Raw genomic sequence first — 248,701 nt, 5'->3', positions numbered from 1 at the left:
TTTCGCCAAAGCATTTGTCAATATGTTGATGTACTCAAACAACAAGACTTTGTCCCTGACTGGCTTTCCAGGGTTGAGCCCCTGGCTTACCTAAAGGAATTTTAGACATGTAACTAATCATAGGTGTGCACTGCTTTGACATTGCTTCAGTCGTGTCTATTGTTGTATTTTCTGCTGTTATTCCTGTGTCGTGTTATGAAACCGGTAATAAAAAAAAAAAAAGCCTCAGTGGCGCAACGGCTAGCGTGTCGTGCTCGGAAATGCGAGGACGTTGGTTCGAACCTCGCTGCTGCTGCTTTTTTTTTTTTTTTTCAGGTGTTGCTGAAGTCCGTTGCCAGAGAAGCGCGACGCGGCTGTTGGGTTACGTACGCCTCCGCCTGCCCCGAAGGGGCAGGCTGCGCGGGCTAAACAGCGCGTGGCCGCGACAGCGGCCAGTAGCGCGTGACCGTGACCCTGCCAACCGGCGATTGAGCGTTAGCGAAATGGCCGCACTCGCGAAGCGAGGGCGAAGCCACGATTAGGTTGCCGCGCCCGAAGGGCGCAGAGGGCCTTCACTGAGCAACAGGAAAATAATGTACTCACGTTTGTGGAAAGCCACATGACTAGAGTCCCTAGATTTTCCCTGCTCTTCAACAGGGAAAAATCTAGGGACTTCAGTCTGGACGTAACGATAGCGGTGACTACAGTTACGTCTGGACGTAACCCCAGCAACCGCCTTCTGTCATTTGTTCAGTTCGTACGTGTGCTGAGGAGATTGTCATCCCGTTCTGCGTTCGCATCGACGGCATGGAAGTGCCGACTCCAAATACTCGACGAGTGTACCACAATGCCGCATTAGTTATTACATGTGCAGAGAGACGGACGGAAATCTGGCCGCATCGCGGTCGTTCGGATATAGTTCGGAGTTCCCGAAACGTGCGTGCGAGACTGGCGCGAACAGCAGATGATTTTTTACAACAAAGCTTCACGAAAAGGTTTCAGTGGACCAAAGCAGGGCCGGTTTCCCGAAATCGAAGAGTGTTGACAGCGACAAGGAGTTGTCCGACAGCGACGAGGACTGATCCATTACGCGACTCGTATCGCCGCCGTAGTGGTGACAGTTTTAGCGGCAAGGCCCGCTTTTTGACTGTGTTTTACTTTTTTGAAACTTCAGTTCTTTAAAACCCAAATACTTGTTCTTCTGAATGTGCGAAGTTTGACTCCTACGGGCTTTTTTTGTTCTCTTCTCTCAGGAAAAATGGGTGCGCGTTACAATCGATGTATTACTTTTTTTTTTTTTTTGGTCGCGGAAAACGGGTGCGCGTTACAATCGAGGGCGCGGTAGAATCGAGTAAATACGGTAAACCATGATGTGGCTATTTAATTCCTGGGGCTCCAGTGCAAGATAAAAAAACAACCTTGGATACTCATCAAATGTTTATTTTACAAACATTACACAGCACTCAAATTTTTTAGTGTTTGGCGGCAATCCAGAATTTTTTCCGTGAGATTCATGTACCCGTGACCAATGGGAGAGCGTTGCTGCAAAATAAGAGGTAACATATGTTAAATACATGTCTCAGAATAGCCATATCAATTTAATATACACAGCAGACCAGCCTTCTAAAAATTCAAACTACGAACACTATTCCAGAGATCATGCCGGATGTAATCCGATTTATTTAAGTCACTTACCTCAGCGGCAAAAACATAACTACGGGCAGTAAGGCGATCGAAAGCATCTTTGTTTCCACTCGAATGTATGTAGTACTACCTACAGATGCAACAGGTTCGGGAATATCCATTTGCAGTGCAAAATACGGGCCCCTTTGCGCTTTCTTTAAAAGTCGCGGACGGAGCTACAAATTTGCACGCGTATACTTTATAGTTATTTAGCATGCCGTTCAAAATACAAATATTGCACGGCACTCGTTTTCTGTGATGCTCCAAAACAAATGGCAGAAAATTACCAAGCACTCCGCACAAACCCCTAAACAAACATATTACAGATCTAGTGCCGAAAGAACTTGTTTACAATGCGGCGCTCCATCGTCTGAACACTCAAAACACTTTGCATTGCATTATATCAAGATGTTCTCTAGGATATTGAACAACTAGCACTCGAAGCATAAGTGATATATAGTTACCTTCAAACGGCTGCATCGCCGACAAGGCGCAGGCTTGCACAGCATTCCGCACACAATGGATCCACATATCCGTGTTGTCACAGGAAAAAACACTTGTCCGGCGTTCACCCATAAAGACTTCCAGAGATGAAACTGTCGAACACTAATTCGACAAAATCTAAATTACGCACGCCATGACTGCACGTTCCTTTTGAAAAAGAGCATAACTAAGCACCGCTTCCACGGACAACCACGACAGAACACTTCCACTACTCGGCAGCTAGCCCAGCTAGCCCATAGATTAATATGGCTAGCCCTCGTACACATGTGGTGTACCAACGTTTATAGAACCAGGTGGTGTACGAAACTAGCATGGCTGTGTTTCTAGCCCTTTCGGCCCTGGCCCCTCAGAATATTTAGCCTACCACCTCGGAAACGAAACCAAAACTGCTAAATCTTGGGGAAGTATTTCTTCAATGACCCCCACTGCGATTAACATCATCATTGTGGTATTTTTGCGGAGTTCGGAACCACAAAGAAGAAGAAGCTTGACCGAAGTCATGGGTGACGTCGAGGCGGGAAAGCTGAGGCGGGTAAACGCCATTTTCGGGACGTCGTACAAAATCTGTTCCAAGGAGTATCACACTGAGAAATACGACGTTGGTTCACATTTTGTGTACTGTAGTGAGTGGCAGGAAAAAGGAAGCCATTTTTCTAATTTGAAGGCTACTGAGCCCTGATGACCTAATTTTACGTCATGCCTGCAAATCCATAAATACTTACACCACAGGCTCAATTTTTTGTGTGTGGTCTTCTGAGCTCCTAGTTATCAGAAAAACATGTACAAAAAACTTCTGCGACAAAAATAAAAATTCCAGGGCCTAAAGGGCTAGATTTTCTGCCTTTATTATCGAGCTTCTTTTTTCCATTAAATAGTGCGGAATTGGGATGAAATAATTCTTTTCAGTTTATTTTATGTGTAATCCACCACTCGGCAGCTAGCCCATAGAGTAATATGGCTAGCCCTCGTACACATGTGGTGTACCAACTCTGAAGTGACTGGGCTATTACACTTCTGTTTGTCAATTTCTTACCGTATTTTCGTTCAGGCAGCTTGTACAGCAAGAATGGGGGCATTTGTATCTTTGTTTCATGGTATCTGGATATTTGTAAAGCATTTTCTATATTACGCCTTTTATGCAATAACTAGTGGAATAAGGTTAGTTTACCTGGCATTGCGTGTCATTCAAATGCTTGCGCACGGTGAGCCATGTTGTATGCTTCCTCAGAAGCAAAAATAAGCCAACAGCATTACGGTCGTATGGCCGTCTGTACTCTTTTTTCTTTTTTTGTTTCCCTTTTGCGTCTTCCCGGTGTGCTCCGTCCATAATAAAGAGCTAGTGGAGGCTAATGAATCGAATAAAGTGGTGTGCATATGGCTAGCAAACCAGTGGCGACCATGAGTAAAAAGCTAGTAGTGTGAAGCGGTCACTGAGCGCCAGTATTTCAGCTGACTGTGCGTGTAATTTACTTTTTTAATTACTATTAATTCGAGCATGCGTGATGCTATTGCCCGATTACTCGGGCGAATAAGGCTTTTTTTTTATTCTTTGCTTGTGCGTGTCCGACTTGCGTGTTTTTACGCACGCACCAACGTTCTCGAACTCTGTGACCTGAACTAGGCCACGCTGATGCCGCTTGACACATGATTTTTTTGTATTCTGTTGTTGCCCCAGCACCAACACAACGCTTAAAGATGGATAAGCTTCATTCCGCACCCAATTATAAAAATTAGGTAGACTTCAAGTGCCCTGTGTGGAAACGCGGCGCAAAAAACTACAGCGCGTAGCAGACACCCCTCGCTTTCCGAGCGCTTCCCGAGCGCGGAAAGCCCACGGGTCCGGCGCAGCAGCGGCGCGGCGCGGGAGTTCACGGCAAAAGGCCCACGCGGCGCTTTTGTGTCCAAAGCGCCGCGCGAATACATGGAAGGAGCGAGGGCCTTTTGCGGTGAACTTCCGCGCCGCGGCGCTGCCGTGCCGGACCCGTGGGCTTTCTCCGCGGCGGAAGCCGCGTCAAAGCGGCGGGCGTCTGCTACGCGCGTGATATTTTGGCCGCTGGCAGCTAAAATTGCGGAAACTTGGGCAATATTTAATACTGCGTCACTGCAACATAATACTGCAGCGACTCATCACACAGAGAGCGCGTTTGTTCGTCTGTGTGTTGTGAAACGGAGGTTTTGTATATATCCTTTCAGCTGGTTTGTCACCGCATTGGTCCACACTTCCGCGGCTGTTTGAGGAACGCATCCTGCGCGCACTTCATCGTGAGAAAAGACGCTTAACTTACTTTCGTGTGGAATGACGAACGTAAATTTGCTGCAGGAAAGAATAAACTGGAGATAACCAGGAGAACGTAGCACATATGCACGTAGTAACTAGCTCATGCATGCTAACGCGTTTGCACCCTTCATATCCGATCTTTTATTTCGCGCATTCAATTTGTTTTACAAGGCTGCCTCCGGCGCTCTGCTGTTTCAAGCCATTTCATGCGAAGCCGAATGTGTCAGTCGGCGCGGCCGCGGTACCAAAAGTAAAAAATTACTCGCGTAACTCGCGTCTCGTTCACTTGGTATGCACGAAAATTGGCACAGAGGGGCACGAATGTACGTATGCCCAACACGACCGATAGGTCATGGCATCACTAACTTGACATGCTTGCCATTCGCGTAACGACTAACAATAATAATATGATGTGTGGCGCGCAAACCCGCTTTCTGTAGCCAGAAATAATTCTGACGATGTGTGGTCTGACGATTTTATTTCAGTCAGGTTATAAAAAATTTGGTGGTCACCAATATCGATGTCAACATGTTAGAGTTACCCATACATGTTGAAGAACTGACCGCATAGGTAAAATGTATGCGAAAAAATTACATGAAAAAAAAAACATGGTCCCTTATGCATTCGCCTGAGATGACTCGAAAACGAAAGCCATCGTCTTTTTCGTCAGTCAATGCATTGAAACTCCCTCGCCCCACTCCGAAAGCTTTCTGCACATAACGTGGTTTCGACTGCCGACAGGATCGAAGGCATTGCAAGCTTTCTGCACCTCACCTGCTTTTACATTGCATCCGTGATCGGCCCCCGATCACGGAGGCAATGCAAAGCGACTATGTCATGTGATGGCGTCATCATATGACGTCATAGTGACGTCACAAGTTCTTTCGACGTCATCGCGTGGTGATTTTGTGCATTACTCGTGTTGGCTACGCGGGACTCCGACGGTCAATTTTGGTGTTTGATGATGTTTAGCCTTAAAAAAAAAGACAAACCAAAGAAAATGAAACGATAACAGTGCAATATCGTGTATGCCTCACTTCATGTTACGAGCGATCGCCCGAAAACAAACGTGATTCTCAGTTCAGAGCATCTGATTGCACGCGTCTGCGGGACAAAAGAGGCTTGCTTTATGGTCATCTCTTTATATTTATTCAAGAGATGAGCAGACTCGCTATTTAGGTACTCCGTAGCTTCAGCACGAACTTGTGTTGGACGCTATAATGATTGAGGTCATCACGAAAAAGCGGGAAATTGCGGTCGGGTGCCCTGTTGGCGCGCACTCAACTGCCGCAGAAACTTGTATTTTATGTAACTACTCGTCCACATCTTTTCGTAAAGTCTCTGAACCGGGCGAATGCTAAGCTCCGAGAACCGTGAGAACATCTGAAGTTGAGAATGAGTTGTTTGAAATTGTTTTCATTTCGTATGGTTAAGGCTTGAAGCAATGCACGCATCTTGCGCGAACGTTTCATACTGACGTTCAGCGATCCAATGCAACATGCGATAATATATATAATATTATCGCATGTTGCATTTTTTCTGGCTAGGTACATAAGGGATCTCTGCATTTGAACAATTTTCTGAAGTGATTGAGATATTACAATTTTATTTGTCAATTTCTTACCGTATTTTCGTTCAGACAGCTTGTACAGCAAGAACGGGGGCATTTGTAACTTTGTTTCATGATATCTGGATAATGTTAAGCATTTTCTACATTACGCCTGTTATGCAAAAACTTGTGGAATAAGGTTAGTTTACCTGGCATTGCTTTTCTTTCAAATGTTTGCGCACGGTGAACCTTGTCTTACGCTACCTCAGGAGCAAAAATAAGCCAACAGCATTGCGGTCGTATGGCCGTCTCTACTATTTTTTTTCTTTTTTTCGTTTCCCTTGCGTCTTCCCGGTGTGCTCCGTCCATAATAAAGAGCTAGTGGAGGCTAACGAATTGTCGAATAAAGCGGTGTGCATATGGCTAGCAAACCAGTGGCGACCATGAGTAAAAAGCTCGTAGTGTGAAGCGGTCACTGCGCGCAAGTATTTCAGCTGACTGCGCGTGCAATTTTTTTTTTATTACTCTTAATTCGCGCATGCGTGATGCTATTGCCCGATTACTCGTGCGAATAAGGTTTTTTTTTTCGTTCTTTGCTTGTGCGTGTCTGTTTTGCGCGTTTTTACACACGCACCAACGTTCTCTAACTCTGTGACTGGAACTACGCCACGCTGATGCCGCTTGACACACTGATTTTTTGCGTTCTGTTGTTGCCCCAGCACTAACACAACGCCTAAAGATGGATAAGCTCCATTCCGCACTGCATTAGAAAAGTTAAGTAGACTTCAAGTGCCCTGTGCGGAAACGCGGCGCAAAAAACTACAGCGCGTAGCAGACGCCCCTCGCTTTCCGCGCGCTTCCCGAGCGCGGAAAGCCCATGGGTCCGGCGCAGCAGCGGCGCGGCGCGGGAGTTCACGGCAAAAGGCCCACGCGGGAGCCGGCGCTTTCGACACTCCCCCTATTCTAGGTCACTCTAGCTCGGCCATGTTCTCTGGCTCTCTACAGTGTTCTACTGGTTCTACAGTCTACTGTACTGGCTCGGCCAAGAAGCAAATGCTCGCTGTACTCGCATCATGCCGGCCTACGAAATGACTATGATCTTACGTAAGATGGCTAAAGTAAGTTCAAATAATTCTCGCCATCTTCGAGAAGAAGAAACCGGCGTTTACCAAACGCTTCTTTCGTTTCCAGCCGGAGATCACAAGTGCACTCAAACGCATGGGAGAGTATGTACTGAAGAATGGAGCCGTCCTCCGTTACATCCAGAACCTGGGCACCAAAGAACTTCCTCTCAAGATGAGCAGGCACGGTCGCACGAATTGGCACGGAAGGTTTGTCGCGAGTCTTTTATTCTGAACTTAACATACCGAGGAGTTGGCTTTCTGCGACTTTATGTTGCGCAGTTATATGCGCACATGTGTTGATTATCGAGAATATATGGCCATTTCAACGTTCATTGTTTTCACCTGTCAGTGTGTACATGTCTGGTTATTTTTACTTATATTGAGCTCTGTTGCACTCATTCTCCGGTCATTACGAATTAAGCTGGTCCGTGTCAGCCTACTGTTTTAAAAGTGTTAATCATAAATGCATCAAATGTGGGGCGAAGGGAAGGACCACTGATGTTGAACTCCGAGCACTTGCCACCGGAAGGAGCACGTCGTTGCACCAGCTTGCTTTCTTTCGGATGGACGCTACGGTGAGACTAATTGTCGTATAAGGCGTCACTGCCGACTACGGCGCCAGGAGATGGCACGTGCTCGGCGGCCGCCTCAGCGAAGACGACGAAGAAGAAATAAAGAATGAGGAACGAATGTTTCCTTTGATGTGTCTTAATTGATATGCACGACACAACATATTTTGGCGACGAAGATTTACGAGCCCATGTGCTACCGGTCTGACCTTCATCTTCGTGAGTGTTGTACGTTCGCCTGTCGTCCTCTACGATGAGTGTTTCTGGACTACAACCGCCACCCCCGTTCCTGCCGTCACCTGGACACCCGGTCATCCCTTGGGAGCAATGGATACAAGCCTTCAAGAATTACATGGTTGCTTCGGGCGCCTCCGACCTACCTGCTCTTCGGCGGAAGGCGATTCTGCTCAACTGCTTGGGCTTGGAAGGACAGCGCATCTTCCAGACTCTGACGGCAACGGACGACCCGGGCCTTGCGGCTTCGAGCCCCACGGAAGGGACGTTGGCGTCTCCTAGCCCGGATGACTTCGACCGTGCCATCGCGACGCTGGAAGGTCATTTCAGGAGCAAGGTGAACGTCACTACTGCGCGTCACCGGTTTCGTCGACGTACACAAGCCCCAGGTGAGACTGCGGCGGATTACATCTCCGCTCTGAGAAGTTTAGTAGGAGCGTGCGATTTCGGTGACTTGGCGGACGACATGATACGCGACCAGCTGATAGAGAAAACGACCAGCGAGTATTTACGTGAACGCCTTCTGCTGGAAGAGTCCCTAACGCTTTCAAGGGCCCTTACTATTGCAAAACAGCATGATCAGGCGACAAGTGAAGCCAGAGAACTGTCCCGAAAGGAATCACAAGTTCATCGTGTTAAAGATAATTCAAAGGAAAGAGAGAAGCATTGTAGCACGTGCACATGCTATAAGACGCAAAGTCAAAGTCAACGATCCTTCAAAGAGCAGGAATGCTATCGTTGTGGTTCGGCGGAGCACCTTGCAAATAGCCCTCAGTGCAAGGCCAAGACACATAAGTGTCGAAAATGTGAGAAAATTGGCCATTTGGAAAAGGTGTGCAAGTCGCTACGAAAGTTCGCGAAAAATGTTCAGCATGTCGCGGAATGACAACGGATGATCAAGAGATGCAGAAATGGCATATAAATCGCAGCAGAAACCATCTATTGATCTAAGCTAGGGTTGACATCTGGCCTTGTTGGTTAGGCACTTGTGTGTTCCTTCCTGTCCCCATCATCATAAGTTTATCATAAATGTTTGTAACAGGGAATGCATATAGCATTTCAGCACATTAGAGATAAATAAACGAGGTCAAAGTGCACAACTCTTTAAATTGATGAAATGTTTTTTCAAGTACTTATTTGCACCCGAATGAACAATGACTAGACGACACTCCATCAGTGGTTTGAAAAAAAAAACGCCAAGCATTGGCTTGCACAAAGGAAATTCTTCAGGAAACCATCACACGTTATGGAAAACGTGCCAAGCATCTGAATGTGCTTGCTTGCACGCTGGACATCCGGGACTGACAGCCAGCCAGAACGTGTGACTGGACCCTAGTGGAAATACAAGAACTGTGAATTATAATGATAAAACTGAGCATTCTTCTCAAGATTTGAACAGGATTTGCATTCTTAAAATGCATTTGAATGGCACACAAACTGATACATCGTGCAGCCTGGTGGACGAGCGAGCCTTCGTACTGCACGGAGTGATACGAATTGCTGTGCCTTGTTGAGGTGCACCATAATTTGTCCTTAAAATGACAATCTGTATATTATTGGGCATCCCCACCTTAGTCTAAGCTTGTCACAGAATTATGATTGCAACCTTATCTGATAAGACGATTAATACACCAACTTCCTCAGTCCCTTCACTTCCTGTAAGCAGTTTATAGATATGCACATTTCAAAGGTAAGAAGGCTGGTACCAGCATCTTATGCAATGCATCTTTTTAAAACATTTTTCAGAAGCCTTCCTTCAGGCATAATTAGATACATATGGACAGATTTTATTTATGTATGTAGGTCAATAGGGAACAGTAGTGAGGGCCAAGTTGGGAGGGTGTCGATGGCACAAGGTAATGCTGGATGATATCCGGAGCAGAAATTATGAGTAAGTTACCCCATACACATTAGTGTGGCTTGAATGTCTGCCTAGTTGGTCAGTGTGTGTAGTCTACACTGACAGCTTAGAAGACCGTGTGAACTCAGTTTACCTATTTGAACTTGTGCTGCACTACTTGTGTACATATTGTCACAAGCTGTTCAACATCTTCCGAAGAGGCACGCCGCTTCCTGCGTTTATAAATGCCGCCAAGCAAATGGCAAGCAAAGCGCCCAATGCAACGGCGGAGTGCGCGTGTCAACACACCACGTGGTAAAAAAGAAGACTGGCGGCTCATGGTATGAGCGGCTCACGACTGGAGGCGAAAAGAAGAGGTCGACAAAGTCGAGCTAGCGTGGAGCATTTTTGCTTAAGAGTGTTTTCCTTAAGTTTACGGCACAAGTTCGCCTTGAATAAATAGGTCTTTTTACCAACAGGCGCTGCATTTGTTGGTAACATTCTGGTGGAAGTGCGGGGTATGATTCCAAGCCCATGACAGGCTAGGGAGCGTAGTCCAGATCCCCGACGACTGGAGCCAGCAGAATTAACGCCTATCCATCAACGCACAAGTCGCCGCCTACGTGGTGAGCAGCCCGAGTTTGGCCCTCTCTTCAATTCGTTGAGACCAGCGGAGACTGTGAGCTCAGACGACACTATGATGACTGCTCAAGCGACACCATCTCCATCCTATATCATCGTGGATTCGCCTCGAACACCGGAGGTCTTCCATGGCGACACATTCAAAGATGCCGAGGACTGGCTCGAGGGACGAAGCCAGGAAACTTCGTTACGTCTATGTGGCACTGCAGGATTTGACGCGTACGTGGTTTGAAAACCACGAAGCGTCCTTGTTGACATGGGATGACTTCCGAAGGGAGCTGCTGGTTACCTACCCGAACACAGACCGCAGAGAGAAGGCAGAGGCTGCTCTTCAGGGGAGGAACCAACGGAACATTGAGAGCGTGACCATGTTCATTGAAGACATGTCGCGGCTCTTCCGCCGAGCCGATCCAAACATGGCCAAGGAGAAGAAGTTGCGGCACCTGATGCGCGGAGTAAAGGAGGAGATTTTTGCAGGCTTGGTGCGTAATCCGCAGCACACTGTGGCAGAGTTTAGATCCGAGGCAGCGATGATGGAGAAGGCAGTACAACAGGGACGTGAGCGTCTCTTCGGTTAGCGCGGTGTCCGCAACTCTCACCAGCAATATCGACGTCCTGCGGGAAGTGGTGAGGGCTGTCGTAAGGGAGGAGCTGCAGAAAATGCAACTGACCCAAGGTGCCCAAGGTGCTCCAGTGATGCCCACACTTGCGGATGTTGTGCGTGAAGAAGTAAGGCAAGCAATTCTTCAACCCCCAGCCTCAGGTACTGCACTGCGCACAACCGGAACCTCAACCTCAGTTGTCGTATGCACAAGTTGTACGACAGGCCCTCGGACGCACGAACTTTGCCCAAGCTGCTGTTACGCCCTCGACGTTTCCTCACAATACGCCACCGCCCATGCCGGAAGCAAGACCCCGTAAGAGCGATGTATGGTGTACTGCAGACCGGCGGCCCCTATGCTACCACTGTGGGGAGGCAGGTCACCTTTATCGGGCTTGTCAGTATCGTCGAGTGGGACTGTGTGGCTTCCCAGTTAATGCACCATGTCCTCGGAACGGTGAGCGGCCTTACGAAAGCGAAGAATTTTTATCTTCGCGCCATACCATTCGGGACACCCACCAACATGAACCAAGGTCGGCAGCATCGATGCGCTATCGGTCGCCCAGTCCTCGTCCATCATCAACTTTCCCGAGGCGTCGTTCCCCTAGCCCATGACGGGAAAACTAGAGCCAGCGACTTGTGGAGGCAAGGCCGCTGATACTCGGAGAACTGAAGACCTTCCACCGCTAACCCGACTGGACAACGGCAGTGGCGCAATTACAGACAAGTGCAGTAATGGCGACGTTACCTCCGAACTGCTAGTCACCATATATGACCTCGAGGCGATTGCGCTGCTAGACACTGGTGCAGACTACTCAGTGGTCAGTAGCGTGCTCGCAAAGAAGCTGAAAAAGGTGCTGACTGAATGGACTGGACCTCAGATACGTACTGCCGGAGGGCACTTAGCCCCGTGGGACTGTGCACCGCAAGGATAGGGATAAGAGGATTCATGTACGTCGGCAGCTTTATTGTTCTTCCCGAATGTTCGCATGAGCTGATCCTAGGCATGGACTTCTTGCAAGCAAACAACGCAATCATCGACTTGCAAGAATCTCAAGTTTCGTTTTCTACAGAGAATGCCGTCGCCATGTGTCATACGGAGCAACCCATCGTTTCACCCCTCCGTATTGTGGACGAAGATGTCACCGTGCCGCCCCGTTGCAGTGTGACAGTTCTTGTCAGAAGTCAAGTTTTCCATGATTGTGATGGACTAGCAGATGGAAACATCGGACTGCTACTAGAAAAGGGACTATGCGTGGCAAGAGGTCTCGTGAACCTTCGTGACGGATGTGCGGATGTCCTATTAACCAACTTTGGAAATGAGGTGCAGCATGTGGCGAAGGGAACCGCCATAGCATCCCTGCATGAATATGTGCAAGTTGCGGATGTTTGTACATTTGATGAAGCACCGCCAGCCTCTGCGACAGTAGAAAGTGTTCTCCAATCAATAGACATTGACAGAGAGCTGTCATCACCACAGAAAGAGCAGATTGTGAACCTGATCAAAGAATTCGCAGAGTGCTTTTCCACTTCGTTGAAAGTCGGACGTACTCCCATCGCAAAGCACCGCATCATGGTCGAAGAACATGTTAGACCTGTACACCAACGTCCGTACCGAGTAGCGCCAAAAGAAAGGGAAGCCATCAAGAAGCAAGTACAAGAAATGCTTAAATGTAAACATTTCGACAGAAATCTGTCTGGCTGGGTGGAATATTTAGGAGGTTGATATGGCTCCAGCCAAGTTTAAGAGAGCCCGACGTTTCGGGACCGATTCGGTCCCTTCCTCAGGGGTTGACTGGTTTGGTCATGGAAGCTTCTCCCCGACTTGTTCCACCGCGGCTCCGGATTTCCCTTTCCCTCACGTTTTGAAGGCCGTGAAAGTAAACCGAGGGCATTGTTCCCAGGGACCGGTTCACATTTGCCAGCGTGTTTTGAATGTGCCACGACTCGAGCAAGAGCCTCCTTCCCAGATTCCTTTTTGTTTCCAGAACAGAAACGCCGTCGAAGTCGATCTTATGGTCGTGCTTTTCACAGTGCTCTGCAAGAGCGCTGCGTTGCATTTCCATCTTCCTGACGTCGTTCTTATGTTGGCGCATTTTTTCTCGGAAGCACATGCTCTCGCCTATGTAGCTAGCTGGGCATTGCGAACACGGCACCCTGTAAACTACGCCCTGGTGTTGTTCCCTCGGGGGTCGATCCTTCGGCCGCGGTAGCAGACGGGTGAGCGTCGACGCTGGCTTGTGTATCACCGTGACTTGGCTGGAGCCATATCAACCTCCTAAAAAAGAAATGCTTAAGGATGACGTGATACAACCATCCAATAGTCCATGGGCGTCACCGGTAGTGCTGGTCAAAAAGGACAACACCCTGCGGTTTTGTGTTGACTACAGAAAACTGAACCTCGTCACGAAGCGAGATGTTTATCCACTACCACGAATTGACGGCACCTTAGATAAGTTACGCAACGCGCACTTCTTTTCATCATTGGATTTAACCCCTTAAGTGCTTTATTTTTTTGAAAATTTCCCAACCAAAAGTGCCTTTTTTTTATTGCTGATTTCGAATCTGATTGTACTGAAAAGTAGCTAGTCGATGTTGAAAAAAAAATTTGTACCACATACTTAGTCAAATCAAAACACGGAATAACCCAAGGGGGCCTGTTGCAGCTCCTGCACCAAAAGCGAGTTTCGTTTCTCAACTTTTTCCCGTTTTCTCCTCGCTTCCGAGAGCAAATGAAGCGCTTTTGAAGAAACTGCTGAATATATTCCATAAGGTCATCTGGCGATGACAAGTTGAAAGTCTTATCTGGAATGGCCAAGAATGAAAGCGAGGAGGCTTCACAGGAGGATTGTCTGCATCATGCAGGATCCACTGGCGAGCACTCATGATGTTCGCTTCCAAGCTGTTTTCATCATCACTGGAGGAGATGCTCAATTCACCACCATCACTGTCTTCACTTCCGGACACAAGATAAACATCTGTATCCGAATCATCATCACTCAAAGGAGATGACGAAAATGAAAAGCTTCTTTTTCGTGTTGAAGAGCCAGCTATGCATGGGTGGCCGCCACCGCAAGCCATCTTTTCATAAAAAAACTGCGCTCTTTCTGCAGGAGAAAAATAAATTGTCAAGTAAATGCTGCCATCTGGTGGATTACACGCAATGTAAGCTGTAGAAGAGCGCCTGTTGTCCTGAACGCTAGAGGGGAGTACCTATTCCGCCAGGACGAGTTCTGCTCGCCCAAAGCACTTTGGGGACAGTTTGGGCAGCACGAGCTCTGCTCGTCCAAAGCAGTTAAGGGGTTAAAGAGCGGATACTGGCAAATCGAAGTGGACGAACGAGATCGCGAGAAGACTGCATTTGTGACACCCGATGGACTCTATTGGCGAATTCCATTGAGAGAACAGGAGTAGGGGCGCTGTGCAGTGAGGAGTGGGGGGCAGAGCACTGAGAGCAGTGTCACTCGATCTGCCACTGGAATGCAGCACGCTTCCAGAGAGCAGGTGGGAGGGAGTAAAAAAAAACGAGTGAGGAGAAATGTTATGCATCCCAGCATCCTCTGCTGCGAAGCACGTGTGATCTGAGCCGGGCGGTCGGGGAAAGCACATGTGGCAGTGATCGGTAGGACGCACTCGCTTGCTCGCCATCCTGCAAAGTTGCCGCTTCCTACTATTACATGATGGAATCGCAAGCTCAGCGCATCCTGCTTTCTTTGATGCAACGTCAGCCACCGTCTACTACAGAAGTTAAAGTGAATTTGATTGCTTTTTTGCTTGTTTGAGCTCGCACGTCGCACATGCATTTTTGCGCGCGCGGCCACGCGTTTAGTGATTGTTTGAAAGGACCCTAGCCCACTAGTCTTACCGTAAAATGCCGAGCAAGCGCCCCCCTTGCGGGGAAGGATAATCCGACCAGATTTGAAGGGGGGGCGGGGGGGGGGGGGGCTTGCTTGTCCCGAACCGAAATTCAAGATTGTCAAGTATTTCGGCAAGACGACGACGCTTTGCTGCCACCGTCCCCCGTGCATTTGACGACAGGCAAGGTAGACGAACACTACCAGAATCCACCGCAACGACGTCAAAATTGTTGGAGCCAGAGCACCACACACGCTTCGCTGCCGCCATTGCCGCCGTACACGAGCAAGCGAAATACAAACAAGTGAGGAGGATTGTTGGGAGGGTATGAGCAGATATGACGTTAACAAGTCACGTGACTTCCTGCGTTCTCCGCTCACTCCGCTTTTCAACGGGGAGCAGACTGAACTGCTCTTCGCTGCTCTCGGCGCAGCAGAAGCGCTCTCGCTCTACCAATGGATGACGGTGTTCCAACTCCTTTTCGACCACTGAAACACGCCGGCTCTGAAGAGAGCACTTTCAGCGTGCTTTTGAGTGCTCCTGCTCTCCCAATGGAATTCGCCATATGAGTTCAAAGTACTCCCTTTTGGTTCGTGCTCTGCTCCCGCTACCTTCTAAAGGATGATGGACACTGTCCTCTCCGGACTTAAATGGCAATCCTGCCTCGTCTATCTTGATGATGTAGTGGTTTTTTCCTCTACCTTCGAGCAGCACGTGCAGCGATTGAGAACAGTACTGGATGCCATTTGCGCGGCAGCTCTGACTATAAAACCGGAAAAATGTCACTTCGGATTTCGCGAACTTCGCTTCCTCGGGCACATTGTTAGTGCTGAAGGTGTCCGCCCAGATCCTGAAAAGATCACAGCAGTAGAAAACTTTCCGAAGCCACGAGACAAAAAGGCGATGAGACGATTCCTGGGCCTCTGTGCCTACTATAGACGCTTCGTTGAAAACTTTTCCAAGATCGCTGAACCATTGAAACGGCTTACAAAAGAAGGTGTAGCATTCATCTGGCACACAGAACAAGAAGACGCTTTTTCTGAGTTGCGACGCCGTTTGCAGTCTCCTCCTATTTTGGCTCACTTTGATGAAGACACGGAAACGGACATTCATACCGACGCGAGTAACGTGGGTCTCGGCGCCATCCTTATTCAGTGGCAGAATGGAGAATGGAGAAGAAAAAGTTATTGCGTATGCAAGCCGCACTCTATCGAATGCCGAGTCCAATTACTCAGCTAGAGAGAAAGAGTGCCTCGCAGTTGTATGGGCCATCAGTAAGTTCCGTCCATATCTATACGGCAGGCCATTTCGAGCGATCAGCGACCATCATTCATTGTGTTGGCTGGCAAATCTCAAGGACCCTTCAGAAAGACTTGCTAGATGGAGCCTGCGTCTGCAGGAATATGACATCACCGTCGTCTACAAGTCCGGCCACAAGCACAATGACGCAGATTGCCTGTCACGTGGACCAGTCGAGTCTTCATCTTCTGATCATGAAGATTTCCCATTTCTCGGAGCTCTCAACGTGTCTGAGATGGCCCGTCATCAGCGAATGGACCCGGACCTGCTCCTGCTCATTCAGTACTTGGAGGGTCAGCATGTAAAGGTACCGCGAGTTTTCGTCCGCGGATTGTGTTCCTATGTACTCCGGAATGACGTGCTCTACAAGAGAAACTTCGAACACAGTGGTGAGACATTTCTGCTTCTTGTACCATCATCACTGCGAGCGAAAATATTAGAAGCGTGTCATGATGACCCATCAGCTGGACATTTGGGTATTACTCGGACTTTAGCGAGAATCCGCCAGAGATATTATTGGCCAAAGTTAATGGATTCTGTACAACACTATGTGAAGTCATGCCGAGAATGCCAAAGGCGCAAAATACCGCCATTAAAGCCAGCAGGCCTGTTGAAACCGATAGAGCCCCCGAAAGTACCATTTGAGCAGGTGGGAATGGATTTACTTGGACCCTTTCCTATCTCATCATCGGGAAAGCGGTGGATAATTGTAGCGACAGACTACATGACCCGATATGCCGAGACGTCGTCTCTCGCAAAAGGAACCGCGAATGAAGTGGCTCAGTTTTTCGTCAGCCAGATAGTATTACGACATAGCGCACCTAAGGCTGTCATAACCGACAAAGGAACGGCATTTACTGCCCGTTTGATGCAGTCTATAATGAAACTCACGCATACCAACCACAGAAGAACTACAGTTTACCATCCGCAGACAAATGGCTTAACTGAAAGGCTCAATAGAACTCTCGCTGACATGATCGCCATGTATGTGGACATCGAACATCGGACATGGGACAGCATTTTACCGTATGCTACATTTGTGTACAATACCGCAGTACAAGAGACGACGCACTTCACACCATTCCAACTTGTTTACGGTAGGACGGTGACGACCTAGACGCGATGTTACTTGTAAGCAATACGAACAAGGATGACGCTGACATCAGCGAATACATAGAAAGGGCAGAAGAGGCCCGACAGTTGGCAAGGCACTGCATAATTTAACAGCAGGGCGTCGATGCAAATCGGTATAATCTAAGGCGAAGGGATGTCCTGTACAACCTCGGAGACAAAGTGTGGGTGTGGACGCCTGTACGTGCATGTGGCCTTTCTGAAAAGCTGATGCGGCGCTATTTCGGCCCTTACAAGGTACTTCGCCAGATAAGTACTTTAAACTACGAGGTCATCCCTGAAGGCCAAGTGTGCTCGACATGACGATGAAATCACCCAGAAGTCGTACATGTAGTACGAATGAAACCCTACTACGAAGCACTGAACAACATCATTGACGCACGTGCTCAAACATCAAGACAAGCCCTACCATTCCAAACTGTTGCCCCTCTGGACGCATCGGGACGATGCGTTTTAGGAGGGGGATTAATGCCACAAGCTATTCAACATCTTCCGAAGAGGCACGCCGCTTCCTGTACTTATAAATGCCACCAAACAAATGGCAAGCAAAGCGCCCAATGCAACGGCGGAGTGCGCGTGTCAACACACCACGTGGTAAAAAGAAGAAGACTGGCGGCTCATGGTATGAGCTGCTCGCGACTGGGGGCGAAAAGAAGAGGTCAACGAAGTCGAGCTTGCGTGGAACATTTTAAATGCGAAGCATTTCTTAGCGAACCTCTGGCACTTTGAGCGTTTCTATCTACGTATCTATCTATCTATCTATCTAGCCGCCTACGTCTGGGTGCTCTCATGATCGCCTCCTTAACTTGGTGTAGACCAAAATTTGCATGGGAGGGTAAGAGCATTTGACGAAGATGACTGCCGGGTCATGACATGAATAACGTTAAAATCCTCTCGCGTACGTCGTCAAACCCTTTCCACTAGACACGTGTGGCACATACCCGTTGACCACGGGCCGCGGTGTACGGGTATGCGCCACAGGGGATTGACAGTTTATATCTACCCAAGAACGGCGAGAACAGACATTGGTAACTTAAATGCTAGAGCGTTAAGGAAAACCAACATCGGCAGTGTTGACTCAATGAATGGAAACAATGAAAATTAGGATCCCAGCAGGAATCGAACCCAAGCATTTTACGTGGCAATCGGGTATTCTACCACTGAGCCACGCCAGGTCTATAAATTGGTTTGGAAAAACAGCCTACGCAGGCGTAATATCGGTGCAACGGGAATTTTGGTTGTGGTGCTGGCTATCTAATTTTACAAGGAAGCAATAAACACTACATGATACTCTTACGATTTGTACTCCTACGATACAGGCGTCATATCAGATTAACGTCTGTAGTTCCAGTGCTGGCTCCGGTTTTATAGCAGTCTAATAAACATTATGTTTGTATTTCTATTACTCAGGAAGCTATACTGAAGCATTGTTCGATCCCGGAGGAATACATTACCGAAAGTTACATATGATATCCACATCACCGCCCCGTAAGGTCCATTTCGTCCACCAGAATGCCGCAGTGTCCTCTTCATGTCTTACGACGCTGGGCGATGGCCTCATGCTGACCGAGGATGATGTCAGATTGATTGACAGCCGTTTTGTAGACTACGCTACGTAGCCCACATACGCCCAGGTAGTCTACGAATACGACAAACACCATCCGCTGATGTTGGTCTACGTAGCACTATCCAGGCCTACCAGCCTCGACGGCCTATACCTCACCAACCAGAATGGCGACTTCAGGTTCCGACATGTCGCCGGCTCTATCGACAGACAATTTGTCGACACAATGACCGAGGTATCCACGAATTCTAACAGCTCTACTATACCACATACTTCACTACACATGGACCCCTCGTCACCACGATCACGACCGGATCCTATAACAAGTCATGACCAGCTGCTGGTGCTCACTGATCACGGTGATGATGCCCTTGTTCAAGAACTCTCAAGAACTTCTTGAACACATGCACACGGGTTCGTGAAACGTGCGTGCGTTCTCGGGACACGTAGAAGCACTACATATCAGCTTATCGCTTCTGGTGTTGGTAATACCCACGTTGCCTTTGGCAGCGTTACCCAACCGTAAACAATTGGTTATATAACACATGTGAGGCTCTGCAACATATATATATATATATATGTGTGTGTGTGTGCGCGTATAAAATTTATACATATCTTTAGCGTCATTTTGTAACATGTCGCTATGTAAAAAACTCACGCCACAGTCACCTACCCCCCGCATGCTTCGCATAATGTCGACTCCCACGGTACGTGGGATCTGCCGAATTTTTGCTTAAGAGTGTTTTCCTTAAGTTCACGGCACAAGTTCGCCTTGAATAAATAGGTCTTTTTACCAACAGGCGCTGTATTTGTTGGTAATAATATGAACTTATTTTCCCTATTTGAACTTTCATACTTTATGTTCGACTGTTTGTGCCCTTATTTTTTTTTTACTACATTTTTTGTCTCCTAAGCGAGGAGTAGCCGGTGCCACCATAATGGCACCAACCCCTCCTGTTCATCATTTCAATAAAAAAAAGCAACATAACGCCACCATGTCAACAAGGGAGAGCTAAGGAAAACGAAGTGAATTGTTATTTCCGTTCATGTTCGAATCTATAAGAAACTCAGTGTAGCTTACATTAAGCACTTCAGGAAAGGTCCATTTGTGAGCAGACAGCCATACCGACAAGGTCCAAGCATTCCACTCAGCTGCCGTCTTGTTTGGACGGCAGAGTAGTGTGCCATTTGCCTCTGATGCTGTCTTTGCAAAGCTGTCTACTTTGTCGGATATGCGAGCGTAGGAATGAGACTCCAGATGGCCGCTGTCCACTTAGCTGTCTCTTTTTTTTTTTCCTGCCTGTGGCAAGTACTTTTGCAGCAGCGAAGTCTATGTTCTAAAATTTAAGGCCTAAGGTAAATAGTGAGAGGTGGCAAAAGGTACCACTGCACCTGTAATTATTCTTTACATCTAACAATGCAGTGTTGTCACCGTAAGGGGCACCTCTTTTCTTTCTTTTCTGCAGCTACTTCCTTTTTCGTTTCGATGCATCACCGGAGCTGACGGTGGCGATGCGAGGAGAGATCAAACGAGATGTGGACATTATCCGTGCCACGTTCATTTCACTTTCGCCGCCAAAGACCATCACGTGCACCCTTGAAGAAGAGATGCAGCCACCTGCGTACCGACCCAGTGTGCAGGCACTCATGGCACAGAGCCAGGTGAAGAGGAAGAAGACCTTTGAGAAACACACTGACGGTCCAGTCTGAGTTTGGCATAATACAGTTTTGTTGCAAGTACCCATCTATATGTTTTCATACCGTATAGGAATAAAAAGAAGTTACGTGATCTGTTACTTGTCTCAGGTGGCACCTGCAAAAGAGGCTGGCATTCATTACACTTGACACAATTCCTGGAAAATGGCACTTCTTTTTAAAGGGCTTCTGAACCAAGTAATCATCGGCTGACCTCAGAATAGGAGTTTATTGCCTTACCATTTTTGAATCTGTAAAGAATGAGTGGAGGGATTTGACGTCTCTTCTTTCGTCCCAACGCAGACGCTGCACTCTACGTCACATGCATGTCCCAGCCTTTAGCGTGAGTCATGAAACGTGGTCGCTCCCTCACAGTGCAATTCTGGTGCGCGCTATAGTCAGTTGCAACATAAGAAAAAATGTAAGCTCTGCCCACATTACACATGCCCTTCACCTGGGAAAGACAGTTGTGCTTTCCATTCAAAGCATTTTTTCTCAGAGTTTGTCGTTACTACCTAAAACATTACATTTGGCTGAGCAGGGATGTCACAATCCAGTTTACCAGGACGAAGTTTCAGACTTAAAACCAGTGACGCAAATGTGCCTGTCTGAAACACTCTAGAAGTGCTTGACACCACAAAAATGAGTAAGCACTATTGGGTGGAGCATTTATGCCAATCCTCTGTTGGGGGAACAGCAATGGCTGTGGCCAAAGCTGACATCCCCCCCCTCCCCTGTAAAAAAAAATGCTGGGGCTGTGCCCGTGTTTGCCAGTTCCCAATAATCCACATTTGAGGAAAATAGGTATGGCGCTAAAAGGACAGGGACAAAGTTAAGACACGGAACTGACAAACGCGAGCGCAAATCCAAGTTTGCTGCTGCTTGTGTACCACGTTAAAGGTAAAGCATATTTAAAAATAAAGTGCATAAGTATACCATAAAAACCATGTGCTAAAGTCAACCGTAAACAGTAACCTGTACTTTTCTCCTTCGGTCCCCTTGCAGCGGTGATGCTCATCCACTGCATTCTCTCTTTTCCGTGAGCAAGAATGTCCCATGTTGTTGAGCAGATGTACATGCAGAAGCTCCCACTCCTGGCCATGGGGCGTGGCTGTAGGTCTAGAAACCCCCTCTTTTAAATTATGGCAAGATCCATAGGGCCAGGCTGCCTGATGAAGGTGGGACATCCACTGGCAAAATAGAGGTGGATTTCGCTCTTTTATGCCATAAAAGTTGCTTAAAACAGATGTTAGGTGCCTCAGACTGGCTGGCCTCTGTTTAAGGTGGCGGTTCTACGATTGCCATCTTGCGAGTAGTTCTTCCTGAGACACCAGGCGACGCCACTCTGTCATGTTTCGAAAAAATGGGAGGAAAATGTGCTCTTCATTGTCGCAGCAGGCGGTGGCGAAGAGCCTGCACCTGTTGCAACTAATCTCTCCTTTTCAGGGGTGCAGCTGTTGCCATAAGCTCCTTTGGGATGTTGCAAATGTGCCTGAAGCCCTCCCCCCCCCCCCCCCCCCGACCTTCCCCCCCGGTCCCCAAGAAAAAAAAGATGCACTGCCCAGAGAGCCTTTGTACTCCCCTGCAAGTGTCCAAAAAAGAGGCGCCCCCTCTCTCTCGTGGAAAGGTAGAACTATTTACAATAGAGCGGTTAGGCGCTGAGCCATGCTGCCGAAAGGGTTGCTAGACATAGTGATTCGGTTTCTGAACCAACACAACTTCTGACTTCTCGAGAAAGCTTGACATTGGCCCTGAAGACCGGCAGTGTTGGCTTGCATAGTAATTAGAGATGCCTCCGCTGTCATCAGTTTTGGTTCGACTGTAAATGTAGTGTGGGTGTCGCGCATGTGCCGCTTGACCTCGTACATATATCCCTACTCTCAGAAGCTCCCCAGAAAGCCTTCGTTGAAAAGGTCCATAGGAGGGACACGTTTGAGTGCTTCTATGTGTTCTTTGAACGTCTCATTTTCTAGGTGTATATGGCCGCCGATGCCGGCGATAATGAGAGTAAATAGAGAGTTTTAGCAAGTTAGGGAAATACGGTACGCAAATGCGGTAAGGCAGTACGGTAGCGTTCCTCCTTTCCCGTTGGTTGTGCTTTTGCTGCTCCCCGTTCCAGTGACAATGCATACCCCAAACGACAGGTGTCTCGTTAACAATGCGTAGGCTGACGGGCAACAATGAGGCGTGACAACCCCACAGCAATTATTGAAAAAGCTTTTGTGTTGTTGGGGTGCCTTCACTGGCAAGAGGTTGACCTGAGAAGGAGGATCGGTACCGTCATACCGTAGGGTATTTGCGTACCGTATTTCCGTATCTACCCAAAACTCTCTAATAAGAGCTACGTAGAGTGCTTTGGTCAGTGAGGGGTGCCTATAAAATAAGATACCACGTGATCTGCATGTGCAAACAGATTATTTGCTAAACTTAGTTTTTGTAGAAATTACTAGTTCATAGAGTGTAAATTGTGCACGTGTTGTCTAACTATTCCGCACTGCCCCAGCTTTATTTCTGCTACCGCTCTGCTAGATCGTTTGCCGTGCACTGCAACAAGCAAATGGCAGTCACATCAGTGATTTTCGAGGGTACAATATCATTCGAAAAAAAAAATGATGAAAGCGGATGTGTTACCATTACGCGAGTGTAATTATTACGCTGGTAAATACAATACATATTTTGACGACAAGACAACCTACTGAAAATCATGCGTTTCAAAACTTGCGTCGCGACACGTGACATTTGGTTTGTTGCGCGCGGCTGGGAGCTCCAGAGCTCGCGCAGCCATCTGCATTTTTCGCGGCAGTCGGGGCACTAAGACTTGTTATAATTGACAACTTGCAGAATAGTTACAGAGCATGCGCGAACAAGTTTGTTTTCCACAGGAAAGCCTCTACCAGAAGGGCAGACAAATAAATTTTTTCCATTCACCACTAATCCCTGTCTTTGCTTTCTATCGTTTCCCCCTTTCTCTAAGTGCAAGAGGGAACTTACAATGAGGCGTGACATTCCTGCAGTATGTTTTCAAAAGCCTTGGTGCTGAGCCCGCGTTGGAATGTGGAGGGGTGAACAAGCTTAAAGGGAGAAAAGCAGTCGGGGAACGAAAAGTTTTGTAGGAACATATTCTTGCTGCAAAGCAAACTTACAGGTGTTTGCAAAGTGTCACGTGAAATAGTCAAACACACATACACTGCCAAGCACTCGCCACCTCACCACGTGGTTTCCGTGGTTTCCGGAAGGCAGGTTTCTAGGTATTGTCATACGAGCCTCAAAAATATGCGGAGGCAAGGTCAAGTTCTTTGTGTACTTCAAAAACGCTTCTAGTCACCTGAGTACAAAGGCGAGCAACCAAGCAATTCCTGGAATCCTTGGCACAATAGCCTATCCTGCTAGCTATGCATTCATGATGTGCAGTGCAACACGCTATCTTCCCTTCTTTCTCTCTCTCCCTCTCTTTTTTTTCTTTCTTTTTTTTCAGCAGCCTCATGGGGTTACATTGTGCATTGAAGACCAAGGAGGACTAGATTTAGCCACTGTGCTAAAATCTGGAGAAATAACCCATCCGTGTTTTGGTGGCTTAGTAATGTTTAGAGGCGCCACTTTTGACGAACCTCGGAACTGACGTGAAACAACTTGGATATTTTTTTTCACAGATGGCACCATCATCAACAAATGTTTGCGAGATTTATTATTTCTTGAAAATCTTTTGTTTCAAGCACTTCTTCGTAAAGTTAGTGAGTGCTGGTAATTGCAAGACACTACATGGTCCTGCTAATGTGCAATACTTGTTGTGAATTAGCCTTTAGAAGAAAAATAAAGTAAATTTGCACGAACCTGGCATGCAGAAAAATGAGCTAAATTCACTGCTGTCCTGCAAATTTTCTAATTAACTTACGACAATTTTCTCTTCATAGAAACCCAGAAAAAGGCTTGCTGCTTGAATATTGAAGATTTCAGAGTTTCAGCTTGGATAGTTTTATCCCTTCGTCGGTAATGCCTGACCAAGTAAAGCCATAAATTGCCGAATTGAAGTAGTAATAATTCATGAACTGTTCATGGAGAACACAAAACAACTTCGCGTAGACATAAAGTACACTGTAGCCTGGAAGCCCATTCAATATTGTTGTTCTGCACAGAACAGAAGAAAAGTTATTTACAAACTTTCATAGTTTTGCCCATTTTTATTGGAGCATGCATCAATTTCTAATTGCTTTACTGGTAATATCTCTTCATAGAAACCTTGCATAATGCTTCATTAAAAGGCTCAGTAAATTTCATTTCGTTATGTTGAACAGTTTTGCCGCACTGGCAGTAAAACGGAAGTTTCTACAGCAAAAACTCAGTTTTTTGCTCACACTGTTTCCGTTGCCATGACATAACGCTCTAGACTAGGCGACAATACTAGCTGTCATTAGAAAGCGTAGAACGTAAGCTTTCTAATGCAATACAACTCATATTCGTCCATTGGGCAGAGCAAGCACAGTGCACCAGTAAACAATGGCTAAAAAGCGGAGCGGGTGCCGCCGGAGTGGGGCCGCCACCTTAACCTATTCGCTTCCACATGCATGAGGCCAAAGTGTCAGTGCCGGCAGAAAGTGCTTGTTTTTGTACTTTGTTGATATGTGGCAGTCACTGCAAGCAGATTTCCTGCTGTTTGGCCTTGTTGACACAAGATGGAGATACATGTCCACATCTTCAGAGCAACCAACCGTTAAAAAAAAAAAAAAAAAAATGTTCTTTGAGCCTAGACACATATCTTTCATTGCAAATGTAAAGACAAGGGGTAGCTGAGGCCTCCGAGAGGGGAACATTCTGCAGATTGTTTTTGACAGTGATGCTGAAAGCGACCATGTTGATTTTTCACAGGCCCTTAAGGATAGTGAAAGCACAGAGACAGTCTCACTTCACATTCTCTCATGCTTTAAAATTCTTCACATCCGTAAGTCACTTTGAATGCATTTAATCAAAATAGCATACTTTTTCTGCTGCGATGCCTGTAGTGCAACTATTGTGTATTTTAGGGAGAACCTCATGCTGCCTCCAAGCTAAAAAAACGTGGCACAGAATACAGGGAGTAAAACGGCGCCGACCAGTGGAAGTGAACGGGTCAAACAACTTTTATTGCACACCGTATTTTCACCTGTCGGCTCCCATCTTTGGAATGTTTGACATAGGAGGTTGCAACTGCAGGGAGTCGAAGCCACCTGTGATCGCACCGTCGTTATCACTGTCTTTCACTAACATCCGTAGTCTGTTGCCTAAACGCGACACTATCGCTGCATTTCTAGACGACTGCAATTCAAACATCGTTGTTTTCACGGAAACTTGGCTGCACCCTGAAATAACCGATCATGAAATATTTCCACATCATAGCCCACTCAACATGTTCAGGTGTGATTGCAGTGGGAAAAAATGTCACTGTGTACTCCTGGGTACCAAAAGAACATTGGCGTCACGTATTGTAAGCATAAATTCTAGTATTGAGGTTGTACGGGCGGAATGTCAAACCTACAGCAACAAAGCCCTGATAGGATGCTGCTATCGCCTTCCCGATACAGACCAATAATTTCTTGTCGAACTTCGTAGTAATATCTCTAAAGCTCTTGAGCGATGTTCAGCTGATACTGTTTATCTCTTTGCAGATTTTAATTTTCCTCTCATTGACTGGAAAAACCTATCATCCACTTGTCGCACTTCCGTGGAGTTCATTTCGTTAGCCTTAGACTTCAATTTGTTCCGAATGGTTACCCAACCTACTCGTGGCACAAACATTTTAGATCTAATCTCCACTAACGCCCCCAGAACGGTTGGCGGAATTGTCTGCTTAGATGGCTTCAGTGACCACAAGCTGCTACAACTTACTTTTAATATTCCCTTGCAGTTTATTGGCGTCTCAAACAAAACCATCCGTGACTACAACAGAGGAGACTATGACAAAATCAACAAAGAACTTGAAACTTTTCTTTCTAGTGCCCTTTTACCTTCATTCTCGGCTCAGTCAATACACGAAAACTGGCTTCTGTTTAAAGAAAAGCTGTGTGCATTAGTGGAAAAGTATATCCCGCTAATGAGGATATCGGTCGATAAGCGTAACCCTTGGTTCACCAAAAACCTTCGAAGGTTAAGAAATAAAAAGAAAAAGCTATATGCAAATGCAAAGCGTACAAACTTGCCCGCGGCATGGGATAGGTATAGTCTGTTTTTGAAAGAATATTGTTCAGCTTTAGCAGATGCCAAGGATAAATACTACACACATGATTTACCATCACTACCCAAACACAACCCCCAAAAGTTTTGGCAGGTGATCTCACGAAATAACGGCTCACACCACATATCCCTATGCGACAGAAATCAAGTTCCTCTTAGTGACAAGGACTGCGCAGACACCTTTAATACGTTCTTTTCATCCATATTCACTACAGAAGACCATTCAAACATTCCGCAAGTCCCAGATCTAGATTATCAGTACAAAGAGCCCATCGACGTAACAGAAGAAGGTATCGCAGGTCTCATTAACAAACTTAAGCTGTCCAGTTCATCAGGTCCTGATAATATCAACTCCAAAATCTTAATACAGTTAGAATATCTAGTAAAATCTTGTGTCATATTTTTTGCCAGTCTTCATCATCAGGTCAGCTTCCCTCAGACTGGAAAATAGCAAAAGTCGTACCAGTACACAAAAGTGGTAATAAAATTTCCTCAGAAAACTACCATTCGATTTCTTTGACAAGCATTTGTTGCAAAATGCTTGAACATGTCATTGCTTCGCATGTATATACCCATCTGGAGTGCAATAATTCTTTCTTTGCTAATCAGCATGGTTTTAGGAAGGGCTTTTCATGAGAAACTCAGTTGCTCGAATTCACTACAGACATACATTTTAACATTGATCATAGCCTTCAGACAGATTGCATATTTCTTGATTTCTCCAAAGCCTTCGACCGCGTAGCTCATTGCCATTTAATTTCGAAATTATCAGTTCTTAAATTAGACAGCCTGACACTCTCTTGAATCCGAAACTTTCTAACAAACCGTCAGCAGTTCACAATCGTAAATGATTATACGTCATCCCTTACATATGTCACCTCCGGTGTACCACAGGGTACTGTGCTAGGACCCTTGCTTTTTCTTATTTACATCAATGATCTACCTGGTAAAATTTCATCCTGCATACGTGTATTCGCCGATGATTGTATATCATACCGACCCATTGAGAGCCCTGATGATCACCTCATTCTACAGCATGACCTTCAGCTCGTTACCGATAGGTGTGATGCCTGGCAAATGAGACTCATCTAAATGTAAAATAATGACATTCTCGCATAAAAATTCAAATCATAGCTTTTCATATTACATAAATACAAACCTAGTGTCTCAGGCATCAGTATACAAATATCTAGGCGTTAATCTTACACCAAGCCTTTCCTGGGCCTTTCATATCACAACCATATGCGCAAACACTTCCAAATCTTTCGGGTATATTCGCCGCAACTTGCGTAACTGCCCATCTGAAATTTGCAAACACGCGTTTCTAACATTTGTACGTCCGCAGCTTGAATTCGCGTCTCCCATATGGTTTCCTTATCAAGAATACTTAATCCGCATGTTAGAAGCTGTCCAAAATCAAGCTAGTCGATTTATTTCCCACGATTACAACTATCAGTCAAGCGTAACGCAGATAAAACTCAACCTTTCCCTTCAAATGCTAAGTAATCAACGTGACATGGCACTCTTGTCCTTGCTTCATAGATATGTTTACCAAAAAAAGCCATCAAACTTGCCATTGGTACGTGCGTCCTGCACATCACGACGTCTCCACAACGAATTAAGCTACAATCGCATCTATGGAAACACTCACGCATTTAATTTCTCGGCTTTGCCACGAGCCATTTGCTTATGGAATTCACTTTCAAACGACACTGTTGAGCAAGCAGATAAGGATAAATTTAGGCAACTCTTGACCCTACAGTTTTCATCGTAACAAATATTCACAATTACCACATTATACATCAAGCCGTATCATGTCATGGAAACTTTTTTTTAATCATTCTGAGCATTGTTTTCGTATTAGTGTGCTGTTAGTTAGCAGTTAGTGTTATTCTTAGCATTATTTTGCCATGCAATTCAATTTGTTTCACCGTCTCACAAGTACGTTACTGTTGCACTTTTCAGACTGATGTATCGCTTTCTTTTGCATTTCTTTTTGTGATGCTCCCCTTACTCAATGCTCCCCGTGGAGACTGTAAGGTACTTGTAAATAAATAAATAAATAACTATAGAGTGAAGAAAGAAGTGAAGAACCGCTGTCGCCTTCTGGCTGTGCTGGTATTCTTGACAAATGGCCGTTTGTTGATGGCTCACTTGTGCCACTTCATGCTGGCCGTCTCAACAATGATGCGTGTGCGATTGCTGCAGTGTAACCTGCACGTGCTTGAAAACAGGTGTGCACAACTTGCAGCCGGTGGGCACTAGACCCACAACCTTCACATTACACATTGACTCAAAACAGCATTAACGTGAAGGATTGATTTTCTGAGTAGAAATGAAATGTTTGATATGCCTTTGATAATAGCAAAATTAAACGTAACATTCATTCAACAGATCTTTGCTGTTGATTTGCATCATCATGATAGATCTCTAAGTGGTAATTCCAAAGAGTGAATTGATTTCACTAAGACCTGCATTTTTCAGTAGTAGTCAAAAACTTCAGAGGGGCATTAATGAGCATTCGTCACCACATACAATGGTATCATCTCCCACTAGGAAATGAAGCCCACAAATGTAATTTCATGCTTTCATGATGACCACAGTCATCAAGAATATTGTAAGCAGTTATGTATGAGGACAGGAAAACAAAGGGGTGGAGACATCAAATCTTGAAGCTATAAAAAGCTGGCTTCCTCTGTGTGCAAGGACGCTCAGCACAAAGTGCTGGACACAGCAAACATCTAGAATATATTTCAGTTCACTTCCAAAATGTGCCTGGACGTTTATTCTCGTGATCAAGACCCATCACTGTGACTAACACAGACGTCACTGTACAGCGAAAGTTTTAGTGACGTCAGACCATGTTAGAGTGACGTGCAATAAGCAGTGACCCACAGCTCCGCTGCACTGGGCAAACCTACAGAGCAGCAGCTGCGAACACACATTCGCTTGTTTTTATCAGCATGTAGCCAAACTGGCCAAGCTTGCTGGCATTTTGCAAAGTGCTTCATATCATCACGCGAACCTGCGAAGATGGCATTAGAGAATTTTAGTTAGTTCGCATACGTCTTTACTTGAGCATACTGAGTTACCGTAGCCGTAAATGTGAGAAGCCGGATAGGTGGGACCATCTGGCAGCGCTAAGACGAACAAGGCAAGCACATAATTGTTGTTGCAGAAACCTAATGTATTCTACTTCTCTGCTGGTGCAAATTCTTGGCCGCGGTATGGTTCTGAATGCATAGCGTTTTTAAACATTTTTTTTCACCATGGCAAAAACAAAGAAATGCACCTGTAATTGTGGTTGCACGAAGCGTCACAAGATGTCGATACCATCGTCCGGTAAACCAGTACTTCCCAAACATCTCTGCGTATACTGGAGTACTGTACATGCCAATATTCTCTATTAGAGAAGTTAAGCGAGTGTTGAAGGCATCCGAATGGTTGCTCACTTGTTTGCATGAGAGCTGATGATGCAGCGCTGTGTGCATCACGGCTTTGTGGGCCCATGTGTTCAAGCTTCCTACACAGCGACGTCACTGTCCAATTCGTGCCCAGAAACCGGAACCGATAGTTGTTCCCATAAATAAGGCGATATTCAACTATTTAGCGAGAATACATAAATCTTCGAGCGTGTATCATGCTTCCTGGAGCAATAAAAAATGTTTGCAACAAAGAACAAGCGAGTCACAAATTTGATGTCATCACCCCTTTCAATATTAAAATGTCGATCATTCCAGATAAAGCCTCAATTTCAAGATATACATAGATTTCGTGCATGATGCATGAGACATTACTTGACTGTGAGCATCAGCTGTCAAATGCTACTTTAAAGGAGTACTGACACGATTTTGAGGCACCACTAAAGGGACATTTTTCGTTTCCTGGGCATGCAGTGTTAACACTCTCCACACACCAAAGCCAAGAAATATGCAAGAAATATTTCAGCTTGATTTTAAACTTTTCATTGCCCAGCGTCTGCAAGCCATCTCCACCACAACTGATACATATTATCATGACTAGCGAACACAGTTCGCTGGGCTTGCAAACTGCATCCTGCATGCAGACATAATCGCCGACTGAGTCACTGGACAGCAATTCACTCATCATCAGTTTACGTGAACCACATAAAACTGACAGCAGACAACAGAGCGTCACAAGTCCCCGCGTGACCTAAGTGTTGACACGTCATTGTGCAATGAAGCCCAAGGTATTGAAAATACAATCGGTGGCTTCCAAGGCTCCTTTTGGGGTTGTGCTTTTATTCAAAGCAGCAATATACTCCTTTAAGTCTCTATAGAGTTATGAATAGTGCCACTCGGCAAAAGAGGCTCTAGCAATGTACACAGATGCTTGCACAGCACCGAGTCTAGTCCTGCCCGATATGTGTGACGTAATGAAGACACAGGTTTCTAAAACTGTAGTATTTTATTCAATACAAAAATAACAGTTTAAAATGGTAACATTTTTTCCACAGGTAACAAAGGTTGCTCTTCAATAGGCATTGTTCTTTCTGACTCTAAAACATCAAAATTTGGCCTCCACATAGTAGATAGCCTTTGGCAAACAGGTTTGAGGCACAGGGAACATAGTGGCTTAACAATAAAGATGGCCAGCAACACTACTGTAAAGACTCTGTGCACAATTACACCATGGCGTGCTACTTGTCAGTTCACACTGCAAGCTAGTAGTCACAGCCTCAAGAGGAATCTGGTTTCCATAAGTAAGCAGAGGAAGTTTGCAACTTGACTTGGAGTGCCGACAAACTTGTTAGTCACTCCTGGAATGAACAAGAAGACATTCATAACAGGCAAAGCATTTCAAGTGACATGCACTGGAGATGTGCCTTTGTTCCTATCTGGCATGCCAGCCATTTTGAGTGAACTCTCAACAACTTCACATGTGGCGGGTGTTGCCAAAGTTGATGCCACTTTGTGTTGCACCCTTGTTGGATCCATACTGGAGACTGATAACATTCTGACCAGCCTTGAGCTGTTCCTCACTGAAGTTGCGAACGTTTGCTTCGGCCTCTTTAGGTCCCATGCCCTTGACACCAAACTTGGGAGCCTGCAAACAAGGAAATTCTTCGGTACAGGGTTCGTACAGGTCCTTGAAAACCTTGAAAACCCTTGAATTTGACATTTTCATGGCCCTTGAAGGTCCTGGAATTGTATTCTGTCCTTGAAAACCCTTGAATTTCAGGACCAGTGCAGTCTAAAACCCACAGTGCGACCTGATTTCGGTTGTGGATTAGCATTGACGCGGCAAACTTTCCATTTCAGAAACAATACACTGTATGAGTTTGCATGCATTCTGTTTGTTCATGCCTTGTCCCATCGTTCATTTCACTCCTCACCCGACAGTTCATCTTGTCTCGTTTTCTCTCTCTCTGCTTAGTACCGCCTTACGACTTCACTCGTCTCCTGCAATTATGCTTTTTTCAATGTCAAGCCTTGCTAATACTAGAGAAGTTCAGCAATTTTCCTGAACATTTGTTGTGTGTTAAGGAACTAGTTTAGATGGCATTAAGGCTAGACTTTTCTACAGTATAACAATACAGTTGAAACTATCTAACAAAACCCGATTTTACACAGTTCCCAATCTAAGGAAGAAATCTGCATTCCTTGGCAGGCACTCGTAAGGTTCAACGTTGTTGTCAACCTGAACAAATGAAACCAACTTGGAACCAAAACCGATATAAGGAAGCTTTTTCTGAAATAAATTAGTAATAAGATGCACTAATTTTTTTCCATTTTTTTACACAGGTAACGCTGTTGCGTTAAAATATACGTCATTGATAGTCACAAGCCTGGTTTTATTTTGACAAGGCTACACACCCCCCACATGCACGGAACAGTGGACTCAACAGTCGCCAGCCGCGAAGTAACGTACAAGATGGTACTATGAATGGCGGTGGTTTATTGTTTCTGACAATGCTCCCACAGGAACCTTACTGTGTGCTTTCATTATTTCATGATTTATGCATCAGATGACAATAATCGTCTCCTCGCAATTTTCTCGCTCGCCCTGCCGGCATAATCACTGCATTCGTTTTCCCCGTCTGCGTTTTGGCTGCATGTCATATTTCACGCGACTGTCTACCTGGCCTACATTGCCTGGACCACATATGTGAGGCTCCATGTTTGGTACACCTGAACAGACTTGTCACACGAGCACGCGTGGGTTAGCAGTGGTAGATTTTGGGGGTCTCTACGTTACGATTTTAGGTTTCGAAGGACTGAAAAATCCCTTTCTCGATTTTACAAACTTCCTGACTTAACACAGTAATTTGAGTTTGAGCATGGTGATGACTAGAAGCCGGATTTTTAGGCATTAAAAAAGCTCGTTTTAGGCACCAAAAATAGGCAGGCAAGAAAACGTTTTAGGTCCCCAACGTCATAAATATAGGCACAATCAATTTTTACATAAGTACAACTAATTTCAAGCGAGGACGTGCGTTATCTGTATCTACGACAGGAAAACAAACATGTTATTGCTTAAGGTGGTACAAAGGCGCCAACAGATGAACACAGCCGTGCAACTGTGCTTTGTCCCGCACAGTTCGTAGAACACGGTCTCTCCCGTGTTCTGCACGGTGAGTCAAGTGTCCACTGTTGAATCAACACGCTCCTGGGTGTCTTTTTGGCATGACTGAGAAGGGCAGAGCAGGATCAGATAGTAAGATCGCTAAAAGACCAGAAGAAAGGGATTCCTCCTATTGGCCGGGACGAATCACGTAGAGCCGATTTCCTTTTTGGCAGTGAACATCCTGCATTAGCTGGGGGGGGGGTCAGGGGGGTTCAACGTCTCCCCACCCCATCCCCGAAACTTTTCACTTTTGCGTGGGTGTATATGCACGCACGCATACAAATGCACACAAGAACATACATAAAGTATGGTTGAACCCACCCTCCGAAAAACTTCTGGCTACGCTACTCAGTGAACACGTACATTACACAGTAAATTACGAAAACAAAAGTCGTGTGCACATCACATTTTTCTTTTTAAATGCGAAGCATTTCTTAGCGAACCTTTGGCATTTTGAGCATTTCTGTCTGTCTGTCTGTCTGTATGTATGTTGTGGGGATCGAGAGCGTCCTCCTACCTGGCGCCTCGTTCCCCAGCTGCCGCGCGCGTGCCGGCCGCGTAGCCCAGGCGCACTTAGGCACCGGCAATCGCCAAGATGGCGGCCAGGGCGCCTCTTTGTCTGGGCGAGCCAAGCGTCGGCTCCGTCCCGCGCTGGCATGTCCGGACACGATACGCTGGCGTGCTGCGCGGGCCTACGTCACAACGCAGCGCCATTCCCCATTGGGCCGCTGGTGACATCCTCCTCTCCGACGAGCTAAGATGCGCCCGACGATTCGCTCGCGGCGGGAGATGCTCTCAGGCTAGCTGGAGAGGTTGACGCGCTGCTCTAGCAGGCGGCTTCTCGTTCGTGTGCTCGACTGCTGCCCTTTGTGTGATGGTCGTAGCGCCGCCGGCAAGCGTACTCGATCGGTCTTGCGGAGTTCCCCTTACGGCCTGCAAGCCCGTGACTGTCGTACTGTGCTGCATCTTGGGTTAATAAACCCGTGTTGTTTGTTGACCTCCTGCCTCGAGTGCCTTTTCTGCGCCGTGCCGGAGTCGACGAACCCGGCCGTAGCGTCTTTGTTCGCTGCGGCAGTGGAGAACGTCGCGTCCCTTCACGGTCGCCTCGTAGGGTAAGCGTCTCGCAAACCTATCTCCACATAACTGGCGCCCAACTTGGTTTCGGCATGGCATCAGAGCAGTCCCCCTCGAGGCGCTCGTTCCTGCTTGATCCCGCGGCTACGGGCTTGATCTCGTTCGATGCGGACGACGCCGGCAGCACGAGGTAAGCTCGTCTTAGCGGCCCTCGGCTTTCGGCCACCGGGAGAGATCCCGTCTTTGGGGCCTCCTTTGGTGGTGACCGCTCGAATGTGGACTACAGTCCTAGCCTAGCCAGTTTCGGGTTTTCTCAGCTGGTCGAGACATACGCGGAGTACGTGCTTTCAGGCCCCTCCAACGCGTCGTCTGCGCTCGCTGGCCTTCCTTTGTTAGCAGCGCAGCTGAGTGACCAAACCGCCGCACCGGAGCGTCCCTTCCTAGGCCACATGGTGCTGGCATTCACACGCTCGCTGGCCCATCGTTGTCACGAGGTGAAGGGTTGACAGTGTCGTCCGCGAGCCAGCTCGCATAGGCGACACTGTCGTCCGCGTTTTCCGACGATCATTTTCCTCATGCGCGCCTTGGCGACGCCTTCGGCAAATGTGAGCCACCGTGCTCCGTTGTCGATTCGTTTGCCTGTCGCATGAGGCATCATGCATCCGTCGGTGCGGAAACCCTACTCTTCGCTGTGCCGTTTATTGACCCCTTGGGCCTGGCGTGCATGGCGGAGAACAGGCGCACGACCCTACAACGGCGGCGCCTGCCTCGGAGCCGCTGTACACAACTGCGGCACGGCTCCAGGCAAAACATTGCCTTCCATCTCGAGAGCAGCACCGTTGTTTCGTGCGGTGCTTCGCGGTTGGTTGTGCGCTGGGAGAATCGCGCGCGCCGACAGCGCTTTGTGCATCTCCCTGGTCTTTCGCTGCCCGTGATTCTCGGTCGCGTCTTTCTCGCGCGCACGGGTATCGTGAATGACTTCCCAAGCGGTGGCTACGGGGTCGTCCCTTTCGGCGCCCTACAACCGCTTGCAACCCTCGTAGTGGCAACAGCTGCCTTTTAAGTTCGGGACGCCACTCGAGATTTCGCTCGCCGGAAGCTTGTCCGCTATGTCGATGGAGTGCCATTGGTGGAGGAAACGAACCCCATGGCGCTAGTCTGGCTTAAGCGCTTGCGCGAGCCCTCGGGCCGCCTCGCGCGCTGGGCGTTGACTTTCCAGCGGTACACCTTCGTTGTGCGCTACCGGAAAGGGAGTTCAAACGTCGTGGCTCACGCCTTGCTGCGTGCCCCCGTTTCGGTGTGACACTTGTGTTCGCCACTCCCGAGAGCAATCGCATCGAGTAGACGGCGGGACCTCTGGCTCCAATGCGTCGAAAGGAGCGAACCCCGACGGCGAATTGACTTCCGAGTCGATCGCCTCGGGTGAGCACGTCACGTCAGCTGGTATCCTCTTAAGCAGAGAAGAGACACCAAAGGCACAGCAGTGCGATCCGTTTCGGGCTCCAAGAGCCGTGCTCCCAAGGAGCGGGCGCGTATTGACAGTCTGGTATTGCTGTCGGCGCCGTGTGCCGTTTACGCAGTCTGGTATTGCTGCGGGCACGTTGGATTCGCATCTGTTTGTCGCCGGCGGAGTTCTCCTGCGCTCCACATCCCACCAGAGGAAGCTCCCAAGGAGTCTTTTAAGGTGGGGGTACCCCGCAGTCTAAGGAAAGTCACCCTCGGCTATTTCCACGACTCGCGGTTGGCCGGACATGCGAGTGGCCGTAAGACTTTCTAAAAGTTGTGCCGCTCTGCTACCTGGCCAGGCATAAACGTGACGCTCTTCACTCCTTGTGTGACAATGCGTGCAGTCTCGTACGGGCAAACCCCCGGGCTCATGCAGCCGCCCTCAAACCCTTTCGTTGCCCGCAGCAGCGACTTGGGAGAGGGGGAGGCGGTCACACAACCGCAGGAAAACCGTAAGGCTGGCCCCAAGTCACGCCACCGGTAGAACCTGTGGAAACGCACTTAAGCAACCTTTCTCCCACTAACAGGTAGCTGGACCTTCTTCCATACCATGACAGTGAATGGAGAATAAGCGCTAAGGTGCGGCGGCACACGTCCGGAAGTGGTAGAAGGCCGTCTTGGTCGAAAATACCCTCTGACGTGTTGTCCAAGCCATAACCTGGCAAGCGCCCCCTTTGTTGGGCAGCACTGTCAGGCAGGCACCCTTTTTGGCAAGCCGGCTATGCCGCGGGCACTTCTGTCCACTCCTGCATCGCCCTGTCGTCTCCCTGCGCCTGGCTCTACTGGGCCGCCCAGCCTGTTGCTGAACCTGTGGCCTGCTGTTCTCTGGTCCCTCCAGCTGTGACCTGGTACCCACCTTCTGCCCTGCAGTCACCTCCACCCAGCCTTACCCACCTGGCAGCTTCGGCAGCCTTCCTCGGCGGCTGGTCCGCCCACTCAAGCTTTGGCCCAGGCCCGAGCGTGGTCGCTCCGGCTTCCGTTCCTGGCTGCCTGCTGTTCCTGCCTGCCGTTCCTGTGTGGCCCCCGTCCCAGCGACTTCCGGCAGTGGGCTGCCGCACGCAACTGGCAGCCACGCCTCGTACGTTCCCGGCTGCCAACCTCTCCAGTCCGGCGAACTTCAAGCGGGCTGGCTGCCCGCCCTTGTGCAGTCTTGCCCCCGTTCCTCCTGGGCTGTGGACCTTCTTCCCGGCGGTGGGCTCTCCCCTTGTGGTGGAACTTTTGGTGGAACTTTTGTGTGGCCATGGCCGACTTTTGGACTTGTACCTTCAGGAAGACGACACCCCCCTGTTGGACTTTGCCCCGTTGGCCAGCCCCGTTGCGGCTGAGCTGACCTTGCCACTTGGCCTCGGACAGCCTCTTTCACAGGCTGGCCTCGGTCTTTAGGAGGGGGGAATGTGGGGATCGAGAGCGTCCTCCTACCTGGCGCCTCGTTCCCCAGCTGCCGCGCGCGTGCCGGCCGCGTAGCCCAGGCGCACTTAGGCACCGGCAATCGCCAAGATGGCGGCCAGGGCGCCTCTTTGTCTGGGCGAGCCAAGCGTCGGCTCCGTCCCGCGCTGGCATGTCCGGACACGATACGCTGGCGTGCTGCGCGGGCCTACGTCACAACGCAGCGGCGTCTCGCAAACCTATCTCCACAATGTATGTATGTATGTATGTGTGACGAGTAGGGGACATTTTTGACTGAAAGCCGAATTTGGAGTGAGAGGAAGACGAAAGTGCGTGTGTGGTGCGCACAGGCGCCGCTTGTGAGGAAGTGGGAAGAAGAGGAAGATTTTGGAACGCAGGCCTGGTTTTGTTCCTTCCCCTCAATGTTGTTATTGTTCGCAAGCAGAAACCATACAGCATTTTTTCACAGAATGTCGCAGATATCAACATCTAAGGCAAAGATTTCTCAAGCCTCCTTTCCGAAAACTTGGGCTTGAGCTTTCTGTAACGGCATTACTCTCCCTGGGGGCGTCGGCACTGGGGCACTGCAACAGGGACATATGTGAGGCGGTATTTAACTATATTAAAGAATCAAAAAGACTGCCATGCTAATGTTTCTAGTACATACTTATTTGATTTGCAACGGGGTTTATTGGCGACAAGTAGCACTTGAGAAGGAGGCTTACGGACGCTGAAGGCGGGCAGCGAAAACCAACACAAGAGGCACAGTCCAAGCGCCAACAGCTCGTGCTCGGCTCTGTCTGCTAAGGTAGCGGCCCACTGCGGCATATGATCTTCTTGCTCCTTACAATACCCCGGCGACAAAGACGAGCCATCCTGGCGTGTCAAGGTGACGAGAGGAGGAGCGGGTCGTGATATGGCTTGAGGCGACTCACGTGGACAGTCTCGCGACCAAGGCGGCGCCTGTCTGTAGATGGGTTGACGGGCTCGATCACGTACGTTACATTAGATCGACGTTCCACGACGCGATAGGGACTGTGATACTTGGGGGCAAACTTGGATGACAGGCCAGGGGAGTGAAAGGGCAGTCGGAGCCAGACGAGCGAGCCTACGGCGAAAGTCTCAACTTGCTGGTCGCGGTCATGGCGTTCTTTTTCGAGGGCTTGTTTGTCCGAGGTGAATGAGCGGACCAACTGACGACACTCTTCAGCGTGCTGCACAATTTCAGAAACAGGGCTGAATTCGGAGGCGTCTGGGCGATACAGCAAAATAGTGTCAAGAGTGGCGCATGGTTCACGGCCATATAAAAGAAAGAAAGGCGAGAAGCCCGTGGTTGACTGCGTCGCGGTATTGTATGCATAAGTCACAAATGGCAGAACGACGTCCCAGTTCGATTGGTGAGAATTGACGTACATCGCGAGCATGTCTCCCAGCGTTCGGTTGAAACGCTCAATTAGACCATTGGTCTGCGGGTGGTAGGCTGTAGAGGTGCGGTGAACCGTGCGGCAAGCGCGAAGGAGTTCTTGAACAACTTTGGATAAAAACACAGGCCCTCTATCGCTGAGTAGTTCGCGTGGTGCACCATGACGCAGGACGAAGCGACGCAAGACGAAATTGGCTACGTCACGAGCGCTAGCAGAAGGTAGCGGAGCTGTTTCAGCATATCTCGTGAGATGGTCAACAGCGACAATTACCCATCGATGGCCAGCCGCAGTGTACGGAAGGGGTCCATACAGATCAATGCCAACACGGTCGAAAGGGCGTGCAGGACACGGTAGAGGCTGAAGTAATCCGGGCGAATGGGCAAATGTCTTCCGTTGTTGGCATAATGGACAGGATCGAATGTATTTTTGGACGAAGGTGTACATACCGCGCCAGTAGTAACGCTGGCGGAGCCGGTGATACGTTTTGAACACGCCAGCGTGAGCATGTTGCGGGTTGGCATGAAAATACGCACATACGTTGGATCGCATGTGGCTTGGTATAACCAAGAGCCATTTAAGACCATCCGGTTGGTAGTTTCTGCGGTATATTAGCGCGTCCCGTATCTCAAAATGTGTGGCTTGGCGGCGAAGGGCATGTGGGTATGCAGACGCTGAAGTGTAGGAAAGGATGTTAAGCAGAGAGGCAATCCATGGGTCTTTTCGTTGCTCAGATGACATGTTCGTGACAGAAATGGCAGCGATGGAAAAGTCAGCGTCTGAGTGCAGGTCTGCGTTGGATCTGACTGGTGATCGTGAGAGCACGTCCGCATCAGAATGTTTTCTTCCTGAGCAGTAGATGACACGAATGCCAAATTCTTGTAGGCGAAGAGCCCAACGTCCAAGGCGGCCTGAAGGATCCTTTAGCGAAGCCAACCAACAGAGTGCGTGATGGTCTGTTACGACGTAACAGACCATCAATTGATGGCATCGTCGATGCGGGGAAGAGGGTTGACATCTTTCCGCGTAATTTTGTTCAGTCGTCGGTAGTCCACACAAAATCTAATCGAACCGTCCTTTTTTCTAACTAGTACGACAGGGTAAGACCAGGGGCTAGCAGAAGGCGTGATGACACCGCGCTGAAGCATGTCATCGACTTGCTCTGCAATTATACTACGTTCCTTCGGTGATACCCGGTAGGGGCGTTGACGCAAAGGAGGGTGAGTTCCAGTGTGGATAGTGTGAGCCAGGGACGTAGCCAGGGGGGGGGGTTGGGGGGTTCAACCCCCCCCCCCGAAATTTTTCAGTTTTGCTTGCGTATATATACACGTGCACATACAAACGCACGCACGAACATACATAAAGTATGGTTGAACCCCCCCCCCCCCCCGAAAAAAATTTCTGGCTATGGCCCTGGTGTGAGCAACTGAGTTCGTTTGACTCAGCACCTTCTGCGGAAGGTCGAACGAATCTCGGAATTCATGCAGAAGGGCGATAAGCTGTGCCCGTTGATCTGGAGGAAGCTGGCTGTCGATGGAGCGGTTGAATATATCCGAGGAGATGTCATCCGGCGTAAGACGAAGTGTGACAGCGTTCAGGTGAAGGTTTTGGCCAGTGTCGTGGGATTGAATGGGCACTATAGCATTGTCGTCTACAGGGTGAACGTGGCCAAGCGTCTCGTGAATATGTAAGGTGAGAAGGCACAAGCTGGGGTTGCAAACAACAATTCCAGTCGCATCTTGGTGAGGCGGCAGAACGGCATATGGCAGAGACGTACCGTGGTGGCGACTGAAAGCGTCAGATGGCGTGAACACGACGGTGGAGCCAGAAAATTCGGTGCGATAAACAGGGACAATGACGGCACTAAGAGGAGGAACGTCGGTGTCGGTGGCAACAAGGAGCATGCCAACGCCAGGTCGTTCGGTGTCAGTGGACAGAGCATCGGAAAACACAAAGTTCCACCTGAGCGCGAGCGCAGTCAATGACGGCGTGCTGGCGCGACAAGAAATCCCATCCGAGGATCACGTCGTGGGAACACGTGGCCAACACGAGGAACTCTTATGTCATACAAAACATCCTGAATGATCACTCTCGCCGTACATGCGCCAACCGGTCGAATTTGTTCCGCGCTCGCTGTACTAAGCGAAAACGCGGAAGGCGTCGTGTTACTTTTCGTAAAGAGCGGCAAAGTTTTCGGCTCATCACAGATATGGCAGCACCGGTGTCAACAAGCGCGAGAGTTCGTAAACGTTCGACAAACACTTCCATAACATTGGCAGGGGACAGGCGAGGACTTGTACAATTTGACGACGACGCAGCTCGTGCCTCCGGAGCTGCGGCAGTCAGTTTTCCGTCTCCAAGTGGCTCGGTCGGCGACGCAGGGGTGACAGAAAACGGCGTCGTGGTGAGGGTGAGCGACGGGGAGCAAATGATCGGTACTCGGGAGCAGGTTGGTGGTATCGTTCGGCTGGTAGCGGGTCACGTTGAGGGGGCAGTTCTCGTTGCGCGTTGTACGGGGCCCGGGAAGAGTAGTCGGAGTATCTCGATGCAGCCGGTGTCGCTGCGAAGCGCCGACGGCAGAAACGCGCGACATGGCCTGGGTACCCGCATGCATAGCAGATTGGACGATTGTCAAGTGTGCGCCAGGGGTTGCCGTTGTAGCATTGCTGTGGGCCAGGAAGTGGCGTCGTTGGTGCTCGCACAGGTCGGGGAGTCGACACAGGTAGAGGTCGTGGTGGAGTAGCAGCAACAGCCGCATAACTCAGGGGGGCGGCGACAGGTGTTGGTTGAGAGGCCGACGGCAGTGCCTCGGAGACTTGCTCCTGCATCACCTGTCTGATGGCGGGCACGAGTTGCTGAGTAGCGGGTTCTGCTGTCGGTAAATACGACAGGCATGAGAGTTGTCGTGCGACTTCTTCACGAACATACCGTTTGATCACCCACAGCAGCGTGTTGTGCTCGCCACCGAGGGTCAACGCCGCGAGCGATTCGTCTGTTGCAGCTGCTCGCCGCGCCAAGATCCGCTGCTTTCGCAGTTCGTTGAAACTCTGGCACAGAGTGGCGACTTCAGACACGGTCCGCGGGTCCTTGGCCAGCAACATCTGAAAGGCGTCGTCGTCTATCCCTTTCAAGATGTGTTTAATCTTGTCTCCTTCACTCATCAAAGGGTTAAGGCGCTTGCACAAGTCCAGTACGTCTTCAATGTAACTCGTGAAGCCTTCTCCCTGCAGTTGTGCACGGCTCCGTAGGCGCTGTTCAGCACGGAGCTTCCGTACCTCGGGGCGACCGAACACATCGGCAATACGTTGCTTAAAAGCACTCCAAGTGGCGAATTCAGACTGGTGGTTGTGAAACCATAGGCTTGCGACCTCCTTCAAGTAGAAAGACACATATTGAAGCTTCGACGGATCGTCCCACTTGTTGCTAGCGCCCACCTTTTCAAATGTCGACAGCCAATCTTCGACGTCTTGTTCATCGGTGCCGTCGAAGAAAGCTGGATCGCGCAGGCGTAGCGCAGTGGGCACGATGACCATCGGGGGTTGCGCCGCGCCTTGCTGGGTGGTTTCGTCGGCCATTTCCGGGTGAGCGGGCAGTCTCCTGTTTCGTAGTTCCAGGTCAGGGGCGTAGCCAAGGGGGGGGGGTTCAACCCCCCCCCCCCCCGAAATTTTTCAGTTTTGCTTGCGCATATATACACGCACACATAGAAACGCATGCGCGAACATACATAAAGTATGGTTGAACCCCCCCCCCCCCGAAAAAAATTTCTGGCTACGCCCCTGTTCCAGGTTGAGTACCCCGCACCTCCACCACTCTGCAACGGGGTTTATTGGCGACAGGTAGCACTTGAGAAGGAGGCTTACGGACGCTGAAGGCGGGCAGCGAAAACCAACACAAGAGGCACAGTCCAAGCGCCAACAGCTCGTGCTCGGCTCTCTCTGCTAAGTAGTGGCCCACTGCGGCATATGATCTTAATTCTTCCTCCTTACAGATTTATTTCATTTATCGTTAATTATATTCTTTTATTTAACTCACACTTTCTCTCCATTTGATTTTTTTTTCTTCTATGTCTCTAGCATCCAATTCGGAAACCGTAAACACAAGTAATATCCCCCCCCCCCCTTTTTTTTCATTCACAAATCCTACTGCCGCACGAGTCGAGGCCGATCCCCCGTGGTGGGTTGTGCCATTCCTCTAGGAACAAACCAACCAACCAACCAATCGAGCAGCAAGTCGGGCCGAAGCAGTCGGTGCAGCAGTGGCAGAACGAGAGTTCGTGGCGGCTACTGGCCCGTTGCGGCGCTCAACCTGTCACGGGTGGACTGGACTCGGGCGACAAGCTACACCAGGCGACGACTGTGCTTGCGGTCACGGTCGAGACTTGCGGGCGAGTGGGCGGTTACGCGGAGCGCTGAGCCAGGAAAGCTGAGCAGTGCTGGGCCGGACTACCGGTGTTCTCGGAAGCGGCCGAGCACGGGTCTGGCCATCCACTACGCAGCGAAGCGGCCGTCCCAACGACTGCCGTGGTGGTTCATCAACCCCGCGGCGTCCCACCCCATGAGACACGGCGACACGTCGGACCATCTCGACGACAGCGACGTGTGAGTGGGTCACGTCGAGTGGTGCGCGGACTAGATGCGTTGTGTCAGGGTCGCGAGAACCGTGCGGCGCATGTACTAGAACGCTTGAGACGGTTGTTCCGGCAGAGATTCTGAGTTTATCTATCTAGTTTAGACAATTTATGTATTTATGTCCATGTGTATAAACGCGTCCTGTGCCCCATCCCTTGTCGTTTGAGCGCCTGAGCCCACACTAACATCTCACAATTGGCGAGCCTGCCAGGATTGGCTAGTAATACAGGGGTGAGACATGGACAACGACAACGTCGTCAGTATTGGCAAAGAGCTAGGACTAAAAGATGCGGAATTGAGGGCATGGGTGGAGCAAGAGCGTATAAGATTACGCGATGAGCGTGCCGAAGAGCGAAATGCTATAAAGGAGGAATTGGCATTGAAGCATCAGTTGATGGAACAGGAACGCGCGGCAGCTCGCGAGAAAGCGGAGCAGCAACAAAAGCTGCTAGAACAGGAAATGAAGGTTCTCGAACTGAAGCTTCGGCTTCAAGAAAGTACCGCTAGTCCACAGGCCGCACAGAATAAATTCTGCGAGCGCAACCGCGTCCGTTGCGTCGAACGTGTGCAGCCCCAACAAGCTCATACCTCCGTTCAATGACAGAAGGGACGACCTAGACGCGTTCCTACAACGCTTCGAACGTAAGCCTTTGTACGACAGGGGAAGCTTTGAGTGTAATCGGACGCATGGACCCGACCGCTGCCTTGGACTACGACACGCTGAAACGGGCACTCGTACAACGGTTCTGTACACGGCGGACGGGTACCGGGAGGTATTCCGTAATGCAAGGCCCGAAGATAGGGAAACCGCCAAGCAGTACGCGTCGAGGCTCTCGGGTTACTTTGATCATTGGTTGGAGCTTGCAGAGGTGGAGAAAAGCTTTAATGGCCTCAGAGAGCTAATGATTGAGGAGCAATTTGTCAAGGGATGTTCCCCCGCATTAAAGGGACCCTCTAACACTTTTCCTGACCTCATTGTTTTACAGTTTTTACTTTCGGGTTGCGTAAACTGGAGGCTGAAGAGATTAGTGCAGCAAGAACGGCAGCGGTAGGGGCACGCAGTCCGAAGTTATTCAGCCTAGAACACTCAAAATACAATAAAATGAAGGCCTACCCTCAACTCGATTCTCGCGGGGTCACCTGACCACGTTTCACCAATGCCTCCTTGACTAGATGCCCGCCGCGTCGCTCGGTTTCCCATTGCGGCGGCGGTTCCCTTACCCCCGTATTCACGAACCTAACTTAACCTTATCCTTATGACTTAAGTCGCCCTTAACCATAAGTCCGCCCTTAACGCGTTTCAAGAACGAACCTTGTACATATCGCAGAACTTTCCTCGTACTTATCGCCGTCATAAGTAAGGCTCGGTTAAGGTAGCCTATGACCTACCTTAAAGGAGCACTGACATCAAATTTCAAGATCGAGATGTGCCCATCATTCGATCGCTTGGTATGCATAGGTCTTCTTGGCCAAATTTGAACGGCATCCGTCGCGTGGAAGTTATTTTAATTCGATGTCAAACAGCGTAGGAGAAAAAACAAAAAATCGGCTGCCCTGCAACATCGACACTAGTGCTACGTGTTCGGTGTGATACATTGCACAAAAATCACCCTGAGTGACGATACGCTAGTAACAATGACGTCGACGATCTCTGAGTGTGTTTGGAGCCGACTGTCAGCCATGCTTTCACTCTCTTTGCTGTGTCGAAGCGTGCGGCGTGCGTTTGCGGGGCGCACATGCACAATACGACGACTGGCACCCGGCGAGGCCTATTGTTCCGCACCCCTCTCGCTTTGTTGTCGGGCTGCTCTCGAGGTAGTTTTCGTGAGGGGTCACGCGCTTAACAGGTTTAACCCATACCGAGGCACCCACATACTTTCAATCTCTACCGCGCGCGGGGCCCCGATTTGAAAACCGCGCTTTCTACGTCACCACAGCTTGAGTGCACGTGGTCTTTGACGCTCCCCGCATGGGTCGCTAGTTTCTTGTGGTTTTTAGGCGGGCGTTTTGAAGTGACGCTAAAATGGTCACAATTAACTACGCTAGAATTAGTTATACGATACGCTAGAGCATTTACGATTTAACTTAGGGATTACCAGACCCAAAGCTACAAATTACAGTAAAAAAGTCACCAACAAAAATTTTGCTGTCAGGGGTCCTTTAAGGCTTCCTTGTAGACACACAGCATGGGGGGGACAACTTTGCGCAGTTGGTTGATTATATGTGGACCGTAATAAAAAATATTGAACGGCACAGCGTATGCATACGCGTCCCCGCCGCGGCGAATCCTCAGTGGAACCCGATGGAGACCTACGATGGGCACGAATTTCTGTGTCGCTTCCGCTTTAGAAAAAGTGCCGTCAAGAAGTTGCTCGCAGTGCTGCCTCTGCAGGAAAATACCGATGGTGGTGGTGGTGGTGGTGGTAAACATTGTATTCAAGAAACTCACAAGATAACACACACACGCACAGAGTACACTGTTTACGAAGTTCGTTCACGTTCATGGCCCGAAAGAAAGTCAACAACGCAGTACCTCACGGTACTTGTTGACGAGATCCGTCAAGAAGCCGTGACATGGCCGCGATGCCGCACTCTTCGTCGTTGAAGTTCTCCTGATGCGTCGTTTCATAATGAACGCAATTTAAGAAGGCAAAAGACTCTAAACCGCTCAACCAATTGCATAAATCAAGTGTAGTAAAAAAAAGTGAGAGATAACGATAAACGCTGAAGCGAGCACGAAAATACCATCAACGAACAAAACGTACGTGAGAAGACGTCGAAATAGCAATCGTGCTCTCGCGGCCCAACTGTGTCGACGGGGGGTCAACAAATGTGGCCAGACAAAGATGTGGATTTCACCAAAAGCGGGCGATGCCTTAGCAAACATTTTTGGTGTTTACGCATGGGTACTTTTGTGCATACCATTATTGGTTTCTTGCAATGAAACTAACTTATTGTTGCTCGAAGTAATCATTTTGTAACAAAACTTTACCTACCCTTGCTCCCAGGGCACATACTTGACGAGTTAAGGACGCCTTTCATAAGGCACACTTATGGCAAGATAAGGCAGGTTTTTGAAACTCACCTTATCCTTTTCTTATACTTTTCTCTTCCTTTCGTAAGTAGCCTTACCGCGATAAGTTAAGGTCGGTTCGTGAATACGGCGGTTAGTTCACCACAAAATCCGTGAGGCAGCGCTCGTAGCCTGACCGACTTCCGGCGGCAGCGGAAATACGCTTGCACCTTCGAGACTGTAACAGGCGTGATCGCAATCTTGGAGGCAGCAGCACGTGACCTTTATTAGTAAGTAAGTAAAAGTAAGTTAGTAAGTAAGGTGTTCCTATTCCCTTTTAACACAGGACAGGCGTTTTAAGTGCCGTAGGAAGAAAAACCCGTTGCATCCGTTGCAGGCGTGCGCTATAGGGGACGCTCGTGGCCTGACCGCGGAGAAAAAAAGAGGGAGAGGGTACGGAACCGCGTTACCGGACCACGCGGCGGGCATCTAGTCAAGGAGGCATTGGTTTCACTCGCCCTGTGACGTCTGATGGCGCCCCAATGAAATGAACTGAAAGATCCTACGTACGGCAAGCTTGCATACAATGTTGGCCGTTCTTTCCAACGTATTGATGACGCCGTTGCGATAGTAACAAACAATGTGGTGCATTAAGAGTGAACTGCGCGTCCGAAGCGAGGCAGATCGTGAACGCCTCTATCATGGTTTCTAGTTTTAGTCGTGTTTCTTGTCGCGACGGCGTCTGTATCAACGCTCTTACATTTTTTTCCTTTCAGTTTCTACAAACAACGGCGCCTGGAGCGTCCCGAGCGCGTTTCCCTCCAGCGCCATGGCGTTCGGCGCATTCTTTGCCGGGCGCTGCAGTTTTAAAGCTGAAATGTCTAAGATCGTCTGTCTAGTTGGTGTTCAGTGAAAAAAGCATGCTTAAGAAAAACTAAACCCAACAATTACCCCTTTTGTGATGCAACGCCGCTATTACTTCTAACGTTACATTTATCCAATCATAGGCCAGCGCTCATCTTCGTCATTTCCACCCGCAATAGTTCTGGCGAGCGCCACTACGCGTTGATGCGGTCAGCAGCGATGAAAAAAAGTTAAGGGTTTTCCTGAAGAAAAGAAATTGCCGAACAATACAGGAACTCTCCCAGGCAGCCGATAAATTCGTAGAGGCTCAGCCTTTGCTGAACTTTGGTAGAGAGCGGCCGGAGAAGGAAGCGGCCCAAGGCTCCGGTTTGAGGGCAGAGCAAACGAAGAAGACACCTCGGGGTCGGGGAGACATTCGCGGTTTCCTATGCGACAAGGGGCACAGGGCAGCCGAATGTTTTTCGCGCACGAAAGGGAATTACAGAGACCAGGGTCGAAGAGGCGACAAATTGCGTCTTAACAGGGAGAAGTTTGCCAGCACGAGAGAGGCATCGTGCGTGGTCTCAGTAGACAAAGCAGAAGGCACAACGGATCACGGAGGTTACGTCGTCTTACAAAACTGAGAGACGATTCCGATCGTGAATGCCACGGTGAGTCGAGGAGCTAAGGCTGGTGGAACTGGAGACATGCCAGTTGCGAAACGGCTCTTGGATAGACACGAAGTTACAATACTGCGAGACACAGGCTGTAACACTGTGGTAGTTCGACAGGCGCTGGTATCTAAGGAAAAAACACGGTTGATCCCTCCGTCATAGGAATCGGAATAACACGAAAGTAAAGCGTGCCCTCACAGAAGTAATTGAATGTTTACTGTACATTCATATAAGAGAGTTTGCACACTGTATATTGATGTCTGGCAGCTAATGGCGCCGTTTAACGTGTATGCACCCACTTTGATGATTGGTGGTACATCTCCATCCCGACGACTAACGTCCACACTCTTAAAAAAAAGGTTGTAGTGCTTACTAACTTCGGTTTACTAACTACTTGTCACATATGTTACTACCCTATTAGTAAGTGCGGTTAGTAACGGGGAGGTTAGTAACCGTTACTACCCTCGCCGTTACAAACGCACTTAGTAGCGGTTACAACCCTTCTCGTTGCTAGCTAGTAAAATAGGTAGTAACGGTTACGACCAAAAAAATTAGTAACCGTGATCCTTTCGCATCACGAGTCTCTTGCTTTTATAACGGTCAAATTCGCGAGCATCAACATTGCGATATATCATTAGGTAATTATGCACAGTATGACATGAATCAGAACAGCACACATACACAACGACAAGGCTATACGACACGTATAATTCATAAGCGGTTCCAGGAGTATATATAGCCCTACCTCTGGGGTACGCAGATGGTGCTGGTGAGCAGCTAGGTTTTAGGATAAATAGTTTAAGTTATGCGCCTGTATTTATATAGCGTACAATTTTATTAGGTGTGCGAGGTAACGTAGCGTAGGACTTTTAATAAAGCATATTTAAACAATCAATATGTTATGTATATTTTAACACGAAAGTGTTTTATGCCGGGGTCCACCAAAACTTCAGTGACGTATTTCCGTCACGGAAATGACGTCGAAAAAATATGCACTATCAGATGGCAAAGAAAAAAAGGTACCGCCAACGGGCATCGAACCCACGACCGCTCGGTCCGCAACAACAGATGTCGGGCACGCTATCCACTGCGCCACGGTCACACACTCTGGAGACTTTACGAACGCGCCTTTTATATCTACCACTCTCCCGGTCGGCTGGGTGGTGTTGACCTCTGGGAGTGGTAAGGTAAAATAATTCGTCATTGCTGTGGCCTCCGCGACTAGCACCTGCAACGCGTTTACGCGTCCGTCCCATTCGGCGCGTTTTCAATAGAAGTTGAATTTTGTCAATGCCTTAACACACCGCGAGGTGGCGACCTGTGCCCAAGCGTCGTAAAAGCGTAGGGCTCGCTCAGCATCACGCTGATACAAACCAAAAATAGCTCTGCGACGCGCGCCTGCGTCACCTGGCTGTAACACCGCGTTCCATGCTCACGCGCTCGCCCCGAGAAAAATCGCGGCCGGGCTACCGGTGCGGCTCGACGCGCTTTGCGTTTCCCTCTAGTCCGGCCGTGGTGTTAAATCACCTTTTAGCATGCCGCGGGATGGCGACCAAGTTCTGCGTACAATATGCGACGCTCTTCTGGCTATCACACCTCCTTCTGTGATTACGCTTTCACCGCTGACTACTACAGCTACCACAAGGGCTTGTTTAATCATTTAACATGGACGTTAGTCGTCGGGATGGAGATGTACCACCAATCATCAAAGTGGGTGCATACACGTTAAACGGCGCCATTAGCTGCCAGACATCAATATACAGTGTGCAAACTCTCTTATATGAATGTACAGTAAACATTCAATTACTTCTGTGAGGGCACGCTTTACTTTCGTGTTATTCCGATTCCTATGACGGAGGGATCAACCGTGTTTTTTCTTAATATAATCTCAACATGGCCTAATACACAAGACCCAACACGCGGGTGCTAAGCTTACAAATATCGCCTCAATGATCATGAATGGATCCCCGTGCTAGTCAATAGGTTGTAAAAAGCTCGTAATAATAACTTCTATGATTCGTTTAACAAGTTCATTTAACAGGTGCATCTCAAAAAGTTAGTAACGGTGCGCAAGAGGTAGTAACCGTTGCAACTTTTAAGTGTCTGCTAACGTAGGTAGTAAAGAGGCAGCAAAAAGTTAGTAATGGTCCAAGAAAGCTAGTAACAGCTGCTGTTACTAACTATTTGCTCGTGGTTACAAGCTTTTTCCTAACTTTTTTTTAAGAGTGCATGTTAAATGATTAGACAAGCCCTTGTGGTAGCTGTAGTAGTCAGCGGTGAAAGCGTAATCACAGAAGGAGGTGTGATAGCCAGAAGAGCGTCGCATATTGTACGCAGAACTTGGTCGCCATCCCGCGGCATGCTAAAAGGTGATTTAACACCACGGCCGGACTAGAGGGAAACGCAAAGCGCGTCGAGCCGCACCGGTAGCCCGGCCGCGATTTTTCTCGGGGCGAGCGCGTGAGCATGGAACGCGGTGTTACAGCCAGGTGACGCAGGCGCGCGTCGCAGAGCTATTTTTGGTTTGTATCAGCGTGATGCTGAGCGAGCCCTACGCTTTTACGACGCTTGGGCACAGGTCGCCACCTCGCGGTGTGTTAAGGCATTGACAAAATTCAACTTCTATTGAAAACGCGCCGAATGGGACGGACGCGTAAACGCGTTGCAGGTGCTAGTCGCGGAGGCCACAGCAATGACGAATTATTTTACCTTACCACTCCCAGAGGTCAACACCACCCAGCCGACCGGGAGAGTGGTAGATATAAAAGGCGCGTTCGTAAAGTCTCCAGAGTGTGTGACCGTGGCGCAGTGGATAGCGTGCCCGACATCTGTTGTTGCGGACCGAGCGGTCGTGGGTTCGATGCCCGTTGGCGGTACCTTTTTTTCTTTGCCATCTGATAGTGCATATTTTTTCGACGTCATTTCCGTGACGGAAATACGTCACTGAAGTTTTGGTGGACCCCGGCATGAAACACTTTCGTGTTAAAAATGACCGGGACTTATAGTCCGGTATTCCTACTTGATCGAACAGTGCGCTATTTACGAGAAGTTGTCGTCTTCTTGGAGACACCATTTTTTAGTGGTGAAGTTCGAGCCAAGTGCATGCAAGACCCCTTGTACGATGTGGTCTTGGGAAACATCCAAGGAGCTGTCGCACTGGACACATCGACAAGCGCCCAGAACGGAGCCACTACTGTAGGTACGGAAGACGACGAAAACCCAGCGGACGCGCCTCATCACTCCAATGACGTCACTGAACAGGAGGTACCCTGCAGTAGCGACGACGGCAAGGAGAGTGAAGTACGAAAAGGAGGCGTGAAGCTGAACCTCCACAACAGCGATGATTCATTGCAAGAATCAGTCGCAGCGAAAGACTACGAACTGGTAGCAGCAACGGGCGGAACGAAACTTAGCGACGCCCCTCTCCCGGTTTTAGCCAGTTCTGTTGCCAGTATAGATAGCAACACCTTACGACGTTATCAGAAAGAGGACGTCTCGTTGAATCGCTGCTTCAGCGCAGTCGGGAAAAAGGTGATTGCGAAGTCTCATGAAACGGAATTCTTTCTGAAGGACGGCATTCTGTTCCGTAAGCACAGACTACCATGCCAGAAAGAGCTAGAACAGCTGGTGGTACCAAAACGGCTACGGAATATGGTGCTAAAAATGACCCACGAAGGAATTTTAGCGGGTCACCAAGGAGCGACCAGGACCGTTATCAGAATCGTCACCGAATTCTATTGGCCAGGTTTGCAATCCGCTACCAAGCGTTTTGTAAAGTCATGCGATGTGTGCCAGCGGACTGTTCCACGGCGTTTAGTCGGACAAGCACCCCTAGGCACGAGGCCCGTAATTGAAACTCCCTTCACAAGAGTGGGCATCGACATTGTTGGACCAATTTCACCCATATCATCTAAGGGAAACCGGTACATATTAACAATGGTTGACTTCGCAACCAGATATCCGGACGCGGTCGCTTTACCGACCATTGATTCGAAGCAAGTGGCCGAAGGACTTCTTGAAATGTTCTCCCGTGTGGGAATTCCCAAAGAAATCGTCAGTGATCGGGGATCCTACATCATGTCGGCTGTAATGAAAGAATTCAGCCGCTTGCTATCCGTGAAGCAAATGCCAACGACGCCTTACCATCCCATGGCCAACGGCTTGGTAGAGAGATTAAATGGCACATTGAAACGAATGTTGGGTCGTATGTGCCAGGAGTGTCCGAGATCCTGGGACCGTTATCTCGGTCCTGTGCTCTTCTCCTACAGGGAACTCCCGCAAAGTAGTACAGGGCTTTTCGCCCTTCGAGCTCCTGTATGGCAGATATGTCGGAGGACCAATGACAGTGCTAAAGGAGTTGTGGACAAACACGCACCTGGATCCGGATACCAAGGCAACGTACATACACATGATGGAGCTGCGCCAACGACTAGAGAAGACATGCACTATCGCAGGAGAAGAACTTGAGAAAGCGCACTTGTTGCAAAAAGGGTATTACGACAAAAAAGCGAAGAAACGAGACCTATTTCCGGGCGATAATGCTCTCGTGTTGCTACCGGTCGATAAAAACAAGTTGATCTTGTCATGGAAGGGTCCGTTCCCTGTGGTGGAAAGGCGCAACGAATTAGACTACGCCGTTAACCTTGGAAATAGGGAGTATTTCACATCAACATGTTGAAAAAAAAATTGGCCGCGTATCTGCGTGCTTCGCTGCAAATGTCGTCTAAAGACGATAAAAGAGGCGCTGCGTGAGATATGGACGCCATCTGGCAATACGTCGCGAAACATGAGTGCTGTGTTGCGGGCTGGTAGTCCCGGCGCAGCGGCAAGCGAAGACCGGCGGTGACCAACGCGACCAGTGGGGACGCCGGCCAGCCCGAACACGCTGTTTGGCGCGATGCGCCGAAGGAGAAGAAACGTCCGCACTCAACGAGTACTCTCCACAAACTCTCTTATTTACACGTCGCCTGGGTAAAACAGGAATGCCAGAGCAGCGCCCCTTGTCATTCGTACAATGCAATACTGAACCGAAACCGAAACACAACATGAGCTTGTGCAGAGGGCACGGAGGAAGACAAGTTTCAGCGCAGTCGCATTTTCAGCGCAGCTTAAGAAACTAGGGTCTTTAAAATTGCGTATCTATTTATTTTCTATTAAAGGAACACACCACCTAATACTTACCTAATGACGTTGCGCCTCAGATATGCGTAATATTTACTTTTTGATCGACAACGTTCACAAGTATGAACAGCCGTACCAGTTCAAGATAGGTGGGCGGTAAGCAAGTGGTTCAACTTTGGCCGGGTGGCTGAAACGGGTGACGTTGCGCCTCAGATATGCGTAATATTTACTTTTTGATCGACAACGTTCACAAGTATGAACAGCCGTACCAGTTCAAGATGGGTGGGCGGTAAGCAAGTGGTTCAACTTTGGCCGGGTGGCTGAAACGGGTGACGTTGCGCCTCAGATATGCGTAATATTTACTTTTTGATCGACAACGTTCACAAGTATGAACAGCCGTACCAGTTCAAGATAGGTGGGCGGTAAGCAAGTGGTTCAACTTTGGCCGGGTGGCTGAAACGGGTGACGTTGCGCCTCAGATATGCGTAATATTTACTTTTTGATCGACAAAGTTCACAAGTATGAACAGCCGTACCAGTTCAAGATAGGTGGGCGGTAAGCAAGTGGTTCAACTTTGGCCGGGTGGCTGAAACGGTTGACGTTGCGCCTCAGATATGCGTAATATTTACTTTTTGATCGACAACGTTCACAAGTATGAACAGCCGTACCAGTTCAAGATAGGTGGGCGGTAAGCAAGTGGTTCAACTTTGGCCGGGTGGCTGAAACGGGTGGCGTTGCGCCTCAGATATGCGTAATATTTACTTTTTGATCGACAACGTTCACAAGTATGAACAGCCGTACCAGTTCAAGATGGGTGGGCGGTAAGCAAGTGGTTCAACTTTGGCCGGGTGGCTGAAACCATGGAGGAAGGAATACTAAAGAGAGGCCCTATCGTATTTCAATGCATTGCGAAAAGTGTGGCGGAAGTGACGTCAGATTTATGGGGCAAACAAACCGGTATGGGGCAAACAAAACAGCAGACGCCCCGCGGCGTGCTCTCCGCGGTGGTTAGCTTCTGCGCAGATTTGTAGTCCCGGCGTAAACTTAGCGCGTATTGTGCGGTTCACACGCAGTAAAATGTTGCAAGCAGACGTTTACCAGGCTGTTCGTGCGTGGCAGGCCCGAGCGCTACGTGCTGAAATTCTGCGTGGAGCGTTTTTGTGCAACAGTACAGAATACCGGTACGTGCCGTGATCAAAAACGTTCAGCCCCTGCATCATTGTATTCGAACTCACAAGCAGTGACTTACGCGTTCTGCTGGGCGTTAGGCCTTCCCTTTCTCGTAGCCCGATTTCCCGATCTGTTGCCGGATTAGCGGTTCTTTGTTCGTGTATATGGAGTGAGCGTAGTAGCTATTCGGCGCAACGCCAACCTATAGTTGACGTAACTTCACGTCGAAAAGAGGACACCGCTGTATTGTGTACGCGATCGTGCACGTAAAGTTTATAATTCCAGTACGCACACAACAAGCACGCAGCGAGCGCACACCGCACAATACATACATCACGTAGTCCGATAACAACAACATTAGTTTATTGCCCTTTCGTTGAACGACACAGCCTCTAAAGACGTACGATGCCTTCGGCGCATGTTATGTACGGCGCGCCAGACGCCAAAAACAAAAGTTCAGTGTGTTCCGAGTTGACACAATGAGTAAGAAGCAACAGAGCGCACATCCGAGACCTTCGCATGCAAATACCATGCATTAGTGATCAGCAATGAAGCGAACGTGTACGTACACATGAAAAGTGACACCCGGTACTGTCCGCAGTGCACGCGATTTGCACTAGGTATACGCAACAGCTGGGCATTGCGTAGCTTTCCTAAAGAACACACACAAGGAGCAGCATGCGTGAATCGACTGCGCCGCTGGCATGGCGAAAAAAAAAAAAGCTCGAATCGCGCATGCGCTTGCAAGCGACACGGCGGAAATCGCGAAATGTTTCGAGGCTCCTTCGCTAGGAGGTGATGCGGGTGTTTGCGATGCGGAGGCTTCACGAACGTGACGTCAGGGCCTCTCCTTATTTTTCCTTCCTCCATGGCTGAAACGGGTGACGTGCCCAGGCTAAAGCCCCTCCATGCGTTTTCCGCCGGCTAGGTTAAGTAGCGCCAACTCGTCCGCCCTCTCTCCCTTTACACCGGTTCCCCGCCTGGCGGAAGCCGAACTGCCGCCATGATGTTTCTGCTGCTTTTCCGGTTGATGCACCTGCCCCATGCCCGCCCATGCCCTCGCGACGCAGAAACACCGAGCGAAAACTCGCTCGGCGGCAGGCAGTTTACGACGAACCTCAAAACAACAACACTTGCGAAACGGAGAAGCAAATATGTGCTTTCTCACGTGTGCACATGCGTGCGCAGAAACAAGATGGCAGGAAAAAGCGGAAGGATGTGGCTCAAGAACTTCTTTCCGGAAGCTCCGGAACCGGAAGTGGGCGTCGTCGTCGTACAATAGATCGCGGTACTTAAAAAAGCGGCAGTAGACGCGATGGAGGGACTTTAGCCCAGGCTAGTGAAAGAAACCCACGTGACCGGTATGGCAAATTGAGGCGCCATCCATTGACTAGGATCAGAGTTAAAATCTGCGTTCCGTCTCTTTCCTCCTAAAGCCCCTCCATCGCGTCTACTGCCGCTTTTTTAAGTACCGCCATCTATTGTTCGACGACGACGCCCACTTCCGGTTCTGGAGCTTCCGGAAGGAAGTTCTTGAGCCACTTCCTTCCGCTTTTTCCTTCCATCTTGTTTCTGCGCACGCATGTGCACACGCGAGAAAGCTCATATTTGCTTCTCCGTTTCGCAAGCGTTGTTGTTTTGAGGTTCGTCGTAAACTGCCTGCCGCCGAGCGAGTTTTCGCTCGGTGTTTCTGCGTCGCGAGGGCATGGGCGGGCATCAGGCGGGTGCATCAACCGGAAAAGCAGCAGAAACATCATGGCGGCACTTCGGCTTCCGCTATGCGGAGAACCGGTGTAAAGGGAGAGGGGGCGGACGAGTTGGCGCTACTTAACCTAGCCGGCGGAAAACGCATGTATGGGCTTTATTTCCTCCCAACTCTCTTCAACCCCATCTCTGGTGGGATCAACTCCCTTTCCTGCGGGAGGCGCGCTTTCCGCCGCCTTGCTGGCGCCGCCGACCTTGAAATCCGTTAGGAAGTTTCGTGTCTGGCGTTGGTAAGGTATGTGTTAGCCGTCGTCGCTCGTCCGTTTCATGGTGCTCGCTCGCTGTGTGCTTGTGCGACGCGATGTTTTACGACTCGCACTGTTCGTGCATAGTGCTTTGTTGCTTGAATACTTCCAGAACGTGTCCCGGAATATATGTGCCGGCCCCCAAAAGAACGACAGGTGAACGTGCCCTTTGAGTCGCGGTCTTCACATTGTGTCAATTTGAATTCACGTCCATACCGAGTAGCTGTTCTCTGCAGTGGGGCTTCAGTTAATGTTTTCAAAAATGACTGATTTGAAAAGGGCACGATGCTGCGTTTAAATCGTTATACGAACAAGCAGCGGACATGAAGCCCATGCGGCGTAACTATAGTTACAGGTTTACAACTCTCACAGAACCGCGTGTTTGAGTGTGTGCTTTGCATTTGTCTCCGGTTAATTACTCGCAATCGCCTATAACCACGTTTGTGAGACATTAGGTAGATGTATGAAAACTTGTGCTGCTCTGAGACGAACAAACGAGTTCACTTTTGCACGAGTCGACGGCGCTCTTTATCTGATTGAAACTTCCCCTTTTCTTCAGGCTGTATTTCGGAACGCAACACAGCTGATCGGTGCGCCCAGAGAAAAGCTGAAGAATTGCAGAATCGGCGCACTTCAAGAAGAGATGCCATGAATCATCCGATATCAGTCGTTCATTTTCTCCGCGTTTATCATCACTAGTTATATGAAAATCAACGTTTTTGGAAATGTAGTCAATAAAGTGCGGCCAATATTAGTTGTGTTATATGTGGAGTTCTTTTTGACGTCTTTAAAATTATATTTACATTGTTATTCTATTTTTAGGTATTTCAACTGCTTTCATTGTTTTTGCATTCCAGGAATGTTCAATTTTGTTAGCTATGATAATTTTGTGCAATATCGTGCGCATATATCAGAAGCTGTTCTGCACTTTTGTCAGTATAAAAATTGTCTTTTTGAATATGTGCCCTAGTGTTATGTTCTGTTTTTTATTCCACTGTTCTTTAAGTTCTTAACTTTGCCGAGAACTTTCGTGTTGTTTAGTGATCATGAACACGTGTATGTTAATCTCCTGTTGATAACTTCTGTTAATCTCCTGAGCCTGTATCGCACCACATTTGATGAAAATGTTGATTTTCGGAAACGAGGAAAATAAAACGAGACCAAAGATATTTTGTGTTGTGAGTGCAATTCATTCTTTTGCGTTCTGGCACATGCTGCACGACTGCAGTGTTTGCAGAATGCCTGATAGCAAAGTGCGCACATTCAAACGAGCAACGAACGCGCGGCGCAAAACGCGCAGCGGATGCAAAAAAAAAAAAAAAAAAAAGGCGCCCGGCGCGCAGCACGGCGCAGCACGCGTACGAGGGGTCATAAAAGAAAGGGAGAGGGAGCCCGCGCACGCAAACAAAACAAAACAAAAAAAAACACGGCGCGCGCGAGGGAGCTAGGAGAGGAGGCGCGGCTGGTGTTAGTGTTGCCATGACGACGCATACCGTGTGCGCCGCCATTCTGCCGTTCGAGTCTCTGAATCCCAGCCGCCAGGATAGTAACTAAAGGGACGTTTGGCGCTGCCAGCGCTGACGTCATGAATTAAGGCGTCCTATGGGAGGTATACGGAGTAACCTCCCCCTGACGTGCCGACAAACAGAAAGACAGACCAAAATTTCTGCGTTCCCCAAGAAAGACTATCGTCTTTAATATGAAGAACGCGACACGGCCGACCCGTCTTTGATGGCTGGGGTTGCAGCTGCCGACGCTGGAACTGACGACGCGGACAGCCATCGCGGAGAAGACGGCCACGTTCCGCTGAAGCAGACTCAAGACTGGCGAGACATGGATATAGCTCCTGGACTAACAGATGAACAGAGAGCCCAAGTAACCACGCTTCTTGCAGTTCACAAAGAAATTTTCTCCGACCTACCAGGAAAAACCGACCGTGCACTGCCAGCTAAAACTCACAACGCAGGCGCCAATCCAAGTCCGACAGTACCCTCTGCCCTTCGCGATTAAAGAGGACGTGGAAAAGGAAATTCAAGAGATGCTACGCCTCGGCATCATTGAAAAATCTGACTCCCCGTACCACGCGCCTATCGTCGTGGTTAAGAAGAAAGACGGCACAATACGGTTATGTATTGACCTTCGCCAATTCAATAAAGCTGTGGTTCCAGACTCTGAGTCGATTCCTCGCGCTGATATGATGTTTGCGAAGCTGACAAACTGCCGCTACTTCTCGCGGTTCGACTCTGGACTCTACCACTTAATGCCATGCCGTTTGGCATTAAAACCGCGCCGGCAGTGTTTAACAGATTGATGCGTGCGGTCGTCGGCGATATACCAAATGTGCTTCATTACTTCGACGATGTGCTTAGCACGTCGACACTCTGCAGCTTTTCTACGCACGCGTCCGGCAGGCCAACCTTACTATAAAACACAAGAAGAGAGAAGTGGGCTTCCCTAAAACAAGCTTTCTGGGTCATGTCGTCGGCCAAGGGCAGCTGCAGACCATGAAAAGTACCACTGACAAGATCCAAGCGGCTGCAAGACCACAAACGAAAAAAGAGGTGCGAGCATTTCTGGGCCTCACCGGGTACTACAGAGATTTTGTACCCAATTATGCCGAACTGACGTACGCCTTAACTGAGCTAACAAAGAAAGGGGCGTCAAACAAAGTCGCCTGGAATGAGGAGCATGAAGTGGCCTTCCAGGAGTTGAAAAACTCACTCACAACGCAACCTGTATTGCGATCGCCTGATTTGCAAAAGCCGTTCGTTTTGCGCACGGACGCATCGCTCACAGTTTAGGTGCGGTCTTACTTCAAGAACATGAAGGTCGCCTCCACCCTGTCGCATATGCCAGTAGAAAACTGCTGCCACGCGAGGCAGCGTATTCCACGATCGAAAGAGAATGCCTGGCCGTAGTGTGGGCAATTCAAAAATACCATGTCTTCCTCTATGGTCGATCATTTATATTGCAATGTGACCACCAACCACTGGCATATATTCAATCCGCCAAACATCTTAATCAACGTGTACTCCGTTGGAGTGCGATTGATGGAGTATGACTTCACAGTTAGCTACATAAGAGGCTCCGAAAATGTAGGCGCGGATTACCTGAGCCGAGCTAACACGTAACTTCCTCTGCGTGTATAGAATCTTCGGTGCGCTAAGAGGACAATCCATAGGCGGAGAGTACGGGGGGGGCTAGGGGGCTTGGGCCCCCCCCGGACTGCCTCATGGGGGGGCACAGCCCCCCCTGGCGCCGGCCCAGGGTATTTTTTAAGAGCTTGGCTTAGGTCCCCTAAAGCCCCTATACCTTCGGAAAAGTACAGCTTTCTCTTGATCTACGCCGCTTCCTCCTCTCCATGCCTCTGATAGGGCGGCTGCGGTCACGTGGTAGCCGCGCGCCCTCTTTCTCGGTATTTTCTTTCCTTCGCCTCCAGGCGCCATGTTCAACGCTCCAACGTGCCGTGTGCTGTGTGTTCGCCCCATGTGAAGTGCACGAAGTGTGAGTGCACGTGTGCGTCTCGCTCGTTTTGTCGCGATGCCGGGTTGCTGTGCGTTTGGCTGCCATAACCGTGACACCCAAGGGAAAAAGTTTTTTGCCATTCCGCGAGGAATAAAGAATGCAGGTCGTCGCAAAGTCTGGCTCCCTAGAATAGGTCGAGCAAACTTCGAGCAGAGGTCGGCGCGGTTTTGTGAGGTAAGTGCTCGTGCGTTTTTACTCTTGACAGGCGTCTTGCTTTGCCGTGTGACATATGTGGTGTATTACTTACTCAATGTCACGCGAAATTTGGTGTAATTTGGTGTAATTTGTCATGCACCAAGGCAGTCACATTCTCGAGCAAGTGACTGTATTGAACACCAGATGGTCGAAATTTCCGAAGCCCTCCACTACGGCGTGCTTCATAATCATATCGCGGTTTTGGCACGTAAAACCCCACATATTAACTCTGAAAGAACGAGTGTCGTGCACTGCAACACTAGGCTGTGTTCCACACATTCTACTAACCTTTCACTGTGATGTGCGGACGGAAGGGCGAAGACGGAGCGAGCGTCGGAATGAAAGTGCGATAGCAAAAAAAAAAACAAAAACCTAGCGCGCAGAATTTATCGAAAGCCGTGCATTTACGTGCAGCTCCTCCATCATATTGTCTAATTTGGCGAACCACTTTTGGGTGACAGTAGGAACTTTCTGCAAATTCGGAACATGAGCGGGGCTTTAGTTCAGCGGACCGCGGCTCATCGGCCGGCGTGTAATCCTAAATTATCGCGTCGCACTTAGCGCACAAGTTTCGAAACGCTGTGGTACTTGTAGCAGATGCCTCTTTGACGCGCAGTAGATCAAAGCAATAAATTTTCAGTTAAAGCGCAGCCATGCGCTTATTTTTATAAACGTTCTTTCATGATTATAACGTTCTCCGACGCTTATGGTGTTTAGCTGCTGTGATAAGATTTCCAGTTACTTCCAGTGATAAGAGTTCCAGTTACCGATATCCGCGCCACATACACAGGGAAACGCTATACGCTCCGAAAAGAGCCGTAAGCGACGTGCAGTTTGCTACAAATTGTACATGGCTTGCAGCAGCTCTTTTGGCGCGCTATAAGGGAATTAGATGGTGCGCACACTCACACCAACTGAGAAAATGAACGCAGAAATAAAGAGAATCATTACACACAGCTGTATGCGAGACATGGCATGCAGCCACGGCTGGACTAGAAAGGCTGTGGTTAAAGTGGCAGCGCCAGCACGCAACCGGCCTGAAAGCTTCACGCGTCCACGTGGAGCGCTCGAGGGGGCGCCGCCGTCGCACGGGAAAGGCGCGCAGGAGAGGAGACGGCGGAGGGGAGAGCAGATGGCGGTACTTTTACGAAGTATAGGGGCTTTAAGGTCCCCGGGTCGTCCTGTCTGGCAGCTATTTTACAGGAGGCTGTTTATGCCCGCTTCTTTTTCATTTCAGCCATTTAAAGTTCGGCACATGGGCCAGTGACAAGTCAAACAGAATTCAATGGAAAAATGCCCCTCAAACGTATTTTTATGTGCAGAATATGTTGTGCTGATGAACAACTGAAGCGACGACTTAAGCTATGACAAATTAAAAAATTTACCGGCGATTACGATACTGCCTAATTCGCTGAGCGCAGCCTCGCGTTCGGGCAACGCCAGCTGTGTTTGAAGTTTTGACTGTCCGCAGTTGTAGCAACGTAACATTCGTTACATATTGCCACAGAAACTGCCAGCGCTCGAGTGCTACGCACACTATATACTCTGTGCATTGCAGCTGTCGCGAACCAAGTGAGACGAATTTTAGGATTGCCATCTTTTGGGCTTGTTGGTATACTGAATTAGAAACCATCTTCAGCGCTAGCAGACAAGGACGAAGGAGCAGGGTGTCTGTATCGGCTCCTGTTTGGCGCCGATACTAAGCGATATTTTTTTAGCCCACCATAACAGGAATCTGGCACGCGGCCTGTCGGAGGAAAGGGTGGTCAAAGTTTTCAGGTACGTGGACGACTACCTCGTCATGTACGAGCCGAATGCACACGTATCAGTAGATGAGCTCAAAAAGGTTTTTTCTGCTAGCCTTAGTCCACTCATTCTAACAGTTGAAGAGCCGTCTGATAAGGTGCTGCGGTTCTTGGACATTGAGCTTGAATTCACGGATCAGCACACGTGTTGGGAATATAAACCCAGAGCCAATAAACCCCTGTTGCTGTACAGGTCCGCTCACTCGAAGCTCGTTAAGAGGAGTATTGCTAATCTGTGTTTTGGAAATGCGCTGAAAAAGTCCTGCCACCATAAGATTCATGAGAGTCTAATGAATCAGTCGGTGAGGTTATCGGCAGCAGGTTTTCCGGAGTCGGTGCAGGTGTCTGTTGCCGAGAGTCTTCTTAAAAGATGCCGCTTGGACGTTAACCGCCCGGACGCACAGGCGAAGAGTAAGAGCAGAGTGGCAGTAGTGCCCTATCTGCACAGAACGGCGCACAACCTGAAGAAAATGGCTAATCGTGTGGACATTAAAGTAGTGTTTTCTGCGCCCGAAAAACTGGGCAGGATATGTCGACTAGCAGACCCGCATCGTAAGCCCGCTGTAGGATGTTCCAAAAACCATCGCGATCCCCTCGTGGACAGTGTACAAGAGGTGGTATACGAGCTCCCGTTGACCTGTGGAAATAAGTACATAGGTCAGACGGGGAGATGCCTTAACGACCGACTTCGCGAGCATAGGTTAAACGTTACTAACAAGAATAATTACGGTCATTTGTCTGTGCATTGTTTGGAGTGCGGTTGCGCACCATTGTATGCTTCATGCACTGTTCTGGCGAAGCACAAAGATAAAGACGTGCGGGAGATTATTGAAGCCCAAGCTATCTCTCGCAATAGTGACACGTGTGTGAGCGCACCGTCAATTGATCTTTTGGATAGGGAGGGGGCAGGCACGTAGGCAAGGGGGGGGCCCGGGGGGCCCAGGCCCCCCCCGAAATTCGTCCAGCCTTTTATGTTCCCGGGCAATTTTTTTGTTGTTTTTGCCATGAAAAGACTTTCTTTCGAATAATTAGGCCTTGGGCCCCCCTCGAAAAAGAATCCTGGCTACGTGCCTGGGAGGGGGCCTTTCTGGTTGGCTAGAGTGTAGAATGAGGTGGCGCACTGTGCATGGATAAATAGATTGCTGTTTCCTGGAAATAAAAGTGTTGAAGTTAGCGCATTGTGGTGTCGTCTCTCCTTCGGCCAGCCGCAGTGCACGTGCCAGCCCTGCATGCACACGAGCGACAGAGGAAGAAAGCGAGGTTAGAGGCCAGTATCTCGTGATATCGACAGACTCCGCGTTCGCTCTCTTTCGTCCTCGTTCGCGCTATCGGTTACGCCGCCGACGCCAACGGCGATGCCGCTCAACGCAGGAACGGACGCCTAAGAGCTGCGCTCTAATTGTCTTGAACCCCGTAGTGAACGGTTTTGAGAACACAAAAATGATACTGAGAATACAAAGCAATCCCGACACAGTCAGTCAGTGAACGCTTTCGCACAAACTTACTCGCCAATAAAAAAAAACTGGTAATTTTTTGGTTGCCTACATATTGGTACCCATCGACATGCCTGCTTATAAAAGTGTCGAGAAAAGATTGTACGCAGTTTTGATTTATCAGTACAGGGTTTTACTAAAAGTTCGGCCACCAATGAGCAACTCCATTACTCGTCCAGATTCATAACCGCAGCTTCGCACAAGGTTTTGTGGTAGCATATGGTATTTGCTACCATCTCAGAATTACTTTCGGCCATCTTGAATTGAACTCATTGGCATATAATTAAAGCTTCCCGTGATAGCGTTAGCCTACTCGCTCCTGTGTGGCGCATGTTTTAACAAAGCAAAGCCTAACCCCACGCATTGCGTGAATCGATTTTACGCGATGCAGTCAACGAAAAAGGTCGCCTACGCGACGTTTTTCGCTTCGAGCCAAGAGTTACGAGGTGGATCGATGTCTTTGTGTAAATTGAAAAATAAATCTAGGGTCTTCCACACACACACACACACATATATATATATATATATATATATATATATATATATATATATATATATATATATATATATATACAGGGAGAGAGAGAGAAATGTGGAAGAGCAAGCCGGGCCCCCGCCCCGTCCGGTAAAATGAAAACTCTCCGCCTATGGGACAATCTGTTTCATTTGCTAGTGACTTTTGACTGTGATTGTTCTGTGTGTGCCGTGTGCCGCTCTACAGACTGCATACGTATACGCGGCACGACATTCTGGAAGCGGGGTGGAGTGTGACGAGTGGGGGACATTTTTGACTGAAAGCCGAATTTGGAGAGAGAGGAAGACGAAAGTGCGTGTGTGAGGAAGCGGGATGATGATGATGATATGTGGAGTTTATTGGCGCAAGGGCCATGCTTGGCCAAAGAGCGCCATGAACAGTGATGAAAGAAGTAACATTGATCCTTGAGTTCCGATATGTAAGGGATGTGAACAATGATTGTGTTGAATGGCTGTATAGGGGCCTTAAAATTCCTCGCGCTAAAGGCGGGTAAAACATAGAGGTATTGAAATCATGACAGTGACGTGAAATGTGTGCAGTCAGGATCAATGTCAAGAGGTCGTGGCAATAAAACTATGTACAGATGGCATCAGCACGAATACCTCGTCGACGGCCCTTGTGTCCAAGGGCCGCGAGGCAGGTGCTTTTCTAGTGTAGCTGCCGCAGCCACTACCTCTATTCAGAGGTTGTGCTACGGGTGCCTGGATATATGACGTGAAAACTATGTATATCTTCTAAAAACGCGAATAATGAGTCATGTTTGAAAAGTGGTTCTCTACCGATGAACATTGATGGGTGTAATGGTATTTGTTGTCGGTAGGGGAGTGAGAAATGTTGTTTCCTAAGCGTGTATAATTCCTTGCACTCGATTAAAATGTGAAGCACGGTTAGTGCTTCACCACATCTGTCACACAAAGGAGGATCGCCACCGGACAAAAGGTGTCAATGTGTACTGTGTGTATGTCCTGTTCTTAATCTGGTAAGTGTTACTTCTGTGTGGCGCGACTTCGATACTGGCGGCCAATTCTCGATATGTGGCTTGATGACATGAAGCTTATTTTGGGTTTGCCTGTCCCACGACCGCTGCCAGTGATCTCGGAGCTTTCTTTTAATGAAGAGGTTTTAGTGCAGGGACAGCTATGGATGTATTGGCGGTAGAATTTTCGTGGGCAGAAGCAGCTCGCTGGTCCGCCAACACGTTTCCTCTAATTTCGCGGTGCCCTGGCACCCAGCACACTACGACATGCTGTTTGAGTGCGTAGATCGCGCATAGAGTTGTGTAAACCGAGACTAGGACAGGGTTCTTGTGCTTTTTAAGAGTTTTCAGAGCTTTCACTACGCTTAGCGAATCAGTATCACTGAACTTTGTAGTTTATTTTCTTTAATATGTTTGATGGCCGCAAATATCGCGTATGCTTCAGCTGTGAAAATGCTTGTATTGGGGTGCAGAACGCCTACATCTGAAAAGGATGGGCCAACCGCTGCGTAGGACACAGAAGTGTGAGACTTTGAGGCATCGGTAAAAAATTCTGGGAAAGTGTACTTGTGCTGGAGTTCAAGGAAGTGTGTACGGATATGTGCAGCAGGCACGTGCTTAGTAACTTCCACGAATGATATATCGCAGTCTATAAGTGTCCACTGCCACGGCGGGGGATATGCAGCGGGAGCCACCAGACGGTGTTCAAGAAGTGGCACACCCATTTCTTCAGATAGGCCCCTCACACGAAGTGCGTAGGGCTTTCTGATGGCAGGACGGTTGTCAAACAGGACAGAACTGGTCAAATCATTTATAGTAGAGTGTAACGGGTGTTCGTTGTTCGCGTTCACCTTGAGGAAATATGCAAAAGATAGGTAGGAGCTCTGGAGGTATAACGACCACCAGTTTGATTCAACGTAAAGGCTTTCTACGGGGCTAGTACGAAAAGCACCCGTAGAAAGGCGAATGCCTAGATGATGGACAGGGTCAAGCCTCTTCAAGGCGCTTGGTGTAGCAGAGTGATAGGTTATCGCCCCGTAATCTAGGCGCGTGCGTATGAGGCTTCTATAGAGATTCATCAGGCACTTTCTGTCACTTGCCCAAGTAGTGCGTGACAACACTTTCAGAACATTGATGGTTTTTATGCATTTGTTTTTGATGTACTTGATATGTGGTATAAAGGTAAGCTTCGTGTCTAAGATTAGCCCTAGGAATTTATGTTCTGTATTTATAGACAGACGTTGACCATACAGGTTGATGTCTGGCACGGGATGAATACCTCTCTTTCTGGAGAATAAGATGCACGTGCTTTTCTGTGGATTTTTCCTCTGCCCATTTAGAAACCTTGTTCAAACCAAGCTGAACCTGCCGCTCACACATAGCAAGATTACAAGACTTAGAGCCAACCTGCACATCATCGACATACGTAGAATAGAACATGTTACGCGGGATGTACAGTCGCAGCGAGTTCATTTTGATAATAAAAAGTGTACAGCTCAATACACCACCTTGCGGAACTCCTGTCTCTTGGACAAATATTCGCGACAAAACATTGCCCACTCGAACACTGAATGTCCCATTGGACAAGTAACTATCGATTATGGTGAACATCCTACCCCGTATACCTAAATGTGAGATGTCTCGAAGTATGCCAAAGCGCCATGTGGTATCATAGGCCTTTTCCATATCAAGGAACACAGATAGAAAGAATTGTTTATGGACGAAAGCATCACGGATTTGTGCCTCGATACGTAGCAGGTGGTCAGTTGTGGATCTACCTTCTCGAAACCCGCATTGGTATGGGTCAAGTAGACAGTTCGCTTCAAGGAAGTGTAGGAGTCGCCTGTTTATCATCTTCTCGAAAACCTTGCATAGACAGCTTGTTAGGGCTATAGGCCTGTAATTGGAAAGTGAGGATGGGTCCTTGCCCTGTTTTAAAATCGGAATAATAATGGCTTCTTTCCAGGCAGAGGGGATCTCGCCGGAAAGCCAAACCGCATTATACAAGGAAAGGACGGTTTTTTGGGTTTCAGATGGCAGGTGTTTCAACATTTCATATACAACACGGTCGGAGCCTGGGGCGGAATTATTGCAGCAATTAAGCGATGCTTGTAGCTCAGCTATGCAGAAAAGTTCATTGTATGCTTCGTGATTTGTGGATTTGCGCTCTAGTTTCTCTTTTTCGATTCTTGTTTTGTATCGTTGGAAAGCTTCAGTATAGTGCGACGAGCTCGACACCTGTTCGAAGTGTGCGCCGAGGAAGTTTGCCTGGTCTTCCAAGCTGTCGCCTTGTGTGTTAACTAGAGGAAGTGAATGTGCTTGTCTGCCTGCTACCCTACTAACCATGTTCCAGACTTTAGCCTCCTGTGTATATGAATTGATACCCGATAAAAACTTCTGCCAACTTTCCCTTCTTGTCGGCGCGTTCTCCTGCCTTGGGACTTTATGCTCTTAAAACTGTCCAAATTCTCGGCTGTTGGAGAGTCCCGAAGCAGCCTCCATGCCTTGTCTTGTTTTTTGCGCGCGTTTCGGCACTCTGTGTTCCACCACGGCACACGTCTTTTGCCGGGCAGTGCAGTTGTTTGTGGGATACACTTGATTGCAGCATCAATCAAAAAAGCAGTAAAATATTCTACAGCTTCATCCATGCTTAAAGCACACATGTCGTTCCAACTTAAGAGAGCCACTTTACGAAAATGTTCCCAATCTGCTTTGTCAATTTGCCATTTGGGAACCTGTGGAGGACATTCATTTGCTATTGGTGTGCTGAGAACTACAGGAAAGTGATCACTTCCGTGAGGATTATTAATGTCTTTCCATTTGAGTAGGGGTAGAAGTGATGGAGATGTGATGCTGAGGTCTATGGCCGAGTAGGTATTGTTGGCGAGGCTATAATGTTGACTCTTTTTGATTCAAGAGACATGCGTCGGAAGAGAAAAGGAAATGTTCAATAAGACGACCTCGCGCATCGCAGCGAGTCACCCCATAGACAGCTATGTGCATTAAAGTCCCAAAGTACCAGATACGGTTATGGAAGTTCATCTATTAATGACTGGAGTTCATGTTTCTGAAGATGGTAGTGTGGAGGTATGTAGATAGAGCATATGGTGACGAGTTTGTTCAAGAGAACCGCTCGAACAGCCACTGCCTCGAGGGACGTTTGTAGTGGTAAACGTGTGCATGCTACTCCTTCATTAACTATAACGGCTACGCCACCAGATGACGCTACATCATCATCCCGGTCCTTTCGAAATATAAGATAGTGGCGTAGAAAATTGGTGTTCTTAGCTTTTAGGTGTGTTTCTTGTACACACAGCACTTTTGGAGAGTGTTCATGTAGCAACTCTTGGATATCGTCAAGGTTTCTTAGAAGACCTCTAACGTTCCATTGTATAATTTGTATGTCCATTTCTTTTTTGGCGCGCTCCAAGGAACTACGCCGTTCCTTCGGTGCTTGAGACGCCGTTGGGCTTGCCGTTGTTTTCATCGCCTCCGCAGAGACGCTGGATGCCCGCTCGCGGCTTACGCGCACGGGTGTCAGAGTTTTGGGGCTTTCTGCCTGAGCAGAAGGCCCTGGGCCTGCAGATCCAGAGGCCTGCGTGCCCTTTGGTTGCGGAGCAGCATGAGCTGCTTCCGCTGAGGGGGCGAATGGCGCTACCGCCCGTCCACTGTGAGTGGTACGCGTGGCCGCCGCGAACTTTTGTGGCACTGCCCCCGTGCGTGCCACATCCGCGTACGAATGGCCCTGTGCAAAAGAAAGGCGTTTGCGCGCCTCCCTAAAAGAGATGTTTTCTGTGACCTTGAGTGTGATTATTTCCTTTTCGTTTTTCCACGAAGGACATGTGCGAGAGTAGGCGGGGTGTGGGGTTTGCGCAGTGTGGGGTTTCGACACAGTGGTCAGCAGGGTGTTCGTGTGAACTGCACTTGACACAGGTTTGACGGCCACGGCAACTCTGAGAGCCGTGACCGAAACGCTGGCACTTAAAGCAACGCCGCGGGTTGGGGATGTAGGGTCTGACCTTAAGTTTCAAGTATCCTGTTGCGACATGTTCTGGTAGGGTGCTTGTGCCAAATGTGAGGATTAGGTGCTTTGTCATGATTTCTTTGTCATCGCGCCTGATTTTGATCCGCTGGACATTTATCACATGCTGTTCACTCCAGCCCTCGAGGAGCTCCGCTTCTGTCAGGTCGAGAAGGTCTTGATCTGATACCACACCTCGCGAGCTGTTGAGGAAACGATGCTGGGTGATTGAGACAGGTGTGTTTCCCAATGAAACAAGTTTAGACAGGTTTTCGTATTGGGTTTTGCTTTGAACTTCAAGAAGAAGGTCTCCGCTAGCCATTCTAGTTGCCTGGTAACCATGGCCCAAAGTTTCAGTAAGGCATTTCGACACAGCGAAGGGAGAGATTGTTCTGGCATTCTTATCGAGTGTTTCACAATGGATGACGTGGAAGCGCGGGAAAATTTCATTTGGCTTCAAGAATAGGTTAACTGTATCTTCGGTGCGTCCCCTCTTTGTGCGAGGACGATCACTGAGTCTGGGAAAGGAAGTGGAGGCCATAAGATAAGTATTTTCGGCAGCCATGCCAGCCGCCCACCATGGAGCCCAACATGGGGACGCGACAGCACTTATGTTTATATAAGGCATGCCAACGCCAGCTGTACACAGCCACTATAACCAAATATAATGTGCCCAAGAGAGGGCACACACGCAAGGTTAACCCTTGCCGCCAGGAAAAGCTGGAAGTAAATGGAAGAGAGGAGAGGACAGGAAAGATTAAAGTGAGAGAGGAAGACGAAGATGAGGGGAGAGATAGACAGGAAAAGGCGACTGCCGATTTCCCCTGGGTGGGTCAGCCCAGGGGTGCCGTCTACGTGAAGCTGGGGCCAAAGGGGTGTGTTGCGTCTGCCGGGGGGCCTTAAAGGTCCAATCACCCGGCGTCGGCTCAACCCCCAGGATCCCCTTTTCCCCGGACACGGCAAAGCCACGCACGGCTAGGCGTGGGAGGGGGTCGAAACCCTCCCGTTAGCTCGGGTCCGTGGTGTCGGAGGAAGAGGGAAGAAGAGGAAGATTTTGGAACGCTCGAGCAGCAAGTCGGGCCGAAGCAGTGGGTGCAGCAGTGGCAGAACGAGGGTTCGTGGCGGCTACCGGCCCGCTGCGGCGCTCAACCTGTCACGGGTGGACTGCGGACGGACTCGGGCGACAAGCTACGCCAGGCGACGACGGTGCTTGCGGTCACGGTCGAGACTTGCGGGCGAGTGGGCGGTTACGCGGAGCGCCGAGCCAGGAAAGCTGAACAGTGCTGGGCCGGACTACCGGTGTTCTCGGACATGGCCGGGCACGGGTCTGGCCATCCACTACGCAGCGAAGCGGCCGTCCCAACGACTGCCGTGGTGGTTCATCAACCCCGCGGCGTCCCACCCCACGAGACACGGCGACACGTCGGACCATCTCGACGACAGCGACGTGTGAGTGGGTCACGTCGAGTGGTGCGCGGACTAGATGCGTTGTGTCAGGGCCGCGAGAACCGTGCAGCGCATGTACTAGAACGCTAGAGACGGTTGTTCCGGCAGAGATTCTGAATTTATGTATCTAGTTTAGACCATTTATGTATTTATGTCCATGTGTATAAACGTCCTGTCGTTGTGCCCCATCCCTTGTTGGTTGAGCGCCTGGGCCCACACTCACATCTCACAGTATATATGTATGTATGTATATATGTATATATGTATGTATGTATGTATGTATGTATGTATGTATGTGTGTGTGTGTGTGTGTGTGTGTGTGTGTGTGTGTGTGTGTGTGTGTGTGTGTGTGTGTGTGTGTGTGTGTGTGTGTGTGTGTGTGTGTGTGTACAGTCAACGTCCGATTTTTCGGACTCCCTAGGGACCGCGAAATCGTCCGAAAAATCGGGCAGTCCGAAAAAACAAATTCATGTTTTTTTATTCCGCTCGAGCGGTCAAATCGCCTTGGCCACGTCAGACATAGCTTTAATGCCTCCCAGTACAATTATCAGGCATTTTGGCGGTGCGTCCAGGCTCTGGCAAATACATTCGGTGCCTGCCGCGAACCCCGCTTAACCACGTACGTGCCAACTGCCACTTTTGCATCTCGTGATGAGTGCCGCTGATAACAGCAAAGCGCGGAATATTACCGCTCTCTCCCATGAAGCCTTTGGAAACGACGACGCGGAACACAAAGACTGCGGCGGAAGGGTGGACGACTCATCCGGCCTTTCCCCGTAGCGTGCGCGCATGTAAACGGTGCGCACACACATCGGCGAATCTCCGCCCGATACGCAGCATTTGCTGCCGTGTCAAGCCGATCGTTTCTAGTTGTGTGCAGCACATCGCCAACTAAGCTGACGCCGTCACTTTACTGTTGCTGTAACGTACGCACGCATTTATCATGAAAGGGTTCGTGATGCGCACTTAGTTCCTGACCGCACTAGGGCGCGGCAATGGCGAGCTGGTTTCGTCCGTGAAGGCAACGCGTTTATGCGGCACACTTAGCGGTTCGCACAAAGAGGCAGCAGGAATGGCGGCGCGGCGCATTTGGGTTCTCGCCTATTAAATGCGTGCAGTACGCACGCAAGTGCGCTAAGCCACGTGCACTACCGAGCAGTTAACTGAAGATGCTTATCGTAAGGGTTGTCAGCGATTAAGCCGTACTGGCACGTTTGCCAGCTGCCTTCATCACGCCTCCGTGCATTTCCGCAGGGTAGCATATCGGTTATGCCAAAGTGGTTAAAGGAGCACTGACACAAGATTTCGAAGGCGAGATAACCTGTGGGATGGATTTGTGTGGACACACACGCATCATCTGCGAAATATCAACAGATAATATAGCCTAGAACATATTTAAAATCACGTTTAAAGTGCGCGTCGTGCCACTCCACGCGAAACGCGCCTTTGGTGTTCTTGTAAACAACCAACCGCCACCTGCGACGAGTTTGCGTTGGTTGCCACGATTGTTGCGGGCGCTCTCTCCCACTCTCTCCTAGCAGACCTTTTCAAGGGAAAGAACGGAGACTTGCACGGGAGTACAAAGGCTGCTGTCCTCGCCTCGGCAGTGCATCTTCGGGGGGTCACGCATATTTACAACGTCTCGGAGGGCATTGTAGCAGCACCCAGGAAGCCTTCGTTGAAAAGAGTTGTCGACAAGGTGCTCATGTGGACGCGGTTTTGTGTGCTCACGTAGCCAGCTGTGTTTACATAGCCATCACTCTGAGTCCCACCTCCCTCAGCGCTCTATGAAACCGAAACTGCGACTGGGCGCTATCAAACTGTCTCCAAATAATCAACGGTCTCGCGGTCGAGCAAACGAGCTTTCCAGCCGTGATAAGTGGGTCATTAACTACTTATCGCAACAGAAAAAACAAGATGCAATATTTTGGTGTCAGTGCTCCTTTAACATCCCTGTCTCTCCTCTCTCTCGTTTTCCTTACTTCCGCTGCTTACCCGTAACATCGCCGCACGGCGCCGCGATAGCGACCCCTTTGAATTTCTAGTCTGCTTCACCCCATAACGTTTCGGCGTTGCGGCAAAGCTGACTTTCGGATTCTGCTACTGTCGCAAGGAGATCGACTCGCGAAAGCGCCGGTTCGAACCTACGAGAAGATATACGCGGCACAGGTGGGGGCTCCAAATAACGCCTTTCGGACCTGCAATTTGGGCACAAAGTCCGAAAAATCGGACGCGGAATAGTTTCAGCGTCCGAAATTTTACAGCGCCGCCGTCTGTGTCCTTCTTTCTCTTGTCCGCCGTTTTTTAGCGCTGTTTTTTATGTGAAGTATGTCGTACCAACTCGCCCAAGCAACCACTTTAACCGAAATTTTGGACGTTCTAATACAATGACCTCTATGGTGCTGATGACGGTGCCGCGAAAGCGTCCGAATTTTCGAGCATGTCCGGAAAATCGGCAGTTCTATCTATCTATCTATCTATCTATCTATCTATCTATCTATCTATCTATCTATCTATCTATCTATCTATCTATCTATCTATCTATCTATCTATCCATCTATCCATCTATCCATCTATCTATCTATCTATCTATCTATCTATCTATCTATCTATCTATCTATCTATCTATCTATCTGTCTATCTATCTGTCTATCTGTCTATCTATCCGTCTATCTATCTATCCGTCTATCTGTCTGTCTATCTGTCTATCTATCCGTCTATCTATCCGTCCGTCCGTCCGTCCGTCCGTCCGTCCGTCCGTCCATCCATCCATCCATCCATCCATCCATCCATCCATCCATCCATCCATCCATCTATCTATCTGTCTGTCTATCTATCTGTCTGTCTGTCTGTCTGTCTGTCTGTCTGTCTGTCTGTCTGTCTGTCTGTCTGTCTGTCTGTCTGTCTGTCTGTCTAGCCACCTACGTCTGGGTGCTCTCATGATCGCCTCCTTAACTTGGTGTAGACCAAAATTGGCATGGGATGGTAAGAGGATTTGACAGGTATGGCTGTCGGGTCATGACATGGACAACATGAAAATCCCGTCGCGTACGTCGTCAATCCCTTTCCTCCAGAAACGTATGGCACATACCCGTGTACCATGGGCCGCGGTGTACGGGTATGTGCCACAGGTGACTGACAGTTTATATCTACCCAGGAACGGCGAGAACAGACATTAAGAAAAACCGACATCGGCAGCGTTGACCCGACGAATGGAAAGAATAAAAATTAGGATCCCAGCAGGAATCGAACACAAGCATTCTGCGTGGCAATCAGGCATTCTACCACAGAGCCACGCCAGGTCTATAAACTGGCTAGGAAAAACTGCCTATGCAGGCGTAATGTCGGTGCAACATCAATTGAGGTTGTTGTGCTGCCTATCTAATTTTACAAGAAAGCAATAAACATTACATATTGTAACGAACAAATACAGCGCCTGCTGCTAAAATAACTATTTATTTAGGGCGAACCTGTGCCCGTCAACTCAAGACACACAACTTTTTGCAGAGATGTCCGCCGCTAGCTAGTCCGAACCTCGTCTACTTCTTCTTCACACATCTAGTCGCGTGCCGCTCATTCCATCAGCCGCCAGTCTTCTTCTTCAGCCCGTGGTGTCGGAGCCCGCGCAATCCGGCGTTGTATTGCGCGCCAGTTCTGTGGCGGAGTTTATAAAAGGAGGAAGCGGCGTGCTTCTTCAAAGGGTGTCGAATAACTTGTGGCATTAATCCCCCTCCTGAAACGCATCGTCCCGATGCGTGCAGACTGCCAACAGCTTTGCTAGTATACATTTGATCTGGTGTTTGAGCACATGTACCAGTTTCGTTCAGTGCCTTTCGTAGTACGGTTTCATGTGTACTACATGTACGACTTCTGGGTGATTCCTGCGTCGTGTTGAGCACACTTGACCTTCAGGGATTACCTCGTAATTTAAGGGACTTAACCTGCGAAGTACTTTGTAAGGGCCGAAATAGCGCCGCATCAACTTTTCAGACAGGCCACGTGCACGTACAGGCGTCCACACCCACACTTTGTCTCCGGAGTTGTACTGTACATCCCTTCTCCTTAGATTATAGCGATTTGCGTCGACGCTTTGCTGTTGAATGATGCGGTGCCTTGCCAACTGTCGTGCCTCTTCTGCCATTTCTATGTATTCGCTGATGTCAGGGTCATCCTCATTCGAACTGTTGACAGGTAACATCGCGTCTAAGGTCGTTGTTACCGTCCGACCGTAGACAAGTTGAAATGGTGTGAAGTGTGTCGTCTCTTGTAGCGCGGTATTGTATGCAAATGTGGCATACGGCAAAATACTGTCCCATGTCCGATGTTCGATGTCCACATACATGGCAATCATGTCAGCGAGCGTTCTATTGAGCCTTTCAGTTAAGCCGTTTGTTTGCGGATGGTATGCCGTAGTTCTTCTGTGGTCGGTATTCGTTAGTTTCATTACAGACTGCATCAAGCGGGCAGTAAACGCTGTTCCTTTGTCAGTTACGACAACCTTAGGTGCGCCATGTCGTAGTACTATCTGAGTGACGAAAAACTGCGCTACCTCATTCGCAGTTCCTTTTGCGAGAGTCGACGTCTCAGCATATCGGGTCATGTAGTCTGTTGCTACAACGATCCATCGCTTTCCCGATGATGAGACAGGAAATGGTCCAAGTAAATCCATTCCCACCTGCTCAAATGGCCCTTTCGGTGGCTCTATCGGTTTCAACAGACCCGCCGGTTTCAGTGGTGGTATTTTGCGTCTTTGGCAATCTCGGCATGACTTGACATAGCGCTGTACAGAATCCATTAATTTCGGCCAGTAATATCTTTGGCGGATTCTTGCCAAAGTCCGACTTATACCCAAATGGCCAGCCGATGGGTCATCATGACACGCTTCTAAGATTTCTGCTCGCAGTGATGATGGTACAAGAAGCAGAAACGTCTCACCGCTGTGTTCGAAGTTTCTCTTGTAGAGGACGTTATCCCGGAGGACATAGGAACACAATCCACGGACGAAAACTCGTGGTACCTAAATTTGCTGACCCTCCAAGTAATGGATAAGCGGGAGTAGTTCCGGGTCCTTTCGCTGATGACGAGCCATCTCGGACACGTTCAGAGCTCCAAGAAATGGGAAATCTTGTTCTTGATCAGAGGATGAAGACTCTACTGGTCCACGTGACAGGCAATCCGCGTCGTTGTGCTTGTGACCAGACTTGTAGACGACGGTGATGTCATATTCCTGCAGACGCAGGCTCCATCTAGCAAGTCTTCCCGAAGGGTCCTTGATATTCGCCAGCCAACGCAATGAATGATGATCGCTGATCGCTCGAAATGGTCTGCCGTATAGGTATGGGCGGAACTTACTGATGGCCCATATAACTGCGAGACATTCCTTCTCTGTCGCTGAGTAATTGGACTCAGCATTCGATAGAGTGCGGCTTGCGTAAGCAATAACTTTTTCTTCTCCATTCTGCCACTGTATTAGGATGGCGCCGAGACCAACGTTACTCGCGTCGGTATGGATGTCTGTTTCGGCGTCTTCATCAAAATGAGCAAGTATAGGAGGTGAATGCAAACGTCGCCGCAACTCTGCGAAAGCATCTTCTTGTTCTTCTTGCCAGACGAATGGTACACTTTCTTTTGTAAGGCGCGTCAATGGTTCAGCGATTTTGGCAAAGTTTTCAACAAAGCGTCTGTAGTAGGCACAGAGGCCCAGGAATCGTCTTATGGCCTTTTTGTCTCGTGGCTTCGGAAAGTTTTCGACTGCAGTAATCTTGTCAGGATCTGGACGGACACCTTCACTAACAATGTGCCCGAGGAACCGAAGCTCACGAAATCCGAAGTGGCATTTTTCCGGTTTGATAGTCAGTGCTGCCTCGCGAATGGCATCCAGTACTGTTCTCAGTCGGTGCACGTGCTGCTCGAAGGTAGAAGAAAAAACTACTACATCATCGAGATAGACGAGGCACGATTGCCATTTTAGCCCGGAGAGGACAGTGTCCATCATCCTTTGGAAGGTGGCGGGAGCAGAGCACAAACCAAAAGGGAGTACTTTGAACTCATAGAGTCCGTCGGGTGTCACAAATGCCGTCTTCTCGCGATCTCGTTCGTCCACTTCGATTTGCCAGTATCCGCTCTTTAAATCCAATGATGAAAAGAAGTGCGCGTTGCGTAACTTATCCAAGGTGTCGTCAATTCGTGGTAGTGGATAAACATCTCGCTTCGTGACGAGGTTCAGTTTTCTGTAGTCAACACAAAAGCGCAGGGTGTTGTCCTTCTTTTTGACCAGTACCACCGGTGATGCCCACGGACTATTGGATGGCTGTATTACGTCGTCCTTCAACATTTCTTCTACTTGTTTCTTTATGGCTTCCCGTTCCTTTGGAGCCACTCGGTATGGACGTTGATGCACTGGTCTCACATTTTCTTCGACTACGATGCGGTGCTTTGCGACGGGAGTGCGTCCCACTTTCGAAGAAGTGGAAAAACACTCCGCGAATTCTTTGATCAAATTCACAAGTTGCTCTTTCTGTGGTGATGAGAGCTCTCTGTCGATGTCTATCGATTGAAGGACGCTGTCCACTGACGCAGAAGCTGGCGGGGCTTTCTCAAGAGTGCAAACATGCGCGACTTGCACATATTCATGCAGGGATGCTATGGCTGTTCCCCTCGCCACATGCTGCACCTCATTGCCAAAGTTGGTCAATAGGACATCCGCACATCCATCCCGAATGTTCACTAGACCTCTTGCGACGCATATTCCCTTTTCGATTAACAGGCCGATGTTTCCATCCACTAGTCCATCATAATCACTGAAAACGTCACTTCTCACAAGAACTGTAACACTGCAACGTGGCGGCACGGTCACATCTTCGTCCACAATACGGAGAGGTGAGGCGACTGGTTGCTCCGTATGACACACGGCGACAGCGTTCTCCGTAGAAAAAAACTTTAGATTCTTGCAAGTCGATTGCGCTGTTTTCTTGCAAGAAGTCCATACCTATAATGAGCTCACGGGAACACTCGGAGAGAACAATAAAGCTGCCGGCGTACACGAATCCTCTTATCCCTATTCTCGCTGTGCACACTCCCACGGGGCTGACTAAGGGCTCGTTCACACAGGCGTCAAACGCTCCGTCACGTCACCGTCACGTCAAAAAAACGTACAGCAGACGCGACGTAGCAGTGTACGAACAGACGACGGCGGTTGCAGCGTCGACAGCAGCACGTTTTTGTGCAGTGTTGACCGACTGATGCACCAAAATAGGAATTGTCCACGCAGCTCAAATGCTTCGCTGGCGCTCTCCCGACTCCGCTGGGCGCTCCTCCTCGCACCACACACACACACACACACACACACACACACACACACACACACACACACACACACACACACACACACACACACACACACACACACACACACACACAAGCAACCACTTGTCCCCCGTTTTATGGCCCATTCAGTCAGACGTGCGTTCAGTGTTTCAAGGCCACGGACCCGGGGGCCGTATGCTAGACGCGTGGTTCTTCTCAGAACTCAGAACTCCAAACGTAAACTTCTGATTGGTCCGTTTTCTAGGGGCGGGGCTCCGTCCCCGTGCCGGCGACGGAAACGTAGAGCACTGCTCTACGACACCGTCAACCGTTTTTTCCGGAGAAAACGTCTCGGAAACCCTCTCCCCTGACGGAAATCGGCGACGTGACGTTGACGTGACGGAGCGTTTGACGGCTGTGTGAACGAGCCCTAAGTGCCCTCCGGCGGTACGTATCTGAGGTCCGGTCCATTGAGTCAGCACCTTTTTCAACTTCTTTGCAAGGACGCTACTGACCACGGAGTAGTCCGCCCCAGTGTCTATTAGAGCAATAGCCTCAAGATCGTCGATGGTGACTAGCAGTTCGGATGTAACGTCACCATTACTGCACTTGTCCGTCGTTGCGTACCTGCCGTCGTCCGGTCGGGTTAGCGATGGAGGGTTTTCAGTTTTCCGAGTATCAGCGGCCTTGCCTCCACAGGTCGCTGGCTCTAGTTTTCCCGCCGCGGGCTAGGTGAACGACGTCTCGGGAGCATTGACGATGGACGAGGACTTGGCGACCGATAGCGCATTGGTGCTGTTGACCGCGACTCCCGTTGCTGGGTGTCCTGAAGCGTATGGCGAGAAGACAAAAACTCTTCGATTTCGTAAGGGCGCTCACCGTTACGAGGGCAGGGTACATTGACTGGGAAACCACGCAGTCCCACTCGACGATATTGACAAGCCCGGTAAAGGTGACCTGCCTCTCCACAGTGGTAGCAGAGAGGCCGCCGGTCTGCAGTGCGCCATACGTCGCTCTTACGTGGTCTTACTTCCGGCATGGGTGGTGGTGTACTCAAAGGAAACGTCGGGGGTATAACGGCCGCCGGTGCTGTCCGGATGGTGCGTCCGAGGTCCTGTCGTACAACTTGCGCGTACGATAACTGAGGCTGAGGTTCTGGTTGAACACGGTGCAGTGTCTGAGGCTGCGGTTGAAGGATTGCTTGACGCACTTCTTCACGTACAACGTCCGCAAGCGAAGGCATCGCTGGAGTACCTTGAGCCAGTTGCATTTTCTGTAGCTCTTCTCTCACGACAGCCCTCACCACTTCCCGCAAAAGGTCGATGTTGCTCGTGAGGGTTGTTGACACCGCGCTAACTGATGAGGCGCCTACGTCCCTGTTGTACTGGCGCGCGCGCTGCTGCAGTGTCTTCTCTATCATCGTTGCCTCTGATCTAAACTCAGCCACAGAGCGGGGCGGATTACGCACTAGGCCTGCAAAAAGCTCCTCCTTCACTCCGCGCATCAGGTGCCGCAACTTCTTCTCCTCAGCCATGTTTGGGTCGGCTCGGCGGAAGAGTCGAGACATGTCTTCAATGTACATGGCCACGCTCTCGTTGTTTCGTTGGTTTCTCATCTGAAGAGCGGCCTCTGCCTTCTCTCTGCGGTCCGTGTTTGGGTATGTCGCCAGTAGCTCCCTTCGGAAGTCGTCCCATGACAACAACGACGCTTCGTGGTTTTCGAACCACGTACGTGCAGAATCTTGTAGTGCCACGTAGACGTAGCGAAGTTTCCTGGCTTCGTCCCAACCGTTCAAGCTGGCGACGCGCTCGAAGCCCTCCAGCCAGTCCTCGGCATCTTCGAAAATGTCGCCGTGGAAGACTTCTGGTGTCCGGGGCGAATCCACGACGATATGTGGTGGGGATGGCGTCGCTTGGGCGGCCATCGTGGCGTCTGAGCTTACGGTCTCCACTGGTCTTGACGAATCGAAGAGGGGGCCAAACTCGGGCTGCTCACCTCGTAGGCGGCGACTCGTGCGTTGGTGGACAGGCGTTAATTCCGCTGGCTCCAATCTACGCTCCGTAGCCTGAGGTGGGCTTGGAATCATTAAGGCAGAAGATCGCCGCCCGCCGGGCTGCCAGCATCATGGACTTATTAGACATGAACGTTTGAGTGTGGTGGGGTCGCGCGGGGACCCAGGGGGCCTGGGAGGTCCTGAATTCCCTTGCAATAAAGTTTTTTCGACTCGACTCGACCCAGCACCTCCACCAGTTTGTAACGAACAAATACAGCGCCTGCTGCTAAAATAACTATTTATTTAGGGCGAACCTGTGCCCGTCAACTCAAGACACACAACTTTTTGCAGAGATGTCCGCCGCTAGCTAGTCCGAACCTCGTCTCTTTCTTCTTCACACATCTAGTCGCGTGCCGCTCATTCCATCAGCCGCCAGTCTTCTTCTTCAGCCCGTGGTGTCGGAGCACGCGCAATCCGGCGTTGTATTGCGCGCTTTGCGCGCCAGTTCTGTGGCGGAGTTCATAAAAGGAGGAAGCGGCGTGCTTCTTCAAAGGGTGTCGAATAACTTGTGGCAATATGTACTCCTACGATACAGGCGTCATATCGAATGAACGTCTGTGCTTCCAGTGCTGGCTCCGCTTTTATAGCAGTGTAATAAACATAACATTTGTATTTCTATGATTCAGCAAGTTATATTGAGATATTGCTCGACCCCGGAGGAATACATTAACGAAAGTTACGCATGATATTTACATCATCGCACCGTAAAGTGCACTTAGTCCACCAGAACGACGCAGTGTCCTCTTCATTTCTTACGAGGCTGGGCGATGGCCTCATGCTGACCGAGGATGATGACAGATCGAGTGACACCCGCTTCGTAGACTGGGCTACGTAGATCACATACGCCCACGTAGTCTACGAAAACGACACGCGCCATCCACTGATGTTGGTCTACGTAGCACTATCCAGGCCTACCAGCCTCAATGGCCTAAACCTCACCAACGCGAAGGGTGACTTCAGGTTCTGACATGTCGCCGGCTCTACAGACAGACAATTTGTCGACGAAATGACCGAGGCATCCACGATTTCTAACAGCTGTACTATACCTCATACTTCACTACACATGGACCCCTCGTCACCGCCATCACGACCGGATCCGATAACAAGTCATGACCAGCTGCTGGTGCTCAGTGATCACGGTTGAACAACTGTCAAGAACCTCTTCCACACATGCACACGGGTTCATGAGACGTGCATGCGTTCTCCATCATAACGGACAGGTGTAAGCACGAAATATCAGCTTCTCTTCTTAACCTCTCATTCATGCTCGTATATTAAAGTGGCGCGATAGGAGCGCAAGGAACAAAATAGGCATTTGCCTAAAATCCGGTCACTATAGTGATGACTTTGTTAAATTGAGTTCCAACTGTATGTTGCCGCGAGTCTTATATTTCATGAGTTCAAGCTTCACCCACAAAGACTGTGGGCAACGCGCTGAGCAGGTCTCGCCGTGATGTGTAGGAAGCTTCGCGATTGTTTTGGAACAATCTGTTAAGATTGCGCGCCGCACGAGAATGTTCCAGCTTTGTCGAGAGATAGCGCCGCCACCAGCGATATCGCTGGAAAGTTCGATAGCGCCTGTATAAAAGCCGACGCACTTGACCGCTTGTCAGTTGATCGACGGTCGACGCTCTGCCCGCCGTTACCAGTGTATTGCTGTAGTTTGACTTTCACTTTACCGGCCACAAGTTCGGCCAAATAAACAGTTTCACCTCGGACGTGCTGACTGCTGTCTTCGTCGACGTCACGACCACGTGACAATATGTATAAGCGCAACAAATTTAGTCAGAATTTGAAACATTGTTATTGTAAAAAAAAATCCTCATCTCGATGCCGTTTTTTAGTCCTTGAAAAACGTGTGACAGGCCCTTGAAATTCCCTGAATTTTCTCCTTTTAAACCTGTCCAAACCCTGTCAGTAGAAAGGCCAGCTGTCCTGGACTTAAAGAAACAATAACACAGACTCTATGGTAGTCAGAGCAAGAAGTAAAGAAAATTCAAACATGGAAACAAACGAGCTGCGAAACTTGAAACTGCTCTTTCCCTCTACTTTCCTGTGTGCGCAACGATTCCCCCCATAGACATGCACCAACTCGCCCAGCAAGAAGTTTTTCTAAAGTACACACCACGGATACCCGATATTTATCCTTCAGATCCATCAGGATTTTTGACTCGCGGACAATGCCGATTTTTCACTTACAGACAAAACTGCATTTTCTGCGAAATGGGCTCTTGATCACCATATCATAAAAAAGCCATGCTATAGCAAAAACCAACATATAGAAAATATTCAATAAAGGGGCAAAAATATAAACAAGCCGGGGAATGCTGGCCCCTTTGCAGTGTAGCGACTGGTGATAAGCCACTTTGAGAGCAACTAAAATAGAGCAGAGTGAGGAATGCACCTTCCTGGCCAGAGACTGGAGACAGATAGACACTGAGAGCAGGTTCTGCCTCTCCCACAGGTCGACAGTCTGGAAGGTCTCCTGGGCAGGAACACCCATTTGACGTGCGTGCTCCAGAAACAGGTTGATGTTCTCCATGCATTTGAAAGCCATCTTGCTTTGGTTGATCTTCTTCTCCGGGATGCTGCCTGCCTTGATTGAGTTTACCAGGCTGCACAAACACAATCACTTGTCAACATCTCATGGTACAGCAATTCTTGATTTACTCCTCAGTTATATTGTGCATCAGCTTGTAACACAAGTGCTATTATATGCTTAAAGGGACCCTCCAACACTTTTCCTGACCTCATTGTTTTACAGTTTTTACTTTCGGGTTGCGTAGACTGGAGGCTGAAGAGATTAGTGCAGCAAGAACGGCAGCGGTAGGGGCACGCAGTCCGAAGTTATTCAGCCTAGAACACTCAAAATACAATAAAATGGAGGCCTACCCTCAACTCGATTTTCGCGGGGTCACCTGACCACGTTTCACTCGCCCTGTGACGTCTGATGGCGCCCCAATGAAATGAACTGAAAGATCCTACGTACGGGAAGCTTGCATACAATGTTGGCCGTTCTTTCCAACGTATTGATGACGCCGTTGCGATAGTAACAAACAATGTGGTGGATTAAGAGTGAACTGCGCGCGCGAAACGAGGCAGATCGTGAACGCCTCTACATTTTTTCTAGTTTTAGTCGTGTTTCTTGTTGCGACGGCGTCTATATCAACGCTCTTACATTTTTTTCCCTTCAGTTTCTACAAACAACGGCGCCTGGAGCGTCCCGAGCGCGTTTCCCTCCAGCGCCGTGGCGTTCGGCGCATTCTTTGCCGGGCGCTGCAGTTTTAAAGCTGAAATGTCTAAGATCGCTTGTCTAGTTGGTGTTCAGTGAAAAAAGCATGCTCAAGAAAAAGTAAACCCAATAATAACCCCTTTTGTGATGCAACACCGCTATTACTTCTAACGTTACATTTATCCAATCATAGGCCAGCGCCCATCTTCGTCATTTCCGCCCGCAATAGTTCTGGCGAGCGCCACTACGCGTTGATGCGGTCAGCAGCGATGTAGGCGCTTCAAAAAAAGTGTTGGAGGGCCCCTTTAAACTAATTTTTCAACTGAGTCATCACACAATGTGCGGTACCTGTATAAAATGTGGCAGACAATTGATTTTTAGGCGCTCTTTAAAAGAGAGAGGGACAGAACTTGTGGGGGTGCTATCAACACCTGTAAAGTCGTTTGCACCTCATGGCGCACACGCACCTCGCGGATTAGCCGTGGTTAGCATTAACAGCCGCCGATTGAGCGCTCGCGCTGTGCTCGCGCGATGCATAAAGCCCCTCTATCTTTCAAAAGTCGCGAAAAGTCTTGATCCAGCCTCCACGGTGCGCGATTGGCCGGTTGGAGACACATGACCTTTTCTCCTTTGCGCACCACCCAAAGGGTCCAGCGGTTGATCGCAGTGTATGCGGAACGTACGGTTGTTCGCGTTTCCAAACGTGTAGTTGGACGTCCAGGTAAGGAGCAAATATCTCACGCGTCTCTGGTTAATTGTTTTTGTATCGTAGAAGTGCTTATGTACCTTGCGCTTGAGCGGATGCAGGAATTATGTGTTTTTATTCAACGTTTGCAGCATGACGCGCTAGCATGCCAAGCTGCTCTGCCTACGGTTGCCGCAACTACACGACGGATGGAAAATTTCTGCAGGCACCCTGTAACAGTCATTTTGGCGGTTCTTGCTCTTGCGCGTATTTAGGTTCCATGCCATGCTTCAGTCATAAGAAATTCTAAGCTTGAGGAATTCTATTCCTCTTGCTTCTTCATTAGCTGAATATCAAGGAGTTGTGTTTATTGTTGGGTTAATTAAACAGCGGAGCGCTTCATACACTGTGGACAATAATGGTGTTTGCTAGCAGCTCTTTTCTTTTTTACTATAGTCCTATTATAGCATGCACTTCAAAATAAGGCTTAAACAAGTGTTTCAAATAAAAGGCGTGTTCTGCATTCCCGCAACAGAAGTCAATTTTTAAATAAGTATTCCTTCATTATCTTGCATGTCTACACAAACCACCTCACTCAGCTTTTATGGCTATGGTTTCAGTCCCATAGGTGCAGAAACACCACAAATTTATTTGCAAATGCATTGGGTAATATCGTAAACATAACCTCATATCCGCAGGGCTTACCAAGGTACATGGGGAATGGAGGTGGTGGGGATAGTAAAAAGGGGAGAGCTTGGAATAAATGCATTTCTTTAAAAAATAAATTAAAATCAGTGCCTCGTAGACACAATAGTGAGCATGCTCTAGTTCCTGTCTTAGAAGGTAGTCTGGTTGCTGATAACTGTCAGATGCAGCAAAATTATTTCTTCTAAGTAAAGCTATTGGAGTGCTATGTAAGCAAATCCTTGGGCTAGGTTTAAAAGACCGCGGGAATACTGCCGAGCACTGATCACCACTGCAAGCAATCGGTGCGCACTTAAGTTTCCGAAAGTTGCGGTAAGCTCACAAGGCCCCAATCTTTTCGAACTATAAAACAAGCACTATAAGCTGGCCGAAATATCTGTACTTCAATGTACGCTGAATTTCAAATCGTGCAAACAACGCATAAAAAAAGCACTGTACGACCACCGCCGTGAAATTAAACACCGTTCATTAGAATGAGGTGCTTCGAAAGCACGAGCGTTTTATTTCAACGCTTGACGCGTTCCGGGATCTTTAGTTGTCCCTGTTGTTTGAAGTATCCTGAGCAGCTTATGCCACAAATGGCAATAAACAGGTTCAAGCGCGCACTGAGAACGGTTTCAGCGTCCACAGAATGCACGCGAGCAAGTGGAGCGTCGTCTGCTAGCGCTGCTCCTTGGACCCCTCCAGAGGGCGGGCGTGTAGTTGTCGCTACCTTTAAAGAAAATTATATATATATATATATATATATATATATATATATATATATATATATATATATATATATATATGGATCTTAGCGATGTAGGCTTAGCGCAGTGGCGCCGGCGGTGCCGCCTGGGTAAATCCCCTGAAACTTCGTAAAGTAGCGACATACGTGGTTAAAAGCGCGCCTCCTTTTTTCTCCCTCCTCCGCCCTCTCCGAGGCTGTCGCCGCATCGTTATTGGCGAGCTGCCGTCACGTGGGGCCGCGCGTAGCGTTGGTTTGCTTGCAGTCGCTCTTGACTGCCATCTTTGCTCGTAAAGCGTCGACTCGCTGATACACAATGCATGTGTTCTATGGATACGCACTTGTCATTCCGTGTGCGTTGTGCTGTGAAACACTTTTTACAGAAGATCGACGTCACTGTTGGCTGCTAGGCGGCTGCTGTACCTTCTGATGCCAGAACAAGTCTAGCGAAGGCAAAAAGCTCCGCAGGATACCGTCTGGTAAGCGCAACGAGTTGTGACGAAAGACTTGGTTGCACGTGATCGGAAGGGAGAGCTTCAGGCCGATATTTTCGAATTGACTATGCGAGGTAAGTTGCTAGTCTCTCGTACTGTAAGTATGCGTCGAGGTTCGCGAAGTTCGATGCCTGCTCTAACGCCTTAATAGAGCGGGCATCGCACTGCAGTACATCGCAATCTCTCACGCACGTTTTATTACTGCTTCTGCGGGTTCTTTACTTTCTTTTTAGGGGCGAAGCTCCTTAGGGTGTGGGTCGTTCCCTCCTCTGTAGTAGTAGTAGTAGTAGTAGTAGTAGTAGTAGTAGTAGTAGTAGTAGTAGTAGTAGTAGTATGTAGCCAGCTCTAGTTTATTGAATAGCTCACTAGATGAGCAATTCACTAGATATAATTTACAAGACATCGTAGTGTTCCTTGATTTAATCACACTAAAAGACATACTTTGCGGGCGATACACTCTAGTGAGCTTTCAACTTTTCGTCTTAATGTACATGATAAAGAAATTATTTCTACGAAAAGCGCAAAGCACACCTTGAGCAAGATGTTTGGCTAAATGGGACCATGAGGCGATGCGAAGCCGGGGCACTTGCACGATAGCGTTCCGTTGGCTTTCGTTGGGCATGCTACCGACCTCGCGTCGTGGAACACGAAGAGGAACGCTACGCGCGTCGTGTCTACCCTCTAGCCTTGCCGTTCATTCTCACAGGGCGAGCGGGAAACGCGGTCACCCTTGGCGCGCTTTCTATTTCGCTCGGAGTCGCGCTCGCTCTTGGCGCGCTTTCGCTTTCGCTCGGGAGAGGACACTTTCCCTGCATTTCACCAATCACAAAGCGGTGATAATGAAGGGACCACGTAAACCAACAGTACAATAAAAGTTTGATGTTTAATATATACACGGTGTCTCGCCACCTCACGCAAAGCACTGTTCTCTGCCAAGATTGTTCCACATTACTTTAGTTTTATGCATATTAATTTTCAGAGCTACTCTTCTACTTTCCGTATCCAGTTCAGTAATCATGAGCTGTAATTCGTCTCCCGCGTTACTCATCAATGCAATGTCATCAGCGAATCGCAGGTTACTGAGATACTCTCCATTAACTCTTATCCCTAATTCTTCCCAATCTAGGGCCCTGAAAACCTCCTGTAAACACGCGGTGAATAACATTGGAGAGATCGTGTCTCCTTGCCGTACGCCCTTCTTTATTGGGATTCTGTCGCTTTCTTTATGGAGGACTATAGTGGCTGTGGATCCGCTGTAGATTTCTTCCATTATGTTTATATAGGCTTCGTCGATGCCCTGATTCCGCAGTGCCTGCATGACTGCTGATGTCTCCACCGAATCAAATGCCTTCTCGTAATCTATGAAGGCTATGTATAGGGGTTGGCTGTATTCCGCGCATTTCTCTATCACCTGATTGATAGTATGAATATGGTCTATTGTTGAGAAGCCTGTACGCAATCCTGCCTGGTCCCTTGGTTGATTGAACTCTAACGCGATAGGTGGCGAGACACTGGAAGTTGTAAAGGAGTACGTCTACTTAGGACAGGTAGTAACCGCGGAGCCGAACCATGAGAGTGAAATAACTAGAAGAATAAGGATGGGATGGGGCTCATTCGGCAAGCATTATCAAATCATGGATGGTAATCTACCACTATCCCTCAAGAGGAAGGTATATAACAGCTGCATCTTACCGGTACTTACCTACGGAGCAGAAACCTGGAGACTTACAAAGAGGGTTCAACTTAAATTGAGGACGACGCAGCGAGCCATGGAAAGGAAAATGATAGGTGTAACCTTAAGAGACATGAAGAGAGCAGAGTGGGTCAGGGAACAAACGGGGGTTCAGGACATCATAGTTGAAATCAAGAAGAAGAAATGGATATGGGCCGGGCACGTAGCACGTCGGCAGGATAACCGGTGGTCATTAAGGGTAACTGACTGAATTCCAAGAGATGGCAAACGCGTGAGGGGGAGACAGAAAATTAGGTTGGTAGACGAGATTAAGAAGTTCGTAGGTGTAACGTGGCAGCAGAAAGCGCAGGACCGGGTTGATTGGCGTAACATGGGAGAGGCCTGTGCCCTGCAGTGGGCGTAGACAGGCTGATGATGATGATGATGATATACACGGTGTTTCACACTCTTTATATGATGTACTGGGCGAATTTCACGTAAGAGTTTCACGGTTTACCGATGATTCCCTCCGGAGCTTCGCCCCACTCATCATCATTCACCCCGTGGATATGCTGTGATTTTTTCTTTGTCAACAAGGCGTGGTCAGGCACGTAGCCAGAATTTTTTTTCGGGGGGGGGGGGGGGGGGCAAGGCCTAATTGTTCGAAAGAAAGTATTTCCATGGCAAAAATAAAACAAAAGTTGCCGGGAATATAGAAGGCCGGACGAATTTCGGTGGGGGCCCGGGCCCCCCCACCCCCCCCCTTGCCTACGTGCCTGGGCGTGGTTACGTTTTCTGCTTGATGTGATGCGCCGACTGGTTCGAGTTCGCGGTATTGGTTTGTGCGCTGCTAGCATCATGCACGCGGACTGATGATCAACATTGTGATTGCGAAACTTGAGAGATTTGGCGCTGCTCTTTTGAATAAACAAAGCTGGAGGGGGGAACGCCGCTTGCTAGACGCGAGGCGGACGCGCTCGCATCGGCTCCTGCTTTTTTCAATGTTTTTGGCCGCAACTTTGCCGATCGACCTCGGTTTTTCGACTCATCTGATCGAGTTTCTTTCAAGGATCGAGTGGATACCCGACTTTTGCGGGTAGGTCAAGTTTTCGACCTTTTATTGGGGTTTTTCACCCCGTGCCACGTTGGCGCTCTGCTCGGCCTGCCGAGCGAGACGCTTCGAGGATGCCGCTCGAGGAGATGGTCTTCGGCGAAGAAATCTCCAGGCAGGAGGATGAAGCCTCCGGATGGATTGTTGCCCACTCTCGGAAGAAGCAGCGTCAGGATTTTACGCCCGGCGACAGCCCTGGCCTCAGTGCCGGTAATAGTGCCGCCCGTCCAGCGCACTCGAAGGGGCCGATGAACAAGCTCATCGCCGCGTCGCGCCTGCCACGATTGCCTAAAGATCACTACCGGGTTGTCGTGCGTCCAAAGGGAGGCATGGATGTGCGCAAGGTCAGTCGACTCAAGGTTACCCAAGCTTTGGTAATGGCTGCTTGTCTCGGCCCGCCGCAGGCAGAGGAGGATATTGTTTGTGCCAATGAAATGCAGAACATTTTTGTGATCAGCACGCCACACGCCAGGAACGCGGAAGCCTACGCCAAAGTGAAGCAAATTCGCGTGGGAGAAACGCTCCATGAAGTCTCTACTTATGTGACGCCACCCGGAGATACGTGCAGAGGAGTTGTTCGGGGTATTGACCCTGAACTGTCTGACGACCGGCTTGGTGAGCTCTTCGTGCACGCGAGAAATCCGAAGGTTCTCGGAGTACGGCGCATCAAGCAAACGCCCACGGTGATCGTCCTGTTCGACGGTATGAAAGTTCCGAACTACGTCATGTGTGGGACGAACATGATCAGGTGCACTCTCTACCGACGACAAATCGACGCCTGTCGAACCTGCGGAAAACTGGGACATCGCTCGGACGTTTGTCCTACCCCTACGGTCATCACCTGCCCGGACTGTGGGGTCTCATCGCCCCCTGAGAATCACACGTGCCAGCCGAAGTGCTCCATCTGTGGAGGAGCGCATCCGACGGCAGATCGGGCCTGCAAAAGCAGGTACCAGGTCCCCTACATCGTTCGGCGTAGAAGGCGACGACGCAGAAAAGCAAACAAGCAGCGCGGGGAGTTCGTGCCACAGCAAGCTGCCGGGCTCGGAGTCCACCAGGGGGGCGGACTTGATACTCCTGGGCAGGGTGCGGGTCACCGCTCTCGCTCGATGGATAGGTCTGCCTCCTGTGTCCGGATTCAACAGGAACCTACCTGGGCTGAACGAGTTGGCCAAAAACGTGAGTCTCGCACTATCGTGCAGCGCCAGTTGCCAGAGCAAGCTACGGCTAGAATACAGCAGCTGGAGCGTGAGAATGCAACTCTGAGGAGTGAGCTTCAGGAGATTAAAGCATTAGTTGAGGAGCTTAGGCAGCGCGAACGCACGCCGGAAGGGGCGGTGAAAGTGCAGCAGGCCGAGACACAACCTAGAAGCGGTAAGCGAAAAGCCGCTGACCCTCCGGTAGATATCGAGAAGGAGTTCAGTGACTTTAAACAGGAAATTACGGGGGCGGTCCGTGAAATTAAGGAAGCCATCGCTGGTGTCAGCTCTATCATCCAGTCCCTTTCTGCAAGGGTGGTGGTGGTGGAGCAAAACTTAAGTAGCAATCATGGCGAAGCTAAATAAGGAATTTGTCATTTGGCAATGGAATTGCGCGAGCTTCCAGCGGAAGAAGGCAGTCTTGCAGCAGTTCGTTAGCTCACAGGCGAATAAGCCAGCCGTAATACTCCTCCAGGAGACCCTTAAAGGAGAGGTGGCCCTTCGGGGTTATCGCTCCGTGGCCTGCTGGGGGGAAGGAAAACGCGGGGTCGCCACCCTCATATCCAAAGAGTTCTCCTTTGAGGTTCGCGAGGTACGCCCAGACCTAAAGGTGGAACACGTATTCATTGAGTTAATCCCAAACTCTCGGCTTAAGGAGCACCTTTTCATACTGAACGTTTATAGCTCACCATCTGATACTCGGGAGACTTTCAATGCGCTTCTCGGCAAAGCCTCCAAAATCGCGGGCTCGGCTCCGTTTACAGTTGCTGGCGACTTCAATGCGCAACATCAGACATGGGGCTATATCAATAATACGGCTAAGGGGCGGGCGCTTCTGCAGCATACTACCAATCTTAACATGTTATTAGTTACTGATCACACCTTTCCCACACGCCTCGGTAATTCTGTAGCAAGGGATACCACGCCGGACCTGGCCTTTGTCAGGAACGTCGAGTGCCCTTTCTGGCAGAACTTGCATGAGAACTTGGGGAGTGACCATTTCATCGCGTCTATCTCCCTCGCGATTAAAGCACCACGGCCGCAGGTTTTCAAAATTGTTGATTGGGATGCCTTTCGGGAACTCAGAAAGAGCGATGAAAATGAGTACGATGACCTTGGCCAGCTACTTGAGCGGCTTAAGACAGATGTCAAAGCTGCCACTAAGGTGGTGGAGACGGATCTCAAAACCGAGCGCATGGACAGCCGCCTAGCGAGGCTCCTTGAAGCCAAAAACTCCATACTTAACAGATGGCGTACGCAGCGACTCAACAGGCGGCTCAGACGGAAAATTGCTCTACTCAATCAGGAAATTGAGTCGTACAGCCAAACCCTGGCAAGACAACAATGGGATGAGGTCTGTAACGCTGTCGATGGGCAGATGCGGTCAGGGGCAAAATGGAACATTCTCAAGCACCTCCTCGGAGATAAGCAAACTAAATCTAATCAGAGACACACTGTTGATCGGCTCATTCACAAGGAGAGGTCTGCTGGACTCTCCGATGATCAAATATTACAACAGCTGGCGGATAGGTACCTCCCCCTGGGGGCTACCACGGATGCAGACTACCCGAATTTTTCCGGCCTGGAGCATGCAGAGCTGGACTCCTCCTTCGACACGGCGGAGATTAGGGCGGTCCTTTTCAATCTCAATGGAAAGTCGGCTCCCGGGCCGGATGGTATCACTAACAGGCTACTTAAAAATCTGGACGATAGATCCATTGAGCTTCTAACTGACGAGGTCAACCGGGTGTGGGAGTCGGGGCAGGTGCCGGAGGAGTGGCGAACGGCCTCTGTCGTCCTCATTCCCAAGCCTGGTAAACCTCTCGGACTCGGCACGCTCCGACCAATCTCGCTCACGTCTTGCGTTGGTAAGGTCGCAGAGCATGCAATCCTTAACCGAATCTCCCATCACATTGAACACTACGAGCTCTTTCCTTTCAATCTCATTGGCTTTCGTCCCGCGCTCTCTACGCAAGACGTTATGAAAATGATTAAACATCAGATTCTTGAAATAGACACCACAGATGTTCGAGGGATTCTTGCACTCGATCTGGAGAAAGCTTTTGATAATATCTCACATGCCCACATACTGGATTCGATCTCCGAGTTGGGATTGGGGGCCCGCTTTTACAGGTTCGTCCGCTCTTTTCTCAGGGATCGCGTTGCCACAATTCGGCTCGGGGACCTCTGCTCCAAGGAATTTCACCTTGGACCTAGGGGAACCCCTCAGGGATCGGTCATTTCGCCATTAATTTTTAACATCGCGATGAGGAAACTCTCACTCGAACTCGCTCGTATCGACCGCATCGGACATGCGCTGTATGCGGACGATGTTACTATATGGTGCACTGGGGGTAGAGACGGAGATGTTGAGGAGTCCCTCCAGCAGGCCCTCAGGTGCACGGAAGAGTTTTTGGATAGCACGGGGCTGCACTTGTCGACCGCCAAGTCGGAGCTTCTCCTGTACACACAGCAGAAGCGCAAGTTCACCACCATTCCATTTCCGCCGGAAGAGATTAGGATCAAAATTCACACACGGTCAGGGCAGGCCATCCCACGAGTCAATAAAATTCGGATATTAGGCATGTTCCTGGAGGAGCACGGAAGTAACTCTCATACTCTGACCCGTATTGCGGCGAAGGCGGAGAACATGGTTAAGCTTATACTTCGGGTATCTAACAGGCGTGGAGGGCTTTGTGAGGCCAACCTCATGAGGCTTTTCCATGCCTTTCTTATGAGCCACATTAATTACATTGCCGCAGCGCATAGGTGGGAAAGGAAAGAACAAGGGAAACTGGATGCGATTATTCGAAAGTGCATTAAGAAGGTTTTGGGTCTTCCAAACAACACTAATGAGGAAAGGCTCAAGGCTCTTGGTATGCATAATACATTTAATGAGATTGCAGAAGCGCAACAAACAGCACAAGCTGCACGACTGTCCTCTTCCAAAGCTGGGAGGCGCATCCTGGAGTTTCTGGGCTGCGAACCAACTATGGTAGCAGACAAAAAGATACAACTTCCACCCAAATTGAGGGAACAGATTACGGTCTCACCAATTCCTAGAAACGTTCACCCACTCTATAATGTCGGCCGCCGGGCCGCTAGGGCTAGGTCGCTACTCAGTTCCGCCTCTGCCACCCCTGAACTTGTGGCGTTCGTTGACGCAGCACAGTATCCCGGCACAGCCAATTTCGTGGCTGTGGTCACTGACCTTCACGGTAAACTCCTCACAGCAGCATCTCTTCGAGATACCACGCCGGCCAGGGCAGAGCAGGCTGCTATAGCACTGGCCGTGGCGATTCCCATGCGCACGCGCATTTTCACTGATTCTCGGGCTGCTGCACGAGCGTTCATGACCGGGTCAATCTGTGAGCAGGCGGCCCATATTCTTACCAAAAGACCAAATTGCACAGAAATCGACGGCAACATCACCTGGTTTCCTGCCCACATGGGCAAGGATGTCCACCCTGTTATCCCCAATGCCAATGAGCTTGCCCATACCCGCGCACGCGAACTGTCCCACCGTGACGGGCAATCGGCATCTAATTTTGGGGATGGCATCCGGCAGCTTGATTCTCTCCTCACCTTTAATGAGATTTGCAAACATTATCAATTGGCCAGGCGTAGCTTTCCACTCCCGCACCCGCAACTCTCGAGGACCCAGTCAGTCACTTTAAGAATGCTGCAAACGGGTACTTACCCGTCGCCTTTAGTGTACAGCAAATTTATTGACAGCATAAAGCCGCACTGCCCTCATTGCGATGAGAGACGATGCACGTTAGCCCACATGCTCTGGCAATGCACGGCGCTGCGCGATTGCGAGAATCTCAGCACAGAGGACGCCTGGAGGACGGCAATCACCAGCTCGGACCGGGAGGTCCAAATCCGGGCTGTCCAGAGGGCCCGCAATTTGGCGGAGGGGCTCGCTCTTCCTGTCCCCACGTGGGCGCGGCCCGCAGCCGACCCTCCCTCTTGAGGGGAATCGGCTCCTCAGGACAATTTATAAATAAAGTTCATTGACTGACTGACTGACAAAGCTGGAGTGGGTAAACTCGCATTAGGATTTATACTCTCCGTTTCTTTTTGTTGCGTGCTCGTTTAATTCAGAGGAAATACATTTCTCTTGCTCTTTTACGTTGACCGATCAGCCGGTGGACTGATCGGTCAACGATTTATTCCAGCTGAAAGGAACCTTAAACACCACACTTGTATGGGTGACGCATGCGTCAGTCAGGCATCATTGTCACTGACGGAAAAGGAGTTTTCTGTTCTGCTGGGCACTTGTTCTGTGAAGTAATGCTTATGTTGTGACTAGATTGCCCCCTTTTTTATTATTATTGTTTTTTTTTTGCGTTTGCACACGGTTTTTACTTGTCTTTCTTGTTCTTGTTTTCTTGGTTGATCTTTTCAAATAAATTTTTCAGTTCCGAGACAGCGTTCGTCCTGTGTGAATGTTCCTTCTTAGTCTCTGTCTTTTAGCGCTGCATCAAGAATGGAAATGGAGGAGGGCTGAACTTTACTAAAGAGGTGCCTCAGAATAATGGAATACAATTTCTAGACATTTTCTTAACGTTCCAAAAGAACCACGTGTGCTGGCAGTATTCTCCTAGGTCTTCGAAACCGCTGTTAAATTTTTCGTCAAAGCACCCGAAGGTTGTAAAAAACGGCATTGCCATGTCTTCCCTTAAGTCAGCCCTCACGAAGTCGTGTGAGCACAAAATGAATGATAGCTTTAACGCACAGGTTACGCGTCTTTTAGATGTAGGGTATCCTCGTGATGCAGTGGCCACTGTCGCTGAACAAGTCCATTGTGTCAAGTCTATAGGGGTTCTTTTTGCAACAAACATGAACACAACAAGCCGCGCGTGCAAACCTGTCCCTCGTTTGAATCACACCGCGCACTAGAGGAGTGTAGTTACTCGCTACTAGTGCTACGCAGCAGCCCTAACAGTCAGAGCTGTGACCCCCTATCCCGCGGTTCGCGTTGAGTTGCGACCGCGGCGGGTTTCAGGCCAGTGGGGACAGAGACAAGTCTTTCAACTGAAGGTGTTTATTCACCTCAGATGCCAATTGCAACAATAAGTATAGCACATCAAGTTACCACCTCAGCGGCGGAGTGTTCCGCACTACTGGGGGGAAACAACAACAAAATAGCAAGCACACGTCGAGGGAATGATAAAGGCTCATCTCACCTCGCGTGGCTGCTTTTGCACTCCGGTCCGGGGCGGTGGTTCGCACTCCATGGCCGGAGCGCTGCAAGGGTTGATGGCGGCGGCGGTGCTCACGGCTTGGGTCCGATGTGGTCAGTAACACCTCCCAAGACCGAAGACCCGGAGGCCCCCAAGAAAGCGGCGCGCTTTCCCGGGGTATGGAGAGGAGTCTCTCCAGAAAAGGGGCAAGGAGGGAAAATGGGGCATCTCGCCTTCGGCCAGGGAGCAGGGCGCGAAGGGCTGCGGGAGCGGCACAATGCCCTCTCCCACGCAGCCCCCCTCGCCACTGCGCGTACAAACGTAGCGCGAAGCCGAGGTGCCGCCGCGTTGAAGACAATGGGTTGCGTGTGCATCCCCACAAGTCCGATCATGGTTGCCGAAAGCGATAGGAAGAAACGTGTCGTAGGTATACCGTACATTCATTGCGTATCTCACACGTTAAAGAAAGTAGGAAGTAGATACGGCGTTAATGTTGTTTTCACGGCTGCCAATAAGCTAGGTAAGATTTGTGCCGCTGTGCAGAGGAAGAATGAGCGAGTAAAAGACAAGAAGCGGACCGATATTTGTTTCGTAAAACACACCAACACATTCACTGATTGCCGTACGAGTGTGATATATAAGGTCCCTTTCAGCTGCGGCCGCTTCTACGTACAGACGGGCCGATGCATTAACAAGAGATTGTTGGAACATAAGAGATCGCTAACCGGGGGCTCACCTTCTAATCTATCTTTACATTGTCGAGATTGTAAGTGCACGCCAAAATTCGATGAATGCGCAGTGTTGTACCGGCACAGAAATGAAGAAACGCGCCTGATGACTGAAGCATGGCATATCGAGAATAGTGGTAGCGCATGCGTGAGCTAACCGTCGATTAACTTGCATAAAGATGAAATGAAATGCTTTAACAGTTATCTTCCACGTAGACCGCCACGCGCGCCGGATGATAGGTTCGCCGGTTGCATGGGCATGCGCAGATAAGTTTTCGTGCCTTCTTTCTTTTCCGCCGTTGTCCGTCTCTCCAGTTGTTAGTCGGCGTTTGTGATGTCCTGACTTCTTTCTTGTGTCCGTGTTTGCACGCCCTGTCTTTTTAGAATGAAATCCAATACGGCTGTCAATCCGATGATCACCTGCTGTCCGCACGGAGCCATCGCCGCCTGTGTTGTCACTTGTAACTTGCCGGCTAGGATAACTTTACATGGCATTGAACTTCCCATTCACACGGTACGATTTTACGTCCGATTTGACGTCCGACGCGCTGGTGTTGCAGCCGGAATGGTTTATGTTCCGTCGTACTGGTGGTGCGATCTTGTACGCGTTGCAAAATAAGCACGGAGACGTGGCGTTATATCCAGCAGCACGCGATTGGTCAATGCAGCGCAGTGACGTCTGTCGCGGTTCACATTGGCCATTCGCGTGCGGCTGGATGTAACGCCTAGCCTCCGTGCTCATTTGGAATGCGTACAAGATCGCACCATGGGTCGCCGGATCGGGCGTCAGGCGTCCATCAAACTAGGTAGACTTTTTTATCCATCCAGTCCGGCGATCGCATGGCCGAGTAGCCAAAGCAATAAGCTGCACGAGAGACTGGTAACGTCGCGCCGATGGTGCCACCGGTAGGTTCTCACTTGCCGGTATCGCTGCTATCGGCGGCATGAAAAGGATAGGCTACAAAGGGTTTAACCTTCACCCATGAACTTCCTAACAATGACACCTTGCAATTTTTAGATCTTAATATGCTTTTAAGGGGGCAGCATATTTGCTGGAAGTACTCTCCGCGAGCCCAAAAAGAGCTTTTACCCTTTGATTCTGCTCATAGTAAGGTTGTAAAACGAGCTATTGCCTCACAATGCCTTGAATCGGTGCTGGCAAAGTCCTGCGTTCACTTGGCTCAGGATAGTTTTAATAGCCAGATTGAGCGCCTACAGGCGGCTGGGTTCCCCTGCTCGAACTTGACTGCTGTGTCCGAAACCCTCCTTCAGAAACTGAAGGGGAAGAAGAGGCCTGGCTCTGCTCGTGCAGAAAAAAGGCCGGAAGTGGTGCCGTATGTGCACGAAGTGGCACACAATTTTAAAAAATGTGGCAAATAGGTACAATGTACCTATAGTTTTTTCAGCGCCGCATAAACTGGCTGGGCTATGCCCTCGCATTTCGGGACCACTTAAAAAACCGACGTGCGGAAAAAAGCACGTCCGGCCCTACGTCACATGCGCCGTAGGCGTCGTGTACGAAATCCCACTCACTTGTGGCAAGGTTTATATCGGACAAACTGGTCGTTGCGTCAACGATCGAGCACGGGAACACGAGCGCTCTGTTAAGAATAATTTGACTTTTCATCTGCCTACGCATTGTAGGACCTGTGCCTGTGAGCCAGTGCTGTCTAGCATTCGAATTCTGGGCAGAAGTGGGAATGCGCTGGCCAGAGAACTAATGGAGGCTTATCATATTAAAAAGAAAGACCGTGAATGTATCAGTGACACTTCTGTTGTTCTGCGCAGTAAGGAAAGACTGTTCTTAGACACTTGGTTGTAATGCGAATATGTTTTGGTATCCCGGTCCTGATTAGCACGTCGACTGTCATGTGCATTGCGCCTGCGCGCGCCACTCGGCTGTGTATATATGTAGGAAGACGTTTCTGAATAAAGTTTAGTTGCGAGTAGCGCCTGTCCTGTACATCAGTGTTCCTTCTCAGTCCTTGTCCATTTTCGCGCTAGCCAATTTTGAAAATTTTGAAGGCTACAATTATTTTATTGTACGAACTAATTGCTAATTCAATGAAGCGGTGCTTCCAGTGCGGCACATTCAAAGCAGCGGCAGCTTCCAAGCCACTCGCGAGATGGGGGACCACGATGCGAGGGTATTTCGCAGGTAAACAGAGACACTGCAGGCCGGCTCACCCAACCGGTTCGCTTTGCTTCCACCTGACCGCGTATGTTGAAGCATGGCATAAGGGTGCAAAGCTCAATCACGTTGCCAAAATTTCAGCGCTTTGCTACGGGCCTGCGCTCGATGGCAGATGGTAGGGGCGTCCGCCCAGCTGCAGCTCGCAGACGTCAGTTGCGGCAGGTTGTTTTCTTTTTTTTTTTTCAAGCTCGCGAAGGCATAGCTTTATTGACGGTGTTCTTGTAAATCAAACAAAAGCCAAGAGCACTCGCCTGTTGTGTCAGAAGATTACCCGCCGTGGTAGCATAGCACTTAGGGTGTCCCGCTGCTGAGTTCGATGGCACGGGTTCGATTCCCAACCATGGCGGCCGAATTTCGACGGGGGCGAAATGCTTAGATTTAGGAGCACATTATAGAACCCCAGATGGTCGAAAGCAATCCGAAGAACGGCAAGCTTCAAAATCATATAGTGGTTTTGGCATGCCCAGCAATTCAGGCATCCCAGAAGTCTGGAGATTTGAAATGCACGCTGCAAACCACAATTTTCTTTGTAGCAAGCTTCCCGGTGCGCATTTGGATAGCCTTTTCAGACGCCTGTCCAGATGAATACTAAGCACGCTTACGACGCCTTTCACGGTACAGATTCAGCATTGCGGCAGCAATTGCTCTTCCGACTACTGAAGCGGAAAGGTGTTTTATTATCAAAATCCATCGTAATTCAGTTGCCACACGCGCAAAAAGTTGCAGGACACAACGACGACGATGCACAGCTCGCACGTTGTCGCCAGGAACGTTTTCGTTCTATCACCGGATTCCGGCTTCCGCCGGTTGCTGTGTGGCGGCACCACCGTAGCTGAAAGTTGCGAATTGCTGCTGTGGTTCCATAAAACAGGCGGCACCAAGGTGGTTTAAAGAAAACACGAGTGTCACTGTGCTGGGAGTTTCCTTGAGCAGCCTCGAACTCTTGACAAATATTATTGGCGATCATGTATGTCATGAACACTCAGTTGGATGCATTATTTTCTTCAGAAACAATGATATTTTATCATATGGACATTAATCGCTATTCAGTATCATACGAAAATTCGTGGGTTTGAACCATTTGTTGAATAAGTAATATCTTATGTGTTCTACTCTAGTTGTGCAGTGTATGAGCAGTAGCCTAGAAATTTAGATGCAAACGTGAGCATCAGTTGCTGGAGCTGGGAGAGGGAAATAATGCTCTCATGCATACGTACATTTCCATATGTGCAGTGCACTGCCACTTGCATGTTAACCTCATAGGAAACACCAGATTGTTTCTTACTGGCAGAGCAGAACGCCATCCTTCAGGGTTTCGTAGAAGTTGTCCATGTTACCGGAAGTGTTGATGTCCTGGCCAGTGACATCCTTAATCCAGGCAAGCAGTTGGCCAGCCAGTTCTGGATCATACTTGGACTGGATCTGCATAATGTGCACACAAATATGGTCTCAATATGACAGTACGCAAAACTAAACGGCTCGCTCTTCTGTAACTGAGAGTACATGACAGCATGAACCGGCAAAGCAGACTAGTCGGAGATTACACTAGTCACGCGGATGTTCGCAAGGGCACACCTCAGCAAATTACACCACACTACAGTGTGCACTCGTCCATATGGACGCCACTGCTTCCTGTCACTGCGCGAGATAAATCTTGGGCTTTGCCTAGCGTATGCAGCCACGACGGGACACTGCAGTCCGTTGCGTCACACGCAGCGTGGCGCCGTCTCTCGAAGGAGGCAGCAATTCGCACCGCGTTGCCTGCACGACGCTGGTCGTTTAAAAGAGCAAGTGCATGGTGCCTTAACAGCCTCTGGAACGTCCCTATTGCAAATAACATTTTAGCGTCACCAGAAGCTTCAACGACAGCAAATACTATGAAGGAAACTGAAGTAATTTGTTTGTAATTTGTTTGGGCCGTAGCCAGCGTACTAATGCGGTCCTCTACAAAACGGTGACCGCCAAGAACCGCATTTTTATTTCATGTATTTACTTTTCGCTCATTGTCCGAATGTCTCGCTTTGCTCTCGCAACGATGCCGTGAAAATCTCGTTTGAGTGCCTGGCTTCAAGGTCACTTGAAGGCCGCCGACAACAGAAGCTAAAAGCATTTCATGTTTAGAAGTACAGGAGATACTCTTTATTAGGAAAACAGATTTTTGCTGCCATCTGTATACCGCTGGCATGCTACTCTGTGTAGAGATGGGGAACGGGATTACAGGAACAAATACAAACAACGTAATTCACAGTTTAATGTATGGCCTGGAAGGAGTCCAGCTGTGGGAAACCATAAATTACATGTCTCGATTTAATGATACTTTTTCAAGTAAAGCACATATCACACAGCAGCCTTTATTATGACAAGATTCCACAACAAACGACATCGAAATGCGCCACAGCATCATTTTCCAAAGCGGTACCTCGCCATGGCATGCGGCGGCGCTTAATGCAAGCTTGAACGGACTGACAATAAATCTTTAGGTGTCTGTCCTTTCAGCCAATCAACCAAAATGAACTTTTATTTCTCCACAAGAAATAACGTCTTTTTTTTCCATCGAAACGGCCCTGTTGAGCGCTCCCACCGCTGCCATATTTGTCTGGCCGGAAAGCGCTTTTCTCAGCACTGGCATAAATCAAGGAGGAGCGGGGGGGGGGTCAGGACGGTCCCGGCCCCCCTTGTGTTCAGGCTGGGGGGGGGGGAGGACACCCCTTGCCAGGGCTTAAAGTCTCCCTTCATCAGAGAGGAGGCCCTCATAGGGTGGCCGGGCGCACGCACGCACGCACGCACGCACGCACGCACGCACGCACGCACACACACACACACACACACACACACACACACACACACACACACACACACACACACACACACTATATATATATATATTGTTACGCGCGAAGGCGACGGAGACGTTACAGCTGAAGGGCCGTTTATTAGGTCTCGAAGGTGAGCGCAGGAGCGGCCAACAGGTTGTCTCCCTCAGCGTCGTCGTCTTCTCTCTAGCTGCAGCGCGGGGCGGCCAGCACGTTCACTCTTCTTCGTTGTCCTCGCAGGTACGCGCAACATTCCTCTCCACGCAGACGAGGCCCTCCGGGCGAGTTCATTGATTCATCTTGGTGTGCACAACTTCAGGCGAGCGACATGAACGGCTTGGGTTTTAGCAGTTCTTCTACCACTTTTCGTGAGGCGAGCTACTATGTACGTGACCTCCGTGAGTTTCTTAATGACAACAAACGGTCCGTCATATGTGGCCAAGAACTTTTGGCATAACCCACGTCTCCGTACCGGAGTCCATAGCCACACTAAATCGCCGGGACGATAAGTTGCAGGACGATGGCGGATGTCGTAGCGTGCTTTGGATTTGTCTTGCGATGCCACAGTGCGTAGACGAGCAATACGACGCGCCTCTTCCGCAAGGCATAGTGTTTCGGCGACAGAGGTGTTTTCGTGCGTAGAGAAAGGCAAAACTGTGTCGAGTGTGTGCCGTGGCGGGCGTGCATACATCAAGAAGAAAGGACTATAACCAGTTGTCTCGTGCTTAGCGGTGTTGAACGCGTACGTTATGAATGGTAGCACGTCATCCCAGTTTTTGTGGTCGGACGAGACATACATAGAGAGCATGTTTACAATTGTTCGATTGGTGCGCTCCGTGAGCCCGTTCGTTTGCGGGTGGTATGGAGACGAGTGACGCAGGTGGGACTCACACAGTCGAAGCAGCTCCTCTACGATATCCGCCGTAAATTGTCGTCCACGATCACTGATGATCACCTGAGGTGGGCCATGTCGGAGGATAACGTGTTGCAACAGGAACACCGAGACGTCGATGGCAGTTGCGGAGGGCACGGCTGCCGTCTCGCAGTAGCGTGTGAGGTAATCGACACATACAATTACCCAGCGATTGCCTTGCGCTGATTTTGGAAAAGGGCCCACGAGGTCAATGCCCACTTGTTGGAAAGGTGTGCTTGGAGGTGGCACCGGCTGTAGGAGACCAGCCGGAGCAGCAGATGGGCGTTTGTGGCGCTGACACTGCGTGCAACTGGCCACATACACCTCGATAGACTGTCGCATTCCAGGCTAGAGCACTGCACGGGCTCGGGCCTACCCGAAAACCCGGGCCCGGCCCGGCCCGTGGGCCGGGCCGGGCCGGGTAAAGTAGCTTTCACGGCGGGCCCGGGCCGGGCTCGGGCCTGAAGCTCCGGGCTTAGGGCCGGGCCCGGGTTTGAGGTGGCGGGCTCGGGTCGGGCCGGGCTTGGACTTTGCTCCGTTCTTAAAGGGTCACTAAAGTGAAGCACTGAATCGGTTTAGACCGATAAAGTGTACTCTGAGAACCCGAACGTCATTAATTTCACCGTTAATGCCTTTATTAATAAAGGAGAAAATCAAGGTCAAAGTTCCACTTTGAAATTTCACGCTGAAATCTCCGCACGTGATGTCATGGATTTTAAAGTGTATTCGTCGTATTTTGGGGACCTTGGCTCAACGAAATTTCCAGAAACTTGGTATATCAATTCTGTTAAGGCCCCTCAGAGGTCAATGTACTTCATTTTTACCCACTATAGCTACGTAGGGCCCAGTAGATGCCGTCAGAATCTATGACGTCGCGGCGTTTGGTGCGTAAATTTCAAGTTGGCGTCGTTACCTGCATTTTCCTGCGAGTTTTCTCTCTTACCAAGAGTCTTGTCGCGGCGAGCGTGGTGCTTTTGGATTGGTAAAAGAGTAATTTACTGACAATAGAAAAATCGTTTTGTGCATACATATAAGCCCCACATTTTATCTCGAAAAAACGCTTTTTCTATGTGGGGTAAGCTCTTTGGAGAAGTTTTATGAGGGATAAGTACTGAACTGGTTTTTCTTCTTCCATATCAGCTACTTGATTTATCTGAAACGGGCGAGCTAAAGGTAAATAGACCAGTCGCTTATATGTAACGTCTCGCTATTCCGTGCTTTATTTGCTTTCGTTATTATTTTATTTCCCAAATGTTACTCTGTAATCGCAGTAATAAATGTAAATAATAAAATTATACTTATGAGATGTCATCGCAAGAGCGATCACAGAGCTACAAAGGGGGAAACGTTCTTGAAAGTTAGAGCCCCCCTCTAAAACGAAAGGACTGCACGGAGGTCTCTCCGTGCACATAGAATCCCTCTGCACATATAATCCCTCTAAAGACACATTCTTTTTCTGTCACTCTGTGACGGTCCAGTGGTCATGTGGCGCGAGATGGACATGCACAACCTGCTTTTGTGGCCACATTGTAATGTCTGAGCTTTCGTCTTTGTTCCGCCATATCAGGGGTCTCAAACTCACCTCAGCTAACGGGCCGCATTCACGAAAATTTACTCCCGCAAGGGCTAGGGCAATGACGAAGGTAGGAGCGTGGGACGGGGAACAGGTTTTAAAGCTACCGTCATTTCACAGCAGACCTTTCGCATATCTCATATACGGGATCATTTCTGACGGGGATTTGACGGCAGGAGTCCCACAACATATCGATGCCAATTGTTGCAAAATAGTGCGGAACGGAGCAGCTTGGAGCGTGCCAGGCTCTATCGAAGAAGAGGAAACCGAGGGACATCGAGGGCACGTGCACGTGGCCGGCGCAGCAGTTCGCCTTTAGTATTGACGGACTTCTCTCTTTCACGTCTGGGGAACCAGTAATTTCGTATCACCCATAATGACTAAAATCTGGACGCCGATTCTGAAATATAGGTCTTGTTTCACGGTTATGTATCAACACACTGTGACCGTAGGGGGCGCCTCACGAAAAATATCGTTTCGATCTGTGATGCCTGTGTATCTCAAGAACATAGTTATGAAGAAAAAAAATGGGATCAAGGCAGTCATGTGCGGGCGGCGGGCCGCTAGCGAGAGGTCCGCGAGCCGCGTGTTTGAGGCCCTGTATAGTGCGCTATGATAGTGCGAGAGCTACATGATACTGCCGCAACAGCGTTGGAATGTGCAGTGTTACGATCGCGCTACGACCCACCACCTGTAAAGGCTCCCACAGGCTGGACCCGAGCACGACTACCTGGGCAGGTGCCTCAGAACGGAGCTGCATTAACGTGCAGAACGCGCGACCCCTGTGCAGTGCTCTCTTCCTTGCTGGCGTCCTTCTCAGAGACACTGGACGCGTTCCTCGGAGACGCCGGACGCGTCCGAACAGCGGAGCTGCGCCCTCCTCCTCTTAGCGTCTGAGGGCTGATAAAAGGCCGGCGCATCGAGCGTCGGGGGCTTCTTCTTCCACAAGCGTTGTGTGTGTTTTGTCCTCGTCATGTATTAAACGTCTTTTTTCGTTGGCTACCTTTTGCCTTGCCACTGCCTGGATCTTCCCAGCCCAGTCCTTTGGCCCTCGTGTCATGCTACCCACGAGACCCTGGTGCATCTCGTAACAACTGGATGGCAGAGGCGGGATTGCAGTGGACCTTGCAACTTGTGCCAACTGAACCGTGGACATCGCACCGAAGCCCGTGACTGCAGTCAAGTGAGTGTCGGACTTTTCCCTCTTGAAGATGTGCCAGGCTTTTAAGAATAGCTTTGAAGGTTGAAGCTGGCAGGCTGTCTTTATCAGTACTGAGTCCCTTTGCGTTATCGCACTTGGCGGTAGCTGATAAAGAAAAGATAGGGAGAAAGGGTTCAGTGTCTGAGCTGGTCATGGATCTCAATTCTCTACGCAAGCCTGAATTGTTGTTGCTATGCGCAGAATTGGGAGTGGAAGCGGGAAACGCCATGCGGAAGCCGCAAATCATTCAGGCTTTGCTTGCCTTGGAAGCAGACGACAGCGAGCTTCTAGAATGTTGGGAAATTGTCAAAGAGCGCCAGGCAAACGAAGAGAAGAGCCGGGCTGATGAGAAAGAGCGTCAGGCAAACGATGAAAAGAGGCGTGCTGATGAGAAAGAGAGACTATTGCTTGAGCTCGAATTAAAGCGTTTAGAGCTGGAACTGCAGAACGCGAAGGCGGCTAGCGTCGAAGCGCACCTGCCAGTCGCAGAAGCGCGAGAAAATTTTAGTATGAAGGATTTAATGCAGCCTTTCCAAGTAGGAGAGGACATCGGAATGTTTCTCGTGAACTTTGAACGCACTTGCCAAAGAATGAAGTTCTCTAAGGCGTCATGGCCACAGCGCCTGTTAACTGTTTTGCCGTGCCAGGTAGCGGACGCTATGGGGAGACTTAGCGCAGAGCAGTATGAGGACTACGATACTGTAAAATCCAGCCTTCTTAAGAAATACCGCCTGTCTCCAGAAGCGTTTCGGCAGCGCTTTCGAAAAGCCACCAAGTTGAAAAACGAGTCGTACGTTGAGTTCGGATACAACTTAAAGCTCAACTTCGTTGAATGGCTAAGAAGCGCGGAAGTTTACGGAGACATGGCGAAGGTTGTCGAGTGCCTGTGCCTAGAGCAGTTTTACAACACAATTCCTGACCGAATGCGTTTATGGATCCTCGACAGGCCCGACGTGACCACAGTTGAAAAAGCGGCCGAGCTCGCGGAAGAATACGCGTCGCGTCATGCATCGCAGCAAAGTGAAGGGCGGACGCTCGACGCGTTTCCGAAGCAAGGCGCGGAGAATGGATCCCCAAAGCTTTTCAGGCGCAACGGTAACGCGAAAGGCCCAGATCCAGAGAAGGAAATTGAGCAGACGTTGCCTGAAGCTACATTTAAAGACAAGAAGAACAAGCAGTTTGAAGCGCAGAAGCCGATAACATGCTATAAGTGCCTTCAACCGGGGCACCTTGCCTCAGGTTGCCGAAATCAGAGTCTTGTATTCTCGTATGTCAGTGCCGACGATGAGAACTTAGAGCTACTTAAGCCGTTCATGAAAGAGTGCACGGTGAACGGAAAGCGCTGCAGGGTACTTAGAGATTCCGCAGCCACCATGGATGTCGTTCATCCATCTTATGTCAGCGCCAAGGACTTCACTGGCGAGTGTGCATGGATACGACAGGTGGTGCAGGAGCACAGCGTTTGTCTTCCACTGGCGCGCGTCCGTATCGAGGGGCTCTTTGGAACGTTTACTACTGAAGCTGCGGTTTCGGCCAGACTCCCGCCACAGTATTCCTACTTATTTTCGAATAAATCAGAAATGTTTCTGAGGAAAATGGGAACTTGTTTTGAAACAGGGGGAGGTTTGCCCGCTTACCCGCTCAAAAGCACGAAATCTTTCTAGGCAGCCGGACTATGATCCGCCTGCCTTGATAGACGCATGCGAGGCGCCACAGCCGAACGCGGATGGGCCAACTCCAGAAAGCGTTGCCGATCTAGACGCTAGAACCGTTGCTAGAACAGATGCCGCGTTTCCGGAGGCGCAAGGGCAAGCTACCATGGAAAAATGTGGCTGTCCCAAAGAGCAATGGCATTTTGTTCCGGCAATACCGAGAAAGGCGAGACGTCGTCTACGGCGAAAAAAAAAAAAAAAGAAAAATGAGCGGTAATGCAGAGGGCTTAAGTGCCTGCTTCGAATAAACAAGTGTGCCTGAATGTATTGCAAACTCGCGTCTGCAGGGTTTTGCAAAATGTAATTATTTGTTTTAAAGAAATGTATTCCTTTCACTTTGAGAATTGAGGTACTGGCTAATGCGCTGGGCATTGGATTTTTGTTCCTGTCGCCTGCCAACATTATTGATTGTTTTAAACTGAGCCTGGTAGGTCTTTGGGTGAATTGTCTGGCGCTTGCGGGTTGCTTTCACCGAGGTACTTCTAGTGAAGCCACCATCAAGATCGCACTTCTGAATACGTACAACAAGGCCAGAACTGTTTTGAGTTTTCACAACCGACGCACCAAAAGGAAGCCATCCATACAGCGGTGTGTGTAATGGGTGTTGCTGTGTCGCCTTATCGCGGTGCACTTTCCAGGACGACAATTGTGCCGCGAACGACAGCGAGTCCAAGCGTCGCCAGCAAGGCGCACTTCAGATTTCCGCAAAGTATCCCTCTGGACAGTGGTTGCTGACCCTTGTCCATCGGGACAACGATACCCCGGCGGAGAAGCTGTTATGATCGCGCTACGACCCACCACCGTAAAGGCTCCCACAGGCTGGACCCCGAGCACGACTACCTGGGCAGGTGCCTCAGAACGGAGCTGCATTAACGTGCAGAACGCGCGACCCCTGTGCAGTGCTCTCTTCCTTGCTGGCGTCCTTCTCAGAGACACTGGACGCGTTCCTCGGAGACGCCGGACGCGTCCGAACAGCGGAGCTGCGCCCTCCTCCTCTTAGCGTCTGAGGGCTGATAAAAGGCCGGCGCATCGAGCGTCGGGGGCTTCTTCTTCCACAAGCGTTGTGTGTGTTTGTCCTCGTCATGTATTAAACGTCTTTTTTCGTTGGCTACCTTTTGCCTTGCACTGCCTGGATCTTCCCAGCCCAGTCCTTTGGCCCTCGTGTCATGCTACCCACGAGACCCTGGTGCATCTCGTAACAGCAGGAACAGAATAGATCCAATAACAAGGCGTGGGGTGAAGTATATTCGCTTGACAGAATATCTGGCTTGAAAAAGGACAATGACAGATTTCGTGCTGGGTGATGTCCGTTTACCTCGAACCATATGCATCTAATGAGTTAGCTTCGAGAAGCTTAGTCGCGCCTTTATTACCAAACTCGAACGAACCCCGAAAATATATCGAAATCGCTTCGTCCACTTCCTGCCAGTCCTAACCGCGTAGTCCAATGGCCACCTTCTACCGGTACAACATCGCTGGGAAGGCATAAGCCATTATAATATGAAAAAAAAACGAGCACGGTGCAAACCGTGCATAACATACACTGCTGAAAATTGCAAGAAGAAGCCCTCAAAGAGGAGGTTTATAGATGATAAATAGTTTTTTTCTTCCATTCGGCTGCTTATACGCATACACGTGGTGCACGCGGTTCCATACCTTTACCTAGATTAGTGTATTTGCAACAACGGTCACAAATTTGGTTTTTTCCTTCTGTTTCTCTTGCTGTGGCAAGGCGCTACAATGGTGAAAACAGGTGGTACATATCGAGAAGGGTGCACGATTGGCTTTGTGGTTAGAGTGTGCTATAAATTTCAATAGTCTATAGAGTGCAATAAAAACAAAGTGAAGTGAGCGTTTTGTTCTCTGCCAAGCTAATCTAGAACACATGCTCTGGCGGTGCTCCGTGTTACGTGGCGGCGAAGTCATCACGCGGTCCAAATGGGAGGCTTCTATTACCAGCTCCGCGCTAGAACAGCTATATGGGCAGTCCAACGGGCCTGCGACGCAGCAGAGAGGCTTGGTCTTTCTGTTCCGATGTCGGAGCGGCCCGCAACGTGCTAGAGCGCGTTCCGATGGAACATAATAAAGTTTATCCATCCATCAATCCATCCTTTGTTGTTATTGCGCTCCCTATCGAAAGTGAACTCGTGCTGCAAATCACTTTCGTTGCTACAATGTCTGCTACAAAACGCCCTTCATGATCCCCAGTGTATTTGCAGAAAAAATGGGTACGGTATACAACTGCCGAACAAACAATCATTCTATCCAATATGTCCCCTCAACTGTTTGCACCGTGAGCCCTTTTTACCAGAAATTACCGTATGGTAAAGTATAATTGTTAGCGAAACATGCCAACAAGCGTAGATATTTGCCACTTCAAAAACCTTGCTGTCGATTCCATGTTCGGGCAACACCACCTAGATTACTCGGTCGGGCCTCAGTCGGGCCTGATCTGTGGTCGGGGCCGGGCCGGGCCGGGTAGGCGAAATTTTTCGGGTTCGGGCCGGGCACGGGATCATTTGAGTCCCGGGCCGGGTTCGGGCGGGTAAATTTGAAACGAGGTCCGGGGCGCCGGTCCGGGCCGCAGAATTAGCCGGCCCGTGCAGTGCTCTATTCCCCCAATAAAAGCGTTCCTTGGTGCGGTAGAGCGTCCGCGCAGAACCTAGATGTCCGGACGTAGGATCGTCGTGCATAGCACTTAGAATCGCTGGCCGAAGGCTTTCCGGCACCACCAGAAGGAAACGTGCGCCAGTGCTGGAAAAGTTCTTCTTATACAAAAGTCCATCGCGTACACAAAAACTGCGTGCTGTAGGAGCTGTGAAGAGCAGTGCTAATTTAGTGTCCTTTCGCTGTTCGTCCTTGAAAGTGCTGAGGTCTGGAAATTTCGGCGACACGGAAGCTACAAGGTGGTCGAAATCATCGGCGTCACACTCGGTATTGCTGAGTGGCATACGTGAAAGGCAGTCCGCATCGGCGTGTCGTCGACCACTCTTATACGAGACGGTGAAACTATATTCTTGGAGCCGAAGCGCCCAGCGTGCTAGACGGCCACAAGGGTCACGAAGGTTCACAAGCCAACACAATGAGTGGTGGTCGGTGACGACTGTGAATGGGCGCCCATACAGGTAAGACCGAAACCGCTGAATCGCAAATACTACCGCGAGGCATTCTTGTTCTGTAACAGTGTAATTCTGCTCTGGCCTACTCAGGGAGCGACTTGCGTATGCGATCACGTGCTCGCAGTTACCGTAGCGTTGAACTAGGACGGCGCCAATTCCTATGCCACTGGCATCTGTGTGAAGTTCTGTCGGAGCTGAAGGGTTGAAGTGTTGAAGAACAGGCCGTGACGTCAGGAGGAACTTCAGTTGACGAAAAGAGGAGTCGCACTCCGGAGTCCACTCAAAGGGAATGTTCTTTCATAGCAGAGATGTCAGCGGATACGCGACGTCGGCAAACTTAGGTATAAAGCGACGAAAATAGGAGCAAAGCCCAAGAAAGCTACGGAGCTCCTTAACAGAGCGCGGTGCACTGAACGCTTCAACGGCTGCTGTCTTCTGGGGATCTGGGCGGATGCCATCCTGATCGACGAGGTGTCCGAGCACAAGGGTTTGGCGGTCTCCGAAGTGGCACTTCTTTGAGTTTAGAACAAGGCCAGCGTTTCTGATACAGTTCAGTACAATATCCAGACGTGAATTGTGTTCGCTGAAGGTGCGGCCAAAGATGACGACGTCGTCGAGATAGCACATGCAGATGTTCCACTTCAAGCCGCGAAGGATAGTGTCCATAAATCTCTCGAAAGTCGCCGGAGCGTTGCACAGCCCAAATGGCATCACGTTGAATTCAAAAAGGCCGTCAGGGGTTACAAAGGCACGTTCACTCTTCTTCGTTGTCCTCGCAGGTACGCGCAACAATATATATATATTGCAATGACGAGAGAAATAGACACAACGCCTGTTCGCTAGGCCGGCTGTTCTATTCTGTTCTTCTCGTTCTCCTCTTCGCCCCCTCCGATCTCGCGCCCGTGCCCGAGCGCCGCTGTCTTCCTTACACTCGGCCACGCTGCGAAATTACATGGCGAGCTGCAGAAATCTTTTCAGGTGGACGACATTGGCTGTGCAGCGCTGGTAGCCGCAGGCCCACAGGCTCTAGACCCTGAAGTGAAAACGTCTCTGGCGGGCGGTACTGGCTGTGCCTGGGTGGTCGTTCTTTTGCATGCCACGACGTGTCTTGCAGAAATGCCGAAGACTCGGGCGGTCGACTTTGGCTGCCTCGTTGTGGCCGCAGGTCTCGGCCACGCTTCGATTCGGTTTTGGGATCTGCCAGAAGGTTATCTGGAGGGCGAGACTGGCTGCATCGCGGAGGCTGGTCTCGGCCACGAAGCGACTTTTTGTCGGCCGCTGCCAGCCATACATCCGGCTGCCGACTTCGGCTGTGTCGTGGAGTAAGCGGCGGACGCAGCGCGCTCGAAGAAGGTTGACGCTTCTTAGGGATAGAAGATGGTGCGTCAACGGGCTCTCTGATGAGCGACAGGGCAAGTTTCTTGCGCTTGTCCCCGAGAACCTTGTCGCTCAGCGTGAGTTGATCGGGTGCGCATTCGGTCACCGAATGACCTTGAAGTAGCAGAAGCGGCTCCAGTGGCTCTGGAAGCACACTGATGTGTGCCATGGGCTCTTCCGGTACCTTCGCGAAAGGCGGGTCATACACGACAGGTACTGGCACCTGCGCAAGGGTGGTCATTGTCTCTGGTAACGTCGCGGAACTCGAGATCCTTGGTGGGCAACTCCGCGCGCGGCCATCCGACCGATGAGCGTCAGGTTCCCCGTAAATACAGACCGCCTTGTGGTGACCCGTACACTGTTAGCAAAAATAAGCCGAGATGGGAGTAAATGGCTTGTCCTGTAGCGCACGCCCTGATGGGGGTTTTAAAAACGCCGTCCGGACGGAGTAAAAAGTTTACTCCCCAACAGGACGGGGTTTTTGGATGGACAGAGGGGAATTTTTGTTTACATCCATAGGGGAGCTTTTCCAGGTAAATATGGGAGTAAATTTTTATAACCATCAAAAAGAAAAAAAATGCTTTTCGCTCTTTAATTAAATTAGCATCGAAACACGCAAACTGGATCACACGTACACAAACATGCACACAACGTTCGCAAAGTAATACAACACTCACACTGACAACAACTCACCGCCAGCGCTTCACAACCAAACTTTGGTCACCGAGTATATATAGGCACCACATCTTGACCTCCAATGTGGCTTAGATGGGACACTTCTTTTCCCCGAAATTAAGCAACAAACATTCATGGCGTACGTGTAAATTTGTGATGAGCTTATAGATACCACTGAGGCACACCTATCTTTTACTATAAACCCGCCTAACATTCAACGCCTTCTTAATTAGCGAATTTTGATTATCAGCTGGCACTCTGTCGCATGGGATGTATCCGCCTTAGCAGTGCTGTGCGTGAGTCTGTAAAATGCACATAATCGTACACGAACCACGAGCGGCCGTGCACGAACGCTTCAGCGGCACACATTCACGAGCAACACCGGCGAAGAAATGCGTCGCCCCGCCGGTATATACCGCGTTGTGGCCGACGGCGTCGCTAGGCCTCTCCCGGTACGGCTATACGATGAACGACAGCTCGCGATCACAAAATACTTGCTGCTGTACAGTTTTCGTCGCCGTTTTTTTTTACACACACACTGCCGCTATCCGAGTCCGCTGTCCGCGTTAAGCTACGGAGCGATGCACTTACAACGAACGAGACGGCTCGTAGTCGCGGTTCCTGTTGCTCGCAGTACATCGGCGGTCGCACGTTGGTTCAATCTGTCTCGTATCGGCGCTCGCCTTCTCGCTAGACGTTTGACAGCGGTGGTTGCATGGCGCAAAAGAGACAATTTAGACTTATTCATTCCAGCAGCTTTTATTTTCTGTGAAACATATTCTTTGCTTCACCGGTGGCCGGTGCGAGCTCGTAGAACTCACCACGGCGACCGGTGTGGCGGTGCGAGTTCGCTTAGTCGCCGGCTTGGTACCGACGACGTAGCGAAGCCTTCTTACCGCATAGAAGTTGCAGCCGGTGAAACATCGTTTCGGTGACACTCCGAGAAGCAAGCGTTGCCGGTGGTCGGGGCGAGCGCGTCGCCGGCGCAGCTCTCACACCGGCCGCCGGCCGGCTTGATGCCGACGACGTAGCGAAGCCTACTTCTTACTGCTTTGAAGTTTTAGCCGGTGAAACTCCAGAAACAACCCGCTGACGATCGCAACAGCTTACTTTTGTTACCGATGAAATTATTCTTCGCACTTCTTCGTAACTCGGCACGTTGAAGCGAGGTATCCGTGGCGTGTCGGAGGCTTGCACTCGTGTGCATGGGCATTGCCGCTTGACGGGAGAATAAACACGGGACAGCCAGCTCGATGTGTTCGCGGTCGGACGCTGGCGCGAGTTGAACTTGTCTCTGACCAGAACGGTTCAGTGGAGAAAATAGTCCTACACGTCTACACAAACCAACCGGCCGTTGCAAATCCTCGCTGCACTGATAACTTCGTTGTCTGTCGACAAATGCTCACACGGCGACCCACACAAGGCACTGGAGCTTCACACCGGCGTGCTACACGCACATTCACACACGCACGCACGTCACGACCAAAAATGGTTTTTAAAACTCCCATAGGGAGTTTTTAACCACGGCACGCACGTCACGACCAAAAATACTTTTTAAACCTCCCATAGGGAGTTTCTAACCACGTGACCTAAAACTCCGTGGGGAGTTTAACAAGGTCATGTCGTCCATAAACTCCCTCATTAAGCAAGGGGCGTTTTTCGACGACATGTGCCGACTTCACTCCGCTACCACGGAGTTAATGATTGGGGCATGGGGGTTTTGGGGGCACATGTGCTGGAAAAGCTCCCATCTCGGCTAATTTTTGTTTACAGTGTACGGCATTCATGTTGTACACTGGCGGTCAGAATGAACTGCCCGTCGTCGTCTGCAGAATCGCACGCCAGGCGGCCGGAAGGGCCGATGCTGGCTCCATCTTCCGGCGGCACATCGATAACCTCGGCCATGCCCCGGCTTGCAGATCCCGACAAAACAGGCAAAACCTCGATAAATGTGTCCTCCGCAGCCATGGATTTCTTGTGCGAAGCACTCGCGACACACTCGGCCAATGACTGCCGTGAAGTCGGCACATGTGCCTGCGGCTGGTCACTGAGGATGCTCTCGCTGCTGGACATCTGTGGCTGCGGTCTTTTAACTTGGGAATTTGGGGCCGAGAAAGTGTTCGGAGTGAAACAGCGGAGCTTTACTCGGCAAGAGTAAAGCTCCGCTTCACCAGACAAGAGGTAGTCAGCTCCCAAAACCATGTCAGCGTGCAAGTCCTCGAAGACGGAAACGGCGGCAAGGAACTTGCTCCCGGCTTCGGTTTGTATCTGCAAATCCAGCGCACCGACTGACAATGCGCTCCCGCCGAGGCCGCGCAGGGGTGCCTCGGACCAAGGCTGGAGGGCGACTGGGGCGTGGCGTCGATGCAGCGCAGTACGTGGAGCTCCCGTTTGGACAACAGCAGTACACTGTAAACCACTTTGCATCCTTAAGGGGGTTTCAAGCAAGCAAAACAGCCTTTTGCCTAACCAAAATTTGCAAAAATTTGCTCTAACTAAACACCCTTTAGGAGTTAAGGGTGTTGTGGGTTATCGAAACACCCATGGCCCATACCACAGCGTGCCAGATGATGACTGGGACTCGCTGATTAAGATGTCGTTGGATCTTAGGCGAGTTTAGATTAAAAGATATGTCTTTTAGGGCTATCTACAAACGTACCATAAATTTACGCCTGTTCTCTTAATGTTTAATGTTCATTTATACGGAAGACGAATATCTCCACCGGCACTGAACGGCGGCTTAAGATACTATGGCTATATATATGTGATGAGTGAAGTGCGCGTTTTGAAAAGTGCGCGAGTGCACCGACGCGAAAAAAAAAAAAGACGACGACTGAATGTGCGGACGCGAGTTCTCAGGGCGGCAAATCAAAGAAGAAGACGTGCAAACAGGGCGCGTGAAGTTACGCAAGACCAATTTGCCCAATGAGGATCTTCCACGCTAGTGAGAAGAAGAGAGCCACGGGTGTAAACGGAAGAGCGAGCAGACGGGGCTGAGACGTGGCGAAGAGAAGAACGTGACCAGGGCGCGGGAGTGGCGGCCAGCAGGTTCCTGCGTCGAGGCCGCTGCGGGCTCCCACCTGGACACAAACCCAAGGTTCTTCCATCGTCTGGCGTTGGCCAGGCACGCCTACGTCTCCTGCTCCCTCTCCAAGCGTCGGTGGACGAACGCCGAAAGGTCGCTGACCGCGATTCGCCCGACGCCACTGTCCCACCGAGCGGCGCCTTCATCCAAGCCGAGCCTGCGTCCCGCATCTTCCAGCATCGCCGCCTGCACTACTGCGTCTCTTCTGTGGGGCTACGTGTACGGAACGGTGAACGGTCTTTTCCTTCTGAACTTACATCTATGCATTGTTACTGTTTATTAAGCGGCCCATAGTCCGGTTAACCTTCTCTATCTCTTTCATGTTTTGTTCCATTTTCTATCAATTTCTCTCTTTTTCCGTTTGTTTAAGTATACTGAGTGTTGTTCTTTTCTTCCTGGCGCAAATGGTCTCGTTTCTTCTTCCCTCGATGATGGTTGTGTCATCCAGGTTTGCTTATACGAACCTACGCGAGAGCTGGTTAATTTAACAGCCTCGTGACAATATACCAGATGGTCCGTATGAGGCTGTGTAGCACGAGAGCTCCGTCCATGTGGTATTTTACAATACGCTCTGTTGTGTGTGCGGTTTGGCGCGTGCGTGCACCTTCTATGCTGATCTCATCTGTAATTGCGTGTCCCCTGACTGGTAGATTTATTTTTCACATTTTTCAGTGATAAGGGTGTTTAGGTCATTGGAAACACCCCACGATAAGGGTGTTAGGCCAGTGGCAACACTCTGATATGGGTGTTTTGATACGTGAAAGCACCCTTTTCCTAGGGTGTAAGGGTGTTAGTTATAGACATGGCAAAACCCCCTTAAGGGTGTAAAGTGGTTTACTGTGTAAGCTCACCGATTCCGTCGACGCGGACCTGTACCGTTGGAAGCGGCTGTGTTCGGTATTGGGTGGCGCGACGTAGTGCATATGGTGGTGGTGCCAGATCGTCGCAGTTTTCATGGGAAATCCATCCGAAAACAGCGATGAGCCTTACACTCCATTGCAGCCAGAAGTGCTGCTTGACGCCTTCATATTTATGCCATGCCTCGGCACCACCACGAAGGCGGTCTATAGCCACCAGCCATTTTTGGTTGTCGTGCCAGGCATGGCGAGAGCCGAAAGAATTGATGGTCTCAATCCACAGGGCAGCGTCATCCTGGAAGCCTCGGAACTCCGGCACTGCCCAAACAGCCGATGATGAAGCGGTAGATGAGAATACGCTGTTGGTCGATGCCAGGACGTCGAGCTGCTTCGGCAGTTGCGTGAGGGCATGCAAGACCTCCGCGACTCCGTCGGGTGAGGCGCCTGATGTGCAGGAAATCACGTCCGCGGAGTATGCGGCGGTCGTAGTACTCGCGCCGGCGAGATCCACGGCCAAGAGAGCGTGAACGGCGTCTCTTCCCTCACAAAAATGTATGTAGACAGTATATAGATTGTCTAAAAATCGGTTTAGACAGTGTATAGACTATCTAAATCTATTTTTGTAAGGGTTGGCGGCTCAGATGTTGGTAGAGTTTTTGCTCTCGATCCACGCCTTTGGAAGCGTGAACTACTCTCCCAGAACACAGCGCGTGCGCCAAGAGGTCGTGAACCGGTAGCGAGGCGTGTGTAAACTGAAGTAAAGCCGCCGAGGAGGCCTGGACGCCGTCCCCAGACGGTGCTTTCAGCGCCGGCAGGTTGACAGGTAACGGGAAGAGGCATGGACGCCGTCCCGGAACTGCGCTTGTTGCGGCGGCAGGTAGGCAGGTTCCATGACGGAGGAAGCCCGGACGGCTTTCCTTGGATGGCCGGTCCGGAACGCCGAAGACGCACGAGCACAAGTGATGTCTGGCTTAAGACTTCGTTTTCGACGACTGCGCCATTGCAATGACGAGAGAAATAGACACAAAGCCTGTTCGCTAGGCCGGCTGTTCTATTCTGTTCTTCGTCGTTCTCCTCTTCGCCCCCTCCGATCACGCGCCCGTGCCCGAGCGCCGCTGTCTTCCTTACAATATATATATATATATATATATATATATATATATATATATATATATATATATATATATATATATATATATGAAGGAAAGAAGTGTTAATTTCAAGGGCTCGTTTTCTTTGTTATACACAATATTAATGAGAACTAACAGACAATAATGCCAAGGAAAGTATAGGGGATGTTTTTTAGTAATAAATGTAAGGTAATTGTGAAGAAAGAAAAGTGGACGAAAAGATAGCTTGCCGCGGGCAGGGACCGAACCTGCGACCTTCGAATAACGCGTCCGATGCTCTACCAACTGAGCTACCGCAGCGGCCATCACCCCGTCCACTTTATAGGGTATATGTGTTCATTTAAACGTGGGAGCGTCAGTCAGCGCCGCCAGTAGCCATGACGGCGAGTGTGGAACACTCTTTTTCTGCCTTGTTGGCGTCACGTAGCACGTGAACTTATTACGAGCTGGCAGCTGACCAATAATCCCTCGCATACTACCTGAAAGCATCAAGTCTGCCAGAACGAGACCCTCGCTATGAATGAAGGAAAGAAGTGTTAATTTCAAGGGCTCGTTTTCTTTGTTATACACAATATAAATGAGAACTAACAGACAATAATGCCAAGGAAAGTATAGGGGATATTTTTTAGTAATAAATGTAAGGTAATTGTGAAGAAAGAAAAGTGGACGAAAAGATAGCTTGCCGCGGGCAGGGACCGAACCTGCGACCTATATATATATATGTATATATATATATACATAGCTTGCACTGACGTCACCGTGGCCGCCATCTTGGGGGACCAGCGGGTTGAGACGCTCCGTGAGCTTTTGTTCGAACGCGCCGAGCAAGAAACGGTGACGGCTCGCCATCAGATTAGTGCCGGTGCACCCAAGCACCCTTCACACCAAAACCCCCGCGTTCCTTTGAGTTCCCCCTTGGCGCGGCTGGCGAACAAAAAAAGCGGGGAGCGCACAAAAGAACGCGGGGACCGAACACCTGGGTGTCCTCCTCTGCACTGACACACTCTAATGAGATTAAAAAGTCACGGTGGCCGCCATGTTGGGGCTCCAGCGCAGAGCACCTGTCTGTGACGTTACGTGCAAGGCCTGTATATATATATTAGCCTAACGGCCCTGTCGCGGGCGCACCGGACGGCCAGGATTTGGTCCTGTAGGTTTGGGCTGCGCAAAAATGCATCCCACTCGGCCTTGCTGTAAGTCGGGCCGAGCGACCCGCACTCCCAAAGCATGTGAGCTAATGTAGCGGCCTGCCCGCAAGCGGTGCAGGCGGCGTCGGGGAATTTGTGTGGATAAATTTCATTTAAGTGTGCTAAAGATGGGTACGAATGGGTTTGAAGTAAGCGCAACGAGACTGCCTGTGCTCGATTGAGTTTTGAATGTGGGATCGGGAAAGCCCGCCTCGCCATGTAATAATACTTGTGTAGCGGTGAAAGAACACATGCACCAGTGGGATCATCTCTTGGTGAAAAGGCGCGAGCGCTGATCGCCTGCTTGTTTCTCGCTGGACCTGCGGTCTACCTGCTACCAGACGTAGTCAATAAACACCCTTGCAAAGTGGTGGAGGAGCTGGGTAGTTAAATCTGGAACTTCGAAGCCGTAAACTGCCCACTGCGCCGACAATGCCTGATCAGACCACCGAGCAAGGCACCGCCCAACAAGGCACGGCTCAGTCGCCACTGGTCATCGTGCCTACCACCCTGCGCCAACGCGATCCTCCCTTCTTCAACGGCACCGAGGACCAAGATGTGGAAGATTGGCTGCTGTTATTTGAGAAGGTGAGCGCCGCCAACAAGTGGGACGACCCCTCGAAATTGGAGTATGTCCCATTCTACCTCAAAGACGTCGCCAGCCTCTGGTTTCACAACCACAATTCGGAATTTTCCACGTGGGCCGCTTTCAAGACCACCTTGGCAGCTGTGTTTGATCGCCCCGCAGTACGCAAGCTCCGCGCCGAACAGCGCCTACGCGGATGTGCGCAAAAGCAGGGCGAAAACTTCACTAGCTACATCGAAGATGTCATCGATCTATGCAAGCGCCTGAACCCTGAGATGACTGAACAAGACAAGATCCGACATATCTTGAAAGGCATCGACGATGATGCTTTTCAAATGTTGCTGGCGAAGGACCCACGTACCGTGTCCGAGCTTGTGACCTTGTGCCAGAGCTTCGAAGAACTTCGTAAGCAACGCGTCTCAGTTCGGAGGTCTATGACAGCAGACGACTCCCTCGCCGCCTTGACCGCCGGTGGTGATAACACCCTGTTGGCGCAGATAAAAGAATATGTACGCGAAGAAGTGGCTCGACAGCTCTCGTGCCTGTCGTATTTGCCGACCACCGAAGTGCCCACGAACTGCCTATCGCCGACCATCAGACACGCTATTCAAGAGCAGGTCTCCGAGGCGTTGCCGTTGCCGTCCGCCTCTCCACCGACACCCGTCGCCGCACCACTGACTTATGCAGCTGCCGCAGCAAGGCCGCCGCGTCGTCTGCCAGTATCGCCCCCACAACCTGTGCGACCGTCCACCATGCCATTTTCTGCTACACCGCAGCACTACGGAAATCCCTGGCGCACTGCTGACAACCGGCCCATTTGCTACGCTTGCGGGATTCCAGGTCACGTTGCACGCCTATGTCGTCGGCGCTTCGCGGTGAACCAGGAGGCACCAAGATATCCCGACTACTCGTTTAGGCCGCCATACCGCGCGCCTCACACGCCACCTGAAGTTTACGAACGCGACGTGCAAGCTGCTCCCGATACCTTCGCTTCTCGACGGTCTGCTTCCCCTTCACCACGTCGTCGTTCTGTGTCACCTATGCGCCGACGAGACGGAAAACTGATTGCCGCAGCTCCGGAGGCACGAGATCGTCTATTCGTGTAAGTCCTCGCCTGTCCCCCGCCAATCTTATTGATGTAACTGTTCAAGGTGCACGAGCACTTGCGCTCATCGATACTGGTGCCGCAATATCCGTGATCAGTCAAAGACTCTGCCGCTCTATTCGTAAAGTAACGACGCTTTCTCCCGTGTTTTCCTTCAGCACTGCGAGCGCACAACAAATTGAGCCCGTTGCGGCAGGTACAGCCAAAGTGGTAATTCGAGACGTGTTGTACACCATTGAATTTCTCGTGTTGGCTTCATGTTCCCACGATATCATTCTAGGATGGGATTTCTTATCACGCCATCACGCCGTTGTCGACTGCGCTCGGGCCGAAGTGGAACTATCTGCGTTTCGTGACGCGCCTTCTGTCGATGTGACCGTACCTACTGTGACCAACCTTGTCGTCGCGACGGACATTGACCTCCCCCCTTTCAGCGCCGTATTTGTTCCTGCCTACTGCGCTTCCCTTTCTGACGTTACTGTTCTGTTCACGCCATCTGACATCTGCGGTAGCCGCCACCACACGTCGCTGCCATTCGCCGTTCTGGCGCTTCGTCAAGACGCCACCGGGATATTTATTTCTAATCCCAACTCGTGCCCTCTCAATTTGCGCCGCAACGAGACGCTCGGCCACATTCAGCCTATCGATGAAGGCGTTACCGTGCCTCTTGATTTCACCGACACCAAGTTGAATCCGGAGCTGAACGCGTTGGTTCCTCACCTTGCTTCGGACAGCGTGTCCTCAGATGCATTTCACCGTTCTATCGACAGCCATCTCGCTCCGGCTCAACGAGAGCAGCTTCTTGCCCTTCTGCATGAGTTCGGATGGATGGATGCTATGAGCGTCCCCTTTAAAACGGGGCGGTGACATGTCTGCCACCAGGCTCGAAGAAAAAAAAAAAGCTTTCTTGTTTCATGTTGGCCTAATACCTTATCTACATTGATTAAATCTATGTTATTATACCAAAAAAATATAAATTCACGGTCCATGCCTCTTAAGGCAGAATGACCTTATTTTTCCCCCATTATTTATTTTTGTTCTTTATCTCTACTTTTCTGCCACCAATACTCTAACCGTCTCTTACTTCTTTCTATCGCGGACGTGTGCAGCTTTCCATTGTTGTCCCTAAAACCCAAGGCTTCATGTAGACTCGTGCCCACACGTATACCTGGGTGAATATCGCCACATTCAATCAGTACATGTTCCATCGTTTCCTTAGTTCCCCCGCAGCATGTACATTGTTCTTCTTCGTTACTGAATCTCGCTTTATAACTACGCGTTCTAAGGCAGCCCGATCTTGCTTCAAACAGTAAAGCGCTTCCCCTTGAATTATCATAAAACCTTTCCCTCATTTCGTTTTTTCCCTTTCGGTAGTTACTCAGAGCCGGCTTCTTTTCCATCGCTGCCATCCAATAAGTCCTCTCCGCCTCTCTCAGACGTTCGTTTGACTTCCCCCAAGCGGCGCTAGGTCGAACAAACACCGTTGTTCACACAATTGACACTGGGGACAATACTCCTTTGCGCCAGCGCCCCTATCGTGTGTCATCAGCGGAGCGTCGTGTCACTACAGAGCAAGTTGACGACATGCTACAGCGCGGAGTCATCAAGCCTTCTTGTAGTCCCTGGTCTTCCCCAGTTGTACTCGTCAAGAAGAAAGATGGTTCCATCCGATTCTGCGTGGACTACAGGCGCCTGAACAAAATTACGAGGAATGATGTTTACCCTCTTCCCCGCATAGACGACGCCCTCGATTGTCTCCAAGGTGCCGAATTCTTTTCGCTAGACCTGCGTTCGGGTTATTGGCAGGTCCCAATGGCCGAATCTGATCGCCCGAAAACAGCGTTCGTCACACTGGATGGCCTCTACGAATTTACAGTAATGCCTTTCGGACTTTGTAATGCGCCCGCAACGTTCGAGCGAATGATGGACAGCATTTTACGCGGTCTCAAATGGAAGATATTCTTGTGCTATCTTGACGACGTTGTCGATTTCTCACCCGATTTCACCTCGCATCTCACTCGTCTGCGCAAGATTCTCCAGTGCCTTACCAACGCAAGCCTTCAGCTTAACCTGAGGAAATGCCACTTCGGGTCTCAGCAGGTCACCATACTTGGTCATGTCGTTTCCAAAGACGGCATCCTCCCCGACCCTGACAAACTTCGCGCTGTTGCTGAATTTCCAAAGCCGACCACAGTTAAAGAACTACGGAGCTTTGTGGGCCTGTGCTCGTATTTTCGTCTCTTTGTCCGGAACTTCGCTTCCATCATCGCCCCGCTCACCAAACTCCTTGCTGGCCCTGCGGATCTTTCGACTTGGACACAAGCCTGTGACGAATCCTTCACTACTCTGCGCCACCTACTTACTTCGCCGCCCGTCCTGCGCCATTACGACCCAACTGCGCCAATCGAGGTACACACGGACGCCAGTGGCGTTGGCCTTGGTGCAGTACTAGCGCAACGCAAACCTGGTTTTACGGAGTATGTGGTCGCCTATGCCAGCCGTGCCCTCACTAAGGCGGAAGTCAACTACTCTGTAACCGAAAAGGAGTGCCTCGCGATTGTGTGGGCGTTAAACAAGTTTCGCCCTTATTTGTACGGCCAAACTTTCGACGTGGTGACTGACCATCACGCACTCTGTGGGTTGGCGTCGCTGAAAGATCCTTCTGGTCGGCTTGGACGTTGGGCACTTGGCCTACAAGAATTCGACATTCGCGTCGTCTACCGATCGGGGCGAAAGCATTCTGACGCAGATGCTCTCTCACGATCACCCGTGAAATCCGATGAAAAGGAAAGCTCAACCATTGACTTCACCCTCACCGCTGTTAGCGTCACCAACATGGCATCTGAACAGCGAAAAGACCCTTGGATTGTCTCTCTCTTGAATATGCTCTCCGACTCATCAACTTCCGGATACCCGCGGGCTCTTCGCCGCCAGGCAACGCATTTCGCGATACCCTACTATACCGTCGCAACTATCAAGTGGCGGGTCGTAAATGGCTGCTCGTCATACCCAGCCATATGCGGTCTGATGTCTGCGCATATTTTCACGCTGAACCGCAACATGCACACGCTGGTGCGCTAAAAACGTATGAGCGGATCCGCCAACGTTACTACTGGCGGGGTATGTACACATTTGTGCGAAAATACATTCGCTCATGTTCCATGTGTCAACAACGTAAGACATTTCCTCATTCACCCGGTCAACTGCAGCCTCTACCATGTCCTGCACGCCCATTTGACCGTGTTGGGATTGACCTATACGGCCCACTTCCGTGCTCTGTTGCTGGAAATCGATAGGTGATTGTAGCTGCCGACCATCTGACAAGATACGCCGAAACGGCAGCGCTACCTTCGGCTGGTGCTCGTGACGTTGCCACCTTCATCTTGCATCGGTTCGTTCTTCGTCATGGGGCACCACGGGAGCTATTGAGTGACAGAGGTCGCGTGTTTTTGTCTGAAGTTCTCCAACAGCTTCTTCACTCATGCCGTACAGTGCACCGCGCATCAACGGCCTACCATCCTCAGACGAACGGCCTAACGGAACGTTTCAACCGCACACTGGGAGACATGCTTACTATGTATATTGATGCTGACCACTCCAATTGGGATGTCATTCTCCCTTTCGTGACGTACGCACACAATACTGCGACACAATCCACAACGGGCTTTTCCCCATTCTTTCTTTTGTATGGCCGCGAGCCATGCAGCACCCTCGACACAATACTGCCGTACAATCCCGATGCCTCAGAATTCAGCCCAGTTTCCGAAATGGCCGAATATGCTGAAGAGTGTCGTCAGCTCGCACGCTCATTCACGGCGGATAATCAAGCCCTCCAAAAACTTCGCCATGACCGTGATGTGGCCCCGGACACTTTCCCCGTCGGCTCTCTCGTGTGGCTTCGACTGCCTTTTCACTCTCCTGGCCTGACTCCCAAGTTTGCACCGAAGTATACCGGCCCTTACCGCGTCATCAAGTGCCCCTCTCCTGTCACCTACGTGATTGAGCCGGTCCAGCCGTCCACGGACAAGCGCCGTCTTGGTCGTGAGACGGTCCACGTCAGCCGCCTCAAGCCCTGCTACGACCCTCCTGTCCTCTCGTCACCTTGAGTCGCCAGGATGGCTCCTCTTCGTCGCCGGGGTATTGTAGCGGTGAAAGAACACATGCACCAGTGGGATCATCTCTTGGTGAAAAGGCGCGAGCGCTGATCGCGAGCTGTGGTTGCGGAGCCTGCTTGTTTCTCGCTGGACCTGCGGTCTACCTGCTACCAGACGTAGTCAATAAACCCCCTTGCACTTGGTAATCTCGTTGTGTGTGGTTGGAGTGTCCTTATGTCCCGCGTTGTCGGCGTTGGCGATGGCTCCACGTGAGCAAACATTTTTTTCTCCGAAATATCCTAGCAATATGCTGTTTTCATTGCAAGAAATCAGCACGACTTTTTTTTCGAATACATTTGAAAAGGTCGCCCAAAACGGCGTGGAATGACCCTGTTCCAACCTACAGTTACAAAATATTTCGAAGGTTGTAGTCACTGCTGCATACGAGCTTACCTCAGCTTAAATAATTCTAGCATTTTTTTGTCGGTTGAAAGTAATCGCAATGTTCATTTGTTAAAGTTTGTAAATAATGGTTTCAAATAAGATGGTACCAACCGATGTCGGAATAGAGATAGGCGATCGCAGAGAAGACTGGCCGATAAGCAGCGCTGACAAAGCATCACGAGCCCCCGGAGGGGCGTGGCCGTGAATCAAAGGAGGAGACCGACCGCGCCCTAATTTAGTTCGTTATATCCGATGTTCGTTCAAACAGCATGGATCCGCCATCTGTCTCGCGCAAGAATCCTCGATATAAAAATACATTATTATCTAACCCACGATACGCGAGGTAATCCTTGCCTTGTGGCATTCCAAACTAAAAAGACCGGAACATGAGAAGGTGAAATTACAGCAGATCAACGTTGGTTCAACAGGACGGGCCTGTGTTCACATTTATTAGGAGAAGGACCTTCGTGTGGCGGCATTTCAGAGCACTGCGCAGAATAAAGCCAGTGTCCGTGCACGAGAGGGCACTTCAGCAAGGCGTCCAGAGTTTCGTCGTGCCAAAATTTCTGCAACTTTTCTTAACGGCACTTTTACCGAAATTTTTAATGTCACAGCAACATTTATTTATTTATTAATACTGTCAACCCTCATAGAGGGTCATAACAGAGAGGTCAATACAATTACATACATAAAAAATGTACAAGGTACATAAAGTTGCGTAATATTTGGCACTTCACGATGAAAACAGGTATTTCCTTAAATAACAATTCAAAATTAGAAATAACAATTCAAAGTTTTCTGACATTTTTCAAAATATTTACAATGAGCATGAGGTCGCTTACATGATTTGGCACTGAACAAAAATCACGTTGAACAGTCTCGTAAATACGCCTCTACAGCATTTTCGAAGTCGGTGACATCGTTTAAAACAACAATAGCGTTTGGTAGTTTATTCCACATTTCTACGACATCTGGGAAGAAAGAATATCGAAACGTCAGTATTTGTTTGGTATGGTTTTATGACGCAATCGTGGTTAGTTCGGGGGTTTCTTTTGCCTGGGTAATCTTAAGTTGATCGTGAATTACTTGGAAGAATACCTTCAGCCTATATTTTTTTCTCCGTAGTTGGAGAGAATCTAAGTTGCATCTCTGTAACATCAGCATGACCGATTCCTTCCTTCGGTACGTTGAACAAATAAAACGCCCCCCTCACCCCCCCCCCCCCTTCCCACCCTGCTGCAAGTCTCTGTATTCTTTCCAGCTTCTTCTTAAGGGTCACTTGATGGCGACTCCAAACAACGGCTGAATATTCTAGTATCATCCTAATGAAGGTGGTGTATGCAATGTTTTACATCACGCGATGCATGTTCTAGTTTTTTCCTTAATATGTATAACTTTTGATAGGCTGTCATGCAGACGTTATATATATGTTCATTCCATGACAGTTTCCGCGTAATTGTTACCCCGAGATACTTGAACTGGTGCGCATTCACCAACAAGTGTCCACCAATGCTGTACGAAAAGGAATGGATAGTTCGCCTTTTGCTGATGTGTGTATATGTAGATTTAGAATAATTTATTGACATTTTCCATTTCCTACACCAATTATCTAAATTTTTCAAACAATTCTGAACTTTGAGTTGATCGTCTAGCTTGGTAATAGTGGCGTAGATTAAGCAGTCCTCTGCGAAAAGTTTAACCTGGACACCCTCTTCTGCCGCCATGCTACTGATGTCATTGATATAGAGGAGAAATAATAGTGGTCCCAGTACTGAGCCTTGGGGCACTCCTGAAAGTACAGCTAAAGGATCTGATACATGGTCATCCAGTTTTACTACCTGCGTACGGTTTGTTAAATATGCTTCAATCCATTTTATTACGAGTTCATTTATTCCTGCATTACGTAATTTGAAGATTAATTGGGCATGGGGTCCTTTATCGAACGCCTTTGCAAAATCCACGCAAACCACATCAACCTGTTGTCTTATATCCTATATCTACATTAAAAAAAAGAAAGTGTGGTTGTGAATTGTATCTCAATATTTTATTTTGCTTCCCATGCAAACTTTCGAGTTTTGAGCCTCGCCTGAACAAAATGAACATTTTTTCGTTATAAATCCGATATCGCGGCGGCTTTCGCAAAAAGAATAAATATAACAGAACCAAAGTTGGTATTTAGCGGAATGGCGAGTTGGGCAAGTATGTTGATGTTCATCGTGAAATAAAAGTTTAGAAACGACCTGAGGAAAAAACTGTAACGACGCAAAGAAGACGGGGACGAAGCGAACACACGAAGACAGACACGGGCGCCCGTGTCTGTCTGTTCGTGTCTTCGCTTCGTCCCCGTCTTCCTTGCGTCATTGCAATTTTTTCCACAAGTTATGAACCAACTAGCTCAGCAACAAGTCCTATTGACTTAGAAACGACACATCGCTTTGTGCCGTTTTCTTCGTCTTTTGTCTAACCTAGCTGTTGCGCTGTTTTTATTTCACGTTTGTATTTAGTTGGCTAGAGCAGATAAACCGCTATATCATTGTTCGTTATAAAGAGGTTCAACTGTATTTCAAAAACAACAAAAAAAGAAAAAGATGGCTGATCCCTCCATCATAAGAATCGGTATAACACGAAAGTGAAACGTGTCGTCACAGAAGTGGTTGATTGTTTATAGTGCATTGATATATGAGAGCTTGTACAATGTCTGCTGTTCTTTGGCAGACATAGCACCGCTTGATGTGGACGCACCCACGTTGACGCCTAGTGGCACATCTCCGTACCGAGGACTGACGCCCATGATCGAGATTTAACCCTTGCGGTAGCTGAAGTTCTTAACATATACGTGGACACCGCATATGGGTGAATCCTGCGCAAAGATGGCATCAACAACTAGTAATTACTAAAAGTAAAATCTATACTTTCCTTGGCATTACTGTCTGTTAGTTCTCATAATATTTTGTCTAACAAAGAAAAGCAAGCCTTTGAAAAGTGACCTTCTTTCCTTCCTTCACACACACACACACACACACACACACACACACACACACACACACACACACACACACACACACACACACACACACACACATTGCCACGCCCAATTCTTGTCTTGTTTTGATGTATTCGGGTTTGACCGGCAGGGACGGTTATCAACGCTCGAGGCTGTCCGCGAAGCAGTGTTCGAGAAGCTTCGCGATTGTAGTAGATCGTTTTCTTAAGACTGCGCCCCGCACGCGAATGTTCCAGCTTTGTCGAGAGATAACGCCGCCACCAGCGATATTGCTGGAAAGTTCGATAGCGCCTGTATAAAAGCCGACGCGCTTGACCCCTTGTCAGTTGATCGACGGTCGACACTCTGTTCGCCGCTATCAGTGTATTGCTGTAGTTTGACTTTCAGTATCTCGGCCACAAGTTCGGCCAAATAAAGAGTTTCATCTGTGACGTGCTGACTGCTGCCTTCGTCGACGTCACGACCACGTGGCATATATATATATATATATTGTGAAGGGCAAGAGCGGCACTGGGGCTCGGCGGCTTCCGCGAGAGTTCGGGGGGCAGAGGAAGAGAAAGACGAGAGGAGAATAGAACAGCTTGGCCCAGGAACGGGCGTTGTCTCTATCTCGTCCTTTACAATGGCGCAGCCTACGACCGACGAACCTCTGCTCGGCGACCTGCAACCGCACACCGTCCTACGGAGCGGACGCACCCTTTCGCGATCCGCTCCTTCTCCTACGGTGGCTTCGGGCTTCGAGCTCAACCCCGCTCCTGTACCAACCGGATCATCGGAAGGCTTTCCCGTACCTCAAGTCGCCTATTCCACTGCCTTGCAGATGGACGCTACCTCGGTCCCAAGGGACGCTGTCCACGCTCCCTCGGACTTCACTGCCCCAACAACAGCACAAACGCCCTCTGCATCCATGCCAGAGGTACTTAGTCCTACCTCGAATGCGGCTTCCTGCGACTTTGCCGGGTTCACGCAGGCAATTACTACCTTAAGGAAGTCCTTCGAGGACACCAATGCCTGCATTACAAGAGCGTTGGCACGTCCAGCGCTGCCTTCGCCATATCTTACTGAAGTTCCTGAATTTCGAGGGTTTCAGGACGACCCAACCCTCTGGCTGCAAACCATCGATACATTAGCCCGTCACCAATCATGGCCTGAGGACGTCAAATTGTCGTTCGCCGAAAGCCGACTGCGCGACTCGGCCAAAGCATGGCAACGGTACGACGGCTGTCATCACCACACTTGGACGGAATGGAGTGCAGCTTTGGTGAGCGCCTTCACCCCGCTCTCATCATCATATGATGACCAGTTCATGCGGATGCGATCGCGCCAACAAGCTCCCACTGAAGACGTCACCAACTACATTTATGACAAGCTCCAGCTCCTAAGCGCTTGTAGGATCACGTGGCAGTCTCCAGCAGCGCGTCAGTACGTCGTCGACGGAATGTGGGATGCTACTCATGCGGCCATCCTGTCTTCTCAGTCTCCGGAGACTTCACCCACTATCTTCGCTCACAAGGCCGCGGAACTCCAGCAGAGTACTCGACGTCGTCTCAGTTTCGGCAGGCCTCAGCAGCCCGATCCGCCGCCACCCATTTCCTCGCGACGGGGTTGCTTTTCGTGCGGCCGTATTGGACACAACGCCAAGGAATGCCGCCAACAACCGCACTCCCGGATTCAATATCAGGCGTTTCAAACACCACTGTTACCAGTACATGTCGAAGGAATCGGCGAATTGTCCGCGCTCGTGGATACCGGCGCTGAACGAACGGCACTGCACCGGCGTCACGCTCCCGACACCATTTCCCCGTGGACGCAGCCACCACTTCGCGGACTAGGAGGCAGCGTGACTCCAGTGGGCATGCTTGACGTCTACATCCGAACGACAGCGGGGACAAAGTTTCTCCCAGCCATTCCTGTTTTCGAGGACCTGCCTGCCGACATGATTCTAGGAACAGATTTTCTCCTGTCAGATGACATCCAGATCACCATCGATCGCGGCCACATTGAGCTCCGGTCTTCGTCTACCGAGACTACTGCGACGGCCCTGCCAACGCCGCGAGGTGAGCTGCCTAGTCCACTTGCATTAGGTGATATACTGTCTCGTCATAAAGCGGTATTCGCCGACTCAACAGCCGATCTCCCGGGCACTAAAATGTTGTTGCATCGAATACCGACGGGCAACCACTCCCCGATATGCGTGCCGTTGCGAAGATACGCTGAGAGGGAGCGCGCCGTTATCGCAGATCAAGTGCGCGAGATGCTCTCGGCAGGCATAATTAGGCCTTCGTCAAGTCCTTGGGCAGCCCCTGTCGTGCTCGTGCGAAAGAAAGACGGATCCATGCGCTTCTGCGTAGATTACAGGCAGCTCAATAAGTGTACGACGCCCGACTCCTATCCACTACCCCGTATCGACGACGCCATTGATACAGTTCGCCACTGCAAATTCTTCTCGTCACTTGACTTACGTGCAGGGTACTGGCAGATTAACGTCGCAGAAGAAGATAAAATCAAGACAGCTTTTCGCACTCCATCAGGCTTATATGAATTCAATCGCATGCCGTTTGGGCTCAGAACGGCCCCCAGTACATTTCAGCGTGCGATGAATTCAGTCCTAGGCTCCCTCAAGAACCGAGCCTGCGTGGTCTACCTGGATGACATCCTGGTCGTTGGCACCACCGAGGACGAACACCTGCGAAATTTAGACGAAGTGCTCCACAGACTCTACGAGGCGGGGTTCCGCTTGAACCGCGACAAGTGTCAGTTCGGTCTGTCTAAGATAGCCTACCTTGGACATAATATTTCTCCTGACGGTGTACAACCACTCCCGGAGCGCATCGCGGCAGTGTCAGACTATCCCACACCAACCAGCTTGAAGCAGGTTCAATCATTTATGGGCATGGCGTCGTACTTGCGGAGGTTTATTCCCCACTTCGCTTCGATTGCAGCTCCCCTGAGCGATCTCCTCAAGAAGGGCGTCCAATTTCAATGGGGCGATGCGCAAGACACCGCTTTTCGGACGATAAAGCAGAAGCTCACTCTCTGTCCAGTATTGAGTCACTTTAATGATGACTGGACCACTGAAGTCCACACCGATGCTAGCCAAGTCGATCTAGGGGCAGTGCTCGTTCAACGCGATTTAGACGGCGTCGAGCACATCGTCGCTTATGCCAGCCGGAAGCTATCCGATACCGAGCGCCACTATCACTCCAATGAGCTGGAATGTCTGGCGGTGGTGTGGAGCGTGCACGACAAATTTCGGCACTATCTGTTTGGACGCAGGTTCACCGTGGTAACAGATAATGCTGCTTTAACATGGATGTTCTCCAAGCAGCAGCTCAAGCACAAATTTTCCCGGTGGATTATTACGCTCCAAGAGTACGATTTTGACGTGCGTCATCGCGCTGGGGTCTTGAACAATATCGCCGATGCCTTGTCACGCAACCCTCTCACCCGTGTGGACGGAAGTAGGCAGAATCACATCTACTTCGCTCAAGCAAACATGCCCAAAGCCCAACAAGAGGACAAGGAATTGGCCCCAATCATTGCGGCTGTAACGGGTACAAAAACAAACCTGATGTTTGTAATACGCAATGATGTGCTCTGCCGTCGTCAGTGGCACAAGGACCTCTCGGAAGAACGCTACCTTCTGGCCGTTCCGAAATGTTTGCGCACCGAAATACTACGGGCCATTCATGACGACCCCGAAGGAGGGCACATCGGACAACGAGCCACGCTCCGCAAACTACAAGAACGCTTCTGGTGGCCGAAAATGCAAAGCAATGTGCGCTCTTACGTCGCCAGTTGCGAAACGTGCCAACAGTTTAAGCGACTGCCAGGGTGCCAGCCAGGACTGTTGACACCTGTTGAGGTACCCGATCAGATATTTCACACGGTAGGCATCGACTACATAGGGCCGCTCCCCATCACATCTGCTGGAAACCGCTATATTATTGCGGCTGTGGATTATCTTTCCAAATACGTGGAAGTGGCAGCCGTACCATCCCTTGCCTCTGACCATCTAGTCGGTTTCCTGAAACGAAGATTTGAATGGAGGCATGGCTTGCCAAAGAAGTTGATATCTGATCGCGCAACAGCATTCCGTAGCCGGCAACTACACAAGTGCCTCTCTAAGGCGGGGGTGCAGCACCATTATGCATCTGCGTTCCATCCCCAGGCAAACGGCCTTATCGAGCGAACCAATCAAACTATTCAAGCAAGACTCGCTCCGTATACTAAAGTAGAGAAGAAAGGAGAGGCCGATTGGGATGTCCACCTTCGAGCTGCTGGCTATGCGGTTAACACGGCGGTGCAGACATCGACTGGCTCGACGCCGTACGAAATCGTATATGGGAAGCTGCCACAACTGAAAGCTGTCCTCAAGCTAGACGCTCCTGTTAGCATCACACGCCATGACAGCCGTACGGACGCCTGCCAGAAGATCAGAGCTGCGGCGAGGAAAAGAGCCACACAAGCCCAAGAGAAACAAAAGTGCAATTATGACCGCCGCCGGCGACATGCCCCGACGTACAACATCGGAGACGAGGTGTGGGTTCAAAGGGGCGCCAGCTGTGTGGGCAAGAAGCTACTCGCGAAGTTCGAGGGGCCCTTCACAATCACCGAACGCCTGGGAGAGAACACGTGGCGCGTTAGCACCGCGGATCCAAACTTTGCACTCGACCGGCGGAAGAGAAATAACTTCGCAGTGCACGTGTCGCGTTTCAAGAAGAGATTGCGCCGTTTGGACTGAACTGTTGTTTCTTTTTTGTTTGCCAGGTCCGCAGCGTGGCCGAGTGTGAAGGGCAAGAGCGGCACTGGGGCTCGGCGGCTTCCGCGAGAGTTCGGGGGGCAGAGGAAGAGAAAGACGAGAGGAGAATAGAACAGCTTGGCCCAGGAACGGGCGTTGTCTCTATCTCGTCCTTTACAATATATATATATATATATATAGAAAGTGTTATTCTGGGTGAAAGTCTTATGTGGCCTGCGAAAGTTGTGCCGACACTAAGTTGTGTTTGGTGTATGATCACAGTGTAGTGAAGCCAACTGTCTCTAGCGTGGCATGAGCGTGGCATGTAAATCATGTCGCACATGACTTGCCTGTCACGATTTTCATGTTACCACCTCTCATTTACGTACGTCATACAGGCGCGTCGCGCAATACCAATTTTAGCGTATATCAAGCTAGTGAAACGTCCGCGAATGCACCATGAGCGTGGCATGTAAATCATGACATGCATGTCATGGTTTTTCATGTTACCACCTGTTATTCATGTTCTTGATACAGTCGCATCGCGCAATACCAATTTCGGGGCATATCAATCTAGCGAAACGGCCGCGAGCGCACCATGAGCATGCCATGTAAATGATGTTCTACATGACACGTATGTCATGATTTTCATGTTACCACCTCTAATTTACGTTCGTCAAACAGTCGCGTCGTGCAATAGCAATTTTGGTGTATATCAAGCCCGCGAAACGGCCGCGAATGCACCATAAGCGCGGCATGTAAATCATGACACACATGACATGCATGTCATGGTTTTCATGTTACCACCTGTTATTCATGTTCTCCATACAGTCACATCGCGCAATACCAATTTTGGTGTATATCAACCTAGCGAAACGGCCGCGAGTGCGTCATGAGCGTGGCATGTAAATTATGTCGTGCATGACACGCGTGTCATGATTTTCATGTTACTACCTCTAATTTACGTTTGTCATACAGTCTCGTCGCGCAATACCAATTTTGGTGTATATCAACCTAGCAAAACGGCCGCGAGTGCGTCATGAGCGTGGCATGTAAATCATGACGTGCATGACACGCATGTCATGATTTTCATGTTACCACGTGTCAGTTATGTTCGTCATGTCGAAATGTCTTGTCATACCAGTTTTCGTATATATCCATTCATTTAAACGGCCGCGAGCGCCCCGAGACCATGCCATGTAAATCATGCCGCACATGACATGCGTGTCATGATTTGCGCATTAGGACCTGTCATTATGTTCGCCATGAATTCTTGTCACGTCATACCTGTTTTGGTATATATGAAATTAACCAAACGGCCGCAAGAGCCCCAAGGCCGTGGAATGTAAATCATGCTGTTCATGACATGCATGTCATGATTTTCATGTTAAGACCTGTCATTTATGTTCGTAATACGTTCATGTTATTCCATACCAATTTTGGTATACATCCGATTAACGAAACGGCCAGGAGAGCACGAAGTCGTAGGCGGATAGATAGATAGATAGATAGATAGATAGATAGATAGATAGATAGATAGATAGATAGATAGATAGATAGATAGATAGATAGATTATATAGATAGATAGATAGATAGATAGATAGATAGATAGATAGATAGATAGATAGATAGATAGATAGATAGATAGATAGATAGATAGATAGATAGATAGATAGATAGATATAGATAGATAGATATAGATAGATAGATAGATAGATAGATAGATAGATAGATAGATAGATAGATAGATAGATAGATAGATAGATATAGATAGATAGATAGATAGATAGATAGATGCTCAAACTCGCAGAAGTTCGCTAAGAAATGCTTCGCATTTAAAAATGGCTTGCGTATCAATGCAAATGCGACGCTCTCCTCATTCGAATGTGCGTGCACAGTGGGGAAGAAACAAAATAATGCAATAGCTTTACAGCACAGCTATGATTGACCTTTGGTACATAATAGCATAAAAATCTAATGAAATATGACTGAATGTTCTGGCACGCGGAAATTTGGGCAAGTTGGTGGGTGTGGAATTTGTGCATCTTAGCAAGCGCAGCGGAAAAAACACAAGAGACACGTAGACAGGACGGGCGCTAGATATCAACATAAAATTTACTAACACAAAAACGACGAAATTATACAGACCTGCGCAAAACCTTCAAAAAGGTGCAGACGGCGCTACTAACACTGGCATCTGCAATGTCGCTTCAGATACGCTATTTCTTTTGCATGCAACGCCAGTGACGGCGACCTCACGCACTTGTCAGCTTCTAAAATGATACAATATGCTTCATAGATTTTACGCGCTTGCTGAGCAGCAAAGCTGCGCAGGATACAGGTGCCCTCAAAGTTGCGAACTGTTCTTGTCACGGACTGCCATTTTTACGACCCGGCTTCACGGCTAATTAACCGACGCCGCACTCCCCCGCGGGAGTCTATATGCACCTCAACTCGGGGTCACGTGACCCCAAGTTGCGACGTCACGTCACATATGACGTCGATGGTTCAAGCGATCGGCTTCAACTGGCTATGTCTTATTGTGACTACGTCTTCTCAAGCCACTCCAAGGTCACGTGATAAAAATAAGGAAGGCGCCATCATGGTTCGCGTGCACGAGTTATCTCACATTATTATGATCGTCATCCACGCTGCCTGCCCTGGCGAAGGAAGCCCGCGTAATCGAAGTCACTCCACTGCGCCGCTCATGGACTTAATTGTCACGTGTCGTTGCATAGGTATGAGAGTAACGAGTGCTGTCAAAGGGAGTGCCAAGTGTGTTGTGTCACGGGTTGTGTGTAGGGAGCCTACATGAACGGCCGGTCATATAGGCTCCCTAGTTGAGTGACGCTGTGAACACCAGGGCACGCGATAGCGTGCCGCGAGGAAAATGTATGTTTGCCGGCATTTGCTGCTACCGCTGTTAGCGCCATATGCTTTACATCGAAGGAATCTACTGAAGTCTACAGGCGTACAGCACGAAGTCCTCCCGATGGCCATTCGTTTGAGCCTTGCGGCGTTACACAGGTAGGACTTGTTTGGGGCAGCGCTAAAGAACACACGGACAAAGACACATAGTAGACGCCACGGGCGCTGACTTACAACTGAACTTTATTGCCTTTGCCAGTGCATTTATATGTGCCATAATCGCTCGTTGTGACAGCCACGTTGCCCAGAACTAACAAGCAGCGATAAACAACAATCTTAACAATCTGTTTAACTATAGCAGAGGAATTTCACATGGAGCATGCGTGCAAGAGAGAGAAAAAAACCAAACAATAACAACGACATAGTAAAATAACAACTGGCGGACGCTTCGCGTGTAAAAGCATAAAACGATGAAAGATCACATGACAACAAAAGGGAAGTGCAAGTGAGAACCACGCTAAATAAAACCTTTGAGATAATCAATCTCAGCGTCAGACAAAACGATTGAAGGCCTGCTAACGCAGTTGTCACCTGCCTTATGTATGAAAAAGGCTTCCATGATTTCGCGCTCAGTTTTATCTTTCGCTTTCTTGAGGAACTGTGTACGATGAAAATCAGGGGTACAACCACAGCGTTTGCAGTGCTCACCCAGGAATCCTCCAGTTTGATTGCGCACGTTCAAATTATGCTCCCTAGCTCTCTCGTTAAAACATCGGCCGGTCTGACCGATGTAGCGGCGACCACAACTCAGGGGAATGCTGTAGACGACATTAAAAACGCACATTGTAAACTTGTTCCGGTGTTGCGTGACGCAAACACGTCGCTTCTTACTGTTAGTCAAGGCACACAACTTTGAGAGTTTGCATGGAGCGGAAAAAACAACCTGGACGTTGTGTTTCCTTGCTATTCGTTTAATATTGTGCGACACTTGGTGTATATATGGGATGACCTTAACCGGCATGTCCGCTTTGTTAGGCTTGTCGTTTGCTTTCGGACGTTTAATATTTTGCAGGAGGGACTCACAAACGGCAGTGATAAGTTCTGGGGGGTAACCCGCACGCTTTAGTCTCAGAACAGAAACTTTCGGAAAGAGCATGACTGCAAGTCTTATTGAGGGCCGAGTTCAAGCAGTTCTTTGCGATACCACGCTTGACAAGCTTCGAGTGAGCGCTACTGTGCGGTAGTAAGGCTTTTTTCGATCTTGGGTTGTATAACCAACAGATATGATTAACAGAAAAACGCAACCTAACATCCAAAAACTGAAGCTCATTGTTTACAGGCCTTTCGAAAGTAAACTTAAGACCTTGCCCTTCATTCTGGAATACACTGACAACATTACTAATCACTGCATCAAGGTCAGAAACATCTTTCAAAAGGACCAAAAAATCGTCAACATACCTATAGATGCTTACAATGCGCGGGTCTTGCAACTTTGCTTGGATGCGGCTTCCAACAACGGACAGAAAAATATCGCACAAGACTGGAGCGACCGCCGAACCTATACAGATTCCTTGTTTCTGTACGTAGAATTCGTTGTTGAACTCGACCACGGTAGAACCCAAATACAGTTCCAACAATGTTAAAAATTGTTCACAATTAACACCAGTGGCACTTGAAAACGCGAGCTCACCATGATCATCGATCCTCTCGCGAATAGCCACGAACAATTCCTTATGCGGCACAGAGTAGTAGAGATCTTCTATGTCAATTGAAAACCCGTTGAAATTGCCACAGTTCAAACCTTGTAAAAGTTGGACGACATCAGATGACTTCCTAATGACGAACGGGTCGTCTTTCACCAGTACTCGTAGCTGCGTTTGTAGGTAGCCGCTAACCAGACGCTGCCAAGTCGCTTTTTCGGAAACAATGGCTCGAAACGGGGCCTCAGGTTTGTGCGTTTTTACCGTGAAAAATATTTCCAGGACTCCCTTCTCTTCTTTCTTCGCTCGTCCTCGGATGCTCGAAGGTTGAGATCACCCAGGGCTCGGAGTGCGAGGCGTTTCTGTTTCCGAGGATCGAACGAAACCTGCCTGAAATTTTTCCTTATTGCCGACAAGGCCTTCTCCTGAAAGAGAGCGTTCGGCATTATGACGAATCCTCCTTCCTTGTCGGCCTCTAGAAGGCTAAGCTGACGCTCATTCAAGGCCCTTGAAACCTTATTTAGGGGCTTTTTCATCGAATTCTGCGAGTTGTTGCATCGTTGGAGACATTGAACACTTTCTGAAACAACACTTTCTTTCGATTGTTCACCGCAACGGTCAGCGACCTGTCGGACCATAGCCAGCAAACCCGGCCGCTGTACATGAGGCATGTGGCTAAATTTAGGGCCCTTTTCCAGAACGCCCCTGACATCCTCGGGAATAACAGCGTCACCGAGTACAGTTAGGGTGCTTTCCTTTACACAGGATTCCTTTTTCCGGGACGGAAAGCTCGACAAGGCGCGATGCCACAAGAACTCAACAGATACGGCAACCTGCTTCTTAAGTTGATCAAGTCGCCTAGACTCCTTTAGAGGATCTTGTCCATTTAGCACAAGAACTCTTAACCAGTCTTGAAACATTCTCACTTGCCTCCAATATTCAGACTTTAGTATCTTGCAAATACGCTTGCAGTGACCCCACGATGGCTGAACGACGCCAAATAACATCTGAATTTCTTGAGGGACTTGCTTGTGCTTGATGCAGAGGGACACAATTCTGGATTGACACGTCGTAACGGCGATCAGGTTGGCACACACAATAGCTGGATCCGAGCGGAAGAGACTTGATAGGACAGGGCCCATTGTATAAGAAATATGTTCTAGCAAAACTTTGGTCTGGGCGAGCTGGTTCATCGTCGGACTTGTTTGGGGCAGCGCTAAAGAACACACGGACAAAGACACATAGTAGACGCCACGGGCGCTGACTTACAACTGAACTTTATTGCCTTTGCCAGTGCATTTATATGTGCCATAATCGCTCGTTGTGACAGCCACGTTGCCCAGAACTAACAAGCAGCGATAAACAACAATCTTAACAATCTGTTTAACTATAGCAGAGGAATTTCACATGGAGCATGCGTGCAAGAGAGAGAAAAAAACCAAACAATAACAACGACATAGTAAAATAACAACTGGCGGACGCTTCGCGTGTAAAAGCATAAAACGATGAAAGATCACATGACAACAAAAGGGAAGTGCAAGTGAGAACCACGCTAAATAAAACCTTTGAGATAATCAATCTCAGCGTCAGACAAAACGATTGAAGGCCTGCTAACGCAGTAGTCACCTGCCTTATGTATGAAAAAAAAAAAAAAAGCCTTACTACCGCACAGTAGCGCTCACTCGAAGCTTGTCAAGCGTGTATCGCAAAGAACTGCTTGAACTCGGCCCTCAATAAGACTTGCAGTCATGCTCTTTCCGAAAGTTTCTGTGCCCAAGTTCTGAGACTAAAGCGTGCGGGTTACCCCCCAGAACTTATCACTGCCGTTTGTGAGTCCCTCCTGCAAAATATTAAACGTCCGAAAGCAAACGACAAGCCTAACAAAGCGGACATGCCGGTTAAGGTCATCCCATATATACACCAAGTGTCGCACAATATTAAACGAATAGCAAGGAAACACAACGTCCAGGTTGTTTTTTCCGCTCCATGCAAACTCTCAAAGTTGTGTGCCTTGACTAACAGTAAGAAGCGACGTGTTTGCGTCACGCAACACCGGAACAAGTTTACAATGTGCGTTTTTAATGTCGTCTACAGCATTCCCCTGAGTTGTGGTCGCCGCTACATCGGTCAGACCGGCCGATGTTTTAACGAGAGAGCTAGGGAGCATAATTTGAACGTGCGCAATCAAACTGGAGGATTCCTGGGTGAGCACTGCAAACGCTGTGGTTGTACCCCTGATTTTCATCGTACACAGTTCCTCAAGAAAGCGAAAGATAAAACTGAGCGCGAAATCATGGAAGCCTTTTTCATACATAAGGCAGGTGACAACTGCGTTAGCAGGCCTTCAATCGTTTTGTCTGACGCTGAGATTGATTATCTCAAAGGTTTTATTTAGCGTGGTTCTCACTTGCACTTCCCTTTTGTTGTCATGTGATCTTTCATCGTTTTATGCTTTTACACGCGAAGCGTCCGCCAGTTGTTATTTTACTATGTCGTTGTTATTGTTTGGTTTTTTTCTCTCTCTTGCACGCATGCTCCATGTGAAATTCCTCTGCTATAGTTAAACAGATTGTTAAGATTGTTGTTTATCGCTGCTTGTTAGTTCTGGGCAACGTGGCTGTCACAACGAGCGATTATGGCACATATAAATGCACTGGCAAAGGCAATAAAGTTCAGTTGTAAGTCAGCGCCCGTGGCGTCTACTATGTGTATTTGTCCGTGTGTTCTTTAGCGCTGCCCCAAACAAGTCCGACGATGAACCAGCTCGCCCAGACCAAAGTTTTGCTATTACACAGGTAGCCGCTTCTCATTTTCTGAAGAAGTAACCAGTGAGCAGTCGACTTAAATTTCATCTGCAACCTACAGAGGTCAAGTGGAAATTATAAGAGTTCGTTTTTCTTTGTTAGACACAAAATTAATGAGAAGGTATCGTGTACTGTGAACTGATCGTGAACTAAGAACTATCAACAAGGTCAAGAAACTTGTCTGAACGGCGGAATGGCACGCTCCAGCGCACTCTGGCGCCATGTATACCGATAACTAGTTGACAGCCCGCACTTAAAGGGACCGACAACTGATTTTTCTCGACCCAGCTTTTTACGGCGCGACAGGAAGCTTACCTTTCGTAGCGTTTGTAGCTGCAGTGGTTTATCCTGAAAGCACTTAGTTATTTTATAAGCAGTATTTTTCGATCTGAAAGGCTCCAAACACGCATGAAGGCTTGCTCCAGCAACGCTGAGAATTGACAGCAATGCCGCTAGCCCTCGTGAAAGCTGTCGTTGTTCTGCTTTCGCAGGAGTTACTGTAGCTATGCTTAACCACCTTTATTTTGAGCATTCCAGCCATTTTTGAAAATATCAAGCTGTTACAATGAGATGATGTGGCTTTATACACCTTCTCGGTAATTGTACAGAGTTGTGCGCGCCTGCGACCAAGGTTGCCTGCGCCTGTGTCATGGATGGCTTTTCGCGGCATGGGATCATTACGCTACAGTATATTCTAGGGACCGTAATTACGCCAAGCGAAGGCAGCGCCACTTTGTTGCATACAACTAACGCAGGCCTATATGCACATTTTTATGGAGTAATATCTTTTAATATAAAGAAATGAACAAGATTTCAGTACTAACAGAAAAGTCATCGAACGCATACACCAATCAATGGTCACGTGACCGCCTTCATCGGACCGTGTATGATTTTGCCGCCAGAGGCGCCAAAGGTGATTTTTCGCGACTTTCAATGAAGAAATAAAAATATAAATCCGCCTCTCACGAGATAAACTAGGTTGGTTTGAGTCAATGCGACGGACAATCTTTCCATCAGTGCAGTCATCACATTTCATGTTCTGGGCAGTTGTCGGTCCCTTTAAGTATTTAACCTTAGCAGCTTTGCATGCGAGAATTTGGGCTCTTTCAAACCAGTTGTAACCAGAAAATGTCATTGCAGTCCGGAGCGCGCCTTTTCGGTGTTTTAGACAAGTTTGCTGACCAGTCACCTGTACTGTACTACGTTATGTACCCACACGGCAACACACCCGACTCGCTAGTGAGACGAGCACTCACACTGGTCCCTGCCTAGGTGATCTAGTGGTTATGGTGCACAGCTGGTGATCCGAAGGTCGCGGGACGGAATCCGCGGCGGTAGTGAGACCCGTGTGCTGAGATTTACATGCACAGTAAAGAACCCCAGGTGATCGAAATTACCGCAGCCCTCCACTACGTCGTCCCTCCAGTGGCGTAGCCAAGAGGAGGAGGGGGGGGGGGGAGGCGCTGACCGGGCTACAGCCCCCCCCCCCCCCGAAATTTTTTCGTACTGTCATGTCCCGCCGACCAAAACAGCCGCCTGTGCCGGAAAAAATCTCGATTTGTTTCTAGAATTATTTCCCACAGTCGAAAAGACATTTCGGTGCGAACATCGCTGATTTGGGCTGGCTGTCCTCGCTGCGCAGCGCATGACCGTCAGAAATACCCTGCAAACAGAGACGTAGTGCCATGGATTGCCATTTTGCGACGCAGAGACACGCTCATTAACGGGCTGCGCTCTTCCACGCTGATGCCGTGCTACCGCGAATGAGTAACTATTGTTGTGAATACACCTCGTAGGGGTAACAGCGCGAGGACCATTTTTTGTCCTGGTCCTCGCGCTGTTACCCCTACGATATGATCAACCAACTAGCCGACAAGTTCACCCTTCAAGTGAATACACCGTTGCGGCGGGGACGTCTTGAACTGAAAAGATTATATTGTGCTAGCGGAGGGCCCAAAAAGGGGGTGGTCATCTTTGACAGCTGTACAGGGACGTTTCGTTCTCTTGCTCCGATACGGAGAGCGCGGAGTCGTTTTCGACATGACATGACAAGAACTTTATTGGAGTCCTGAGGAACTCGAATCTGGGGAGCCGAAGGCCCCCAGTTCAAGTTGGTGGCTCCGCCCACGATGGGACTGGAAGTCCAAGTTCCGTCGCGATGTCGTGGGCCCTCTGGACGGCCTGGAGTTGGGTGTGGAGATCGCTGCTCTTCAGGGATTCCTCCCATTGCTCCTTCGTTGCTCCGAAGGACCATTTGCAGAAAAGTCGTGTGTCTGCCACGGATTGCCATTTTGCGACCCGGCGCCACACCGATTAACGGACGCCGCGCTGCCCCGCTGACCGGCGAAACCACTTGACCATGAGAGGGTTGTCTTTAAAGCCGAAAGGGCTTCTTCGAACGTTCGCCACTGTCGTTTGATCCTTTGTACCTGTACCGATGGCGACGGCAGGGTCGTTGAAGGCCGCGGTGTACCCTGAACCATACGAAAATAATAAACTCTCCAGCCACTTGTTATTAATTTTCGTATGAATTTTCGCCCAGCCAGACAGATCTCTGTCGAATATGTTAACATTTAAACCCTGAACCAGGTATAGACTGCAAAACGCACCGGCTGAAAGCCAAGGAAAGGGACCATTCTCACGGTGAAAACTGCAGGTGGGCAAGCCGTATGCGATCGCCCTAACAGGTTGTCACTCTCGCTTAGTTGAGTACCCTCCCATAATTAAAAACGGGCGTGGTCAATATATTTTTAGGACCGAGTTGGTAACAATGAAACGCGCATGACCGGACCCATGTGGAGGTCCCTTCTGCCCCAATAACAGAAGCGGGGGACACGAAGGGATATCGCCCAGCTAATCAGTCTAGTCGCTTGCCTAACATGGTGTAAAAGCAGATCAGCAAATATTCCTTCTGGAAGTTTTTAGTGTGGCTCTGTATCGGCTGGCCACCTAAACTTAGCCGTTCGTCTACTTGATACGCGTAATTAATATCTGCAACGTGGGCATCGGAACTTCAATCTCAAGTTAGCTCAACTTGCTTGAGATCACTTTCAAGCGCCAGCCCCCGGAGACCTTCTCTGACTTCTCTAATCCGATCGTCGGGGACTCAACCCTTCCGGTCATCGCACGTAAGCCTTCATGTGTTTATACGTTCGAACTTTCACATCTTTAGTTACTGTTAACTCGATTAACGTCCGCTGTTACCCTAGATGCACAGCCTGCGTTAATATCTACTAATGTTTGTTAATTGTGTGATACTTGCCTCTTGTAAGCTGATTGATCGATTTTATACGCATGTTTGTTATGTTGGGTTTTATGGCTCAAAAATACGTATGTTAGCTTGCTTTAAGTGTTGCACTATTGAAATTCCTTGAGCTGCGATACCGCTAGATTAAAGTTGTTCTTCTGTTTTCCAAACGCGTCTCTGATCTCTTCGTTGTGTTTGCTTGCGTACGGAAGGACCTAACCTGCCGACTTCGCGCTGGCGACGCTAGAGTGGCAACTTGTAACAGTGTCACTGCACATTAACGACTTTCCGGAAGATGTCCCCTCACGTAAATGACTTTAGAGTGCCCTTGTGTCAGGGCTATAAAACGATGAAATGGCCGTGTGCCGCGCGGGCTGGGAACGAAGAGAGCACTCCGTTTGCATGAAAAAATCGCATGTGCAGGATCTCTTAGGATGCAAAAATGTTCTAGAATACGGGTGAATTCATTATTGTAAAAGGTTTACTCCAATTTAACAAAACAATTATTAACAAAATGATATAGACTTTCGCCACATATGCACCCATGCACACCCCTGCACAGGACATAGCTTCGACTCAAACGATGCGACGACGTTGGCTCGGGAACGAAAGTGGGGCAAAGGAGAACTACTGGAATCGTGGTTCATTCGTCTTAAACCATCGGCTTGCAACAACAGCCGCTGCCCCCTACTGGACGTTTACAAGGACGTATGCGACACTCGTCGATCTCTGCTCATTTATTGCCAGTGTATATATCTGCACAGGTGGTGAAACTAGACTCTAAAGAAAAACTGCTCTGCAATCCCATCCGCCGCAAGAAGACTCGCAAGCACTCTTGCAGACTACTCGACTCCTTGGCTCGTCGCACGCTAGCTTTTGTTTATTCTAAAAAGACAGGGCGTGCAAACAAGGACACAAGAAAGAAGTCAGGACACCACAAACGCCGACTAACAACTGAAGAGACGCACAACAACTGAAAAGAAGGAAGGCACGAAAACTTTTCTGCGCATGCCCATGCAACAGACGAACCTGGGCATGCGCAGATAAGTTTTCGTGCCTTCTTTCTTTTCAGCCGTTGTGCGTCTCTTCAGTTGTTAGTCGGCGTTTGTGGTGTCCTGACTTCTTTCTTGTGTCCTTGTTTGCACGCCCTGTCTTTTTAGAATGAATACTTACCAACTAGCTCAGCTCTCTGTTATTCTAAGCTTTTGTTTACTTCTGAACTTGAGTTATAGATAGCCACGGTTAAGCATATGCTTTTGAACTGTTAGCGAATTGCGACCCGAGCGCTTACGCGCGCGCACACACGAACACATTCTCTCTCTCTATCATATATATATATATATATATATATATATATATATATAACCCCCCTCCCCGCCGAAAAAAATGTCTGGCTACGCCACTGCGTCCCTCATAATCTTATCTGCTCTTGGGGCTTTAAACCCCAGCAAATATTACTCTTTGGTCGAGCTGCGACGGGGTATAAAGAGGTGCAAAAGAAAACGGGGTACCGTGGCGCAATGTAGCAAACTAAAGGAAGAAGCAGAAGACCTATCTACCATAATCACCCCGCCACGGTGGTCTAGTGGTTATGGCTCTCGACTGCTGACCCGAAGGTCGCGGGATCGAATCCCGGCCGCGGCGGCTGCATTTTCGATGGAGGCGAAAATGTTTGAGGCCCGTGTACTTAGATTTAGGGGCACGTTAAAAAACCCCAGGTGGTCAAAATTTCCGGAGCCCTCCACTACGGCGTCTCTCATAATCATATCGTGGTTTTGGGATGTTAAACCCCAGATATTATTATTACCTATCTACCATAATCAAGCCACCAACGAATTACGCAGCGTGGATGATGATAATAATAATAATAATAATAACATCTGGGGTTTAACGTCCCAAAACCACGATATGATTATGAGAGACGCCGTAGGAGAGGGCTCCGGAAATTTCGATCTCCTGCGGTTCTTTAAAGGGGCACTGACACTAAAATTTTGCATCTTGTTTTTTCTGTTGCGATAAGTAGTTAACGACCCACTTATCACGGCTGGAAAGCTCGTTTGCTCGAGCGCGCAACCGTTAATTATCTGGAGACGGTTTTATAGCGCCCAGTCGCAGTTTCGGTTTCAGAGAGCGCCGAGGGAGGCAGGACCCAGAGTGGTAGCTGTGTAAGCATAGCTGGCCACGTGGGCACACAAAACCGCGTCCACATGACCACCGCGTCGACAACTCTTTTCAACGAAGGCTTCCTGGTGCTGCTACAATGCCCTCTGATGCGTTGTAAATATGCGTGACTCCCCCAAGATGCACTGCCGAGGCGAGGACATCAGCCTTTGTACTCCCGTGCAAGTCTCCCCTTCTTTCCGTTGAAAAGGTCTGCGCATGGATGGATGGATGCTATGAGCGTCCCCTTTAAAACGGGGCGGTGACATGTCTGCCACCAGGCTCGAAGAAAAAAAAACAAGCTTCCTTGTTTCATGTTGGCCTAATACCTCATCTACATTGATTAAATCTATGTTATTATACCAAAAAAAAATATAAATTCACGGTCCATCTCTCTGCCTCTTAAGGCAGAATGACCTTATTTTTCCCCCATTATTTATTTTTGTTCTTTATCTCTACTTTTCTGCCACCAATACTCCAGTCATTGGGAGAGAGCGCCCGCAACAATCGTGGCAGCCAACACAAACTCGTGACGCAGGTGGCCGTTGGTTGTTTACTAGGACACCGAAGGCGCGTTTCGCGTGGAGTGGGGCGACGCGCACTTTAAACCTGATTTTAAATATGTTCTAGGCTATATTAACCGTTGATATTTCGTAGATGATGCGTGTGTGTCCACATAAATCCACCACACGGGTTATCTCGCCTTCGCAATTTTGTGTCAGTGCACCTAAATCTTAGTACACGGGCCTCAAACATTTCCGCCTCCATCGAAAATGCAGCCGCCGCGTGGATGATGATCACAAGAATGTTAAAATAACTTGAATCCGTGCATGCGAACCATGATAACAACGAAATGCGCCTTCCTTCTTTTTATCACCGTGACCAATCGCTTGACAAGACGTAGGCACAATAAGACATAGCCAGTCACGGCCGGTCTGGAGGCGCGCTTTCGGTCCTTCAAGGGAGCGAACGCGCGCCTCCAGACAACACCTCCTGAGCTGTCTAGGAGGTGTTGCTCCAGACCGGCCGTGAGCCTGTTCAAGCCGATCGCTTTAACCAATGACGTCATTTGTGACGTTGCAACTTTGGTCACGTGACCCCGAGCTGTTGAGGTGCAAATAGACTCTTCCCTCCCCCGCTGACCCGCGGAACCGCTTGCTCATGAAAAGACTTGTCTTGAGAGCCGGGAAGTGCTCAATAGGGTGTCATTCGAACGTTCGCCGCCGATGTTTGATTCTTTGTACCTGCGGCGGCGTCGGCAGGGTCGTGGAAGGCCGCGATGCACCCCGAAGAAGCTGTAGACTGCAAGACGCACCGGCTGAGAGCCAAGGAAACCGACCATTCCCACGGACAAAACTTCTGGTGGACAAGCCAACCCCAACAGGTTGTCACTCTCCCTCAGTTGAGAATCCTCTCGTAATTAAAAAAATCGGCAGATCCCACGCAGTTTGGGAATCGAGGTAATGCGAAGCAGCCAGCAAAGAGCTGCATACATTGTCTTGTCATTGAGGCTTATGAAGTCATTCATGTCGTGACACCTAGTTCGCTATATATCGCGAGATTGTCATACATGCATTCGTGTATAATCTGGTATATGCCATGCTAATGAAACAAATATTGTGCTACATATATACGATGCGTGACCTGCTATTTATGTTCGTCACGCACTCTTGTCATGCCATACCAATTTAGGTATATATCCAGTAAACAAAATGGCCGGGAGTGCACCAGGAGCGTGGCACCTAAATCATACCCTACATGACATGCATGTCATGATTTTCGTGTTACCACCTGTCATTTACGTTCGTCACACAGTCACGTCGCGAGATACAAATTTAGATGTATATCAAGCTAGCGAAACGGCCGACAGCGCACCATGAGCGTAACATGTAAGTCATGCTGTGCGTGACATACGTGTCATGATTTTCATGTTAACTCCTGTTATTTGTGTTCGTCACACAGTCACGTTGCGCGATACCAATTTTGGTGTATATCAAGCTAGCGAAACGGCCGCCAGCGCTCCATGAGTGTGGCATTTAATTAATGTTGTACATGACATGCGTGTCATGATTTTCATGTTACCACCTTTTATTTGTGTTCATCACACAATGACGTCGCGCGATACCAATTTTGGTGTATATCAAACTAGCGAAACGGCCGCCAGCGCACCATGAGCGTGGCACCTAAATCATACCCTACATGACATGCATGTCATGATTTTCGTGTTACCACCTGTCATTTACGTTCGTCACACAGTCACGTCGCGAGATACAAATTTAGATGTATATCAAGCTAGCGAAACGGCCGCCAGCGCACCATGAGCGTAACATGTAAGTCATGCTGTGCGTGACATACGTGTCATGATTTTCATGTTAACTCCTGTTATTTGTGTTCGTCACACAGTCACGTTGCGCGATACCAATTTTGGTGTATATCAAGCTAGCGAAACGGCCGCCAGCGCTCCATGAGTGTGGCATTTAATTAATGTTGTACATGACATGCGTGTCATGATTTTCATGTTACCACCTTTTATTTGTGTTCGTCACACAGTCACGTCGTGCGATACCAATTTTGATGTATATCAAGCTAGCGAAACGGCCGCCAGTGCGCCATGAGCGTGGCACGGAAGTCATGCTGTGTATGACATGCGTGTCATGATTTTAACGGTACCACCTGTTATTTGTTTTCGTCACACGGTCACGTCACGCGATACCAATTTTGTTGTATATCAAGCTAGCAAAACGGCCGCCAGCGCGCCATGAGCGTGGAATGTAAATCATGCTGTACATGATATGCGTGTCATGATTTGCACGTTAGGACCTGTCACTTGTGTTCGGCATACACTATTGTCACGCCATACCAATTTTGGTATATATCAAACTAACGAAACGGCCGCAAGAGCACCAATACAGTGGCATGTAGATCACGTTGTTCATGACATAGATATCATGATGTTCACGTTATGACCTCTCATTTATGTTCGTCATAAAGTCACGTTACGCCATACCATTTTTGGTGTATATCCTATTAAAGAAACGGCCAGGAGAGCCCAAAGTCATAGATAGATAGATAGATAGATAGATAGATAGATAGATAGATAGATAGATAGATAGATAGATAGATAGATAGATAGATAGATAGATAGATAGATAGATAGATAGATAGATAGATAGATAGATAATAGATAGATAGATAGATAGATAGATAGATAGATAGATAGATAGATAGATAGATAGATAGATAGATAGATAGATAGATAGATAGATAGATAGATAGATAGATAGATAGATAGATAGATAGATAGATAGATAGATAGATAGATAGATAGATAGATAGATAGATAGATAGATAGATAGATAGATAGATAGATAGATAGATAGATAGATAGAATAGATAGATAGATAGATAGATAGATAGATAGATAGATAGATAGATAGATAGATAGATAGATAGATAGATAGATAGATAGATAGATAGATAGATAGATAGATAGATAGATAGATAGATAGATAGATAGTAGATAGATAGATAGATAGATAGATAGATAGATAGATAGATAGATAGATAGATAGATAGATAGATAGATAGATAGATAGATAGATAGATAGATAGATAGATAGATAGATAGATAGATAGATAGATAGATAGATAGATAGATAGATAGATAGATAGATAGATAGATAGATAGATAGATAGATAGATAGATAGATAGATAGATAGATAGATAGATAGATACGCTCAAACTCGCAGAAGTTCGCTAAGAAATGCTTCGCATTTAAAAGGGGCGTGGCCAATATATTTTTAGTCAGTAACAATGAAACGCGCATGGACCTATGCAGAGGTCTGTTTTCCCCCAGGAAGAGAATGGGGGTATACGAAGGGTGATTTAGGCGCAAGATTTTGCCCTGCTAAGCAGTCTATGGTTGCTGACCAACATGGTGTAGAAGCAGATCAAGAAGTATCCCTTCTAAGCTTTTAGTGTGGCTCTGTATCAGCTGGCCACCAAAACTTAGCTGTGAGGCGAAATTAATGTCTGCAACGTAGGCAGCATCGGGACTCGAGTTAGCTCAACCTGCCTGAGATCGCCTTCAAGCATTAGCCTCCCGGAAACACCAGAGCTGCAACACCGCCAACATCGCCGTTGTGCCAGAACTCTCTCTGACTTCTCGCATCCGATCGTCGTGGACTCAACGCTGCCTGTCATCTCACGTATACCTTCACCTGTTTATATATTCCAACTTTCTCATCAGTAGTTCTATTGTTTGTTAGTTTTGTGTAATACTTCTCTCTTGTAAGCTGATTTATTGAATTTATATGTATTTGTTAGTTTGTATTAAGTGTTGTACTAGATTCTTTGTGCTGCAATATCACAGTAAAGTTGTTTTTTTAAAGACTATAGTCTTTCTTCGGTCTGTCTTTCTGTTCGTCGGCACGTCCCTCGATTCAGCCACCCGGCCAAAGTTGAACCACTTGCCCAAGGGCCAGCCATCTAGGTTCATACTTCTGTACATTGTTGATCAAAAAGCAAACATTACGCATATCTGAGGCGCAACATCACTAGGTGAGTATTAGGTGGTATGTTCTTTTAATATAAAATACATAGATACGTAATTCTAGAGACCCTAGTTTCTTAAACTGCGCTGAAACTTGCCTTCCTCCGTGCCCTGTGCCCGAGCTCATTGTTGTGTTTCGGTTTCGGTTCCGTATTGCACTGTATGAATGCCATGGGGCGCGCTCTGGCATTCCTGTTTTACCCAGGCGACGTGTAAATAAAAGTGTGTGGAGAGCACTCGTTGAGTGCGGACGTTCCTTCTGCTTCGGCGCTTCCCGCCAAACCGCGTGTTCGGGCTGGCTGGCGTCCCCGCCGGTCGCGTTGGTCACCGCCGGTCTTCGACTGCTGCTGCGCCGGGACTACCAGCCCGCAACACAGCACTCATGTTTCCCGACGTATTGCCAGATGGCGTCCATATCTCACGCAGCGCCTCTTCTATCGTCTCTAGACGACATTTGCAGCAAAGCACGCAGACACGAGGCCAATTTTTTTTCACACGTCTCTGATCTCTTCACTGTCTCTGCTTACGTACGGAACGACCTAAGCTGCTGTCATTCCCGTCGCGACATCGCGCTGGCGACGCTAGAGTGGCAGCTTGTAACAGTTCTAAAGCTGCCAACCAAAAACTATAATGACTAAGTTGGAATCGGCACATGGAATTGCATACCTGTGCTGAATTTCGTAAAATTTGATGAACAAATAGACAAATTGGTTTATCTGCCACATCCTCTGCCCCCCCTCCCCCGCCACACACGCACCGCTTTTTTTTTTTAATTTTGCAAACGCTGGACCAGTGTTCTAGCAGTGACGGATCTAAGGGGGGGATTGGGCGATCGCCCCCCCCCCCCCAAAGCCACCAACCACTCCCCCTCCCCCCGGCACCATTTTTGGCACGCGGAATTTTTTAGGCCACTGCGGCGAGAAATGCACCCATCACTTCTACCCGCACCCCATTCTGCACCTTCAGACAGAACTGGAATGGCTTGCTTGAAACATGCCTTCAACGGGTACTGTAGAGTAGAGGTGTGCACGGGCTCCGGGTAGCCCGAAAGCCCGAGCCCGACCCAGCCCGCGGGCCGGGCTCGGGCGGGCCGACGTATTTTCACCTCGGGCCCGGGCCGGGCTCGGGCTACTGGAAGTTTTATCGGGCCGGGCTCGGGCCCGGCGCAAAGCCCGACCCAAGCCCGAAATATAGAGAACGAGCGGGAATTGTTTTCCAGCACGCATACAGCGCCTTTTCCGCGACCACCCTTCACCGCTTTTCCTTTCCATTCGCTACTTTAAACAACAGGGGAGCAGGTAAAGCACTGCATCTGTTGCACTCCGACAAACAATGAAGTAACACCACCTGAGCTAGTGACGGCGCCACGCGACTGTTCGCGTTAGATTTAAGGCCAAATCCCATATGAGTGAAAATGCACGCGACAGCGACGAGCGACCCGACGTATATCACCTTCGTGCAAGCTGACGCTTGCATGGGCATCATACACGTGACGGCTTTGGCGAGCGAACTCCATTGTTGCTGGCATGAGGCCGTATACTTGTATAGCAAAAGCGCCGCACTTCGTTGAAGCCGGAATCGTTGGACTGCTTGCTGTTTTTGCTCGACAATTTGTAATGTGTGTATTATAGACTGTTCTTCGTGTGTCGTTTGATCATATTTGATATGCTCAACAAAGTGCCAAATTACCGGAAAACGATGCTTTGTTTTCGCAGCGAACCTTCAAAACGCCGGGTCGGGCCGGGCCCGGGATTGTGTTTTCGTACGTCGGGCCGGGCCGGGCGGGCTCGCAGCCCTTTGCCGTCGGGCTCGGGCGGGCCTTCGACAAAGTCAGCGGGCCCGGGCCGGGCTCGGAAATACGGCCCGTGCACAGCTCTACTGTAGAGTCCTTTATGCGAGGGGGCATCTTCCGGAAAGTCGTTCATGGAACTAGCTCCGTCCCAAGACAACAAGACAAAGAAGTATCTCCTTTTCGGAAAAGCGGATTCCGCATCCACATTTCGAACGTGAAGCGTATTCTCTCGCATACAGTGTTCAGAACTCGAGAATGCGGCCTTTCCATGAAGACTCGACTAATCGCCTCCGTGACGTTCTAAATATGAGTGGCCCCCGAAAAATTCACTGCTCTGGCAGTGACGTGTTCCTTCGTACGCCCGCATGAAGTCGCTAGCGCCACCATGTTGAATTCCGGCAGTGTCATTTGCACTGTCGATAGTGTGGTGCATTGTAGTCTGCACAATGGGTGCCAACCGAGAGAGCGGTCTTAAAAATGTGTTCTCTACCGCTAATCTTTCTTTTTTTCTTGCGGCGCTCATCTGCGAAACCGACACTAATCGCGGAGGCCACAAACCACCTAGAGAACTTCGTGCGGTGCCGTGTGTCATCAGCGCAAACTCGCTCCAAAGGGTCCTTCAGAGCAACAAATCGGGTTTACTGCAAAGTATTTTTGCCCATGTGTCAGTCATGGGTATTATACGCTTGTATTCGCAACTTTCACGTACCGTGGCGCTGCCGAGCTGTGGCCGCTAGAGTTACTGTATATGCTACCTTTAGGTAGCATATACAGTAACTCTAGTGGCCGCCGGAAGCTCTGTTGAGATTATTGAAATGTTGGACCCGCTGGAGTCAGCGAATGTTGCCACTTGCTTTGTCTTGTTTGGGGTCGTTTTGCGACGGTGTGCACGGTATCGATATTAGCTTGACACTTTCGGTTCCTCAATGTGAACGGAAAATAAAAAGAAAAAGGCAACTGATTTTACTGCGGGCCCCGATGCTCACAGCGTACAGCGGGAGGCAAAGCAAAAGCCTCCACTTCAGATTAGCGCCTTGAAAAGCCTTGAGTGGTTATGCGGGTTAAACTTCGCAAGCAAATAACCAAGGCCCATGAATGTATGCAGAATCCCATTTTGTGTCCCAATATGTCACCTTCCTCGCGCTTCGTTCCTCCGCTCGACAGAGTCGCTGTGCTGACAGTACCAGAACTGATTAGGAATGCGTTCCGCCTCTAGAATATAATGAAAAGTCCCATTTCAAAGCGTCCATCGCACCATTCCACGTCTGAAGTGGCTGTGATGTGCCTCCGTGACCTTCACATCTTCAAAACTTTCACGTACCGTGGCGCCACCGAGCGGTGGCTGGCGGAAGCTCTGCAGAGATTATTGAAATGTTGGACCCGCTGGAGTAAGCGTATGTTGCCACTTGTTTTGTCTCGTTTGGGGTCCTCTTGCGCCGGTGCGCACGGTCTCAATATTACCGTGACACGTTCGGTTCCTCAATGTGAACGGAAAATAAAAAAAGGCAACTGATTTTACTGCAGGCCTCGATGCTCACGGCGTACAGCGGGAGGCAAAGCAAGCCTCCCCTTCAGACTAGCGCCTCAAAAAACCGTGAGTGCTTAAGAGGGTTAAACTTCGCAAGCAAATAACCAATGCCCATGAATGTATGCAGCATCCCATTGTGTGTCCGAGTATACTGCTACGTACAAGTATATGAGGTATTTACTACCTCATGACATTTCTCGCGCTTCCTTCCTCCGCTCGACACGGTCGCTGTGCAGACAGCACTAGAACTGATTAGGAATGCGTTGCGGCTCTAGAATAGGAAAGGTCCGGTTTCAGAGCGTCCATCGCATTCATTCCACGCCTGAAGTGGCTGTGATTAAGTGCCTCCGTGACCTTCACATCATCACTTTTTGTTCGGTATTACTTGCTGATGGCGCTGTTTCTTCGTCCCTGTCCCATACGATGTTATTTATTGCACTTCCCAAACACCGAAAACGTAGAATGATAACAGGAACGTCCCTTCTTAAACGTGAAAATTGCGTCTTGCCGCTGGTTCGATTCGCTGCTTGCCGACGTATTGTGACATTCCGCTGTCTTTTTGTTCTTTTTTTATCAAGAAAGCGCAATAAAGTCATATTTCGGATAATCGCACATGCCTCAAATGGTTCTTGTGTATCGGTCTCGAAAGGCAACACGTTTTGTTTTTCGTTTGCTTACATTACTTCCGTGCTTTGAAGTGAGCTGAGCAAGCTACGCGGCAGAGTGCAATGCAAGCAAAAATGAGATAAAGCACGTCTTCGAGAATGTCTGACATTACTGAGAGATCTGTACCGAGTCTCCCATTATCATATTGTGCTAGCCACACAGCAGGCGTTGCAAAGCGCGATTGTGCGCCGCAAGCAACGCGACGAGTGTGTTTGCCTTATTTACAATTGTGTGCATATTTATCTTCCTAATGTGGTTGCAATAATGCACCCGACATTCATTTACTTACTACAATATGTTACCGCAACCCTGCTTTCACAAAAACATAAATCGGAGTGCGACCGAAGCGCAGAGAACTGAACTCTTCGGCAAACATGTGCATTCCAAACCGTCTGTAGCGGACCGATAATCTCAACGACCGCCATGTTGGATGTAAAGTCGCGCCACCATAGGCCGTGAAAGTTGCGAATATTTTTTTGTCCCTGTCCCGTACGATGTTACTTATTGCACTTCTCGTAAACAGCGTAGGATGATAACAGAAACGTCACATCTTAAACGTGAAAATTGCGTCTTGCCGCTGGTTTCATCATTCCGCTGTTTTTTTTTTTTTTCCTCTCTTTTTACCAAGAAAGCGCAATAAAATCGTATTTCCGATAATCGCACGTGCCTCAAGTGGTTCTTGTGCTTCGGTCTCGAAGGGCAACACATTTTTTTTTTCGTTTACTTACATTACTTCGTGCTTTGAAGTGAGCTGAGCAAGCTGCGCGGCAGAATGCAATGCAAGCAGAAATGAGATAAAGCACGTCTCCAAGAATGTCTCTGATATTACTTAGAGATCTTTACTGAGACTCCTACTATCATATTGTGCTAACAACACAGCGGGGGTTGCAACGCGCGATTAAGCGCCGCAAGCAACGCGACGAGTGTGTTTGCTTTATTTACAATAGGAGATTTTCCTAATTCAGTCTGGCCACACTGATTTTTTTGCCGTCCGCCATTAGTAGGGCGTCATTTCAGGCAGTTGCATGGGCAGTGTCGGAGAGCCCACACTACAGCGTCTCGCTTACTGTTTTGGTGGTGATGTCGTGGTCCAAAAGTCTCGCAGTTATTCCGGAGACTCTTACGGAAGAAAAAGTGGAAGCCTACAGCGCCTCAAAAAGGTTAATAATAATAATATCTGGGGTTTAACGTCCCAAAACCAAGATATGATTATGAGAGACGCCGTAGTGGAGGGCTCCGGAAATTTCGACCACCTGGGGTTCTTTAACGTGCACCTAAATCTAAGTACACGGGCCTCAAACATTTTCGCCTCCATCGAAATGCAGCCGCCGCGGCCGGGATTCGATCCCGCGACCTTCGGGTCAGCAGTCGAGCGCCATAACCACTAGACCACCGTGGCGGGGCGCCTCAGAAAGGTTAGCGAAGCACAACGATGAACGAAGTCACAAGTTTGCTGTGGAAAGCTACGTCCAAACCGCCTCGATCGAAACGTCTTCGTACACAGGGCTATCCCGAAAGCACTCAACGGAAAACTTTCGGCTCACGCGCTTCTCCAGCTGGCTACGCTCTTGTGCTGCAATGTCGAGCGCTCGCTCTGCTTTGTACAACGAACTTTTAGTGAGCTCCACTTCTTCGGCTTTTTTCTTTACTTCCGACTTTAACGCACGGACACACGCGCCGTCATTACGTCGAGTTGTTCGGTGAGGTCGGAAATCTTTGCGAGCACGCACACCCACACACCACGCCATCGATGCTGCTCGTCACCGATGTAGGAGAGCAGATGTCTACGTCGCTCACATCCGCGGTAGTCGATCGCCCGCCTTCGGAAGGCACTGTAGCGCTGACGAGGTTAAGTGGTTCTCGATTTCTTGGCTTTTTTCTTGTGGAGGCCTCGGAGCACTAAACGCGAAGATGCTGGGCACGGCGTCTTGCTTCAAGAAACGACGGTTTCCGGCGACGTTTGGCAAGTAGTTTGCTTCAGTAAAATGCCTTGAACAAACTTTTGTGAACTTCGTCACGGTGAAGAAAGGGCCTTCGTCACGCTTAATAGCTATAATCCACCTTTTCCTCCAGTCCGTATCCTTCGGAAAAGAAAAAAAACGAGACCTGCAAGAAAAGGTAGGCATCAGCCGCGCACCGATTGTAAACAAAGCCGCGGGCAAGCGCGCTTCTGCTTACCTTGGAGCCATCCTCGTCTCGAAATCCTCTTTTCGTGCACTGCGGTACACAGCAATGGGCTGGCATTGCGTTGATCCCGTTCTATCGGAATCGGCAACTATTTGCGCAAACAGGATCGCACGCGAGCGTTCAATCTGAAGCGCGCGCGCGTGCACTCTGACTGCTCTGACGGCGCACGACCTACTAATGGCGGCTGAGAAATGCTTCTCGTTGCTGCCGACAGGTGGCGCTGAATTAGGAAAATCTTGTGTGCATATTTATCTTCCTAATGAGGTTCCAATCACGTACCCTGCATCCCTTTACTCATTATAATATGTCACCGCAACCCTGCTTTCACAAAAACATAAATCGGAGTGCAACCGAAGCGCAAAGAACTGAACTCTTCGCAAAACGTGCACATTCCTAAACCGTCTGCAGCGGGCCGATAATCTCAACGACCGCCATGTTGGATGTACAGTCGCGCCTCCTATGGGCGGCGAGATCTACCTATAGGTGGCAGCACCGTTACCCCGTTAGTGTGGACACCGGTTTCGTGCGGTGCGTGGAAGTGTACAGGGCTGTTTACACATCGTGATTCTGTGTTCCGCATCCGCAGAAAACTCTTCGTTTTCGATGGTGAGGTTTTGTTCGGTGCCACAATGCCGTACATACTTCAGAGAGCCTGGGATAAGCTTCCATTTCACTCCCACCGAGGCAGAACGTCGTCGAGTTTGGCTCGTTAGGCTTCGTAACGGCAAGACGCCTTCAAAGTACGCGATGGTGTGCAGTAAGCACTTCGACGACGGTGCAGTCAAGCGTTCGCGGACGAAAAAGGATGGTGAGTAGTGAGCGATAACTTCGGTAATGTGTGCATTTGTGCTCTGCACTACGAGCGTGAAGGCGGTTGCAGTAAGCGAACGCTCGGGGAAACTTCGATCAGGGGTGCCAGTCATGATTCCCCTGTGCTTTGATTGTCATACATTTCAGCAAGAAAATTAATCGAGAATCAATCGAGAAAGAAGAAGAATATCAATTCACGAAATTTACTTTGTCCTTCATGCATCGTCTGCGCTGCGAATGCAGTGTTAGTTCCCGCTCAGCTGTCAGTTTGTTTAAACCAGTGTCCCCGAGCCCTGTTGTAGTTTGCGCATGTTCCGTTGTGTTTACAGAGCTAAGAAAACAGCTCTCAGTGTTCCGCAGGGTAAATACGAGTACCGAAACGCGGCAAATGCGTATGCATGACCTGGTGCATAGTAAAGATTATCGTTTTGTGAGTCCTCGCTCGCCATGTAAGCGATGAAAATTCGCGAGTGAGTTTGTTGCCACTGCTGATCTTGATATATTTTCTCTCTCTCTCGTTTTGAGGGTTCTCGCAGAAGAGATTGAGGCCTGACGCACTTCGGACACTGAAGTTGGGCAGTGAAGTCAATATACATACCTGGGGGCAGCATGATTATTCAGTTATGGGTCCATGTTTCTGTTTCACAGTGTACTTTGCGCTCTGTCCCCATGATTGGGGCAAGTGTGCAACAGCACAGCAACACAGTGCTTGCGCTTGTGAGATGTGCCGAAAGGAAAAGTAAGCAAAATATTGTTCAGTCTATTTTTAATATCTACTAGGTGTCACTAATTCTAAAGAACTCACGGGTCCCTTATGCATTCGACTAAGACGACAAGAAGGCGAAAACTATCTTATTTTTTTCTTCAATCAATGTGTTGATCCTCCCCCCAACCCGTGAAAGCTTTGTGCCTCCGTGATCGGTGGGCCGATCACGGAGGCAGTGCAAAGCGGCGATGTCTTGATGGCGTCATCGTATGAAGTCACGTCATGTGACGTCATAGTTCATGTTTACGTGGGAAGCAGCGTACTTAGACAAGGCACGACAAGGAACGAAGACTGGACGACCGCTGCTTTCTTCGTTCCTTGTCTAAGTGCGCTGCTTCCCACGTAAACATGAACTATCACCAACTAGCCCAACCTTCAACTTGTCCCGTCTTCGTTCCTTGTCGTGCCTTGTCTAAGTGCGCTGCTTCCCACGTAAACGTGAACTATCACCAACTAGCCCAACTTTCAACTTGTCCCGTCTTCGTTCCTTGTCGTGCCTTGTCTAAGTGCGCTGCTTCCCACGTAAACATGAACTATCACCAACTAGCCCAACCTTCAACTTGTCCCGTCTTCGTTCCTTGTCGTGCCTTGTCTAAGTGCGCTGCTTCCTACGTAAACATGAACTATCACCAACTAGCCCAACTTTCAACTTTACTGACGTCATAGTAACGTCACGAAATTAGGCCTGTGTGACGCCGTGATGACGTCATGTGATTGCAAATTTTCTGCAGCTCACCTGATTTTGCCCTGCGGAGGCAGTGCAAAGTGGCGTTGTCACATGATGGCGTCACTATGCGTCACAAAATTTGGCTATCTGTGACGTCATGGCGTGGTTGTTTTTTGTATCACTCGTGCTCACGCCGCCAACGGTCAATTTTCGAGTTTGATGAGGCATCTAAGGCTTTCGCCTTAATGTTAAGCAAGGGGCTAGCAGAGTCCGAATCAGAAAGTCAACTTAGCATGATAAATCAATCGGGATACCTGCCGCGACCAACATCTGATTATACGGGCACTTTTGATTGCTATCGGGGCCAATACGGAAATGATTTTGCGATACAGATCAACAATGGTCGTTGCTGCAAGGTCCAGAGTTATCCGGATCGAGTTATCTGGATCGAGGCGGCGCCGCAAGCAGCGCCACCGGGCACCTTTATGGATGCGTGAGAGAAAAAAAAAAAAGAGCAAAAAATTACTCTCTGACGCAACCGCAAGCTGCCTCAAGTGCGTAATATACAATTTGAAGTTATACATGTTAGTTTTTAAGCAAAATGAGTCTACCTGCTAGGATTTCTTGTCCTACCAGTAGATCGAATCACATCGTTGTTGGATGGCGCTAGCGGTCATCCTTTCACGATTTTCAACATCAAATTAAAAATATAATTCCTTTTTTATGGGAAAAAAGCATGCTCGTTGCCGCCGATGTGACGAACGATATTTTCATTTTCACCACAATCGGAAAAAATTTTCCGAGCGGTAGACAGTCCTTTTAAAGAATCCTACGCGGTATGTACGGTTTTTTTCTGCCATGAATCACGCCTCCGATATCTGCACGAGTAACGATCGAGGACGAGAGTCAGAATGGCAGAAAGCTGAGCTGGATTCATCATAAAATAACTTGTCGTTTTGCGCCGCAGTGTGGCCTTTCAGTTCCCTTGATCTCTCCACCTGTGTGTACCTACTGTTATCAAGAGGAGGGACGTTGCCAAGTGGAACTTGGCGAAACACGACGCGGTTCCCCGATAACCGGATCGCAACGCACGCATATTTACAGAGCAATGCCGGAGGAAACGCTCGTCTTCACACTTGTCGTGCCGTCTCGACTGGATTGCATCAGCGGCTCCGAGAGGGAGCCGCGTATCTCGGCCATATAAGGAAACGCGCCAGTCCTCGCTGCTTGGCGGAGTTCACGAGAGGCGCCGGAGGGGCGAAGAGACGTGTGTCGTGACGCAGCTACATTCCTTCTCAGTTTGTCTGGCAGCTTTTCGATAGGGCTGAACGCAAAAAAGAATAAACTTATGTTTAGGCACACGCACGCTAATGAACCGACCGCGGGGATGTGCCATGTGGTGCTCGCATGAGGGCACATCTGACGCAGTTGATGGCAATAGCTCTACTAACGCTTTTTGAGTGAGCCGATTCATGCGCGTCAACTCTCCCTTTTTTCTGGTGACTGCCTTGTCCAGAAATTTCTATTCGCCGTTCTGTTCAACCCTCCACAACTCAATAACACCAAGCGCAGGTTTCAGCTTTATGCGTTCCTTCCCTCTGTCGAGCCACAATTGGCGTAGCCAGAGGGGGTTCTCCCGAAAGCAACTTTCTTGCTACGGCAAGATGGCAAGTTGGGCCAGTTGGATTACGTTCATAATTGAAAATTTTGTTGAAGCGCACTAAAAAACAGACGGACAGAAGAGACTGACAAGGACAGCGCTTGTACCCTGCAAGCGCGTCCTACGGGCTGGAACGTACTTCTTGCCGTCTTATGCGCCGACAAAAAAAAACAAAAAAAGAAAGTTCGTTAATGGCAGTAATCCCATGTTCATCCCCAAGCCGCAAATGATAGACGTCGCGCAAAAAGCGATGACTGAATCGCGCGACCAATGCGATGAAGCATAGATTATGACGTGGAGAACATGTGCGACAAGAATTATATTTATGGTCGGCAGTGTTCATTTAATGCACGAACTTGCAAACGGCCGAAGCTTCTGTCCTTAGCTCGATTGAGAGAATTTCTTGCACCTCGCCTTCACAAAAGTGCAGTGACAGCAAATATGGATAAACGAAACACTACTCTGTTCGATCGAAGGCTTCTTTCAGTCAAACCGGCACCGACCGCAAACATCGGTTCAGAGAAGTTCGGAGTGAAAAATAAGGACCTCTTCACATGGGCGTATCGCATCACGATGGTGGAAGAGGTGGGGGACAGTGGCGTAGCCAGAAATTTTTTTCGGAGAAAGGGGGGGGGGGGCTGGCATGTCATATATATATATATATATATATATATATATATATATATATATATATAACGTATGAACAAGGCGATGGTAGGAGACGGCGACGAAGAAAAAGTGCGCGTGCATTAGAATAAATGCATGGCAACTGAACCACGACGCGTCTCTTGTTTCGTAACGTCACACAAGTCGACAGGATCGACCTCATCAACCTGCCATGGCTAAGCCGAAGCCTCCGCTCAACATACCGAAGTACAAGGGAAAACCAGAAGACGTCCCCGTCGACAAGTGGCTTCTTTTTGTTACGAAGGCGGTCGAGGCATCGTGGACACACAGTGATCGGGTCAGTCACTTCAGCGAATACATCGAAGGGGAAGCGTTCAAGTGGTACCCAGCAGATTTTCGGCAAAGGCGAGACATGGGACGATATCAAGAGCGGCATGCAAAACCGCTTTGCTACGACCGACGGAGATGCCTTCCGTCTCTTCATTCACTACCGGCTGAAAGGAGGGCAGACCGTCAAGGACTACTACGACGAGAAAAAGCGACTGGGCTCCTTGGCCGACCTTAAAGAGTGCCACATCATTTCTGGACTGACTGACGGTGTTCCTCCTGATGTGGAACTAGCGCTCGCCGGACTGTCTTTCACTTCGTCATCAGAGTGGCTCGCCGCTGCTCAACGGGTCGAGACATCCTTAAAACGGGTGAGAGGAGTTTATTTTGCTCGTAATCCTGGCACTACATCAGGAGCTCCACGTCTCTTCAGCAAACCGCAGCAGCCAACGTTGACTTCTCGACCGCGTGCCCCACAAAACGAATGTAGATATTGCTCAGCTGCTGGCTTCCTACGGCAGTTTCATTGGCACAACGAATGTCCGCGCCGCGGCAACGTGTCCGCTATTGAGACTAGACCGGGAAACGAGGAGAGCGACCCAGAGTTTCATTAATGCGCTTCAAAGCCCTCATCAACGGAAGGCCAGTAACTGCAATTCTTGATACAGGAGCAACAATTACTTGTATCAGTGAGGATGTGTACAAACAGCTCAAACTTCAGTTGATGAGAGACTCTAGCATCGCTGTCCAGCAAGTTACTTCAAGCATTCGAACTTTGGGTCGCGTAAACATTCACTTGCAAATTGGGAATGTAATAATAATATCTGGGGTTTAACGTCCCAAAACCACGATATGATTATGAGAGACGCCGTAGTGGAGGGCTCCGGAAATTTCGACCACCTGGGGTTCTTTAACGTGCACCTAAATCTAAGTACACGGGCCTCAGGCATTCTCGCCTCCATCGAAAATGCAGCCGCCGCGGCCGGGATTCGATCCCGCGACCTTCGGGTCAGCAGTCGAGCGCCATAACCACTAGACCACCGTGGCGGAGCAAAAAATTGGGAATGTAACAAAGAAAGTTTATGTACACGTTCTGCGAGGCATGAGAACGCAATTACTTCTTGGCCTAGACAGCGCTTCGTACTTCAATCTTTCTGTAAATTTGGAAAGCAAGTCAGTGACGCAAGCACGTCAAAATTTGAATCTACCGGATCATAATGAAAAGCAAACCATTGAAGCCCCGCTGATGAACACCCTGACTTCGGAAAACTTATCAGAGCGTGAATCTGCAGTGCTCGACTCTCTTTTAAACAAGTATGACGAGATCTTTTCGAAATCAAAAACAGATATTGGATGCATCACTACTGAGCAACATAGGATCGCACTTACCAATGCTGTCCCAATTCATCGAGCACCATATAGATGTTCACAGGCATACAAAGCGGATTAACAAACAAGTTGACGCCCTCATTAAGCAAGGGGTTGTGAGGCCTTCGTTGTCACCCTACGCCGCACCGGTCATCAAAGAAGGGCGAAGGACGTACTCGGCTATGTATTGACTACCGCAAGCTCAACGCCATAACGGTACCCGACTATCAACCAATTCCACGTATAGATGATATTCTTGACCACTTGGGAAAGGCGGAGTTTTTCACTACGTTGGATGTAATGCCAGGATACTGGCATGTCCGAATGCATCCCGATGACGTTCAGAAAACTGCGTTTGTCACGGCTAATGGTCATTATGTGTGGTTGGTAATGCCGTTCGGGTTAAAGAACGCTCCGGCTACATTTGAAAGATCCATGAAATCAATAATAGCCAAACATCAGCTCACTAATGTTAACAACTACTTTGACGATGTGGTCGTATACTCGGAGACATTTGACGATCATATACGACACCTTGAGGTTTTATTGAAAGCTCTTAAAGCCGAGAACGTAAGACTAAAACGAAAAATTACACCATCTCCCGCTAAAGGGGACCATGAGGCGATGCGAAGCCGGAGCACTTGCACGATCGCGTTCCGTTGGCGTTCGTTGGGCATGCTACCGACCTCGCGTCGTGGAACGCGAAGAGGGACGCTACGCGCGTCGTATCTTCCATCTAGCCTGGCCGTTAGTTCTCACAGGGCGAGCGGGGAACGCGGTCGACAGGCGGGCGAGAGGGGGGCAGCGTGGGAGAGGAGAGAGAAGCGGAGGGGACGCGCATGCGCTCGAGCTCATCGCGGCGTTGCGCAGGACAGAATTTCGGCATGTCTAGCCCGCGTTTCAGAGGAAGAGTGGAAAGGGGGAGGGGAGAGGGGGAGGGGAGATGGAAAGTGGAGAGGGGGAGTGGAGAGGAGGTGTGTGGAGAGGGTATGCGCATGCGCAGTAAGGGTGGTCACGCCGCACACCACCACCACCGGATTGAGCTCCGCCTTAAGATACTTCGCATCTAAAAAGTGCCAGTTTGTAAGATCCAGCATTGAATATTTGGGCCACAAAATTTCACTAGGAATAGTGACACCTAAGCAAAGTAATGTGGCTGCAATACTCAGATTTCCGACACCTAAACGAGAGAAAGATCTCCAGCGTTTCCTGGGCACTGTAAACATTTACAGACAGTACATCCCTCATTTCAGCGATGTCGCTCTTCCCCTCACGAAACTACTCTGTAAAGGCAGCAAGTGGTCGTGGACAGAAGCATGCGAGCAAGCCTTTCGGGAACTGAAGGAGCGAATGACTGAAGAACCGGTGCTTCGCATATACGATCCTTCTAGATCATGTACTGTGTACTGTGACGCGTCTGCTGAAGGCATTGGTGCAGTGCTGAAGCAGCCTGACAACAAAGGCAAGGAACATCCCATTGCCTATAATTCCCGCAAACTACTGAAGCATGAGATGAATTATGCTATTACAGAGAGAGAATGCCTTGCCATTATAGGTGCCATTGATAAATAGCATTGCTACCTTCACGGAAAGCCATTCACTGTCGTAACGGATCACTCTGCACTTCAGTGGTTGAAGAACGTTAAGAATCCTCAAGGTCGTCTCTTCCGGTGGTCTTTAAAGCTGTATGAAGTCAACATCAAACATCAAAAAGGCGTCAGCAACGTAGAAGCGGATACACTCTCCAGAGCCCCCATAACTCAACTTCACACGACGAACTTCAACGATGCACCGATGAGCATCCAAGAGGACCGTATTCATTGGAAAACAACATAGTCATCGTCAAAAGAAAAGGACTAAGAAAGATATATGTGCCCTGTGAACTGCGCCATACCATTCTTAAGAACGCACATCAACATTTCGGGCATGTCGGAGTGAAGACACTGTCGCTCCTGTCTCCACAATACTATTGGCCGGATATGGTAACCGATGTTGCCACCTATATTCGGCATTGCGATACATTCCAGAGATGCAAGAAGACGAAAACAAAGAAGTATGGGACACTTGAATCACTGCCTCCAGCTGAAGAGCCTTTTGACCTCTTCGCAATGGACACCATTGGAGGATTTTCTGGATACAGCTCATCAAAAAGGTTTATCCATTTGGTTATTGATCATGCTACTCGCTACGTATGGGCGTTCGCTCATAAAAGTGAAAACAGTGACGCCTACATCTCATGCCTGAAAGCCATTTTTGCTGCGGGAAAACCAAGGAAGTTCCTTTCAGATCGTGGAACGGGATTCACTGCAGGAAAATTTAAGCAGTTCCTAAAGCACAACCGAATACATCAACTCTTCACTTCATCTGATCATCCACAACGCAATGGTATGAATGAGCGGGCAAACCAGACCATTGTAACCAGACTTAAATGTAAGATCAATGACGAGCCCCAGAAGTGTTAGACAAAACTGCTCTCGGATGTAATAGACGAGTACAACAGAACGCCCCACGAAGTTACCGGTTACGCACCTTCATTCCTGATGTATGGAATTACAACGTATCGAACTATTCTGGAACAACGAGAAGAAACTGCTGAAGAAGCGCGGAAAGCTGCGGTTAACAATTCCATCGCCTACCACAATAAGAACAGTCATCTATGATAGGAAATTTATCCCGATTGAGTTCCAAGTCGGTGACTTTGTCCTTTACGAGACACCATGGCATCCCAACAACGGCAACCTGAGTTCCATCATGGAAGGTCCTTATAAGATTCTACGCAAGGTCTCACCAGTGAACTACGAGATCAACCGCTCTGTGTTTCCTTTAGGTAGAAACTCTGATATTGTTCATGTTAGCAAACTGCGGCGTTATTTTGTACCTTCTGAACTGCGACTTTCTCGGGGGGAGGTGGAAAAGTGTAACGTATGAACAAGACGATGGTAGGGGACGGCGACGAAGAAGTGCGCGTGCATTAGAATAAATGCATGGCAACTGAACCACGACGCGTCTGTTTCGTAACGTCACACACACACACACACATATATATATATATATATATATATATATATATATATATATATATATATATATATATATAAAGTAAACAAAAGCTAGCGTGCGACAATCCAAGGAGTCGAGCAGTCTGCAAGAGTCCTGGCGAGTCTTCTTGCGTCGGATGGGATTGCAGAGCAGTTTTTTCTCGGAAGTCTAGTTTCGCCACCTATGCAGGTGGCATTCTCGGTATATATCACTGGCAATAAATGAGCGGAGATCGACCAGTGTCGCATACATCCTTCGTCCAGTATGGGGCCGCGGCTGTTGTTGCAAGCCGATTGTTTAAGACGAATGAACCACGATTCCAGTGGTTCTCCTTCGCCCCACTTTCGTTCCCAAGCCAACGTCGTCGCATCGCTTGAGTCGAAGCTATGTCAGGGGGAGGTTACTCCGTATACCTCCCATAGGACGCCTTAATTCATTACGTCAGCGCTGGCAGCGCCAAACGTCCCTTCAGTTACTATCCTGGCGGCTGAGATTCAGAAACTCAAACTGCAGAATGGCGGCGCACACGGTATGCGTCGTCATGGCAACACCAGCCGCGCCTCGCACCTCCTCTCCTAGCCCTCTCGCAAGCGCCTCCTCCCCTACTCTTTTTCATGAACCCGCTCGCGCGTGCTGCGCCGGCGCCTGTTTTTCTTTTTTGCATCCGCTTGCGCGTGCTGCGCCGCGCGTTCGTTGCGCGTTTGAATGTACGCAATTTGCAATCAAGCATGCTGAACACACTGCAGTCGTGCAGCATGTGCCAGAACGCAAAAGAATGAATTGCACTCACAACACAAAATATCTTTGGTCTCGTTTTATTGTCGTTTCCGAAAATGAACATATTCATTAAATGTGGTGCGATAGAGGTTCAGGAGATTAACAGAAGTGATGAACAGGAGATTAACATACACGTGTTCATGACCACTAAACAACACAAAAGGTCTCGGCAAAGTTAAGAACCTAAAGAACAGTGGAATAAAAAAACAGAACATAACATTAGGGCACACAATAAAAAAACACAATTTTTATACTGACAAATGTGCAGAAGAGCTTCTGATATATGCGTACAATATTGCACAAAATTATCATAACTAAAAAAACTGAACATTCACTGCAATGCAAAAACAATGAAAGCAGTTGAATACCTAAAAATAGAATAATAATGTAAAGATCATTATAAAGATGTGAAAATGAACTCCACATATAACACAACTAATATTGGCCGCACTTTATTGACATTTCCAAAAACGTTGATTTTCATAAAACTAGTGATGATAAACGCGGAGAAAATGAACCGGATGATATCGGAGGATTCATGGCATCTCTTCTTGAAATGCGCCGATTCTGCAATTCTTCAGCTTTTCTCTGGGCGCACCGATCAGCTGTGTGGCGTTCCGGAGTACTTTAAAAACTCTTCCGCCCTGAAGAAAAGGGACAAGTTCCAATCAGATAAAGAGCGCCGTCGATTCGTGCAAAAGTGAATTCTTTTGTTCGTCTCAGAGCAGCACAAGTTTTCATACATCTACCTACAGCCTTAGAAACGCGGTTATAGGCGATGGCGAGTAATTAACCGGAGACAAATGCAAAGCACATATTCAAGCACGCGGTTCTGTGAGAGTTGTAAACCTGTAACTATAGTTACGTCGTATGGGCTTCATGTCCACTGCTTCTTCGTATAACGATTTAAACGCAGCATCGTGCCCTTTTCGAATCAGTCATTTTTGAAAACAATAACTGTAGCCCCACTGCAAAGAACAGCTACTCGGTATGGACGTGAATTCAAACTGACACAATGAAAACCGCGACTCAAAGGGCACACTCACCTGTTGTTCTTTTGGGGGCGGGCACATATATTCCGGGACTTGTTCTGGAAGTATTCGAGCAATAAAGCACTATGCACGAACAGCGCGAGTCGTAAAACATCGCGTCGCACAAGCACACAGCGAGCGAGCACCGTGAAACGGACGAGCCCCATCCCAAGCTCAAAAGGGGCCAGGCGAGAGATTGGCGCCGACTACAGACAAACACATTTCCTCACTTGCAAAGACTACACAAGATGTACCCCGACAGACACGAAAATAAATGCCCTTGGTGTGAAGACACACCAACACTCCGCCACATCACATACGAATGCCAGATGCGCCCTGCAGGCGCCGTCTCGCCGGTAGTCAAAGACTCACTAGCAAACTGGTCGTGGGAGGCGCGACTGACTCTCCGATCTGGACTTGGGAAGCCAGCTGGCAACCCTCGGCCAGGCCCGGCGAGCCGCAGAAGCCAGTGGGGCCCTGGAATAGGGGCTCCACCCATCTGCACCAGGATTACCTGTGCGCAGGGGCGTAGCCAGAAATTTTTTTCGGGGGGGGGGGGGGTTCAACCATACTTTATGTATGTTCGTGCGTGCGTTTGTATGTGTGCGTGTATATATACGCAAGCAAAACTGAAAAATTTAGGGGGGGGTTGAACCCCCCAACCCCCCCCCCCCCTTGGCTACGCCCCTGCCTGTGCGCATTAATAAAGTTCTTCTTCGACGACGGCTAACGCACGCCTTACCAACGCCAGACACGAAACTTTCCAACGCATTTCAAAGTCGGCGGCGCCAGCAAGGCGGCGGAAAGCGCGCCTCCCGGAGGAGAGGGAGTTGATCCCGCCAGAGAGGGGGTTGAAGAGAGTTGGGAGAAAAGAGACGGAACGCAGATTTTAACTCTGATCCCAGTTCATGGATGGCGCCTCAACTTGCCATATCAGTCACGTGGGTTCCTTTCACTAGCCTGGCTATGTCCGGTGCAGGGGCGTGCATGGGTGCATATGTGTTAATAATCGTTTTGTTAAATTGGAGTAAACCTTTTACAATAATGATTCGCCCGTATTTTAGAACATTTTTGCATCCTAAGAGATGTGTACCTCCTGCACCTAAACCGAGCGCTCTCTTATAGTTCCCAGCCCGCGTGGCACACGGCCATTTCATCGTTTTGTAGCCCTGACACAAGGGCACTCTCAAGTTGTTTACGTGAGGGGAAATCTTCCGGAAAGTCCTTAATGTGCAGTGTAAACCTCCTTGGCAGTGACACTGTTACAAGCAGTGTTACCATCTCAGCGGATATTCCGCTAGATCTGGCAAAATTTCCATAACTTTAACGGCGAAAATTTGTATTTAGCGGATGGCGGATTATCAAGCGGAATTGTGAAAACCCGCTCGGGGAACTATAGCATATTTCGCCATCTCTATGCTAGTACTACCTTACTCGAATGCTGAAGTTGAGCGATCATTCAGCCAGATGAACTTGTTGGAGACAAAAGTTCCGAAACAGGCTCTCCGCCAGCACAGTTAACACCATCATGGTCATCAGAGCTGGGCTGAAAGACACAAAAAGGGGTGCTTCGACTACAAGCTGCCAGAGAAAACTATCCGCCTCATTGGAACTCGGGATGTGAGTGTAAGCCCTCACCTTCAACAGGTCTGCTCGGCCAAGTGGGAGACTAGTCCAGATTGTGATGATGACCATATATTCACACTCAGAGACGCCTTTGTGCCTGCGCTGAGAGACTGAGCGCCGCGATCAGAGTGAGTGTTCCGTGAAGAAAATTGAAAATACAGTGACGTTTTGTATTCCTGCAAGTGTGTTACTAAATTACGTTCGTTTTCCGCATTTCTTTGTCTATTTTGTATTTATGCTTCTTTTAGGGTCCTACAAAATACTTGTTAGTGCTTTAGCAAATAACGTGGTGGTCTTGGAAAAAAAAATTGCAGATTCTAGCGGATTTCATTACCCATTTTGGTGGAATTCTTGACAAATGAGATGGCAACACTGGTTACAAGTTGCCACTTTAGCGTCGCCAGCGCGAAGTCTGCGACGGGAACGACAGCAAGTTAGGTCGTTCCGTACGCAAGCAAACACAGAGAAGAGATCAGAGACGTGTTTGGAAAACAAAACAACATCTTTAATCTAGCAGTATCGCAGCTCAAGGAATGTCAGCAGTACAACACTTATAGCAAACGAGCATACGTATTTTTGAGCCAAAAAACCAACATAACCGACATACGTATAAAATCGACCAATTAGCCTAAGATTCATAACTTGGACTGGGTAGCGCATAAAACACGGAAACAAAAGATACAGGCGTAGACAGCACAAGCGCTACTTCAAACCACGTTTATTTCGGAACACGCAAGAACATATACATCACTAATAGCAACGATCTCAAGCATCATCGCATGAAAATTATTTAGACTATCAAGAAAACCATTCGTACTACTAGCGCTTGTGCTCTCTACGTCTATACCTTTCGTTTCGTGTTTTATGCGCTACCCAGTCGAAGTTATGCATCTTTACCAACTTGCCGCACTTTTCCGCTTACAAGAGGCAAGTATCACAATTAACAAACAGTAGTAGATATTAACGCAGGCTGTACAGCGGACGTTAATCGAGTTAACAGTAGCTAAAGATGTGAACGTTCGAAAGTATAAACAGATGAAGGCATACGTGCGATGAGCGGAAGCGTTGAGACCCCGACGATCCTCCTTCTGTATTTGTATATAACACATGCAATTTATCACTTGTATTTCAATTTCAAATAAGGTTAAAGTTAAAGTCACAGAGGTCTGACACGACTGCGATGTCGGTGGAGTTTCTACGTTGATCTTTCCGGGAGCTAGTGCTTGAAGGCGATCTCAAGCAAGTTGAGCTAACTTGAGATTGAAGTTCCGATACCTACGTTGCAGATATTAATTACGCGTATCAATTAGACGAACGGCTAAGTTTAGGTGGCCAGCCGATACAGAGTCACACTAAAAACTTCCAGAAGGAATATTTGCTGATCTGCTTCTACACCATGTTAGGCAAGCGACTAGACTGATTAGCTGGGCGATATCCCTTCGTGTCCCCCGCTTCTCTTATTGGGGCAAAAGGGACCTCCACATGGGTCCGGTCATGCGCGTTTCATTGTTACCAACTCGGTCCTAAAAATATATTGACCACGCCCGTTTTTAATTATAGGAGGGTACTCAACTAAGCGAGAGTGACAACCTGTTAGGGCGATCGCATACGGCTTGCCCACCTGCAGTTTTCACCGTGAGAATGGTCCCTTTCCTTGGCTCTCAGCCGGTGCGTCTTGCAGTCTATACCTGGTTCAGGGTTTAAATGTTAACATATTCGACAGAGATCTGTCTGGCTGGGCGAAAATTCATACGAAAGTTAATAACAAGTGGCTGGAGAGTTTATTATTTTCGTATGGTTCAGGGTACATCGCCGCCTTCAACAGCCCTGCCGTCGCCGCCGGTACAGGTACAAAGGATCAAACGTCAGCGGCGAACGTTCGAAGAAGAATACCCCTTCGGCTCTAAAGACAACCCTCTCATGGTCAAGCGGTCCCGCCGGTCAGCGGGGGAGCGCCGGGTCGCAAAAATGGCAATCCGTGAGAGACTCACGACTTTTTTGCAAAGTCCTTCAGAGCAACGAAATGGGCTTACTGTAAAGTATGAACTTTTCGCCCGCGTTTGAGGGGAAGTAGCTAAAAAGGCGAAGACGACGATCGAAAACGACTCCCCGCCCTCCGTACAGGGGCAAGAGAACGAAACGTACCTGGACAACTGTCAAAGATGACCACCCCCTTTTTGGGCCCTCCGCTAGCACAATACAACCATTTCAGTTCAAGACGTCCCCGCCGCAACGGTGTATTCACAGTACCTTCTCTATTCGCCGCGAGATCGGCCTACAGGTGGCAGCACCGTCGCCGCGCTAGTGTGGATAGGCGGTTGTCGGCGCGTATACAAACTTGCACAACAGCTCTTCGTTGTGAGCGATGTCACCCGATTTCTCGCAAACAAAATGCGTTGACTGCAGCTTTGTGGTAATATGTGCGATCTTCATTCTTGAATTAACGGACGAAGCACGCCGAACGTTAAAATTACTTGTGAGAGAAGCGCATTCTGCCAACGAACGGGTTGCTCGCCTTCGGTAATAGTCGGCGTTTTTGCAGTGGGTGACGTTTTCTTGTTTTATTTGTACATGTTTAGCTTGTGTTCCACCTACTACACACTGCTGTATTGCGCGACTGAATTAACTATTTACTTCTTGTTCATTTGGATGCCCCTCAACAAAAAGAAAGCCCGTATTCCTGCACGATGAGTTGAAATAGCGCTTTGTGCACTGCGTGCTCAAATATTCATTCGCATTTCTTATTCAGTTCTCCATGTTGGACAGTTGATAGGTTTGCTGAGAAAAGCTACGTGGCTGACAGCGCTTTAGCGCTACGGAGACGTTTAACACGCACACGCTTGTTTTTATTCCTGAAACATTACACAAAGGTAACTGTACAGCACGGAAATTTCTTCGATTGATTACTTGCACGACAGTAACGGAACAAAGGTCCGGTTTTTTCAAGGGACCAAAGTACGTTTTTTCATACGAATAATGTCCGCTGCCTTCCGTCAATCTAAACAACACAACACAAACGCTCAAGATAATGTAAAGAAAAAAGATGTGGCTTCGCGTAAAATTACCACGACATAAATGTAAACTACGCCGTTTGGAATAATTTTGACCATCAGCGCTCTTTAACGCGTACACCTTAATCTAAGTACACGGGTGTTTTTCTATAAATTTCGCCACAAGTTAAAATTGCGCAAGGCAACTCAGTTTTGCGATTTCCGTGTCATTTCGTTTTCTGTTCTTTTTAGGGGACAATTTAAGTACCGAAGTGTCAGACGTGAGTTAACAGAAATATTTCTCTCTAGTGAGACCAGGACCGTACATAACTAAAGCTCGTCGCGTAACGTATGAACACCTAACCACAACGCTCAAGTACAAGCGAGCCTTCTTTTTACCACCGCGCCGCTAAAAGGCTATATTCACATGGGATTTAATACTTCACATCTTTAGGGCAACGCCAAGTGCGCTTTGCAATGCGCTTGAACCACAGAGCGGCGCATACACTGATATGACTCTCGTGAACGGAGGGTACGACGACCACACACAGCACTCTCGACAAGTGCACTGTCTGATCTTATTACAGTACATATACAGCCGATCAAGGCCAAATGCTTCTTTACATCGTGTTAGGCATACGTACGAGCGGTTAAAGTTGCACTAACGCAACGGAACAAACCGCCTTTTGAGGATCTGCGTGACGTACGCGCACATGCAAACACAACGGGACTAGCAGACGACGCATGGAGCAATCCACACAAGGCGCGGTTCAGCCAGAAGCCGCTAGGCGGCGACTCCGCTTGATCTCGCGGCCAATAGCTTAATCCCGAGTGTCCGGCTAATCAACAACAGTTACTCATTCGTGGTAGCACGGCATCAGCGTGGCAGAGCGGAGCCCGTTAATGAGGGTGTCGGTGCGTCGCAAAATGGCAATCCATGGCACTACGCCTCTGTTTGTAGGGTGTTTCTGACGGTCATGCGCTGCGCTGTCAGCATGGCAGCCTGTTACAGGGCCGCCATGGGCGCAGCGAGGACAGGCAGCCCAAATCAGCAATGTTCGCACCGAAGTGTCTTTTCGACTGTGGAAAGGAATTCTAGAAAAAAAAATAGATAATTTCCGTCCCAGGTGGCTGTTTTGGTCGGCGGTACATGCCCGGTCAGCCCCCCCTGGCTACGCCACTAGTGGGGGAGCGCGGGTGTGGCTTGTGGAGTGCAAGTAAGGCTTACCAACCATCCCGGACTTTTCATTCAGCGTCCCGCGCCGTCCCTGTCAGGATAGCTATATGTCCCGGATATATTCCGGACCGTGCAATTAGAAATTTTTATGTGATCCAATGTACAGCTGACAACGCGCGTCACGCTACAGAACACCCAAGTTCTCACGAAGCAATGTTGCGGTGGCTGCGAGGCGCTTTAGCTGCTTCTCCGCAATAAAGTTGTTTCACTCACTCACTAGCTGCTTCTCCGAACTTGGGCGTGAAGCGCGACCACTTTTACGAGCGTATTATCCAGCAAGAGGAAGTGTCGTGAGCAGCGTGTAGCCAGCTGAAGTACCACTTCGAGAGCCTGAAAGATAGCGCAATAAATAAAACTGATTTCAGGGGCGGATGCCTACTTTCCCCTTGCCCCTTTTGGGCAGACCTGACAAAGGAGAGGGAGATCCCTGCATGACGTCCAGACTCCCTTCATTGAAGAATTGGTAACCCTAGGTGCAAGTGCCCCTTTTCCACCCCCTGCCGACGGCCATGCCTCTTGATAACGTTTGCATCGCTTGAGAAACATTAAAGGAAAACGAGAGCAATTTAGCGAACAAGGTTGGAAGCATATACTGGACGAGTTGGTTTACTAATGTGTTTACTAATGTGCACGAATTGTTGATTCTATTGAAAACGTACGGAGAAGCCACATTTATGTATAGTAAATAAAAGTTTACTTTGCGCCAGTATATCGCCTTTCAAGCATAGACCAACCAGCCCAACGTGGAATTCGGTTGTATACAATCACTGCATTCTACTGGTTCTCACATGGCGAAGAAGCTTTGAGGAGCGCGCACCGAGTGATCAGACGAGAGCCGCGCGTCCATGCGGCTCTCGCTGACCGGGTCAAGGCGGACCCGCGCGTGCCGACCACCCGACGACTTTCTCCGAGTGCGCCGGTCTCGCTTCGTGAAATAAATGCGAGAACAACGTGCCCCGCCATGAGATGGCGCTTCTTACGGTCTGTGACTTTTGTATTTCTTTCGATTTTTTTTAACATTCGAACAAAAATAAAACGAGCCAGCTGAAAGGCGGATGTTGCGAGTACTAGGAAAGCGTCACATAGAGTCCTTTCAGCGACTTGCGATGACGTCCTTGAGACATGGCAGGGGTGGATCCGTCTGTCGGCCGCGCATCCTCGAACGCGGAATGAGTCACCGCCCCCTAGCAAGAGCTGCGACTGGCTGCTCCGTCGCGGGACAAGGAAAAGGCGCCGGTGAATGCAGGAAGCACATCCTCACAGGAAACCGGACGCCCCATAGGCTCGACGTGCGACTTTACGAGTGTGTAACTTGAAGCAGCGCAAGAAGGAACGCAAGCGCTGAACTCAAGTTTTATTGAAGGAGTACACCACATTCGAGAAAACGCCAATAATAATGAAGGGCATGCGCAGGTGTTTATCTAGAAAATATATCTCGTGAGCATAGTAAAACTGTAGAACCCTAGCACATTGCTAAGGCAGAAGATAAATGCGTGAGCACGGCGTAACTCAGTCTAACCGTGACATATATCTTCTAAACAATCGTACGTATATTGCAGTTATTGGCGGGTTTTCTTTTTTTGACATGCTGGTGTTTTTATTAAAATTTCAGCGCTTCGTCCTGCTGTGCTCGTTCTCCATTTTTGCCCTCCTTTTCTCGCGCTGCTTCGAGACAAGATATGAGACGACTCGCCCAAACCAACAAGTTGCTCGCGACTGTAATACCCTTGTTACACGGGCACGCTAACCTCAGTTACGGTAAACCTTAGTTCCCTTAAACCGCAGTTACATGCAGTTGGACGGAAAGCCTAACCGCAGTTATCCCACTAACCGTGGTTGCTCCGAACTGAGGTTGACCACCTCAGTTAAGGAAACTAAATAGCGGCACCCAAGTCAGTGGTCGAAGGCAGCGTGACTCCACTGGAGGCTGAAACGTCTTCCCAAAAGCAAGTGAACTGGCCTTTCTCAAGAACAGAAGCGCTGACACGCGAAACAGTCCGTCAAAACAAACCACGAACCAAACACGGCGATACCAAACGTTATAGCCACCATACTAAAGTGTTCTAGAAAGGGGTAGTGGGCTGACTGGAGGCCGTGCACTGACGCACTTTATGTCTCACCTGGTAGATGGCGCCACCACCACCTGCAATGTAAGCGACGCGTTGCTGCCCTCAGCGCGAAGGTTAGTTTGCCAGCGCTTCAAGCACAAACTACTCTCGTGCAACACCTGTACATAGCCATTTTCGTTGCTTTTTTTTCTTTTGCGTGAGCATATTTTTGCTTTGGCCGTTGTTCTGGCGCATGAAGTATCGCTAAACATGAGCGCGTCATCAGCGGGCGCCGGATGCAATATATGCTGTAAACCGCCAGTTTTGTATTGCAGTAGCGAGCTCTCGCTTAAAAAAAGATCTCGCAGTTTTATTGCGTTTAGATAATTAATTTAAGGGGTTTTACGTGCCAGAACCACGTTCTGATTATGAAGCACGCCGTAGTGGAGGACTGCAGAAATTTCGACCACCTGGGGTTCTTTAACGTGCACTGACATCGATTGCCTTTAGATAAAAGAGACTAATATTTTCATGCTAGCGTTTGTACTCGGTAGTCTCTTTAGTGAGGTCATACTCTCACTAAATAAAACAATATTACTACAAACTTAAGCACCTTACGCGCTCTCAGTTGATATGTTGTCCTGAAAAGTGCAAGAAAATGTGTGGGAGTGCACAGCAGGAAAGACCTATCCTAATCATGCCCAAGAAATAAAAGACCGAAAGTAAGGGTAGACCATGCAATCAGATTTTGCTTCTTGAAGACCCCTCACATGCTGGAAATTATATTTGTGTAAGAAATTGCATGCAAACACCGCTATCAGTTGAGTGCAAAATTCAGTTAGCAATTCTGCTGACACTAAAATACGCCTAAAAGGTTCATATGCACTCTTTTCTACAGAACTATTTGTCCGCACTCCTGTACTTAGAAATATGAATTTGTAATGAAGGTGTGGAAAAATGTAGACAGCAATCGTTCGCGGAAATAAGTGAAAAGTTTATTTGGTGGGGCAGCACAATGACCTTATATACTCCACAAAAGCCATGCGTATCAATCACTTTCATTTTTTTTTTTTCAAAGTGAAAACAGATGGAAAAAAGCTGAAATAGCTTGAAGAGGGCCTTGCCCCATTTTGTACTTATCAGCGTGTGCGGCAAAAAGCATGTCTCCTAAAACAGCCCAATAGATGCTAGAAAAATACTCACAAAGAGACGCTAAATATTTTCAATAGCATACTTAGCATAGCATAAATTTAAAAAGTTCACAAAAGCACATGAATACTCAACACATATTGTTCACACAATAAGTGAAGATACTGAATCAGAAGAAATACTAAAAAAAATGACAACTAATAGACACATTTCCATTCAAACACATGCATTTTTATACAGATCTACTGACGTTCTGGTAGATCATATTAATCGCATTGTTGATGGTACGCCAAGGACCAAAGCCACCATTCACAATTGAATTAAGGGTTTATTGCTATAGTATGCATGGCGAGTGGCAATTAACATACTATCTTGCTTGTTTTTCAAATCTGGCATTTTCTTGTATTTGGGTCAGTGAAACAGAAAAAGAATATTCAGAGAAGATTCATACTTCAAGTTTAACCTACACTTGTAAAATCTAAACGCAGGAACAATAATAAAATTTAAAAAATCTTCTATAGCAAGGAAAAAAAATTTAAGTGCAGCGGCTTATCTTGAAGTGCTTTGCTTTTTGGCGTTTGCCTGCTCTGTCTGTGTTTAGCCCCTTAATGTAAAAATGAAGTCGCGTAACAACATAGAATTGGATTATTTTTTGAGAGAGCATTGAGGCATGGCTTCGGCACCCAACCTCTTGCCAAAGCCTTGCTTTCACAATGGTCAGCACATCTAAAATGCTGTCTGCATGGAGTTCTTCACATGAAAAGCAGCCCGTGAACAAGCCTTGCTACCAATCTACATTATTCACAACTACAGGAACTGAAAAATGAAACGTATTGACGAAGCAATGCTCGGCCGAAAACCTGCAGCGACGACGAAACACAGCAGCAGCCCTACAGCAGCGGGGCGAAGGCTCCCATTGCTGACGATGGTAGCGCCGCCACGCGGGCACTCAGGAAAACGAAAACTCGTTTACATTTTTTGCGCCGCGGCAACGTACCCTCTCCCCAGAGAGTGGGCTCACTACCCAATATTCTAGAACACTAACCATACTAGGGTGGCTAGAATGGGGAGGTGTGAAAAGCGAGCCGTGTTTCCCTTGCCCGAAGGTGCCGCGTTGCGCGATCCCTCCGCTAGGTCGAAATATAGCGCGACAGTCGGAGGCGCTGCCTGGTCGCATGGGGGACGAGGGAGACGGCAGTGTAAGCCGCATATTGCGACGGAAGCTTGTCAGCTTCGTTGGCGTGCACGTGATTTTACAAGTTCCCTGTGTTAGTGTTCCTTGCACAAACGTGAAAAAAAAAAAAAAACTCAGCGACCATCTTAACGGATTCGCGCAAACGCACGGAGACAAAGAAGATATACATAAGGACCGTATTTTGTGCCAGGCGCTACAATTCGGTGCGCAGAACATGTGCGGAGAAAGTGTCACTTTCCCGTGCGCCGGCATGCAGACAGATTAGCAGTTTGGAAGCGGGCAATCCTAAAGGCCGACAGCGATACAGCGATAGTTCGGTCATCTGTGAAAAAACATTTTGACACAAGGTAAATGTACTGAACCCGTTCAAATGCTGCAAAGGTTTTCTGCGTGCGCCTGTGACAAGCACGGGCAAGTGACAAATGAATTAATCCGAACGTTTTATTTTCTTCTTCTGTTATATTTTATTTATTATACTTTCATCGACTATAAAGAGCAACGCAGCGATGCTCACCTTGTGTATTTAATCGCGGGCTACGCAGTTACAAAATGCATTCTGCTATCGGTCTGCACACACTGCAAAAATGCGTGCATCGTGCTAATAGAAAGCACTGCATGACAGCTGCAAAGTCAGATAACTAGCAAATGGGATATTTGAGGACTGCTGTATCCATCAAAGTTACTATACAACTGGACACAGATATATATGTAAAGCAGTCTGACACTTGTGTTCAGCACAGTATGCTTCCATTCAAAGATAGTAGGCAGCTTGTTGCAGCTCTGTCGAGCGTGTTGTAGAAATTGGCTACGTCGATCATGTGAAGAATTGACAATATCACTGGTCAAATACTTTTGCATCACGATCGAGGCTTCATTTTCCTTTGAAGGGGCTCAACCAGGCATAAAGCGAGGACAAATTAAAAAAAAAATGAATACATGCACATCACCTACAAGAGTATCCAGCAGTGTATTGCTCACAAAATGATGCTAATTTAATTTTGTTGAAGCCATGAGACTAATTGCTGCCTCAATTTCTATTCAAATTTGAGCATACTGGCTCCGTGACGGCGCGACCTCGAGTGTAATGCAAATTCAGCATTGAGTAAATGGCAAGAAACAAATGGACAAGGCAAGGCGCACCCTCGAGGTATATTTAGTAGTACGAGTAACTACAATGTATCAAAGGTTATCGCGTGATAATGTTAGGAAACGTCGTCAAAGATATAACGCTCCTGCAGGAAGAAGCTTTCTCTTTTGCTCCGTAAATGTGTAGATAAATCTCATGAAGATGAAGATAATTTTGCCTTCATCAAACACGTAAACATTGGTTCATTCGAAATAACACTTCATCGAAGAATGGTTTCATTATGGAGGCTCGAATTATGCCTGGTTGTAGGCTGCCGAAAGCTTCGCACTAATGCCGTGATCCTTGAGTGATACATAAGTGTATTGGCAATTCGTACAAAATGTTTATGTTTATAAAGCTCTTTCACTGGCGAAAATCTAGCAACGACCGACGCGAGTGCATGGTCGTTGGCAGGGGGCATTTCCCTCGCCTCCCTGAAGCCACACCAGCATTCCCCCACTCCACCATACGCGATGCAGCACAGGTTTGCACCCCTGAAGACAAAATCCTGCCGACGCCCATGCGTGAGTGCATTACCACAGCGCAAGCTGGCAGCGCCTCCGACTACAGCGCCACCGCTGCGGGATCGCAAATGGGGGCCAACTTAGAGCGGCCGGTTTTCACACCTCCCAATTCTAGCCACCCTAACCATACAAACGTATCAAGCAACGGATTGTCTTGGCTTTCGCACCGACCGTAAGTTGACTTCGCCCATAGTTGCGAGAGTAGCCCTTAATTAAACCAAACATTGTAAAAACACTTGATGAAATACGCTCGGGGACTGCAGGTGCAAGGAGGAAGGATTTATTGTAACTGAAATACGTTGTATTTGTCAGTATCTTTTTTTGTAAAAACCAGCCAAACGTTTATATTTTAATCGTGAAACTTAGTGTCACGTGACCTGCTTCAGCGAAACAACTTTTTCGTGCAACATGTGCCAACCACAGTTGGCGCTAACTATAGTTTATTCCGGTTAACTGAGGTCCGTCGTAACTGAGGTTAGCGTGCCCGTGTAACTAGGGTATTAGATGGTTTTACGTTCGAAAAGTGACTTAGAGCACTGCACGGGCCGATTTTACCGGCCCGGGCCCGGCCCGAAAATGCCATGCTCCGGCCCGCCCGAGCCCGGCCCGGTGTTCTTAAATGTGGCCCGTACCCGGCCCGGGCCCGAAAGGTTTGGGCCCGGCCCGTTTCAGCTAGTTATGCCTTGAGCATAAAGGAGGCACTGTCCAACCTTCGGTTATTGTGAAGATACCTGCCGCACAAAATATATTTTCTAGAGATTGTTTTAGGAACTTCTTTCAGTGTCACGACTTTCACTGGTACTGTGTATACTTTCGGTGAATTACGCGCGTAACACTCTTGCGAAATGATTGCAGGGAAATATAAAATATAATTGGAGTCATAGCTGGCTCTTTCATGTACGCACGCAGTGCTAACCACGCCATCTCATTTTTGCATTTCAAAGAACAACTACAAGATATAATACCTGCATAAAGTGGAGAAAAAAAGCATGGCAGACATTTTTAGGTTGAGTCTACATCAACTGCATACGAGCTAGGGCTGTTGAGGAAAAATAGCAAGTCTCCTGCAAACTTCATCTATTACACAATGCAATGAAAAAAAGCTGCTTCTGGGAGGATTACACCAGGCTGGGCAGCGTTACATAAATTAAAGCTGTCGTGTTGACTCCTCGGCAGGCAACTGCACCCAATCTACACTACGTTTTCGTGCTCAAAACAACAAGGTTCTTTGTCCCACCCTTCTTCCCCGAGTCACCGCCACCGCAGTGCCATAGATCTGTCAAAGCAAGGCACACCCGTTATCGAGCGAGCCACCGTCCTCGTGTCAGATGTGTGTACAGTAACGGTGTGTTGAATAAAGGCTGCTTTAAATAAAACTAATCAGTCTGCGTGTTGGTTATTCCCAGACTCCCGGATCGCTTCTCTAGCCTGATCACTCCAGTTGTGAGCCACACTCGGGGAAACGAGTGTCTCTATGGTCTGGCGCCTCACCACTAGTAATGGCAAAATCAACAACGGCGTTCGTCCTGTGATAAGAGTCGCTCCGCATCTTGCACTCAAAATGCACGAAAAACAGCTCCTGAGATATTAATAGACAGTTATAGTTTAGCGGGCTTAACGGAATAGCGGGCTTACCGGAATAGCGGGACCGAAATGCGCATGCGCAGTACCGTACGTGACCCGTAGCGTTTACCGTACGCACGCTATTTTTCAGATTTAGCGTTAGCGTGTTTGCGTGGTTAACGTAGTGTACGTAAAACATGGCGGCGGTTTTCGACGCCCGCTTCGAACTGAATTTAGCGTTGATGTGGACGGATGCACTTCTTTCGTAGCAAACGACTGTGCGAAATTGCTTCGCTTGCCTTCAGGTAGCTTCGACGACACGGTATTACGGATAACTTAGCGTAGTTTTTGAGATCGCTTCCCATTTCGAACGTCCCTAGGCCTATCTAGAAGATCGGTGTAAACAAGTCTGTAACATGAAAATTTTCGCTTTTGGTGCTTAGTTCATATTTATTTACTTTTATTTTCACTAAAAAAAAGGAGTAATATTGCTGCGTGCGGGGACACAGGCAAGCATTCTAGGTTTTGTTCTTTTCACTTTTTTTAACGCATTCACCCTTCGCTAGGTGGCGCCACCGTCCCGGCTTGGGCACGTAAACGCTATCCCGCTAAACTAAAACACGCTTTCCGCAACCAACGTTTGCGGCACGGTAACGCTATTCCCTTAACCCCCGCTATCACGCTAACGCTAAACTATAACTGTCTAATGACTCACAAGTCGCGTTGGCCAGTCTACGGGCATGCGAGCGTACCTGCATACTCGAAATGTTTCCCTAGATACGAACGCGCACATCTTATATACACTAATCTAGGCAGGTTAGCGTTGCTTTCCTTACACGGTACCCAAGAAAGTATTTCACTCACTATAATGGCGGAAACTTATATTAGGCGTTTCTTGAAATCTAGTGTAGCATACCGATGGAGCAAAATTGTAGACGTCTTGTACTGTGCAATTTCTGTGCACGCCAATGCACTCCAGGTTGTTTAAATTACCCGGAGCCCTCAACGACGGCGTCTCATATAGCCTGGGTCTCTTCCGGAAGTTAAACCCCACAAAACAACAAAAACAAAGCCACACAACGTACACACACAATTATACATATACGTATGTGACCCGGGCCTAATACGGGCCTGGCTCAGGCCCGAGCCCGACCCGAGCCCGAAGATCATGGGCCCGAGCCCGGCCCGGGCCCGATCCAACAACCCCTTACCCGGCCCGCGGGCCGGGCCGGGCTTTCGGGCCGGCCCGGGCCCGTGCAGTGCTCTAGTGACTCACCAGGGCCACACGTCACACAATATGAGAGCAACTTCAGCAAAGCGAGAGAAGTTGTGCTTGGTGTTCGTTGCTATGAGAGAGAAGCAGTGTAGCAAGACAAGTTGCTGCGAAATATCCCTCGTGCTCTCGGTGTTTCTGAATGCAGAGCAACTCTGGTTTGAACAGTGCATGCACACCAGTCCATTTCATCTGCCCAAGCAAGGGGTAGCAGCAGTAGCGTTTTCTGGCAGGCTAGTTGATGGTTCATAACTCGTAGTTATAACAGCAGCACAAACAACCAGGAAGACGCAGGACAGAGTGCCGCCATCCAGACAGAGCCGTAGTCAGAAATCTAAGGCGAAATCTTAGATATGCCTCATTACCAAACACGAAAAGTGACATTTATCTACTTTACGCCCCACAACAAACCACGCGATGTGTTCTATTCCTTCCAGGTGCGGCAAGGCAGAGATGTAAACGCGAGGACGTTCTCCTACATTGGTCAAGTGCAACACGACGACACCAGTGAACCTCCACTGGCCGACCATGCTTTGGTGTTCATGTGTGTTTTTGCGTCTAGAGGGCCAACCAAGGGTACGTGCTCATCGTGGCTGGTACAGCAGAAAATATCACGAGACCTCTTGAACGACTATAGCGAGGCCAAGAATTAGCTGGGAACATTTTGCAGAAGAAAGGAACAACAGTGCTTTAAAATAGGAAACAGCATGCTACAGGACGGGCCAGAGTAGGGACTAGTTGGTTGTGCATATTTGACACTTGACAGCGCGTCGCAAGTGTCAACTACAGGATGGGATAGATTGGTAAGCACAGGCTGAAATTGGGGTATCAAAACCCCAACCCGTAGGCCCAAAGCTTCTTATGAAGTATTTCCTACGCTTCGAGACCGATAGATTCTATTTTGACATGCCAGAGCAAACGAGTCATTTTTTCTAACAGTAGCTGCACCAAACTTGCCAAGCTTGGCAGCACACGACCGAAAAACGTGAGCCTCTTCATTACCCAGAAAATACGTACCGCAAAGTACTGCGGAAGCGCCCAGTAATAACATAACCGAATTTTCAGAATTCTGAAAGTAATATGTTAAGCACCCACCCATCCGAACTGAAATCATCGGCCGAAATATTTGGTGCCATTGCGAACGTTACGGGACAGCTAGGAGCGATGACGGGAACGTTCGATAACCTGTGGGGGAAAGGGAAAGATCGATGGGGTGGAAATGATGTCTAATGTCAATGAACAATCCTTGAATGAAAATTCAGAGGTAGCAGGTTTTTCTTGGTAAAGTGTGCAGGCCGACTTACAGCCCATGGTCTGTTGAAGTAGCGCGAATATCAGCGACGAATGCTTTGACCTCCTATTTTTTACCGACTCAGAAGAGTCGTTCGCTAGGTCCAGTGACGATGATTAGGCGTTAGAGTACCCGATCATTTACAATTTCAAAATAAACATGCTCCCTTTGATTCCATGGCTGCCGTGTAGCACTTCCTTGAAGCATTTCGATGGCCGCCACCTTGTTTTCTTTTTGATGCCTCGACCAGACAAGCGCTATCTATTCATTAACGCAATTTTCAGCGAAAGTAGGAAGGGCGCTTCCACGGTACATTACTGTAGGCAAGAAAAAGAGATGTGGACGCGAAACTTTATTTTAAGAAGGTTCCAATATTGTAAAAAAAAAAAAACATTGCGACAATAATTTCATTTTCAAAAGATAAAAATAGGTGATCACAAACGGTGGTGATCACAAGTGGGTGATCAGTTGCAAGCGTGGCAAAAGAAGCCTCAATAAATAGGAATTTCTGTTGCAAGTTGTTCAGATATTCTTGGATGATTCCCCAAGACTAATAGCATAATTTCTTTTCACACTGCTTTCAACCTAAAAATAATCGCAAAATTTTTAAGTACTTATCGATTACGCTGCTGCTCGCCGCCGACTTTTGTTTAAGGTTGTTTAAGGTATACTAAAATGGAGTAACATTGACCGTGGTGCGATGTTTCCTTCTCCATTCATTTTCAGCCGACATGGTTGGTTGGCTCTTATGTTTTCTATGTGCTAATCACACGCACGCGGCATTAAGGTTTGGTCGCTTACATGCATTTAGCCGAGCACTAAATAGAAAATCCTTGTGTCCCGTGCATTGTGGGTACGTTAAAGAAACGCAGGTGGTCGAAACTAGTCTGCAGTACCCTACTGGGCGTGCCTCATAATCATAGTGGTTCTGGCTCGTGAAACCCTGAGATATATATTTTTTTGTTTTTGTACTTTCAGGTATTGAGCTTGCAAGGCTGCTGCTGGAAGCCATCACTCTGCTGGAACAGGCTGGTGCAGCAGTTGACGGCGTCGTCTGTGATGGCGCGAGCACGAATCGCTCGCTTTGGCACTACCTCGGTGTCTCTGGCAAGATGGACAATCCCAAATGCTCCTTTCAGCACCCTCTTGAAGAAGAAAGAAGCATCTTTGTTTTTTCCGATGCTCCCCATTTGCTAAAATGCATTCGCAATAGGCTGTTTAAAAAAAGAGTCTTGAAAGCAGGGGGCGAGCTCATACGATGGAACGATTACGTTGCCCTTTACAGCTTCGACAACAAAGGCCCAGGATTACTAAAAGTTTGCCCCAAGATCACATGGTCACACGTAAACCCAAGCCAGACAGAAAAAATGAGGGTCAAATATGCTGCACAAGTTTTCAGCAACTCTGTTGCGGACGGCTTGAGATACTTGCAGGAAAAAGAAGTGCAAGGATTTCAGCAGTGTGATGGCACCATCCGCTTCACAAAACTGGCAAATGACATGTTTGATGTCTTAAACAGAAAGCTTCCTTACGAGGGTGTTCGCTTGGGGAGTCAAGATTTTGCTGTATTGGAAGGAGTTTTACATTTTTTGGACTCGTGGGAAAAAGAAGTTGCCGACGGAAAAATATCCAAAGATATGTTTCTCACAAAAAGCACGAGCGAGGGTCTCAGAGTAACTCTACACTCAACAATTGGCCTGTGCAGGTATTTATTATCTGAATGCGGCTTTTCCTATGTTTTGACAAACAAATTTAATCAGGACCCGTTAGAACGATTTTTTGGAACCATTCGCCAAGCAGGAGTGCAAAATGATCATCCAACGATGCCAACATTCCTTCAGTTATATCGCCTCCTGTCTGTCCAAAAGTTAATAAAACCCCCAAAATACGGCAACTGCGAAATCACCGAAGGCGAAGCCCTGCTTAACTGTGGAAGACATCAAATCTATTTTCGCCTCCAGTGAAACGTCAGAGGCCAAGATCGGTAATCTGACGGCTAAACTGGACGGACTAATCAAAACAGACCTGTGGGAATGTGAGGACATTTTTCCACAGGCAGAGGACGATCCCGCCATAATCGACTGCATAATATACTTTGTCGCTGGATATGTGGCCCGAAAATTTCGCCAAAAGTCTGACTGTGAGACGTGCAGGGACGCACTTGGTTCAACTTTGCAGCCCATTAAAGAAGACATTTCCAGTCTGACTGCCACCAAAACACGCGGCCGATTAATATATCCAAACATGCATCTGTACAGACTGTTGCACGCGGCCGAGAGCTACTTTTCATGTAATGCAAAGTCGACTAATGTCTACGAGGCAACGATTGACCATGTGCTGGGAACACACAGTCTCAGCTTCCCTTGTGAAGCTCACAAGGAAGAGATTATAGCAGGAATTCTGCAATACTATGTTCTCATGAGAATGAGGCAATTTTGCTCGCGAGAGAGCCGAGCGGCGCGGAAAGCGTCGAGAGAAAAAAAGAAGCAAGCGAAGCATCTTCGCACTTGATGAACGCTAAGGAAAGAAGTGACAAAGGCCACCTCTTCATTAAAAGCTTCTTTTCGCTCTAATTACATTCCAGTCCCATTTTCTGGTTTTTCTTTCCCTGTTAGTTTATGTACTAACAAGCCATGTTTGTCAGTGCACTTAAAATTTTTCCTATGTTACTTTAAGTAACACGTTCTTGCCATGTTACCTTATGTACTAAGTTTATGTATGTTAATGTTACCTTATGTAGTAAGTTTATGTATATTATGTTTGTGTGCGTTGTAGTATCATTTTATACTTCTGTGTGGTGCACGTTAAACATGTCAGGCAATGGGCCTGTTTCGAATAAATAAAATAAAACAATACAAAGGGTTATTTCTTCTCATAATGTCAATCCACAAACTGCAAAAGCTATGCGCTCTACAGAAAAGAATTGGTAGCAGGCGTGCAGCATGCGCGGAGCAGACGACAACACGGATAGGCATGCAGACCCGCGAACGCGGTCAAGCACGCTTCCGCGCCGTTGCTATGGCAACGACAGGCGGAGTCCCCGCCCGTGGCTCTGCTCGAGGACGGCGTCTCTCCTACGCCGCTTTTCTCCATTCGTAGCGCCATCTGGCAAACACGCTGCGAAGCCTCAAGCGGCGTTGCAAAATGTGTCCCTTCCAGACGAGCGGAGTCGGCGCTCCTGTCTATCTTACTCCGTGGTTATTACTGAACATTGCTTTCATTACGTGCCGTGCGACGCTTGAAACGAGCTATCAATCGCCGCCACACTTTCACTACACGTCACGAGCATCTGCGGAGAGCGCGTTTTGCTGTCGAGCCGACTTGCACAACAGAAGCTGCGTCGGCACCGTGTATGGCGTCATGGCTTACACGGCACATATGCGCGAGCGCTGTTTATTCAGCGGAATAATTCTTGGTCCGTGGTTGTAACTTTGGCGGCCCCAAGACCAAGCTGCACATGTTCTGACGCGCCGGCGGTGCGGTTGGCGGTGATAGACGCCCCCAAACCCGAGAGACTGGCGCAGTTTGGCGCAATTTTCGTCGATATTGTCACGTGGTCGTGACGTCGACGAAGGCAACAGTCAGCACGTCCGAGATGAAACTCTTTATTTGGCCGAACTTGTGGCCGAGAAACTGAAAGTCAAACTACAGCAATACACTGATAGCGGCGAGCAGAGCGTCGACCGTCGATCAACTGACAAATGGTAAAGCGCGTCGGCATTTATGCATGTGCCGTACAATATTCCAGCGTTATCGCTGGTTGTCGCGCAATCTCTAGAATAAGCTCAAGTGTTCGCGTCTTGCGCGCAATCTTAACAAAATCATCTACAATAATCGCGAAGCTTCTCGAACAATGAGGTGCGGTCTGCGATGAGCGTTGCTGACAGCCTTTGTGGGCGAAAACCGAATAGGCACCGTCCACTGACCAGAGGGAGCTGCGTCGCTCGCTGAGAGCCGTCTCAAGTTGGTTGACATTGGCCGCTAGGGGCAGGCACAAAACAGACGCTCGCACGCGTCCCCCTTTCTGGCCCGGCCACAGTCTGTACACTCATGCAGAGGCGGTGAGACGCGCATCGCGTTTGTTTTGTCCCTGGGCCGTCTCAACGTTGCTTTCTTTATCCGCTAGGCTGTGCGTTCTGGCGCTGCAGTCACACGTGAGAAACTCGACTGCACGGTGCCTATACAGCAAAAGGGATAATAAGAAATTACACCATCTCCCGCTAAAGGGGACCATGAGGCGATGCGAAGCCGGAGCACTTGCACGATCGCGTTTCGTTGGCGTTCGTTGGGCATGCTACCGACCTCACGTCGTGGAACGCGATGAGGGACGCTACGCGCGTCGTATCTTCCATCTAGCCTGGCCGTTAATTCTCACAGGGCGAGCGGGGAACGCGGTCGACAGGCGGGCGAGAGGGGGGCAGCGTAGAAGAGGAGAGAGAAGAGGAGGGGACGCGCATGCGCTCGAGCTCATCGCGGCGTTGCGCAGGAGAGAATTTCGGCATGTCTAGCCCGCGTTTCAGAGGAAGAGTGGAAAGGGGAGGGGACAGGGAAAGTGGAGAGGGGAAGGTGAGAGGGGAAAGGTATAGTGGAGAGGGTGAGTGGAGAGGAGGTGTGTGGAGAGAGTATGCGCATGCGCAGTAAGGGTGGTCACGCCGCACACCACCACCACCACCACCGGATTGAGCTCCGCCTTAAGATACTTCGCATCTGAAACACACGTGGCAATATTATCAGGATGGCGCAGTAAATACAATTTGGCGCACTTGGGCGCAGGAGTGGAATAACTGCTAGAGGCACATATGGCAGAAAAATTGCAGCAATATTATTGCTCTTCGAACACTTTAGACAAACGCCTTTGCTTACTACGTAGACCAAATTTGGTACTGAAACAGGAAACGACACTTAGAGTAAATTTTCTGAGAAACACTCAGACGACATTCTGCAAAATTCGGAAGGTTCCCACGTGAGCGAGAGAGAGAGTACAACTTTATTAAGAGTCCAGTGCAGACGCAGAGGTTGCCCCGCGCAACCCGGCTACTCCCACGTTGGGACCGGCAGGTCTAGCCTAACGGCCCTGTCGCGGGCGCACCGGACGGCCAGGATTTGGTCCTGTAGGTTTGGGCTGCGCAAAAATGCATCCCACTCGGCCTTGCTGTAAGTCGGGCCGAGCGACCCGCACTCCCAAAGCATGTGAGCTAATGTAGCGGCCTGCCCGCAAGCGGTGCAGGCGGCGTCGGGGAATTTGTGTGGATAAATTTCATTTAAGTGTGCTAAAGATGGGTACGAATGGGTTTGAAGTAAGCGCAACGAGACTGCCTGTGCTCGATTGAGTTTTGAATGTGGGATCGGGAAAGCCCGCCTCGCCATGTAATAATACTTGGTAATCTCGATGTGTGTGGTTGGAGTGTCCTTATGTCCCGCGTTGTCGGCGCTGGCGATGGCTCCATGTGAGCAAACATTTTTTTCTCCGAAATATCCTAGCATTTTGCTGTCTTCATTGCAAGAAATCAGCACGACTTTTTTTTTCGAATACATTTGAGAAGGTGGCCGAAACGGCGTGGAATGACCCTGTTGCAACCTACAGTAACAAAACATTTCGAAGGTTGTAGTCACTGCTGCATACGAGCTTACCTCAGCTTAAATAATTCTAGCATTTTTTTTGTCGGTTGAAAGTAATCGCAATGTTCATTTGTTAAAGTTTGTAAATAATGGTTTCAAATAAAATGGTACCAACCAATGTCGGAATAGAGATAGGCGATCGCAGAGAAGACTGGCCGATAAGCAGCGCTGACAAAACATCACGAGCCCCCGGAGGGGCGTGGCCATGAATCAAAGGAGGACCGCGCCCTAATTTAGTTCGTTATATCCGATGTTCGTTCAAACAGCATGGATCCGCCATCTGTCTCGCGCAAAAATCGTTGATATAAAAATACATTATTATCTAACCCACGATACGCGAGGTAATCCTTGCCTTGTGGCATTCCAAACTAAAAAGACCGGAACATGAGAAGGTGAAATTACAGCAGATCAACGTTGGTTCGACAGGACGGGCCTGTGTTCACATTTATTAGGAGAAGGACCTTCGTGTGGCGGCATTTCAGAGCACTGCGCAGAATAAAGCCAGTGTCCGTGCCAAGGAGGTTTAAAAAAACTTCTGGAGTGGAGGTCCCCTATACGCGCCCACGCGAGCGGGTGAAGCCTGGGAAACCGGTTGGCAGCCATTTTGCTCCGGGCAAGAGGCAGCGCAGCTTGAGCACGGACAGCGTAATTGTGAGCTTCCGCGGGGGCGTTTCAGCGTGAGAACTGGATAGTTAGTGTCACTTATTTGGCCGAATTTTTTTGTTGTCCTGCAGGATTGAAGAAGGCAGTTTTTTCCACCATAATACATGGGCTGAAGCGTGCCTGATAACACGTAGAATTCGCTTCCAGCATTCCCGAAATGAAGCACATGGAGGAGTTAATAAGTGGTACATAAAATTTTATTCATCCCCGGCTTTTACACAATTTCAAAAGAAAAAAGAAGAATAGACAATGTGGTTTATACGTGAATCGATAAAGCAACAAATGGAAAATAACTTCAAAATGCATCATAATGCACACAATCACGAAACTAACCGTATGAAACACGCGTCCTTAAAAACTAAACACAGCAAAAGAAAAGATACAAAAGCAAACTAGTTGACCAGTTTGCTGCTGCTCTGGTTTACGCATAATGCAGACACTCACGAAACTAACCATATGAAACACGCACCCTTAAAAAGTAAACACAGCAAAAGAAGAGATACGAAAGCAGATTAATTGACTAGCTTGCTGCAGCTCTTGTTTACACTCGTCTATAATTTTTTTCAAAATAATAGTCCTTAATTGTCAGCCGTGTTCTTACTCCGCTCTGGGAGTTTTAAATGCGAGGCATTTCTTAGCGAACCTTTGGCACATTCAGCGTTTTAAATGCGAAGCATTTCTTAGCGAACCTCTGGCGCTTTGAGCGTATCTATCTATCTATCTATCTATCTATCTATCTATCTATCTATCTATCTATCTATCTATCTATCTATCTATCTATCTATCTATCTATCTATCTATCTATCTATCTATCTATCTATCTATCTATCTATCTATCTATCTATCTATCTATCTATCTATCTATCTATCTATCTATCTATCTATCTATCTATCTATCTATCTATCTATCTATCTATCTATCTATCTATCTATCTATCTATCTATCTATCTATCTATCTATCTATCTATCTATCTATCTATCTATCTATCTATCTATCTATCTATCTATCTATCTATCTATCTATCTATCTATCTATCTATCTATCTATCTATCTATCTATCTATCTATCTATCTATCTATCTATCTATCTATCTATCTATCTATCTATCTATCTATCTATCTATCTATCTATCTATCTATCTATCTATCTATCTATCTATCTATCTATCTATCTATCTATCTATCTATCTATCTATCTATCTATCTATCTATCTATCTATCTATCTATCTATCTATCTATCTATCTATCTATCTATCTATCTATCTATCTATCTATCTATCTATCTATCTATCTATCTATCTATCTATCTATCTATCTATCTATCTATCTATCTATCTATCTATCTATCTATCTATCTAGCCGCCTACGTCTGGATGCTCTCATGATCGCCTCCTTAACTTGGTGTAGACCAAAATTTGCATGGGAGGGTAAGAGGATTTGACGAATATGACTGCCGGGTCATGACATAAATAACGTTAAAGTCCTGTCGCGTACGTCGTCAAACCCTTTCCACTAGACACGTGTGGCACATACCCGTTTACCACGGGCCACGGTGTACGGGTATGCGCCACAGGTGATTGACAGTTTATGTCTACCCAGGAACGGCGAGAACAGACATTGGTAACTTAAATGCTAGAGAGTTAAGTAAAACCAACATCGGCAGCGTTGACTCAACGAATGGAAATAACGAAAATTAGGATCCCAGCAGGAATCGAACCCAAGCAATCTGCGTGGCAATCAGGTATTCTACCACTGAACCACGCCAAGTCTGTAAACTGGTTTGGAAAACCAGCCTACGCAGACGTAATATCGGTGCAACGTCAATTGTGGTTGTGGTGCTGGCTATCTAATTTTACAAGAAAGCAATAAACACTACATGATACTCCTACGATGTGTACTCCTACGATACGGGCGTGATATTAGATTGACGTCTGTAGTTCCAGTGTTGGCTCCGATTTTATAGCAGTCTGATAAACTTTACGTTTGTATTCCTATGATTCAGCAAGCTATATTGAAGCATTGCTCGACCCCGGAGGAATACATTAAAGAAAGTTACATATGATATCCACATCACCGCATCGTAAAGTGCACTTCGTCCACCAGAACGATGAAGTGTTCTCTTCATTTCTGAAGAGGCTGGGCGATAGCCTCATGCTGGCCAAGGATGATGTCAGATTGATTGACAGCCATTTGTAGACTAGGCTACGTAGGCCACATACGCCTAGGTAGTCTACGAATAGGACAAACACCATCCACTGATGTTGGTCTACGTAGCACTATCCAGGCCTACCAGCCTCGACGGCCTATGCCTCACCAACGCGAGAGGTGGCTTCAGGTTCCGATATGTCGCCGGCTCTGTCGAGAAACAATTTGTCGACGAAATGACCGAGGCATCCGCGAATTCCAACAGCTCTACTATACCACATACTTCAAAACACATGGACCCCTCTTCACCACGATCACGACCGGATCCTATAACAAGTCATGACCAGCTGCTGGTGCGCACTGATCACGGTGATGATGCCCTTGTTCAAGAACTGTCAAGAACTTCTTGCACACATTGACACGAGTTCGTGAAACGCGCGTGCGTTGTCGGGACACGTATAAGCACTACATATCAGCTTACCGCTTCTGGTGTTGGTAATACCCACGTTGTCATTGGCAGCGTTACCCAACCGTAAACTACTTATATAACACATATGCAGCTCTTCAACGTATATATGTGTGCGTATAAAATATATACAAATATTTAGCGTCATTTTGTAACGTGTCGCTCAGTAAAAAAAGTTACGCCAGAGTCACCTACCCGCCGCATGCTTCGCATAACATCGACTCCCACGCTACGTGGGATCTGCCGAATTTTTTATCTACGAATCTATCTGCCTAGCCACCTACGCCGAGGTGCTCTCATGATCGCCTCCTTTACTTGGTGCAGACCAAAATCGGCATGGGAGGGTAAGAGGATTGGACGGATATGGCTGTCGTATCATGACATGAATAACGGGAAAATTCTGTCGCGTAGGTCGTCAAACCCTTTCCTCCAGACACGTGTGGCACATAGCCGTTTACCACTGGCCGTGGTGTACGGGTATGCGCCACATGTGATTGACAGTTTATATCTACCCAGGAACCGCGAGAACAGACATTGGTACTTTAAATGCGAGAGCGTTAAGAAAAACCGACATCGGCAGCGTTGACCCGACGTATGGAAAGAATAAATATTAAGATCACAGCAGGATTCATTATGACGACTAAAACTGCGCTAAAAACACAAAGACAAAGACGAGGAAAACAGGACTCGCGCAGTTTACCGCGCGAGTCCTGTTTTCCTCGTCTTTGTCTTTGTGTTTTTAGCGCAGTTTTAGACGTCATAATGAATCTTAACCAACTAGCCCGACTTGGTGCTCTATCACAGCAGGAATCTAACCCAAGCATTCTGCGTGGCAATCAAGTATTCTACCACAAAGGTACGTCGGGTATATAGACTGGTTCGGAAAAACAGCCTATGCAGGCGTAATGTCTGTGCAACGTCAAGTGTGGTTGTGGTGCTGGCTATCTAATTTTGCAAGAAAGCAATGCACAGTACGTATGTACTCCTACGATACAGGCGTCATATCAGATTAACGTCTGCGGTTCCAGTGTTGGCTCCGCTTTTATAGTAGTGTAATAAACATTACATTTATACTCCCATGTTTCAGCACGCTATATTGAAGCATTGCTCGACCCAGAGGAATACATTAACGAAAGTTACGTATGATATCCACATGGTTGCACCATAATGTGCACTTAGTTTCAATAATACTGACGTGTGTGTTCTAACGTGAGGGCTGACGTTACGTTGCACCTCAAAGTTACCGTTTAAACGCCAGTGTTGACGTGCCTGGTAAGCCCACGATGTGCACACAGCTACTACACTTACAAAAACACGTTGATCCACCTCGTAACGCTTGGCTCAAATCCATAAAATACAGCATAGCAGTACTCGCTGACTGCTTCGCATGAAACGGATTCCCACAACGCGTGGGACCTGCCGAATTTTCTTCCGGTTGATTTATTTTGAAATGTGGTGAAGCCTGATTTTACAGCGAAAGCTTTTATCAAATCGCAACAGCTGTGGGATGGTTGTCCGCTGCCGCCGCCGGTGTCCGTAACTACTATCGTGCGAAATAAGAAAAATGAAATAAATAAAAATAAACAGGCTCATATGGGATTTAAACCCGGGTCCTCTCCATGGCAGTCGAGTATTCTACCACAGAGCCACGCTAGTGACTGGAACTCCTTTGAAAAAACATCCTTACAGGCGTCATGTCGGGCAAGGAATTGCGTTAAATGTGTAATATAGCGTGTCAGAAGAGTAAAATAACGACCAGGCGTCACATAATGCTAATTGCGCAACGAGTGACCGGATCGTTAATTGCTTCAAATCCATTACAAAAGGCTCAGCCATAATTCTTCATGCAGGAACCACAGGCAGCATCAACAAAGTTCACACAATGCCTTACAGATGTGTAGCGGCACCTCGCTTATCTGCAGAAAGACGAATAATGGCATAGTGATTGCTTCCGTTCTTCACAAAAATTATGATTTGCGACGTAGTGGGTACCTTGAGAGTGTACTTGTATTAGTTTCCCCAAGAGAGTTTAGAACAGGCTCTAGAAAGGCCGCTCTTCCAGCTTTCGCTGTGACTGTGCTGCGCGCAGGCCCGGCGATTTTTTATATACAGCTTGGTAACCTTCGACAAATTGTAAATGTGGTTATCGAGTAGATCGCAGTCCAACAAGTGAGACATCCACAACACTCGCTTGTCACCAAAGGAGCGGAGAAATTCGCCATCTGTGGAACTTCCGCGCGGGCTCAAGCGACGACCGACACTTTTCTGCCCGGAGCAATATGGCGGTCGTCGGCTTCAGCGGCGGCTCGCCGCCTCCACTCCAGAAGTTTTTTTTCAACCTCCTTGGTCCGTGCACGAGAGGGCACTTCAGCAAGGCGTCCAGAGTTTCGTCGTGCCAAAATTTCTGCAACTTTTCTTAACGGCACTTTTACCGAAATTTTTAATGTCACAGCAACATTTATTTATTTATTAATACTGTCAACCCTCATAGAGGGTCATAACAGAGAGGTCAATACAATTACATACATAAAAAATGTACACAGGGGTCCACTGTTAAAGGGAACATCGGAGCGTGTGGCGGCAGCTCGGCGCCACCGCCGGCCATCGGCTGCAACGAGTTTCGCGCAGGCGCAGTGCGCGCTGTGAGTCGTGCTCTTTCGTCGTCTGCTGCTGTCTGCTTCCGGGCTGCGAATCGTCGCGAAGCGAACCGTTGACGCGACGAAAGAGCACCGGGCACGGTGCTCACTGCGTCTACGCGAATCTCGTTGCAGCCGACGGCGCCCGGTGGCGCCGAGCTGCCGCCACACGCTCCGATGTTCCCATTAACAGCGGACCCCTGTGTACAAGGTACATAAAGTTGCGTAATATTTGGCACTTCACGATGAAAACAGGTATTTCCTTAAATAACAATTCAAAGTTAGAAATAACAATTCAAAGTTCTCTGACATTTTTCAAAATATTTACAATGAGCATGAGGTCGCTTACATCATTTGGCACTGAACAAAAATCACGTTGAACAATCTCGTAAATACGCCTCTACAGCATTTTCGAAGTCGGTGACATCGTTTAAAACAACAATAGCGTTTGGTAGTTTATTCCACATTTCTACGACATCTGGGAAGAAAGAATATCGAAACGTGTCAGTATTTGTTTGGTATGGTTTTATGACGCAATCGTGGTTAGTTCGGGGGTTTCTTTTGCCTGGGTAATCTTAAGTTGATCGTGAATTACTTGGAAAAATACCTTCAGCCTATATTTTTTTCTCCGTAGTTGGAGAGAATCTAAGTTGCATCTCTGTAACATCAGCACGACCGATTCCTTCCTTCGGTACGTTGAACAAATAAAACGCCCCCTCACCCCCCCCCCCTTCCCACCCTGCTGCAAGTCTCTGTATTCTTTCCAGCTTCTTCTTAAGGGTCACTTGATGGGGACTCCAAACAACGGCTGAATATTCTAGTATCGTCCTAATGAAGGTGGTGTATGCAATGTTTTACATCACGCGATGCATGTTCTAGTTTTTTCCTCAATATGTATAACTTTTGATAGGCTGTCATGCAGACGTTATATATATGTTCATTCCATGACAGTTTCTGCGTAATTGTTACCCCGAGATACTTGAACTGGTGCGCATTCACCAACAAGTGTCCACCAATGCTGTACGAAAAGGAATGGATAGTTCGCCTTTTGCTGATGTGTGTATATGTAGATTTAGAATAATTTATTGACATTTTCCATTTCGTACACCAATTATCTAAATTTTTCAAACAATTCTGAACTTTGAGTTGATCGTCTAGCTTGGTAATAGTGGCGTAGATTAAGCAGTCCTCTGCGAAAAGTTTAACCTGGACACCCTCTTCTGCCGCCATGCTACTGATGTCATTGATATAGAGGAGAAATAATAGTGGTCCCAGTACTGAGCCTTGGGGCACTCCTGAAAGTACAGCTAAAGGATCTGATACATGGTCATCCAGTTTTACTACCTGCGTACGGTTTGTTAAATATGCTTAAATCCATTTTATTACGAGTTCATTTATTCCTGCATTACGTAATTTGAAGATTAATTGGGCATGGGGTCTTTTATCGAACGCCTTTGCAAAATCCACGCAAACCACATCAACCTGTTGTCTTATGTCTTATATCTACATTAAAAAAAAAGAAAGTGTGGTTGTGAATTGTCTCTCAATATTTTATTTTGCTTCCCATGCAAACTTTCGAGTTTTGAGCCTCGCCTGAACAACATGAATATTTTTTCGTTATAAATCCGATATCGCGGCGGCTTTCGCAAAAAGAATAAATATAACAGAACCAAAGTTGGTATTTAGCGGAATGGCGAGTTGGGCAAGTATGTTGATGTTCATCGTGAAATAAAAGTTTAGAAACGACCTGAGGAAAAAACTGTAACGACGCAAAGAAGACGGGGACGAAGCGAACACACGAAGACAGACACGGGCGCCCGTGTCTGTCTGTTCGTGTCTTCGCTTCGTCCCCGTCTTCCTTGCGTCATTGCAATTTCTTCCACAAGTTATGAACCAACTAGCTCAGCAACAAGTCCTGTTGACTTAGAAACGACACATCGCTTTGTGTCGTTTCTTCGTCTTTGTCTAACCTAGCTTTTGCCCTGTTTTTATTTCACGTTGGTATTTAGTTGGCTAGAGCAGACAAACCGCTATATCATTGTTCGTTATAAAGAGGTTCAACTGTATTTCAAAAACAACAAAAAAAGAAAAAGATGGCTGATCCCTCCATCATAAGAATCGGTATAACACGAAAGTGAAACGTGTCGTCACAGAAGTAGTTGATTGTTTATAGTGCATTGATATATGAGAGCTTGTACAATGTCTGCTGTTCTTTGGCAGACATAGCACCGCTTGATGTGGACGCACCCACGTTGACGCCTAGTGGCACATCTCCGTACCGAGGACTAACGCCCATGATCAAGATTTAACCCTTGCGGTAGCTGAAGTTCTTAACATATACGTGGACACTGCATATGGGTGAATCCTGCGCAAAGATGGCATCAACAACAAGCACATAATAAACACTGATACTCGATATGCACTCCTTCAAAGCGACGAAACGCTACCCACGTTGTGTCTTCCCTCTAGGCTGGCCGTTAATTCTCACAGGGCGAGCGGCGAATGCGGTGCGACAGCCAGGCGAGCGTCGGAGAGATATTTTCGATATGGATAGATGCTATGAGCGAGGCTGGGGCTAAAAGCCGCACCTCCCGGCGTGTTAAAGCGTTGACGAAATTACAGTTCTATTAGACACGCACCGAATGGGACGGTCGCAGCAACGGCGTGTTTTGTTGTTCGTTTTTTTTTTCCGAGCCTGGTGGCACACATGTCACCACCCCGTTATAAAGGGGACGCTCATAGCATCCATCCATCCATCCATCCATCCATCCAAGAGCACTCCGAGAGGAAAGTGTGAAACATAAAAGGCGCGTTCAGGTAGCCTCTGTAATGTTTTTGGCGATAGCTCAGTGGGCTAAACGCCTGCCAGCCATCGTCGCGGACCGAGAAGTCCTGGGTTCGACTGCCGTTAACGGAACTTTTTTCCTATTGGGCGCGAGATCGAGCGGAGTCGCCGCCTGGCGGCTACTGGCTGAAGCGCGCCTAGTGTGGATTGCTCCCTGCGTCGTCTGCTAGCCACGCCGTGTTTGCATGTGCGCGTACGTCCTGCACGTTCTCAAAGAACGGTTTGTTCTTGTTATGTATGCATAACTGTAGTTTATTACCAGCTGACTTAGCTGGGTACAAGCGTTGCCAAACCAAGAGGAGGAATGAATAATTCGTCAGACGCTACTGTCCACTGATGTAGTTTGGGGTCTGCCCATAGGACCGGGGAGCAGCCAGGCCTCAGGGAGAAGTCGAACTCAGGAGCCAGAGCTGATAACAGGATCGTTAACTTACATGATGAGTTGGTAGCGTGTCGTAGCGTCGTCTAGCGACGCTGCGTCGCGTCGACGTAGCCTCGACGTGGCCTGTCGAAGCCTCGTGCTAGCTTCTAGTAGCCTGTCGTAGCATAGCTTCGTGGTACCTTGACGTAGCATGCTTGGAGCGTCCCGACGCTCGCGTTATAAAGCGTGGACCTTCCCATGATTCCCTGCTGGAGAAAACAATCAAGCCCAGGACAGTCCAATCAAACACGTTGTCTTCATCTCCGCCCACTAAACGATAAGTAAGCACCGCCTCCTTCGCGCTCCAGGAAAGAGAGAAGCGGCGCACCTGGACGACGGACGGTGGCTGGGAGGCGAACAAAAGACACCATACACACAATGAACGGATTACTGCGGCGCACATTCCTGAAAATTGGCCGTGACGTCAGGTGTGCTGTCAGGTGCAGTCGTTCCTCGCCTCGGTAGCGCCATCGGCGCAGCGGACGGCCAGCTCCTATACACCTTTTCAAATTCTCACGCCAGGGGGGCGCCATGTTGAAATGCGCGCCGCCTAACGTGCAAGATTGGCGAAATCGCCATCTTGGGCTGCGCGTACTCGAACCGGCGCGCTATCCATTGGTGTGAGATCTCTGCTAAAGCCTGTGTTTGCTGATTTTTCGTTTCTTTAGACTGTTTTGTTTGATATCGTCGCTGCCACTGACCGATTCGTCGCTATCTGAACCGTTCAGCGGCGCGCATTCGCGCTTGCAACGCAAGAATGAGCTCCGCGTCTGCGAACGGCAGTGCTTCGTCGTCGGTACCAGTAGCAACAAGCGTAGTAGAAGGTCGATCACGGCGTGAAGTGTTAATAATCGCTAACTAGAATGTTCTTGCAGCTGTCTACCGATTTCCTTTATTGGCGTACTAAACGTCTACGGATCATTCGTCAGTTTCAACCTCCGCGCATACTCGCTCGCGGCGCGTAAGTTTGTCAGCTGTAAACTGTAAACCCTGCACAATCCTTCTTCTTCACGGATACCTTGACCTACATTCACCCCAACGACGTCGAAGACTAGGTCGAGGACACGTGTGAGTGGCCAGGAATACGGCGAGTGAACATTGTTAATATATCGTTGAGGCGAATGTGTGGGGTCTTTGCCAGGTGTGCAACTACGAGGCACTGGAATCGTACAACTACGTGCAGTATGGCTGGGTGGGTCAGTCACTGGAGCACAATGTGAAGGAAAAAGTCGTGCTGGTGAAGGGGAATGTGACACCGTCGCAAGCCGTGAACAGTAGGCCCCATCGCGCGTGGGTTGCTGCGAGGCCCTCCGGTGAAGTATACGGCGCGCGCAGGCTGCACATGCGTAACCGGACAAGGCGGAGTTTGCAGCCGTGTCGGCCGCTTTATTATGGACAATATGAAGTACGAATCCGTAACATTCTTACGAGTTACTAGCTGAGTCATCAGTGGCTTGCGTAGCCTCCTATCCAAGGTGCTGCACGGGAACGTTGTTCTCGTCGTTTTTCTTGCCGCCAACGAAATACCGGGAAGAGAGGCGTGACGATGGCGACATGCGGAAGTTCTTCCGATTTACTGAAGCCACCCACTGCTGCCGCAATTCAGGCGACGAAGGAAAACGATGCAGCGCGAACATGCCACACTTGCACTCATCGCGTGGCGTACTGTGCTGCGGACACACGATTGCACCTAAAATATCGCTCTTCTGCAGTGTTCGGTGCATTTCGCAGAAGCCCGAACAAAGCAGTGCACAAGCGACTGCCTCCTCCGAGCAGCCTGGACTGCAAATAGTTCATCTTCAGGCCATAAAAGCGTCAAACTCAGCCAAGCGTGTCCAAGGCGATTGACGAGGGGACTTGACAGCTTTGAAGGGTCCAGGAAACTACGGCAGGGTCGTCGCCGCATCTGGTGCGTTTCGGGGAACGTTGAGGACGAAGAAAGCAGGACAGATGCCGCCATACCATTCCAACGGCCCAGCGGCGCGAAGCCGTGAAGTCCGATCATAACACCACTCACTCCAAGGGCGGCGCCACGGGCGCTCATGGTTGCCCACCTTATTCACTGGTGAATACACAACATCCCTTCTCCCTTACGGAATGTAGTCCCGGTAACGCTGAGAGGCTTTTCTCTCACGTCGCGGGTATCTAGAAGCCTCGGCTGTTGGAGGTTGGCTGGAAGAGCTGTGCTCCTGTGAAGGGCTTCCAGGTACATCAGGACCGTCGGGTCCAGGGGCGGGACTGCTAGGGGGACTTGATATAGGTGAAGTGTCACTCACTCTTGCCAGCTCTTCCAGTCCGTTCGATAGTCCTTCCATATAACGTTTAAAGATGGCTACAGCGACTGCCACACCAAACTGCAATCGCGTCACCTTGAACAGGCCCTTGTGAGTTGTCACGGTCTGCAGCATGGCGGTGTCCTCATCGACACAGAGTTGCTGATAAGCTTGATCCAAGTCCAACCGAGAAAACACTGCACATCCTCCAAGTCTTGCGAGCAGTTGCTCTGGAGTTGGAAGCGGATACGTCTTCCACTTGACGACCGGGTTTAGTGTTCTCTTGTAGTCCCCGCAAATTCTCATCTTTCCGTTCTTCTTCAGAATCGGGACAAGTCCACCAACTGTTCGATGGCTTCCTCCACCTTGGGCAGTAGCGCTAAAGGTACTTGCCGTGGCTTGTGAAACTTGGGCGTGGCTTGCTCATCCACTAAGATCCGCACAGGAAGACCCATGCTCTTGCCCAGCCCAGGTTTGAACACATCTGGATGGTCCTGCAGCAGATTTTTCACGCTTGTCACGACGTTGCTCGGGTTGCGTGCAGCTGGTTGGACTTCTCGACTGGAACTCTTAAAAGCTGCAGCTCCGCTGAGCTGGTGCAGTCCTTCCAGTGTTATGCGTAGCGGTCGGAACCAGTCTCTCCCCAGGTCGTCAAATGTTATGTGTGCATAACTGTATTACCAGCTGACTTAGCTGGGTACAAGCGTTGCCAAACCAAGAGGAGGAATGAATAATTCGTCAGACGCTACTGTCCACTCACTCCAAGGGCGGCGCGCCACTTTCTGGTTAAGCACACCCTAAGGTGCGCTTGGCATAGTCCCAAACATGAGGAACATTAAATAGTGTGTGAATGCAGCGTTTCAGCGACTCGGTGGTAAACAAAAACGAAGCTCATTCACTTTCGCGTTGTTGTTAGGTGTATAACCGCGGCACTCCAGTTCATGACGAGCTTTAGTTGGGCTTAATATGTCCTTTTAAAGACGATAGTATTTCTTGGGGAGCTTAAACGGAGAAATTTTGGTCTGTCTTTCTGTCTGTTTGTCGGCACGTCACTCGATTCAGCCACCCGGCCAAAGGTGAACCACTTGCCCAAGGGCCAGCCATCTTGAACGGCTGACAGGTTCATACTTGTGTACATTGTCGATCAAAAAGCAAACATTACGCATATCTGAGGCGCAACATCACTAGGTAAGTATTAAGTGGTGTGTTCCTTTAATAGAAAATAGATAGATACGTAATTCTAAACTAGTTTTTTAAGCTGCGCTGAAAATGCGACTGCGCTAAAACTTGCCTTCCTCCGTGCCCTCTGCACGAGCTCATTGTTGTTTCGGTTTCGGTTCTGTATTGCACTGTAGGAATGCCATGGGTCGCCGCTCTGGCATTCCTCTTTTACGCAGGCGACGTGTAAATTAAAGAGTGTGTGGAGAGTACTCGTTGAGTGCGGACGTTTCTTCTGCTTCAGTGCATCGCGCCAAACCGCGTGTTCAGGCTGGCAGGCGTCCCCGCCGGTCGCGTTGGTCACCGCCGGTCTTCGCCTGCTGCGGTGCCGGGACTACCAGCCCGCAACACAGCACTCATGTTTCTTATTGCCAGATGGCGTCCATATCTCACGCAGCGCCTCTTCTATCGTCTTTAGACGACATTTGCAGCGAAGCATGCAAAATACGCGGCCAATTTTTATTGTACGGTCGTGGTCCCGCTACAGCGAACTATTCTATCAAGTGAAGTCTGAGACTTCGGTACTCAAACTGTCCCTAAAAAAAAGAGTAGAAAAAACAATGGAATGACAAGGCAGTGATAAAACGGAGTTGCCGCGCGCAATTTTAACTTGGCGCGAAATTTATGCAGAACCAACCATGTGCTTAGATTTAGGTACGCTTTGAAGGACCCACATTTACAAAATTAATGTCGACGGTGTGCCTTACATTTATGTCGTATAATTTCACGCAAAACCTCATCCTTTCTTTTTACATTATCTTGAGCGTTTGTGTGGAGTTGTTATAAATTGATGGAAGGCAGCGGACATAATTAGTTTGACAAAAAAAAAAAAAAGACACTTGTTCCATAATATAACCGGACCTTTGTTGCATCATTGTCGTGCACGTAATCAATCGATGAAAGCTCTGTGCTAAACTCTTACCTGCGTATATATGCGTATTCGCGTGAACAGTGCTATTGAACTCATTGCACAGGAATATGGGCTGGTATACAAATGAACAAGAAGTAAACACTTAAGTAGTTGGGTCGTGCTACTGCAGTGCGTAGTACCCAAAACACAAGCTAAACACGTACAGAGAAAACAACAAAAAACGTCATATAGTGCGTAAGCGCAGACTGTCATCCTGGGCGAGGATTCCTTTCATCGGCAGATTGAGCTTCTCTCACTAGTAATAGTAACGTTAAATGACCTTCGCGCATCGATTCAACAATGAAGGGCATATATATTACCAGTAAGCTGCAATCAACGCATTTTATCCGCCGACAATCGGCTCAAACCGCTCAAAACGAAGCGCCGCTGTGTGCATTTGTATACGCGCCTCCGACCGCCTCTCCACACTACCGCGGCGACGGTGCTGCCACCTATAGGTCGATCTCGCGGCCAATAGTTTTTTTTTCTCTGCCATCTCATGACGTTCATTTTGCTGACGTATTTCGGTGACGGAAATACGTCATGAAAGCCTTGGTGGACCCGGGCATAAAACACTTTAGTGTTAAAAATATTTTGTCAGCTTCGCACTATAGTGGTGTCAAGCCTGAAGGAAGAGCGCAGCTGGGCGGCCCCATTTGTTTCTCTTTCTTCCTCTCTTTTTTGTCTCTATTTTTATTTCTCTCTCTCTATCATTCTTTATATGCTCTACTCTCTCCCCTCCTCCTTTCCCTCCTCAACTCCTTGCTACGATATAGTATACTGAAGATGGCTATTGTATGCTCTGCTAGCGGGCCTGGATAACCGAGTGGCTACGACGCTTGCCTTCGAATCGTGGGTACGCGGGTTCGAATCCCGCCTCGACAAGAAATTTTTTTCGCTAAAAATTTGTTGCTCTTCCTTCATCTCCGTGCTCGTTATCTCGCCCATCAGAGTTAGTGCAACCCAACCGGAGAAATCGGCGCACGTGTTCTGGGACCGAAGATGAAGAGAGAGCGCGTGCCGGTTCGTGATCATTTCTGCTCGCCCGCTGTTAAAGGGACACTAAAGGCAAATAATTTATGTCAGAGTGAAAGCCCAATGTATGACAACTTCTAAAACAGCAATATTATCAACAGCAGTGCCCTACTTACCGAGAAATTAAGCTAAATGTATCACATGACGAGCGCCACGAGTGGGACATTTTCGAAGTGATCCCGATGACGTAGGGAAGTCGGCCTGCAATAAATCACTAGTAATCAAACTAGCAGCAGTAAAAAAAAAGAACATTCCGAGCATCAAAAGACGTAATAAAATTCTGTTTGTTCGTTTCCGCTTGATTCATGGAAAACAAAACCTCCGCGGCGTTGCCATGGGGAACGGCGCGCGTGGTTCAAAGGTTCCGTTTTCGCCGAACTGTGCCTCGCCCGTCTCAGTGGTAGTTTCGGGATCGCGTACTGCCGTGCGTGTTTTGCGCGCTCGTGAAGGTCGCTCTGACAGAAAGTTCGACAAAATGCCGCATGCGTGTGATATTGCCGGATGCCCGAATGGTGCACAACGCCAGTGCTGCAGCAAGGAAACCGGTGTGTCTTTTCACTGGGTGCCGTGGAATGAACCCTTACGCTCGAAGTGGCTTAGTGATATGCCATTGCGCCAGTGTGCTAAACAGTCAAAACCTCTGCGTGTGTGCTCGCTGCACTTTCGTACTGAGGATTACGAGATCAACCGCAACTTGGTGACGGCTTTGAATGTGCCCATCCGAGCAAGTCTTTGCCGCAGCGCCGTTGTTGCTACTGTGGGTCCCGCTACTTCCGCTCGGCTGCTACTAGTGTCGGCGGCCGCGCAGTAAAAGCGGGCAACGTTGGGCATGGCAGCAGTGACGTATGAGAGTCGTATTTTCAGGCGGGAGATTTGAAGCGCGCTAACGCGATGCGGACCACTAAAAACGCGATTTTATTTCAAAATAAGCACTTCCTTGGCACAAAAGCAGCGCTACGAGGTTTCTGGACCGCTATTTCAACAATCAATGTCGACTTAATATTTGCCTTTAGTGTCCCTTTAAAAGAACGTCTGCTGTGACCACGCACACATGTGCGATGGTTCGCTTGTAGGGGCGGGAACATTTTTTTTTTTTTTTGCAGTGGTTGGCGAGCAGAGGAGTCCTTCAGAGGGGCAGCTGTTTGATTGACCACTTTTCAAAACTGACTACGTTAAATGTATTCTTTCCCACCAGAATTTAGAGGTTTTTTTTTTGCTGCGGACATATCAGGGATAGTAAATCATTCAGTTTTCGTTGATTTCAATAAACAGCAGCTGCGGATGAGATTCGTCAGCTTGACAAGTATGCAGCTCTCATTGCGCGAACAGTGGTTTGATTGCGGTAGCACAATAGATGTGAGAAGAATACAGGTCATTGTATCAACACAATAAACGTTGAAGATTAATGTTTCTACACTAACCAATTTATCTTTCGTGGTCGCAAATGTGCGTTCATCAGAAAGTAGGCGGTGTTATCGTCTCACGAGAACACTGCTATATACAACAGCATAGCGTAGGGCTCCGCATTCATTTTAAACGCTTGGTCTTTTTTCTAAGTAAGGAAAACTGAGCTCAGGTTGAGCTAATAACCAACTTTCTCGTAAGAAACGAAGAAATACATCATATACATTCGTGGTTTCTGGAAGAGACGCCCGCTCACGAAGAATTTTGGAAACTGCCTTTAGCACGCACACATTTCCGGCATAGTCGTGCGAGCTACGCGACTGGCCGAGTCTGCAATATGTATACTGCGTGTGGCAACTTTACGTCGGGCTTAAGTACATTCGCTTGTTTCGAATACAGCTTAGGAACAGTGGTCAGGATTCCGTAGATGAATGCACGTCTTGCTTCACAAGCAAGCGACCACACTTGCCAATCTTTGGAAGGTGGCCGCACCTGCGCATAAAGGCGTCTTCCTGCAGCTGTGATGTGGACACGTGTGAGAAAGAAAAGAGAGAGCGGGGCATTCTGCTTGCAATTACTTGAACAAGGAATTGCATACTTCGGAATGAACGCTTACATTTCTCTTGCGCTGTCAAGAAACGCACAAAGAGGGGCTACCGCTCTCTCGTGTTCACATCTCGACACGTGAACACTCGGTAAATGTACGGGGCAGGCTTGGCGCCCCGTTCAGATGATTCGGGCAGGCTGCCCTGAGCGCAGGCTGCCCTGAGCGCATATACGCAAGTAACGCAATTCCATTGCGTTACTTTCGTATATGCGACCCGCAAGTAAGCGAGACTAGTGAGAATGCTCACACGCCAATTGAAGAACTGAAGAAGGGCACGGCCGAGTATATCATCTACCTATAAGATAAGCGAGCGACTCTTTTTGGTTTTTGTAGCGTTAGCTACACTTGCCTAGCCGGAGCCGATTTCGCGTGGAGGGTCATGAGCCGTGCTGCGCATGCGCGAGGATCAGTGCTGTCACACAGCTGGCTCACCGGAGCCGGCATCTCACGCGCTCTTCGCCACCGCCGCGCGCGGCTCGCCGCTGCTGTCTGCGCGTTCGGGAGGAGTGGCGTCGTATCCGCGGCAGACACACTGGCGCGGGCGCAGCTATTCGCCTTCGCTGTGCAGTCACGGGGGTGAAACTTCGCGGTTTTTCTGTCCCGTGACCGCAGCGATCCTGATGTTTGGGGGCTGTACTACCTACGAGCATAAATGAACCGTTGTTGTTTCATTTTATATTTATTACCAGGTTACTTATTAACTCCCGAGCTTTTAATACTCAAGTGAACCTAAAGGTTGCAGTTCGAGGTTGCGAAAATACGAGCGCCACCCGGAGTGGAAAACGGGAACTGCGCCGTCCTATCTCTCACGGCGAAAAAGGGGCGTTTCTTGTCGCGCGCCTATGTATGCTACGGCCTGCGGTGTCCCAAAGGCCGCTTTTACCACCGTAAGGTTTGTTTAAGTGAAACTGGCGAAACCTTTGCAAGGTTCAGCGAAACAGACGCATCAATGGATTCGCGCCGTTATCACAAATCGTGCTGTGCTGAGTGGTGTCGAAATTGTTCAGGCCACACCGGCATAAAATTTTTTCGGATCCCGGCGGACGAAAGGTACGATCTGCATGATGCTCGTTTTGTTTTTCTACGCTTGCACGGCATATCAGGATGCGGTTGCAGCAGTAGCTGCGTAATTTAATTGAGCATACACGTGCATGATTTATTTATTACATTCTGATTGTCTGCTCTGCAGCTTGAATTATACTGTATGCTTGAATTTACTGTATGAATGGTACGTTTAGGCAATAAAAGATTCCAACAAACTCTCCTCTTTATTCTTGTCTAATTTATGTGTACACGTAAACAAAAACAAAGTCTTACTTAAAATAAGTGGTGCAAAAACAGGTGGATGGGCAAACCTTCATCAATCAGAACGCAATGATTGCCGTTTTATCATGTGGCGGGTTGCGCAACAGGAAGAATGTCGCGCGCTCGCCACCTGAGTACCTTCCACTCGCTGAATTTGGCTTGCTGGTGCATCCCAATTGAATTTGGCGCTAAATCGCCCCCCCCCCCCCCGCCACTCGGATCCTCAGTCCTCATCAAGATGGCGTCCCCCAGTGCGTGTCTGCAATGGGCCGCCGTGGTTTAGTACCGCCCCCAAACACCGGGTGTTCGTCCGGCGCTGCGAGCGAATATCGCGTTCCATGGATGGTATAGGAAGTTTCACTCCCCTGGTGCAGTCTCCGTCTGACACTGCGCTGGAGCCGCTTGATAGCGCCTCTGACTGGCGTTTGCAGCTGGGTAACGCCATGGAGAAGGAGAGCGCAAATGCTGCTCAACGGCGCAGAAGAGCCGAGAAGCTTATCTCATCGGATCCCGAAGTAGTTGCCTGGCAATTAGCGGTTCAGCGTACGAAGAATGAACAGAAGAAGGCTAATAATCCTAGACAATCTGGAAAGCTAAGAATAATCAGCTGAACCTTTGCTAACGCTACGTATATCCTGGCACAGCCGAGCTAAGTCACTGCAAATTTTTATACGACGTTATGTTAATGCATGACGAAGCCGCTACATGCGTGCACGTGCGGTGTCTGTTGTCAAAATACGTCTCTTTCTTACGAGCTTTTTTTTTTTCGTTCTTCGCGTTAACCTCACCTATACAATCGTGTTGCATTAGCCTTGCCGAGGAGGTTCGCAATGCAGGTGTTGCATTGAAATGCCTTTCCCTACCAGGCTGCTTGAGAAAAATTTAATCGGTAACCTCCCCCTAATAAAAAACCCTGCGCACGATTGCCACCGAAATTGGCAGTGTGGTACGCCCGCTACTCATCCAACAACTGCACTGTCTCACTAAGTGAACGAACCAATAAACCAGACTTGCGTTTTCCACCAGCCCTTTAGAATATATATATATAAAAAAGAACAGTAAAACGGTGTTTCCGTTCCGCACACCTTTTGCCTTAGAATGGCTGACTGGGCGAGTTGGTAATTCATATTTGAAATGCGCTTGTCCCTGTCTCCCTGTGTAGTTGCGCGCTCGAATTTTAAGTACCTTTTGCGTTCGCCGGTTGTTATAAATTTAGCGAGGCCAATTGGCCACTTTCGCCATGTCATGAGCTTTTATCTTCCTAGATTGTCAATATCACTGTCTGGAGTTTAGCTTTACCATTGCCAGTGTTGTAATCAGCGCGTTTGTATTTTTTTAACTCTATGTAGGCTGCACGGAATGCTGGCCGCGATCATGTGACTATGTTGTCAGCATTTTCTTCTTTTTAATTGCAAAGCATTTCTTAGCGAACCAATGTTGACCGTTTTATCTATCCATAGGCGTGCGCACAGGGGAGGGCAGCTAGTCACATAAGGGGAGGAAGGGGCAAAGTGTGCCCCCACAGTAACGCTTTCGTTTGGGCTAGTCGGAACATAATGCATGGCTACGCTAAAAAAACATGTACACAGGACGGGCGCAAACTTCCAACTTTATTACGGAATGCCAAGGTGAGCCTACATCAACATAAATCGCATCACCACGTGCTCTGGTTGCGCCCCCCTCGTGACAATCATATCAGCGACACACCCCGTTGGGGCTATCTTTCTTTCAAACAATCATGAAATGGTCGCGCGCAAACAATTCAGATGCAGTGGCTTATATATATATATATATATATATATATATATATATATATATATATATATATATATTGCCAATATATATATATATTGCCAATATATATATATTGCCACGTGCGTTTCTTATCACTTTTGCTGTATTTTTTTCGCCCACAAAGACCGTCACCAACGCTCAGCGCAAACCGCGCCTCATTGTTCGAGATGCTTCGCGATTATTGTAGATCGTTTTGTTAGGATTGCGCGCAAGACGCGAACACTCGAGCTTATTCTAGAACTTGCGCGACAACCCGCGATAACGCTGGAATATTCGACGGCACATGTGTAAATGCCGACGCGCTTCACCGCTTGTCAGTTGATCGACGGTCGACGCTATCAGTGTATTGCTGTAGCTTGACTTTCAGTTTCCCGGCCACAAGTTAGGCCTAATAGAGAGTTTCATCTCGGACGTGCTGACTGCTGCCTTCGTCGACGTCACGACCACGTGACAATATTATATATATATATATATATATATATATATATATATATATATATATATATATATATATATATATATAACCCTTAATTGTAGAATTAAGGGTTAGTGGAATGAATGCGAAATCTTTAAACTCGTGAGGCCACGCGCTCCCGTGTTGCAAGTCATATATTGATCGCGGCTGTACATCTGGTGTATGTGAAATACCCTTGGCCTGCGGAAGCGTTTACATCGGACAAATCAGTTTGAGCATAAAGAAAAGAGGCTTCAGCGAAGAAGGAAACACAGGCAACAGGATGAGCGTAAACTTCCAACTTTTTGCTATGAACCGCGCTCAGAAAAGCCTCTCCTGCAGTACAATTCAGCGCATTCAAAACTAATAAAAAGAGGGGTTGCCAGAGCATGCTTTAGGAATGCCTTGATGAAGTCATGTCATCACACTATGGCCGCTAGTTTTGCAGGACAAAGCAAGCGATTATCCCTGGCGGGCTATCCAGTGTTGGTGCAGGTGTCAGTGGCTGAGGGCTTGTTGCAAGGTTCACGTAAGCGGGGACGTCTGCAGAACAATGGTGTGCCAGATGCTGGAAAAACCAGTGTCATACCCTATGTGCATAAAGTTTCACACCATTTGAAGAAGATAGCCCTGAGAGAAAACGTCCGCGTAGTGTTCTCTGCCCCAGTGAAACTCAATCGACTATGCAAGCTGACGAATCCTATGAAGGTGTCGCAACCCGCCTGTGGAAAGAGGCATGTGACTAGGTTTGTGGAATGTTCCCTAGCTGTCGTGTATATGTTCCCTCTGTCGTGCGATGCGGTTTACATAGGACAGACGGGTAGGTGTATCAATGACCGCCTACGCGAACATTGTTGCAATGTAAAAAACAAGGTTTCCTCAGGCAGTTTCCTGGCTAAGCATTGTAAGACGTGTGCATGCACTCCATTGTTTGACCGTTGTGTCGTTTTGGGCCGCAGTCGTAATCAGTTGACACGTGAGATCATCGAGGCGAATTCTATTGCGAAATGTGTGAAGCTGTGTGTGAGTACGCCATCGATAGCCTTATCTGAAAAAGAGATCGATTTTCTTGAGCGTGTGCAGTGAGGTGTAGTTAATGTGATATTTGAGTAAACTGCGTTTTCTGGTCACGTGTGCTGCGCCACATGTTTGGTTTTTTGGTCAGATAGCGGAGTCACGTGTGCTGTGAGGTGAGCCATATAATGTGCTGTAGGGTCATGCAATAAACAAAAAGTTGGAAGTTTAGCGCTCATCCTGTTGCCTGTGTTTCCTTCTTCGCTGAAGCCTCTTTTCTTTATGCTCAAACTGAGCTGCGCTATACCAATACGTTGTCATAATGCACCAACTTGCCCATTCTGCAGTACTTATCGGACAAATGGGGCGCTGTTTTAATGAGAGGGCCAGAGAGCATAGCCTGGCGGTACACACAAACACCGGGGGGCACCTAGACTTTCACTGCAGGAGTTGCGAATGCACGCCGAGGTTTGAAGACACAGTCTTCTTGTCCAAATCAAACAACAAGTTGCAAAGGGAAGTTGTTGAGGCTTATTTTATTAATAGAAAATTTGACTAATGTGTAAGCATGCCTTCTTTGACTCTGCATCGAAAAGAGGTTCATTTTTAGACGGCTTTGTGTGAATGACACTCAGTATCCCGGTTTGTAACTTTTAATTTGTTTGTGGTCGCTGTTTAATTCTGTCCATTTTTGAATTTTTTGTTCAGTATATATAAGCCACTGCATCTGAATTGTTTGCGCGCGACATTTTCATGATTATGTTTGAAAGAAAGATAGCCCAAAGGGGGTGTGTCGCTGATATGATTGTTACGATGGAGGCGTAACCAAAGCACGTGGTGATGAGATTTATGTTGATATAGGCTCACCTTGGCATTCCGTAATGAAGTTACGGAATGGCAATGCTATCTATCTATCTATCTATCTATCTATCTATCTATCTATCTATCTATCTATCTATCTATCTATCTATCTATCTATCTATCTATCTATCTATCTATCTGTCTGTCTATCTGTCTGTCTATCTGTCTGTCTGTCTGTCTGTCTGTCTGTCTGTCTGTCTGTCTGTCTATCTGTCTATCTGTCTGTCTGTCTGTCTGTCTGTCTGTCTGTCTGTCTGTCTATTTCTAGCCGCCTACGTCTTGGCGCTCTCGATTTTCCACTACCTGGGAGCTGCCAGAGCCAGCCGGAACGCATTTGTTCTTTCTCGGGTTGCTCCGCCTACCGCGCGCGCACTCGGAGGGGCGTGAGTGTATGACGAACGTGATTTGCAGGTCACAACATGAATAACTTGTCTTCTCTGTCGTGTACGTCATGCAATCCTTTCCCCCAGTTACGTGTGGCACATATTGTATGCGCTGTGAATCTCATGTGGTATGCGCCACAGGTGATACATCGACAAAGACTTTGGAAATATTTTATATGTACGTACACGAAGCGAATACGCCTACGAACGCTACTTATATGCACATCATCGCACCGTAGTGCGCACTTCGTGCCGATAAAACTGACGTCTCTGCTCTAACGTGAGTAACCAGAGTACCGACGTTACGTCAGACCATGCATGAACTACACTTTCTCCAGTGCCTGGTGAGCGTTGCCCGAGCTCGTCGGTATGCGCACAGCTACTCAATTTACACAACGCTTGGCTCAAGCAAAAACAGCTTACGCTGTGCTTCGCATGAAAATGATTCCCATGCCGCGTTTTCTCTCTTTTTTTCCCCCCGCTATGTTGTGACAGTGGTTGGCCGTGTCACGCCGGACCGCTTCACGGTTCTTACCATTTTTCCAGCATCGCTACTGCAAGAGCCACGGTCGGCAGTGACAATAGGGAGTTTTCGAATAGGGGCCCCAAAGAAATAGCGTCGAGGCCACTGCGCATGCGCGAGACCCAAACTGCGTTTGGGTTTAGCGTTGGGGCCGCTATTTCTCGAATTTACCGGGAGCCCCAAAGCCTGCCCCAAAAGCTTTGGGTCAAACAGATGACGCCACCCACTGAAGCGACGGCTCTTGGCTAAGTAAGACTTGACTGACCTAAATAGGGGAAATGTCCAAAGCGCCGCAGACCCTATTCAAAAAGCCGGCAGATCCCACGCATTGTGGGAATCGATGTAATGCGAAGCAGCCAGCAAAGAGCTGCATACATCGTCTTGTATGTCATTGAGGAAAATGCGTGTCATGGTTTTCATGTTAACTCCTATTATTTATGTCCGACACACAGTAACGTCGCGCAATACCAACTTCGGGGTATATCAAGCTAGCGAAACGGCCACCAGCGCCCCATGAGCGTGGCACGTAAGTCATGCTGTACATGACATGTGTGTCATGACTTTCATGTTAACTCATGTTATTTATGTTCGTCACACAGTCACGTTGGAAGATACCAGTTTTGGTTTATATCAAGCTAGCGAAACGGCCGCCAGCGCATCATGAGCGTGGCACGTAAGTCATGCTGTACGTGATATACGTGTCATGACTTTCATGTTAACTCGTGTTTTTATGTTCGTCACACAGGCACGTCGCGCAATACCAATTCCGCGGTAGATCAAGCTAACGGAACGGCCGCCAGCGCCCCATGAGCGTGGCGCGTAAGTCATGTTGTACATGACATGCATGTCATGATTTTCATGTTAACTCGTGTTATTTATGTTGGTTACACAGTCACGTCGGAAGATACCAATTTTGGTTTATATCAAGCTAGCGAAACGGCCGCCAGCGCCCCATGAGCGTGGCACGTAAGTCATGCTGTACATGACATGCGTGTCATGATTTTCACGTTAACTCGTGTCATTTATGTTCGTCACACATTCACGTCGCAGGATACCAATTCTGGTCTATATCAAGCTAGCGAAACGGCCGCCAGCGCACCATGAGCGTGGCATGTAAATCATGGTGTACGTACATGACGCGCGTGTCATGATTTTCATGTTATGACTTGTCATTTATGTTCGTCATACAGTCATGTTACGCCATACCAATTTTGGTGTACATTCGATTAACCAAGCGACCAGGAGAGCACAAAGTCGTAGGCGGCTAGATAGATAGATAGATAGATACGCTCAAAGTCGCAGAAGTTCGCTAAGAAATGCTTCGCATTTAAAACTCTTAGCTCCTGCTTGACCCAAAGCCAGCCCACGCAAAGCGCTTTGGGGCCCCATACTTTTCGGGCCCCTATTCGAAAACTCCCTATTTTAATGTCGGCTGCCGGCACAATACATACTGAAGAAGAAACGCCGGCAGTTTGGTCACGTGACGGCAGCCAGCCAACGGATGCGAAGCGCCCGCAGCAATCCACACAGCCTACTCTGCCGGCTGCAGGCCACATAGACAGTTCCTTGTCCTTCCTTCATTGTATACTTTGCAGTCGTGTCCATATTGCGGCGAAAGGCACACGGCAGGCAGATGCAACGAGAACGTGGCTGCACGAGGCATGCCAGGATTCACTGGCTTCCGTTACGCATATTCGATCCGCAGCAGCGGTGCTGTCAAACCGCGTTGAGGTATGTGTTACTGCTAGCTTACCTTGCTGTGAGCTTCAGCCGCTAGTCCGGATTTGGTAGCGCGGTGTTCCGCCATCCTGTTATCCGCCGAACGAATCGCGGTTGAACGGTCGCGATGCACGGTACACAGGTCCGCAGACTGATCGAGTGAGAGCCGCCGGAACCGAGACCGAGTTGACCGAGTCGCGCCAGTCACGCCCAACTTTGCTCCAGGTGTCCTCCGGCCCTCTGGTGCTCTGGTTGGTCGCGCCACTCGCGGGAAGGGAACGCGTAGAGAGTGAGAAGTGAAGAGAAATCACGTGCTTGCCGTTCCCCTAGCAACCAGAGTTGTGCGATGATACCAGTTGCAACACTCTGTTATGCAACCCAAAACACGCCCACACGCTCCTGAGCAAATTTGCGAGAATAGCAAACTGACGCGCCACCTGGGAGCGACGACAAAAAAACGCATCGCCACGACCACGCCCGTGCGCTTTTTCATCCAGCGGCCGTGTCACGACAGACACGACAGCCTTCGCGGTCATTGAGCGAAAGGTTCTATGGCGCCGTGCAAGCGTCATTTCCACAATAAACACTACTACTACTACTACTACTACTCTGCGAAAAGCAAGCCGTAAACGTAAACACAGCTTCACCAATGAGCAGTGCAACGCACAAAAATACCATTTCTTACTTTGTTTTTCTGCGTATAGGTGGCGCTACAACTTGGCAGGATCACGTGGTCTCAGCGGCCGCGTCGGCTGCTTGTGGAGCACTGCCGCGTGCTTTGAAAACGAGTTTCAAGTCCCACATGCGCTGCAGTCTGTTCAAATTCGGAAGTTTTCTCTCATATTCTACTCAATTGAAACCATTGTAATAGAGTAGCTGCCTCCGAAGGCGACGAACTTGGGGCTCTACCGCTCGGTGCAGCAGTGCCGCGCTTACGCAAAGGAGCCCAGTGTCAGCCTGCACTGGTAACCGCGGGACAAGAAACAGCGTGAAGCATGGGTTGTAAAGATAAGAACCGGCAAGTAGCCATTTGCTACGAGTCTTGTGTGCAACAAGCACTTCCGCGACGAAGACTTTTGTTACTGCGTCGGGCCTGCGATGTTCGGTGAGTAGCAGACAGCGCGCACTGAGACGATTGCTCGCGCACGCTTCCCGCCGGCAAATGATGCTTATCTGCCACAGGATGGTAAAAGCGCTACCTTTTACCACGTGCGATGCCATCTCAGAACTCTCCAATGCGACCTCTTGATACTCGGCCCCGTGCTCAGCGTCCACAAAATGCTGCAGATGCGCAAGTCATTGTTTAGATACGTTGAATAGAAAACGCCCAGGGTCCCTTATGCATTCGTTAAAGATGACTAGAAGGCAAAAGCCGTCTTCTTCTTGTCAGTCGATGTACTGATTCTCCCGCGCCCCCCTCCAAAAGCGTTCTGCACCTAACGCGGTTTTGCACGGCCTCCGTGACCGATCACGGAGGCAATGCAAATCGACTATGACGTGTTAATACGTCATCATGTGACGTCACATTACGTGATGTCATAATAACGCTACATATTTTGGCGATCTGTGACGTCATGATGACGTCATATGACGACACCATCCCGTGATGATTATTTTTTGCATCACCGACGCGGGACGCCGACGGGCAACCTTCCCATTTGATGAGACATGCAATGCTTCATAAGCTACATAAATTTTACATTGCCTCCGTGATCGGCCCACCGGCCAACCCCATGTATTTTCTTGGAGCCTCATTTATTTACGTGGGAAAGATGCCACCCTGTTGGCGTTAGACTCGACACTGTTGCCAAAATTGCTGGGGTACACGCCAAATAATTATTATCCTGTTTTGCGGCTGCTGGTTGCTGCAATACCTTCTATTTTATTCACCGCTATTTCAAGTTCATGTGGGTCCTAGTTCACAGCCGACGTTTGCAGAACAAGTCCGGCAAACGTTACTGTATTTTCATTATTTTCCTAGGCGTCGCATGCTACTACATGCTCTGTCTCGTAGACTGGTTCTCCTTCCACCAGCAATCTCGAAGTGGTGAAGCTTTGGTGTAAGAATTTGTTAATGACAGAGAGCGGCAAGTTCACTGGAATGCAAACGGAACGATAATTAAGGAGCATTAAAAAAAGGCGTCGCATTTGCTCACGTTTTGTGTGAGCACCAAACGAAACGAATGCGCTGAATAAAGAAACAGAAGCAGCGGCATTTGCCCGCTGAGAAGACCGATCAATACGCAGTGCGAGACAACTTGTCAAATGACATTGAAACGTACCCGAATTTAGACCGAAAAAGAAAAAAAAAAACACTGAATCGTCGGGACGGCAGACCACAAAGTTACCATGCGCACGGAAGCCGCAGTTGTAGGGAAATTGTTTTTGAACTGCTCTGATAGCGTCCGCGCAACAGTAGTTGTTTGTTTACTCACAAATTCTCATATTTTGCGGCCTAAAATTCACAGCGCGGTGCCAAAACGCGCTCGTAGCAAAAGCGAAACCATCAGACGAACATACATGCAGACGCTCATACATGCAGAGGCACCGTCAGTCGTCGCGAACCCGTGCGATCGCTAGCTTGAGGCTTCTTTCTGTTATGCTCCGTTTGGTTATACAGGCAGTCTACTCTAACGAGATATTTCACATAGTTTGCACTCAGCGAGTGACTACCTTTCACGCAAGAAGCCGGTTCAGGGGTCTCCAACGCGGTGACAGCGTGAAGCGGGTGCTCGGTTTTCTGCAAAGAGACAGCGACTGTACACTATCTTGTGCTTTCAGTTCGTCGAAAATGATTATTTTGACAGTAAAGAACACAGTTCATTTCGAAAGTACTGACAGAAATGCCCTGAAGGGCTTCCGCGAGGTGTTTTTGTAGAGCGCCGACAGCAAAACCTATGGGGAGTGCGCCGGCGGTATCCTGCCTAACACGCAATCGAGGCGCGTCCGATAGAGGGCGACTCCGTAACTCCTCGAGGCCATCTCAAGCTCCCTCGGCGAGTTGTTGAAAAAGCTGGAGGGTGACAAGTGCTCACCTGAAGACGAAGACGCCATTTTGACTGTGAGGTGCACGTAAAAGGTGCGACGTTTTCACAGGTGCAAAAACGCGAAATGACACTGCATAAAGCAAAACAAATATAAATATCTCCGTGGTGCGCGCTGACCCTCTTTTCAAACAGCGTCCCGTAGAAAATAAAGTAATGTTTTTTTTTTTATTCTCACGCAGAAAACACGGACGCAATTGTGGGACTATAACCTTCAGCGGTAGCACATGCGGAGTTCGGCTCTCTAGCCTTCCCTTCATTGCCAAGAAAAGTTGTCCGCGAGTATAGTACACGGATTTGCCTAGTCTTCGTGCTTGTGGGCTTCGAACGCACTTGTGGCTTTGTTTATTGCTATGTTTTGGTTTTCTTTCGGATAAAAGAATGGATCGTTATGAACTTCGTGACCAGATTTGAATCGGTGAGCCTAAAGAAGTTAAAGTGGTGAAGTGAAACTGCTGATTTTTGCTGAACTTCGTTTTTCGACAAAGCGGATGCAGGCGACGCGGAGCCAAACGGAGCCGAAAGAACGAAGTTTAGACAAATCCGTGTACTACCCATGATTCCCATGCTGGCTGAAGCGCGATGCATTGCAGCTCCCATAGACACTAGCGCCAGAGTTCCCTCTAGTAAGTATTGTAGGAAACTCTATGGCTACAGGGAGCGACCGCAGCGCCGCCATTCGGTAGAGCCTGAAACGCCTGTTTTAGGCACTTTTTCTCCCTGAAGACGGCCACTGGCCTAGGTACTGAGGAGAAGAACGCCCCTAGCTCCACTTGTCCCTAGCTTGATCTGCAGCCATAGGCCATGCGCGCTTCACGCCGGTGTCAACCCACGCCAAAGTAAGTTTTTGCATTCGCTGTCCTGCGGTGTTTTCTACCGCGCGACGGAGCAAATGAGTTAAACGGGCCAGGCCTTCTGCCTGGTGTGTTGTGTTTGTGTGCCGTTCGCCTTCGAACTCTACCTTTGTGAATTTGCACCCTGCGTGAGCATGGGCCAGTCAGAGTATATGATTACACCACAGTACAAGTGCTTAGCTCGAGCTCGGTTGTAGTCGAGGTGGAACTGCATTCAACAATTCATTATTTACGTGACGCTACGGCCTCAGTCCCGAAACTTGATTTGGTGCAATTATGTTACTTTTACTGCAGCTTCTGATCGGTGCAGCTATTTTGCTGGAGGGAGGCTTCAGTGTAATAGAGTTACTGTTTTGTACTACATGTCCGTGTCGTTCCATTTGATATGTCATGATACACTTCACGTGTAGATGGTCGACGCTACCATCTGTCCAATACATTACATGGTTCTCAGTGCAACTGTCTAGCGCTAATTGTACCATTTTTATTACGTACCTCACTTCGCTGCAAGTGTGCTTCTTCACAGCCCTGTGCTTCTTCGCAGCACGGGGCACAGGCATAACAATTGCAGCACGTTTGATGTAATGCAGTCCTACCATCAATTTGTATAGGCAAGACAACACATAGGACAGTGCACATTGGAACTTTGTGCAAAGTTTAGGTATTCCCTGTGACCTTGGGCGCTGCTGACAAATGTGCCATTTGTCTGGTTTGTGTAGAATGCTAAAATAATTTGCTGCATCAGCCAAGGCAAAGAAGAAAATTAAGCTGGAAATGGCCACTTCTCTGCATTACAAGCTCTGTGTAGTGGTGCTGTAAATTCTGCATTGCCAGATATTGTTGCGTCAGAATCTGACTACCTGCAAAATTTTGACTGGCACAAGCACCCAGTTGCTGTATTTCTGGTAGACCAGCTGCACTATTATTACAGCTGTCGTTTCCCTTGGTTTTGTCCTAGCAAAGACGCCACCTGGTTCAAACAGCCCACGTACAACTGTGATTAAAACTGTGAATAGCATGCACACATACACACTTTAATCGCTATGGTTTACCTTTAGATGCACAGATTTCAAAGAACACTGACTGCAACGGTTGATATCACTCAGGGGCGTTGCCAAGGGTCAAGGGTTGGAGGGTTCAAACCCACCCCCCCCCCCCCCGAAATTTTTCAGTTTTGCTTGCGTATATATACACGTACACATACGAAGGCACGCACGAACATACATAAAGTATGGTTGAACCCCCCCCCCCCGAAAAAAATTTCTGGCTACGCCCCTGATATCACTTCCTTTAGAAACTTGCTCAACGCACATATCATTCTGGTGTAAAGCAGCTTGCACAGTTGTAAGAAAGCGGGCAGTTACCATTACAATTTTTTAAGGGGCTCCTCAACCACTTTTCCAAGTAATCATCAAATGACCTCAGTATCGGGCCTCACGAGTCGATTGCCGCAAAAATTTCTTGAATTCATCAAGAACGAATAGAGTTACAGGGATTTGTCACACGCTTTCAGTGCTTCCCCTCTTCTCTCAGCTTGCTCGAAGGTACACATGGAGGGATGGCATAGAGGAAAGAATTCACGTCATGAGCTTGAGCATGCGTGATGAAACACGATTGCTCTTTGCTGTCATTCCTGTGCATGAGTGTGGCTACTACAGAGCACAGGGCCAGCGTGTGGCAGCACCTTGGTGGCAAGAAACGCATCTTATCCAAATGCCGCTCTTTATTTATGTGAAATATTGGCCTGCTATGTGTTGTTCAATGTCAAACAGCACGTGCCGACAGCTGCGAAGAGAGTGAGCACAGCCCCCTGTATGAAAAGAGGGTGCCTGTGAAAATGGCAACTTCACGCTCCGCTTCTAATCTCTCCTTGTTGCGCATGACTGCAAGGCTTGGCTGAGCTTTTCATAGTGGTGTCTGCTTTCCACAGGATGTGGTTTCTGAGCAAAGAAACAACTGCTTGCAGCGCGAACTCAACACAAGGACAAAAGAAGACGCGGTGCTTGTTCGTGCCTTTTGTTTTTGTGTCAAGTTCACACTGCAACCAGTTGTTTCTAATGATCTACCAACTTTCCAACTCTCGTTGACTATGTTTTCTCACCAAGACTACATTCTTTCACCAAGCCTGACGGGTGGTTCATGACCTCTTATAACAACTTTTTCATGAGCAGAGTATCCTTTAAAGCTTCATGCAACATTTAAAAAGATCATAGAATCGGCCCACATTAGTAAACACAAAAAAGTGAAAAAAATTACATTTATTGAAATTCTACATCTGTCTTTCCACTACTTTCTTTTTCTGTGTGCGATTTTCAACTTTAGAAGGCATCTGATTATTTATTTATTTGAGAATACCTCACAGGCCCCGTAAGAGGCATAGGGTGAGGGGGCATACAGTACAATTCAATACATTGTATGGTTGTATACACACTCTACATTTCAGAATTCTAAATGTGCGTGGTGTGGCTGCACTATAACATGCATAAAATATACAGCTGTATCGTTACCAGGAAATGGCTATATTTTCACATTGAGCTGAGGCATCTGCATATTTAAATAAGTGTTGCAATACTTTATTGGATGGCTGTGGCTGGCAGTACATGTGGCTGGCGGTTATCACAATCTTTGTATACAGGGCAATCTTGAGCGGTCATGCTTTATACCCTATAGATCTTCGACTAAGATTTTCTTGCTTGTTACTTTTATCAGTATCGAAACTTTGCAGTATTCATGCACCTTACAGTAGCTTTTTTTTTTTTTTGGCGAAACCGACCTGTTACTAGAAAATGTACTAATATGATAAAGGTCTTCAACTTAGGTTAGCTCTTCGTGATTGTTGCCAGAAGAATAATTTACTCCAGTAATCAGAGTGGAGTGTCTGGCAGTCCTATGCAATCTTTACTGCTTGGGTGGTACTTTGTAAGTGTACACAATGATCTGCAGTGATGTTTTCAGGCTTGCTAACATGAAAGCAGTAAAACAAGCTGGCCACTTTTACAGCAGTATACAACTTATCCTGAAACAAGCAAATCACAGTGGTACTACTACCTGCAGCAGTGACACTTAGGTTGTATCACAGCCTGTGCCCTATACTGGTACATCATTGAAAGACTCATCTAGCCTGCACAGATGTCATTATTGTCATTGCACCTCGAGGTGGCTAACTTCTTTTTAGTACCGTGTCATCTGTAACTCCGCTCATTCCCATTCTTTACTGGTTTGAAAAAATTTTGCGGCAATAGATTCATGAGGCAATAAACTGATAAGCTATTATATGATTACTTGGAAAAGTGTTTCAGGAACACTTTGACATACACTGTGTGTTCTAGCATGCTGCTGTTACCAAGGTTGATGCACAACATGGTTTTGACACAAGAAAGAAGTCAAGACACCACAAATGCCAACTATCAACTGCAAAGGCACACAATGGCGGGAAAGAAAGAAGACATGAAAACTTATCTGCGCATGCTGATGCAATAGATGTACTTATCAATCCGGCACGTGTGGGGGTATACGTGAAAGATAAGGCAGTTGATTTATTCTTTATGCAAGTTAATAGACGGTTAGCTCATGCATGTGCATGAGCTATAGTGCGCATGCATGCGCACTATTATCGATATGCCATGCCTCGATTATTAGACGAGTTTGTTCATTCATATGCCTATAAAAAACTGCGTATTTATCGAATTTTGGCGTGGACTTACACTCTCGACAATGTAAAGATAGATTAGAAGGTGAGCCTCCGCTTAACAATATTTTATGTTCCAATAATCTCTGGTTAACACAGTGGCTCGTCTGTCCAATGTAGAAGCAGCTGTAGCTAAAGGGAACCTTATAAACCACACCTGTACAGCAATCAGTGAATTTGTTGGCATGTTTTATGAAACAAATGTTATTCCGCATCTGTCTACTATTACTCGCTCATTCTTTCTCTGCACAGTGCACAAATCTTACCTAGATAATTGGCAGCTGTAAAGACAGCATTAATGCTGTATCTACTTCCCACTTTCTTTAGCCTGTGAGACATGCAATGAATGTAAGGAATACCTACGACATGTTTTTTTCTCATTGCTTTCTGCAACCATGCTCGGACTTAGCATAACGGACTTCTTTAAACATTCCGCGATAGTGGCCGCCCTGTCTTTGCACGCCCTGCCCTTTAGAATGAATACTTACCAACTAGCTCAGCTCTCTGTTATTCTAAGTTATTCTAAACATGGTTTTATTCCACAGCCCTGGGGAATGCTTGGAATGCTTGTTCTGGTTTACAGACTGAAATGTTGCTAATTTTGTGGTCCTTATTTCTTCTTGGGCACCTTGTGCACTTGTTTCAGTACATGTACTAGGTCAATACAAATTTAAGTGAGTCAGGATATGCACTTTAAATGATGTCTTCAAGTAAACAACAAAAGTGAGCTTTCCACATTGTAACTGTTATTGGCATTTCAGAAGCAACACAGCAAGATGACCAAAGGATGTACCACTTCAAGATGGAAATGGCTATGTTCAAGATATTTTAGAGATGTACAACAAGGAAGATATTGGGATTCTCGTTGCATCGATGTATGCGATCTGCAATAGCAATGTCCAAAGCTTAACGGGCACTTTCACGTAGAGAGCCTTCCTTATTACAGCACTTATTCGCAAAATTCTTGCAGCAACATGTTCACATCGTACAAGTGCGCATCTCTCCATCAGAAATTTTGGACCGCAAGGTTGTTTACTGCCACTTGAAGAAACACAAAGCCTCCAACCCAATAGACAGTAAACAAGAGTAAGGTAGCCAACATAAGAAGGTGCAATATGGAGAGAATTGAACATGCTTTTCTAAAGAACAGAAGAAGCCTAAAAGCAGTGAAGAGAAAATTGGGCACAGGCAAAAACCAGGTGTATGCACTAAGAGAAAGGCAAGGCAGTTTCACTACCAATATGTATAAGGTAGTCAAAGCAGCAATGATTTTCTACAGAGATCAGCCAGGACAACAATGGTAGTAATAATAGTAGTAGTAGTAGTCCAGACGAATCTCCCAGCAATGGCAGGTGAAGGAACGAAACTTCTTGTCAGAGAATTGGTATATGTTCATCTTAAAACCGCTTCATGTACAAAAAAAAACACACCCCTAGAGAAGATTCTGCCAGGAGCAAGACACAAAAGCAAGACAATTATTGGAAGCTTTTTACGTAAGAAAGCAAGAAAGTTTGTGTGTTAGTGATACATAAGTAGTTTTATATAAGACTGAGAAACAGTTTATTGAGCGTGTGTTATTGTATTACCCCTGATGTTCAAATGGATGTTTGTTGCGCAGGCGCGAATTGATGGTACATATGTGTGTGTGCTTTCTGGAATTAAGCAGCTGTGAGTGGCGCCATGTCCAGTCATCTTCTCTCGTGGTGTGCGTCTTCTTTTTTTTTGTCTAAAGCAGCTTTAACATGAAGGAAAGAAAGCCTTAGAGGGAATGCAGTGGGGCAAAGCAGTCGGTTATGATAAAGGGTGTTGCTGTACAGTGATGCTATTAGTTTTCTTGTGCCCTTTGCAGCCATCTGCCACTGGTCAAAAAAATGTAGCCCAGGAATTTTTCAGCTGTGCCAGACGGCTATGGCGAGGAAAAGCATTAAAAAAAGTAATAGCATTGCTCTGCGATAACACGTCAGGTAACAGCAGATCTGTTAAAGACGGGGGCACACTGTTCTTGAAAAACTGGCCAGTTTGTATATGCAATGCCTCTTTACTGTGAGCGTACTGAAATCTTTGAAGAATGTGAATATTGCCCCTAATTAATTATGTATGACATTACTATACAGTTTTATGTACTTATAAGCTTTGTTTATCAATGTCTTGTATTAATGTATTTTTTTGTTTTGGTACAGTTAACTTGTGTACATATTTGTAATTTGTATCCAATAATCATGTGCAGGGGGTCATGGTATGGTCTCATAACTAAGGGACCCTTTTCTGTATATCCCTTTTGTTGTAATCATGCTTTGCAAAATAAATGTTCGAATGAAAAGGGGCATCAAGAAATTGAAAATTAGAAGCCGATCAGCTTACTCATAACTGCTAACAAGGTATTTGCAAAAGTAATAGCTAATAGAATTAGGACCACCTTAGAATCCAATCAACCAAATGAGTAAGCAGGCTTTCATACAGGCTACTTAACAATAGACCTTATTAGCACTGTTGATGTTATGGATAAATGCATGGAATATAACCAACCCCTATATATAACCTTCACAAATCATGAGAAAGCATTTTAGTCAGTTGAAACCTCACCAGTTGTGCAGGCATTGCAGAAATGGTGTGTACACAAATTGTATACAAAAATACTGGCTAAACTCTAGCTTGCTGAGCTGTAGGAGTACATATGTAAATTTTATTACATTGTTATAAAACGGACAGTCAACACTGCCACGCCAACTGTTGTTAGACAACCGTTGATTAAAACATTTATTCACGATCTACACGGTGTGGCTGCAGCATGGTGGTCATTGCAGCACATTTGCTACAGCAAAATCACCAACTATAAATGGTATGTTTTTCTCTTGTCCAACCCACACAAGATGTCTTATAAAACTTCCAGTGTCTATTTTCCATGTTCCTGGGATGATATAGACCAGGGGTCTTAGACACGTGGGCTGGACCTTTCGTAGCGGCATACCCACGAATGACTGTCTTTGTCCCACACTTCTTTTTCTTAATAGTCTTTTAGCAAGCTACGGAAATATGGTACACAAATACAGTAAGGCAGTACGGTAGCGCTCCTCCTTTCCTGCTCGTTGTGCTTAAGCTGCTCCAGTTCAGGTGACAGTTCAGGAAACTGTGCATCCTCAAACGACAGGTTCCTCGTTAACAATGTGTAGGCTGACAGGCAACAATGATGCGTGACAACCGCACAGTAACTTGAGAAAGCTTTTGTGGTGTTGGGTTGCCTTCACCGGCAAAAGCACAACGAGCGGAAAGGAGGAGCGCTACCATACAGCCTTACCGTATTTTGCGTACTATATTTCCGTAACTTGCTAAAAGACTAATAAGTATGTTTATGAGCTACAGAGACGCGACTGGTTTTAAGCATTTCTTTCATGTGGCACCCCCATGTGAGGTTGCAGTGCGGGTGAAACATAACCATGGAACAAAAACTGTATATTTGAGAATCAAGGTCCAGATTTCAGTCATTATGGAGATCTCTCGAGTCCTGCTGTCAAATCCCTCGAGAAATGACCCACATATGACATTTTGTTCAAGCTAATGTTGAAACTAACTAAATGGCAGATACAAGAATGAAGCATCAAGTTGGCGATTGCAAGTACGCAGCATATTAACTGCATACACAATAAACTGTCAGTGCGTGGATGTTGTCAAGGCTTTTCAAAGATAATTTAAACTTTAGGCAAATTGACATCTATGGTGACTTGTGCGTGCTGTCGGGAAGAGCCTTTTTTTTTTCTTATAATTATTATTAATCAAGTGGTGTCGTATGTACAGTTATCAGTCTCGTCAGTGAGCAATTTCCAGCTGCTTCTTTTTCATAATTCAAAACATTCTTCGGATGACACTAAAACAAACAAGAGCCTTCTTTTTTAAAATGATTCCTATTGCTCCCTTTCCATTATATCTACAGGAGGCCTGCACTGAGCTCACTGCACTAAGCACACCGAGCCTGCACCAAGCGCATTGAGCTCGTCCTGCCAGGCGGCGCTAGCAAGTGCCTACATCTGGTCATTGTAGCCGTAGTCCGTACAGCGACCAGGCGTACAAGTCTGATGTCACGAGAAAAAATATTGAAACAATACGCACAGCCAACAACCTTGGTTGTAGTCCTAGAATGAGGACCATGTGGACGACCACGGCTATGGCAGCTGCCGCCCTAGTGTTCCTTGCTCATGACATCATGTGATTACCTCCTATAGCATCAGCTTTCATATGCCAAAGCTTAAGACAGCAGACTACGCAACTGCTGTTAAAAGCAGAAGCAGTCTACGAGGCAAAACATGTGGTATTGTGCAACGTGGAGGTGGACAAATATCACATAGCAACGTTCGCTGGACTAGTTCTCCAAACAACGCCAGGCAGACAAAGATGGGCTAGAAATCGCAGAAACTGAGAAGTTACTGCAGCAGCGAGCTTGCAGCTACAAAGCAGGGTAAAAACAAGGTGTAGAGACTGCAATAGAAATTTTTAATGTGCAAAAGTCTATGGCAAGTTTTCCAGTATTTCCAGCAACAATACATATGGCTTTGTAGAAAACAAATGGATTGGGACAGGTCAACTTAATTGAAATTAGCTTGAGTGCATCAATCTAATTTTGGGGGTGATATGGAGGTAAGAAACATATAGGCCACCTTGAGGAAGAAAAGCATCATTAGCTGGGCAGCGTTCACAGGCGAGTCTCGGTGAGTGCTTCCTGCTACTCACCGAACATCACAGCCCCACGTCAAAGCAGAAATCTTCCTTGCGGAAGTGCTGGCCAGTAGCTGTTTACAATTTCGAAGTTCTGCATTCGCAGATTCATGCACCTTCTTACCCTGTGGACACATGTGAAAGCTGGCAGCAGGCTCCATAGCGTACGCCCTGCATTGAGCACTGGCCTACCATACAAAACTCCTCCAAAGACAGTGGCTACATAATGTAGTGATTTCTTTCAAGTGTTGTCGAGCGCACAGCAACAGCAGGGAAACCTCCCCCAGTCACTCAGAATTACAGCGCAGGTGGCATTCTAAAGTTTTGTTTTCAGCTCGCTCTGGTGCTCCCAAAGCAGACTAAGCAGCCACTATGACCACATGAGCCTGCCTAGCACGTTGCACCAAAGGTGGCGTCTGCTCTTCCAGTGGTATGCCTTACGCCCAATACCAGTTACGGAGTGGCCATGAGAGCACCCGGATAGGGCAGCTAGAAGTTAGATGGAGTAGATAATAAGGAAATAATTTTAAATGCCTCAAGTTAAAGGCACGCTGAAAGCATAGACAGCTCTGTACAAATGCACAATGTTGGTAGGTCCTTATGGTAACAGGTTGTCTAAACCATGTGACTTAGTAGGCTTTAAATAGTGTAATATATGAAGACTGCACTTACACCTATGTCTTCGGTCACCTCCGCTTGGCGGGGAATGCCATTCATGCAAACAGTGCGATTGGTTCCCAATGTGGTGATGTTTGTAACAGATGAGCCATGCCGCCCTATTTAACGCCTTGTTGTTATGCATGCACGAATCGTATTTTATGTACGTGTAAAAATAAAACAATTTCAATGTACGCAGCTTGCAGCATTCAATGTAAGCATCGTAGACAGTCTGCCACAGCTGTATCGGCGCACTCGCGCTAGGATGGAACGGATTTAAAGGCTGGGATAGTAGCCGCAGCAGCCCGTGGAGGGTCCCCTGTAGCGCCAAACACGTGACTGGCTTCTTGCGATGCAGAAAATAACCTAGCCCTTTCAGACTTCAGGAAGCTTGTCAATTTCTTTTTGACGGATTTTATGCCTTCACGGGCCCCTCCGATGGCGTGGTATTGACTATCTTCTTTTGTGAACAAGGCAAAGGCACGTTGCGTTTCTGCAGTTGACGAACGAATGGACCCTCGTTTCAAAGTCCGGTGAAAAGGGCAGAATATAAACAGAAAGAACGACAGAAAGTTTCTAGAGGTAGGAATCAGTCTTTAATCGGAACGAAAAGCGTCAAAAGCCGACACATGAGAAGACACGATGTCTGGTTCTCTAGTGTCCGTATTGGCGCGGCTCACTTTCTTCTACGATAAACATGGAGGAGTCGATCCCGCCTACGTCGTGCCAAGATGCAAGGACAGCGGTCGCCGTAAAGACGATACTATTTGCTTCACTACGCAGACAGCAGGAACGTCGTGCAGCATGCAGTGGTGTTTTGCTTACCTTCTAGTGGCAAAGCGCAAGTGTCGCACATCAGATTTCGATGCTTGATATCCCGGATGGTGCCTAATATAACCATAACGTACACAGGCGCATATATATTCCACAATATCAAGTACAACAGTGCAAGGAAAGGTTGCAATCGCTTGGAGTTCAAAAAGTTAAACAGGAAGTCTCCATGACACCAGTTGCAGGAAGCAGGTGGCGCTTCGCGCAGTCAAAAACCGAAAACCGAAAGCTATCCTTGAGTGCCTCCCGTCATTTACGGCCGCCGACCCACTCGCTTCGATGAAAAGAAATCGAGGAGAACTTTGCTCCACGGGAGATATGGGGATTTTTGCTGTATTTTAAAACACTTATGCGCCATATGGCTAAAATGAAGGTGTCGAATAGTGGTTTCTGCGTCGAATTCTTTCATTTCAGCAGCAATTTTCACCCTTGAAGAAGACAAGACTGCTTGTCGAAACGCTGACTCCAGCGACACTCCGTGTCCAAGGATTTTTCACCTTTTCAAGCCTTCATCTTCCCCTGAACTTCTGTTATTTTGGATTATCAATTTTGCTGGCTAGAAAAGCTCCAGAAATTAATCCGATGCCATATTATGCAGACATCCCTTTAGTTATCACTCTTGATAGACGTTATATGGAGGCACAAGAAAAACATAAATGCCTCAGCTTGCGCCACCGAGGTGTAACAGGCTAACAGTGAACAGCTAAAACTTTTGATTGTGAAATGCTGCCATGGTACAACGCTTTGACTAGGTGTCACTGGAGCCAACATTTCGACAAGCCGACTTGTCTCCAAGTTGCAGCCACGAAGACAAGTACGCTTGTCGAAACAGCTCCAGCAACACCCCGTGTACAAGAATTTTTCATATCAACAAAATCGGTGTTCTTTTGTCCAAAGAATTAGTTAATGCTGTTTATTCTGACATGGCAGTCGCTTAATTCATTGCGCTCCAGACAACATAAGCATTTAAGTCGACTCATTTTCATAAGTAATGCTGCATGGAATGTGTTATACTGCGCTTCCAAAAGTAAATGCAAAATTTCAACAAATGTTGTCGATCATAACCTTTATTGTAGCAATTCCAACCAATATGCTGGCCACTTGGCATAGGAAGAGCAATGGAATTGATGACTTGGTCCAAGAACCTGCACGCAAAAGGCACAATAAGTACAAGGTGTCTCCATCGAGCAGGCATATATCACCACAACAGAAATCGGAAGGCTGACTTGGCAAACGCACAAGCACAGCAGCAATACTTTGTCGAATTGTCCGAACACCTGTAAATGCCAAAAGCAGGGGCGGTTGAACAGCTGATTTTGTCTCACTAATGAAGTAAATCTAGATATGCTAAAGAATCTAGGGTAGGCAAAATTAACGAGCTCCTCCACAGCACTGTGTGTGACAATCATATTGTGGTTTTGGGAATATCTGGAATTCTAATTTCATCTTGCACACAAAAGGCATATTAAATTAAAAAATGTTTCAGTCAAGCATGCACATACACCTGCATACCAAAAAACAAGAGGCTATAGTTTGGTCAAAAGACAACAGACGATGCAGCACAGGGTGACAGATGTTTAGGGAAAAATTCAGCCTAGTTGGCAACATACTAAGAATTTTTTGCACATAAGCAACACGAGGAGAAAAAAATTCGGCAGATCCCACGTACCGTGGGAGTCGATGTTATGCGAAGCATGCGGCGAGTAGGTGACTGTGGCGTAACTTTTTTACTGAGCGACACGTTACAAAATGATGCTAAAGATTTCTATGATGCTAAAGATTTCTATAGCCGCATATGTGTTATATATGCGGCATATGTGTTATATATGACCGTAAACAACTGGTTATATACCAGTTGTTTACGGTTCGGTAACGCTGCCAATGGCAACGTGGGTGTTACCAACACCAGAAGCGGTAAGCTGATATGTAGTGCTTATAAGTGTCCCGAGAACGCATGCACGTTTCACGAACCCGTCTGCATGTGTGCAAAAAGCTCTTGACAGTTCTTGAACAAGGGCATTATCACCGTGATCAGTGAGCACCAGCAGCTGGTCATGACTTGTTATAGGATCCGGTCGTGATCGTGGTGACGAGGGGTCCATGTGTAGTGAAGTATGTGGTATAGTAGAGCTGTTGGAATTCGTGTATGCCTCGGTCATTTCGTCGACAAATTTTCTGTCGACAGAGTCGGCGACAAGTCGGAACCTAAAGCCACCCTTCGCGTTGGGGAGGTATAGGCCGTCGAGGCTGGTAGACCTGGATAGTGCTACGGAGACAAACATCAGTGGATGGTGGTTTGTCGTATTCGTAGACTACCTGGGCGTATGTGGCCTCCGTAGCCTAGTCTACAAAGCGGCTGTCAATCAATCTGGCATCATCCTCGTCAGCATGAGGCCATCGCCCAGCCTCGTAAGAAATGAAGAGGACACTGCGTCGCTCTAGTGGACGAAGTGCATTTTACGGTGCGGTGATGTGGATATCATATGTAACGTTCAATAATATATTCCTTCGGGGTCGAGCAATGCTTCAATATAGCTTGCTGAATCATAGGAATACAAACGTAATGTTTATTAGACTGCTATAAATGTGGAGCCAACACTGGAACTACAGACGTTAATCTGATATGACGCCTGTATCGCAGGAGTACACATCGTAGGAGTATCATGTAGTGTTTATTGCTTTCTTGTAAAATTAGATAGCCAGCACCACAACCACAATTGACGTTGCACCGATATTACGCCTGCGTAGGCTGTTTTTTCCAAACGAGTTTATCGACCTGGCGTGGCTCTGTGGTAGAATGCCTGATTGCCACGCAGAATGCTTGGGTTCGATTCCTGCTGGGATCCTAATTTTCATTCTTCCCATTTGTTGAGTCAACGCTGCCGATGTTGGTTTTCCTTAACGCTCTAGCATTTAAGTTACCAATATCTGTTGTCGCCGTTCCTGGGTAGAGATAACTGTCAATCACCTGTGGCGCATACCCGTACACCGCGGCCCGTGGTAAACGGGTATGTGCCACACGTGACTAGTGGAAAGGGTTTGACGGCGTACGCGGCAGGATTTTAACGTATTCATGCCATGACCCGGCAGTCATATTCGTCAAATCCTCTTACCCTCCCATGCCAATTTTGGTCTACACCAAGTTAAGGAGGCGATCATGAGAGCACCCAGACGTAGGCGGCTAGATAGATAGATAGATAGATAGATAGATAGATAGATACGTAGATAGAAACGCTGAAAGTGCCAGAGGTTCGCTAAGAAATGCTTCGCATTTAAAATGGAGAGACACACACATATGCACTAACTTTAACAAAATCGTTTATTGCACACGAGGCAAACATTTATACAGTGTTGGTGCCCTCACACTGCACCAAGAAGCCATGCACAGAGATTTATTGTCTTTTTCCACTTCATTTTTACAAGACGTACGTAACACTAATCAACTACGAACTATTGCACAATCAAGAAAGCAGATTCTTTATCCGACAAGGACAGGGACAGAGTGCTAACACGATTGGTACCCAATTTTTGCAATTCCTGCAGCTAATAGTATTATAAATCTCGTTAGTTCAGCTCTGTTAGTTGACAAAACCTTTGTGTTCTGCAAGAAAGGTTCACACATTACAATGCTATCTTAACCTATCATTCATGCAGCCGCTTGTTTGCCCAGGAATCTGCTTACTGCAGAAAAGAGGTATCTGATAAGCAACAGCTTGTCTACATTCCGCAAACCACATCCTATATCGTTTTCTTACAAGCAGTTTTCTTCCGTGCTTGACTGCAAATTCTGCAAATTGATTTCAGCTTTCATAGAGCTGGAAAACTATTTGCACATTTGTATGTGACACCAACCTTATTATGTAATGCTAAATTTTGTGCAAGTATGGCACATCAGCTATTCTTTTTTGAGCGACATCACTGTTGGAACAGCCAACTAGAGCAACGGAGCGGTACTTCCTAATTTAAGCCTTTTACGACTTACACTTCTGTTTGTGCGATGTGTTGTGTGTGAACCTTTCCCATGTGCTGTGTGTCCTGTTGAGTTGTTACGCTATCCAACTACAGTTATGGAAAGGATGGCATCACGTGCTAATGTACAAGTAGCTTTTCAGCTCCATGCAAGCTGAAATCGATTTGCAGAATTAGTAGTCAAGCACCAAAGAAGACAATTGCTTGCACGAAACGACATAGGACATGCTCAGAAGCTGTCGTTTATCAGATACCTCTTTCATGTGGTAAGTGGTATGTCAGGAAATGGGCCACTGCATGAATGATAGGTTAAGAGAGCACTGTGATCTTGTGAACAAATGCAACGATGGATGGCTGGCGTCACAGTGTAGGGCATGAGTGTATGATCATCAATTCTCCTAATGAAATTTTGGTGATCCTATGTAATATGGAGTACCAACACCACACAACCACAACTCCATGAACTGGCGTGTCACGCCGAGCAAAACACCATGCATGTAATCGGGTGTGAAGCCCCACACAATGTCAAACCCGACCAAATTAATTAATGGGGACGGCCCCTTCACTCCCCGAACATTCACTCCAGTTCCGTTCGCTTCATCCATGTCTTCAGTCATCCCTTCTTTAGTCCTGTCGGGTGGAGCTTCAGCGCTTACGGGGTACTTCACTGTTCCTGCCAAATAAATATGACAGAAACAAATTAAGCACAAAACTGAAGAGGGTTAGCAAAAAAAACTTTTGCTGCAATGAATAGTAGATATTTTAACTGGTATTAGTATTCCTGCAAATGTGAGGAACTCCCAACAGCTGCAATAATGCATGCAGATGTGAAGTAAGTTTTCAAAAAGTTCGTACAAGTAAAACAAGAAGGCTGGCATGTCATGAATGCACATTGGCCGTTACTGTGGAACAATTACTTTGCAAAAAGAATGCAGTATCCAAATTGCAGTGGCAAAAGTGTGATGGTGAAGCTCATATGTGCACAGATTAAAATGTAGTCAGCCAGATATTTTTTTATACAAGTGAGTTTCTTACCTTCGATGCACTTGCCAGGGTGCAAACACCAGCCACACCCAAAGTATCCATTATACTGGACTGTGTTCTGCATCAGAGCCCTGGCTGGAGCGTCAGCCACAGCAGTGAAACAATAGACCTGTAGAGTAAAAAAAAAGAAATAGTCTTTATGTAAAAATGGGACAGTGTTACATTGGTTGTTAAACGGTGCACCTTCGAACACAATTGAGCCTGGATGGGATAAAATTTCTCGGTCCAGATTGCCTGCTTTGTGCAAGTTGTGGAATGGGGCCAATGGTGCTCCAGAATGTCAGTCTGAACCGGGCGCAATTGCGAATTCAGGTGGCTGTGTGACAGTGGTATTACACTCGACTCAAAACGCCTATGTGTTGACAATTGATCCTTTAAAAAGCAGTACCATTATTTGTTATAATGTAATTTAAGAATGGAAATACGGTTAAATTAGGCAACTCTCCTTAAAAGTTAAAAATATTTTGCATGTTGGTGAGTTTTCAACGTGTTATATAGCAGTCAAATTAGATTATAAGAATGGCATTTTCAAAAAGAAAAAAAGCAACTGTCGCAACAAGTTTCTATTTTGACTTTTTTTAACTGTTAAAAAAATATTTTTTTCAGTTTTTGGTTATGGAATATTGTGAAGGGTGATAACGTGCTTTTACGTTTTCTAGAAGGAGATTACAAAAAGAAGAGTGACTCACTTTTGAGTGAAAGGTCTCTCCATCACATGTCCACTCAATCCCACTATCGGCGAGCGAGTCCATTTGCTTGGCAAATGCCTCTAACACCAATGTCATATCAGGATGACTCTGTCCGTACCACAGCGTTGCAACCGTGACATTTTTCGACCGCAATCCTGGCGGCAACTCATTAATTATAGTCTGGACGGGCCATATCGAGAACTTAGAAGAGTTGAACACAGGACTCCCATCCGAGTTTATCGTCAAGGTTATGTCCATTGGGCCAAGACAGGCATCCTTGCGTTGGTGCCGATACAAACTTCCGTCGGTAACGTCTGTCATAGAGGCGGCCTCTGAACGATCCGAAAGTGCATCTAAGGAGTTCTTCAATGACCTGGAAATCTCTTTAGATGATAGAATCGAAGAAAGCTGCTGCCCCATGGGAAGAGTCACAAAAAAACTTCCTTGCGCCGTAAGGATGTCTCCAGTGTACAGTTTTTCGCATTGTGTACATGTTGCCTTCACATCTTTTCTTTTCTTGGGGTCCCCGTCACATTCGCCAAGAAGGCACAGGCAATCGGGGCAATAGAAATGAAAGCCCATGCTTTCAGTGGAGACTCCGGCGAATTTCTTGAAAAGAAACTTTGTGTCAGGGATTGTTTCTTTTCATTAAAAAACTGACTAGCTTCATGAGGTGTTCCACTTGTGTCCACGCAAGACCAAAGTTTACAGCAAAGTCCATGACTAGGGTCACGACATCTTCAGCAGAGAAATCAGAGCCGAAGCAGCCTTCAGCTTCACCATCATCTTCATTTGCGTTCTGTGATCCTTCCTCATCGACGCTCGGTCCTAACTCCTCGCACTCGTCGACTTCCCCGCTTGACCAGACGTGAACTGGCGAATTACCAGCTGGTTCGTCTGCAGCAGGACTGCCATCTGACATCACGCTTTCCACTTGGCTAGTGTTAGCCGCGAGGCGAGATGCCCTGTACCGCGTTGATCTCGGCAGCTCATTCCCATCAAAGGATGGCTCTAAATAGAGCTTGCGCCGTTTAGGCGTCCTGGACATGTCAGAGGTACAGGATATACACTTTGCACTGCGCGATTAACACCGCTATCTAATTTAAAGAAAATACAAAGCGAGCGCTTGATCGTGTGAAAATCTCGGTCCACAAAAACCAAACAAGAAACGACTTGAGATCTGGATTCGATCGGCTATACAGCGGCTAAATGATAAAAGCGAATACATGATGATGTATTTTTTATTTGCTTACCCAGCACCAAATTTTGTGTTAAAAGGTTTTCATTCATATAGGTCACTTTTTTGAACATAATGCTCTTCATGCATAATCAGGTTGTGCGCGTATAAATTTAGGCCAGGGAGGCAGCCTTGACTGGTAAGTGGCTCGGTTGGCTGGCTATGCATGGCTGAGCTTAGCCAAGCTGAGCAAAATCCACACCGTGCTTTATGTAAGTGCCCGCGTGCAGCACGTATATAGCACGTTGTATATCCGATTTGGTTCGCTATGTACACACTAGTTCGCTTTCTAGATAACGACCACGCACATGACACTCGCCGGTACGTAGTGCCAGTGGACGATATCCGCGATTTTCATCCGAAGCACGAGACAGACTTTGACGGCAAGGCAGTGTATGTTGTGCACTGGGTGGACAATGTAGACAGCGACAACACGGGTGATTATACAGCGCAGATACTTCGACTTGGTGGTAAGTGCATTCATCTACCCTGATCGATGAGTTAATCTAATATCCGCACCTGCACTTTCAGCCACAGAGAAAGAAGCTCGCGAATCGCCGAAAAGAATCCCGATCCCTAAAATGATGGTTCATCAAAACTTGGACGATGACGAAGCTGTGGCCAAGAAGGCCACTGTACGTGCACTTGTCCATTCGCAAACCTTTTTTTCAGTCTTTTCTCTCTCTTTTTTTTATTAGGGCTGATTTATAAGCTATGCATTATTTAAAAATATTTGGAGCATGTGTATTGTTCCAAAATTTGCAGGCAGCAAGAAACAAAAGAACAGCTTTCAACCGGGCTGCAGCAAAGAAAGACCGGTACGAGCAGAGTCTGAAAAAACAGATGAGCCACGCTCTCTGAAAAAACTCGGAACAAACTGTGAGCATATACTAGGAAATACGTGTTGTTTTCTCAAACTTTTCTTTTTTTCACTGTGGCATCAAAAATATTATTTACGCAGCAAAAAAGGCGACAAAGTTCATCATCAAGCTCAGATGACTCTCTCGTATCCAGCTCAGAAGTAAAAGAAGAAAAGAAAAAAACCAACTTTGGAAAGAGAGATGCAAGGAGCTGCGACAGGATCAATATGTTCCTGCAAGAACAAGTTAGATCACAGCAGGTGCTATTAAATTCAAAATTCCTGAGGTGTAAGTACAATACTTATATATGTTTTTCCCTTTATAGTTCATAAACTCGGATAGTTCATTATATGTTTATAACAATCTCTTCATTCCATAGCTAGTGAACATTTGTTAAACGTTTTGACAGTTGAAGACCTGCAGCACCGCAGAGAGCCTGGCGTTGAAAGCTCACCTGTACAAGCTACAAAAGAGACGGCAAAGGCCACAAGCAACCTAGGTGCATATCAATTTTGCTTTTAAATATATTTAGTGTTATTTGTTTCATACTATACAGAATTATCAACAATCACCTGAGGTATATATAGCGTAACAGTACTCCTTGAGCTAGAGTACTTAAGTGGCATTGATTTCTCGCATGAGGAATAAAGATGTATAATTGGTTAGTTAATAATCACTAATTATTTTTTCAAGTTTAGTTTAAAACACTTTGCAATATACTAATTGCAGCCCAGTGAGTCAACAAAGCATTTCTGTGTGGAAGAAATTCAAAGGGTCGTGCATATTTCATGACTTGAGCCATGAGCCTTGCTGTGAAATGCACTGTTGTTCCACTTACTTCCTCAGCAAATGGCATTTTACACAATGAAGCACAAAAGTAACTGGAATGTCTATGTATTGTGTCCCACACTTCATTAATTGCATGCAATACTAGTAATTAGAGAATTGGCAACTTTTTGTAGATTGGTCTTTTGTGTATTTGAATTCTTATGCAAAAATATGTCCACTTTTTTTTTTACGAAGTCAGCTCAATGACTAAACTCTATTCCTCATCTTACAGTTGCAAATTTGTATGAAAACTGTCTGTCTTGCAAACAGATCTTATTTATTTTGCATGCATAGGTGAAGTAAAATGTTGCATGTAAAAAATTGAAAGAGGCTACATCATTTTTTCAATACAGCCCTTGGAACTGGTTTGCCAATTGAAAAAGATGAAGAAATGGCCATGCGAGACACAACACCCATGGCACCAAGTAAGTTAGGAGATGTGTGTTGCTATGCTCGTGAGATCTAAATTCTGGCATTTTCATACTTACAGCTGCTGGCAGTCTGCGCTCAAGAAGTCCCATTGATGGTAAGGCTTTATTTGTGTTGCCTTTCTTACGTGTAATAATTACAATATGAATGATTTAGTTGCAGGACCTCTCAGAAGAACCTGCTACATTGATGACTGGTGAGTTGCTGGCTTGCTTATGTGTAATATTTGTTGTAAAACATGCAGTTTTGCTCTTTCTGTGTGCAGCAAGTGGACCTGATGACCTGTCTACTACAGGTAGGCTTAGACTTGCATGTTTCTATCATAAGAAAATTCTGACACTGAATGCTTCACAAGTTTTCTCCACCTTTTTTCAGGGAGAGATTTTCATATTTACAAGATGGCTCTGTAAGTATATACTAGTCACTTAACCTGGGAAGTTCAAGCACCCTACGAAACGAGCACAATGCTATGTTCCTTGAACATAATGAATGCAAATTGTGAAACAGTAAAAGTTATCCATTCTGTAGATGTCAACAGAATTAGTAGCATGTTATGTGTTCACACCAGCAATTCTGGAAGCCCGTATAGTTAAAAAATGTTTGTAAAAAGATTACTGGTATTTAATGTGTCTGTTTAAGCATATGCTGTGCAGTGAAAACACAGAATATTTAACAGACGTGTTCAGTTGTGAAGAAATGTGCTTACGTTCGGTAGATTGAGTAGTTGTGGCCCACTTGTCACTTCACTATACCATCCTTACATCCAGCTTAACAGCACAAATTTAGTTACAGTACTCATTTATAATCTCAGTGACAAAGAGCTACTATTATTTTTGTGCATACTGCCTGTTTTCTAATGTACTACACTTGTAGACGAAAGAACTCCAGATGGTCAAAATTTCCAAAGCCCTCCACTACAGGCACATAGCCAGGATTTTTTTTCGGGGGGGCCCAAGGCCTAATTCCTAATTGTTTGAAAGAAAGTCTTTCCATGGCAAAAATAAAACAAAAGTTGCCCGGGAATATAGAAGGCCGGACGAATTTCGGGGGGGGGGGGGGCACCCCCCCCCCCCTGCCTACGTGCCTGCTCCACTATGACATCCCTCATACATCCCTCACCATATTGTGGTCTTGGAAGATATTATTAACCTTGTCAAAGTAAATACCCGCAGAACAGCTCAGAGATGCTCCCATCAGTTGTCAGTGTGCAGCATCTTGGCACATTGCCAATGACAGTGGTGCAAAACACCAGCAATTAAGCTAAGCAAAGCTAACATGTTAGTAAGTTTGTGAAATGTGCTGTACAATAAATACACTTCTATGTAGTACATCTAACATGCTGTCGTTTAGAGAGTACAGACGGCTTGTATTGTATACTTGCATCTATCATTTTCAGTAGCTAGATATATTGCCATTCGTGAAACTGCACCTGCAACAAGTTTACAGATACGTAAATTCTATATTACTAGTACGGGTGTGTGAATATTCAAATACGAATCAAATAGTAGCCCCGCAAATAGTTCAGTTGATGAATTGAATATTTACTATTCAAGTTCTCAAGTACTGAAACTTGGTGATACCTACCTGATTGGAATGTCTCATAACTACGTGCTAAATTGTAGTACGCATTAACCATTAAGTATAAATTTGCATCTGAGATGTGCCTCTGCTACCCAAAAATAAGTGCAGTACTACCGAAAATTTTGCCTAAAGTACCTGTCGCAAGGCCTCTCCTTTTTTTTTCCAAAGCGCTGAAAAAATGGCTGCTTTCTTGCACGAACATCCGATAGCGCGCGGTGGCGCTACCAAGGAGCATTTCAAAAACTATTTCAGGGTCCGGCATCTACAACTGCTCACTAGACGGTAGGCATACAACAAGCTGCAACGATTTAGGCTTTCAGCAAATACATTAGGCTGCCCCCCCCCCAACCCCATTGCGCAAGTCAAGCAAACAAAAAATAGCCATGCTCACCACCACATTCCACACAAAAAAAATTATATTGCAGGAAAACTTCTAAAAATAAAGTTTTTGCTATTCGATATCTGCACACTCCTGATTCCAAGTGCTAACTTGCACTTCTTAAGCAGTGTCAGCCGATAAGAGTATCATAGGATCAAGATGTGCTTCACTCTCTTCCTTGATTTTTACAGTTTCATCTTCAAAAAGGCATCTGCCTCACACCTATTCAGGCAAAGAGAATTCTGTGCCACAAGAAGGCAACATTGGTTGTGAAAGAAACAGCTCAAGCCATATGGTCTCAGAAAGGGCTGGCATCACGCAGTGTGAAAGGCGGCGTAGCTCCAGGAAGGAAGAGCCTTGGAGAGCCTCCAAAACCTGCTCTGACGCCTGAAAAGGTCGCCGTTCTTGAAGGTTGGTCTGCTGTGTATATCTTAAATTGATATGACTGTTCCGAGACATGCAATGTAACATGTTACCTTTTATTTTACAGCAACACTGTACCATTGGTCACAGGTGACCGGCGCAGATCCATCCATTGCAGCCCGGAACTTGACCGGCATTTTGACCGAAAAAATTCAGGATTGTATTAAAGCGGAGCGTAGAAAAGCTTTGCAGTAAAAGTACAACCAGTGCTTATTCAAGCCAGCTGAAGCAGCAAAGGCCTATAGGGCTGTGTAATATTTTTTTTGTGTGTAAAATAATAAATTGTGTATCATATTCTACATTTAACATGAAATCCTTGGAGTGTTTAATGTGCTTCGAATGATAATTATTTGCAAGTTCAAGGTTATTTGAGCTAGATGGAGTACATGTACAGTTGAGTGACAACGGGGACTGGGACCCGTTCCCAACTGGGAGTGCGTTCCCAAATGGTCCCAGTTGCCAACTGGGAGTGCGTTCCCAACTGGTCTCAATTCCCAACTGGGAATGCATTCCCAACTGGTCCCAGTTGCCAACTGGGATACATTCCCAACTGGTCCCAGTTCCCAACTGGAAATGTGTTCCTTAAACCAGTTGAAACCAGTTGGATTCCCAGTTACACATTTTCACCTGGGACGATTTTCGACATAAACACTATGACTTCCATACAATACGTACAAATTATGGCCTTCAGAAACTTTCGGTTATCATACCTCGTACCTTGAATTTTTATCCAAAAATTGATTTTCTGATAAGGGAATATTCAAACTAACATTCCTTCAAATGTGCTAAACAGTTTGCTATTAGAAGAAATGTAGAAAAAGCTTTATAATGTTGTCTTGTCTTCTTTAGGTAATTTTTCATGATCTTTTATGTCCAATAAATATTTACCAGCTATTCATTGATGTCTTAAACTACTGTTAGGTACAAGTGACTGATTGAAATGTACTTTATTTTGTATTTGTTATTGTTGCGTTTAGCATGTGAGATACTTTGATTTGAGGCAGTGACTTTACGCATTGTATAACTGACACATTGTATAACATTGTATAATATTGTACCATCACTGTGTAACACTTCTATGAAATTCATGCTGCAACATGTGCCTACCGTAGGGAAGTTGGGCCCTCGTCAGGTGTATTAACACACCTTTAGCCCAATTTCCTCGGTATACAGTGTTCGCTGTACACCGGAATAAAATTTGATTTGATTTGATTTGAAATACAACCCTTGTAAATTGGTGCCACTTCTTCGGCAAAAGTGCAAGTTAAGAAAACCTGTCTAAATAAAATGCAAAGCCTTTCATTCTAGCAAATTTCATGTTGCTCATTGTTTCAATTTACAATATACCAATTATATAATAACTGCAAAAGAACCAAAAGCCTAACAAGTCTGGCCATAAAGTGCGACAGCGTGTACTTCTCCACGTAACTCGAATGCCTAGGCTGCATTGAAAGCACAGGCGTCATCACAAGGCTGGTTCTTTCTGATAGTAAACAGTATATGAGTGGAAAATTTATGCATCTTGAAAAATCAGAGAAAGCCATACTGATTAGCAAATGAGATGTGTATCACAAGGAAATGTCGGGTAGCCTGATGTCATGGATATATAGAAATCTAGGGCTGTCAGCAGAAAGTCGAGACGCTGTGGGTTAATTTCACCTTTTGGGACATCATAGACAAGTATACATGCATGTGTGCATATATTTATTTTGTTAAACATGGTAAACTACTCATGTTTAGCAACTTAAAATGTGTGTTCGAAAATGCGTGACTGGCAACTGCTCCAAAAGGCTGCTTTCCTGCTCGAAAGTGAGGTTTTAGCTGCTCCAGAAGCTGCGCCAAATTGGTTACAATTGATCACATCCCTAAGTACACATTAGACCACGCCATTTGAAAGGACCTTGTGCTGGGCACGTCCCTGTTGGTAATTTCATTTTTAATGACAAGCAATAAAAGTGAATTATATGATACTGCATATCCTGCCCAATCTTTTTGAAATTTTAGTCGCCAGCCTACTGAAATCCAGAGTTATAATGGTTGACATAGATAGTAGGAATAGACAAACAGAACTAGGAGCAGATCAGAAACAATGCTTTCTAAGAGTACAGAAGTGGCAAATCTGGGCCTTTCATCCAATGAAGGTCAGCGAATATCAGCACAAAACATGTTCATTCGCAGTAGTACCCATATTTCAAAGGATCTGCCTGCCGAGGTGTTTCAATGCCGAATTAGTTGGTTTTTCTTGAGTGCATTTAATTGTTCACGTTAATAGTTTTCGCGGCCTTCCTTACACTTGTCATGCACCTTTAATATGCGGTGATTCTTTTTTGTTTGTTTTAAGTAGCTGTGTTTTTTTACTCCTTACTTGTCATACGCGAGGACATTAAGATGCTGTGTATGTGAATTTTTCAGATACAATCTTGTACTGTTTGCTGTGATTTCTCCTCTCATATCTTTTTTTTCTTGTTTCTGATCAACTAGGTGTGTAATAGTATTCTTTGCTTGCTTTTTGATAAACTAGCTATGCCATTCAACATTTACTTTGTCGTGTGCAGTGCAGAGTGCTGTCACATGCAGCAGTAAGGTTCCGTACACAACAATTTCTCTTATGTATTCTCATGTTGTTTCATTTGTTCTTGCATTGTTTTATATTCACTCCTGCCCAAGACCGGCAGTACGTACGAGATAACTAAAAAAACAAACAAAGAAATCAATAAATAAATCAGATTTTCAGGTTCAAGTCTGTGCTTACCAAGCTGTATCGTATGACTAGTGCTACCTGCAAGGCAAGACTGATGTTCAAGAACATTTTCTTGGGGGAGTTGATGCTTGCTGAACAACATGATACCATGCAGAAAATCACTTGGAGAAAGATTAAGACTAACTCTAAGCTGCAGACAGACCATAAAGAAAGCTACATCGGGTGGATCATGCATTTGCATCAACCAGACGAGGGAACACACTATTTAAGAAAAGGGTAAGAGCACATGTCTTTCTGTGAATGGCGTTCTGGTGCAATTTTATGGCATCTCTGCAAGGTGTTAGAACACACAGTTTGTTCCAAAATTTAACACCGCTTCACATATTGTGGTGTTCTAATGCTGCTTCAAGTAAGATTCAGCCTTGTCGTCTAACATAGTATTTTAAATAGGGTCCCGGAAGTGTCATTTCAATGTGGTCATGACATTATGTCTTGGATAACATGCACTGCGAAGTACAGTCGAATCCCGCTATAACGAATACCGCTACAACGAAATTTCCGCCACAACGAATAATTTTCGATTCCCCGTCAGCCGCCCATAGAAAACAACGTGAAAAATGTCTCGTCACAACGAATACCTTTTTTTGGGTACTTCCGCCTGAACGAAGTTTTCGCGAGTGCCACCACATAAGGAAAAGGAGCTTGCCTAGGATTGCCATGAAATTCCGCTAGAAACTCTACCATTTCTCGTTGCCAGAGCCATGCGGCCGCATTGCAAGACCCTTGTTTTCATCGGAGACATGCTTTCTGCCCACACGCACATCCTGGTAAATTATTCACCATGAAGATGCTCGGCGACAGATCGTCCATCCGCCATGATGCTGCTGGCGAGTTTGATGCGTGTGCGGGCCGCGGAAGAATCGTTCTTCAAGAACTCCCACCATTGCTTTGACGTAGCACTCAAAACAATACTACTGCTCGTCGTCACAAGCCCTGCGATCGTGAATAACATCCATGGCATTTTGAAGGCACACGCGCGGCCAGCGCGCACCTAGTCCAAGCGTAATACATTCTGCCGCAACCGCTGCGAACACAAATGCAGTCATGTCGACGCGATCATGGGCGACCGCGAAAGTACACGCGCATGCAACGTCCGCGCACCGACTCAAAGCAATGCTGCGGTCAAAACCGCGGTAGACACGATCACCGATAGAAACGACGCAGTTCTGAAGGCACGCGCACGGCCAGCACGCAGATTGAAAACGGAACCACCGTTTGCCGCAATCGCTGCGCTGAAAACCGCGGTCGCTATCGTCGCGATCATCGATAGCGAATACGCTCAAGTACGCAGCTAACACACCGGAAGAACGATTAAAGGCAAGAAAGTCGTAAAACGGCACAAAGCGTTTCGGCTATCCTTTCGCTCGCTTATGACTGTGGTAATGCGGAGCTCCGGCACTTTGTTTTCAGTTAGCCTCTAGCGCACTTCACAACGTTTTTAGATTACTTCAGTTGGCAAAGACTGCGGCCTTCCAGTGGCGCGGGCGGCTTGCCGCGATCGCCATCCAGGCGGGGGCGCTGCGGTCGCGTTAGGATTGGTCTCGGCGCGTCCTCTGCTACTGCGCTACTGATTGAAAGGGGCTGACAAGCGACTACCACAGGGGTTAACTCGATGTGGTAGTCGCTGTCATTTCACTTGGCTTGAGTGAAATGCGCGTTTTAGTTGTATCTCAGCGAAACAGCACGTAAGAAACAGCACGTAAGACAGGGCATGAAAAAAAAAGTTAAAGATAAGCCAAACACTGCACAGTGCGCTTAACTTCATTCTGTTTCCTGTTGTAACCGGCTTTAATTTTTCGCCTGTATATGCGGAAATGATCTCAGGCTCCCGTAATGCTCAATCATATGCCAACCTCACCTGAACACGTATTACGCTACCTGCTGAAAACCCTTTCAAATCAAAAACCAGCAAGAAAGCCAGAAAAACACGTCTTGTCATTTTCATTCAATTTCGTGAAACAGAATGCAATAGGCACCTTATTTGCAGAAAATTTTGATATTCAAATGAAACAGTGCCTTCTTCGATTCTATCATCGAATCGAATAACCGTCATTTGTAATGACGGTTATTCACATCACAGCACTGTGCCGTGTCCACTTTTCGTCTTCGCCTGTGTTTTTCGCGCTGTTAGCCACAATGAATCTGCACCAACTCGCCTAGTATTCCATCCTACTTAATGTCATTTGTAAGCCCGAATATTTTACGAATATTTCAAAATTTCAACTGCAACGAAGTAAGGCAAAATTGGCGCAAAAGCACAATAACTGTCATTCCTGTAGCGCATATTAGAGGCATAAAAGGCGAGAGCTCATGTATAAGGCACGCTACATCGCTTGGGAAGCACGTCTTTATTAACAAGGATCATTCGCGCTTTCTGAACAACTATTTGGATACGCTGATACTCTCCCTTCAGCTGCTTCCCTCGCTCAACTCGTGTTATGAAAGCGCTCCAATTTTTAATTATTTTTACTTGCCTTCAATCACTGACCAAAGAAGGAACACAAATCACTATTCCAGTGCGTTCCTCCCTTCATACGACTAATAATGCTGCGTACCTATAGCATGCGCCCATTCTAATACGTATCGACCTTGTTTTACAGCAAAGCTGTGGAAGAGTGCGGGCGAAACCTAAATTTTCAACACGAATTTTCGGCAATGTGTATATTTTCATGTATTCATGTACCCACTCGCACGGGCCGTGAAGGGCCTGCAGTGTACTTAAAAAAAGAGCAAAAATATGGAATACACTTCTGACATCATCCTAACCTACTTTTCTTTCTGGGATTACTTCTCATGTAATGTCCCGTTTTGAAACCTCTGAGTATAACAAATAAATAAATAAATAAATAAATAAATAAATAAATAACATATGAATACGAGGACGTGAACATCAATTTGTATAGATTCGTTCTAAGAATGGCTGTTTCAGATTCGTGACTTATTCAAAAAGTTTACCATATTCAATTCTATTCGCTTCTGTCACTATTCCATTGGGCCTCAAAAATCACTATTCGCGCATCCCTAATACAATCGGAAAGCTGCTTATGATGACGGAACTGTACGGGAAGCCTTCACATGAGCTTTAATTTATTTTTTGCTGATGCGACCTTTAGACCTTAGGCTTTTGCAAGCGTCTTTGACAGCAAAATGCATCCTGAACACTATGTACGAGTGAAGAACCTCTGCAGTAGTGGTTGTCCGCCTCGGTGGTGCAGTGGTTATGCTCCACTGCTGACCCGAAAGTCGCGGATTTGATCCTAGCCGCTGCAGTCGCACTTTGATGGACGTGCTAGAGGACCGTGTACGGTGCGATGTCAGTGCACGGTAAACACCCGATGGTCTAAATTTCCCGAGGCAATACAACGACGTGCTTCATAATCATATCCATCGTGGTTTTGGCACGTAAATACACCAGATATTATTGCAGCAGTGGTGTCCTTCTGAACGGGACAACCGACACTTGTCACATCACAGTCCCGAAGTGTGCCAAGAGGGGCTGAAAAAGTGTCGAAACTGATCCGGTTTCTTTGCAGCTCAACTTGGTTTCAATGCCTCTAAACATACAGAAAAACTCCCATGAAGCAACGTCGCGGTACGGAACTGCCACAGCCGAAGCATACCCCGAACAACAGCTCGCGCCGCTGACATTTTGCGGTATCTACTCAAATACGTATGCACGATCACTGCAAAGAGCTCATGCCTTGGTGGAACGCGTGAAACGTCAGAACATATAAGTGATTAACGCGCGAGCAAAAACCAACAATGCAGCAAAAGCACGCGGCTGAAAGAAGCGTTGCCCTTCGTACTGCATCTCAACCGATCTCAACGCTACGCCAGCGCCACCTCTCGCGACGGCGACAAAACCTGGCCGCCTCTCGAAGGTAGTTTGCAAACTGAAAATAATCTAAAAACGTTGGCACTTCAGCACGCGCCTTCGCGGCGCTACGCGCTCGGCACGCTTCGAGGGTAGCCTGCATGCAGTATTTGCTCGTGTATAGCCCACGTGTATAACTCGCGTATTGACGCAAAGCCGCCTTCCTTGCATTACCGTGAAGCCAACTTGCTCACCAAAATTGCGTGTAACCCGCACCCCGAGTTTAGCGCTAAATTTTCTGTATATAAGGTGGTATTCACACCCGAGCAACCCTGTTCTCCCGCAGCATACCCGCACGGCATGCCGGTCGAAGGCACTGCTTCCGGGTGTTCTGCGCCGCCATATCTGAGGCCGTGCCCCCCATGTGTGCCTCTGCGCGATACGCGAGTTAAGCCGTTTTTTGCGCCCGCCACCCAAAATCACGGTTAATTGCGCCGTATTTGGGTACAGCAATCGCACAAAATCGGAGAGTGACACGCGTGAGAACGCAAGAACGGTTAAATTTTATTCGTTGCCAAACGTTATTCGCGGTCAATGTAGCCGTGCTCTGGAGTGACTAATGTTTCAGCCGCCTTCACCGCGCTCCAAAGGCTGTGTGGTAAGCGCCTGAGAGTGGTTTACCTGCGAATAGAAACTCAGTTGAGTTCATATTCTGACAGCTGTGTATAAAAAAGGAGAAAAGCCGCGAACGAAACACGAAAAAAAAAAAATCGCGTTGACACAGTAAATGCATTAAGATTCTGCCGCACTGCACTGGCGAAAACATCTGCGAAAAGCATGACACAGTAAAGTACTCAACGTTAGACTGTCCATATTTACACATGGCCGGTACATTGCGAGCTAAAATGAGATGCACACGCTTTTGTTTTTCTCGCTAAAGTGGACTTCTGGCTGCGAGTTTTGTACACTTGCATCAAAACACAGGTGACTTGCAACCTTGGTCTCGTTAAATAATTTAACGCCCTAGAGATACATTTTCATCGCGATCGATCAAAGCTGTAGGTGAGTCAATCACGTCGAAATTTAAGTCTCGTTCGCACTCGACTGCAATCGAAAGTACCCCACGTAGCGGTGCTTTTACATGCATTACTTCGCAAGCGCTGTTAACACCGCTGCTTCAACCAGGTTCGTAGAGAATCGCACTGCCATCAAATTGTTTGGTACGCTCACTCTTCGCGCTCACAGCTGAAATTTAAGTTCAACGCTAAAGATTATCTTACCTTTGCGCGCACAACGGCGCAGTCGCCGTAACTTTTCAGCGAGGGTTCCTGGACAAACCCACTCTTCCAAAGATTTCTTGGCTTTCAGTTGTTCATGCGTCACAAAACTGGTAGCGTGCACCAAGTACTCCTTGATGTCTGAAAGTTCCACCTTCGGTACGAGTGCAATCTCGAATGAGGCTTACTTCCTTGCTCGTCAGAACAGCTGGTCAGAATGAGTGGGTCAACGCCACCGCTGAGAGCCACTTTGTCCGTGTATCGCTGTATCGCATCGGCGTCCAATTTCTCGGCGTACACGCTCAAGCGAGACGAGTGCTCATCGCCCATGGCTGCAGCAGCTTCACAACCGGTAAATGCAATACTTTTTGAGCCAAATAAATTAAAACAAGAGGAATGTGGAGCAAATACAGCTTGTAGGCAGCGCACGGTGAATGCACCGGTCGCGACGGACGGCCTTCAAAATGGCGGTCGCACGGTTGCCAGCACAGCCGGCGCACTTTCCGCTATCGCTTCCGCCAACCTGACGTCAACACTCGGTGTGCGGCCAAGTACGTCCGAGTTAGCGAGAATTAAATGCAAAGGACAATGCATGCGCTTGCCGGGACCAAATGACGAGTCATGATCATCAGATCTTCCTAACTTTTGTGGTCTATAGATGAATTTTCGCTGCAACGAAATTCCGCGACAACGAACCTTTTCGCGCGTCCTGTCAATTTCGTTGTAGCGGGATTTGACTGTACTCTTCTCTCATAGTCATTTCTTTCAAAACATGTCACAGTCTAGGAAAGCTTCCTGCAGTTAATACTTGTTTGTGGGCTAGTTGGTTGCGAAGCACAGCGAATTGATAAACGGCGCGAAATGGCACAGAAAGAAGGAGACAGACATGTGCACTGACTCGCAAATGATTTCATTTTCAGAATAAATGCGCATACTTGTATCTAGCGAACGCCAAGGCTCCAACCGCTACTATGCGTTTCATAAGCAGCGCGAAAGCTGGAAGGCGGTGCATCGCGTCATAAGAAAAAGATGACAAAGGACTCAAGGGACTGCAACTTTGAAACAAATTCACATGTAGCTTACGCGCGGAACAGAAGACCGCAGTGTAAATACCACAGGTGAGACAACTACTTACCTTAAAACAGCTAACATCCGAAGGCGTAAGTGCCGCGTCTTCCACGCCGGCCGACAGCGGACATAGGCGCCGCCGTCCCAAAAGCCCAAACATTTCGGCGTCATCTCTACGGCGGGCACGGCTTCAGCGCGGCAGCAGCACAAAACAAACGCGAACGCGGGCCAATTCAGGGTTACCAGATGGTGCGAGCCTCAAACCGCCAAATTGGACTCCGAGGTAGCCCAAACATAGCCCAATGCGAAAATTTGAAGTAGCCCAAAAATAGCCAAAATCAGCAAATGTATGCGTGAATCCGTTGTATTGCATATTTTTTTTTATTCAATCCATAGGCCTGACTGGCTGCCCAGGCGGCGCTGCGAAAACGGTGCTAAATAGCGCCCCCTACGACAAGTTCTTTGGTTTCGAGTAGTCAGACAGGCGGCCGCATGCAGCACTAAGCTCAGATGCGCAAGGGAGCCGCCGCTGTCGGTTGTGCTGCGCTTTGGATTTCGGCCAGTTTCTGGCGTGGCTGAGTTCTTCAGGCCAAGCAATCTGCGTAAACGCAAGAAGCTCGTCAACGTCAAGTATGTTTACGACGTGCAGGAGATTGAAGGAACCATTTCGGCGCGCTGCAACTCGCAAGTGCAGCGAATCTCATACGACGTTGAACTCGAGTTAAGTTTTACGAGGCATGCTCGCGCGATTAACGACAGTGCATAAACGAAAATATTGCTGTTAAGAAAGCCGACATGATTTGCATTACACGACGACATTACACGACGAAACGGAAGCAAGAAAGGTCCAGTGACGAAGGCTAGCCGTTGGCGGCCCGAATGAGCGCACTCGCGTCGTGTGCCGTTTTCTGCCGCATTCAGTCGCAAACACACTTTTTCCCCATGCACGGTCGTAATTTTCAACATTTGCTTCTAGGGAATTCGTCAAATTCTGTCAGCGTGCGGTCGCGGTCGAGAAGCGACGGCGCGCAATGTTTACAGCCGGCCGCTGGAAGCAGCCGGCTGTAAGCTGCCGGAAAAATCGTAGGCACATACGCAGGGTGACTCATGTCATCGTTTTTCTCGTTTCGCACGAAATGCCGGCTGCATATCCTCGTGATCGCCGTCGGCAGCCACGGCGTGCCGTCTGGACTGCACACAGGGAATTATATACATATATAAACGCGTGCACGCGCATACGAAAAGTAATCAGCACGTTACGTTGCAAACCACGTTTTGCTCGCGTACTCACTTCACGCGTCGGACGGCACGTATCCAGCGGTTCCGTCGCTCCACTTCGTACGGCTTTCAGGGGAACCAGTAAAACCGCACATTAGGATCCTTACCCCCATGTTCGAGGCAATTAACCACGCAACAATAACGGCGGCGACCGCGCTTGGGGCCGCGCGCTGCTCAGAGCCGTCGCCCAGACCACCTGCTTTCGGCACGGTTTGTCGAAGCAGGGATCGCTCGTCAAACATGCCAGACTCTGCAGGCATAGCGGACAAGTTCCTGCGTACGTTTTAAGCACTTTTTGAGCCTGAAAACTAGGCGCAAAATTAAGTAAAACGCTTAAAGCAACTGAGAACTGCGTAACTCGCCGGTCGGCGTCCATTTTTGACTACCCAAGCAACTCCGGCGCACGCCACCAGGCTCCGCCACAGTACTCAAAACTCCAGCGCGTCAGCCCTATAATGATTGAGCGATGGCTGCAGAATCTAGAAAAAAGTTTATTGCCACATTCCGGGTTGTCGCAAATTGTTGGGGTACTTGAAGAACGTCATTGCACTCTTGTCATAACACGCGAAATGTCAGACGGGCACCCTCCGATTGAATAAAAACTGTAAATGCACGCGTATTCAACAAAGCATTTCATAAGAAACACGGGTGCGCATTCTACTTAGAGGCACTTCCGCTGCTATCTTGGATTTTGGTCTGGGACTGAGCAAGAGGGCCCCCTCCACATATTTTATTATTTTTCACTGTGTGGTGGGGGGAAGGGGGGGGGGGCTGCTTGCTCGGCATTTTACGGTAGTAGGAGCCAAGAAAGTCTAGAGAAAACGTGAGCCCTCAACACGGTTTCAAACTGACGACACGTGAAACCCTTTGTTGGGCTACGTCTCCAGGTGCAGGGATTCAGGGGCGTAACCAGAAAATTTTTTCGGGGGGGGGGGGGGGGGTTCAACCATACATTATGTATGTTCGTGCGTGTGTTTGTATGTGTGCATGTATATATATGCAAGGAAAATTGAAAAATTTCGGGGGGGTTCAACCCCCCCCCCCCCTTGGCTACGCCCTTGCAGGGATTGTTCAACACACTGGAATGTTTTGATGGCATTAGCGGCATGCGCATGTAAGCCTTGGCGTTCTTTGTATAGAGCTTATTAACAGAGAGAACGATCACCACCTTTCTTGGCTTCTGCAGTGGAGTACAAAAGCTGACGTCGCGCCTCGGTACTGCATTTCTGGGGGGTCATGCATGTTAACAACAGCCCAAAGGGCCTTATGGCGGCGGCCAGGGGGCCTTCGATGACA

General features: G+C 48.1%; 3 protein-coding genes and 1 long non-coding RNA gene across 4 annotated transcripts; 2 read left to right on the top strand and 2 right to left on the bottom strand.

The window, feature by feature from the left end:
- Positions 1-6,984: 6,984 nt before the first annotated feature.
- LOC119397057 (probable 28S ribosomal protein S6, mitochondrial) lies at positions 6,985-20,565 on the top strand. Its single transcript, XM_037664489.2, has 3 exons — positions 6,985-7,111; positions 7,185-7,324; positions 20,319-20,565. Exons 1-3 carry the CDS (start codon positions 7,067-7,069, stop codon positions 20,560-20,562), a joined length of 429 nt encoding a protein of 142 aa, XP_037520417.1. The 5' UTR covers positions 6,985-7,066; the 3' UTR covers positions 20,563-20,565.
- Positions 20,566-31,160: 10,595 nt separating this feature from the next.
- Positions 31,161-212,259, bottom strand: LOC119397055 (myophilin). Its single transcript, XM_037664488.2, has 4 exons — positions 212,022-212,259; positions 98,760-98,896; positions 81,943-82,153; positions 31,161-31,818 (listed from the first exon to the last, which is right to left on the bottom strand). Exons 1-4 carry the CDS (start codon positions 212,073-212,075, stop codon positions 31,648-31,650), a joined length of 573 nt encoding a protein of 190 aa, XP_037520416.1. The 5' UTR covers positions 212,076-212,259; the 3' UTR covers positions 31,161-31,647.
- A 17,876-nt stretch (positions 212,260-230,135) lies between these two features.
- On the bottom strand, positions 230,136-232,099 carry LOC119397719 (uncharacterized). Its single transcript, XM_037665135.1, has 3 exons — positions 231,471-232,099; positions 230,773-230,890; positions 230,136-230,410 (listed from the first exon to the last, which is right to left on the bottom strand). Exons 1-3 carry the CDS (start codon positions 232,050-232,052, stop codon positions 230,136-230,138), a joined length of 975 nt encoding a protein of 324 aa, XP_037521063.1. The 5' UTR covers positions 232,053-232,099.
- An 882-nt stretch (positions 232,100-232,981) lies between these two features.
- On the top strand, positions 232,982-234,070 carry LOC119397053 (uncharacterized). Its single transcript, XR_005184533.2, has 5 exons — positions 232,982-233,177; positions 233,239-233,342; positions 233,473-233,586; positions 233,669-233,855; positions 233,977-234,070. It is a non-coding gene; the product is annotated as an uncharacterized LOC119397053 (long non-coding RNA).
- Positions 234,071-248,701: the final 14,631 nt, after the last annotated feature.

The sequence above is a fragment of the Rhipicephalus sanguineus genome, chromosome 6 (assembly GCF_013339695.2).
Source record: "Rhipicephalus sanguineus isolate Rsan-2018 chromosome 6, BIME_Rsan_1.4, whole genome shotgun sequence".
Taxonomy (NCBI): domain Eukaryota; kingdom Metazoa; phylum Arthropoda; class Arachnida; order Ixodida; family Ixodidae; genus Rhipicephalus; species Rhipicephalus sanguineus.
The sequence above is the reverse complement of the archived record's forward strand: the minus strand, read 5'-3'. Positions and strand labels throughout refer to the sequence as shown.

Coding starts and splice junctions, on each gene's coding strand:
- LOC119397057 (XM_037664489.2), top strand. CDS start 7,067: ATGCCGGCCTACGAAATGACTATGATCTTACGTAAGATGGCTAAA. Junction 7,112..7,184: donor TCTTACGTAAGATGGCTAAA/GTAAGTTCAAAT, acceptor TTTCGTTTCCAG/CCGGAGATCACAAGTGCACT. Junction 7,325..20,318: donor CGCACGAATTGGCACGGAAG/GTTTGTCGCGAG, acceptor TCTTTTCTGCAG/CTACTTCCTTTTTCGTTTCG.
- LOC119397055 (XM_037664488.2), bottom strand. CDS start 212,075: ATGGCGGAACACCGCGCTACCAAATCCGGACTAGCGGCTGAAGCTCAC. Junction 82,154..98,759: donor GATGGCGTTCTGCTCTGCCA/GTAAGAAACAAT, acceptor GTGTTTGTGCAG/CCTGGTAAACTCAATCAAGG. Junction 31,819..81,942: donor TCCAGTCTCTGGCCAGGAAG/GTGCATTCCTCA, acceptor CCTTGTTTGCAG/GCTCCCAAGTTTGGTGTCAA.
- LOC119397719 (XM_037665135.1), bottom strand. CDS start 232,052: ATGGGCTTTCATTTCTATTGCCCCGATTGCCTGTGCCTTCTTGGCGAA. Junction 230,891..231,470: donor GAGAGACCTTTCACTCAAAA/GTGAGTCACTCT, acceptor TTTACTCTACAG/GTCTATTGTTTCACTGCTGT. Junction 230,411..230,772: donor CCCTGGCAAGTGCATCGAAG/GTAAGAAACTCA, acceptor TTTATTTGGCAG/GAACAGTGAAGTACCCCGTA.